The sequence below is a fragment of the Meles meles genome, unplaced genomic scaffold, assembly GCF_922984935.1.
Source record: "Meles meles unplaced genomic scaffold, mMelMel3.1 paternal haplotype, whole genome shotgun sequence".
Taxonomy (NCBI): Eukaryota; Metazoa; Chordata; class Mammalia; order Carnivora; family Mustelidae; genus Meles; species Meles meles.
Window position 1 is genome coordinate 102,409 of NW_025721603.1, and position 288,358 is coordinate 390,766.

Here is a 288,358-nt window from a genome sequence, read left to right on the forward strand (position 1 = left end):
CCCTGCCCCTGCCCCAGACCCAGGTCCTACCCCTGTTCCTGCCCCTTCGGTTTCCCCTTCCCATGCCCCTGCCAGGACGGCCTCCCCTTCCCCTGCCTGTGACCCTGTTCCTGCCCCAGACCCAGCTCCTGCCCTTGACCCTGCACCGGCCATCACCCCTGCACATGCCCCAATTCCTGTTCCTGCTCCTGTCCCTTCCCCTGCCCCTGCCCCTGTCCCTTCTCCTTTCCCTGCCAGGACCACTGCCCCTTCCCCTGCTCCTGCCTATGCCCCTGTTCCCGCTCCAGACCCAGCCCCTAGCCCTTGCTCCTGCTCCTTTCCCTGCCCTTGCCTGTGCTCCCGTTCTCGCCCCTGACCCAGCTCCTCCCTCGGTCCCACCGCTTCCCCGGGCCCTCACGGGGCCCCTGTTCCTGCCCTTGCCCCAGCTCCTGCCCCTGCCCCTGTCCGTTCTCCTTTCCGTGCCAGGGCCACTGCCCCTGCCCCTGCCCCAGACCCAGGTCCTACATCTGTTCTTGCCCCTGCCCCTGCCCCTGCCCCTGCCCCTGCCCCTGCCCCTGCCCCTGCCAGGACGGCCTCCCCTTCGCCTGCCTGCGCCCCTGTTCCCGTCCCATACCCAAACCCTGTCCCTGCTTCTTCCCCTTCAACTGCGCCCGGCCCTTCCCCTGGCCTTGCCAGGACCACTGCGCCTTCCCTTGGCCCTGCCTATGCCCCTGATCCCGCCCCAGCCCCAGCCCCTAGCCCTTGCTCCTGCTCCTTTCCCTGCCCTTGCCTGGGCTCCTGTTCTTGCCTCGGACCCAGCTCCTGCTCTGGATCCTGCGCTGGCCACGACCGCTGACCCTGCCCCCACCCCGGTCCCAACGCCTGCCCTGGCACTTGCTCCTGTGGGGCTCCCAGACCCGCATCCAGAGCCCACAACTCTGCGGGGAGATCTCCCCGTAAAATTACCCTCCGTCCCGTCCCCTGACCCCGACATCCCCGCAGAATGTTTCCTCCCCTCCCCCTGTGTTCTTCCTCTCCTCTATGGAGTCACCGTCCTAGTCGCCTTCCATCTCCTCTATGCTGTGTATTATTTACTTTAAATAAAAGTTCTTGTTTTCCCTTGAACACGTCATGAGCTTGAAGGACATTCCCAACGCTGCGCCACCACACCCCAGAACGTCGCTGCAGGAGAGCTCCGTCCCCAGAGGAGACCCTGAGCCCAAGCCCTCCCTGCCCATGGCTCCCCCGGCCTGGCCCCTCGCAGCCCCTAAGTTGCTTTCTCTTTCTGTTCCTGCACGTGTTCTGGAGGTTTCTGGAAGTGGAATCCCTCAACGGGTGCCTCTGTGTCTGCCCACCCACTTTCAAAGGGCATTCGTTTGGTTTTTTTCCCTGTTGGACATAGAATTGCCCTTATTTGATGTCGACGCGCAGAATGGATTACAGAGGCGATGTCATCCTGGGCACCCCTTCAGGAATTCTGGGCACAATCTTGGCGCCAAGGCCCCTGTTCCTGCTGGGACACCCCAGTCGGTCCCCAGACAGGACACGGCTGTTCCCTCCCGTGGCTCACACAGAAACCAGGGAAATGCAGAAAGCCGGAAGGCACGCCGCAGAGGGCAGACGCATCGCTCCCAACCCTAGGCCAGAGAAAGGTTTCCCATGGGTCTGCTCCAGTCCATGCTGCGAGTCACCGGGTCCCACAGGGACAGAGACAGGGACAGAGACCAAACACGTGCAAGTTCGAGGGGGAGGCTGGGCACACGGGGAGTATGTGTCAGGAGATGCAGGAGCTCCCGGGCAAGGACTTGGGCAAAGGAAACCCTGGGGAGCCAGCGCTGGTCACCCTCAGACCGGCAGGGGTCAGGTCTGGGGACCAGCAGCCCTGGGGAGAACGTGAGGAAGCAGAGGTCCAAGGCAGGTCCCCTGGAGAGAAGGGGGACAGGCACCCCTGTCTGGGACCACCGTGAGCCGCACCCGTCCCAGGCCACAGGTGCACCGTTCACCTAGCAGGGCTCAGCCCGGACTCACCCCCAGAAACTCTGGCTCGGTCGTTCACAGACGTGTTTTCAGGAGCAGCTGGCACAGCGGTGGTGGAAAGAGCAGGGACTGGAACCGTGTTCATGCCCAAGGAGATGGATGGGATCGTCCTCCCAGTCCTCATGACAGAATGTCCCGTGGCTCCTTTCTCCGTGTCGTCTGGGGCACAGGATCGCGGCAGCCCCTCCTGAGACCCCACGCCTGCCACGCTGCTCCTGGAGACATTCAGAATTGTTTAAGGAGGAGGTGGAGAGGATCCGGGATGACAGAGGGCCGAGGAGAAGGAAGGTCAGGACTGGGAGGACAGATGGGCGTGCCCTGAGCCACCATTCAGGGCCTAATAAAAAGCCGAACCTGAACCCCAACCCTAAACCTAACCCGAACCCGAACCCGAACCAATAACCCATAACCCTAAACCCCGAACCTGAACACGAACCCGAACCCTAACACCGAACATTAACTCGAATCCTAATCCTAACCCTGACCCTAACCCCGAACCCTGACCCTGACAATAACCCGAACCCTAACGTTGAGCTGGACCATGACCCTAACCCTAACACTATCTCTCTAACACTAACCCTAACCCTCTAACCCTAACCCTCACCCTAACCCTATCTCTCTAACCCTAACCCTAACCCTAACCCTAACTGACCCTGACCCTGACCCTGACCCTGACCCTGACCCTGACCCTGACCCTAACCCAAACCCGAACCCGACCCCGAACCCTAACGCTAACCCGAACCCCTAACCTATAACCCTAACCCCGAACCTGAAGGCAAATCCGAAGCTTAACCCTAACCCTAATGCTAACCCTAAACCTAACCCCTAACCCTGACCCTGACCATTACCCGGAGCCTGACCCCAACCCGGACCCTAACACTGACCCTGAGCCTAACACTCAAACTGACACTGACCCTACCCCTGACCCTAAACCGAACCCTGACCATGACCCTAGCCCTGACCTTGACCGTGACCCTAATGATAGCCCTGACCCTGACCCTGACCCTAATCCTAACCCTATCCCTCTAGCCCTAACCCTTACATTCTAACCCTAACCCTAACCCTCACCCTAACCCTCTAACCCTCACCCTAGCCCTCTCACCCTAACCCTAACTCTAACTGTGACCCTCACACTAACCCTAACCCTAACCCTAACCCTAACCCTAACCCTAACCCACACCCTAACCCTAAATCTAACCCTAACCCTAATCCTAAGCCTATCCCTCTAGCCCTAACCCTTACCTTCTAACCCTAACCCTAACCCTCACCCTAACCCTCTAAACCTCACCCTAGCCCTCTAACGCTAACCCTAACTCTAACTGTGACCCTCACCCTAACCCAAAACCCTAACCCAAACCCTAACCTTCCCTGTCCTCCTTCTACCCACTGACTCAAGCCAGGGCTAAATCCAAGGACAGGCTGGACCTCTGTCCCCGGGTACAACCAGGAAGACTAAGCAGAGGGAGAGAGGAGAAGTGGAAGGGGCCCACTGACCTCCCTGCCACTGATGTCTCCAAGGCCTTTGGCTCAACCCCGCATTTCACGGGACCCTGGGCGGGATTCTGAATTCCAGGCCAGCTGCGTGGGGAGTACTCGGTGACCTTTGCATCCCCACATGTCCAACCCTCCTGGCCTTGCATCCTGAGCCTTGCTCCCCGGGATAGGCATGGCTCTGGTGCTCAGCAGACTTCGGGGACCCAGAGCACGTGGCAGAGGTGAGGGAACAGGGGGGACCAGACAGGGACTGCGCCATGGGTCGCGTTCACATCCACCGCAAGGCTGGGTCACGGTCCAGGTGTTGCGTGCAGGTCTCCGGGGCACACCTGGCCGTCTCGGAATGGAGGTCTGTGTGCCTGGGGCACCTTTCCTCCACCTCCACCTCCCCCTGGAGGAACGGCCCGATTCAAGCATTTCCATGTCCAAGCCTCAGGGACAGTTGGGAACCTGGGGTCAAGAGAGGCAGGGACCGGCCCAGGACAAAAGACGAGTACAGAGTCCAAGGAGCAGAGCTTCCCTCCAGTCCTAGGCAAGCCCCGACCCTCCCATGAGGTCTGCTGTGAGGGTGAGAGCCTCTCAGATGCTTGGGGAGAGCTACCCACCCCAGCCATGTGGGGACATGACCTCGGGCCTCCCCAGACAGGGAGAGGCGTCTGCTTGAGCGTGCACACATACACACACACAGGCACGCACACACAGACACACACACCCACACACACACAGACACACACACCCACACCCACACACACACACTCACACACCACTCTGCCCAGCTAGGGCTCAGAGGGGGAGACACCCTGGGAAAATGGTGGGTAACAAGGCAGATAAGAAGAAAGAGGTTGGAGACAGCTGGGCCATGGCGTCAGGGGCGTCAGGTCTCCTGGCAAGGACCGAGATCCTTAGCATGGGGAGGGGAGACAGGAAGGGCTGATGGTCAAGGGGTCCCCAAGGGGCCCAGGGGCTTTGCCAGGGCACTGGGTGAGGACAGGGTCTGGGGCCTGGTGTCCTTCACCACCCCGGACACCTACCCTGGAAGTAGGAAGAGGTAAACCCCCCCTCCCCATTGTGGACAGGGCTACAGCGCCAAAGGCCTCCCCTTACTCTTCTACCAATGGGGCCATAGAGACGGGCTGTCCCTAGGCTCCCACAGGCTTGCCGAAGAGCCTGTGGGCCTTGAATCTCTCTCCCTGACCCACTGTGCTCCCAGTCTTGGGAACATGCTTTGGACTCCCTCGAGGTCCTTCTGAGCAGAGGACAGCCTGCAGGCTTGGGGGGCTGACATCGTGGGCTTGCAGAATGTGGCAGAGCCCTAGAGCCCTGGTCTGGGGACCAAGGTCGGGACCCTCCTTGTTGCAGCCTCAAGGGCCCCATGTGCAAGAGGTTCCAGAGTCAGTGCTCTGCTCAGGGGGACAAGGCCTTAGCAAGGAACCAAGCACCGGCCCAGGGGAGGGAAACAGGGACAAGGGAGACTTCTGAGGGTTCTCCCATCACCCCTGGAGCCCACAGATCCTGCTCCTGTGAGACACACAAAACCAGAGACAGAGACAGACCCGGAGACAAAGTCAAAGACAGAGACAGACCCCGAACACAGGAGAGAGGGAACCAGGAGAAGTCACAGACTTTCCTCCATCGGCTGGGAAATGACCGCCAAACACTTTGTCCCCTTCTCAGTCCCACGGGCCATCCACCCCGGCGGGACGGATTCGGGAATGCCCGGGAACCACGGTGGGGGCTGTCCGGCACATGGGCACAGACGAGGCCCTTGGACCTCAACCTAATGGGAGCCCCTGGAAGTCTGTGTCACCACGGTCAGACTCCATGAACTGCCACCTTGCCACGGCTGATGGGACCCAGGCAGCAGGAGGGTGGCTTTGCCTGGATCCCAGAGCAGATCCAGGCCCCTCTGGGCTGTGCTCCATGCCCCCGCCCAGCCCCTGGCTCGCCCGTGCATCGCCAAGGGTGTGCACGAGCCTCCCGGGAGAGCGGGTACGGAACGTATGGAGAGGTCCCACCCCTGATGGCATCCCCAGAAGTAGAAGCCAGAACACCACCAGTGTGCACACGGGGAGACTGGGGAGGCCCTGGGAGCCACAGGGTGCGTCCGGGTCCCGGTCCTGGGCAGGAGCCGGAGCAGGAACCCGGTCTGAACCCAGCTCTGGGCCCTCACAGCGGGGACCACAGCTGCACCCAGGCCTCCCAGGGGCTGTGGGTAGGCCGCGTGGGGGTCACTGTAGAGACAGGGCATGGGGTGGGGGGTGAGCCTGGAGCAGCGGTGGGAGGGGCGCCCTCAGGGAGCTCCAGGGTGAGGAGGAAGTCCCATAAGGAGCCCCCAGGCAGCGGTGACCTCACTTCCCTGACGACACAGCCCAACGGAATTGGAACCCACGTGTCCAGGCACCCACGTTCCGGAGACAACCCCCTGCCCAGCTCAGTTCTGCGGAGATCCCCACAGAAGCGACATGTTCCTCTGTTGCATACCCAAGTCCAGAGGAGGCGAGCAGAGGAGAGCTCGCCCGCCAAGCACATCCCCTCACTGCGGAGGGCCTGGCAGGGCTCCCCGACGCCTCTGGCCCTTTGGCAAGAAGAATCGAAAGGTGACCCCGGGAGGCTCCGAGTCAGACAGCCCCACACCTTCCGATCCACCCGTGTCGCCCCAGGCCTCCTCCCCGTGTGTGTGCGTGTGTGTGTGTGTGTGTGTGTGTGTGTGTGTGTGTGTGTGTGTGCGTGTGTGTGTGAAGAGAGCTCATCGGGGGTGGACACGCCCCGAGCAGGAGCAGGCTGATGAGGGGTCAGATGCCTGGTGGGCAGGTCATGTTCACACCCCAGGTTCAGGCTGGCTACGTGGGATGGGGTGTGGGGGCTGCGTCCTTCTGCCCGGGGTTTATCCTGAGACCCTGCAGGGACGGGTCCCTGACCCAGGTGCGGGGCAGTGCACGTGCAGGTCTGCGTGTGATCCGGGAGAAGCCGGGGGACTGGGCAGGAGGACGGTGGGTATGGCCGGGCAGGGCTCTGCGGCCTCTTGCACGCTCCCCATCTCTGCCTTGGCAGGCCACGGATGAAAGAGGAAGGAGGCGGGAAGACACGCACTCCTCCCTGACCCTGGAGTCCCCAGTCCTGGGAAGGCCTCCGGTCCCTCCCAGACCACGGTCCCCGCTACTCCATTGGACTGCGGTCCTGGACACGGAGCCCACGGAGGCCAAGGCTGAGGGTGAGAAGGCTGGGATGGGGTGCCTGTGGCTGTGTGGGGAGGGGTCGCTGATGGGCCCCACAGGGAGAAGCCCCCACAGGCTGGCGTGGGGCCGGGAGCCACGACCTGGCTCAGAGCACCCAGGGGGCGGCCTGCCGTCGGGGAGACGTCCCGGGGAGGGTTCCTTCGTGGCTGCGGCTTCTCCGGGAGACCCTGGGCTGTGCTCGGTCTCTGCCAAGCCCCAGGGAGAGGCAGGCCCGCGGGTGACCGTCTCTCCTCTCACAGCTACTCAGGCGGAGAAGCTAGACCCACTCCCAACCTCAGCAGCTCCGGAGGGGGACATGGTGATGGGAGAGACTTCGGCGGGAGACCGGGAGCCGACAGGGCACAGGCCGCCTGCCCACGGAGGTGCTGATGCTATGCAGGGAGAGCCGGCTCCTGCTCCTGCCCCCAGCCCTGCTCCTGCCGCTCCCCCTGCCCCTGCCCCTACCAGAGCTACCCCCACGTCCCCTGCCCCTGCCTGTGCTCCTGTTCTCGCCCCTGACCCAGATCCTCCCTTGGTCCCACCGCTTCCCCGGGCCTTCACAGGGCCCCTGTTCCTGCCCCAGACCCAGCTCCTGCCCTTGACCCTGCACAGGCCCTCGCCCGTGCACTTGTCCCAGCTCCTGCTCCAGCCCCTGCCCCTGCCCCTGCCCCTGTCCCTGCCCCTGCCCCAGACCCAGGTCCTACCCCTGTTCCTGCCCCTTCGGTTTCCCCTTCCCATGCCCCTGCCAGGACGGCCTCCCCTTCCCCTGCCTGTGACCCTGTTCCTGCCCCAGACCCAGCTCCTGCCCTTGACCCTGCACCGGCCATCACCCCTGCACATGCCCCAATTCCTGTTCCTGCTCCTGTCCCTTCCCCTGCCCCTGCCCCTGTCCCTTCTCCTTTCCCTGCCAGGGCCACTGCCCCTGCACCTGCCAAAGACCCAGGTCCTACCCCTGTTCTTGCCCCTGCCACTGACCCTGCCAGGACGGCCTCCCCTTCCACTGCCTGCGCCCCTGTTCCCGCCCCAGACCCAGAAACTGCCTCTGCTTCTTCCCCTTCAACTGCCCCCTTCCCGTCCCCTGGCCCTGCCAGGACCACTGCCCCTTCCCCTGCTCCTGCCTATGCCCCTGTTCCCGCTCCAGACCCAGCCCCTAGCCCTTGCTCCTGCTCCTTTCCCTGCCCTTGCCTGTGCTCCCGTTCTCGCCCCTGACCCAGCTCCTCCCTCGGTCCCACCGCTTCCCCGGGCCCTCACGGGGCCCCTGTTCCTGCCCTTGACCCGGCTCCTGCCCCTGCCCCTGTCCCTTCTCCTTTCCCTGCCAGGGCCACTGCCCCTGCCCCTGCCCCAGACCCAGGTCCTACATCTGTTCTTGCCCCTGCCCCTGCCCCTGCCCCTGCCCCTGCCCCTGCCCCTGCCCCTGCCAGGACGGCCTCCCCTTCGCCTGCCTGCGCCCCTGTTCCCGCCCCATACCCAAACCCTGTCCCTGCTTCTTCCCCTTCAACTGCGCCCGGCCCTTCCCCTGGCCTTGCCAGGACCACTGCGCCTTCCCTTGGCCCTGCCTATGCCCCTGATCCCGCCCCAGCCCCAGCCCCTAGCCCTTGCTCCTGCTCCTTTCCCTGCCCTTGCCTGTGCTCCCGTTCTCGCCCCTGACCCAGCTCCTCCCTTGGTCCCACCGCTTCCCCGGGCCCTCACGGGGCCCTTGTTCCTGCCCTTGACCCGGCTCCTGCCCCTGCCCCTGTCCCTTCTCCTTTCCCTGCCAGGGCCACTGCCCCTGCACCTGAACCAGACCCAGGTCCTACATCTGTTCTTGCCCCTGCCCCTGCCCCTGCCCCTGCCCCTGCCAGGACGGCCTCCCCTTCCCCTGCCTGTGACAATGTCCCTGCCCCAGACCCACCTCCTGCCCTTGACCCTGCACCGGCCATCACCGCTGCACATGCCCCAGTTCCTCTTCCTGCTCCTGTCCCTTCCCCTGCCCCTGCCCCTGTCCCTTCTCCTTTCCCTGCCAGGGCCACTGCCCCTGCACCTGCCAAAGACCCAGGTCCTACCCCTGTTCTTGCCCCTGCCCCTGCCCCTGCCAGGACGGCCTCCCCTTCGCCTGCCTGCGCCCCTGTTCCCGCCCCATACCCAGACCCTGTCCCTGCTTCTTCCCCTTCAACTGCCCCCGGCCCTTCCCCTGGCCTTGCCAGGACCACTGCGCCTTCCCTTGCCCCTGCCTATGCCCCTGATCCCGCCCCAGCCCCAGACCCTAGCCCTTGCTCCTGCTCCTTTCCCTGCCCTTGCCTGGGCTCCTGTTCTTGCCTCGGACCCAGCTCCTGCTCTGGATCCTGCGCTGGCCACGACCGCTGACCCTGCCCCCACCCCGGTCCCAACGCCTGCCCTGGCACTTGCTCCTGTGGGGCTCCCAGACCCGCATCCAGAGCCCACAACTCTGCGGGGAGATCTCCCCGTAAAATTACCCTCCGTCCCGTCCCCTGACCCCGACATCCCCGCAGAATGTTTCCTCCCCTCCCCCTGTGTTCTTCTTCTCCTCTATGGAGTCCCCGTCCTAGTCGCCTTCCATCTCCTCTATGCTGTGTATTATTTACTTTAAATAAAAGTTCTTGTTTTCCCTTGAACACGTCATGAGCTTGAAGGACATTCCCAATGCTGCGCCACCACACCCCAGAACGTCGCTGCAGGAGAGCTCCGTCCCCAGAGGAGACCCTGAGCCCAAGCCCTCCCTGCCCATGGCTCCCCCGGCCTGGCCCCTCGCAGCCCCTAAGTTGCTTTCTCTTTCTGTTCCTGCACGTGTTCTGGAGGTTTCTGGAAGTGGAATCCCTCAACGGGTGCCTCTGTGTCTGCCCACCCACTTTCAAAGGGCATTCGTTTGTTTTTTTTCCCTGTTGGACATAGAATTGCCCTTATTTGATGTCGACGCGCAGAATGGATTACAGAGGCGATGTCATCCTGGGCACCCCTTCAGGAATTCTGGGCACAATCTTGGCGCCAAGGCCCCTGTTCCTGCTGGGACACCCCAGTCGGTCCCCAGACAGGACACGGCTGTTCCCTCCCGTGGCTCACACAGAAACCAGGGAAATGCAGAAAGCCGGAAGGCACGCCGCAGAGGGCAGACGCATTGCTCCCAACCCTAGGCCAGAGAAAGGTTTCCCATGGGTCTGCTCCAGTCCATGCTGCGAGTCACCGGGTCCCACAGGGACAGAGACAGGGACAGAGACCAAACACGTGCAAGTTCGAGGGGGAGGCTGGGCACACGGGGAGTATGTGTCAGGAGATGCAGGAGCTCCCGGGCAAGGACTCGGGCAAAGGAAACCCTGGGGAGCCAGCGCTGGTCACCCTCAGACCGGCAGGGGTCAGGTCTGGGGACCAGCAGCCCTGGGGAGAATGTGAGGAAGCAGAGGTCCAAGGCAGGTCCCCTGGAGAGAAGGGGGACAGGCACCCCTGTCTGGGACCACCGTGAGCCGCACCCGTCCCAGGCCACAGGTGCACCATTCACCTAGCAGGGCTCAGCCCGGACTCACCCCCAGAAACTCTGGCTCGGTCGTTCACAGACGTGTTTTCAGGAGCAGCTGGCACAGCGGTGGTGGAAAGAGCAGGGACTGGAACCGTGTTCATGCCCAAGGAGATGGATGGGATCGTCCTCCCAGTCCTCATGACAGAATGTCCCGTGGCTCCTTTCTCCGTGTCGTCTGGGGCACAGGATCGCGCCAGCCCCTCCTGAGACCCAACGCCTGCCACGCTGCTCCTGGAGACATTCAGAATTGTTTAAGGAGGAGGTGGAGAGGATCCGGGATGACAGAGGGCCGAGGAGAAGGAAGGTCAGGACTGGGAGGACAGATGGGCGTGCCCTGAGCCACCATTCAGGGCCTAATAAAAAGCCGAACCTGAACCCCAACCCTAAACCTAACCCGAACCCGAACCCGAACCAATAACCCATAACCCTAAACCCCGAACCTGAACACGAACCCGAACCCTAACACCGAACATTAACTCGAATCCTAATCCTAACCCTGACCCTAACCCCGAACCCTGACCCTGACAATAACCCGAACCCTAACGTTGAGCTGGACCATGACCCTAACCCTAACACTATCTCTCTAACACTAACCCTAACCCTCTAACCCTAACCCTCACCCTAACCCTATCTCTCTAACCCTAACCCTAACCCTAACCCTAACTGACCCTGACCCTGACCCTGACCCTGACCCTGACCCTGACCCTGACCCTAACCCAAACCCGAACCCGACCCCGAACCCTAACGCTAACCCGAACCCCTAACCTATAACCCTAACCCCGAACCTGAAGGCAAATCCGAAGCTTAACCCTAACCCTAATGCTAACCCTAAACCTAACCCCTAACCCTGACCCTGACCATTACCCGGAGCCTGACCCCAACCCGGACCCTAACACTGACCCTGACCCTAACACTCAAACTGACCCTGACCCTACACCTGACCCTAAACCGAACCCTGACCATGACCCTAGCCCTGACCTTGACCGTGACCCTAATGATAGCCCTGACCCTGACCCTGTCCCTGACCCTGACCCTAATCCTAACCCTATCCCTCTAGCCCTAACCCTTACATTCTAACCCTAACCCTAACCCTCACCCTAACCCTCTAACCCTCACCCTAGCCCTCTCACCCTAACCCTAACTCTAACTGTGACCCTCACACTAACCCTAACCCTAACCCTAACCCTAACCCTAACCCTAACCCACACCCTAACCCTAAATCTAACCCTAACCCTAATCCTAAGCCTATCCCTCTAGCCCTAACCCTTACCTTCTAACCCTAACCCTAACCCTCACCCTAACCCTCTAAACCTCACCCTAGCCCTCTAGCGCTAACCCTAACTCTAACTGTGACCCTCACCCTAACCCAAACCCCTAACCCAAACCCTAACCTTCCCTGTCCTCCTTCCACCCACTGACTCAAGCCAGGGCTAAATCCAAGGACAGGCTGGACCTCTGTCCCCGGGTACAACCAGGAAGACTAAGCAGAGGGAGAGAGGAGAAGTGGAAGGGGCCCACTGACCTCCCTGCCACTGATGTCTCCAAGGCCTTTGGCTCAACCCCGCATTTCACGGGACCCTGGGCGGGATTCTGAATTCCAGGCCAGCTGCGTGGGGAGTACTCGGTGACCTTTGCATCCCCACATGTCCAACCCTCCTGGCCTTGCATCCTGAGCCTTGCTCCCCGGGACAGGCATGGCTCTGGTGCTCAGCAGACTTCGGGGACCCAGAGCACGTGGCAGAGGTGAGGGAACAGGGGGGACCAGACAGGGACTGCGCCATGGGTCGCGTTCACATCCACCGCAAGGCTGGGTCACGGTCCAGGTGTTGCGTGCAGGTCTCCGGGGCACACCTGGCCGTCTCGGAATGGAGGTCTGTGTGCCTGGGGCACCTTTCCTCCACCTCCACCTCCCCCTGGAGGAACGGCCCGATTCAAGCATTTCCATGTCCAAGCCTCAGGGACAGTTGGGAACCTGGGGTCAAGAGAGGCAGGGACCGGCCCAGGACAAAAGACGAGTACAGAGTCCAAGGAGCAGAGCTTCCCTCCAGTCCTAGGCAAGCCCCGACCCTCCCATGAGGTCTGCTGTGAGGGTGAGAGCCTCTCAGATGCTTGGGGAGAGCTACCCACCCCGTCCCATGTGGGGACATGACCTCGGGCCTCCCCAGACAGGGAGAGGCGTCTGCTTGAGCGTGCACACATACACACACACAGGCACGCACACACAGACACACACACCCACACACACACAGACACACACACCCACACCCACACACACACACACACACACCACTCTGCCCAGCTGGGGCTCAGAGGGGGAGACACCCTGGGAAAATGGTGGGTAACAAGGCAGATAAGAAGAAAGAGGTTGGAGACAGCTGGGCCATGGCGTCAGGGGCGTCAGGTCTCCTGGCAAGGACCGAGATCCTTAGCATGGGGAGGGGAGACAGGAAGGGCTGATGGTCAAGGGGTCCCCAAGGGGCCCAGGGGCTTTGCCAGGGCACTGGGTGAGGACAGGGTCTGGGGCCTGGTGTCCTTCACCACCCCGGACACCTACCCTGGAAGTAGGAAGAGGTAAACCCCCCCTCCCCATTGTGGACAGGGCTACAGCGCCAAAGGCCTCCCCTTACTCTTCTATCAATGGGGCCATAGAGACGGGCTGTCCCTAGGCTCCCACAGGCTTGCCGAAGAGCCTGTGGGCCTTGAATCTCTCTCCCTGACCCACTGTGCTCCCAGTCTTGGGAACATGCTTTGGACTCCCTCGAGGTCCTTCTGAGCAGAGGACAGCCTGCAGGCTTGGGGGGCTGACATCGTGGGCTTGCAGAATATGGCAGAGCCCTGGAGCCCTGGTCTGGGGACCAAGGTCGGGACCCTCCTTGTTGCAGCCTCAAGGGCCCCATGTGCAAGAGGTTCCAGAGTCAGTGCTCTGCTCAGGGGGACAAGGCCTTAGCAAGGAACCAAGCACCGGCCCAGGGGAGGGAAACAGGGACAAGGGAGACTTCTGAGGGTTCTCCCATCACCCCTGGAGCCCACAGATCCTGCTCCTGTGAGACACACAAAACCAGAGACAGAGACAGACCCGGAGACAAAGTCAAAGACAGAGACAGACCCCGAACACAGGAGAGAGGGAACCAGGAGAAGTCACAGACTTTCCTCCATCGGCTGGGAAGTGACCGCCAAACACTTTGTCCCCTTCTCAGTCCCACGGGCCATCCACCCCGGCGGGACGGATTCGGGAATGCCCGGGAACCACGGTGGGGGCTGTCCGGCACATGGGCACAGACGAGGCCCTTGGACCTCAACCTAATGGGAGCCCCTGGAAGTCTGTGTAACCACGGTCAGACTCCATGAACTGCCACCTTGCCACGGCTGATGGGACCCAGGCAGCAGGAGGGTGGCTTTGCCTGGATCCCAGAGCAGATCCAGGCCCCTCTGGGCTGTGCTCCATGCCCCCGCCCAGCCCCTGGCTCGCCCGTGCATCGCCAAGGGTGTGCACGAGCCTCCCGGGAGAGCGGGTACGGAACGTATGGAGAGGTCCCACCCCTGATGGCATCCCCAGAAGTAGAAGCCAGAACACCGCCAGTGTGCACACGGGGAGACTGGGGAGGCCCTGGGAGCCACAGGGTGCGTCCGCGGTCCCAGTCCTGGGCAGGAGCCGGAGCAGGAACCCGGTCTGAACCCAGCTCTGGGCCCTCACAGCGGGGACCACAGCTGCACCCAGGCCTCCCAGGGGCTGTGGGTAGGCCGCGTGGGGGTCACTGTAGAGACAGGGCATGGGGTGGGGGGTGAGCCTGGAGCAGCGGTGGGAGGGGCGCCCTCAGGGAGCTCCAGGGTGAGGAGGAAGTCCCATAAGGAGCCCCCAGGCAGCGGTGACCTCACTTCCCTGACGACACAGCCCAACGGAATTGGAACCCACGTGTCCAGGCACCCACGTTCCGGAGACAACCCCCTGCCCAGCTCATTTCTGCGGAGATCCCCACAGAAGCGACATGTTCCTCTGTTGCATACCCAAGTCCAGAGGAGGCGAGCAGAGGAGAGCTCGCCCGCCAAGCACATCCCCTCACTGCGGAGGGCCTGGCAGGGCTCCCCGACGCCTCTGGCCCTTTGGCAAGAAGAATCGAAAGGTGACCCCGGGAGGCTCCGACTCAGACAGCCCCACACCTTCCGATCCACCCGTGTCGCCCCAGGCCTCCTCCCCGTGTGTGTGTGTGTGTGTGTGTGTGTGTGTGTGCGTGTGTGTGTGTGTGTGAAGAGAGCTCATCGGGGGTGGACACGCCCCGAGCAGGAGCAGGCTGATGAGGGGTCAGATGCCTGGTGGGCAGGTCATGTTCACACCCCAGGTTCAGGCTGGCTACGTGGGATGGGGTGTGGGGGCTGCGTCCTTCTGCCCGGGGTTTATCCTGAGACCCTGCAGGGACGGGTCCCTGACCCAGGTGCGGGGCAGTGCACGTGCAGGTCTGCGTGTGATCCGGGAGAAGCCGGGGGACTGGGCAGGAGGACGGTGGGTATGGCCGGGCAGGGCTCTGCGGCCTCTTGCACGGTCCCCATCTCTGCCTTGGCAGGCCACGGATGAAAGAGGAAGGAGGCGGGAAGACACGCACTCCTCCCTGACCCTGGAGTCCCCGGTCCTGGGAAGGCCTCCGGTCCCTCCCAGACCACGGTCCCCGCTACTCCATTGGACTGCGGTCCTGGACACGGAGCCCACGGAGGCCAAGGCTGAGGGTGAGAAGGCTGGGATGGGGTGCCTGTGGCTGTGTGGGGAGGGGTCGCTGATGGGCCCCACAGGGAGAAGCCCCCACAGGCTGGCGTGGGGCCGGGAGCCACGACCTGGCTCAGAGCACCCAGGGGGCGGCCTGCCGTCGGGGAGACGTCCCGGGGAGGGTTCCTTCGTGGCTGCGGCTTCTCCGGGAGACCCTGGGCTGTGCTCGGTCTCTGCCAAGCCCCAGGGAGAGGCAGGCCCGCGGGTGACCGTCTCTCCTCTCACAGCTACTCAGGCGGAGAAGCTAGACCCACTCCCAACCTCAGCAGCTCCGGAGGGGGACATGGTGACGGGAGAGACTTCAGCGGGAGACCGGGAGCCGACAGGGCACCGGCCGCCTGCCCACGGAGGTGCTGATGCTGTGCAGGGAGACCCGGCTCCTGCTCCTGCCCCCAGCCCTGCTCCTGCCGCTCCCCCTGCCCCTGCCCCTACCAGAGCTACCCCCACGTCCCCTGCCCCTGCCTGTGCTCCTGTTCTCGCCCCTGACCCAGATCCTCCCTTGGTCCCACTGCTTCCCCAGGCCTTCACAGGGCCCCTGTTCCTGCCCCAGACCCAGCTCCTGCCCTTGACCCTGCACAGGCCCTCGCCCGTGCACTTGTCCCAGCTCCTGCTCCAGCCCCTGCCCCTGCCCCTGCCCCTGTCCCTGCCCCAGACCCAGGTCCTACCCCTGTTCCTGCCCCTTCGGTTTCCCCTTCCCATGCCCCTGCCAGGACGGCCTCCCCTTCCCCTGCCTGTGACCCTGTTCCTGCCCCAGACCCAGCTCCTGCCCTTGACCCTGCACCGGCCATCACCCCTGCACATGCCCCAATTCCTGTTCCTGCTCCTGTCCCTTCCCCTGCCCCTGCCCCTGTCCCTTCTCCTTTCCCTGCCAGGGCCACTGCCCCTGCACCTGCCAAAGACCCAGGTCCTACCCCTGTTCTTGCCCCTGCCTCTGACCCTGCCAGGACGGCCTCCACTTCCACTGCCTGCACCCCTGTTCCCGCCCCAGACCCAGAAACTGCCTCTGCTTCTTCCCCTTCAACTGCCCCCTTCCCGTCCCCTGGCCCTGCCAGGACCACTGCCCCTTCCCCTGCTCCTGCCTATGCCCCTGTTCCCGCTCCAGACCCAGCCCCTAGCCCTTGCTCCTGCTCCTTTCCCTGCCCTTGCCTGTGCTCCCGTTCTCGCCCCTGACCCAGCTCCTCCCTCGGTCCCACCGCTTCCCCGGGCCCTCACGGGGCCCCTGTTCCTGCCCTTGCCCCAGCTCCTGCCCCTGCCCCTGTCCGTTCTCCTTTCCCTGCCAGGGCCACTGCCCCTGCCCCTGTCCCAGACCCAGGTCCTACATCTGTTCTTGCCCCTGCCCCTGCCCCTGCCCCTGCCCCTGCCCCTGCCCCTGCCCCTGCCAGGACGGCCTCCCCTTCGCCTGCCTGCGCCCCTGTTCCCGCCCCATACCCAAACCCTGTCCCTGCTTCTTCCCCTTCAACTGCGCCCGGCCCTTCCCCTGGCCGTGCCAGGACCACTGCGCCTTCCCTTGGCCCTGCCTATGCCCCTGATCCCGCCCCAGCCCCAGCCCCTAGCCCTTGCTCCTGCTCCTTTCCCTGCCCTTGCCTGTGCTCCAGTTCTCGCCCCTGACCCAGCTCCTCCCTTGGTCCCACCGCTTCCCCGGGCCCTCACGGGGCCCCTGTTCCTGCCCTTGCCCCGGCTCCTGCCCCTGCCCCTGTCCCTTCTCCTTTCCCTGCCAGGGCCACTGCCCCTGCACCTGAACCAGACCCAGGTCCTACATCTGTTCTTGCCCCTGCCCCTGCCCCTGCCCCTGCCCCTGCCAGGACGGCCTCCCCTTCCCCTGCCTGTGACAATGTCCCTGCCCCAGACCCAGCTCCTGCCCTTGACCCTGCACCGGCCATCACCGCTGCACATGCCCCAGTTCCTCTTCCTGCTCCTGTCCCTTCCCCTGCCCCTGCCCCTGTCCCTTCTCCTTTCCCTGCCAGGGCCACTGCCCCTGCACCTGCCAAAGACCCAGGTCCTACCCCTGTTCTTGCCCCTGCCCCTGCCCCTGCCAGGACGGCCTCCCCTTCGCCTGCCTGCGCCCCTGTTCCCGCCCCATACCCAGACCCTGTCCCTGCTTCTTCCCCTTCAACTGCCCCCGGCCCTTCCCCTGGCCTTGCCAGGACCACTGCGCCTTCCCTTGCCCCTGCCTATGCCCCTGATCCCGCCCCAGCCCCAGCCCCTAGCCCTTGCTCCTGCTCCTTTCCCTGCCCTTGCCTGGGCTCCTGTTCTTGCCTCGGACCCAGCTCCTGCTCTGGATCCTGCGCTGGCCACGACCGCTGACCCTGCCCCCACCCCGGTCCCAACGCCTGCCCTGGCACTTGCTCCTGTGGGGCTCCCAGACCCGCATCCAGAGCCCACAACTCTGCGGGGAGATCTCCCCGTAAAATTACCCTCCGTCCCGTCCCCTGACCCCGACATCCCCGCAGAATGTTTCCTCCCCTCCCCCTGTGTTCTTCCTCTCCTCTATGGAGTCACCGTCCTAGTCGCCTTCCATCTCCTCTATGCTGTGTATTATTTACTTTAAATAAAAGTTCTTGTTTTCCCTTGAACACGTCATGAGCTTGAAGGACATTCCCAACGCTGCGCCACCACACCCCAGAACGTCGCTGCAGGAGAGCTCCGTCCCCAGAGGAGACCCTGAGCCCAAGCCCTCCCTGCCCATGGCTCCCCCGGCCTGGCCCCTCGCAGCCCCTAAGTTGCTTTCTCTTTCTGTTCCTGCACGTGTTCTGGAGGTTTCTGGAAGTGGAATCCCTCAACGGGTGCCTCTGTGTCTGCCCACCCACTTTCAAAGGGCATTCGTTTGGTTTTTTTCCCTGTTGGACATAGAATTGCCCTTATTTGATGTCGACGTGCAGAATGGATTACAGAGGCGATGTCATCCTGGGCACCCCTTCAGGAATTCTGGGCACAATCTTGGCGCCAAGGCCCCTGTTCCTGCTGGGACACCCCAGTCGGTCCCCAGACAGGACACGGCGGTTCCCTCCCGTGGCTCACACAGAAACCAGGGAAATGCAGAAAGCCGGAAGGCACGCCGCAGAGGGCAGACGCATTGCTCCCAACCCTAGGCCAGAGAAAGGTTTCCCATGGGTCTGCTCCAGTCCATGCTGCGAGTCACCGGGTCCCACAGGGACAGAGACAGGGACAGAGACCAAACACGTGCAAGTTCGAGGGGGAGGCTGGGCACACGGGGAGTATGTGTCAGGAGATGCAGGAGCTCCCGGGCAAGGACTCGGGCAAAGGAAACCCTGGGGAGCCAGCGCTGGTCACCCTCAGACCGGCAGGGGTCAGGTCTGGGGACCAGCAGCCCTGGGGAGAACGTGAGGAAGCAGAGGTCCAAGGCAGGTCCCCTGGAGAGAAGGGGGACAGGCACCCCTGTCTGGGACCACCGTGAGCCGCACCCGTCCCAGGCCACAGGTGCACCGTTCACCTAGCAGGGCTCAGCCTGGACTCACCCCCAGAAACTCTGGCTCGGTCGTTCACAGACGTGTTTTCAGGAGCAGCTGGCACAGCGGTGGTGGAAAGAGCAGGGACTGGAACCGTGTTCATGCCCAAGGAGATGGATGGGATCGTCCTCCCAGTCCTCATGACAGAATGTCCCGTGGCTCCTTTCTCCGTGTCGTCTGGGGCACAGGATCGCGGCAGCCCCTCCTGAGACCCCACGCCTGCCACGCTGCTCCTGGAGACATTCAGAATTGTTTAAGGAGGAGGTGGAGAGGATCCGGGATGACAGAGGGCCGAGGAGAAGGAAGGTCAGGACTGGGAGGACAGATGGGCGTGCCCTGAGCCACCATTCAGGGCCTAATAAAAAGCCGAACCTGAACCCCAACCCTAAACCTAACCCGAACCCGAACCCGAACCAATAACCCATAACCCTAAACCCCGAACCTGAACACGAACCCGAACCCTAACACCGAACATTAACTCGAATCCTAATCCTAACCCTGACCCTAACCCCGAACCCTGACCCTGACAATAACCCGAACCCTAACGTTGAGCTGGACCATGACCCTAACCCTAACACTATCTCTCTAACACTAACCCTAACCCTCTAACCCTAACCCTCACCCTAACCCTATCTCTCTAACCCTAACCCTAACCCTAACCCTAACTGACCCTGACCCTGACCCTGACCCTGACCCTGACCCTGACCCTGACCCTAACCCAAACCCGAACCCGACCCCGAACCCTAACGCTAACCCGAACCCCTAACCTATAACCCTAACCCCGAACCTGAAGGCAAATCCGAAGCTTAACCCTAACCCTAATGCTAACCCTAAACCTAACCCCTAACCCTGACCCTGACCATTACCCGGAGCCTGACCCCAACCCGGACCCTAACACTGACCCTGACCCTAACACTCAAACTGACCCTGACCCTACACCTGACCCTAAACCGAACCCTGACCATGACCCTAGCCCTGACCTTGACCGTGACCCTAATGATAGCCCTGACCCTGACCCTGTCCCTGACCCTGACCCTAATCCTAACCCTATCCCTCTAGCCCTAACCCTTACATTCTAACCCTAACCCTAACCCTCACCCTAACCCTCTAACCCTCACCCTAGCCCTCTCACCCTAACCCTAACTCTAACTGTGACCCTCACACTAACCCTAACCCTAACCCTAACCCTAACCCTAACCCTAACCCACACCCTAACCCTAAATCTAACCCTAACCCTAATCCTAAGCCTATCCCTCTAGCCCTAACCCTTACCTTCTAACCCTAACCCTAACCCTCACCCTAACCCTCTAAACCTCACCCTAGCCCTCTAGCGCTAACCCTAACTCTAACTGTGACCCTCACCCTAACCCAAACCCCTAACCCAAACCCTAACCTTCCCTGTCCTCCTTCCACCCACTGACTCAAGCCAGGGCTAAATCCAAGGACAGGCTGGACCTCTGTCCCCGGGTACAACCAGGAAGACTAAGCAGAGGGAGAGAGGAGAAGTGGAAGGGGCCCACTGACCTCCCTGCCACTGATGTCTCCAAGGCCTTTGGCTCAACCCCGCATTTCACGGGACCCTGGGCGGGATTCTGAATTCCAGGCCAGCTGCGTGGGGAGTACTCGGTGACCTTTGCATCCCCACATGTCCAACCCTCCTGGCCTTGCATCCTGAGCCTTGCTCCCCGGGACAGGCATGGCTCTGGTGCTCAGCAGACTTCGGGGACCCAGAGCACGTGGCAGAGGTGAGGGAACAGGGGGGACCAGACAGGGACTGCGCCATGGGTCGCGTTCACATCCACCGCAAGGCTGGGTCACGGTCCAGGTGTTGCGTGCAGGTCTCCGGGGCACACCTGGCCGTCTCGGAATGGAGGTCTGTGTGCCTGGGGCACCTTTCCTCCACCTCCACCTCCCCCTGGAGGAACGGCCCGATTCAAGCATTTCCATGTCCAAGCCTCAGGGACAGTTGGGAACCTGGGGTCAAGAGAGGCAGGGACCGGCCCAGGACAAAAGACGAGTACAGAGTCCAAGGAGCAGAGCTTCCCTCCAGTCCTAGGCAAGCCCCGACCCTCCCATGAGGTCTGCTGTGAGGGTGAGAGCCTCTCAGATGCTTGGGGAGAGCTACCCACCCCGTCCCATGTGGGGACATGACCTCGGGCCTCCCCAGACAGGGAGAGGCGTCTGCTTGAGCGTGCACACATACACACACACAGGCACGCACACACAGACACACACACCCACACACACACAGACACACACACCCACACCCACACACACACACACACACACCACTCTGCCCAGCTGGGGCTCAGAGGGGGAGACACCCTGGGAAAATGGTGGGTAACAAGGCAGATAAGAAGAAAGAGGTTGGAGACAGCTGGGCCATGGCGTCAGGGGCGTCAGGTCTCCTGGCAAGGACCGAGATCCTTAGCATGGGGAGGGGAGACAGGAAGGGCTGATGGTCAAGGGGTCCCCAAGGGGCCCAGGGGCTTTGCCAGGGCACTGGGTGAGGACAGGGTCTGGGGCCTGGTGTCCTTCACCACCCCGGACACCTACCCTGGAAGTAGGAAGAGGTAAACCCCCCCTCCCCATTGTGGACAGGGCTACAGCGCCAAAGGCCTCCCCTTACTCTTCTATCAATGGGGCCATAGAGACGGGCTGTCCCTAGGCTCCCACAGGCTTGCCGAAGAGCCTGTGGGCCTTGAATCTCTCTCCCTGACCCACTGTGCTCCCAGTCTTGGGAACATGCTTTGGACTCCCTCGAGGTCCTTCTGAGCAGAGGACAGCCTGCAGGCTTGGGGGGCTGACATCGTGGGCTTGCAGAATATGGCAGAGCCCTGGAGCCCTGGTCTGGGGACCAAGGTCGGGACCCTCCTTGTTGCAGCCTCAAGGGCCCCATGTGCAAGAGGTTCCAGAGTCAGTGCTCTGCTCAGGGGGACAAGGCCTTAGCAAGGAACCAAGCACCGGCCCAGGGGAGGGAAACAGGGACAAGGGAGACTTCTGAGGGTTCTCCCATCACCCCTGGAGCCCACAGATCCTGCTCCTGTGAGACACACAAAACCAGAGACAGAGACAGACCCGGAGACAAAGTCAAAGACAGAGACAGACCCCGAACACAGGAGAGAGGGAACCAGGAGAAGTCACAGACTTTCCTCCATCGGCTGGGAAATGACCGCCAAACACTTTGTCCCCTTCTCAGTCCCACGGGCCATCCACCCCGGCGGGACGGATTCGGGAATGCCCGGGAACCACGGTGGGGGCTGTCCGGCACATGGGCACAGACGAGGCCCTTGGACCTCAACCTAATGGGAGCCCCTGGAAGTCTGTGTCACCACGGTCAGACTCCATGAACTGCCACCTTGCCACGGCTGATGGGACCCAGGCAGCAGGAGGGTGGCTTTGCCTGGATCCCAGAGCAGATCCAGGCCCCTCTGGGCTGTGCTCCATGCCCCCGCCCAGCCCCTGGCTCGCCCGTGCATCGCCAAGGGTGTGCACGAGCCTCCCGGGAGAGCGGGTACGGAACGTATGGAGAGGTCCCACCCCTGATGGCATCCCCAGAAGTAGAAGCCAGAACACCGCCAGTGTGCACACGGGGAGACTGGGGAGGCCCTGGGAGCCACAGGGTGCGTCCGCGGTCCCAGTCCTGGGCAGGAGCCGGAGCAGGAACCCGGTCTGAACCCAGCTCTGGGCCCTCACAGCGGGGACCACAGCTGCACCCAGGCCTCCCAGGGGCTGTGGGTAGGCCGCGTGGGGGTCACTGTAGAGACAGGGCATGGGGTGGGGTGTGAGCCTGGAGCAGCTGGGGGAGGGGCGCCCTCAGGGAGCTCCAGGGTGAGGAGGAAGTCCCATAAGGAGCCCCCAGGCAGCGGTGACCTCACTTCCCTGACGACACAGCCCAACGGAATTGGAACCCACGTGTCCAGGCACCCACGTTCCGGAGACAACCCCCTGCCCAGCTCATTTCTGCGGAGATCCCCACAGAAGCGACATGTTCCTCTGTTGCATACCCAAGTCCAGAGGAGGCGAGCAGAGGAGAGCTCGCCCGCCAAGCACATCCCCTCACTGCGGAGGGCCTGGCAGGGCTCCCCGACGCCTCTGGCCCTTTGGCAAGAAGAATCGAAAGGTGACCCCGGGAGGCTCCGACTCAGACAGCCCCACACCTTCCGATCCACCCGTGTCGCCCCAGGCCTCCTCCCCGTGTGTGCGTGTGTGTGTGTGTGTGTGTGTGTGCATGTGTGTGTGAAGAGAGCTCATCGGGGGTGGACACGCCCCGAGCAGGAGCAGGCTGATGAGGGGTCAGATGCCTGGTGGGCAGGTCATGTTCACACCCCAGGTTCAGGCTGGCTACGTGGGATGGGGTGTGGGGGCTGCGTCCTTCTGCCCGGGGTTTATCCTGAGACCCTGCAGGGACGGGTCCCTGACCCAGGTGCGGGGCAGTGCACGTGCAGGTCTGCGTGTGATCCGGGAGAAGCCGGGGGACTGGGCAGGAGGACGGTGGGTATGGCCGGGCAGGGCTCTGCGGCCTCTTGCACGCTCCCCATCTCTGCCTTGGCAGGCCACGGATGAAAGAGGAAGGAGGCGGGAAGACACGTACTCCTCCCTGACCCTGGAGTCCCCGGTCCTGGGAAGGCCTCCGGTCCCTCCCAGACCACGGTCCCCGCTACTCCATTGGACTGCGGTCCTGGACACGGAGCCCACGGAGGCCAAGGCTGAGGGTGAGAAGGCTGGGATGGGGTGCCTGTGGCTGTGTGGGGAGGGGTCGCTGATGGGCCCCACAGGGAGAAGCCCCCACAGGCTGGCGTGGGGCCGGGAGCCACGACCTGGCTCAGAGCACCCAGGGGGCGGCCTGCCGTCGGGGAGACGTCCCGGGGAGGGTTCCTTCGTGGCTGCGGCTTCTCCGGGAGACCCTGGGCTGTGCTCGGTCTCTGCCAAGCCCCAGGGAGAGGCAGGCCCGCGGGTGACCGTCTCCTCTCACAGCTACTCAGGCGGAGAAGCTAGACCCACTCCCAAACTCAGCAGCTCCGGAGGGGGACATGGTGATGGGAGAGACTTCGGCGGGAGACCGGGAGCCGACAGGGCACCGGCCGCCTGCCCACGGAGGTGCTGATGCTATGCAGGGAGAGCCGGCTCCTGCTCCTGCCCCCAGCCCTGCTCCTGCCGCTCCCCCTGCCCCTGCCCCTACCAGAGCTACCCCCACGTCCCCTGCCCCTGCCTGTGCTCCTGTTCTCGCCCCTGACCCAGATCCTCCCTTGGTCCCACCGCTTACCCGGGCCTTCACAGGGCCCCTGTTCCTGCCCCAGACCCAGCTCCTGCCCTTGACCCTGCACAGGCCCTCGCCCGTGCACTTGTCCCAGCTCCTGCTCCAGCCCCTGCCCCTGCCCCTGCCCCTGCCCCTGTCCCTGCCCCTGCCCCAGACCCAGGTCCTACCCCTGTTCCTGCCCCTTCGGTTTCCCCTTCCCATGCCCCTGCCAGGACGGCCTCCCCTTCCCCTGCCTGTGACCCTGTTCCTGCCCCAGACCCAGCTCCTGCCCTTGACCCTGCACCGGCCATCACCCCTGCACATGCCCCAATTCCTGTTCCTGCTCCTGTCCCTTCCCCTGCCCCTGCCCCTGTCCCTTCTCCTTTCCCTGCCAGGACCACTGCCCCTTCCCCTGCTCCTGCCTATGCCCCTGTTCCCGCTCCAGACCCAGCCCCTAGCCCTTGCTCCTGCTCCTTTCCCTGCCCTTGCCTGTGCTCCCGTTCTCGCCCCTGACCCAGCTCCTCCCTCGGTCCCACCGCTTCCCCGGGCCCTCACGGGGCCCCTGTTCCTGCCCTTGCCCCAGCTCCTGCCCCTGCCCCTGTCCGTTCTCCTTTCCGTGCCAGGGCCACTGCCCCTGCCCCTGCCCCAGACCCAGGTCCTACATCTGTTCTTGCCCCTGCCCCTGCCCCTGCCCCTGCCCCTGCCCCTGCCCCTGCCCCTGCCAGGACGGCCTCCCCTTCGCCTGCCTGCGCCCCTGTTCCCGTCCCATACCCAAACCCTGTCCCTGCTTCTTCCCCTTCAACTGCGCCCGGCCCTTCCCCTGGCCTTGCCAGGACCACTGCGCCTTCCCTTGGCCCTGCCTATGCCCCTGATCCCGCCCCAGCCCCAGCCCCTAGCCCTTGCTCCTGCTCCTTTCCCTGCCCTTGCCTGGGCTCCTGTTCTTGCCTCGGACCCAGCTCCTGCTCTGGATCCTGCGCTGGCCACGACCGCTGACCCTGCCCCCACCCCGGTCCCAACGCCTGCCCTGGCACTTGCTCCTGTGGGGCTCCCAGACCCGCATCCAGAGCCCACAACTCTGCGGGGAGATCTCCCCGTAAAATTACCCTCCGTCCCGTCCCCTGACCCCGACATCCCCGCAGAATGTTTCCTCCCCTCCCCCTGTGTTCTTCCTCTCCTCTATGGAGTCACCGTCCTAGTCGCCTTCCATCTCCTCTATGCTGTGTATTATTTACTTTAAATAAAAGTTCTTGTTTTCCCTTGAACACGTCATGAGCTTGAAGGACATTCCCAACGCTGCGCCACCACACCCCAGAACGTCGCTGCAGGAGAGCTCCGTCCCCAGAGGAGACCCTGAGCCCAAGCCCTCCCTGCCCATGGCTCCCCCGGCCTGGCCCCTCGCAGCCCCTAAGTTGCTTTCTCTTTCTGTTCCTGCACGTGTTCTGGAGGTTTCTGGAAGTGGAATCCCTCAACGGGTGCCTCTGTGTCTGCCCACCCACTTTCAAAGGGCATTCGTTTGGTTTTTTTCCCTGTTGGACATAGAATTGCCCTTATTTGATGTCGACGCGCAGAATGGATTACAGAGGCGATGTCATCCTGGGCACCCCTTCAGGAATTCTGGGCACAATCTTGGCGCCAAGGCCCCTGTTCCTGCTGGGACACCCCAGTCGGTCCCCAGACAGGACACGGCTGTTCCCTCCCGTGGCTCACACAGAAACCAGGGAAATGCAGAAAGCCGGAAGGCACGCCGCAGAGGGCAGACGCATTGCTCCCAACCCTAGGCCAGAGAAAGGTTTCCCATGGGTCTGCTCCAGTCCATGCTGCGAGTCACCGGGTCCCACAGGGACAGAGACAGGGACAGAGACCAAACACGTGCAAGTTCGAGGGGGAGGCTGGGCACACGGGGAGTATGTGTCAGGAGATGCAGGAGCTCCCGGGCAAGGACTCGGGCAAAGGAAACCCTGGGGAGCCAGCGCTGGTCACCCTCAGACCGGCAGGGGTCAGGTCTGGGGACCAGCAGCCCTGGGGAGAACGTGAGGAAGCAGAGGTCCAAGGCAGGTCCCCTGGAGAGAAGGGGGACAGGCACCCCTGTCTGGGACCACCGTGAGCCGCACCCGTCCCAGGCCACAGGTGCACCGTTCACCTAGCAGGGCTCAGCCCGGACTCACCCCCAGAAACTCTGGCTCGGTCGTTCACAGACGTGTTTTCAGGAGCAGCTGGCACAGCGGTGGTGGAAAGAGCAGGGACTGGAACCGTGTTCATGCCCAAGGAGATGGATGGGATCGTCCTCCCAGTCCTCATGACAGAATGTCCCGTGGCTCCTTTCTCCGTGTCGTCTGGGGCACAGGATCGCGGCAGCCCCTCCTGAGACCCCACGCCTGCCACGCTGCTCCTGGAGACATTCAGAATTGTTTAAGGAGGAGGTGGAGAGGATCCGGGATGACAGAGGGCCGAGGAGAAGGAAGGTCAGGACTGGGAGGACAGATGGGCGTGCCCTGAGCCACCATTCAGGGCCTAATAAAAAGCCGAACCTGAACCCCAACCCTAAACCTAACCCGAACCCGAACCCGAACCAATAACCCATAACCCTAAACCCCGAACCTGAACACGAACCCGAACCCTAACACCGAACATTAACTCGAATCCTAATCCTAACCCTGACCCTAACCCCGAACCCTGACCCTGACAATAACCCGAACCCTAACGTTGAGCTGGACCATGACCCTAACCCTAACACTATCTCTCTAACACTAACCCTAACCCTCTAACCCTAACCCTCACCCTAACCCTATCTCTCTAACCCTAACCCTAACCCTAACCCTAACTGACCCTGACCCTGACCCTGACCCTGACCCTGACCCTGACCCTGACCCTAACCCAAACCCGAACCCGACCCCGAACCCTAACGCTAACCCGAACCCCTAACCTATAACCCTAACCCCGAACCTGAAGGCAAATCCGAAGCTTAACCCTAACCCTAATGCTAACCCTAAACCTAACCCCTAACCCTGACCCTGACCATTACCCGGAGCCTGACCCCAACCCGGACCCTAACACTGACCCTGAGCCTAACACTCAAACTGACACTGACCCTACCCCTGACCCTAAACCGAACCCTGACCATGACCCTAGCCCTGACCTTGACCGTGACCCTAATGATAGCCCTGACCCTGACCCTGACCCTAATCCTAACCCTATCCCTCTAGCCCTAACCCTTACATTCTAACCCTAACCCTAACCCTCACCCTAACCCTCTAACCCTCACCCTAGCCCTCTCACCCTAACCCTAACTCTAACTGTGACCCTCACACTAACCCTAACCCTAACCCTAACCCTAACCCTAACCCTAACCCACACCCTAACCCTAAATCTAACCCTAACCCTAATCCTAAGCCTATCCCTCTAGCCCTAACCCTTACCTTCTAACCCTAACCCTAACCCTCACCCTAACCCTCTAAACCTCACCCTAGCCCTCTAACGCTAACCCTAACTCTAACTGTGACCCTCACCCTAACCCAAAACCCTAACCCAAACCCTAACCTTCCCTGTCCTCCTTCTACCCACTGACTCAAGCCAGGGCTAAATCCAAGGACAGGCTGGACCTCTGTCCCCGGGTACAACCAGGAAGACTAAGCAGAGGGAGAGAGGAGAAGTGGAAGGGGCCCACTGACCTCCCTGCCACTGATGTCTCCAAGGCCTTTGGCTCAACCCCGCATTTCACGGGACCCTGGGCGGGATTCTGAATTCCAGGCCAGCTGCGTGGGGAGTACTCGGTGACCTTTGCATCCCCACATGTCCAACCCTCCTGGCCTTGCATCCTGAGCCTTGCTCCCCGGGATAGGCATGGCTCTGGTGCTCAGCAGACTTCGGGGACCCAGAGCACGTGGCAGAGGTGAGGGAACAGGGGGGACCAGACAGGGACTGCGCCATGGGTCGCGTTCACATCCACCGCAAGGCTGGGTCACGGTCCAGGTGTTGCGTGCAGGTCTCCGGGGCACACCTGGCCGTCTCGGAATGGAGGTCTGTGTGCCTGGGGCACCTTTCCTCCACCTCCACCTCCCCCTGGAGGAACGGCCCGATTCAAGCATTTCCATGTCCAAGCCTCAGGGACAGTTGGGAACCTGGGGTCAAGAGAGGCAGGGACCGGCCCAGGACAAAAGACGAGTACAGAGTCCAAGGAGCAGAGCTTCCCTCCAGTCCTAGGCAAGCCCCGACCCTCCCATGAGGTCTGCTGTGAGGGTGAGAGCCTCTCAGATGCTTGGGGAGAGCTACCCACCCCAGCCATGTGGGGACATGACCTCGGGCCTCCCCAGACAGGGAGAGGCGTCTGCTTGAGCGTGCACACATACACACACACAGGCACGCACACACAGACACACACACCCACACACACACAGACACACACACCCACACCCACACACACACACTCACACACCACTCTGCCCAGCTAGGGCTCAGAGGGGGAGACACCCTGGGAAAATGGTGGGTAACAAGGCAGATAAGAAGAAAGAGGTTGGAGACAGCTGGGCCATGGCGTCAGGGGCGTCAGGTCTCCTGGCAAGGACCGAGATCCTTAGCATGGGGAGGGGAGACAGGAAGGGCTGATGGTCAAGGGGTCCCCAAGGGGCCCAGGGGCTTTGCCAGGGCACTGGGTGAGGACAGGGTCTGGGGCCTGGTGTCCTTCACCACCCCGGACACCTACCCTGGAAGTAGGAAGAGGTAAACCCCCCCTCCCCATTGTGGACAGGGCTACAGCGCCAAAGGCCTCCCCTTACTCTTCTACCAATGGGGCCATAGAGACGGGCTGTCCCTAGGCTCCCACAGGCTTGCCGAAGAGCCTGTGGGCCTTGAATCTCTCTCCCTGACCCACTGTGCTCCCAGTCTTGGGAACATGCTTTGGACTCCCTCGAGGTCCTTCTGAGCAGAGGACAGCCTGCAGGCTTGGGGGGCTGACATCGTGGGCTTGCAAAATGTGGCAGAGCCCTAGAGCCCTGGTCTGGGGACCAAGGTCGGGACCCTCCTTGTTGCAGCCTCAAGGGCCCCATGTGCAAGAGGTTCCAGAGTCAGTGCTCTGCTCAGGGGGACAAGGCCTTAGCAAGGAACCAAGCACCGGCCCAGGGGAGGGAAACAGGGACAAGGGAGACTTCTGAGGGTTCTCCCATCACCCCTGGAGCCCACAGATCCTGCTCCTGTGAGACACACAAAACCAGAGACAGAGACAGACCCGGAGACAAAGTCAAAGACAGAGACAGACCCCGAACACAGGAGAGAGGGAACCAGGAGAAGTCACAGACTTTCCTCCATCGGCTGGGAAATGACCGCCAAACACTTTGTCCCCTTCTCAGTCCCACGGGCCATCCACCCCGGCGGGACGGATTCGGGAATGCCCGGGAACCACGGTGGGGGCTGTCCGGCACATGGGCACAGACGAGGCCCTTGGACCTCAACCTAATGGGAGCCCCTGGAAGTCTGTGTCACCACGGTCAGACTCCATGAACTGCCACCTTGCCACGGCTGATGGGACCCAGGCAGCAGGAGGGTGGCTTTGCCTGGATCCCAGAGCAGATCCAGGCCCCTCTGGGCTGTGCTCCATGCCCCCGCCCAGCCCCTGGCTCGCCCGTGCATCGCCAAGGGTGTGCACGAGCCTCCCGGGAGAGCGGGTACGGAACGTATGGAGAGGTCCCACCCCTGATGGCATCCCCAGAAGTAGAAGCCAGAACACCACCAGTGTGCACACGGGGAGACTGGGGAGGCCCTGGGAGCCACAGGGTGCGTCCGGGTCCCGGTCCTGGGCAGGAGCCGGAGCAGGAACCCGGTCTGAACCCAGCTCTGGGCCCTCACAGCGGGGACCACAGCTGCACCCAGGCCTCCCAGGGGCTGTGGGTAGGCCGCGTGGGGGTCACTGTAGAGACAGGGCATGGGGTGGGGGGTGAGCCTGGAGCAGCGGTGGGAGGGGCGCCCTCAGGGAGCTCCAGGGTGAGGAGGAAGTCCCATAAGGAGCCCCCAGGCAGCGGTGACCTCACTTCCCTGACGACACAGCCCAACGGAATTGGAACCCACGTGTCCAGGCACCCACGTTCCGGAGACAACCCCCTGCCCAGCTCAGTTCTGCGGAGATCCCCACAGAAGCGACATGTTCCTCTGTTGCATACCCAAGTCCAGAGGAGGCGAGCAGAGGAGAGCTCGCCCGCCAAGCACATCCCCTCACTGCGGAGGGCCTGGCAGGGCTCCCCGACGCCTCTGGCCCTTTGGCAAGAAGAATCGAAAGGTGACCCCGGGAGGCTCCGAGTCAGACAGCCCCACACCTTCCGATCCACCCGTGTCGCCCCAGGCCTCCTCCCCGTGTGTGTGCGTGTGTGTGTGTGTGTGTGTGTGTGTGTGTGTGTGTGTGTGTGTGTGCGTGTGTGTGTGAAGAGAGCTCATCGGGGGTGGACACGCCCCGAGCAGGAGCAGGCTGATGAGGGGTCAGATGCCTGGTGGGCAGGTCATGTTCACACCCCAGGTTCAGGCTGGCTACGTGGGATGGGGTGTGGGGGCTGCGTCCTTCTGCCCGGGGTTTATCCTGAGACCCTGCAGGGACGGGTCCCTGACCCAGGTGCGGGGCAGTGCACGTGCAGGTCTGCGTGTGATCCGGGAGAAGCCGGGGGACTGGGCAGGAGGACGGTGGGTATGGCCGGGCAGGGCTCTGCGGCCTCTTGCACGCTCCCCATCTCTGCCTTGGCAGGCCACGGATGAAAGAGGAAGGAGGCGGGAAGACACGCACTCCTCCCTGACCCTGGAGTCCCCAGTCCTGGGAAGGCCTCCGGTCCCTCCCAGACCACGGTCCCCGCTACTCCATTGGACTGCGGTCCTGGACACGGAGCCCACGGAGGCCAAGGCTGAGGGTGAGAAGGCTGGGATGGGGTGCCTGTGGCTGTGTGGGGAGGGGTCGCTGATGGGCCCCACAGGGAGAAGCCCCCACAGGCTGGCGTGGGGCCGGGAGCCACGACCTGGCTCAGAGCACCCAGGGGGCGGCCTGCCGTCGGGGAGACGTCCCGGGGAGGGTTCCTTCGTGGCTGCGGCTTCTCCGGGAGACCCTGGGCTGTGCTCGGTCTCTGCCAAGCCCCAGGGAGAGGCAGGCCCGCGGGTGACCGTCTCTCCTCTCACAGCTACTCAGGCGGAGAAGCTAGACCCACTCCCAACCTCAGCAGCTCCGGAGGGGGACATGGTGATGGGAGAGACTTCGGCGGGAGACCGGGAGCCGACAGGGCACAGGCCGCCTGCCCACGGAGGTGCTGATGCTATGCAGGGAGAGCCGGCTCCTGCTCCTGCCCCCAGCCCTGCTCCTGCCGCTCCCCCTGCCCCTGCCCCTACCAGAGCTACCCCCACGTCCCCTGCCCCTGCCTGTGCTCCTGTTCTCGCCCCTGACCCAGATCCTCCCTTGGTCCCACCGCTTCCCCGGGCCTTCACAGGGCCCCTGTTCCTGCCCCAGACCCAGCTCCTGCCCTTGACCCTGCACAGGCCCTCGCCCGTGCACTTGTCCCAGCTCCTGCTCCAGCCCCTGCCCCTGCCCCTGCCCCTGTCCCTGCCCCTGCCCCAGACCCAGGTCCTACCCCTGTTCCTGCCCCTTCGGTTTCCCCTTCCCATGCCCCTGCCAGGACGGCCTCCCCTTCCCCTGCCTGTGACCCTGTTCCTGCCCCAGACCCAGCTCCTGCCCTTGACCCTGCACCGGCCATCACCCCTGCACATGCCCCAATTCCTGTTCCTGCTCCTGTCCCTTCCCCTGCCCCTGCCCCTGTCCCTTCTCCTTTCCCTGCCAGGGCCACTGCCCCTGCACCTGCCAAAGACCCAGGTCCTACCCCTGTTCTTGCCCCTGCCACTGACCCTGCCAGGACGGCCTCCCCTTCCACTGCCTGCGCCCCTGTTCCCGCCCCAGACCCAGAAACTGCCTCTGCTTCTTCCCCTTCAACTGCCCCCTTCCCGTCCCCTGGCCCTGCCAGGACCACTGCCCCTTCCCCTGCTCCTGCCTATGCCCCTGTTCCCGCTCCAGACCCAGCCCCTAGCCCTTGCTCCTGCTCCTTTCCCTGCCCTTGCCTGTGCTCCCGTTCTCGCCCCTGACCCAGCTCCTCCCTCGGTCCCACCGCTTCCCCGGGCCCTCACGGGGCCCCTGTTCCTGCCCTTGACCCGGCTCCTGCCCCTGCCCCTGTCCCTTCTCCTTTCCCTGCCAGGGCCACTGCCCCTGCCCCTGCCCCAGACCCAGGTCCTACATCTGTTCTTGCCCCTGCCCCTGCCCCTGCCCCTGCCCCTGCCCCTGCCCCTGCCCCTGCCCCTGCCCCTGCCAGGACGGCCTCCCCTTCGCCTGCCTGCGCCCCTGTTCCCGCCCCATACCCAAACCCTGTCCCTGCTTCTTCCCCTTCAACTGCGCCCGGCCCTTCCCCTGGCCTTGCCAGGACCACTGCGCCTTCCCTTGGCCCTGCCTATGCCCCTGATCCCGCCCCAGCCCCAGCCCCTAGCCCTTGCTCCTGCTCCTTTCCCTGCCCTTGCCTGTGCTCCCGTACTCGCCCCTGACCCAGCTCCTCCCTTGGTCCCACCGCTTCCCCGGGCCCTCACGGGGCCCCTGTTCCTGCCCTTGACCCGGCTCCTGCCCCTGCCCCTGTCCCTTCTCCTTTCCCTGCCAGGGCCACTGCCCCTGCACCTGAACCAGACCCAGGTCCTACATCTGTTCTTGCCCCTGCCCCTGCCCCTGCCCCTGCCCCTGCCAGGACGGCCTCCCCTTCCCCTGCCTGTGACAATGTCCCTGCCCCAGACCCACCTCCTGCCCTTGACCCTGCACCGGCCATCACCGCTGCACATGCCCCAGTTCCTCTTCCTGCTCCTGTCCCTTCCCCTGCCCCTGCCCCTGTCCCTTCTCCTTTCCCTGCCAGGGCCACTGCCCCTGCACCTGCCAAAGACCCAGGTCCTACCCCTGTTCTTGCCCCTGCCCCTGCCCCTGCCAGGACGGCCTCCCCTTCGCCTGCCTGCGCCCCTGTTCCCGCCCCATACCCAGACCCTGTCCCTGCTTCTTCCCCTTCAACTGCCCCCGGCCCTTCCCCTGGCCTTGCCAGGACCACTGCGCCTTCCCTTGCCCCTGCCTATGCCCCTGATCCCGCCCCAGCCCCAGACCCTAGCCCTTGCTCCTGCTCCTTTCCCTGCCCTTGCCTGGGCTCCTGTTCTTGCCTCGGACCCAGCTCCTGCTCTGGATCCTGCGCTGGCCACGACCGCTGACCCTGCCCCCACCCCGGTCCCAACGCCTGCCCTGGCACTTGCTCCTGTGGGGCTCCCAGACCCGCATCCAGAGCCCACAACTCTGCGGGGAGATCTCCCCGTAAAATTACCCTCCGTCCCGTCCCCTGACCCCGACATCCCCGCAGAATGTTTCCTCCCCTCCCCCTGTGTTCTTCTTCTCCTCTATGGAGTCCCCGTCCTAGTCGCCTTCCATCTCCTCTATGCTGTGTATTATTTACTTTAAATAAAAGTTCTTGTTTTCCCTTGAACACGTCATGAGCTTGAAGGACATTCCCAATGCTGCGCCACCACACCCCAGAACGTCGCTGCAGGAGAGCTCCGTCCCCAGAGGAGACCCTGAGCCCAAGCCCTCCCTGCCCATGGCTCCCCCGGCCTGGCCCCTCGCAGCCCCTAAGTTGCTTTCTCTTTCTGTTCCTGCACGTGTTCTGGAGGTTTCTGGAAGTGGAATCCCTCAACGGGTGCCTCTGTGTCTGCCCACCCACTTTCAAAGGGCATTCGTTTGTTTTTTTTCCCTGTTGGACATAGAATTGCCCTTATTTGATGTCGACGCGCAGAATGGATTACAGAGGCGATGTCATCCTGGGCACCCCTTCAGGAATTCTGGGCACAATCTTGGCGCCAAGGCCCCTGTTCCTGCTGGGACACCCCAGTCGGTCCCCAGACAGGACACGGCTGTTCCCTCCCGTGGCTCACACAGAAACCAGGGAAATGCAGAAAGCCGGAAGGCACGCCGCAGAGGGCAGACGCATTGCTCCCAACCCTAGGCCAGAGAAAGGTTTCCCATGGGTCTGCTCCAGTCCATGCTGCGAGTCACCGGGTCCCACAGGGACAGAGACAGGGACAGAGACCAAACACGTGCAAGTTCGAGGGGGAGGCTGGGCACACGGGGAGTATGTGTCAGGAGATGCAGGAGCTCCCGGGCAAGGACTCGGGCAAAGGAAACCCTGGGGAGCCAGCGCTGGTCACCCTCAGACCGGCAGGGGTCAGGTCTGGGGACCAGCAGCCCTGGGGAGAATGTGAGGAAGCAGAGGTCCAAGGCAGGTCCCCTGGAGAGAAGGGGGACAGGCACCCCTGTCTGGGACCACCGTGAGCCGCACCCGTCCCAGGCCACAGGTGCACCATTCACCTAGCAGGGCTCAGCCCGGACTCACCCCCAGAAACTCTGGCTCGGTCGTTCACAGACGTGTTTTCAGGAGCAGCTGGCACAGCGGTGGTGGAAAGAGCAGGGACTGGAACCGTGTTCATGCCCAAGGAGATGGATGGGATCGTCCTCCCAGTCCTCATGACAGAATGTCCCGTGGCTCCTTTCTCCGTGTCGTCTGGGGCACAGGATCGCGCCAGCCCCTCCTGAGACCCAACGCCTGCCACGCTGCTCCTGGAGACATTCAGAATTGTTTAAGGAGGAGGTGGAGAGGATCCGGGATGACAGAGGGCCGAGGAGAAGGAAGGTCAGGACTGGGAGGACAGATGGGCGTGCCCTGAGCCACCATTCAGGGCCTAATAAAAAGCCGAACCTGAACCCCAACCCTAAACCTAACCCGAACCCGAACCCGAACCAATAACCCATAACCCTAAACCCCGAACCTGAACACGAACCCGAACCCTAACACCGAACATTAACTCGAATCCTAATCCTAACCCTGACCCTAACCCCGAACCCTGACCCTGACAATAACCCGAACCCTAACGTTGAGCTGGACCATGACCCTAACCCTAACACTATCTCTCTAACACTAACCCTAACCCTCTAACCCTAACCCTCACCCTAACCCTATCTCTCTAACCCTAACCCTAACCCTAACCCTAACTGACCCTGACCCTGACCCTGACCCTGACCCTGACCCTGACCCTGACCCTAACCCAAACCCGAACCCGACCCCGAACCCTAACGCTAACCCAAACCCCTAACCTATAACCCTAACCCCGAACCTGAAGGCAAATCCGAAGCTTAACCCTAACCCTAATGCTAACCCTAAACCTAACCCCTAACCCTGACCCTGACCATTACCCGGAGCCTGACCCCAACCCGGACCCTAACACTGACCCTGACCCTAACACTCAAACTGACCCTGACCCTACACCTGACCCTAAACCGAACCCTGACCATGACCCTAGCCCTGACCTTGACCGTGACCCTAATGATAGCCCTGACCCTGACCCTGTCCCTGACCCTGACCCTAATCCTAACCCTATCCCTCTAGCCCTAACCCTTACATTCTAACCCTAACCCTAACCCTCACCCTAACCCTCTAACCCTCACCCTAGCCCTCTCACCCTAACCCTAACTCTAACTGTGACCCTCACACTAACCCTAACCCTAACCCTAACCCTAACCCTAACCCACACCCTAACCCTAAATCTAACCCTAACCCTAATCCTAAGCCTATCCCTCTAGCCCTAACCCTTACCTTCTAACCCTAACCCTAACCCTCACCCTAACCCTCTAAACCTCACCCTAGCCCTCTAGCGCTAACCCTAACTCTAACTGTGACCCTCACCCTAACCCAAACCCCTAACCCAAACCCTAACCTTCCCTGTCCTCCTTCCACCCACTGACTCAAGCCAGGGCTAAATCCAAGGACAGGCTGGACCTCTGTCCCCGGGTACAACCAGGAAGACTAAGCAGAGGGAGAGAGGAGAAGTGGAAGGGGCCCACTGACCTCCCTGCCACTGATGTCTCCAAGGCCTTTGGCTCAACCCCGCATTTCACGGGACCCTGGGCGGGATTCTGAATTCCAGGCCAGCTGCGTGGGGAGTACTCGGTGACCTTTGCATCCCCACATGTCCAACCCTCCTGGCCTTGCACCCTGAGCCTTGCTCCCCGGGATACGCATGGCTCTGGTGCTCAGCAGACTTCGGGGACCCAGAGCACGTGGCAGAGGTGAGGGAACAGGGGGGACCAGACAGGGACTGCGCCATGGGTCGCGTACACATCCACCGCAAGGCTGGGTCTCGGTCCAGGTGTTGCGTGCAGGTCTCCGGGGCACACCTGGCCGTCTCGGAATGGAGGTCTGTGTGCCTGGGGCACCTTTCCTCCACCTCCACCTCCCCCTGGAGGAACGGCCCGATTCAAGCATTTCCATGTCCAAGCCTCAGGGACAGTTGGGAACCTGGGGTCAAGAGAGGCAGGGACCGGCCCAGGACAAAAGACGAGTACAGAGTCCAAGGAGCAGAGCTTCCCTCCAGTCCTAGGCAAGCCCCGACCCTCCCATGAGGTCTGCTGTGAGGGTGAGAGCCTCTCAGATGCTTGGGGAGAGCTACCCACCCCGTCCCATGTGGGGACATGACCTCGGGCCTCCCCAGACAGGGAGAGGCGTCTGCTTGAGCGTGCACACATACATACACACAGGCACGCACACACAGACACACACACCCACACCCACACACACACACACACACACACCACTCTGCCCAGCTAGGGCTCAGAGGGGGAGACACCCTGGGAAAATGGTGGGTAACAAGGCAGATAAGAAGAAAGAGGTTGGAGACAGCTGGGCCATGGCGTCAGGGGCGTCAGGTCTCCTGGCAAGGACCGAGATCCTTAGCATGGGGAGGGGAGACAGGAAGGGCTGATGGTCAAGGGGTCCCCAAGGGGCCCAGGGGCTTTGCCAGGGCACTGGGTGAGGACAGGGTCTGGGGCCTGGTGTCCTTCACCACCCCGGACACCTACCCTGGAAGTAGGAAGAGGTAAACCCCCCCTCCCCATTGTGGACAGGGCTACAGCGCCAAAGGCCTCCCCTTACTCTTCTACCAATGGGGCCATAGAGACGGGCTGTCCCTAGGCTCCCACAGGCTTGCCGAAGAGCCTGTGGGCCTTGAATCTCTCTCCCTGACCCACTGTGCTCCCAGTCTTGGGAACATGCTTTGGACTCCCTCGAGGTCCTTCTGAGCAGAGGACAGCCTGCAGGCTTGGGGGGCTGACATCGTGGGCTTGCAGAATGTGGCAGAGCCCTAGAGCCCTGGTCTGGGGACCAAGGTCGGGACCCTCCTTGTTGCAGCCTCAAGGGCCCCATGTGCAAGAGGTTCCAGAGTCAGTGCTCTGCTCAGGGGGACAAGGCCTTAGCAAGGAACCAAGCACCGGCCCAGGGGAGGGGAACAGGGACAAGGGAGACTTCTGAGGGTTCTCCCATCACCCCTGGAGCCCACAGATCCTGCTCCTGTGAGACACACAAAACCAGAGACAGAGACAGACCCGGAGACAAAGTCAAAGACAGAGACAGACCCCGAACACAGGAGAGAGGGAACCAGGAGAAGTCACAGACTTTCCTCCATCGGCTGGGAAATGACCGCCAAACACTTTGTCCCCTTCTCAGTCCCACGGGCCATCCACCCCGGCGGGACGGATTCGGGAATGCCCGGGAACCACGGTGGGGGCTGTCCGGCACATGGGCACAGACGAGGCCCTTGGACCTCAACCTAATGGGAGCCCCTGGAAGTCTGTGTCACCACGGTCAGACTCCATGAACTGCCACCTTGCCACGGCTGATGGGACCCAGGCAGCAGGAGGGTGGCTTTGCCTGGATCCCAGAGCAGATCCAGGCCCCTCTGGGCTGTGCTCCATGCCCCCGCCCAGCCCCTGGCTCGCCCGTGCATCGCCAAGGGTGTGCACGAGCCTCCCGGGAGAGCGGGTACGGAACGTATGGAGAGGTCCCACCCCTGATGGCATCCCCAGAAGTAGAAGCCAGAACACCGCCAGTGTGCACACGGGGAGACTGGGGAGGCCCTGGGAGCCACAGGGTGCGTCCGCGGTCCCAGTCCTGGGCAGGAGCCGGAGCAGGAACCCGGTCTGAACCCAGCTCTGGGCCCTCACAGCGGGGACCACAGCTGCACCCAGGCCTCCCAGGGGCTGTGGGTAGGCCGCGTGGGGGTCACTGTAGAGACAGGGCATGGGGTGGGGGGTGAGCCTGGAGCAGCGGTGGGAGGGGCGCCCTCAGGGAGCTCCAGGGTGAGGAGGAAGTCCCATAAGGAGCCCCCAGGCAGCGGTGACCTCACTTCCCTGACGACACAGCCCAACGGAATTGGAACCCACGTGTCCAGGCACCCATGTTCCGGAGACAACCCCCTGCCCAGCTCATTTCTGCGGAGATCCCCACAGAAGCGACATGTTCCTCTGTTGCATACCCAAGTCCAGAGGAGGCGAGCAGAGGAGAGCTCGCCCGCCAAGCACATCCCCTCACTGCGGAGGGCCTGGCAGGGCTCCCCGACGCCTCTGGCCCTTTGGCAAGAAGAATCGAAAGGTGACCCCGGGAGGCTCCGACTCAGACAGCCCCACACCTTCCGATCCACCCGTGTCGCCCCAGGCCTCCTCCCCGTGTGTGTGTGTGTGTGTGTGTGTTTGTGTGCGTGTGTGTGTGTGAAGAGAGCTCATCGGGGGTGGACACGCCCCGAGCAGGAGCAGGCTGATGAGGGGTCAGATGCCTGGTGGGCAGGTCATGTTCACACCCCAGGTTCAGGCTGGCTACGTGGGATGGGGTGTGGGGGCTGCGAGCTTCTGCCCGGGGTTTATCCTGAGACCCTGCAGGGACGGGTCCCTGACCCAGGTGCGGGGCAGTGCACGTGCAGGTCTGCGTGTGATCCGGGAGAAGCCGGGGGACTGGGCAGGAGGACGGTGGGTATGGCCGGGCAGGGCTCTGCGGCCTCTTGCACGCTCCCCATCTCTGCCTTGGCAGGCCACGGATGAAAGAGGAAGGAGGCGGGAAGACACGCACTCCTCCCTGACCCTGGAGTCCCCGGTCCTGGGAAGGCCTCCGGTCCCTCCCAGACCACGGTCCCCGCTACTCCATTGGACTGCGGTCCTGGACACGGAGCCCACGGAGGCCAAGGCTGAGGGTGAGAAGGCTGGGATGGGGTGCCTGTGGCTGTGTGGGGAGGGGTCGCTGATGGGCCCCACAGGGAGAAGCCCCCACAGGCTGGCGTGGGGCCGGGAGCCACGACCTGGCTCAGAGCACCCAGGGGGCGGCCTGCCGTCGGGGAGACGTCCCGGGGAGGGTTCCTTCGTGGCTGCGGCTTCTCCGGGAGACCCTGGGCTGTGCTCGGTCTCTGCCAAGCCCCAGGGAGAGGCAGGCCCGCGGGTGACCGTCTCTCCTCTCACAGCTACTCAGGCGGAGAAGCTAGACCCACTCCCAACCTCAGCAGCTCCGGAGGGGGACATGGTGATGGGAGAGACTTCGGCGGGAGACCGGGAGCCGACAGGGCACCGGCCGCCTGCCCACGGAGGTGCTGATGCTATGCAGGGAGAGCCGGCTCCTGCTCCTGCCCCCAGCCCTGCTCCTGCCGCTCCCCCTGCCCCTGCCCCTACCAGAGCTACCCCCACGTCCCCTGCCCCTGCCTGTGCTCCTGTTCTCGCCCCTGACCCAGATCCTCCCTTGGTCCCACCGCTTCCCCGGGCCTTCACAGGGCCCCTGTTCCTGCCCCAGACCCAGCTCCTGCCCTTGACCCTGCACAGGCCCTCGCCCGTGCACTTGTCCCAGCTCCTGCTCCAGCCCCTGCCCCTGCCCCTGCCCCTGCCCCTGTCCCTGCCCCTGCCCCAGACCCAGGTCCTACCCCTGTTCCTGCCCCTTCGGTTTCCCCTTCCCATGCCCCTGCCAGGACGGCCTCCCCTTCCCCTGCCTGTGACCCTGTTCCTGCCCCAGACCCAGCTCCTGCCCTTGACCCTGCACCGGCCATCACCCCTGCACATGCCCCAATTCCTGTTCCTGCTCCTGTCCCTTCCCCTGCCCCTGCCCCTGTCCCTTCTCCTTTCCCTGCCAGGACCACTGCCCCTTCCCCTGCTCCTGCCTATGCCCCTGTTCCCGCTCCAGACCCAGCCCCTAGCCCTTGCTCCTGCTCCTTTCCCTGCCCTTGCCTGTGCTCCCGTTCTCGCCCCTGACCCAGCTCCTCCCTCGGTCCCACCGCTTCCCCGGGCCCTCACGGGGCCCCTGTTCCTGCCCTTGCCCCAGCTCCTGCCCCTGCCCCTGTCCGTTCTCCTTTCCGTGCCAGGGCCACTGCCCCTGCCCCTGCCCCAGACCCAGGTCCTACATCTGTTCTTGCCCCTGCCCCTGCCCCTGCCCCTGCCCCTGCCCCTGCCAGGACGGCCTCCCCTTCGCCTGCCTGCGCCCCTGTTCCCGCCCCATACCCAGACCCTGTCCCTGCTTCTTCCCCTTCAACTGCCCCCGGCCCTTCCCCTGGCCTTGCCAGGACCACTGCGCCTTCCCTTGCCCCTGCCTATGCCCCTGATCCCGCCCCAGCCCCAGCCCCTAGCCCTTGCTCCTGCTCCTTTCCCTGCCCTTGCCTGGGCTCCTGTTCTTGCCTCGGACCCAGCTCCTGCTCTGGATCCTGCGCTGGCCAAGACCGCTGACCCTGCCCCCGCCCCGGTCCCAACGCCTGCCCTGGCACTTGCTCCTGTGGGGCTCCCAGACCCGCATCCAGAGCCCACAACTCTGCGGGGAGATCTCCCCGTAAAATTACCCTCCGTCCCGTCCCCTGACCCCGACATCCCCGCAGAATGTTTCCTCCCCTCCCCCTGTGTTCTTCCTCTCCTCTATGGAGTCACCGTCCTAGTCGCCTTCCATCTCCTCTATGCTGTGTATTATTTATTTTAAATAAAAGTTCTTGTTTTCCCTTGAACACGTCATGAGCTTGAAGGACATTCCCAACGCTGCGCCACCACACCCCAGAACGTCGCTGCAGGAGAGCTCCGTCCCCAGAGGAGACCCTGAGCCCAAGCCCTCCCTGCCCATGGCTCCCCCGGCCTGGCCCCTCGCAGCCCCTAAGTTGCTTTCTCTTTCTGTTCCTGCACGTGTTCTGGAGGTTTCTGGAAGTGGAATCCCTCAACGGGTGCCTCTGTGTCTGCCCACCCACTTTCAAAGGGCATTCGTTTGGTTTTTTTCCCTGTTGGACAGAGAATTGCCCTTATTTGATGTCGACGCGCAGAATGGATTACAGAGGCGATGTCATCCTGGGCACCCCTTCAGGAATTCTGGGCACAATCTTGGGGCCAAGGCCCCTGTTCCTGCTGGGACACCCCAGTCGGTCCCCAGACAGGACACGGCGGTTCCCGCCCGTGGCCCACACAGAAACCAGGGAAATGCAGAAAGCCGGAAGGCACGCCGCAGAGGGCAGACGCATCGCTCCCAACCCTAGGCCAGAGAAAGGTTTCCCATGGGTCTGCTCCAGTCCATGCTGCGAGTCACCGGGTCCCACAGGGACAGAGACAGGGACAGAGACCAAACACGTGCAAGTTCGAGGGGGAGGCTGGGCACACGGGGAGTATGTGTCAGGAGATGCAGGAGCTCCCGGGCAAGGACTCGGGCAAAGGAAACCCTGGGGAGCCAGCGCTGGTCACCCTCAGACCGGCAGGGGTCAGGTCTGGGGACCAGCAGCCCTGGGGAGAACGTGAGGAAGCAGAGGTCCAAGGCAGGTCCCCTGGAGAGAAGGGGGACAGGCACCCCTGTCTGGGACCACCGTGAGCCGCACCCGTCCCAGGCCACAGGTGCACCGTTCACCTAGCAGGGCTCAGCCCGGACTCACCCCCAGAAACTCTGGCTCGGTCGTTCACAGACGTGTTTTCAGGAGCAGCTGGCACAGCGGTGGTGGAAAGAGCAGGGACTGGAACCGTGTTCATGCCCAAGGAGATGGATGGGATCGTCCTCCCAGTCCTCATGACAGAATGTCCCGTGGCTATTTTCTCCGTGTCGTCTGGGGCACAGGATCGCGGCAGCACCTCCTGAGACCCCACGCCTGCCACGCTGCTCCTGGAGACATTCAGAATTGTTTAAGGAGGAGGTGGAGAGGATCCGGGATGACAGAGGGCCGAGGAGAAGGAAGGTCAGGACTGGGAGGACAGATGGGCGTGCCCTGAGCCACCATTCAGGGCCTAATAAAAAGCCGAACCTGAACCCCAACCCTAAACCTAACCCGAACCCGAACCCGAACCAATAACCCATAACCCTAAACCCCGAACCTGAACACGAACCCGAACCCTAACACCGAACATTAACTCGAATCCTAATCCTAACCCTGACCCTAACCCCGAACCCTGACCCTGACAATAACCCGAACCCTAACGTTGAGCTGGACCATGACCCTAACCCTAACCCTATCTCTCTAACACTAACCCTAACCCTCTAACCCTAACCCTCACCCTAACCCTATCTCTCTAACCCTAACCCTAACCCTAACCCTAACTGACCCTGACCCTGACCCTGACCCTGACCCTGACCCTGACCCTGACCCTAACCCAAACCCGAACCCGACCCCGAACCCTAACGCTAACCCGAACCCCTAACCTATAACCCTAACCCCGAACCTGAAGGCAAATCCGAAGCTTAACCCTAACCCTAATGCTAACCCTAAACCTAACCCCTAACCCTGACCCTGACCATTACCCGGAGCCTGACCCCAACCCGGACCCTAACACTGACCCTGACCCTAACACTCAAACTGACCCTGACCCTACACCTGACCCTAAACCGAACCCTGACCATGACCCTAGCCCTGACCTTGACCGTGACCCTAATGATGGCCCTGACCCTGACCCGAACCCCTAAGCCCTAACCCTAACCCGAGCCGGGACAGGGGGACCCGTAGCCCCGCGCGACCCCCGCGCCGCGCACAAACCCGCGGAGGCCGCACCGTCTACACTGCGCGCCCGTCCTGCTCCGGCGGCTTCTGCTCACCTGCTCCGGCGGGCCTGAGGGTCCGGACTCCTGTCAGCGTAGACGCCGCCCGCGACCTCCACGGGGGGTCCCGTCAGCGCGGATGCCGCCCGCCTCCCCCGGGAGTCCCACAGCGGGTCCTGAGGAGGCCGGATTCCTGCCGGCGTGGACGCGGCCCTCCATCCTCCGCGGCCGGTCCTGAGGATCCGGGCTCCTGACTGTGGAGGAGGCTCGCGTCCTCCCGAAGCCTGCGCGAACGCACAGACGGTCCTGAGGCCTCGGGACTCCTGCCCGCGCCGGAGACAGCGGCCTGAGCGCGCATGCCCAGCAACGGTCGCGAGCGGGCCTCGGGCGCCCCCTGCGGGCGGTGCAGGCGGAGCAGGAGGGTGTGGGGCGGTGACTCTGGCGCCCCCTGCGGGCGGTGCAGGCGGAGCAGGAGGGTGTGGGGCGGTGACTCCGGCGCCCCCTGCGGGCGGTGCAGGCGGAGCAGGAGGGTGTGGGGCGGTGACTCTGGCGCCCCCTGCGGGCGGTGCAGGCGGAGCAGGAGGGTGTGGGGCGGTGACTCTGGCGCCCCCTGCGGGCGGTGCAGGCGGAGCAGGAGGGTGTGGGGCGGTGACTCCGGCGCCCCCTGCGGGCGGTGCAGGCGGAGCACGAGGGTGTGGGGCGGTGACTCTGGCGCCCCCTGCAGGCGGTGGGGGCGGCGCAGGAAGCGGTGCGCTCAGTTCAGGGCAGACATCTGTCCCTGCTGGGGTCCGGCTGAATCCATTAATTTTGGAAATTCAAACTGAAACGGAGTCCGACCATCCCCTGAGTTCCCCGGAAATAGAAACAATTCGTTAGAAACCGTGTGGAATTAAGTGAAATACAGACACAAGCTTTACAACTTACACCGAAATTCGTTCAAAATTGTAGATATATTTAAAATGTAAAACAATCAAAATAGCAAAAAGAAAACGGAAGAAAACCCACATGGCCTTGAGCTCGGTGATGAGTTTTAACGCACAACACCAAAAGCCAATCCACAGAAGAAAAAGCTGATAACATGAACTTCCTAAAATCTTCTGCTCTGGGAAAGACCTCACTCAGAAAACGAAAAGACAAGCCAGAAATGAGAGGAAATGTTTGCAAAATACACATCTGGTAAAATATTTGCATTCAAAATATACAAAAAGCTATCAGAACGCAACATCCTAATCGATCGTGGGTGAGGATCTGAACGTGCCTGGACAAAGAAGACGTACAGTACGAAATAAGCATACAGAAATATGCTCAACCTCATCATTAGGAAGGTACAGATTTAAACAACAGTGAGACAGCACTGCACAACTACTACAAATGATAACCTCCAAAAACAAGGATGCCGATTGCTGGAAGGGGAGGAATGACAGCAACGGTCCCTTCAGAAGACAGTTTGGACAGTTTCCAAACCGAAATAAGTCTCGTGTTAAGATCCAACAATCGCACTTCTAGTATTTAAACAACTGCTTTGAAAAAATATTTCCAAGCAAAAACTCTCCTGCAGTTATGCACAGTAGCTCTATTCATAATGGTTACAAATTTAGAGAAGCCAGAATGTCCTTCCATAAATGAATCCATAAGGGAACTAAGCGCATCCATGAGAAGGAAGCAGAATATGCCGCCCAAAATAGGCCTCTTTGTCACAAGGGTTATTTGGGCTGATTAATCTTAAGAAACGGCAGATACGGGAGAACCTCTGACAACTGGGTACAAGGTGCCATTGGTGAGTGAAATGCACACTTCTAAAGGGACACTCCATCTGTAAGCCTGTCTCCCTCTGTGTCGGAACAGAATGACTAAACCTCAAGAAACTCATGCCAAAAGAGAAGGCACAGACTTAAATCTGTGGAACAACTGTACCCCCGTTTACTGTGCTCACTGATAACATCCCTGAACTGGCCTTCCCACCACCCAAAATCTTTCGGTCTTTAGTTGAAGGTAGCATTTAGGGTGTGGGCTGAACCACTCACAGAGTTACTCCGTTTCCCTGGGCATCTCCCATGAATACAAGACATGCATGATATTGAAGTTTGACTTGTTTTTCTCCTGTTAATCTATTCAGCAATAGAAAGAAACAAACCATCACCCCATACAAGGACAAAGATGAACTTTACATATATTTTTCTAAGTGAAGGAATCCAGTGTGAAAATGCTACACACTTTGTGGGAGATTCTGGAAAAGGCAAGCTGGAGATGATAAAAGCATCGGGGGGTGAATTCCATGATATTTTAATGATTTCTACCTGTCATTATGCATCTGTCAAAACCCAAACGTTTTGGGACACCTGGCTAGCTCAGTCAGGAGAGCATGCAACTCTTGATCTTGGGGTTGTGAGTTTGAGCCCCATGTTGGGTGTGGAGGTTACTTAAAAACAAAATCTTTAAAAAACACAAACATGGGGCGCCTGGGTGGCTCAGTGGGTTAAAGCCTCTGCCTTCGGCTCAGGTCATGATCCCAGGGTCCTGGGATCGAGCCCCACATCGGGCTCTCTGCTCCGCAGGGAGCCTGCTTCCTCCTCTCTCTCTGCCTACCTCTCTGCCTAGTTGGATTTCTCTCTGTCGAATAAATAAAATATTAAAAAAAAAAAAAAAAAAAAAAAACACAAACATTTTTGCATCCCAAAGAGTAAATCATAATCTACTGAAACTATGTTATTTAGGATGTGGGAGTGTTACAGGATGGAATAGGGGCTCAAGGGCAGGCTGCCCCAAATCTGCCACTTTGACATATAGATCATTTTAATAACAGTTACTTAAGAGACAGCCTATGCAATGAGGACACCTAGACCCTCCTCTGTCCCCCTGGAGGCAGGAAATCGATCTCTCATATGAAGATGTCCCTGTACCAGTAGGTAAAGAGTTTTCAACATCACCAGAGATGGGACATTTCAAGCCCATAAGGTTGTATAAAAAAAAAAAAATCCCCGTTACTTTTTACTAATTTACTGTCCCAGCCAAAATTCTGTCTACAATGCCTTACTAACTGAAGCTCCCAAGATTAAGTTTTCTTTGTCCTTGATTTCATCACAGGTGTATTTTCTCTTTGTCTAGAAAGTATGAAACCTGGCTTCCTTGATCATTTCTTTAGACCTCCGTTTCATTATTGGGTCTCTAGGCACACATCATTACACTTTGGGTTTTTTTTCTCCTGTTAATCTGTCTCATGTCAATTTTATTCTTAATCCCATGGTAAGAACTTCAGGCCAAGGAAAAATTCTTCCTCCCCTTCAACGGAATACAGAACAGGACACATAATCTAACTGTATTAGAAACGTATGGGGGAAAAAGACCCTCACTGTAGATCGCAGGACAAAATGTGCTGACCTGGGTAACTTTGGAAATGAATGGAATCTTTAGAGTAAAGGAAAATGTACTGTATGTACACGGTGGACTCTATTTGATAAAGTTCTTTCCCTGAAGTGTGGTGGCTACCAGTTCTGAAGACACCACATCCGTTCCACATCTGGAATGGCAGCTGGGGAGAGCCGGGTTTGTCCCTGTTAGAGTAGGAAGTTACAGATCAGCAAAGAGAGAAGATCACAATCTCCACGTGGTGATGGGCCGGGTTGGAGACGTCAATGTAAACTCGTCTTTGGCTTGATGTGGACACAGACAGTCGCACCTAGAAATCTTTTTGACTAGGTGTGTCGGCACAGGTGGGAATGCATGCATTTGTTGCCTCGCACTGTCCGCTGAGCGCATTTAGCTCCCATGTGTAAGACTTTAATACCACCCTCTACTAACCAGCGCTCCTTGAAATTGCTGACACTAGAACCGAGACAGGAAGTACAGGAGCCAGGATAGTCTGGAAGTATCAGAAAGTAAGGAAGTCTCAGGGAAAGAGCCACAGAGATGGAAGGATGTCAATGGAAAGTGCTCCCAATCACCAAAGCAGGAATGAGCCAGCGACCAAACACTGTAGTGCTGGAGCACGAGCTACCCTGGTTTCCATACTGGTAAAAATAAATGATTCCTTAAAGATTTAATGTATTGATTTGAAAGAGAGGAAGTGCATGAGCAGAGGGGAGAGGCAGAGGGAGAGGGAGGAGCAGACTCCCCACTGAGCAGGGAGCCTGACCTGGGGCTCGATCCCAGGTCCCTGAGATCATGACCCGAGCCAAAGCAGCCACTCAACTGAGCCACCTAGGTGCCCCAGAATAAATGATGTTTTAAAAGAGAAACCACAGGCCCCAAATGGAGTCACTTATGTCAAGAGACCCAAGCCAGCAAACCAAGACTTACTATCTGACTTCAGTGCAGTTCCACACAACCTCACCTCCGCGTAACCTTCAACCAGTCAACCTGGTACATGAGCTGAATGGCCCCTTCTGTTCCCCTTAGGAAGGGGACGTTGTCTAATGATCCTAGAATGCATCTAGTGCATCCTTTTCTAGTAATTTCTTTTTCTCAATCCCCTCTGTGCCTTTAAATACCTTCCCTCCCCTGCAGGTCAAACAGGCCCCTTTCTTTTCGCTAAATGAGATGCTGCCTATTTCATGAATTGTTCAATGAAGCCAATGGGAGTGGGATCTTTTAAATTACCTGGTTGCATTTTTATTAACAAATTACAAATAGTTCCAAAGAATGGATGGAGACATTCAACCATTCATCAAGGAAATGGAGTTAATTTCCCTCTCCTAAAGTGTGGGCTCAGAGCAGTGTCTTCCTGCTCATGGCAAAGGGTCACTTCACAATGGGGAAACCTGACCAGCATTGCCTCAGCAGGTGACCATGAACACGGACAGTGATAAGTGTTCCCTTGTTACAAAGTGATGACAAAGCCCTTTACCTCCCTGATCTGCTTCCTCAGAACCCATAACCCCAGTCTAATCACGAGGAAAACAAGTAAATCTGAGAAACGGTCACAGCCAAGAAGAGCCTGAAGAGACATGATGGGCACATGGCACGTGGCGCCCAGCATGGGATCCTGGAGCAAGAAAGGTAGAACAGAGGGGACTTAAATAAAATACAGACTTTAGCTAAAAATAACACATCAATATTTGTTCATTAATTGTGAAAATTTTGTAGAAAACTAGAAAAAGAGGAGAAATTAGGAGCGGCTGTGTGGCTCAGTCAGTTAAGCATCTGCTTCTCCCTGTTAAGCCTGCTTCTCCCTGTCCCTCCTGCTTCCCCTGCTTGTACTCTCTCTCTCTCTCTCTCTATCAAATACATAAATAAAATCTTTTTTTTTTTAAAAAAAGGAGTAGAAATTAAAGGTCAAATAAGAGAAACCTATTGCATCAGACAGAAAGCCTAGAGGAAATGGGTAATTTCCTAATAAGAATGCACATTTACAAACTGGACCCTAAAATAAGGGAAAAACAAGCAGATCACTTAACCATCCAGGGGCCTCTTGCTCCTGCTGGTTCTCCCCTCACTGTTCTGGGGTTTTCCTCTCCGGGGACAGAGAAGGAGCAGGGACAGAACCGTTCCGGAGCTCCTCTGGGACCTGACCCCACCTTCTTGTCTCCCCCTGCTCTGGCCCACCCTGTGAGGACACCATGCATGGGAAGTCTCAGGGATTGTCACCCTGATGTGTCACCCAGCACTGTGGATGGCGAGGGACTGGACATATTTACTGAAGTAAAATAAATTTTTAAATGGTAGAAATACATCAACACTTGTAAGAAACAAGAGTGGGTCTAGACCTGGCAGGCCCAAGGGCTCACAGTCTCACAGGGTGAGCTGGACCCTCTCCAACACTCCATCCTGCTAAGTGCTCTGGGGAGACCCCATTCTCAGGCACAGTCTCTCTCACTGCACCTGGGGCTTCCCGCAACTCCAGCCTAACACTCACTCACCATCCATTCTACTGGGAAGCGTTTCTCTTTCCCTTGGGTTCCACGAAGTCATGGCTTTAAGTGTCTTTGGCCTGGCTCGGGTCACACTCTCATCCTTGAAGCCATCAGAGCACCCAGAGGGCAGAGCATGGGGTTGGGTAGACTTGGATCATATGTCCATCTTTGAGGTGGGCGGAATGGGGGGGTCTGCCCTCTGGAACTGTTTGGGTGGGAGGCAGGTGAGATGTGGTTCCCAAAGGGAAGCTGAGAGGCTGGACTTGGACGTGAGAGCAGATGCTGGGCGGGGAAAGCAGCAGATTCTGCATCACTGGTGGGTGACTACACGGCTGTGGAATCTGAAGCCCAGGGAAGGAAGGGGTGCACTTAGGGTCAGGGGCTCTAGCCGCCCATCCAGGGCTCTTCCTGTCCTCCCACAATGGCAAGACGGTCTTATAACTGCTGAAAAAACAACTTTGCTGTTGGTGGGACACTCAAGGCTCCTGCCCTGGGCATTGGGTCCTCCGATCTCAGAGACTGGAAGGCACACAGACCTCGCTTGTGCCCTTGGGAGGAGGGAAGCCTGGGAGTCACCCCTGCCCCCACACACACATTAATCACCCAACTCCAGAGAACACACTGGCTCATTCCAGTCTCTTCTCTCTTCTTTACAAAGCGCAGACACCAAATATGAGGATGATCAGGAAATTATTGCTCAGTGAAGTCGTGGGAGGCTCAAGGATCATTCCACACCAAGAATCCACACGTGGTACACCTTCTGGAGGCCACAGTCCTGAATCCTGCATGCGGCTCTTTGAATCCACACGGTCTCAGTGAGAACACTGCTCGCTGGGAGACACAGTTACTCCCACAACCTCGATTCTAACAAATAATCATGCCCAAGGTTTACATACGTATCGGGAGACCAAAGGACAGAAGAGCCAGTCTGCAGGACAGCTGTTGTGGCCAGGGCCGCATCCAACACTTGGCAGGTTAGGAGACTGAGGGAGGACGAGCTTGTCTCAACCACGCAGGTGTTGGGAATGGAAACATCCTGTGGGGGGGGCTGTCTACACAGCCCGTGGACTTATTACATTCCAGGAGCACAGTCAGCTCAGTAACTGGCCATAGGGGTTGTCAAGACCATGCCTGGCCTGAACTGGAGAACCACAGATGCCTCCTGAGATGGTGATAGGCCAAGGGCTGTCTGTCCACTGTTCACTGTTGATCACTTGGATGGGACGGAGGATCTAGCCAGGGCCAGGAGAGCCCCACCGGCCTGCAAGGAGACTGCACATGGGGGCAGGTAGGCCACGCAGTCAGTCCTGTATCAATCCATACGTGTTTCCTCAGTGGCCTCGTGGGTCAGAGTGGTGCTGGAACTTGGGGCTGCCCAGGCAGAGTGTGGCCAGTGACACCCTTCTCAGGTGGGAGGGAGGAAGAGCTGTGTGTGACCTCTGAGGCCCTCTACAGCTCCTGAGTGGGCTTGAGCTGGATCTGAAACAGTCAGTGACGAGCTATTTCACTTTTCTGTTAAAGCCCAGGAGTGAGAGGCCAAAAACCAATGTTCCAACTCACCTCTGACTCACGTGTGACCCTGGGTGAGTCCTGTCCATCCTGGAGGCATAGGGAGGTGGAGGAGGGGGAAGAAAGCTGATTATGCTTAAACCTAACCCAGACCATGGCCCCAATCCAGACACTGGTCCTGACCCCAACCCATGACCGTCAGCCCAACCCCACACTTGCATCATGAACAGACCCAAAAAAGTTTCAGAGGGTTCTTTTCTCCAGAGAGCTCCTCGGGTCTGCACTCCCACCCGCGTGCCCATGGAGGCAGCCCGGCCTCCTGAGGACACACAGATTGCTGACTCCCATACCCCCTGCATACATCACCCAGCAGCATGGTGGGGTTTGATTTGATTTTTTGCTAAGTTTTATTTTAATCCAAGGACTTTGATTCATACAAAATGTCATTGTAGAAACAATAGCAGAATCCAAAGTCTGGGTGATCAATATTACTCAGGCAGCAAACTCATCAATCACAGGATTGTTTTAAAGCAGGTCCCAGTTGTGTTGCATGGTTGGGACTTCTTTTTGTTTTTTTGTGTTTTTTTTAACACTGTTCTTAAATATAAAGTTTTGCAACAAACCTTTGATTTATATCAAATATAATTAAAAATTAACAAATGAGTACATTGTATCAAAAAGTACGAAGATATACATTTCATGCACATACTCGTATATATGTATATATGTATATATTTTACATGCACACATAACTTACTCAAACTACAGCCACTGCTTGACTGCTCCAGATGCAGACAACTGGTTCATGCATTTCAAATTTGGCAACTCACTATGAGATCTCAGTGGAAACATATGATAGCTGAGAAGAGACGATACAGAAACAAAACCCAAAGTCAGGAAAACAAGACAGGGTATCTCCTCCCCCACTCCCTGTAGTTTTCACCAATTCCAGTGTCTAGAAGAATCCAGACAAACTGGTGAGGCTGTGCTGGGCTACAACAGTGATTCTCCACCCACCGTGGCCTTGGAAGCAGCTGCGGTTCTGCACAGAATGGATACATTCAAAGTAACATGGGCCAGAGATGAAACATCAGTATCAAAATACACATCCTTCCACTTTGCAACAGGAGCACAGCGTCTCATGCAGGCTGAGATACCCTCCAGTTATCGTTTCCTATCGCAGTAAAATACTCTGTAATCTTAAAGGTTCAGAGTGTTGTGCCTTCCGGTAAGGAAATTCTATAAAATGGTTTGGTCACAATCGTGCTGAAACCCTGGAACAGGTGGTTGTCTGATGTGATTTAGTTCTACTGAACATGTGTCTTTTGTTGCATAGCCCTATGGGTTAGCGACACCCGCTCACTGGGACACACCTCCACACAGAGAAACGCACACACACATCACAGGCCAAGTTTCTTTAAGGTGAGTCATGGGGTGGCAGCCGATGGGATCACTCAAAAGATCCGGCAAAGCGATCATCTGACATTTCCAGACACGGAGGGCGCACCAAAATCTGATCATCTAGGTTCTCCTTTCGTCCACGCAACAAAGGGTCTCCCGGCATTTTACCCACAGCCTCCTAACTCCGGTGTTTCCCTTTTGAGAGCGGCCATGAGGTTGGATTCCTCTTTCGCTTTCTGCTTTCCCACGTCCTGTGCCAAGAACAGTGCCGGGCTTCCGTGCCTCCCACACGAGCCACAGTCTCGAAGCTTCTCCTTGCCGCGTCCCTTCCTCGGAGTCGTGGCCTCATTCACTTGGGGCGTCCTGAGTGCCGCGTCTGCCCAGACACAGACCCTCCCTCCTGCCCCCACCTCTCCCTCTTGCGAGTGCCTCTCCCTCTCTCTGGCCTTCTCTGAGAAGAAGCTCACAACGACAGACATCGTGTCCCCTTTGGCAGGCATCCCGTCCCTGAGATTCAGAAGTGCGACAGACTGAAAACACCCCACACGAGGACACGCTCCACGCTGCTGTGTGGCTTCCCAGGAAGCCCTTTCACTCGTGGGAGGAACACGGGGAAGTGGTCGCTTCGTTTCCAACGACAGCCGTCCCACTGGATGTTACACGAGTGTCCTCCACTGGCACCAGCCTTGGACCTGGCCGATATCTGGAACTGGGCACAGTTCCAAGGATTCACCCACGCTTCACACAGGCTTCACGGCACCGCCCCCAGGAGCCTGGCCCGAGAGGGCTCGGAAGTCAGGCACTTGGTCGAGAGCAGCAGGGGCCAGGGGAGCTGGGGGACCACCCAGGCTGGACGCAAGAGCGTCTCCTCACACAAGACACACACACACACACACGCGCGCGCGCGCACGCACACACACCAAAGAGCTGAGAGCTTCCTACAGGTTGGATTTTTTTAAGTAGTATTGCTATTTCCTTCCCCAGTCTTGTTTTTCTCTTTTTTCTAGATCAAGTATATGGAATTGACAAAGAGGGAAGGGTGTTGTGATTAAAAACCAAAACCAACAGCCAGAATGTTTTCAGATTTGGTCCCCGCCAGGGTTGACAGCATCTGGGAGAGGACGGAGTGTGAGAGTGTATTTCTGGGGTCCACTTGTGGTTTCAGGTACAAAGAGCCACGCCGGACATGTCTGTGTTTGTGGGCGCTGCCAAGAACGCATGGAGCCACGGCCCAGGCTCCCCAGGCTGCTGCCCGTGGACCGTCAACTCTGTCTTGTCTGGCCAGGCGTTCAAACGTGCCAGGTTCCCCAGGGCCACAGACTTGGATAAAGGATGGCCTCCGCGAGCTCCAGACCTCCTCGGAACGGCTCCAGACACACACCCCGGATGCTGGGACCCAGCACGCAGGATCCAGACCGGCAGCGTCCTACTCAGCACACGCAGCCAGTTCCCGTGTAGGGTCTGTGGTACGAGCCCCAGGCAGGCAGACCGGCGGACAGAGAGAGCCACAGCCCTGTCTGAAAGGGCTTAAGACTCGGTCCAGTGTGAAGGAGGAGGTGGCGGGGGGAGCAGCGGGGCCTCCCCCCAGCTGGCCCCAAAGGCAGGGCCCCTCCCCGCAGGGGCTGCTGCCCCTGCCTCGGAGCCCCTGAGCGTCCCCCGGAGCCAGCGTGGAGGATAAAACTCATCGGCGGGAGGCGGCCACGGCGCAGGTGCGTGGCGTGGGCGGTGCAGCTAGCACCAGTGGTCCTGGTCGGGGTGGTGGTAGCTGTGCCGGCCCGGCCGCCCCAGCCGAGTCCCAGAGTGCAGTGGTAGCCGCTGGGCACGCGGCGGAGGGGGTGGGACTGGGAGGTCAGAGAGGACACGGAGTCCGGGAGGAGCGGCCTGAGTCGGTGGCCACGGCCTCCTCGAAGGTAAGCGTGTCCTCAGGCTGGGTGCGGGCTGCGTCCTCACTGTCCGGACGCTGCCCCAGGTAAGGGTCAGAGCCGATCCTGGAGCCGGCAGCCAGGGGCTGGCTGAAGGGGTCTCTCTGGAGCAGAGCGTTGTGTTCGGAAAGGCCACGACTCAGCCGGCCTGGGAAGAAGGTGGGGAGGCTGGTCTGTGCCCCAGCGAAGTGGACAGGCGAAGCGTTGGCCGTCTTGTAGGTGACACTGGGACGGGGGGTCGGCGGAGTCTGGGGGAGCTGCCTCCGCCCGCCACGGCCAGGGGTGCTAGCACCGGATGCCGACAACAAGGGGCTCCCGTTCACGGAGCCGCCACCCTACAAGAAAGCAGAACAGAGCAAAAAGAGGAAAAAATGAAAGTACGGGGCCAGAGGCCAGTGCAGGTGAGCACCACTGGGAGGAGGGGCAGGGAGGCAGGGAGAGAGGCAGGCGCCCGAGGAGGGGGACCGGTAGGACGTGTGGTGGGGGAAATGTAGCTGGAAACAATGGGTGACAAAGGGACAGGCACAGCTCAGGGAGAGGCCAGACCAGAGGCCAGTCCAGGGCAGCTGGGAGGGGAGGCCTGGGCTGGTGGAGGAGCAGTGGGGCAAGGAAGAGGGGAGGAGACTCGGGCCAGGGAACCAGCACGTGAAGGACGATTCGGAACGTGGTGGCGGGGGGAGTCTTACAAGGAGGGGCAGCGAGGGGGTCCCGTCTTACTGGTCTCGGGGGTCCTGGCTCCTGCCCAGCTGTTGGCGATGTGGGGTGGCTGCCGAGAGAGGGTTTGGGACGCGAGGGCTCACGGCCCCCAAAGCGGTCGCAGGAGTAGAAACGCTGCTTCTCCGAGGAAGAGGAAGAAGGCTGCCTCCGCTCCTGGGACCGGCCCCGCTCCTGTCTGCGCTCCCTCCGGCAGCCTGTGGGTCCCTCTCCCGGGGGTGGGCCTGGCCCTGCGGCCCTGCTGGGTGCTGGCCAGGAAGAGGGGAAGTCAGCACAGACAGCCAGGCGGGGAGACAGACCCCCAGCCCAGACCTGGTCCCCAGGGAGGACCCAGGGAAGAGCCGAGGTGGGGGGGTGGTCCTGCCTGGTCCCCAGACCTGCGACTCACCACCCCCTACTCAGGACTGCTTGTACGGTCGAGGCACAGAGAGGAAGAGGGTTCAGACCCCTGCCCCAGGCCCTGGACATCCGAGGGACCCTGACGCACCACCATCTGTGTCTGCAGACAGGCTGGGCCCCTTCTCCAGGGACTTCTGCTTCCTGTCCCTGCGGCGGTGGCAGCGGTGGTGGGGGGGGCACAGGCTGGCTGGCCGGGGCGCGGTCCAGGGCCGCGTTGCAGAGCTGAGCCACGTGAGGGCGCTGGGGCGCCAGTGTGGAGATGGACCGCTTCATGGGGCTGGCGCTGGGGGCCGGCTGCGGGGCGGGGGGTGGGGGGGCATCCTTTATCTCACAGTCTGAGAGACGGGTCTGGGGCTCCAGAACCACCAGGCCCCTCCCTCTCCCTGGAAAGCTCTTCCCCACCCAGGGTCACCCTTTCTCCTGGAGCGCGGCACAGGCTGCTGTCCGTCTCTGCCAGCAGGGCGCAGAGAGCTGTTGCCTCCCTGTCCCGGGAGGACAGGGAGGAGGCCAGGAAGAGGGAGGCTGGGGCCGGGCTAGGAGAGCACCGAGGGGAGCTGCGTGTGACGGCTCTGCGGGGCCAGGGCCACGGGCTGCCGCCCTGAGCTGGAATCAGGACCCGTGGAAATGGGCCCACGTGGAGCAGACCCACGGCTTCCACTCAGTGTCCTGCAGCCGCTCCACTGGCCAGGGTCAGGAAGGGGAAGAGGGCGGGAGCCACCAGCAGTGGGACACAGAGACAAGTTTAGAGGATGAAGTCATTTTGAATGTGCAGAGCCAGGAACCACAAAAGGAGGTAGGGACACGGCCAGCCCCAGGCCAGCGCTGAAGGCCCCAGACCACAGGTCATGCTCTCCTAAAGCCCCTCACCTTCCCAGCAAGTTAAAACAGGGCCCCCGACCCAGTCTCAGGTCTGCAGGCCCCTCTCTGAGTCCTTGTGAAAGGGCATGCAGCCCCCCTGCCCTAGAGCGTCCCTGCATCCCTGAAGGAGCAGGGGACGGAGCTGGGAGCTCCTGCACACCAGAGAAGGAACAGGGCAGATCGTCCCCAGAGCTTCGACCGGAAAAGGGAGGACCAAGGTGTGAGGCACCTTGTGCACTGGCGGGAAGGGGGTGCACTAGGGTGGGACAGGTATGTCCTAGAGAGGGAAAGGCTGGGTCACGCACACTGGCCCACAGTAACCCAAAAAGAGGCTGACCACCGGTGGGTGCTGGAGACTCTTGGCAGGCCTCGGAGGGCCCTGGCTGTTCCTCTTGAGTCCATTGTGGAGTCCCAGGAGTCCCCGACAGGGCCGACAGCATCCAGGCTGCCATAAGGTGGGGAGCCTTCACGAGGGACACAAGCCCTCCCCAAGCCAGGTTTCCTCATCCCCCGCTCCCCCACCCTCCCATGACCCTGACCCTCCCAGACCACCCACCTGAGTCTCTGCAGCCAGGCGGGGCATGGAGGCCACTCGTCCCTGGCTCTCCAGGCCGGGCTGGGGTTCCCCGTCAGGACCTCTCAGGGCCACGCTCTGCATCTGGACATCCACGGCCTGGGCACGGAGCAGCGCACAGTCACGGCAGCCTCCACTCCACTCTCACCTTCTCCCCCTCCCCCGGGGCTCCCTGCCGCGTTCCTGGCATCTCGCACCATCCCTGCCTCACGCCCCCCATCTCGTCCGCCAGCCCCAGCCTGAGTCCCCAGGAGCCCGCACCGGCTTTCCCGGCTGCTCCACTGGGATCTCTGTGGAGTGGCCACGCTCCAGGGGTGCCCTTGCCTCACTGGGTACCTCCTGGGTCCGCTGAGTGCCCCAGGAAACAGACTCCTTGATGCCGCTCTCTTGGGTTTGTCTGTAGAGCAGAGACGATTGTCCTGTTGGCTCAGAGGTCTGTGGGCCCCGGCAAGTCCACCGAGGACCCGGCCCCAGCCTGACAGGAAGCTACACTGGCCCTTCTGCCCGGGCTCAGGAGCAGCCCAGCGGCGCAAGGCCCTCCCGTGCAGGCCCTCAAATGGCCACGGGGCAAGGGGTGTGGACCCAGAGCCAGGCTCGGAGCAGACGGCCCTAGAGGGCCCCGGAGAGGAGTCCGAGGGAGGGCTGGGCCCGGCCAGCAGCTTCCTCAGCCCTAAACACGGCCTCCTGTGTGCAGCTGGAGCAGGGACGGTTCTCAGCAAAGACCACACGTGTACGATGTGCACAATGCCCAGTACGGACATCCTGTTGATGCTTGTGCCCGGCAAGCCCTGGCTGCTGAGTTACGGGCAGTTTAGGACTCAGCAAAATCCACCTCATTAAGTGCAAGACCCACAACCCGGCTTCAAAGAAGAGCATCCAAATGTGTGCCACGAGAGGACGTCGGGAGCCCTAAGCATGCCGGCCACGCCAGTCTGCTCTCAGGCCCCGTGCCTCAGCCCCCGCGCCTCAGCCCCCGCTGCATGAGGTGGAGCAGAAGCCCCTCCCTCGGCGCTCAGCCAGGGGTCCGTTTGAGCCGATGGGGTGTGAGCAGACACGGGACCCTGCTGGCCCCAGGGGCTGGCTAGAGGAGCCCACTGCACCACCCCTCGGCGACACACGGCACAGGACGGGTCACTGCTCTTTCACAGCACTCGGTTTGGGTGGTTCATGCCCAAGAATTATTGCGGCAAGAGTCAGAGGACAGGCGAGAAGGATGTCACCAGTTTGTGTACCGGATGCAGCTGCTTCAGAAAGCGCGGCCGGAGCGGGCATCTGAGGGAAAGGCGTCTTAGAGGGGTTCGGAAGACCAGACACACACAAGGCGTCAACAGAATGCGGTGGGGACCGAGGTGGAAACAAGTAATTTCTCGACGGGCAGGGAGTGAGCAGAGGCAGAGGCCCCTGCACGGGAAGGCAAATGGGCACACGCACTGGGAGGGGACGGTCTGGAGCCGCTGACCTCGGGACCATCAGAGGCACCTGTGTCGCGTTGGGGAATCAGCTCTGGGGACCACCACAGACGGCTCCAGCAGCCGGCCTGGGCCAGCTTCCAGGCACCACCCACGAGAACCATCTGGGCGGAGGTGGGCACGGGGTGAACGGTGGAGCCTCCTCCCAAAGTGGCGCTGGGACCTGAAGGCTCCATGTCCTGCGGCCAGGCCTGCAGAGAGCCCCTCTGGGAGGTGCCGACACCAGGAGTCCTCCCTCCTCCCAGCACCACGACCCCTGGCCGGGTATTCACAAGGCCCCGCCGCTGCTGAGGGAGGCAGCGCTCTTCTGCCGAAGGAAAACCCGGGCTCCTCGGAGCACCGCGGGCTGTGTCTGCTCCAGCGTAGCCTTCAGAGGGTGGAACAGGGACACAGGGCCCATCTGCAGAAGGGACGCAGAGAAGGGGAAGAGCTCTAAGGGCAGAGACAGGTGCACCAGGAAGCTGCCGTGTCCCCACAGCGTGGGCTGGTGCTCCTTCTGCCCTGCCCCAGCCCTACACAGGAGGGAGGCAGGGTCTTCCTCCCAGCCTGGCCTGTAAGTGACATCAGCAAAGTCATTTCACTTCTTGGAGCTTCAGCTTCCTCACCTACAAAATCCGGGGACTGCATCCACTTAGAAATGGTAAAAATATTTCATCTCGTCGACTTGGATTGATGGGCAGAGGCCGCGTGAGCCCCAGATTGAGCAGAATTCTGAGATTTCCGGGCTTGGTGGGGGGCAGGGCACGGAAGGGTGTCTGCGACGGCCTGGGGAACGGGGAGCTGCGGTGTGGGCGGGCATCAGATAGTTCCCATCCCAAGAGGGGTGACTGTGCCCGCAAGCCCTGACCACCAGGCAACTTTCTAGACAAGAGTCTACATACGGTCACTGACGCGTTGGCTATGTGGGAAGTTGTTCTCTTTGAAGGGCGACATCAGGAAGACGGGGCCCCACACCAGCCCAGTCAGAGTCATGAGTGGAACAAATCATGACCTTGGACCCATCGGTTTGAATCTCTCTGCTCCCTGCCCGTGTGCAGGATAAGCAAGTTCTCCTCGCACCTCCCCAGACAACCTCCTCGAGTGTTGTTCGAACTTCTTTCTTCTACCACTTAAGAAAGCGGCATCTCCAGGGAACATGTTCTCAGTCCCTTGTCTACTGCTCCCGAACACTAGCTCTCCAAGTCAGGGGACCCCTGGACCAGCAAGAGACCAGCCACTGGAAAGCAGACAGGCTGCATGGAGTCTCTGACTTTGGGGGCGGAGAGGTGAAGCCACAGTTGGGACCTCTCGTCCTCCTTTTCCTGCCGTGCTGTCCCCAGGAGGATGTGCGCTCCCTCTGCTGTCGAAACAGCTGACGGGTGTCAGAGCCTGAGGCGTACTTCTTGGGAACCCTGAAACCCGGTACCTGGGACAGGCCTCCCGTGGCCTGGTGAATCTGATCCCTGGTGGTCTTGTTCTGTTTGTAGAAGTCGAATATCATCAGAGCCGTGTACACCTTCCCCACTGTCGTCTCATCGGCTGGAGGGAGAGAAAACAGAGGACGGAGTATGGCGGAGGAAGGCGGGGTGGGGTGGGACAAGGGAAGAGCCCCCACCAAGAGGAACCCCGGACACGCTCAGGAAAGGCCACAGGGCTTGGCCAAAGTTGCACGGTCCCCACATGGTGTCTTTGGACACTGGGCACGTGTCCCTGGAGCTGTACTGACTCTCCACAGGGCCCTGCATCTCCTCCCAGTGAAGTGGATATGGGGTCTAATCTTTAAGCCCGTCATCTCTAACAGGAGTCTCCCTGCTGTTCTCTGGATCTTTTTAAGTACACCCCCCACCGGGAATGGGGGGGACTGTGGCCAACAGAATAAAGCCCAGGTCATCCCCTCCCACAGTCCCTATGTGCCCACTCGTAAGACCGTTTCCCCGCAGGTGGAATCGAAGTCTAGACTATCAATGAGGTCACCCTGGCCCAGGGGTCCCGGCACTGCCTCTGGGTGGGACACAGAAGGGGGTGAACAAGGGGAGTTTCTTGCCCTCACTTACGTTTGTGGGGTGGCACCCGTACATCCAGGGTCTTCTGGGGCAGATTGGCCCACACAGAGGAGATCTCCTTCCTCAACTCGGCATCACCCTGGTGCTGCTTGGTGCCGGCTGGGGCGGGGCAGGGTGTGGAGGGGAAGAGAGATGTCAGCAGCCGTCGCATACCCCCTTGGGGAGCAGGCGGGGAGAGGTGTGGTGTAGAGGGAAACCGGGCAAGGACAGTGCTAGGAGAGAGGGCGGAGCAGGAAGAAGCGTGGCCACGGCGGCCATCTGAGCGCCCCGATGGGCTCCTGTCTGGAGACAGAGGCCTGCGTGCACGGGCCCTGGGAGCGGAGAAGGTCACGGTGGCGGTCCAGCCCTTCAGCACGATCGAGTGGACACCCGCCCGTGCCAGGTACTGTTCTAGGTGATGGAACGAAAGCAAAGCTGCTGCCTTTGTGGCACGACGTGGCTTAATAAAGTGGCAGTAAGTTCAAAATCTAGGGTGTTGGGTGCAGAAGCAGCCAAGGAGGAGGGATGACATACCAGGAGGGCTGCCGTGCTGGACAGGGTGGTCGGGAAAGGTGTCGTGTGTGCACGACCCCGAAGGCAGAAAGGGACCAGGGTGTGTCACACGCAATGAGCCAGGACAGCAAGGCTCACTGAGCAGGGCATGGGGGTTGGGCGTTGCAAGGAGCAGATGCTGAGATGGGAAGAAGCGGAGGCATAAAATACTGATTTATCTTTTTTTGGCATCAGGGTTAGTGTGGTGTGCATACAGTGACACTCATCCTTTTCAGTCGTCCCCTTCTGTGAACTGCGATAAACCTCCGAAGCCACGTATCCACCCCCACCATCGAGACGTGGGACCACGGCCAAAGCCCCTCCGTGCTCCCTTTGTAACTGACCCTTGGCCTTCTCCTCCCCTCCCCTCCCCTCCCTGTGTGTTTTCTGTCCCGGTTTATGCAGCCTTCTCCAGAATGCCACAGGAATAACATCGCAGGGTGTCTTGGTTTGGGGGGATTCCCCACTCAGCCCAGTGCATTTGAGACTCATCTGTGTTGGCGAACGTGTCGTTAGTGTGTTTCTTTTTTTTTTTTTTATTTGACAGAGAGAAATCACAAGAGAGGCAGGCAGAGAGAGAGGAAGGGAAGCAGGCTCTCCACTGAGCAGAGAGCCCGATGTGGGACTCGATCCCAGGACCCTGAGATCATGACCTGAGCTGAAGGCAGCGGCTTAACCCACTGAGCCACCCAGGCGCCCCTAGTGTGCTTCTTTTGATAGCTGAGGACTATCTTACTGTATGGACAGACCACAATTTGCTTATCCATTCACCCCCTGTAAACACTTGAGTTGCTTACATTTGGAGGGGATTATGAAATAAAGCTGTGAACCTCTGCATCGATGTTTCTGTAAAGACGTTTCTTTTCTTCCCACTTAGGGGTGGGATGGCTGGGCCAAACTGTAAGGAACTGCCAAACTAGGGTGACAAAAATTCCATATTATGCATTCTCGCCAGGACTTAATATTGTCCTTTTAAAAAAGTATTTTAACCATATTAATAACCATGTAGTGTTACCTTGTTGTGGCTTTATTTTGGATTTCTCTAACGACTAATGATATTGAGCGTCTCTGTAGCTGTTTACTTGCCTGCCATATATACGTCTCGGTGACATGTCTGTTCAAACCCTTTGCCCATTTTTATCAGTTTGTCTATTTTCTTATTACTGAGTTGTGGGAGACCTTTACCTATTCTGGAAACTGATCCTGTATCAGATATATGTTTCAAAAATATTTTCACCATTGCTTTAGCTTGTCTTTTCATTTTCTTAAATATAAAGCAAAAGTTTTTTACATTGGTGAAGTTCAATTTATCGATTTTTCTTTGATGGCTCGTGCTTTTTCTCTTAAAAAATCTTTCTCAGGGGCGCCTGGGTGGCTCAGTGGGTTAAGCCTCTGCCTTCGGCTCAGGTCATGATCTCGGGGTCCTGGGATCGACCCACATCGGGCTCTCTGCTCAGCGGGGAGCCTGCTTCCCCCTCTCTCTCTGCCTGCCTCTCTGCCTGCTTGTGATCTCTGTCTCTCTGTCAAATAAATAAATAAAATATTTTTTTAAAAAAATCTTTCCCAAACTCAAAATTGCCAAAATTTCTCTCCTGTGTTTCCTTCTATAGGTTTTATAATTTCACATTCTACATTATGTCTATGATCATTTTCAAGTTAATTTTGGTAGGAGATGACAGGTATGTGCCATGGGCTGCATTGTGCACTACCCCCACTCACCTGTTGAAACCCGAACTCTCGCTGGGACTGTATAAGGCTGAGAAGGAGGTAATTAGGTGAAATGAGGTCGGGGGGGCAGGGCCTGACCTACAGAGTTAGTGTCCTTCTGGGAAGGGACACCAGAAAATTCGTTCACTCTCTGTACCCACTCAAGGAAAGACCATGTGAGCACATGGTGAGAAGGTGACCACCCTACAAACCCAGAGAACACGCCTGGGGATGAACCCTACCTTCCCGACACCTTGAATCAGACTTTCAGCCTCTAGACTGTGAGGAATAAATTTCTGGGTTAAAGCACTCACTTATGGTATTTTGTTATTGGCAGCCCAAGCACACTAAGATAGTAAAGGTCAAGAATTTTCCCCTTTGGGGGGATATAGCTGTCTAAATTTTTCCAGTACCATTTGTTGAAAAAATTATCCTTTCTCCATTAATTGCCTTTACAATTTCATCAAAAACCCACTGGCTGTGTAAGTGTGAGTGTCCTTTGTGTTCCACCGACCCACGTCTCTGCCATTAACTTGCTTTATAGGTAGCTTCTGATTCATGTGGAGTAAGTATTCCAGCTTTGTACTTTTTCAAAATTGCTTCTCAAGTTCTTTTGCTTTCCTACAGACATTTTAGAATTCATTTGTACATTTCTACCTAAAAACTGGGATTTTGGTTGGGTTAACATTTATTCTATTGATCGGTGTGGGAAGAGCTGACATCATGGCAACACGGAGTCTTCCCGTGCAGGAAGACGATGCAGGGCTTGACTCAGTTAGGTCTTCGATTCTTTCAGCCAGTGCTTTGCAATTGACAGCGTACAAAGCGCACATATATACTTTGTAGAGTTATCCAGCAACACAGAAGTATTTCATGGTTTTGGTGCGATTTTAATGGAATTTTTTCCCATTTCAATTGTTAATATGTAGAAATACATTTGCTTCTTGCACATTGACCTTGTATCCTGTGGCCTTGCTAAACTTGTGTATTGTTTCAGTAACTTCTTTTAATGGCTTAAAACAATAGAAATCTGTTATCTCAGTTCTGGAGGCCAGAAGCTCAAAATCAAGGTGTCAGCATGAGGATGCCTCCTCCATATGCTCTAGTGAAGAATTCTTCCTTGCCTGTTCCCAGATGTTGGTGGCTCCCAGCCATCCTTGGCATTCCTTGTTTTATAGATACCTCCATTTTACTCACCTTTTCTTAGAGCCTTTCAAATTTTCTCCATAGATAATCATTCCAGTTGTAAATACAGACGGCTTTATTTCTTCCTTTCCAACTGGCATGCTTCCTATTTCTTTTTCTTAACTTATTACAATGGCTAGGCCCTAAAGTAAGATGTGAAACAGGAAGGATGACAGTAGACCTCCTTCCTTTGTTTTTGATCTTAGGGGGAAAGTCATTCTTTGTTAAGTGTGTCATTCGCTGAAGGTCTTTCACAGATATCCTTGGTCAGATTGAAGGGGCTTCCTTAGTTACTACGCTATGCAGAATTTTTAATTTTGTGAAATGCTTGTTCTGCATCTATTGAGATGATCATGTAGTTTCACTTCATTGATACAATAAATTATACTGATTGATTTTTAAACTTGAACTCAACTTGCATTCTTGGGATAAACCCTACTTTTGTCATCAAATAAATAGAAATATATATAATCAGATTCAGTCTGAGAAAACTGTGTTGAATATTTTTGTGCCTGCAGTCATGTGGGATAGTGATCTATAATTTTCTTTTCTTATAATGTCTTTGTCTCATCTTGATATCAGAGTAATGTTAGCATCATATGGTAAGTTGAAAAATATGCTCTTTTTTTCTATTTTCTGGAAGAGTTTATATAGGCCAGGTATTATTTCCTCCTTAAATGTTGGGCCGACTTCACCTATGGAGTTAACGGGGCCATGGATTTTCTTGTTGGAAGTCTTTTAACTATAATTTAATTTCTTTATGAAGTATAGTGCTACTCAGATTATCTCTTCCTTTTTTTAACCCACTCAGGTTATCCATGCTTGAATGAGCTTGGTAGTTGGTGTCAAAGAATTTTCCCATTTCATTTAAGTTACTGACAGAGAGTTGTTCATAAAATTTCCTTGTTATCCATTTAATGGCGGCAGGACCTGTAGTGGTGTTCTCTCATTCTTTATATTGGTTATTGTTGTCTCCTTTTTTCTTGATTAGTCTAGCCAGAGGTTTATTAATTTTATTGGTTTGGTTTCTGACATGATCGTCCTTGCTGGTATGTTGAAGGCAGACAAGAACAGAGGCAGACCAGTTGGAAGCTACGGTAACAATCTAGCCAAGACCCAAGAGACAGTGGCTTGGACAGGAGCTGGCAGTGGGAGAGGGCAGAGAAGTGATCATACTCTGTGTATTTTGAAGGTAGAGTCAGGAGATATGACAAGGGATCAGATATGGGTCAAAACTGGGGCACGGAAGTAAGAATGACTCCAAAGCTTGAGTGACCAACTGGAAGAAGAGAGTTTCCACTGATGGAGATGGGAAAGGCTGCAGGGAACACGTGGTGATCAAGTCTGGGCAAGTGAGCTTTGGAACACTTCCTGCGCCTCCAAGTGGAGACAGTAAATAACTTTTCTCACGTAGCTCCTCACATGAGAATGCAAGTCTGGGATTCAGGAAGAGGCCTGGACTGAAAACACGAAGTAGGGATTCCCAGTGCTTAGAGCCATGAGAACAGGTGGAAGGACCGAGGGGACAGAGAGAGTCTGAGGGGCACAGTGACATCCGGAGAGTGGGAGACATGAGAAAACACAACAAGAAACCTCAAAGGGATTCAAAAAGAAGGAGGCGGCAGCCGAGGAGAGGCTGAGCTGTGGACAGGGAAGATAAGGTCACTGAGCAGCTCAGCGAGCGCGGCTCCCACAGCACGGCCGCATGGACCCTCCTGCGGAGTGAACGGGAGAGACCAGACAGACCCTGCAGACCAGTCTCTCAAGAAGCCGGTTGCGAGGAAGGGAAGGATAAACACAGGGAAGCGGACGGAGGGAGAAGAAAACCTTTTAAAGATGGGAGAGATCGTCGCACGTCTGTATGCGGATACAAGGACTCTGACAGGGAGGAAGCAAGTGACAGGACAAGAAGCGGGGTGCAGAATTTCTGGCGTGACATCTTTGGGTAGATGATGAGAACGGGACCTAGGGTGCAAGGGGTGGTGGGGTACGGGACTGGCCTTGACTCATCCGCTATAAACACAATGGCTGAGCTCAAGGTCATGAATGCAGCTTGGAGGGTGGTGTGGGGGCAGGGACAGGGCCGATCCCCTCTGGTGGCTCTAATCTCCTCTGAAGGTACAGCAGGCATCACAGGAGGCTGCAGGTGGGGAGGACACACTGGAGGTCTGTTCTCTCCTAGATTGGCCACCGGCAATGCGGTCCTGTCCGCTCGGGAGAGGACCTGCCCGGGGCTGGGCTCACTTCGGGGAGTGGACTGCAGGCACAGACCCTCCGCCCTGGAAGACCGCTGTCTCCGCGTGCTCTAGCGCTGGGTGACCGGGACGGGTCGATGAACCTCACTGCACATCAGCTCCCTCCCACGAAACTGGGATCATTCACAAGCCCCCGAGTGGCTGTCAGATGACAAGGTTGGTGCCCGACAGAGGCGCCATGGGCAACTGTCCTTGGTCCCCTCCAAACAGGCCTCCTCACCCCTCCTCCCTGCACAGCCCCCTGGGGGCGGCTCTGGAGTGAGATGGCCTGGTCCTGGCTCGGTGCCGTCCCCAGATGCTGCCTTGCTCACCTGGAGCCAGCTTGATCTCCAGCGCAGTCCGAATGAGGGCCATCAGCATGGACGTGAAGTGGACAGTCATGTCCTTGTTGGAGATGGGCATGTTCATGCGAACCAGGCGCTAGGGACAAGCGGAGCAGGTCAGGGCCAGGCTTGCCAGGGTCCCTCCACCATGGGACGACAAGGTGCTAGAGGCCCCTAGAGGCTGGGCTTCTCCTGGGGCGGGGGGCTTCTGCAGGTGCCCAGGCCCAAGCAAAGTTGGGTGGCTGGGAGTTTTGCCAGCATTCACACTCACCCTTGGACCCCCACCCTCACCGGAGCTGAGTCTTCACCTAACCGCAGACAAAGGGACATCCAGGTAAAGGCTGTCACATCGCACCAAGCCAGAAGGCTGGGTCCCTCTGAAAGAACAGGCACATGCTCAGCCGGAAGGACCCCTGCCCGAGGCTGGAGTAAGGGGCATGTGGCCTGGGTTCAAGACGGAGGGGGGTTTGGGCTGCAGAACTGAGGCTGGGGTGCCCTGGGATAGCCCACAGATGGGCGGGAAGACCCCGTCCTTACTGCTCTGCCCAGTGTCATCCGTTCCCCTGGCAGCCCGGAGCCCTGGACAAGGGGCAGGTTAGCCATGAGCACAGCCCCGAGCTCCAGCTCCCAGTGAGGCCTCCCTCCACCCAGGAAGGCTTCGTCTCTCACCACCCAGCCAGGGGACCTGGGAGAAGCAGCCAGCACCTTCCAGTCAGAAGGACCCAGAGCCGATGGGACTGCACAGAGCCAAGTGAGGGCTCGTCGGGAGAGGCTCAAGACCACTGCACGGGAGTAAACGTACTCCGGACCAGACCGGGGGCAGTGTCCTGCTGCTGTTCTCCCTGTTTCCCCATCAGCTGAACCGCCCCTCTCCTCTCCTCATTTTTCCAGGACAGAACCGTGGGAGACAGACGTGTGTCCGTCCCACAGACCTCCAGGAATAGCCAACAGCTACCCGGAGCCTGAGGCTATGAGAACTTATGTGATGTCCAGGAAGAACAGTGTCCCTAGTATGTCTGGAATGGCCTCAGCATGGCAGGTCACCGAGCTGGCCAGCTGGAGCCCTAGGGAAACCGTGACCCACCTATCTCCTCCCAGCAGTCTCTTGTCCTCTGCCACGAGACAGGAGCTAGAGACGGAGGCGCAGGGTCCCTCCCTGGGCTCTGCCTGTCCTCTGCCAAGCCCGTACCCTGTAACACAGCAGCCCCTTTGGGGAGGGCCCTCAGCCCTGCCCCCAGTGTCTCGGCCCTAAATCCAATCCTCAATCTAATAGAGGTTGGTTGGTTGGAGACTTGAGCCCAGACTCTGCCCCCCTGAATGCTGGCAAAGCCCCACCTGGCTCACCCGCTCGTGGTCCCAGGACCGTACACTTAACCCGTGTGATGCACACCAGGAAAACGGGCTTCCAGGAAAACGGGCTTCCCAGAGCACGGTGTCCCTGTAGACCGGCACCAATGACAGAAAGAGGCAGAGGGATTCCTCTCCAGGGGGTCAGGGAGTTGGGCACCAGCGTGGAGGGGCGAGCAGGTGATCACCAAGAGAAGAGAGCTCTGTCCAAGGCACCTTCACCAGAGGCTCTCCTCTGCCTGACCAGGCCCTAGAAGGGCCAGGATCTCAGGAAGCAGCAGCAGGACAAGGCCAGGGCAAACAGACAGGCATCTCTGCCCTGGGCTGAGACCCTCCTGGTCACAGCACTCTGCCCTTCTCCTGCACCCTCCCCAGCTCTCCACGCCCCTCCATTCCCACCCAGCCTGCGGCCGCCCCTGGCCTCATCATGACCAGCACCTTGGAACGGGCCAGCACAGCTGGGGAGGGGCCCTGCCTGCCCAGCCCCACCCCAGGTACCAGTTTGGACAGAACTCTCCTTCTTGGGAACAAAGCTACGGCCGCGCATGCAGGCCTCCAGGCAGGCACAACGTGCAGGCCAGGCAGGGGAGGGCTGAGGACGAGAGCACAGGCGTCCGCCGACGGCTGGAAGGACAACCGCTTAGCTTCCAAAGGCTGTGCTGAGCCAGGTGACAGAGACAGGCCCAGGTTTGGAGCATGGACAGCGTGGATAGAACCAGAGAGGTGAGCGCTCTGCTGGGAGGCTTGCTCAGAGAGAGGGCAGGGGCAGGGAGCCTCCCGACACACGCCGGCTAAGCTGCAGGACTCAGGCTGGCTCTGTTTCCTGGGGCAGCGGGAGCTGCAGGGGGGCTCTCAGTGCTGGGCGGCAGGTGGGGGGGTTGCTGGACGGATGGAAGGTGCCCATGCACCAAAGGGGGGTGGCTGAGGACACATGGGCAGGTGGGAACAGGCTTGGGCTGGGCCATGTGACCTGCTCACCTCCTAAAGAGGGATGCCGGGAGGTGTCCCTCAGTTTACCCCTCACTGCAGCTCAGCCTCCTGGGCATTGGAGGGAGGGGGCATGGGGCCACCTGAGCCCCTGCGGCTCTCCTTACCCTGTAGCAGCCCTCTGAAGCCCCAGGAACGACAGCAGGACGCCTCTCCCTGGCACCCTTTTCCTTCTTAATGCCACAGTGCCTCCTTCCCACTGTGGGGATGCTTCCTCCCCAGGCTGACGGCAGCCCAGGCCTCAGGAAGTTCCGCACCTGTGGAGCTGGGCGTGGGCTCCTCCCAAGTGCCAGAGGCCCTGCAGAACCCTATCACCCCAGGGTCAGCCCCAAAGGGCTGGATTCCTCCCCCTTCATCAGGCGCTTATGGGACAGAGAAGCTGAGAGCCATCCTGGGCCCAGAACTAAAGCAGCTTCTGTCACGAAGGTGGTCTGTCCCGTCATTTCCAGGAAAGGGAAGGAAAGGGAAGAAAGGCAGGGGGAGGGCTCCGCCTCTGTCTTCCTGAGCCTCTCAGGGCCTCTCAGGGTGGGCAGACCCGCGGGAACAAGGGGTGGCTGCGAGACACCGTCGTGGTACCCGTGTCCCTCTGTCTGAGAAGGCAGAGGACATGGTTGGAACAGAGAAACGGAAGAAACAGTGAGACAGCAGAGCGGCAGACAGACAGACGGAGAAGCCCCCAGAGGAGACCGGAGGGCATCCCCAGCACAGCCAGCCTCGGGGTGCAGGGTCGGGGTCTACCTTGTATGCAACTCGAGCAGGGCATTTCTTCCCCAGCCCCAGGGGTGGGGACATGGGTTTCAGCATCTCAAACATGTCATTGTAACTGATGCGCCCACCGGAGACCCGGCCCAGAGAGGCAGAGGCAGCGTGGGGTCCACAGGAAGGGGTGCGGCAGGAGGGGAGGGGGAGGAAGCAGACAAGAAAACAGATCCAGTTAACCAGCGTCAGAGTACATGCCAAAAGTCAAAACGCGCAAAATGAGGGACTTTTCTGCTCCACTCGATCCCCTCCTTGCCCCTCCCAGCCTCACCTCCACACTCCAGCCCCACGCAGGGCAGCGGGCAGGGGTGACGTCTGAGCTAACGAACATGGAGGGATGAGGAAGGGCTGCATCGGGGCGGCTTTGGGTTGTCAACTTCGGATTTTACACTTTTAGGAACCACAGACAATGCCAAATCGGAAGAGAGCTGTTTCACCGTGCCAGGAGAGCTGGGGCCTGACCCAAGGGGCCAGCCTGAGAGCCACGGCAGAAACGTCAGCGCTCCTTAATGCCCAATTTGCTTCCAAGTTAGCCTGGAGGCTAAAAGTGGAGAAAAATCTAAAACAGGCCAGAGAACTAGAGCGGGAGCCACGTTGTTCTGCAAGGAGCCCAGAGGCTCTCGAGATAAACTGGACCGGTGAGTCCTGCTCCAAGCCCAGAGACGCCCGAGGCCGCCCAGGGCAGGGCTGCTGCTGGGAGTCAGGGCTGGGCAGGAAATGGGAGACTGCGGGGGCAGGTGGGGGGGCGCGGTGGGCAGCGGGGGTCGGAGGTGGCTTGGAGCCACTCTTGTGCCCTCCTGACAGCACGCCAGGAACAGGGCTGGGGCCACCAGACGGGACCGGCTCCAGACCCAGGGAGGCGTCGGGGGCTGCTGACTGTGTCTTCCAGAGGTAGACAGGCCACGAGGCCTGCAGCCTGAACTCCACCCCCGGGGACACCTGCCTATGGGACCTGCTCGGGGTCCCAGAGACATGGTCAGCTGCAGGCCTCCCAGGACAGAAAAGGGACAGCTCTTTCCTGGCAGGCACGTCTGCCCCAGGGCCTGGCCCTCCTCCCCGGGTGCCCAGCCTTGGCCGAGTGGATCGATCCGGAGGTGAAGCAGGAGAGCCCATCCTTGGGCCTCGGCTGCCTCTGCCCTCGCCTCCCTCGGGGACCAGAAACCCTGGGTTGTTGGGCTCTTCGGACTGGGAGGGGCAGCTGCTCCCGGTCTCCTTGTGCCCATGCTCTCCTCCTCTGGGGCCCTTGGCCTCCAGCCTGTCTGACCATTAGCCCACCCTTGAGAGCCGGGAGGCAAAGCCAGGTGAGACAGCTGCTTCTTTGGGCACAGGCAGGGCCTGGCCCCCAGCTCCCACCCAGCAGCCGACCTCTGCCCTCGAGGCCCAGCCAGAAAGCTCCGTGTGCACTGCCTCAGAAGGCTGCCTCTCCCCGGCCGGCTGGAGGGGTCAGGAGATCACATGGGGGACCGAAGCGTCCAGGAGGTCGGAGTGCGGGCAGGGCAGGGCAGGAGGAAAGAGAGGTGAGGGTCGTCAATCCCAAACCAGGCAGGGAGTGTGTGCTGTGTCTGCATTTCGGGCAGGGGAGAGTGTGTGGGATGGAGGCTCTGAAGTCGCAAACCTTGTAGGCCAACCTACGAGGGCAGCTCTTCCCTAAGCCAACGGGTGGCGTGATACAACGCAACAAACTGTACAAATCCTTATGATGAATCCGGCAACTGGAAAGGAAACGTCACAGGTTACGGCAACCAAGGCAGCGGGGCCCGTCCCGCCCACCCACCCAGCCTGTGGCCGGAAGAGGAGCCCCGCGGCTGGACAGGCAGCTCCCTGCAGGAACCCCGGGGCTCCGACGGCCCCAGGAAGCGTGGCAGCCCCAAGACAATGTCCGAGCCCAAGGCAGGCAGGAGACACACCAGAGAACACAGCCGGCCCGGGCCCCCAGCCCCCAGCATGCACACACCGGAGCCACTGGCCCGTCGCTCGCTGGGCCCTGCTCCCCCACCCTCTCCGGCAGCCCCTACTCTTGCTCCCCGCGTGCCTGCGACCCCGTGCCTGGCTCTGCTGACGGTCCCCACCTCCGAAGCTCCTGGAATCTGCTGGTCCAGCTAAGAACCCCCTTGTCCCAGGGCCGGCACCCCAGCCAACACGCGTTTCTCTTTCCTGTCCCGTCAGATCCAAACTTCTGGGAAGAGGGAAGAAAGAGGAAGCCCCACTCTGCCCCACCCAAGGTGCCTGCTAACCTCACTGGACCCACGGCATCATCACGAAGGGTCTGGAAGCTTGGTGAAGCCCCCAGCCCCGGTAATCACCCAACCCAATGCCCAGCCTGTTCTTGGGCTCGTCGTCTCTCTGCCACCATCAAACCCCCAAGGGCACCAGATGGAAAGTGGGGGAGCAGGACCGTCGTGCCGACTCAAACACCGTCCTCGCTGTCTGTTAGGCCAAAGCTGTGGTCGGTCCTGAGGTTCAAGACCTCCTCCGCCTGTCCCAGCCACCCTTCCAGCCCCTCTGCAATGAGTTCTCTTCTCCATCACACACGATCAGACCCCTTCCCTCAGTCCTGCCCCACCCGCTTCTCCGGAGCTCCATCCGTCCTGCCCCTCTCAGTCTGGCTCAGATGGTACCTCCTCTGACCCACCAGGAGATGGGGTCCCTCCTCAAACAGCTGGGCTCCCACTACAGCTCCCCTGATCTCACCCAGCGTCCTGAGAGCATGAGCCTGCTTCGCCTACACACCCCCGGCCCCCAGCACGCGGCGGATGCTCCGGAAGGGTGACTGCGCGGATGGATGAGCACAAAGACGAGCAGACAGATCGCACACAGGTGGGGCCGGGATTCTCCTTTCGGGGTCCACACTTCACCACAAAGTGAGGCACCACGAAGATGGGGGAGGCGGGCACCAGAAAACAACAGCCCGTGCCTTCCTCACCTCTCACAGCATGCATGCCCACGCACACCTGCGTCCACACACGTGCACACACGCAAGCACGCGTGCCTTGCACCCTCATACACACAGGCGTTCACACGTGCACAGGAGCACACACACGTCGGCACAGTCACATGTGTGTACCCGCACGTGTACACGCAGCCATGTGCGCACGTGCACACGCGTGTGTCTGCTGACGCATGCACATACGCATGCCCCGAGTGTGCAGACGGTACACGTACCCGCACAAAAACACCCTGCACATAGGCACTGTGCACACGCTCCCAGAGCCACACAGGTGCAAACACACACACACGCATACGAAAGTGTGGAAATTTCACAAAGTTCTGTTGTTTTTTTAAGTCTCTCCGAGACCCAGGAGACAGCAGAGTGGCCACCTGGGACACAATGAGGACCACATCCGTGCATCTACCACGCAGGCTAGGAAGGGCTCAAAGCACTCTCCTTGGTCCTGGGCCCAGGACTCGGTCTGCTTAGTGGCCTCTGCTGGGCCTTCCCCTGTCCCCTGCCGTCTGGAGGCACGCTCTGTCTTCAGCCCCGGGCACACGTGGGAGCAGCAAGCCTGAGCGTCAGCTGTCGGTCACGTCTGTGTGACTCTGGACCACGGGCTCGTGCGCTGTTTCACAGAGGCCACCTCTGGCCCGAGGCTTCTGTCTGCTGTCCGCTCTTCCACAGACTTTCTCAACCACACTCCCACCGGCCTCTGCCTTCCAGAGGCCCGTTTTCAGAAAGCCTGCGCCATCACGAAACCACAGTCTGGCCCTGGTCCACTTCCTGTCTGTCCTAATTCTGCTCCACCTGCGACTGGACGAGGGGAAGTCCTGGGTGTGCAGTTCATAGAGATGTGGGAGAAGCCCTGCCCTCTCACAGGCCTGCTCCGGCCTATGCTTGTCCTGCCCACGTGGACATACGTCCCAGTCTCAACCCACAGTATCTCCGTTTCCCTGCAACACAACCTCCAGAATCACGGTGCCCGCAAACAGCAGCATCGCTCAACCCCACGGTCCAGGTGCCCCTCCTGGGAAGAGCCTCACTTGGAGTCTCCCCTGCCCTCTGACCTGACCAGAGAACCCCCACCTGCCCCAGAACGAGACTGGGCATGGCAGGCCCAGCCTGGTGGCGCATCAGCACAGTGGCAGGACCCCCCAAGGCCACGGAAACAGTCACCTACACTGTGAAATGTTAAGGAACAGCTACGCTCACTCGGCAATGTGTGAAAATGGCAAAAGATTCACAACGGAGAACACCCAGAAACACTATGGGCACAGCGATGCCCGAGAGTTGCGGGTGCTGCCCGTGGTCTCAGGACATGCCGGCCCGGGAAGGTCTCCCGCAGCATCCTCTGACCTTCCTGGGATGCGGCAGGGGCTCCAGAAAGGCTGCAGGAAAGGAGGCTGAGGGAGCCCCGCCAAGCTCCCAGGCCTTCCGGGCCCTGGGGTCAGAGCACCTGATCCCCTCGCTGAGTTTCCGTTGAGGGAAACACAGGTAGAAACTCAGGCCATCTGTGGGCCGGAGGGTCCTCACCACGACGACACTGACCATCTCCCCCAGGCCTCTACCACACGGGGTGACCACACCCAGAGCTGCGTGAGGGGGGCACAGGCAGGCTGGGGAGCTGCGGAGAGAGGACGTGGGAGTGCCCACACCCCATCTCCCCAGGCTTCCCCGTGCCTCCAAGCGTGGGAGGGATGGACGCCCGCTCGCTCACATTCGTGTCTGCTGGGCGCTCACCATGACCGAGGCGGGGAGCAGGCCCGTGTCCTCCCCAGCAGCCAGGGCTCTTGGCCCCTCCACGTCCTGGCAGCCTTGCAGAGCGCGCCCTGAATCACTACTCAAGAACCTGCTTGAGAGCGTGAATGAGTGAAGAAGCCAGTGAGGCAGCGGGGGATGAAGGAACAGACAGATGGGCAGACGGTGAGTCCGCGCTGCTTCGTGGGCCCGAGGGTAAGAGCGTCCCCCTGTGCGAGACTCTCCACGGACGACGGAACAACGTTTTAGCCCCAGCCGGTCCCCTGACGACACCTTGCTGTCTGGAAACGAGCCGCCCCTCACCTGACTTAACACACCAGGACCAGAGGGTCCCCAACACACTAGACCCTTCCTGGTAGCTCCTTTGATGTCAGTGAAAGTTCACCGAGTGCCCGCTGTTCGCAGCCGGGGCTGGGACACAGGTGCGTGTTGGCTCCTGTTCCCAAGGGCGATGGCAGAGAGGGAGAGGCCTGAGCCCGTGGGCAGGAAGAATGTCATTTGTTCCATGAAGGCCTCCAAGCTTCATGAGGATGGTGAGGCCCCGGGGGAAGGCCCTCCTGCTGTGTCCACACCCTCTTCCTTGAGCCCTCCAGGCCCCTCATGTGACAGACTGCGAGGGGACCATATGCTCCTCTTCCACAAGAGCCCGGAGCCTCACAGACCCCTCAGAAGCTGCTAAGGGCCAGGCTGCGGGTCTCCTGGAGCATTTCTCCACCCAGGGAGCTGTGTGAAAGCACTGTGGGCATGAGAAGGAACGTGCCACCTAGAGGGGGACCTAGCGCCACCCTACGCGGGCCCTGCCGAGAACTGAGGGGCAGACCTCCCGTGACACAAGTCTGAAGCCCCCCAGCCTTGTCCCGAGATCCGTGGCATGGACCACCCTGAGGACCACGGAGCACGGGGGCGACTCACCACGCCGCCAGGTCGTAGTCAGCCCAGACCTGGATGAACTCGTCCAGGTGGTGAGGCCCTAGGATGGAAGAGTCCCGTGTCAGGTACTCAAAATTGTCCATGATCACGGCCGCAGAGAGGTTCAACATCTGCAGGACAGGAAGGAGAAGGGGTGACATAAAGAGACCTCCGCCGGCCTCTACTCTAGCCCTTCCCCTCCCGCCGAGGCCTGTGTGAGACCATCCGAGCAGCAGAGGCCACTCCAGCTCACCCGGAGCCCGTCCAGCCCTGCTTCCCCGGCAACCTCCGCCCTCCACTCTACCACCACGGCTGGCCGCGGGCCCCTGCCCCGGGGCTAGATCCGCCAACTCTCCTGAGCCCTCCCGCCCCCTTCCGCTGCCCACCTCCCGTCACCTTCCTCATCCCCTCCCAGCTGGCTGCCAAGGGAAGCAGCGACTTTGGAGTTAGGGGTTTCGATGCTGGTGGCCACAAGCTTGGCTTCTTTTTCCCTTTAATGGAGTTGAAATTCACAGAACATGCATTCAGTGTTTCACAACCCAGTGGCTTTACTAATTCACAACATCAGTCAATCGCCTCTCAGGTTTCCAAAATTCTTTATCGCCCCAGAAAACGCTTGTGCCAGAAGGAGTCACTCACTTGCCCCCCTTCCCTACAGTGTCTGTCCGGCACCCACAGGCTTGTCTCCTTGGGGCGTTTCATGCGAGAGGAGTCCCTCAGCACGGGGCCATGGAGGGCCTCCCGGGCCCGGCTTCTCCGCTTTCCATGAGGCTCACCCAGTCGTCAGGCGCAGAACCGCACGGCGTTTTAAGGCCGAATAACATACCGTGGGGGACACAGCAGTTTGTTTCTCTGTCCACCCACCGATGGACGTGTGGGGCGTGGCCACCTGACGGCTGAACTGTTTTCCACAGGAGTTGCTGCATTTTGCATTCCTACCGCAATGCGCAAGAGTCACTATTTCTCCACGTCTCTGACAACGCTGGTTATTTTCCGTTAAAAAATGGTTATTGTGGCCATCCCAGGGAGTGTGAAGCAAGTGCGTGGTTTTGAGTTTCCTTGATTTAGTCCAAAGATGATGAATATCTTCATGTGCTTGTTGGCCACGTTGCCCACCTTCTGGCCGACATGTCTGTTCTGATGCTTTGCCCACTTTTTTGTGCTTGTCTTTTGCAGCTCAATTCTGAGAGTTCTTTATGTGTTTTGTATGTTACCCCCTTAAAAATATGCGACTAGTCAATATTTTCTCCCATTCCTTAGATTGCGTTTTCACACTTCTTATCATCCCCTTTGACACACAAAAGTGTTTAATTTTGAGTAATTTATTTTTTCTTTTGTTGCTTGTGATTTTGGCGTCAAATCTAAGAATCCTTCGACAAATCCGAGATCAGGATCTGCCCCCATGCTTTCTTCTAAGAGTTTTGTGGTGTTCACTCTACATCTAGGTCTTTTTCCAGTTCTGGGTTCATTTCTGTATACGGGGTGACATGGGGGTCCATCTTTTTTTCCCCGCATGTGGACATCTGGTTGTCTCTTCGCGATGTGTCAGAGAAACTGTTCTTGCCACACTGAGCAGCTTTGCACCCTCGTCAAAAATCAACTGTCCATGGAGATTTGGATTTATTTCTGGAGTCTCCATCCCACTCCAACGGTCTGTCCTTACGCCGATGCCTACTGCCCCGCATCAGGCTTACTGAGGTAGACGTGACTGACACAGTCACGAGACACTCCAGTCTCTACACACACAATTGTCGAAGCGCCCCTGCCATCCAGCTGACACGCCCATCACATATTTTTGGAAGAATACTTACGTTCTGCCCTCTAGAAAATTCCAGTTATACAATGCAGAGTTATCAGCTATAGTCACCATGTTTTACTTCACACGCTCGGACTTTATTCGTACTAGAGCTGAACGTGTGCACCCTTTCACCAACTCGTCCCTACTTCCCCCACTCTCCAGTCCCTGGCAACAGCTCTTCGACTCTGTTCTGTGGTTTGGCTTCCAAAAAAAATTCCACATGTAAGGGATATATGTAGTATTTGCCTTTTTCTGTCTGGCCTTTTTCCCTAGCACAATGCCCTCAAGATCCATCCATGCTGGCAGAAATGACAGGAGGGTTTCCTTCTTTCCCGTGGCTGAATACTCTGTGTGTGTGTGTGCGTGTGTGCACACCAAGTCTTCCTATCTACTCCTCTGCTGATGAACACTTAGGTTGTTTCCGTGTCTTGTCTATTGTGAGTAATGCTGCAGTGAACGTGGGCATGCAGATCTGTCTCCAATATCGTGTTCTCCTTCCATGTGGACATATACCGAACGTGGGATTGCTGGATCGTATTTTAGTTCCATTTTTTATTTTTTGAGGGACATCTACACTGTTTTCCATAGGGACTGTACCAACTCACATTCCTACTGACCGCATACAGTGGGTCACTTTTCTCCACATCTTCGCCAACACCTGCCCTCTCTCGTCTTCTTCCTGATCGTCCGTTTTAAATGTGGCGAGGGGTTGCTGTTGTCTTGATGTGCACTTCCCTGGCGACGGTGACACGGAGCACCTTTTCATGTACCTGTCGGTCATCTGTATGTCTTCTTCGGAGAAGGGCCTCTTCAGCCACATTGTTCTGACTCACGGTACCGTTACAGTAAGTTTTGTAATAGGGAAACGTGGGTTATCTCACTCGGTCTTTAATTTTCAAGGTTTTGTTGTTATTTGGGGCTCCTTGCCATTCCACACGAATGTGAGGATCAGCTGTTCCATTCCTGTAGAAAGGGCCCTGGAGCTCTGACAGGGAGCACACTGAATCCGGAGCTCACTCTGTGGGGACGTTGCCGCCTCACCAACGTTGCCTTCGGATCCGTGCGCCTGCATGTCTTTCCACTTAATTAGGTCTTCCTTAACTTATTTAGCAGTTTTTACTGTGCAAGTTTTCATCTTCACAGGTACTTATTCCTAGGTATGTTATCCCTTTGGATGCTACTGGAAGTGGAATTACTTTCTTAATTTCCTTTTCAGGCTGTTTATTGCCGGTACACGGAAACATAACTGACTTTTATGTGTTGATTTTGTACTCTGAGACTTTGATGAACTCGTTTATTGGTTCTAGCACTGTGCGTGCGTGTGTGTGTGCGTGCGTGTGTGTGCGTGCGTGGGCGTGTGTGCGTGCGTGGGCATGGGCGTTCTTCAGGATGTTCTACATATACCATGTCATCGGCAAAGAGGGATAGCTTTACCTTTTCCTCTCCAATTTGGGTGCTTTTTATTTCTTTTCCTTGCCTCCTGCTCTAACTAGGACTTCCAGCACAATGCTGGGTAGAAGTGATGAAGAAGTGGGGACCTTGTCTAGTCCCTGATATTTGGAGGAAAATTTGTAATCCTTCGTCACTGAGTTTAATGTCAAGTGTAGGTTTTCATAAGTGCCCTTCATCCCGTTACAGAAGTTCCCTTCTGTTCCAAGTCTGCTACGTGCTCTTGTCATGAAAGGGTGTTGAATTGGGTCAAGTGCTTTTCTGCATCTATTGAGATCATCATGTCAGGTGTTTCCCTCATCACATTGGTTAGTCTCTGTATGTCAAAGATGCATCCCTGCACTCCTGGGATAAATCCCGCCCGATCACCGTGTCTAACCCTTAACATGCCGTTGGAGCCGGTGTGCTGGTATCTCGTTCAGGACACCTACTGTGTACTCAGCACGGGCGTTGGTCTGTAGTTATCTTTCTGGGGGCATCACTCCTGTCCTTGGTATTAGGATAATGGCAGCATCACAGGATTTGTTAGGAGATGTTTCTCTTCTTCTACTTTTTGCAAGAGTTTGAGTAAGGGGCACTTGCGGGGCTCGCCAGTTCAGCGTTCCAGTCTTCGTTTCAGCTCAGGTCATGATCTCAGGGTCATGAGATCAAGCCCCACATCAGGCTCCGCAATCAGCGTGGCATCTGCTTGGGATTCTCTCTCTCTCCCTCTGCCCGCCCCCCTCTAAAAAAAAAAAAAGTTTGAACAGGATTTATGCTAATTCTTCTTTAAGACCATTTTCTGAATTTGATAAAATATACATAGCAACGAGCTTACAGATTTAATGACTCTGAAGTTCACAGCTGAGGGGCACCGTCCCCACTACCTGTCCCCAGAACTCTTCCATCTTCCCCGACGAAACCCTGCCCCTACGAAACACTAATCCCCATCCCCTCCCCCAGTCCCCGGTGCCTGCCATCGTACTCTCCGTCTCTACGAGCTTCCCTGCTCTAGGGACTTCAGACAGCTGAAACCGTGCCGTTACTTCTCCTTTGGCCACTGGTTTCTTTCTCTTGGCGTCATGACTTCACGGGCCATCCATACTGCAGCATGGGTCACAACGGCCTCTCTTCCTAAGGTCGGATGGTACTCCCTTGTGTGTCCATGTCACAACCGGTCACTCGCTGGTGGCACGTTGGCTGTTTCTGCCTCCAGGCCATTGTGGATGACGCCGCTGCAAACGTGCGCGCACAAATACCGGCGTGAGGCCCCTCCCTCAGCTCTGGCATGTGCCCGGAGTGCAGCTGCTGGATCAGACCGCCACTCCGTCGTTCCCTCATCGAGGAGCTGCCCTGCTGACTTCCACAGCCGCCGCACCACCTGCCGCCGCCGCTGGCCGTGGACGAGGGCGTCTCTGCAGCGCGCCAGCAGACTGCAGGGGCCGCTTTCTCCCTCGTTTGCTCTCATGCCCGTGTTTCATCTCCTGTCACGCTGGTCCCCACCCTTCTCTAGGCACTGTCACCTCCAGCCACCTCCCTGGTCACTCTTCAGCCTTTCCTGGTCAGAAGCCAGAGCAAGGTTTGGAAACGTCACCCAGACTGGGTCATGGCCCTGCTCCAAGTCTCCCAGGGGTGTGTACTGGCCTGGACCAAAATCCACGCCCCAGGACCCAATCCACTGAGCTCCGCGCCGCCCCAGGCGCGCCGGCTGCAGCGCTGCTTCTCTGTAACTCACCACCGTGGCAGAGGCTACAGGCTAAAGGACAGGGGTCCTGTGGAAACTTAAAACTCTTTCTGAGAAGGAAAGGCCCACAGGAGCTCATCACAGAGTGGGTCCTTTTACAGGTCATCGTCTCCAGAGACACAGGACCATCAACAGAGAATCAGCTTGCAATGAGACATGAATCAGCCTCAGGGATCTGTGAGAGACGTCGGGGTTCCTGGGATGGACTGAGACAGGTGGACACATGGGCACAGTGACCAGGACTTACCAGGAAGGAACAAAGGAAGATGAAGGAGACGAAGTAAAAGTAGGCAAAGTCGCTCCCACACTCACTGGCGTTGGCGTGCTCATCGCAGGCCTGATTGCTGAGACAAGACAGCATGATCTCATGCCAGGCCTCCCCCGTGGCACTCCTAAGAAGAAGGGCAGAGCCGTGAGGCCCACGAAGGAAGGGCCAGGCCAGCCGGAGAAGGGCTCCCAGAAGAGCGGGCGCCGGGGCACACCCTCACTGGGCTCAGAACCCTCTGGCATTAGGTTTGCAAACTGACCATGAACTCAGAAAGAACTACTCACTGAACGTAAGGCAGTGCACCAGAAGCCGGCACCGTGGTGAGAGCCCCTCCATGGGCCGCTGGGCCCCTCGAAGCCAACACAGACTTTCTTGGCCTGCCTGACAGCAGGTGCCATCCCAGCCTTCCTTGATTCAACAAGTGGGGGACTCCACCCCTCCAGTTTCTCCGGCCAAACAGGTCGTAGTCATCCCTGCCTCCACTCTTTCTCACCACCCCTGTTCATCAGCTCATCTGCTCCAAAGAACATCCAGACTCTAACCCTCTCACCACCCTGGGTTAGGCCGCCATCACCTTCCCTGGGCTCTGCAACAGCTTCCAAGGGGCTTTTCCTGCTCCCACCCCCCAACACCCAAGTGGGTCCAACAAACACAGGTAACATCAAGTCACTTCTCTCAACACCCCCCAACTCACTGCAAATCCAAAATGCACACAACTGCCCGCAACTCTGTGCGGCCTGCAGCCCATTCTCTCTCAGTGGTCTCTGCTCAGCCCACTCCAGCCGCACCAGTGTCTGCTGCTTCCGGAACACACCAAGAACAGCCCCACCACCCTGAGCGGCCACCATGGAGGACCCTTCCTCATGGACTTTTGTCCCCGATCTGCAGTCAGAACGAGGGCCGGAGGTCCAGCAGACATGCAGATAGACCAGAGGCCTGGGTGCCCCCCACCTGGTGTGCCCGTGTGGCCAGCTCCGGGCACAGGCGAGCCCACTGGCCATCACCAGTGGCTAGGAGTAGGGGGCTTTTCCTGCAGGGCAGCTGTCCTGTGCCAGGCCTGACCGACATGGGCATCCCCTGTGACTCAGAGATCAGGGAGGAAAAGAGATCTTTGAGAACAAACTCTTCCAGCTGTGGCTGGTTTCATAGGCCTGCCTCAACTCCTGGAGCCTGAGGCAGGACATTGACAGATGAAGAGACGAAACGAACATAACAGGCAAAGTCCGGAGAGACGATGTCATCTGGAGAAAGTGTCGGCCTCTGACTGAAAGAACGAGTCGGCCAACTCTCTCCGGGCAGCCTAGCAAGGCAGACCGGCCTGCTCTCCCTCCATGGAAAGAACCTCACGGGCCCTGCCTGGGACTAACTGTGTGGGACACCCCGAGCTCAGGCCTTCCAAGCATTTGCATAAAGAAACGCACACGTGGGAACCTCAAGAATGAGCCCCGGGTGGCACCTTGTGTCAGCCCCTTCCTCCCCACGTCCCTCCAAAGGGCTCCTTTCTTCCCTCCAAGGATCACGGTGGTGGGCTTGCCTTACTGAAGGAGACTCTGGAGGCAGGGAGACACACTCACCCCTCCCTCCAGCCCCCACACTGGGAGGGTCGACAGCCCCCAGTCTGCAGAGAGCGTGCCCCGTCTCAGGACAATAGGCGCCCCCAGGCCTCCCGAGCACGTCTTCACCTGGAGGCACCTGAGCCAGGACCAAGCCGCTCTGCCGCTGGACTTGGGGCGGAAAGCCTAGGGAACTGCAGTCCTGTGAGCCCCGGGGGCAGCCGGAGGCACACTCGCACCAGCAGGTCTGGCCAGCTGAGTCCCTTGGGTCCCTCAGTAGCGCACACGGCATCGGCAGCAGCCCCGCCGCCCGGCGTCCCTCGTCCCACAGACCCTGCAGTCAACAAGGTGAGCAGAGGAAGGCGTACAGCCAGCACACGGAAGAAGATCCTGCGGGACACCTTCTGTCCTCCCAGACCCTTGGCCGCAGCCTCACTAAGCCCTTCTGGCCACCACCGGGGACCTGAGCCGAGGTGGTCAAGGCCAGCCTCACAGCTGGGGCTCTCAGGTGGACCTCCCTCGGGGGCTTGCGTTCCGTCTGCCCTGAGGCCCAGGAACCCTTAGGGAAGGATGCCAAGGAGAGCAGAGAAGAAGCTGGGAAGGCCCACTGAGGGGAGGCCAGCCCGAGTGGGTCGGCACACACCCCGTCCATCCAGAACGGAGGAGCCCCCAAGCCTGTGCCGACCCCAACACACCTGAACAGCAGCATCAGGGCCTGCAGAAACGTCCGGAAGTTGATGTGCCGGTGGATGCTGCTGTCATCATCCAGCGTGATATTTCCAAAGACCTGAAAGGAGAAAGAAGGCTGCAGGCTGGTGCTGTTGGGACCCCCGGAGCTGTGGCCAGGCAGAGGAGGGCATGTGCCCATGAGAACCCACAAGGCCCAGGACACAGCCCTTAGCCACCTCCACTGCGGCCGGGGCTGGAGGGGCCCGTGCTTCCAGCCAAATGCGTCTCTGCTCCCCCAGCTCCACGTGTCTGCAGACACGAGTCCGCACACCCAGTAAAAACGCGGCCGGAGCTCAGCGTGCGTGGGCCGCTCCGCTCGGAAGACGGATGATGCCCTGGAAAGTTCACTCTTTCATCAGTGACACTGAGGCGGGAATTACTGTGATAATAGCTAGGAGATCAACTTGAAAGTTTCTTTTCAAGTGTCTGTGCAAATACCAGAATGGGCTTTTTATCCACTTTAATTGATTTCTTTTTGGGGTTAGGAATGAAAAGAAGTCAGTAACTGTACTTGGCTTAAAATCTGTAGCCTGGCTGAAAGACTTAGGAACATCTTCACCAAAAACAAAGCTCAGTGACCCTTATGGTCTTATACATCCACCAAAAAAAAGCACAGAAATACATTTTAAAGAGCATCAGATATCAGCAAATTTTAAAGCAAGAGAAGCTTTTCACTCCCTGAAACAGAGTTTAAAAATCAGTTTGCGCCTAACCTTTGAGACAGTGGCTTCTCCCACTATAGTTTAACACTGGGATCCAACTCCCACCCTACTGTTGAAAAGTGGCCCGATGCCAAAGATTTAAATCTGGAACCCGGCTTCGTGTCTCTTAAATGTTTTTCCAAATAGCTGACAAAGGGTTTTGGGGAAGTGAAGGCGATCTAAATCCTCCCAGCTGGACCTGCCAGTACAGTGATCCGATTCGACCCTGCCGACTTTTTCTGCTGGAACACACAATCTCCTGTAAAGCGTCGGGCCAGTTCTCTGGACTGAGAGAAGGACCGGCTGGCGCTCAGCACCAGGCGCACGTGCCTCAAAGCTCCACCGGCACGGGGGCCCAGCACCCAGTCCAATGAGCCCACCGACACCGTGACAGCCCCGTGAGGTTTTACTCAGGAGCACGGCAGAGCACGGTATGACAGACGGGGGGACTACACCTCACTAGAGGACTCTGGAGACAGGCCCAGACTCGGGGTGCCCAACCTCAGTGTCCTCATCAATAGAAGAGCCTTTCTGAGAGTTAAGTTCACAAGGTCCTGAGAACGATGTCTGCCTCATAGCAAAGCTCCCGGAGCGTCACTCTGTCACGGTCGCCACGCGGGGACCGGACCAGCACCCGCCGCTCCCAGTGCCGTCAGCGCGCCCACCTGCATGCCGATGATGGCGTAGATGAAGAACAGCATGGCGACGAGCAGACACACGTGGGGCAGGGCCTGTGGAGACACACGGAGGACAGGGCCTGTGGAGACACACGGAGGACAGGCCAGCTCCAGGGGGCTGCCCCGCTGCCTGGCTCGGACCTCGTCTGTGGAGGGGATGGTGGCCGCATCTCTGGGCCCGCTTGGACCTCAGCGGCCGCAGAGCCACCCCACTGACCGCAAAGCCCCTCTACCAAGAGGCGGCCTCTCTTCCTTCATCCCTGAGCAGTCGTGCGTCCCGCCGCAGGGTCAGTGAGCATGACTGAGGCGCTGTCTGGGCAACTTCGGAGGTCTGTAAACCACAACAGGGCAACAGGGGCCAAGGGGCCTCCAGGCGGAGGGCCGCTCCGGGGGTCAGGGCGCCGGGCCGGGCCTCACCTTGAAGGACTGCACGAAGGTCCACAGCAGAACGCGGATGGTGTAGCCTTGGCGCAGCAGCTTGATGAGCCGGGCGGCCCGAAACAGGCGCAGGAAGCTGAGGTTGATGAAATTGTTCTGCGGGGGAGACAGGCTGTTCTCAAGCCGGCGGCGATCAGCCTCCCGCCACGGCAGACCTCCCACCCGCCTCTCCCAGACCTGCCCCGAAGGAAAGTGGATCCAAAGAGACACCAAACAGAAAGTCACTGCTCTACAGTAGAGAAGCAGCAATCGGCCACCAGAAAACCTTCCGAAAGTGAAGCTTGTCATTGCCAATCACCTCTCATGCAGCAAATCAACGGAACCCTCTGCTCTAGGCTCCCCTGCACCCGACAGGGACGGAGAGAGACGAACTCCCAGAAGCAGCTCCTTGCTGCCCAGAGGAGCCAGGAGACCACCTGTGGATGGGCCTCCAACGTGGACCGCCCCTTGCGAGACACAGCCAAGTCGTCCAAGCGCCGGGCAGGGCTGCTTCTCCACGGAGAGCCTCTGAGGGGCCCTTCCCTTCTCCGCATGGCTACCAAAGCCCCTGCCTGCCTGGGACCCGGCAGAGGGGCCGACCTTTCCCCCAGAGCTGCTCATGGTGCCTGCCGACAAGTCACCGTGGGAAGGGTAAGTGTGGGCGATCCCACTGCCCACACCACGGAAGCCACTCAGGAAATCCACGAATGCTCCCAGCGGCAGAGATCCCGGGATGTCAAGCATGGCTCCCTCATCCGAGGGGCAGTGAGCCTTCCACCCGGGCCCGGGGGCACCTTGAATTATCAGCCCATCCCTTTCAGGAAGCACGGCTCTGGGCGGATGACGTAGGGGGGCTTGTGGCCCTGGGCAGCTTCCCGGCCTCTGTCTGCTTAGAGACCAGGTGCCTGCACGACAGCCGCTCCCTGACCCCTGGGTGTCTAACACACACAAGCAGCTCAGGCTTAGACACAGCGTATCGCCGGATTCAGTGGTCCGACGGAGACAGAAGAGAACATGATATGTTCAATGAGAGCGGCAGCGGGAGAGCACGTGCAGGGGCCGGGGGAGGCGGGGAGAGCTGGCTGCCCCCTCCAGGGCTGCCCAGCTGGTCCTGGCTGGGACGAAGCGTTCAGTGGACAGGCAGGTCTCACTCCTACTTCTGAGGACGGAGGCCCCCACCCAGCTTTGTCTGCCCCTTTGCTTCCCACCGGGTGGGGGGTGCTGGGGACTGGAGTCTGTGTCTGCTGGCGGCAGAGGTGGGAGCCAGGAGGGAGGAGGCTGGTGCTCACAAGGAGGTGCGGACTAGGGTCTGGATCAGCAAAAGGCAGAAGTGGGCCGTGGGGTGGGACCCTGGAGGGCGAACAGGCTTGCTACCGCTCCCTCAGCTGCTGGGAAAGGGACACCCAGTGCGGGACACACCCAACCCGCCCTGCGGGCCCCAGGCTTGCAGGGGAGCCAGTCGGCTCCGGAGCACCGGCACAGCCGTGGAAGGGTGACCTCATTACAGCGCTGGGAGATCCTCCGCATGAGGCAGTAAAGCCGAGGAAGGCGAACTAGCCGCCAAGTGCCTCCTCCGAGGTCCCCACGTGGACCGCACCCGCCCACTTGCGTCTGGAGGGCCCAAGACTGTCACAACACAGTCAGCGTCTGCCCAGCCCAAAGGACTTTGCTCAGGCCACGGGCACCGAGAGATTCTGGGGGAAACAGAGGCTCTGGGTGAGAAAGAAGGGACGGAGGACAAGGCAGGGGAGGGCACTGGTCGTGTGCACCGTCAGTGCACCGACGCGGAGCTCACACGTCCCCACCTACTTTTTCTGAGACTCAAGCTCTCACCCCTCCCCCCAGACGTCTTTTCTCAGGGCTCCAGGGGGCACTGGGGAGGGGGTGGGGGGGCGCAGACACACAGCTTGAGAGAGCCATGAGGACGGATGGTGACAGCAGCCACAGATACTCCAAGCACGGGTACCCCGGGGCCGCAGCAGGGCGGGAGCTGCCCGGCACCAGCATGCGAGCAAGCATGCGGGAGAACGGGGGGCGGGCAGCAAGCACACGGCAGCCTCCCCACGGCCACCCGTCGTCACCTCTGGCCTCAGCCAGCCCCTCGGTGGTGGAAAGGAAGGGCCTGCCCCATCCTCCCAGAGTCCATGGTTCCTGTCACACCAGAGAGCCCCAAGCACCTTATTTCAAAGCCAGGCCCTTCCTGACTGCCACCTGCCTCGGCACTGGGAAGGTCTAGGCACCCCAAAGAGGCATTATCGCGATCCGCAATGTGGCGCATGGTTCACCCTGAGGGTACCCTTGTCCCCAGCTCCTCTGAGCCCCTGGCTTCCTCACCCACAAGATGTGGACATTAGGACGCTGTGCCCAGATGCTGAGGAATCAGAGATTTGAGGGATTTAAAGGCACGCCAGGCATCGTGACACACCCCCCCACAAAGAGGGGCCCCAGGCCCCAACAGGCATTCCCTGCACCCCGTGCACATCTATTGGGTGCCACACTCCACACTGGCAGCAAGTGAGCGACAGACTGCTCTCCTGCTTGGCTTCTTCCTGGCGGGACGATGAGGAGAAACAGACCCCAATGTGCTCAGCGTGTCATGTGACTGTGCGCTCTGAAGAGGGAGGGCACAGGGGCGGGGGCTCTTCCCAAGGGCATAGGGAACGGCCATGGAGGGGCCCGAGCGACTCGAATATTTCTGCATCAAATGGCATCTTCTCAAAACCTCAAGATCTCCTCCACTTGTGAAATACCTGATCGTTAATGTTCACTTTCTGTAACAGGATCTCAAGACCTGCTACTTTATATAAACTTCCTGTCACAGCCTCAGTTTCGTCGGCTCCTGGTGTCTTTGCTCTCCCGTCAGATACTCCTGAAGGCCTGGGGGAAGGCCCAGTTCACGCCACCGCAGCCCGCACGAGCCCACGGAGCAGGCGTGCACGAGCCGGCCAGGGAAGGCTGGACGCAGGAGCCAGGTGCTCTGTCTCTGGGGACAGACCCTCTTCCCGCTCCATCAGGCCTTACACGACCCCTTCTGAATCACGGAGACACAATCTCCGATCCCCTCCAGCCCCGAGGCCCAGAGCGGATTCCCCCTGGAAGGGCAATTCCAGGAAGAACACTATAGGAGGCATCGCCAGAGGCCACTGGGAGAACCACCTTGCATGTGGGTTCGATGGGGACAGAGCAGAAGGGAGATGGTACCGGAGAAACCATGGACTCCACAGGAGCAGGTCAAACCTCATGCCCTACAACATCCCTCCAATTCTGAACCCAGTCCCAACAGGAAGAACTGGCTGGGCACTGACCCACTCGGCTCAGAAGACCAAGGCCAGTTCCTGAATCAAACGGTCCCCGGAAGGGCCCTCGGAAGCCCCCACTGGACCCCAGATGCTGAGGAGAAGAGACCAGAGGGGATGGGGACTGCCAGACTCTGGCCACACGCCTCAGGAAGCAGTGGTGAGGCCTCACAGGGGAGGGAACAGGAGCAGAGCAAGCAAAGCAAGGAGTTGTAAGAACTGTTTAAAGTCATGAAGCCAACCGTTTCCTATATGTGACGTTTTCATGGATGGGTGTTTGCGTGTTATTTACAAATTGGGATGTTTGAGCAGCAGGTGCACAACATACAGACGGAGACATGGTTTTCGCATCGTATGTCGGTTGGGTGGCGTGAGTCAGCGGGCAGTTTACGGTGAATCAAGAACAAAAACCGAAAACAAAAGAGAAAATGAGTCATCAACACAAGCAAAAACTCGAACTTCGAATACCTCACTGGAAGATTTTAGGGTTTTAGTGAACTTCGCACATTTTGCTGAAAATGCACCAGCTCAAATATTTCGGAAATCTGGAGGCTATGCAGACAGTGTGGCGCTCGTTTGCATTCCTGTTTGTAACGCAAATCCAAAGACGACTCACAGACACTTGTTTTTTTATTTCCAGGTGAAGAAATCAATGTCAGTTTTATGCTTCCCTGGGGATGCTGTCTGGACACGACCCTGGTGAAGGCTATTGCTCTATTTGGATTAAGTGGGAGGTGGGAACTGACACTCATATTTTTGCCTCAGGAAAAAAAGTACGTTCACGAAGTAACACACGGAGTGACTACACATGAACAAAAATAAAGACGCCACTAATCCACACGCCGGCTCCCTTTCATCTTTTCCGCTCTGGGCAGAACACGGTGAAGGACGGGAGCGCCAGTGGCCAGAGCCAGCGGAGCTTCCGAGCCGAGTGGCACCTCCGTCCTCCCGCCGGCCCTGCTGGGCATCGGGGGCTGACGGCCGCCACCACGGAGGGCTTATTTGAAGGGAGATCCCATCAAACCACAAGCCACCCAGGCCTCGCGTGTCCAAGAGCTGAGGGACAGACACTGGGCCTCCTGCTTAGAGAAGGTCTCTGCCTTGTGTGCGGGCCTCTCTGGAGCCAGAGGTCTCCCCAGAAGACATTTCGGCATTGTGCGCTCTGCATGCCTGGCAACGCTCACCCTTGATACCCGCTCGTCATTCTGCCCGCTCTGAGAGGACACACGCCCACGAAGGAACCCAGAGCTGTGTCCTTGCAGATCGGAGCTTGGTGTCTGGGTCCCTCTACCCGGGGAACAAAGACTCTGCTGTGTCCCAGGACGAGGCCCGGAGGGATCAGCCGCCAGCTTGCTCCTCCCAGCCACCACACTGGTACAAACTTCCTGGATGAGAAGCGCCTGGGCAATGCCACAATGCCAATGGCTGGGTGACAAACATCCGTGGTTTCTGCATGAAAGTGGCAGCTCAGAACTTTTCCCCACAGTATTTGGATTAAGTTTTTAAAACCATGACACATACCACATACACAAAAGAACATGTATAAATACACGTATAGATGCACGTTTTAAAGAAAAGGAATGAAATGTCCATCTATCCGTCACCCCGCTTAAAGAAATCAGAATGTCACCAAGACTTCCGAAGCCCTTCTTGTCTCCCTTTGTCCTTGCTAGACATAGTAGTTACCTGTAACTCTTGTTAACAATTCCTTTTCTTTACTGCCTTACCTCAAACTCTGAAAACACGCTATACTTGGCTTCTCTTAACCTCTGTGACGGGACGCTACTGCACGCAGCCTTCTCAGACTTGGGCAGACTTGCTGACGGTGAGCAAACTGCTTCTCAGCGGCTTCCCTCCTGATGCAGACACCACCCTCCCGTGCGTGGGGCGCAGCACTCTGTTCACAGGGGGTCACGACCGGGGCATTCGGGGCTGCCATGAACTGTGTAGCCACGAACTCTCTATGAGAGGTTCTCCGGGTCACCTGCCCAGACACCCCCTGGCACGAGACCTAAGAGGGAATCCCCGAGCAGCAGGCGTGCCTACACCTGGCTTTCTGGGGGTTGCCACACTTTCCCCAGCAGGAGCGTGGAGGGTCTGGCTGACACACTTGCTAAGGCCAGCATGGCTGGAATTCCTGTCTGACAAACCGGAGGGTGTGAAAGGGCGTCTCAATGTCATTTCACTTTACGTTTCCTTAACTACAAATAAGGTTCATTGGTCATTTCTGTTTCTTAGTCTTTTAGCAAAATGCCCAGTTACACCTTCAGCTCCTTTTTCCATTTGGTTGCTTCTGTTTTTCTTTTTCTTTTTTTTTTTCATTTTATTTTTTCAGTGTAACATTATTCATTCTTTTTGCACAACACCCAGTGCTCCATGCAAAACGTGCCCTCCCCATTACCCACCACCTGTTCCCCCAACCTCCCACCCCTGACCCTTCAAAACCCTCAGGTTGCCCCAACCTCCCACCCCTGACCCTTCAAAACCCTCAGGTTGTTTTTCAGAGTCCATATTCTCTTATGGTTCGCCCCCCCTCCCCAATGTCCATAGCCCGCTCCCCCTCTCCCAATCCCACCTCCCCCCAGCAACCCCCAGTTTATTTGTGAGATTAAGAGTCATTTATGGTTTGTCTCCCTCCCAATCCCATCTTGTTTCATTTATTCTTCTCCTATCCCCCTACCCCCCCATGTTGCTTCTCCATGTCCTCATATCAGGGAGATCATATGACAGTTGTCTTTCTCTGATTGACTTATTTCACTAAGCATGATACGCTCTAGTTCCATCCACGTCGTCGCAAATGGCAAGATTTCATTTCTTTTGATGGCTGCATAGTATTCCCTTGTGTATATATACCACATCTTCTTGATCCATTCATCTGTTGATGGACATCTAGGTTCTTTCCATAGTCTGGCTATTGTAGACATCGCTGCTATAAACATTCGGGTACACGTGCCCCTTCAGATCACTATGTTTGTATCTTTAGGGTAAATACCCAGTAGTGCAATTGCTGGGTCATAGGGTAGTTCTATTTTCAACATTTTGAGGAACCTCCATGCTGTTTTCCAGAGTGGTTGCACCAGCTTGCATTCCCACCAACAGTGGAGGAGGGTTCCCCTTTCTCCACATCCTCGCCAGCATCTGTCATTTCCTGACTTGTTAATTTTTGCCATTCTGACTGGTGTGAGGTGATATCTCATTGTGGTTTTGATTAGTATTTCCCTGATGCCGAGTGACGTGGAGCACTTTTTCATGTGTCTGTTGGCCATCTGGATGTCTTCTTTGCAGAAATGTCTGTTCATGTCCTCTGCCCATTTCTTGATTGGATTGTTTGTTCTTTGGGTGTTGAGTTTGCTAAGTTCCTTATAGATTTTGGATACTAGCCCTTTATCTGATATGTCGTTTGCAAATATCTTCTCCCATTCTGTCAGTTGTCTTTTGGTTTTGTTAACTGTTTCCTTTGCTGTGCAAAAGCTTTTGATCTTGATGAAATCCCAATAGTTCATTTTTGCCCTTGCTTCCCTTGCCTTTGCCGTTGTTCCTAGGAAGATGTCGCTATGGCTGAGGTCTAAGAGGTTGCTGCCTGCATTCTCCTCAAGGATTTTGATGGATTCCTTTCTCACATTGAGGTCCTTCATCCATTTGGAGTCTATTTTCGTGTGTGGTGTAAGGAAGTGGTCCAATTTCATTTTTCTGCATGTGGCTGTCCAATTTTCCCAGCAACATTTATTGAAGAGGCTGTCTTTTTTCCATTGGACATTCTTTCCTGCTTTGTCGAAGATTAGTTGACCATAGAGTTGAGGGTCGATTTCTGGGCTCTCTATTCTGTTCCACTGATCTATGTGTCTGTTTTTGTGCCAGTACCATGCTGTCTTGATGATGACAGCTTTGTAATAGAGCTTGAAGTCCGGAATTGTGATGCCACCAACTTTGGCTTTGTTCTTCAATATTCCTTTGGCTATTCGAGGTCTTTTCTGGTTCCATATATATTTTAGGATTATTTGTTCCATTTCTTTGAAAAAAATGGATGGTATTTTGATAGGGATTGCATTAAATGTGTAGATTGCTTTAGGTAGCATAGACATTTTCACAATATTTATTCTTCCAATCCAGGAGCATGGAACATTTTTCCATTTTTTTGTGTCTTCCTCAATTTCTTTCATGAGTACTTTATAATTTTCTGTGTATAGATTCTTAGTCTCTTTGGTTAGGTTTATTCCTAGGTATCTTATAGTTTTGGGTACAATTGTGAATGGGATTGACTCCTTAATTTCTCTTTCTTCAGTCTTGTTGTTGGTGTACAGAAATGCAACTGATTTCTGTGCATTGATTTTATATCCTGACACTTTACTGAATTCCTGGACAAGTTCTAGCAGTTTTGGAGTGGAGTCTTTTGGGTTTTCCACATATAGTATCATATCATCTGTGAAGAGTGATAGTTTGACTTCTTCTTTACCAATTTGGATGCCTTTAATTTCTTTTTGTTGTCTGATTGCTGAGGCTAGGACTTCTAGTACTATGTTGAATAGCAGTGGTGATAATGGACATCCCTGCCGTGTTCCTGACCTTAGCGGAAAAGCTTTCAGTTTTTCTCCATTGAGAATGATATTTGCGGTGGGTTTTTCATAGATGGCTTTGATAATATTGAGGTATGTGCCCTCTATCCCCACACTTTGAAGAGTTTTGATCAGGAAGGGATGCTGTACTTTGTCAAATGCTTTTTCACCATCTATTGAGAGTATCATATGGTTCTTGTTCTTTCTTTTATTAATGTGTTCTATCACATTGATTGATTTGCGGATGTTGAACCAACCCTACAGCCCTGGAATAAATCCCACTTGGTCGTGGTGAATAATCCTTTTAATGTACTGTTGAATCCTATTGGCTAGTATTTTGGTGAGAATTTTTGCGTCTGTGTTCATCAAGGATATTGGTCTGTAGTTCTCTTTTTTGGTGGGATCCTTGTCTGGTTTTGGGATCAAGGTGATGCTGGCCTCATAAAATGAGTTTGGAAGTTTTCCTTCCATTTCTATTTTTTGGAACAGTTTCAGGAGAATAGGAATTAGTTCTTCTTTAAAAGTCTGGTAGAATTCCCCTGGGAAGCCGTCTGGCCCTGGGCTTTTGTTTGTTTGGAGATTTTGGATGACTGTTTCAATCTCCTTACTGGTTATGGGCCTGTTCAGGTTTTCTATTTCTTCCTGGTTCAGTTGTGGTAGTTTATATGTCTCTAGGAATGCATCCATTTCTTCCAGATTGTCCAATTTGTTGGCGTAGAGTTGCTCATAGTATGTTCTTATAATTGTCTGTATTTCTTTGGTGTTAGTTGTGATCTCTCCTCTTTCATTCATGATTTTATTGATTTGGGTCCTTTCTCTTTTCTTTTTGATGAGTCTGGCCAGGGGTTTATCAATCTTATTGATTCTTTCAAAGAACCAGCTCCTAGTTTCATTGATTTTTTATTTTGTTTTTTTGGTTTCTATTTCATTGATTTCTGCTCTGATCTTTATGATTTCTCTTCTTCTGCTGGGTTTAGGGTTTCTTTCTTGTTCTTTCTCCAGCTCCTTTACGTGTAGGGTTAGGTTGTGTACTTGAGACCTTTCTTGTTTCTTGAGAAAGGCTTGTACCACTATATATTTTCCTCTCAGGACTGCCTTTGCTGTGTCCCACAGATTTTGAACTCTTGTGTTTTCATTATCATTTGTTTCCATGAATTTTTTCAATTCTTCTTTAATTTCCTGGTTAACCCATTCATTCTTTAGAAGGATGCTGTTTAGTCTCCATGTATTTGGGTTCTTTCCAGCTTTCCTCTTGTGATTGAGTTCTAGCTTCAGAGCATTGTGGTCTGAAAATATGCAGGGAATAATCCTAATCTTTTGATACCGGTTGAGACCTGATTTGTGACCCAGGATGTGATCTATTCTGGAGAAGGTTCCATGTGCACTAGAGAAGAATGTGTATTCTGTTGCTTTGGGATGAAATGTTCTGAATATATCTGTGATGTCCATCTGGTCCAGTGTGTCATTTAAGGCCTTTACTTCCTTGTTGACCTTTTGCTTGGATGATCTGTCCATTTCAGTGAGGGGAGTGTTAAAGTCCCCTACTATTATTGTATTATTATTGATGTGTTTCTTTGATTTTGTTATTAATTGGTTGATATAGTTGGCTGCTCCCACATTAGGGGCATAGATATTTAAAATTGTTAGATCTTCTTGTTGGACAGACCCTTTGAGTAGGATATAGTGTCCTTCCTCATCTCTTATTATAGTCTTTGGCTTAAAATCTAATTGATCTGATAGAAGGATTGCCACCCCAGCTTTCTTCTGATGCCCATTAACATGGTACATTGTTTTCCACCCCCTCACTTTCAATCTGGAGGTGTCTTCGCGTCTAAAATGAGTTTCTTGTAGGCAACATACTGATGGGTTTTGTTTTTTTATCCATTCTGATACCCTGTGTCTTTTGATTGGGGCATTTAGCCCATTAACATTCAGAGTAACTATTGAGAGATATGAATTTAGTGCCATTATTAGCCTGTAAGGTGACTGTTACTGTATATTGTCTCTGTACCTTTCTGATCTACTACTTTTAGGCTCTCTCTTTGCTTAGAGGACCCCTTTCAATATTTCCTGTAGAGCTGGTTTGGTGTTTGCAAATTCTTTCAGTTTTTGTTTGTCCTGGAAGCTTTTGATCTCTCCTTCTATTTTCAATGATAGTCTAGCTGGATAGAGTATTCTTGGCTGCATGTTTTTCTCGTTGAGTGCTCTGAATATATCATGCCAGCTCTTCCTGGCCTGCCAGGTCTCTGTGGATAAGTCTGCTGCCAATCTAATATTTTTACCATTGTATGTTACAGACTTCTTTTCCCAGGCTGCTTTCAGGATTTTCTCTTTGTCACTAAGACTTGTAAATTTTACTATTAGGTGACGGGGTGTGGACCTATTCTTGTTGACTTTGAGGGGGGTTCTCTGCATCTCCTGGATTTTGATGCTTGTTCCCTTTGCCATATTAGGGAAATTCTCTCCAATGATTCTCTCCAATAGACCTTCTGCTCCCCTCTCTGTTTCTTCTTCTTCTGGAATCCCAATTATTCTAATGTTGTTTCGTCTTATGGTGTCACTTATCTCTCGAATTCTCCCCTCATGGTCCAGTAGCTGTTTGTCCCTCTTTTGCTCGGCTTCCTTATACTCTGTCATTTGGTCTTCTAGATCACTAATTCTTTCTTCTGCCTCATTGATCCTAGCAGTGAGAGCCTCCATTTTTGATTGCACCTCATTAATAGCTTTTTTGATTTCAACTTGGTTAGATTTTAGTTCTTTAATTTCTCCAGAAAGGGCTTTAATATCTCCAGAGAGGGTTTCTCTAATATCTTCCATGCCTTTTTCGAGCCCGGCTAGGATGTTCAGAATCGTCATTCTGAACTCTTGATCTGACATATTACCCATGTCTGTGTTGATTAGGTCCCTAGCCTTCGGTACTGTCTCTTGTTCTTTTGTTTGTGGTGATTTTTTCCGCCTTGTCATTTTGTCCAGATAAGAGGATATGAAGGAGCAAATAACCTACTAAAAGGGTGGCAAAGACCCCGGAACAATGTGCTGTAACCAAATCAGAAGAGACCCCAAATTGTGGGGGGGAGAAAGGGGATAAAAACAGCTTCTGAAAAAAAAAGAAAAAAAAAAAAAGAAAGAAAAAAATTTAAAAAATAGAACAAATAAAAAAATATAAAAAAGAAAGAAAAAATATATATATTTAGATGAACTAGTCAAAAAATGTTAAAAAAGGGTAAAAGTTTTAAAAAATTTAGCAGAAGAAGAAAAAAGAAATAAGAAAAAAAATTGAAAAAAAGAAAAAAAAATTGAAAAAAGAAAAAAAATTGAAGTAGCCGCAAGACTAAAGAATCATGGGGAGAAAGCCATGAGTTCCGTGCTTTGCTTTCTCCTCCTCTGGAATTCCTCTGCTGTCTTAGGAATTGAATCTGCTTTCTCCTTGATAGATGAACTTCGTCCTGGCTGGATATTTTGTTGATCTTCTGGGGGAGGGGCCTGTTGTAGTGACTCTTAAGTGTCTTTGCCCGAGGCGGGATTGCACCGCCCTTACCGGCGGCCGGACTAAGTAATCGGCTCGGGTTCTCTTTTGGGAGCTTCTGTTCCCTGAACGCTTTCCGTAGAGTTCCGGAGGACGGGAATGAATATGGTGGCCTCCCAGTCTCCGGCCCGGAGGAGACGAGAGCCTGGGGCCCCACTCCTCAGTGCGCCCCCAGAGGACAGCACTCAATCACTCCCGTATCCCCAGCCTCTAGCCGTGCTCCAAGCTCACCCAGCCCGCGACCAGTTCAAGGTAACCCCAAGCTGAGAGTTCAGTCCTCGGCTCTGTCTCTGCAGCCAGCTTCTCCGTTCTAATACCTGCGAGCTCTCCGACACTCTGACACCCCCGATCCTTCTGTGACCCTGCGGGGCCTGGGGCCACGCTGGCCCCATGTGGGCTTCACCCCGGTTTGGCCCCTGGAGCAATGTCCCTCAGTGGAACAGACTTTTAAAAGTCCTGATTTTGTGCTCCATTCCTCCACCACTTGCCAGGAGCCGGCCCCTCCCCCCGCGGTCTATCTTCCCGTCGTTTTAGATTCACTTCTCCGCCAGTCCTACCTTTCAGAAAGTGGTTGATTTTCTGTTTCTAGAGTTGCTGTTCTTCTTCTCTTCGCTCTCCCGTTGGATTTGTAGGTGTTTGCAATGTTTAGATAAGCTATCGAGCTGATCTCCTGCTACCTGATGTAGTCTCAGGCTGCTACTTCTTCGCCATCTTGACCGATCCCTACTTCTGTTTTTCTTAATGATTCACTGAAGGGCCTTGCACATTCTGGACACTAACTTCACTAATGGTTCAGAAAACCTCTCGGCCCTCCGACCACGCCTTTGTCAATCGATGTCAGTACAACCGAGGCCCGAGGAGCTCATTCTTGCTCTCTGTCATTGACCTCATCCAGTCTCACGGCTCTGATCTGCCCCTACAGTCTCATGGTTCCCCAGCGTAGGACTGGCATGAATGTCTCCTCCAAACTCCCGGCACATCTGTCCAACGGCCTGTTGGAAAAGTCCTTTGGAAGGCCAGCAGGCGACCCACCCTAACGCGCGCACGCTGCACCCAGACCACATGTACAAACGGTGCACGACCAACCTGGTCCCCCAGTCTTTCCCACTCCAATGACAGCCAACCCACGTCCCCACGCTCAGATCGGACGCCGTTCTTGCCTCAGCTGTCACCGAGCGCTGCTACGCCGCAGCTCTACTGGAAAACACATCCAGAGCGACGGCCTCTCACCTGAGCCCAAGCCCCCAGCCCCTCCACCGGGCCCCCTGCATGGCGCTCGTATTCTCCCAGACCAGGACACAGGTGTCTGAGAATTAACATTCCGTGGCCTCCCCGCACCAGCAGCCGTCGGCTAGTGGCTGACAGCACTTGCTGAAACAGACCGGTCGCCTTGCCGCTTGCAGGGATAACGGAGGTTCAGGGCTCCCCGTGAGGACCCACGGTGGTAACTGCCCTCGGAGTACAAGGCGCTCCGGCCGCCTCCCTCCCCTGGCCCACTTCCTTACTCCCTGGTATTCCTGAGGTCACCTCCCAAATGAATGACTTGCACTGAACTGTCTTGGGGTCTGCTTCTGGGATGACCAGCTAAGCCCTAACCCACCTAGCTGCTTCTGCCTTTGCCCTGTACTACACTCTCCGCTAGACGTCTGGTCTGAAAACGCAGATCATGTCCCTCCTCTTCCTACCTCACTCTAAATAAAATCCCAAACTGACTGCGACTGCAAATCCTTCCCTTCTCCCCATTCCCCCGCCCCTCGTCACGCAGCAGGTGCAGGTGGGTGAGGCTCGGGGCCGCTGCCCCAGGCGCCCGGCTCCACGTCCTCACAGACCCAGACATCTTCACTGGCAGGTCACCAAGTCAGTGGCATCTCCTCTGGGCACACAGCCACCAAAGCCCCGCCCCCGGTCCTGTGCCTCATAACCCTTCACGGCTTAGCCTTCTCCCAGTGCCTCTCATTGTGTGACACTGCGTCTCTCTTACTGGAATGAAACTCAGAGATTTTCATCGTTTGTCCCTGCACTTAGAATACTGCTTACCACGTGACAGGCAGTGCATAAATATTGGTAATGGATAATGGGTTCATCCATTTATAATTTATAAGGGATTCGTAACAGATAAGTGCAGGAATGTGATGCAAATACCCCCTTCCTCTTCATGGGTTGCCCTTTCTTCTTTTGATGAACAGAAACTCTTCATCTTGTAGAATTTTCTTTTCAATTATGGATGGTGCTTCCTATAGTTTGCTTAAGCAATCGGTCCCTATCCTGAGGTCTTAAAGAGAATCTCCTGTATTCTCTTCTAAGAGTTTTAAAGTTTTTCCTCTTATATTTAAGTATTTTCATCCATTTGAAATAGCTTTTTTGTGAATGGATGAAGATCCGATTTCCATCTTTCATTATGTTGATCATCATTATACGCGCATCGATTGTTGAATTATCTCACCACTAAGCAGCACAGTCATATATCAAGTTTCCATACACGAGTGATTCCGACTCTAAGCTCTTGATTCCTTCCATTGGCTCATTTACTCTCCCCCAAGCCAGCACCACAGTCTTAACACTCTAGCTTTGTACGAAGTCTTATCACCAACAAGAACAGCACCTTTCCACGCCCACTGCCCCAGCAGCACCCTCTGCTTCTTAAGGATCTTGAGTATTTAGGGGGCCTTTGCCCTTTCTGATGAATTTTAGAAGCAACTTGCCAATTTCCAAAACAAAAACAAATTCACTTATTGAAATTACATTGAATCTACAGATCAATTTGGGCAGAACCATCTCTGAAGTTGACACTATTTAGTACTGACGTGCTAACACCGTCTACTTAAGTCTCCTTTCCTATCTGTCACCGAGGGTTAGGACTTTTCCACATAAGGATCTTGTGTTCGGATGTCGTCAGGCTATGGGTGGGACGGCTGGTGCGGCCATGATCTGCAGACAACCACTCGCTCGGGCGCTCCACGCAGCAGCCGTGCTGAACGCTCTTCTTGGCTCGAGAGGATTCCAGATCTCATCTACAGATAATAATGTTATCTAGGAGTAATAGCAACTTTGCCTATTTCTGTTCTAATACTTGGGTGTTTTACTTATTTTTCTTGTCTCGTTCACTCAGCAAGTGCCTACCAAACACCCAAGCCCTGGAACGTGGCAGTGAACCGGACAAACACCTCTATCCTCATGGGGCTGACATTCACTTTCCTGAACCAACCAGGCCCTGAAGTTCAATGTTGAAAAGAAGGAGAGCTTATGGTATGGTCTTTTCCTAATTTTGAAGGGAATTCTTTCCAAATTCCACCATCGTATGATGTTAGTGCAGGATTTTTGGTAAATTCTCTTCCTCAAGTCAATAATTCCTACATTGCTAATAATTTCCATCATGAATACAATTTGAGTTTTATTGAACATCTTCTCTGCACCAATGACAGGACCACATTAACAGTATCCTTTGATCTGTGAATCTACATTAGACTCTCTAATGCATTCTACTCAGTGTTAATGAATGAGCATGGAGTATGATCTTCCTTTATTATATTCTGCTTTTTAAATAATTCTGGTGTCCAGGTTGTACTAGTCTCATATCAGTAGTTAGGGGTGTTCACTCTTTTTCTACTCACTTCAAGAATTTGTTTAGGCTCATGAAAGAAATTGAAGAAGACACAAAAAGATGGAAAAGCATTCCATGCTCAGGGATCAGAAGAAAAACATTGTTAAAATGTCTATACTGCTGGGGCACCTGGGTGGCTCAGTGGGTTAAGTCTCTGCCTTTGGCTCAGGTCATGATCTCAGGGTCCTAGGATCGAGCCCCACATCGGGCTCTCTGCTCAGCAGGGAGCCTGCTTCCCTTCCTCTCTCTCTGCCTGCCTCTCTGCCTACTTTTGATCTGTCAAATAAATAAATAAAGTCTTAAAAAAATGTCTATACTGCCTAGAGCCATCTATACTTTCAATGCCATTCCGATCAAAATTCCACTGGCATTTTGCAAAGTGCTGGAACAAACAATTCTAAAATTTGTATGGAACCAGAAAAGATCCCAAGTTGCTAAGGAAATGTTGTAAAAGACAAACAAAACTGGGGGCGTCACATTGCCTGATTTCAAGCTTTACTCCAAAGCTGTAATCACCAAGACAGCGTGGTACTGGCACAAAAACAGACACATAAACCAGTGGAACAGAGTAGAGAGTCCAGATACGGACCTGCAACTCCATGGTCAAATAATCTTCGACAAAGCAAGAAAAAGCGTCCAGTGGAAAAAAGACAATCTCTTCAATAAATGGTACTGGGAAAATTGGACAGCTGTGTACAGAAGAATGAAACTCAACCATTCTCTTACACTGTACACAAAGATAAACTCGGAATGGATAAAAGACCTCAACATGAGACAGGAATCTATCAGAATCCTAGAGGAGAACACAGGCAGTAACCTCTTCGACATTGGCCACAGCAACTTCTTTCAAGATATGTCTCCAAAGGCCAAGGAAACAAAAGCGAAAATGAACTTCTGGGACTTCATCAAGATCAAAAGCTTCTGCAGAGCAAAGGAAACAGTCAACAAAACAAAGAGGCAACCCACGAAATGGGACAAGATATTCGCAAATGACAATATAGACAAAGGGCTGATATCCAAGAGCTATACAGAACTCCTCAAATGCTCAAAAAACAGATAATCACGTTAAAAAAAATGGGCAGAAGACATGAACAGACACTTCTCCAAAGAAGACATACAAATGGCTAACAGACACATGAAATAAAATGTTCATCATCATTAGCTATCAGGGAAATTCAAATCAAAACCATGTTGAGATACCACCTTACACCAGTGAGAATGGCAAAAATTGACAAAGAGGTTGTGGAGAAAGGGGAAACCTCTTACACTGTTGGTGGGAATGCAAGTTGGTGCAGCCACTCTGGAGAACAGTGTGGAGATTCCTTAAGAAATTAAAAATAGAGCTTCCCTATGACCCTGTAATTGTACTACTGGGTATTTACCCCCAAAGATACAGACGTAGTGAAAAGAGGGGCCATTTGTACCCCAATGTTTATAGCAGCAATGGCCACAGTCGCCATACTGTGGAAAGAACCAAGATGCCCTTCAGCGGATGAATGGATAAGGAAGATGTGGTCCATATACACAATGGAGTTTTATGCCTCCATCAGAAAGGATGAATACCCAACTTTTATAGCAACATGGACGGGACTGGAAGAGATTATGCTGAGCAAAATAAGTCAAGCATAGAGAGTCAATTATCACATGGTTTCACTTACTTGTGGAGATGAGTAACACAGAGGACAATGGGAGCTGGGGAGGAGAAGTGAGTGGGGAGAGATCAGAGGGGGAGACAGACCATGAGAGATGTGGACTCTGAGAAACAAACTGAGGGTTTGGGAGGGGACGGGGGTGGGAGGTTGGATGAGCCTGGTGGTGGGTATTAAGGAGGGCACGTATTGCAAAGAGCACTGGGTGTGGTGCATAAACAATGAAACTTGGAACACTGGAAAAATAAAATAAAGTTGAAATATCAAAAAAAAGGACCTTGTTTAGGGTTAGGATGATCTTTCATGATATTTTAGGCAGAAAGCTAATGCATACAACTACTACAATCACTGATATGAGGCAAGACAAATTGGTTTTCACACCTCACACTCCCCACTCCTGGCAGGCTTCCTTGAGTTTGATGATGCCATGCATCACTGAGGAAATACTGTTTGAGCCATTTATCACGTGACATGAAGCTGCCAGGTGTGAGAGGACTCAGAGCAGGGAGATGCAGACCCATGCTGCAGTACCAGAAGCCCGATCACTTGGGCCGGGAGATGCAAGATTCCACGGTGCGGGCGTCCACGGCAGGCAGACACGCCGTGTGGAGTTCCTGGAAAGCCCGCGGAGAAAGGTCAATGCAAACACCTACAGTTCTGGAGCAAGGCCATGCCATTGGCTGAAGACATCACCCATGGAAGGGGCCGCTCTTGGCTATTGGGCCCTGGTGGAGACCGTGTCTGACCGTGAGACAGCCGTGTCCACGGCTCCGCTGCTTGTCCTTAGGAGTGTGTGCGGCAGGCCTGCCAACGATCGGTGTCATGGTGGAACTGCTGCATCCAGGGCCAAACCCAAGCACATTCAGAGGACACAGTCACGTGACAGGTGGCCCAGTGCCCCAGGCCTCTCACCTTTGCTGCACCTGTTTCCTTAGCTCACCCCCACCCCAACATATCCTGAGATGATCCTAAAGCCGGGAGAAGAAGCTCAAACCTGATCTCTGAAGCGGCTGGCTCAATACACGGGGGCAGCCTCCCTAGAACCCCACCCAGAGGCGACCCGAAGGACCCGGTGGGGAACCTGATCAGCCACGGCCCGGAAGGACAAAGAAGCTGCCTGTGGTACTGACGACAAGACCGCGGGCAAGAGCTAAAGCTTAGCCACGGCTCCGGAGGGAACGGAAATTGAGGAAAAGCATCCAGATGGGCCCAGCCGACCGTGCGTTACACGTCAGTGCCCACCCAGAGCACCCACAGCCACAGGGCACCAAAAAACAGGCCTTGAGCTGGTTGACCCGAGAGATGACGGCCAGCCTCTACCCTCACCAGCCCCATGTTCACACAGCAGATCTGCGAGTGCAGTGACCTGCTGAGGGGAAAGCTGTGCCTGAGCTCAGGAAGCTCCCTCTCAGCAAAGCCGATCCAGCCACGGCCCTACCTAACACGCAGCCTGCTGTGCGCGCAAGTCAAGGAGGCCTCTACGGCACACCGTGCTTTAGGCTGCCAACCAGCCACTTGGTGACAACTGGTTATGGGGGAACCATTTCAGCTGGAAGTGGCGGTGGATTGTCTCAACTGCGATCCCTCCCACTCTGGGTGTGGGTCTGTCTTTGCTGAGGGAACACCTTGGCCTGCACCAGCATCGAATTTACCCAACTGGGTTCCACGTAACATCCGCTCAGAGCACGCACAGGCAGGTACACAGGAGACGGCGACACAGGGTCCACGGGCGTACCCCAGTCTGCATCCCTCAGGAGGTGGGAACCTCCTGGAAGAGGCTCCTAAAGGCCCAGATTAAGTGCCGGCTTGGTGACCTGCCTCCCGGGCTGGGATACGTCCTTCAAGGTGAGCGGACAGACAAGAGATGGTGCTGGCGTCCCAGTGTTGTACAGGCCCGGAAAGCAAGAGCGGGGAGCAGGGGTGGCCCCTCACTGCCCTGCGGCCACCCACGTCAGACTGAGTTCCCATCATCTCCGTAAGTTTCGTTGGCCAATCTAGAGGTCCTGGCTCAAGGGGTAGCGAAGTGTTCCACTGTGGAATGCTGTCATGGTGGCCCCCCGTCACTTGCTGCCTCTCGTGCCATAAGACCAGCAGGCCGAGCGGAGCTTCCGGGCTGGCCAGGGTGTTTGATGTCGGTCACTGAGAAGGGCCGAGATACCAACACACAGGGCAGGAAGACGTCTATCCGGAAACCAGGGGATTCGCCAGGGCCTTTCCAGATGCTCTGTGACAGTCGTAATCACGACTGGGGTACTATGTCAGCCAGAACCACACAACTGTGACGAGCTGGGGCTTGGGCCACACAGGGTCTCACTGGAGGCTCCCTGATCCGGCCCAGGAACCAGCGCCACAGCAGGCTGGCCACCAGTCAGGCCACCCCAAGGGGGGACAGGAAGAACAAGTGCGTGAGCCTCACCTGGACGCGACTAGCTCCAGGTGGTTCCCGACACCTGCCCCAGACACGGAGGCCAGCACCACCCTGAAGAACAAGGGACGTGAGCCCGGTGTGAGAAGTGGCAGAGCTGAGCGGGGCCGGGGTCACAGCAGTCGGCCGGGCATTGCTGTCCAGCCCTGTCGCCGTGGAGCCTGGCACTCCTTCTTCCCCAGGGCTGCAGAGCCGTCGCATGGGGTGCCCTCAGGAGGGCTGGAGGCATCTGACAACCGGACCCCAGGTGCAGCCCGTAGCTGTGGACCGACCAGCGCAGAAGCAAGAGCTCTGAGCCATGGCCCCCTTGTCTCTGGGCCCCCTGGGGGACGAACCAAACTCACCCGACACTGGGCTCCAGACCCAACACTCCTGATGCTCCTTCACTTACCACCCATTTCCCCAAACCCCACTCGCGCGGTTTTGCCTGGGAACGCTTCCTGGAACGACTTGTCGGAGACCCCACTCCCGCGCCGGCTGCCGGAGAGCCCAGTCTAAGACAGAGAGGAGACGTTTTGCCATTTAATTCTAACTTCATGCACTGTACTCAAAGCCTATCGCCTGAATTCAGATTCTGTGACATGGGTTGAGACAAGTTTATGCTGTAGCATGTGGTCAGTTTTTGCCCATAATCCGTGTATGATGTGGACGAGGACCTCATTTTATTTACACACACACACACACACGTAAAACAAACCTGATATTCTAAAATAGTCTAAATTCACTTCCTGTAATTTGGTGCCAAGTTGTTCGATTTCTTAGACACATGCAGATTTAAGATTCTTGTCTTCCTGGTCAGTCACTACTGATGGAGCCCCTACGTGACTCTCAGGCCACCAGACCAGAAGACCTTTTGGAAACCACTTTCTAATCCAAGAAAATGCATTTCCCAAGATAATACCAAATCCTCAACTGCCCTCTGGAGAGAAGCCTTCTTCTTTCCGGGGGCTCCTTGGGCAGGAGAGAGGGGGCCTAGCACTCAGGACCCGGAGGTACACCGAGGGAGCCCCGCCCAGAAGGAAACCAGCCTGGGGCCCTGGAGCAAGGACAGGAGACGCTACTCACCGCAATCTCTGTTACTAAAATATCAGTTATACTTCCCAACACGGTGACAAAGTCAAAGACGTTCCAGGCGTCTCTGAAATCGTTCTAGAGAGGAAAAGAGCAGTTAGTGCCGGAGGCCAGCAAGGCAGAAGCCAGGAGCGGCGTCGCAGGAAGTGTCCTCATCGAGAAAGGGGCAGAGGGACAGGTGGGCCGCCCCGGCTGGTAAGCAAACACCTGTGGGTCTGCGCAGGTGCAGAACCCAGCGCTGTCCGTCCAGAGAGGAGGAACATGGCCCCGCCTGTCTCCGGGAGCTGGGCTGGGGCGGAGCTCAGGCAGCTGAGAGCACAGAAGCAGCCCCTTCCTCCGGGCCCTGGCAATGTCGCATTTGCTCTGGGGGCTCGGGGAATTCCCAGCTCCACGCTCTGAGTCCCGGAAGGGTCCCTTACAGAGAGGGAGCCAGAGTGCAGACCACCAAAACGCGAAGAGGGAGCCAAGGCACCCACCAGCACCCCAAAAGCGATGATCTTCAGCACGCATTCCATGGAGAACATGGACGTGAACACAATGTTCAGGCACTTCAGCATCAGCTCGTACTCGTACGGCGCGTCGTAGAACTGCGTGGGAATGAGCGCCATCAGCCGCAGGCTCGGCAGCCCCACGACACCCCACCTTGACCTCCTGCCAGAGCACCGAGAGCTGCGCACCCGCCCAAGGTGGGGACAGCCGTCCCTGCTCTCCCCGTGTTCTCCAGGACACACTGTCTCAGCCCACAGAGAACCCTGGCCCGGGGCTACAGGAGGCATCCGATGCTGCCCAGGATGTGACCAGCCGCGACGGCGGCGCTCTCGCAGCCCAGCCGTCCCACACTGCCCCCGGGCCAGGCCACACACCTTCATCATGAGCACCACCGTGTTGAGAGCGATCATGGCCATGATGAAGTACTCAAAGGGAGGCGAGACCACGGATGTCCATGTCTTGTACTGGAATGACTGCTTGTCCCTGGGCATGTACCGCGTCAGAGGCTTGGCGCTGATGGTGAAGTCGATGCAAGCCCTCTGCACGGGGAAGGGGCAGTGAGCACCCGGAGGGGGCAGGGGAACCCCCACACCAGAGCATCCCACCCATGTCCTCCACCCTCGCAGGCAGCCTGGGCCAGCCTCCTCCTCTGCCCGCCCCCCGTGCTGGCCGCCAGCTCTGTAGCAATGAGTGAGCCCCACGCGGAAGGGAAGCCCAGTGCTTCTGCCTCCGTGGCCCATCAGGGGGGGCCCAGCAGAGCATCTGTGGCCCACGTGCACGTGAGGCAGAAGAGGGCGCCACCCACCTCGTTCTTCTCCAGGCTGCATTCAGACATCACCTTGTCCCCCTGCTCCTGGAAGGTGATGATGATCAAGGCCACGAAGATGTTGACGAAGAAGAAGGGGAAGACCACGAAGTAGACCACATAGAAGATGGACAGCTCCATGCGGTACCCAGGGCTGGGGCCCTGCTCCTCATAGGTGGCGTCCACGGAGTGTTTCAGGACCCTGCACCAAGAGCAAACACCAAGTGTCAGGGGGACCCGAGGACAGAGCCACGGAAAGTCAAGACCTGTATGACAGGTGAGGCCTCCATACCTGAACCCAGGGACGGCAAAAGGAAGGGGGTACTCAAGACTGTGGGCCCCAGCCCTCTCCCCAAGACTGTAGTCTCCTGAGGCAGATGACCTTCCCGACGGGCTTGTACTCAGGGCTGGTGGACAGCCATCAAGGGGCGGTCTCCGGGGCCCAGAGGTCCTAACCCCAGGACACGAGGAGGCCTGGGAATTCTGCCCTGCCCTGCTGACTCCTGGCTCACACCTGCTCATGCCCAGCTTCACCTGCCTTTAGAAAGCCCTGGGCTCCAGACACGGCACTGATCCCACCTTCTGAGTGGCGGTCCTCCCAGCCCCAAAGGGAGTCCCCTGTCATCCCGTGTGGCACGGAACACATACATCCCTCTGCCCACCCTTAACTGGGGCCAGAAGGGCAGGACAGGGAGATATCGAGCCCCATCCTCCCTCTGGCCTCCAGCCACTCAGAAAAACGATTTTCAGGCGATCGCTGTGCTGTGCACCTTGTCTGGATCTCCTGCTCCTCCCACTCCTGGAGAGCAGAGCCGTGTCTGCCCCGAGAGGGCCAACAGGGCATTTGCCGGGTGACTAAAACATGCCCGGACGCAGGGTGGGGACTCCCTGCCCGAGCTGCCCCCCTGCTCCCTGCTCTGCCACGTGGAGCAGTGAGCACTCACGTGGGCCACCCTTCTCCCGTGGACACCGTGAACAGCGTCAGCAGAGCCCAGAGCACGTTGTCATAGTGAAAGTCGTATTTCTTCCACTGCCGCGGCTGAGCCTCCACCTCCTCCTTCTCGTAGTCCAGATACTGGCCCCTGGGGACGAGCACACACGTGAGGTTAGCGTGAAGACAGAGGATCCAGACACACACATTTGTCGACAGCCAGCTGACTTCTGGAAGGGCTGCCCGTCCCACGGAGGAAGAGCAGTCTCCTCCACGGAGAGCGCTGGGCAGCGGGGGCTGCTCGCAGAAGAAGGAAGCTGGACCCCGCCCCCCTCCAGGTACAAGACCCAACGCAAGACGGACCGAGACACGAAGGTGAGAGTTGACACCAGAAAGCTGTGAGACGACGACCCTGGGGCCTGGAACGAGGGGAACGACTGTTCGACGGGACGCCAACCCCAGAAGGAGATAAAGCAGACGTCATCAAAATGGAAAGCTTTGTGTTTCACAGCCTCGTCAACACGGAACGGGACCAAATACTGGAAAATCGCCTCTCTGGTAAGAGTTGGATCCAGAGTATACAAAGAACAATTATAATCAATTATTTTAAAAAATGGGTGAAATATCTGAATCGGCATTTCTCCAAAGAAGGTTTACCAACGTCCGATCCGCACACACAAGACGTCCAACATCAGGAGTCATCCGAGAAATGCAAAAGAAAACCACAGTGAGATGCTGCTGTATGCCCAGGAGGAGGGCGATAATTAATCTTTAAAAAGGAAAATAACAAGAACTGGCAAGGATGTGGAGAAATGAGGACTCTCCCCAACGGCTGCTGGGAACACAGGCCGGGTCGGCCGTGCCGGAAGAGCCCCGCGGTCCCTGAGACGGGGCAGCAGAATCTGCACGGACCCATCAACTCCAGGGCAACGCGTCCACTCCAGAGAGATGAAAACATCCGTCCACACAAACACTTCATGGCAGCATCAGTTACACCAGCCAAAGGACGGAAACCACCCAGATGCCCGTCGACAGAGGACAAGGTAGATATGCTGGACCACACCCGCAGCGCGGAATAAAATCCAACCATAAACAGCAACGATGTTCGGACACATGGTACAGCGCAGGTGACCTCAACAAGGAAAGAAGTTAGACCAAGAAGACCACATAGTTATGATTTCCTTTAGACGGACACGGAAATCTGTAAAGGCACAAAAATAGATTCACGGTTGCTGAGGGGAGAGATGGGGAGCTGATGGTAACAAAGAACATGGGAGTTTTTGTGTTATTTTTAACTTATGAAATTGTCTACAGTTGACTGTGGTGACGGTTGCCCTATCTGTGAATGCATTAAAAAATGACGGAACTGTGAACTTCCAGGGGATGAGTCATAGGAATCATAGCTTAGTAAAAACAAAGCAGACCACGGAATGGGGGGGAGGATGGGTCTTTGCAAACAGATGGTGCTTGGCCAGCTGAGTGCCCATCTACAGAAACCCGCCTGTGTCCACACTCACCTAACACACGGAAATCGACCCCAGAGAGACCCCAGATCCAAACGGGAGAGGCAGAAATAAAACTTCCAGAGGAAAACGTAAGGGGACTTCTCCCTGACCTTCAGATAGATTTTCTGAACAGGACACAGAGAGCATTAAATGTAACAGAGATTAAGTGGCCCAAACTACAATCACGACTTTGGTTTTTGAAAAGACACGTTTTAAAAAGTTGAAAACACCCCACAAAGGAGAAAAAGACAACCGTAACCCATAGATCTGACAAAGGATGGCGATCTAGGACCTTACAAAACTCCTACGAATCAGTCAGAGAGAGAAAGACAACCCATACAGGACAACAGGGGAAGCCGTGCCCAGACCCTTCCTGGGACACTGAGCGGCCCATCACCTGGGGAGGACCCAGCATCACTGGCTACCACACCAATCACACCACAGAGAAGGGCCACCAGCCCCACATCAGAAAGGCTGAAGAGCGCAAGACAGAAAGCCCAAGTCTGCCCATGCAGTGCAGGCCTGGAGCGCTCGTCCGCATGGCAGAAGATGATTTCACACACGTCTACCAGCACCTGCAGAAACACAGTGCACAACCCTGCAACCGACCGCCAGGTTTACGCCGTCCTGGAACCGCAGACGTGTGCTCCGAGCACACGTGCCCCGGACGAGTCAGGAAGGCCTCCAACTGGAAACATCCCCCATGCCCCGCAGGCACAGAGGGGGAGGCACGTGGTGACTCGCTCACACCAGAGAACACTGCCTGAACAGAGGCGACGGGGACCATCGCCTGCGGGGGGAGAAGGAGCTGCCCCTGCCGCCTTGCTCAGCACCCACCCCAGTCCCTACCTCCCTTTCCCCTAGCCCCCCCAACCGAGCGCCCCCTCCTGTTTCCTGTGGGGTGGGGCCAGATCCAGAGAGGGCAGCCCCTGATCTCAGAGCCTGGCCTGGAGCCCTCCGGCCACCGCAGTGGCCCCCGTGTGCTCCCCGATGTCATGGGCAGGAAGAGCATGTCCCGCAGAGTGGCCGGACCCTGGCTCTGCTGAGGGAGACGTGCGGGAAGTCCCCGGTGTGGCCTTGGGGCAGAGGTGCAGCTCTCAGTCGGCCCACGCGGCCCCTCCCCCGCCCCGCCCGGCCTCGGCTCACCTGCAGTCCCTCTCCAGCCCCTTGGACTCGTCCGTGCAGTAGAAGAACTTGCCCTTGAAGAGCCGCACGGCGATGACGGCGAAGATGAACATGAACAGCATGTAGACGACCAGGATGTTGAGGACGTTCTTCAGCGAGTTCACCACGCAGTCAAACACGGCCTGCAGGGGCGGGGGCCCGGCTCAGAGGCCCAGGGCCTCGGCCGGACCCACGGAGGGACCCGCCACCCATCCCCCAACACAGCTGCTGCATCTCCCGGGACTTGGGAGGGCGGGAGGTGTGAGAAAGGGCCTTACGGCCAGAAGGCCTGGATGCTGGCAGGACACTCACAGGACAGGCCACCTGCGTGAGGCCGGCCTGGAGCCCAGGTCAACTAGCATCGGGAGGGGCCCACACAGCGGGAACAGGGTCGGGGTGGGGAGATGGCCAGTCCTCTGCTCCCGCGTCCGGGCCTGCTTGGGGGGGCACGCTGTGCCCCTGCCCATCAGTGCGAGCCAGCATGGGGCAGAAAACCGCAGTGCTGTGGCCAGCTCCGACACGGGGACTTGAAGCGTGTTTTGGTGTAGCCCAGAGGTGACTCTGCCGTCTGTTAGCACCAGCACCAAGGCTTCTTCTCAGGCTCTTCCCCGCCTGGAAGCTCAGCTGGCCCTGGACTGCCTGCCAGACCCTGGCCTGGTCCCTGTCCCTCAGAGCCGAGGGGACCCGCGGCAGCCCGGGCTGTGCAAAGAAGCAGGTGCACGACCATCTCCTGAGATGCTGCTGGCCGACTCCGACACCAGCGGCTGCCTCAGCAAGTGCGGCCGCGGCCCCCTTGCCCAGGGGCCATGACACCTCTGAGCTGCCCGCCCAGGTCTGAGTCCCCACCTGAGGCTGCCCTCAAGCCCCCCCAGCCCCCGCCCCCAGCACACCACGACCCCACAAGCTTCAGGTCGCGAGGCCTGCCTCTGCGTGCTGCGCGGGCGACGTCACGGCACCATTTGGTGGGTTTAACCGAGTGGAAGATTCGCGAGCACTCCTCACAGTGAGGGCCACACTCGGTACGTACCGTATTTTAGCACAACTCCAAGCTGGGGCTCACACTTTCTTTCTCCAGGACCTCAGCCCCTCCAACACTTGGCGCCCGGCCCAGGAACCACTTCTCAGGAGCCCCTGCCCTCCCTGCGTCTCCCTCAGGACCCTCCGCCTCTCTCGGCAGCCCCTTCTTCCTTTTTTAAATGTAACTGATTTGATTAGTCAGCGAGAGAGAGGAAGGGCAGAGGGAGAGAAAGGATCCCGAGCAGACTCCCCCTGAGCACGAAGCCTGACTCAGGACTTGATCCCACGACCGCGAGATCATGACCTGCGCTGAAACCAGGAGCTGGACCCTGGACCACCCAGGCGCCCCGCAGCAGCCCCTCCCCTTCCCGGTACAACAGCTGCTGGTGCTGCCCGGTCACGGGAGAGGAGCCTTCCAGAACACTCCAAGGGGAAGCTGGGGGAGCTGGACCCACTGACACGATGTGTGATCTCCCGGAGCTCCGCTCGCCCCATCCCACGAGGGGAGCTGCAGCCAGACCGGGTGAGTTCTACGGACACACGCACACCACACGCCACACGTGTGTGCACGCACACGCACATGGATCCACACGGCACGCCAGGTGCATGCACACGCATCCACACGCCACACGTGTGTGCACTCACACGCACACACAAACGCACACCACACGCCATACGTGCATGCACGCACACGCATCCACAGGGCACGCCAGGTGCACACACACACATCCACACGCCACACGTGTGTGCACGCACATGCATCCGCAGGGCACGCCAGGTGCACGCACACGCACACACATGCACACGGCACGCCAGGTGCACACACATGTACACACATCCACATGCCACACGTGTGTGCATGCACACGCATCCACACGGCATGCCAGGTGCACGCACACGCACACACATCCACACACCACACAAGGCGGCCACACTTGCACCCACATGCACAGACATGCGCACACGCATCCACACGGCACACATACATGCACGCACAGCCCTACACTCACGTGACAGCCCTGCACACTGCCCAAGCCCAGGTCCAGGCCCTCCCCTTGAGCTTGGGCAGCCGCTTGATGGTCTTGAGGGGCCGCAGGACGCGCAGGACTCTCAGGGACTTGATGGTGTTGATGTCTTTGCCTTTGGATCCTCTAGAATGGAGAAGCCACCCATGCAGAAGCAGGACGGCACCCGTGCCGCTCCCACAAAGCCGCCGGGTAGCAATCCCCTGTGCGTTCGGTCACAGGGCCCAGGGCGGACGGCCTAGGAACAGGCAGGCCTCCACCCGGCCAGCCCCACCGGCTGCCGCACCCCTCCTGCGGGAGCACGAGCCAGGCCTCGTCTGAGCAGACCAAGACCAGGCCCAGGGTTGCCCCTGGCATATGGGGAAAGCCAGGCTTCCAGGTGGAAAGAACCCATTCTCGCAGACCACGTCCGCCATCTCCATGCGAGGGGTCCCCTAACGCCCACCCAAAACGGCTTCATCCGGCCGCCATGTGGACACCAACCATGGGGCTAAAGAGGAGAGAAGGGAGCTGGCCCCAGGACTGCAGACCTGGCTCAGAAGCCTACAAGCCATTAGGGTCAGAGCCTTCTGGATGGGCTGGTCTCTCCTGCTTTTCAGTCCTGGGAGAGGGAGGTGAGGGGAACACGACTGGGTCTCCCTGCCTGTCCTCACGCAGCTGCTCCCACACTCCTCCAGACGATGTCAAACTGACCGGGAGGGAGGGGAGGAGAAGGCTGACAGGCAGGAAGATGCGGAGGCGTGAAGGAGGACGAGCAAACGTCAGCTGAGTACTGGGCAGCGGAAGGGATGGAGCCACGCAAGGGCAGACAAAAGAAGAAAGAAAGAAAGACCAAAGGAAAGAGAAAAACAGAGAGGGAGGGAAGGAGGAGGAAAGAGCCCACAGAGAGACCAAGAGAGCAGCGGACAAGGACACCCAGTGTGGGGGGTAAGACAGAGTCGGGAAAAGAACATTCCAGATACCCAACGCTGGCTCGGAGACCCAGGACCAGCAGGCCCAGGTTGGGGCCACGCACAAGGACACTGGGGCAGTCCCGGCCGGCTCCCTAGGGCTGCCAGGGGCCCAGCTGTCATCAAACTCTGGGGCAGCCTTCTCGCCAGCCCAAAGCCAGCGCAGATCGTGGGGGTGGGGGGTGATCCCGCGGGAACGACTCACTGCCTAAGGAGGCGATTCTCAGAACCAAGGCCACAACCCCACCCAGCAGTGGCTGAGGACTCAGGACTGGGGTCCTAGTCCGTCCTGCTCAGAGGTCACCTCCCTCCGAGTTCCCAAGGAGCCTGCGCATGGGGAGAGGGGGCAGGGCCTCCAGTGGTCTTCTCTGGGCTCCACTAAGCTCTAGGGAAAGGCAGCTGTGAGGCTCAGGTAGGACCCGTGGGTTAAGGAGAGCTGGGGAGCCCTCGTCCCTTGGACCCGCCCCAAGACCAGCCGGGGCCTACATCCGAGCCAGGTCAAACTCCCTCCGAAACGCCAACCTCCAGACACTGTGTCAGGTGTTCCTGTCACCCTAGCATTCCGGACACCCGCCCGCAGGCCAGGTTCCTCCAGAAGCCCTGCAGACCAGTCCCAAGAGGACAGGGGCCGGCAGACCCCCCGTAGATACAGAAGGGAGGGTCACTGCTTTCCTTTCCTGGCGGAGGGCTCTCTGCAGGGACAGGCCTCAAGTGGTCCGTGCTCTGTGTCTGGAGACCTCACGCCCCGCTCGCTCGCTCGGAGCTCTCTCACTGAGTCCGCCCGGCTGCACTACACCCCTTTCCTGTCTTTCTCCTAAGCCCCTCACTGACACTTTATGCACAAAGAAAACCAGTTATGACCCCCACAGTAGATGCTGCGCATTGCCGGGGGGCAGTCGTGGGGAACAGAGAGAAGAAACAGGCCCCAGTGCCGGAGCAGACACGTGGGAAGTATCGTCAGGATGGCCAACGTCCTGGCAGTCACGGGGACAGCAGCTCCCACCCAGGCCCTCACTGCCCTCAGGGCCCACATTCCCGGCCTCCAACACTTACTTGGGGTGCCCTGCTCCAGCCCCAGCCCCCAGCCCAGTCCCCAGAGGTGAGGCAGCGACCCGTGGCCTGGGGACACGGCTCCCGGCAGCATGCGCTCTGGACAGTGGAGGGGGAGCAGAGGTGACACGTGGCAGTGAGCCGGCCCGGAGGGGCCACGCTGGGCTATGATGTGGGGCCGTGTGAGGGGCAGAGGGAAGGCATTACCCCATGAAGCTCCTACCGAGAGTCCAGCGACAAAGAGACAAAGAGAAGAGAGTCAGTGAGGAGGCGCCGCCGTCCCCGAATGCTCAGAGAAGAGGCAGGTACCATCCCTCGGGTCCTCCTGGTCTCTGGGTCTCCCCTGTAGCTCCACCCCGGCCCCCACACCTGCCCCACGCCCACCCCCATGCAGGGTCTGAGGGAGTCGACCCAGGCCCAGCCACAAGGGAGCTGAGTGTGGACTCGGGAGTCAGAGAAACCGGGGCCCAACACTGCGGTGGGGGAACACCCGCCAGCAGCCGCCAGCTCCGGCTCTCCAGGTGGCACGGCCAAGGTCGGGGCGGAGAGCGGTTCTCGAAGACCCGAGAGGCAAGCAGCAGAGGAACCGGAGGCCTGCCCACCCGGGGTCAGAACCACAGGCCGTGGCAGGGACGGGTGGCCATGAGAAGCTTTCCGTCCCACACAGCCCAGTCCCAGGTAGACAGGAGGGGAGCTGCACACAGCCATGGAGGCCAGTGGGGGCCCCTCCTGCCCGAACCGCACACCCACCACAGCCCTGGGCTGGCAGCCCGGCCAGACCCAGGGCAGACCTGGTACTTACGAGAAGGCAAATGCCACCAGGGCCCCACTGACCACGATGAGGTCCAGAATATTCCACAGGTCCCGGAAGTAAGCCCCAGGGTGCAGCAGAAGTCCCAAATCAATCATCTGCAGGGGAGAAACAATATTAGCTGCTGAATATTTCAGAAAGCAGAGCAGGGCCAGGCCCCAGACTCATGGGGTTGGGGGAAGGAGGCCACACCGATCCTGTCTTCTGAGGGCCTCAGTGGGGCCTCTGAACCTCAACACCATGGATCCAAATATCCCTACATGGTCACGGCTGGCTGAGATCTTGCCTGGGCTCCCCACCCTCTGGTGACACCCTCCCCTCGCCGGGCTGCAGTCATCCCCCACCCCAGGAAGCCCGCACCCTGCCCAGCCCGCAGAGGGTCAGCTCTCTGCAGCAGGAGGAAGGGCCGGTTCACGAGGACCGGCTCGGCCAGTCCCACAGCTGCAACTTCCGGCCGGCACCAGCTTCCACGTTCTAAAATGGGACGACAAAGAACACGCCTCCCCCGTGCGTCTGCAGGAGGAAAAGAAGCAGCGGAGCTCACGCACAGACACACACACACACACCGGTCACCAAGCCGCGGGTACAACCCAAGCAGCCCTGTGGGCAAAGACTGCGCCCGTGCAGACACACGCAGCCACTTGTCAGACGCTGAGGAAGGAGCGAAGCCGTCAGGACTCAAGACGCAGAACCGAGCGGTGAAGGGGTGTGTCCGTCACCTCACAGGACGCCCGAGAGCTCTTCTGAGCACCCACTCAGCCTCCCTCCTCCCAGCCTGACGTCACGGGACTGTCCCGAGGGGGACACGTTCCCAGGAGCCTGGAGGCCTGGCTGGCGGGTGGCAGTGGCAGGAGCGGCTCCTGGGCTCCCCCAAAGCCGGTGTGCGTCTGGTGAACTGGCCTGCGCCCCCCACCACACCCATGAGCACGCCCGTGTGCACGGTTCTCTTGGGAGCACACGGCCAGGGCACAGCCAGCACACGCCTCGTGAGCAGCCCCGGCCCGGCCGGCCCATGTGAGGGAAGACCAGCGAAGCCCCGGGCCACCAGGGAACCACACATCTCACCTTGATCACCATCTCGAAGGTGAAGACGCCTGTGAAGATGTAGTCCAGGTGCTTGAGAGCCTAGAACCGCAGGAGAGCCTGTCAGGGGCCAGCCCCGGCCGCCACCCCCATGCCCCCGGAGCCAGCAGACGGGACCCGGCCCGGCCCCCTCCAGCCCGAGGGCCGCACTCACATTGTTCCTGGGGGAGTCTGTCTGCACTGGGTCCTCGGCGGCCAGGGCGATGCTGCTGAGGGCAATGACCACAAGGATGACCATTTCAAAGTAGCGCATGGTCACGATGGAATGGCAAAAGCGGGGAAGCCTGCGGGCAGAGCAGAGGCCCCCGATGAGCGGGACCAGTCCCTCCCCGGGCCACACACCCAGCCCCTCCCTGCACGCCGTGCCACCCCACACCCGGGTTCTGCTGTGTCCCCTCAGGTGGCGGACAGTGCCCAGGCGCCTGCTGGTGCCTCCGAGTCCTGAAGGGTGGCCCGGGAAGAGAGCCGGGAGGGCTGCAGGAACCCACAGCAGAGCCGGCACACGAGGAATGAGGGCTGAAAGCCACCCCGCACAGTCCCCCGCTGTGTGTGGACGGCCGCGCCCTCTACAGATTTACAGAGGCGGGGGGGGGGGGGGCTGCTCAGAGAGGACAAGGCTGGACCCCAGCCTCCTGTGCACGGCGGGTGCACGACCCTCCTCTAGGTCCGTGCTGGCCCGTGCTCGTCCCCCCAGGGCTGCGGGGTCCCCGCCAGGGCTGTGGGGTCACCTGCCTCCCTGCAGCACCACGGGCATTACTGACCACGACTCTGCTGTTAGGCACATGCTGGACCCTGGGGCCTGGTGCTGCACGGGAGTGTGGCCAGACACCAACGGGAGACTGAAATGCTGGCAAAGCCTACACCATGGCGGCAGGCAGTGACCAGGAGCTCTGGGAAGACCCCTAGGTGGGGAGGAAGGGGGCAGGGAAGCCAGTGCCCTGGGAGGAGCAGCCACAGAAGCAGAACCCGGGGGAGGCGGGACAGACCGTGTCTCACTCTGCAGCCCGGCCCCCTCTCTGACCACTTCCTACTCTTAGGGCCCAAGGTCTGAAGGGAATTCCACCTCCCAGCCGCACCCACCCACGCTCTCTCCGCCTTGAAGGGGCTACCGTGCTCCCCTCTCCACGGGGACCACCGCCATACTCTGCCCCCGCCCCCGGCCAGAGCCTCTGGTGACCTCCCGCCACGCCACCCTCTGTGCACACGCCTCTCCCTTCTCCGGGACACTCTGTCTCTGCCTCTTTCATCCTGTGTCCTGGGACTGAGTATCCCCTCAGCTCTCCCCCTCATGCACGCCCCGAGTCCACCCGGCTCCCAAGCCCCAGCAGAGACCCGACGCGGACTGTCCCTGCTCCACAGGACCCGCACCCGCCTGCCCCCAGCTCAGGTGGGGTGGGGGGGCAGCCGGCCTGCAGAAACGCCCGGGGTCATCCCTGACATCTCCTTCCCTCTCCCCATCTAATCTATCAAGTTCCGCAGATTCTCTCCCAACTGTCTTCCCAAGCACTCCACTCCCAAACTCCCCACACGGCCTCCGTCATCTCCTCCTGAAGACCGGGCCTGCCCGCGGAGCTCTGTGCAGGGCTCTGCGGACGCCCAGGCTGGCCGTGTCCCCACCGACCCCCATCGCCGGCTCCTCCGGCACACGTCCGCGCTCACGGGCAGCACCGTGCCCCCTAGCAGGGCCCAGTGAGCTCCCAGGAAGTGGGTGCCGAGCGAAGGCGAGAAGACAGGCAGAGAGAGGGCACGTGTGCAGGGGTGGGGCCGGAGGGCGCAGCCAGACTCCGTCAGACCCTCTGCCCGCAGGACCCTGCTGCCCCGCACCTTCGCTCTGTCTGTTGCCTCTGCGGGTTGGTCTCCCTGCCCTGCCCCACCCCCCTCCCCGTCCCACTGAGACCCGACCTGACCTTCCCACCCCCACAGCAGTTCCCTCCGAAGCTCTGGGCTGCCTCCTAGTGCCTCCCACCCTGTGAGGGCTTAGGTGCCCTCCTGACTGTCTGCTCTGCTCTCTGTCTCTCCTACCTGCACAGAAGCTTATCAAGGACGGGGTCCTTGTCCGTTCTGCTCATTCCCCTGTTCTCCCAGCACCTAACCTGCCGTTAGGGAAGTCCTGGGTGACCTACGGCACCAGCTGGACTGATGAGGGGGCGAGAAACGCCGGCGACTTCATGATACACCGAGCGGAGAAACACAGGTGGACACACGCAGGCATGCGTGCATGGCGGGCACGACGGAAGGGGACACACGAGGGACATAAATGGGACATGTGCGCGGCAATGAGCAGTCCCAGCTGCGGGGGTGGCAGCTCTGTGGCTGACCGGGTTCGAGCCCTCGCCCTGCCGTGGGGCTCACTCCTATGCATGTGCGGACGGGCTGGGGCCTCGCCGTGGCTCTCCGTCCTCGTCTGCGGGGTGACCGCCGTTGCTGGGGGATCAGGACTCTAGTACATGTGAAGGGCATGGAACCATGCCCACCAGGCCACGTCTAGCACACGCTGCTACCGTGCACATGGACCACGGCCACGGATATGGGACAGGCACGCGGCGTGGGCCCACAAAGGAGACTCACAGGTTGGTGGGGCTTAAACAGAACATGGAGCTGTACGGCACGATGGGTCGGGGGGCCGCTCCGCATCACACCATCGGCCTCCGCCTCCTTCTTCCCCTCGGCTTGGCTTTCCAGGTCCACGTTACCACCTACAAGGACACAGGGCCACCCAGTTAGAGACGTGGTGCCTGCGAAGCCGGCGCCACACGGCCTCACCCGTACAGCAGACAGGTTCCAGCCCCAGCCCCACTGGCCTGCGGGGACCCAGCCAGGGAACGGCGTGGGCCTAAGACCCCGCTTCACAGGAGACCCCCTCCGACAGCGGCTGAGGACGGAACCAGCACCGGGCGCCCTTCTTCCCCTCTCCCTGCACGAGGGTCAGCGTGGGAGCAGCACCGAGCCCGGGGTCCCGGCTGTGGGCACCTCCGCCCCACCAGGGACCACTGGTCTAGATGTTCTGTGAACACCAAAGTCCCCCTTGGACCCAAGACCAGGGCCATCAGGCTCCGCTCGCTGGGTTCAGGGCTCGGTGCCTCTTGGAGAAAAGGCGGCACGTGTCTGTGTGGTGAGAAAACCCCGCAGGGATCTCGGCCAGCAGGACAGGAAGGAGCGGGGACCTGCCCTGGACCAGACACTCCTCTGAGCCCAGGAGTCCTGGCGAACCCAGCCTGGGACCCTGGCAAAGGCCTACAGAGCCAGGACGGTGACCTGGGGAGGACTTCAGCAGAGCCCACGTCTCACAGGGGCCCCCGCTCGGCCTCACTGCTCGCTGCCCTGCCCCTCAGTCTGCTCCTGTGCTTACCCACACCTCAAACCACCAGGATTCACCAGGATTCTGGTGTCTGTGCGCCGTGCTTTTTCTCCCACTGACTTTTCATTTCTCTCTATCCCAAGGTGCGTTTCTGTTCCTGTGGGTAACGGAGTTTCTGAGACCACAGGGGTGCCCGGGAAGACGGGGCAGTGACTTGGAGCCAAGGCCCAGGACTGGACCTCACACGGCATCCCACGAGAAACGGGCTGTTAGAAGGCAGCGGAGAGGAGGGTGCGGCCGCCAGTCCCAGGGAGGACGGCTGAGCCCGAGAAAAGGCCCCGGGCGCGCGTGGAAGAGCTCAGGCCAGCAGCTCCCGCTGACGTCATTCAGAATCTTCCAGAAAGCCATTTGGCAAAGAAGTCTAAAGAATTCTGCTCCCTGGTTTCATCTGTAACCTGCTTTCACAAAGGTGTTTGTTGGAAGTTCTTCTACGGTGACAAAAAACTATAAAATGCACAATCGTAGGAAAAAGACTGAGTGCGCAGTATCCCCGTGACTCACCACACCATAGATATGTAAAACGCCTACAAATACTTCCAAGGACAAAAGAAGCTTACGGTATTGTAAGTTAAAAAAAAAGGTTGTGTCGTTGTACATCCCCGATGAGCTCAACTCCAGAACAGTCACACATGTGGGGAGAGAAGCAACACCAAAACAGTACTAATTGTGGCGATCGCTCAACAGCGGACAGGAGTTTTAATTCTCGTCACAATATTTTTAACATTTAAAATTTTTTCATGATGAGCACGCATTACTTTTAAATTAAGAAAAATTTATTACTTTAAAACCACAGCTTTTCTTTTCCGACTCCCCAGTAACAATAAGGCAGGACCAATATGGACTCAGTGAAGAGTTTGGCTGCACAAGATAAGGAGAACAAAGATGCCAGAAACTGGATGGAAACACTCTCCTGGAACAGATCTACAGCAACCACAAATGTGATCAATGAGGTCAAAGCAGACCAAAACAGAGGAGAGGATCAACACAGAACTGCAGCAGACCAAGTTCGTTGTTAGAACCAAGTCACTAAGAAACGAACAAGCAAACCGACAAACAAGACTTGACAGTTACGAAAATTCAACCCCGAAATGGGGCAGTCCACCCAGCAAAATGGCCAGCTGCGGAGCGGGGACGGTAGAACATTCACGAGCAACAGCCACATGCTGGACATGGTCCAAGGGCTCCGCGCGTCCTCACAGCGCTCCCTGGCTCCCGCTGTCACCTCTGCGTTCTAGATCAGAGCTGAGACATTACTGCACGGGGACATGATCTGCCAAGGCTGGGATGAGGGCCCTGAGCCCTGGGCTTGCGACGAGGCGGGAGATCCAGGCGGGGTCACACTAAACTACTTTCCTCCCAGGGGCTAAAGTGAGCCAGGCCGGTGGTGCCTTGGGCCTCTGGGAGAGCAAACGTCATGACGAAATCATCCCTCATCCGGCCCCACAGACGGGGCGACCCATCCCAGCTTGAAGAGAACTTCAGCCCTCCAGACCTCCACGCTCTGGAAAGAATTTCTCTCCTGTACATTCAGAAGGGCACGAGCTGTACACCTCCCTTGGGAGAACTGAAAAAGGAGTCCATCAATTCATTTTCTACAGGGCTTCGTTATCTCACAAAAGCCCAGCCAAGAAATGGCAGAGTAAGGTCAGTCACACCCAAACTCGAAATAAAAACCGTCGCCAAACACACCAAGGATCAAGGTCCCCATGAATGAAAAGACAGCAGAAATAAGTAACAGGTTACCTCCCTCTCCCCCGGCTTCGGATACAAGAGTTAAAAAAAGTGAGATGAGAATATAAAGTATGTAAATATAAATACGTAAGTAAATAAAAAACGAATCTTAAAGAAATGCGTGAACAATCACTGTCTATAAAATTACCCAGCATTTCCATGACCTGTGGCAGAGAAACTGAAAATGCACTCATCCTCCCACCGAAAACAACCAACACGCTGAACGAAACACATAACGTAAGTGTTTTAAAGGCGCTGGGAACAAACCAACCTGGACAGGAGCCAAGAAGCTACAATCCCGGGAGAAGAGAAGCACAGAGGTGACCCCGAGTTACCCCAGCTTTCCCCCTAAGCCCATGTACCTATTTGCAGGGTGAGGGAACAGCCCAGTCAAAAGCGACACGCTCACAGGGAGAAGAAACAAAGACTGGTGTTTGGGAATGGCAAAGTATCTGGGAATGAGGGGCAAAATCCCAGAGTGGGGTGTCGGGGAGACGAGACGCGCGTCCCAATTACTGCCCCAGCACACTGCGGCAGGTGCGAGAGGAGGCCTGTCTCCCCTAGCAGCAAAGGCCCTCCAGGAAGCTCGTGTCGGGGATGACAGCAAGGCTGAAGGCTGGACGAGGCCGTCAGCGCCGACAGGTAACTGGGCGGGCAGCGGCTCTACTGGGCTGCTCCCGTGTGTCGGTGGCCCGTTCCGGAGCTGCGCGGCGGGGGACCCCTGCCCTTCATCCTCACTCTGCGACAAGGCCTGCTCCCTCCAGGGCAGGGCATTCTCAGGAATGCGCATGTTGTAGCAGGAAGGTCTGTAGTTAAGAAGGACAGAAAATGGTATTTATCAAGAACACAAGAAATAATAAGCATTGGGGGGTGTGGAGAGGAAGGAGCCCTCGCGCACTGCCGGTGGGAATGCAAACGGGTGCAGCCGTGGCGGAAGACAGTCGGAGGCGCCTCAGAAGAAACCCGAAAAACAGAATCACCACATGATCAGTGACTCCACTACTGAGGACTTACCACGGACTAGGAAAACACTCCTCAGAAAGCTCCAGTCCTGGCAGCGGCATTTACCACAGCCCAGTGTGGACCAGACCGAGGGCGCAGGGACAGATGAGTGGATAAAGATGGGCACTCGGCGTTGACAATGAAATCTCGCCCCGGCAACACCACGGACAGATCTGGGGAGCACTGGGCTAAGCGAGATAAGTAAATGCAAGAAAGACAGATGCCCTAGGACCTCACTCACAGGTGGATTCAAGAAACATAACATTTGAACAAATTAAAAAGAGACAAACAGGGGCGCCTGGGTGGCTCAGTGGGTTAAGCCTCTGCCTTCAGCTCAGGTCATGATCTCGGGGTCCTGGGATCAAGCCCCGCATCAGGCTCTCTGCTCAGCGGGGAGCCTGCTTCCTCCTCTCTCTCTGTCTGTCTCTCTGCCTGCTTGTGATCTCTGTCTGTCAAATAAATAAATAAATAAATCCTAAAAAAAATAAAAAATAAAAGGAGACGAATTAAAAAGAGACAAGCAAAGAAATGGTCACTTACATACAGAGAAAAACCAGGCTGCCAGAGAGGAGGTAGGAGGGGAGACACGTGAAATAGGGGAAGGGGCTCCAGAGGCCACTGACCATGACAAACGCTGGGTGATACAGAGAACTGCTGACTCGGGGTGCCCGGGCACTGGGCGGTGAAGCCTCTGCCCTTGGCTCAGGCCGTGGTCCCAGCGTCCTGGGATCGAGCCCCGGGTCAGGCTCCCTCCCTGCTCGGCGGGAGTCTGCTTCCCTCTGCCTCTGCTCTGCCCCCTCCATGCTCTCTCTCTTTCCTCTCAGATAAATAAAAACAAAAAAGGAATTGCTGAGTCACTGTATTGTACACCTGAAGCTAATATAACACTGTCTATTAATTATACTTCAATGAAAAAAGAACAAAAATGATATAACGGAAGATCCAAGATGCAATATAAAAAGGAAAGCCAAGAAACGGATGAATCTAAAGAAACGTGATCTCTGTAAAGTCAAAACAATAGTAACATCCACTTTTTAAGATCAGGAAAGGATCAAGCGTTGTCCCACAAAGGCCGACCGTGACAAAGAAGTTGGGGGAAGCGTGATCGCAGCTGCCACCCCGGGGTCCCAGCATCGCCCGCGGGAGCTTAGAGCGAACCCAAGGACAGACTTGGTAACACGCGCCGCCGCCATGACAGGGAGCACCGCGAGAAAAGACACCCAGACAGAGTGCGTAGCTTTTAAACTAGCAGAGGGAAATGTGACACATAAGCAAGTAAGTGACCAATTTCTCCTATTTCTAACAGAGTGGAAAGAAGAGAAAAGCTCAGGGAAATGGAACGAATGCCACACTCTGAAGCGGATGAAGCAATAAAAAGGTAGAACGAGACCGATGAAGCGAGTCCGAGGGACCCGACTCGGTCCACAGGCGCGGCCCGGCGGCCAGCTCTGGCCACCAGCTGTGCCCTTCAAACCCCAGTTCCAGGCAGTGTCCCAGAGACACGCCCAAAACGTAAGGCCACATACAGGTCACAAGCCAAAAGTTGGAAAACAATACACCTGCCAGATGTTCGAAAGAAAAACGGTCCGTTCTATTTCCGCACAGAAACACACACTTTAAGAAAAAACCACTGGACTGACCATGGTCAGCAGGGGTCGCGCAGACCTTGTGAGACGTCAGGGTTCACACATAGAGAAAATCCCCCAAATACAGAAAGCGACATATATCTTAATAGAAGTTTTGTGGTTTTTAATGAAGAAATAAAAGCCCCACAAAAGAGATTCAGATTCACAGAGCTATTGTTGTAGAAACATGCATAACAATGGCCGGTCACCTGTCAGACGGTCCCCACAATGAGATGCGTGTTCCAAACTATTCCAAGAACAGACAAGTCTAAAAAAAGAAAGATTTTGGGGTGCCTGGGGGGCTCAGTGCGTTAAAGCCTCTGCCTTCGGCTCAGGTCATGATCCCAGGGTCCTGGGATCCCCGCATCCGGCTCTCTGCTCCATGGGGAGCCTGCTTCCCCCTCTCTCTCTGCCTGCCTCTCTGCCTACTTGTGATCTCTGTCTGTCAAATAAATAAATAGAGTCTTAAAAAAAAGAAAGAAAAAAAGATTTCAATGCACCCCAATTATCAATGGGTCAGTCATTGATATGGCAAAACACGAGTGAATATACAGAATATTTAGCAATAAAGACTTGATTTAGCAAATACGAAAAGGCCAGTGACTAACTGAACATAATAAAAAAGTACATTAAAAAAATTTTTAAGGCCAGTGTTCCCCAAATTAGAGAAAACATATTCCTCTTTTCCCTTTGTTTTAAAGATTTATATATTTATTTATTTGAGAGGGAGAGAGAGAGGGAGAAAGCATGAGTGAGAAGAGCAAAGGGAGGGGAGAAAGACGCACAAGCAGACTCCACACCACGTGATCCCACGGCCCCGAGATCACGACCTGAGCTGAGATGATGAGTCGGGTGCTTAACCGACTCGCACCACTCAGGTGCCCCAGCACATTCCTCTGAAGCACGGGGGGACTTACAAAAGCTGGCCGGGTGCCAAGCCGTAAAGCAATTATAAGTGTATCTCGAAGGAAACCATGATACGGGTCTTCCTCTTTAACCCCCAGTGCAATTAAGTTAGGAATTAAGGCAGTAATCAGGAACAAAAAGATCAATTAAGATTTAAATTTTCTAATTGGAAATTAAAAAACAGACTCTACCGAGTTCATTGGTCAAAAATTATGTATTTATGGGCAGTATAACTATGTCTACATAGAAAACAAAGTAATCTGCAGAGAAACTATTTAGACTAAGAGGAAATTTTGCTTGGCAATATGTGGCTAGAAAGAAAGCCAACATACTTAAAAATACAATGTTTTAAACAATATAATTAAAAAACAGAATAAACAAAAATCAAAGACAAATGAAGGAATTTTAGGGCAGTGAAACTACTCGGCATGATACTATAAAGGTAGGTGTATGTCCTCATATCTTTGTCCAAACCCTCAGAACATAAAACACCAAGACTGAACCCCAATATCAACTCTGAACTCTGGGCATAGGCTCACTGACTGTAACAAATGCACCACTTTTACGGGGGTGCTGATAGGAAGGGAGGTTGGGTGGTGAATGTACAGCAAATCTACACTTTCTGCTGAATTTCACTGTGAACCCACAACAAAAAGATAAACTGCTTGGTATAAAGGGAAAGAGATATAAATACAAAATCAAAGAAGTAAGATAAAAACTCTATAATCTTACATTTGAATGACAAATGGCAAAAGAATACATGACATATTCTCTTTAAAAAAGAAAAAAGTACAACATCTATTCATGGAAAAAAGAAACCTCAACAAAGTAGGTTTTAGAAGGAACAGACCTCAACATAATCAAGGCCTTATATGAAGAAACCAAATCTAGCATCATATGCGATGGTGAAAAGCTGAGAGCTGTTCCCCTAAGACGAGGAACAAGACAGGACGTCCACTCTCGCCATTGTTATTCAACATCGTACTGCAGGTTCTAACCACAGCAATCAGACAAGAAAAGGAAATGAAAGGCATCCAAATTGGTAAGGAAGAAATCAAATTTTCACTATCTGCAGATGACACGATACCCTAAAGAGAAAACCCAAAGGCTCTACCAAAAAACTATAAGTGACGAAAACATGAAATGAACTGATAAATGAAGTCAGTAACGTTGCAGGATACAAAATCCATATACAGAAATCTGTTCCACTTCCATACACTAATAATGAAATGTCAGAGAGAAAAATTCAGAAACTACTCTCACTTACAATTGCACCAAAAATAATAAAATAACTTAACCAACGAGGGGGAAGACCTATACTCCAAAAACTACAAAACGCTGATGAAAGGAATCAAAGATGACACAAATACATGGAGAGACATTCCAGGCTCATGGACTGGAAGAACAAATATTGTTAAAATGTCCATATTACCCAAAGCAATCTACAGATTTAATGCCAACTTCATCAAAATATGAACAGCATTTCTCACAGAATTAGAACAAGTAATCCTAAAATTTGTATAGAACTGAAACATTCCTGAATAGACAAAACAAGCTTGAAAAGGAAGGACAAAACTGGAAGTGTTGCAATCCCAGATTTCAAGATACACTACAAAGCTGTAGTACTCACAACAGTACGGAACCGGCACAAAATAGAGAGATTAAAAGAACAAAACAGAAAACCCAAAAATAAACCCGTGTTTATAGGGTTAATTAATCCATGACAAAGGAGGCAAGACTACCCAACGGAAAAAAGTCTTTTCAATAAATGGTGTTTGGTGTGGGGGGTGTCGCCTGGGTGGCTCAGTCGGTGAAGCACCTGCCTTCAGCTCAGGCCACGATCTCAGGGTCCTGGGACCGAGTCCTGCGTCAGGCTCCCTGCTTCTCCTTCTCCCTCTACTCCTCCCCAGCTCGCTCACTCTCCTGCTCTCTCTCAAAAAATCTAAATAAAATCTTTTTAAAAAATGGTATTGGGAAAATCGGACAGCTACATGCAAAAGAACGAAACTGGACCATTGTCTTACACCATACACAAAACTGAACTCAAAATGGATGCAAGACCTGTGTGTGAGGTCTGAAACCACAAGAACCCTGGAAGAGAGAACAGAGAGTAATTTCTCTGACGTCAGCTGTAGCAGCATTTCTCTGGATATGTCTCCTGAGGCAGGGGATCAGCGGCAATACTAAACTATGGGGCCTACATCACAATGAAAAGCTTCTGAACGGCGAAGGAAACATTCAACAACCACAACGAAGGACAACCTACTGAATGGGAGAAGGTATTTGCAAAGGACATATCAGATGAAGGGTCAGTATCCAAAATCTTTAAGGAATTTACACAAGTCAACACCGAGAAACCCCACATAATCCAATTAAAAATGGGCAGAAGACACGAACGTTTCCCAAAGACGACATCGAGATGAGAAGATGCTCAACATCCCTCATCGCCGGGGAAGTGGAACTCAAAGCCACGAGGAGACACACCTGTCACACCTGTCAGAATGGCTGGAACCAGCAGTGTGCAGCAAGCGCTGGGCAGGGTTCAGAGAGAAAGGAACGCTCGCCCATCAGCACTAGCGCCTGAGCAAACTGGCGCAGCCGTGCGGGAAGGAGAAGGAGGTTAATCAAGAAGATGGGGCGCCTGGGTTCTCAGTGGGTTAAGCCTCTGCCTTCAGCCCAGGTCCTGATTCCAGGGTCCTGGGATCGAGCCCCGCATCGGGCTCTCTGCTCCGCGGGGAGCCTGCTCCCCCACCCCCGCCTGCCTCTCTGCCTGCTTGTGATCTCTGTCTGTCAAATAAATAAAATCTTTAAAAAAAAAGTTAAAATTAAAATTACCACATGGTCCAGCCACTGCACTACTGGGGATTTACCGAAGGACACAAAAACACTAATCCGAGAAGGTACACGCATGGGCGTTGGGGGCTCAGTCCGTTAAGAGCCCGACTCTGCATCTCGGCTCAGGTCCTGAACTCAGGGTGGGGAGATCGAGCCCCGTGTGGGGCTCCACACTCAGCAGGGCGTCTGCTTGGGCTGCTCTCTCCCTCTGCCTCACCACCACGCATGCGCGTGCGCTCTCTCCCTCTGCCCTCACCACCACGCACGCGCGTGCGCTCTCTCTCCCTCTGCCTCACCACCACGCACGCGCGTGCGCTCTCTCCCTCTGCCCTCACCACCACGCACGCGCGTGCGCTCTCTCTCCCTCTGCCCTCATCACCACAAATGCGCGTGCGCTCTCTCCCCCTCTGCCCTCATCACCACACATGTGTGCGCTCTCTCTCCCTCTGCCTCACCACCACGCACGCGTGTGCGCTCTCTCCCTCTGCCTCACCACCACGCACGCGCGTGCGCTCTCTCTCCCTCTGCCCTCACCACCACGCACGCGCGTGCGCTCTCTCTCCCTCTGCCCTCACCACCACGCACGCGCGTGCGCTCTCTCTCCCTCTGCCCTCACCACCACGCACGCGCGGGCGCTCTCTCTCCCTCTGCCCTCACCACCACGCACGCGCGGGCGCTCTCTCTCCCTCTGCCCTCACCACCACGCACGCACGTGCGCTCTCTCCCTCTGCCTCACCACCACGCATGCGCGTGCGCTCTCTCCCTCTGCCCTCACCACCACGCACGCGCGTGCGCTCTCTCTCCCTCTGCCTCACCACCACGCACGCACGTGCGCTCTCTCCCTCTGCCTCACCACCACGCATGCGCGTGCGCTCTCTCCCTCTGCCCTCACCACCACGCATGCGCGTGCGCTCTCTCTCCCTCTGCCTCACCACCACGCACGCGCGTGCGCTCTCTCTCCCTCTGCCTCACCACCACGCACGGGCGTGCGCTCTCTCCCTCTGCCTCACCACCACGCACGGGCGTGCGCTCTCTCCCTCTGCCTCACCACCACGCACGCACGTGCGCTCTCTCTCCCTCTGCCCTCACCACCACGCACGCGCGTGCGCTCTCTCTCCCTCTGCCTCACCACCACGCACGCGCGTGCGCTCTCTCCCTCTGCCTCACCACCACGCACGGGCGTGCGTTCTCTCTCCCTCTGCCTCACCACCACGCACGCACGTGCGCTCTCTCTCCCTCTGCCTCACCACCACGCACGCGCGTGCGCTCTCTCCCTCTGCCCTCACCACCACGCACGCGCGTGCGCTCTCTCTCCCTCTGCCCTCATCACCACAAATGCGCGTGCGCTCTCTCCCCCTCTGCCCTCATCACCACATGTGTGCGCTCTCTCTCCCTCTGCCTCACCACCACGCACGCGCGTGCGCTCTCTCCCTCTGCCCTCACCACCACGCACGCGCGTGCGCTCTCTCCCTCTGCCCTCACCACCACGCACGCGCGTGCGCTCTCTCTCCCTCTGCCCTCACCACCACGCACGCGCGTGCGCTCTCTCTCCCTCTGCCCTCATCACCACGCACGTGCGTGCGCTCTCTCTCCCTCTGCCCTCATCACCACACATGTGTGCGCTCTCTCTCCCTCTGCCCTCACCACCACGCACGCGCGTGCGCTCTCTCTCCCTCTGCCCTCACCACCACGCACGCGCGTGCGCTCTCTCTCCCTCTGCCCTCACCACCACGCACGCGCGTGCGCTCTCTCTCCCTCTGCCCTCACCACCACGCACGCGCGTGCGCTCTCTCTCCCTCTGCCCTCACCACCACAAATGCGCGTGCGCTCTCTCCCTCTGCCCTCACCACCACGCACGCGCGTGCGCTCTCTCTCCCTCTGCCTCACCACCACGCACGGGCGTGCGTTCTCTCTCCCTCTGCCTCACCACCACGCACGCACGTGCGCTCTCTCTCCCTCTGCCTCACCACCACGCACGCGCGTGCGCTCTCTCCCTCTGCCTCACCACCACGCACGCACGTGCGCTCTCTCTCCCTCTGCCCTCACCACCACGCACGCGCGTGCGCTCTCTCTCCCTCTGCCTCACCACCACGCACGCGCGTGCGCTCTCTCCCTCTGCCTCACCACCACGCACGGGCGTGCGTTCTCTCTCCCTCTGCCTCACCACCACGCACGCACGTGCGCTCTCTCTCCCTCTGCCTCACCACCACGCACGCGCGTGCGCTCTCTCCCTCTGCCCTCACCACCACGCACGCGCGTGCGCTCTCTCTCCCTCTGCCCTCATCACCACAAATGCGCGTGCGCTCTCTCCCCCTCTGCCCTCATCACCACATGTGTGCGCTCTCTCTCCCTCTGCCTCACCACCACGCACGCGCGTGCGCTCTCTCCCTCTGCCCTCACCACCACGCACGCGCGTGCGCTCTCTCCCTCTGCCTCACCACCACGCACGCACGTGCGCTCTCTCTCCCTCTGCCCTCACCACCACGCACGCGCGTGCGCTCTCTCTCCCTCTGCCTCACCACCACGCACGCGCGTGCGCTCTCTCCCTCTGCCTCACCACCACGCACGGGCGTGCGTTCTCTCTCCCTCTGCCTCACCACCACGCACGCACGTGCGCTCTCTCTCCCTCTGCCTCACCACCACGCACGCGCGTGCGCTCTCTCCCTCTGCCCTCACCACCACGCACGCGCGTGCGCTCTCTCTCCCTCTGCCCTCATCACCACAAATGCGCGTGCGCTCTCTCCCCCTCTGCCCTCATCACCACATGTGTGCGCTCTCTCTCCCTCTGCCCTCACCACCACGCACGCGCGTGCGCTCTCTCTCCCTCTGCCCTCACCACCACGCACGCGCGTGCGCTCTCTCTCCCTCTGCCCTCACCACCACGCACGCGCGTGCGCTCTCTCTCCCTCTGCCCTCACCACCACGCACGCACGTGCGCTCTCTCTCCCTCTGCCCTCACCACCACGCACGCGCGTGCGCTCTCTCCCTCTGCCCTCACCACCACGCACGCGCGTGCGCTCTCTCTCCCTCTGCCTCACCACCACGCACGGGCGTGCGTTCTCTCTCCCTCTGCCTCACCACCACGCACGCACGTGCGCTCTCTCTCCCTCTGCCTCACCACCACGCACGCGCGTGCGCTCTCTCCCTCTGCCCTCACCACCACGCACGCGCGTGCGCTCTCTCTCCCTCTGCCCTCATCACCACAAATGCGCGTGCGCTCTCTCCCCCTCTGCCCTCATCACCACATGTGTGCGCTCTCTCTCCCTCTGCCTCACCACCACGCACGCGCGTGCGCTCTCTCCCTCTGCCCTCACCACCACGCACGCGCGTGCGCTCTCTCCCTCTGCCCTCACCACCACGCACGCGCGTGCGCTCTCTCTCCCTCTGCCCTCACCACCACGCACGCGCGTGCGCTCTCTCTCCCTCTGCCCTCATCACCACGCACGTGCGTGCGCTCTCTCTCCCTCTGCCCTCATCACCACACATGTGTGCGCTCTCTCTCCCTCTGCCCTCACCACCACGCACGCGCGTGCGCTCTCTCTCCCTCTGCCCTCACCACCACGCACGCGCGTGCGCTCTCTCTCCCTCTGCCCTCACCACCACGCACGCGCGTGCGCTCTCTCTCCCTCTGCCCTCACCACCACGCACGCGCGTGCGCTCTCTCCCCCTCTGCCCTCATCACCACACATGTGTGCGCTCTCTCTCCCTCTGCCCTCACCACCACAAATGCGCGTGCGCTCTCTCTCCCTCTGCCCTCACCACCACGCACGCGCGTGCGCTCTCTCTCCCTCTGCCTCACCACCACGCACGCGCGTGCGCTCTCTCACATAAAAAATAACAGACCTTTAGAGAAAGAAACCAGCACCCGTGCTTACTGCAGCACTGTCCACGACCGCCGACCGAGGGAAGCAGCCCCAGCGCCCACCAGTGCGCGAGCGAACGAAGACGTGACAGGCACAGGCGCGAGGGAACGGTGCTCAACCGCAGCGCGACGAGATCCTGCCACGGGAACCCCAGACGATCTAGAGAGCACGGCAGTACGTGAGGTCACAGGAGAACAAACAGCACGTGCTTTCTCGCGTATGTGGAACCGAATAAACGAACCCAACAAAAGGAAAAAGACGCAGGCTCTCCGCTGTACAGAAAGACTGGCGGTTCCACAGCGGAGATGGGGCTGGAGGTGGGTGAGACAGCGGAGGGGATTACGAGGACACGTGTCTCCATGAGCCCCGAGTGACGCTCAGAACGGGGCGCCGCATCGCGCACCTGAAGCTAGCGTGACACCGCACGCCCACGACACCGGCATTTCAATGAATCGTTACTCCGGTTTAAAACGGAAAACAGTTCTGAAAACGTTGGAAGCAATGAAACGCAGTAGCAGCAACCACACCGCTAAACAAGCATCATTTCCCAGCAAAGGGGCCGCCGCGTCTCAGATCAGGCCCCACAGAAGCCGCAAGACTAGCAGCCGCGGGAGGGTGACCGACTACTTCCAGAATAAACGGGAAGGAAGTGAGGAAAACAGCACAGGAGAGAGCGAACAGCCAAGCAAGAGTGTGGTGGCAGGTAAAACCCTGTAATAGTAGGGTCGGGCTGTTCCCACACGGGCTCTGGGGTCTGAGCTAAGCCCCAACGTCGTCCCAACCTGAAGCCACAGGCCGGGCTCCTCTGGCTTCACACCACCCTTCACTGGCTCTGGCCGCCTGGGTGATGTATGTCCACTTCCTGCCCTCTCCCTGCGGTGGTCCGCGGCAGTCCTCCAGGAGGAGCCGAAGGCGAGGCCGCGGAAGTAAGAGGACAGAAAGCGTCCCGTGCACAGGTCTTCTTGGAGAGATGGCTGACTCCACGTCTGGGGCAGAAGAGGGACACGATAATCCTGGAACACACTGCTCTCGATGAAAACCATGTGAGGTCAAAAAAAGGCCAACTGTAAGGTGCACCCAGTGACCAAAGATGGGACAACCTGAGCACCAAAAGTAATAGTGAGTTCCAAGAACGAAAGCACATCAAACACATCAAAATAAAAAAACTCGTACTAATAATTCTATAAATGTCGAATTGGCCATATTTAGAATTTCTGGGCACAGGTTCACTATTATAAAGACCCATACACGGGGGCGCCTGGGGGCTCAGCTGGTTAAGCAATGACTCTCCAACTCAACGCGGGTCTCGACCTCAGGGTCGTGAGTTCAAGCCCCACACTGGGCTCCACACTCAGCACGGAACCCGCTTGTCCCTCTTCCTCTGCTCTTGCCCACGCCACCCGCCACCTCAAATAAGTAAGATCTTCTCTCAAATAGAAACGAGCAAACAAATGATGCTCATACGGAAAGGCACAGAAGTAAGCATGTATCTTTCTCACTACAAATACCAACTACATTTCCAGCAGTTGACGAGGTAAGTTCTTCCTTCCAGGGAAGGTAAAAATAAGAAGTGCACAAAGAAAACAGAATCATGAATTCACCATCGTGTGACGCAAAACTCAGTGTCTACGAAAGCCTTCAGGGAAAAGCGTGGTAGAGAACTTCAGGGTGGACGGACCAGGACCAACCACTGTCGGTAGCAAAGAGGAAAACCCGTGACCCCGACACGACGTGGCCACGTAAGGGCAGCAGGAAGCCCACCTGCGGAGCTTCCCGGAAGAGTTTCGTTGGCGTCCAATCGAGTCTCTCGATCCGTAGTTTACAAACAAGGGCAATTCTGCCTTCCACGGACACCTGGTAACCTCTGGAGACATGTTTTAGTTGTCCCAGGTTCGGGTGCCGCCAGCATCTTGAGGGGAAAGGCCAGAGATGCTGCTGAAGAGCCTCAAAACCACAGGCCTGCCACCGTCAACACAACAAGTCAGAAGCTCTGCCTTAGACTGAACTTCCAGTCAACAGGAGACGCTGAGGACAGAGGGCGGTATCAAATGACACCGTGAGGAAATCAGTCCATGCAGAACGGGGGAAGTCATACAGGACAAACGACAGAGCTTCCTCGACAAAAAAGGGCATAAAACAAGAGAGGCGAAGTTGCCACAGAGGGAAAGAGACACAGAGCAAGCAACGGCAGAGGAGTAGCCCTTGTTTTGACCCTGATCCTAACAAGGCAATGGTGAAAAGTTATGTTTTAGAAAATTGGTAAAATTTAAACTTGGGATCGACATTAAGTAATATTGTGAAATTATTGTCAGTATTGCTAGGTGTAAGAATGCTCTGTGGTTGTACATCCTTAATTGTTCAAGATGCTTATAGGCACAGTTAGAACTAAACTCATATACAAAATCATAAACATATACAAATCATATACAAAAAGCACAGGGAGGGGCGCCCGGGAGGCTCAGTGGGTTAAGCCTCTGCCTTCAGCTCAGGTCATGATCTCAGGGTCCTGGGATCGAGTCCCGCATTGGGCTCCCTGCTCAGCGGAGCCTGTTCCTCCTCTCCGTCTCTGCTGCTCTGCCTACTTGTGATCTCCCTCTGTCAAATAAATAAATAAAATCTTAAAAAAAAAAGCACAGGGGAAAAAATGAGAAGGTTCAAAGCAAAGATTAACAGAATGTGGATAATTGCTTAAGGGTGGGGGTCAGTATGTGCCGATCCATCATACTTGAGTCTCTACTTCCAAGACTCTGATTTTCCACAACAAAAAGTCTTCCTCTCAGCAACGTGGAGAGAAGCAGGCCCCACAGAAGAGCAATTCAGACTGACGGCTACGTTCTCCGCAAGAACCACAGGGGAGAAAAGACAGTGGAATGGTGGCACTGTGGACAGAAAATCACTAACAAACTAGAATTCCACACAAAATAAAACTACTTTGGGGGCACCTGCGTGGCTCAGTGGGCTAAGCCTCTGCCTTCGGCTCAGGTCATGATCTCAGGGTCCTGGGATCGAGCCCCCCATTGGGCTCTCTGCTCAGCAGGGAGCCTGCTTCCTCCTCTCTCTCTCTGCCTGCCTCTCTGCCTACGTGTGATCTCTCTCTCTCTCTGTGTGTCAAATAAATAATCTAAAAAAAACTACTTTTTACTAACAAAGGTTAAAATAAAGATTTTTCAAGCAGACTGAATTTACCACCATCAAACCTCACTAAAAGAAATAAATCCAAAAATGTTCTTCAAACACAAGGGGAGGAAAAGCCAAATGGATGCTTTCCTTTCAATGCCAGAGTTGATGAAATGTTAGAAGATATAATGATATCGATGGCAAAAAAAAAATTAGGAAACTTCTGCCATGTGGAAATTCAAAACAACACTATAAATAAGTCATGGGTCATGAGAAATGATAATTAAACCTGGAAAAAGATTTAGAAGTATGAAACCTATGGTGTTTCAAAACTCAGAAGACACAACTAAAACCCTTCTTAGAGCAAAGGTTAGAAACTGAACCACCAGCAAGTGGAGGAGCTTACATGCCAGGAGCTGCGTGTCCCGCTAGTAACTGGGAGAAAGAATCTTAGAGGAAGTGGAAGAAAAAATAATAAAAACAGAAAACAAAGATACAATGGAGAAGATCAAGAAAACCAAAAATCGAGTCTATTTAACTAGACAAAGATTTAGGGGGTTACCAAGGGAAGGAAATTAGAAATGTCACGGTGATCACAACTGCAAATTCAGGGGAAACTAAAAAGATAAGAGGGTGTCCCACAGATGATGGCAGTCACTGATACTCACACAGCCAGCAAGGAAAGCTAGTAAAATCACCCACAGTCCAACCCTACAGCACCCGGAAAATGAGTATAGCCTGAACTTACACGTCAGTGAGAAAATGAACGCTGAAGCCTGCACAAGCAGGCATCGAGCAGGGGCTGCGTGGAGGAGGGAGAGGATGGCAGGAACCAGGTGACGGTGGGACACGGTGTTTGTCCTCAGAAGAGGGGGTGGCAGGTCCTCGAAGCCCTGCCACCACCAAGTACACGGCCCTGACACCAGCAACCTCGGGAAGACATTGCTTCTGGAGGCAAAAGACACGCTTGGAAGGGAGCAGCCCACGTCAGCAGCTCTGTGATGAAGGGAAGGAGAAACAAGCTAGAGCAGCCCCCAGCAAGGCGCCACTGGACAGAGGCTGCAGTTCACGGGACTGACGGAAGAGGGTGCATTGAACCGGAGCGCAGCGAAGCCACCGGAGCCCCTGCCCTTCCCCACACAATCACATGTGATCACTGGTCTCCGAAAATTCAGCATGCTTCCTCGTCATCAGGAAATGGAACCTGACCACCCCACAAAGCTTCTAGCAAAAGAAAACAGAAAGTAAGGATAAAATGTTTCGCTAATAACAAATGCTCCACAAAATAAAACACCACAAAGCAGAGGAAAAGCAAACTACAACACAACTTTCCAACACGGATCAGATCCAATTAAACCAGCAACTGCTAATGAGAAAAACCACCACAAAAAAAGTTAAAAGCTTGAAATAAGAATATACGGAAAACCAGGAGAAGAGAGATGAGAGCTGACCAAACTCAGGAGAGAAACTGAAAAGAAAGCATCTGAGAAATGAAGTAAAAGAGAAAGACAAGACTGCCTCAGAAACCACAAGGAGTCCAAGGGAAAACAGACATGACTGAAATCATCGCAAGATGAAAAGAAGATGGGGGAAATGAGCCAGGATTTTTGATAAAAGTGCCAAAGACATTCCATGAAAAAAAAGGAGCTAACCTTTACAGCAAGCGGCAACAGAACAAATGCATATCCGTGTGGGGAGGAGGAAGGGAATAAAACAAATCCTCTGTCCTCACCTCATGCCATATATAAAAATTAACTCAAGACTTGAGCTCTTGGAAAGATGCATCCCACTAAGCAGAACAAAAACCCCTAGGCACCATATAAGGCCAACGTAAGATTCTGAAAGGTGGAGAGAAGCCAGATCAGTTAGGGACCTCGGGGCCCGAGGAACAACACGGCAGAAAGTCTTTCTTCTCTGGGTTTTCTTCTATGCCTTATCTAAGTTTGGTGCAGGAGAAGCCTGCAACCCAGAAATCTCAACAGGCACAGATTTTTAAAAGCTCCCCAAAAAGCCAGCGCTCCCTAACAATAGGGCCAGGAACAATGCAGCCTATAAAGACAGGAAACTTACAGACAATAAACACTCTACTGTAGTCAAACACCCCAGAGGAAACTGTAGCTCCATCGTGGCTCATATGAGCAGAGGCCAGGTTGGAAGTGCAGACTTCTACCCTCACCAGCCTGTAATGAGGTACCCCGAGCCCCTCCCGGGGTAGAATCAGAGAGCCAAGTAGGGAGCAGAGACTTTCATCCTGACCTTGCAGGAACAAGACCCCCCCCCCCCCATCCATGTGAGATCAGCGAAGATCACATGGGTAGCCTGAACTGCAATTTCTACCCCAAAATCATGAGGCATCCCTCCCTTTTACCTGCCAGAGTGAATCACAGTAGACAGACATGGACTTACTACCACCCAGAGTAATGAAATCTACCCACACTGTCAGCAGAGGTCATGTGGGGAGCACTGCCAAGGCACTCCCACCTCTCTCAGGGTGGTATCCGTGGAGGCCCAGCAAGAGCAAGGAGCCTGCTTCCACTGGGTGTGGGTGTCAGTGAGAGTCGCACGAGAAACCTGTGCTTTCACTTCTGCGGGTCCGGAACGAAGCAGCTCACCCACCCTGCCCCTGCTGGAGGGGAATCACATTAGGCCAGCTAAAACAGAAGACTTAAGTAAAACTCAGAGTTTTGTAATACATTTTTTAAAGATTTATTAATTTATTTATTTGACAGAGAGAGAGAATTCACAAATAGGCAGACAGACAGGCAGAGAGAAAGGGGGGAAGCAGGCTCCCTGTCGAGCAGAGAGCCCGATGCTGGGGCTCGATCCCAGGACCCTGAGACCATAACCTGAGCCAAAGGCAGAGGCTTAACTCACTGAGCCACCCAGATGCCCCAGTTTATAATATAATATTAAAATATCTAGGGTCCAATTAAAAAAATCATTGTCACCAAGAATCAAGAAAATGCTAATTTGAATGAGAAAAGACAATCTGTAGACACCAAGATGATACAGATGTTAGAACTATTTGAAAATAATTTTAAAGCACCATCATAGAAATACTTCAGCAGACAATTAAAAACACACTGGAAACAAATGAAACAAAAAATCTCAGCAAAGAAATAGAAAATCGTTAGCAAAGAAATAGGAGAGATAAAGAGTTAAATATAAATTTTAGAACTGAAAAAATATAATAAAAAATGAAAAAACTCAATAAATGGGCTCAGCAGCAGAATGGAAGGCACAGAGAAAAGAATCATTGAGCTGGAAGACAGAACCATAGAAATCACCCAATCAGAACAACAGAGAGATAATAGACTGAAAAAAGTGAACAGAGCTTCAGGGACCTCTGGGACTAGGACAAAAGATCAACCTGCTGACAGAGTCCTGGAAAGAAAAAAGAAAGAGGGAGGAGTTGAAGATGTATTCAAAGATAGAATGGATGAAAAAGTTTCCAAATTTGGCAAAAAGACATAAACCTACAAATTCCAGAAGCTGAGTAAATCCCAAACACAATAAACCTAAAGAAACCCATGCCAAAATACATCATAATCAATCTTCTGAAATACAAAGACAAAGAAAAAATCTTGAAAGCAGCGAGAGAGAAACAACAGCTTACCTATAGGAAGAAAACAATTCGAATGACAGTGGATTTCTCATCAGAAACCATGGAGGTCAGAAGGAAGAGGCACACGTTTTTCAAGTGCTGAAAAAAAAAGAACTGTCAACCCGGAATTTATATCCAGTGTAGACACCCTTCAGGAACGAAGGGGAAAATCCAGACACTCTCAGATGAAGGGAAATGTGGAGAACTTGTCAGCTGCAGAACTGCCCTAAAGGAAAGAATAAGAAAGACCCTCTAAACAGAAAGTAAATTATGAAAGAAGAAATACCAGAATATCAGGAAAGAAGGAGAACAACAGAAGTAAAAGCATGGGTAAATGAACACACTCTCCTTCTCTTGAGTTTTCTACACGATGCTTGTCACCTGAGGCACAAACTAAAACACACACCGAGTGTTCTAAAGGAATGTGGAGGAAATGATCATGACATCCATACACAGGAAGGAAAAAGAGGTAAACCTACTATATTTCACTTAAACTGGTGAAATAACAATACCAGTAGACTGAGATGCGTTACTATGTAGTGTGATACCTTGAGCAACCATTTGAAAAACAATACAAAGAGACAGACTCAAAAGTACTGCAGATAAATCAAAATGAAACTCTAAAATACATAAGTAACCCATAGGAGGGCAAAAAAGAAAAAAAAAAAGAAAGAAACGAGAGAAATAAAAAACAAAGAATAAACAAAAATTAAACAGCAGACTTGTCGTAACGCATACAATTACATCAAATGTAAATCGTCTGAATACGCCAATAGAAAACAGACCTAAAAAAGCCGATTAAAAACACGACCCATTCGTGCGCCGTCTATAAGAAGCTAACTTAAAACATTACCGTATAGCTGGTTTGAACACAGAAAGGTGAAAAAGATACACCACGCAAATATAATCCAAACAAAGTACGAGTAGGTACATCCATGTCCGATAAAGTAGACATCGGAGCGAAGAAAATCATCGGGCGCAGAAAGACACATCGCGCGACGCTGGAAGCGCCAACCTTTCAAGGAGACGGTGGTTCCACGCGCACGTGCTCAGCAGCCGCGACGCAGAGTATGCGACGCAAAGCCTACAGAACTGAGAGAGACGCGACAAATCCACGTTTCTGCTTGAAGACCTGAGCGCCCCTTCCCAGCCACTGACAGGTCCAGACAGAAAACCGGCAGGTGCTGGTATGAAATAGGTAACAGCCTTGTCACGACTGAGGACTGTTTTTCAATTCCAAAAATACAGGTTTCATTGGCAAAGTCTACCAAACGTTGATAGGACAATTAGCACCGGTTCCCCACAGTCACCTCTAAAACACAGAAGAAACACTATCCAACTCAAATTATGAATTCAGTGCCATTGTGATACCGAACCCAAAGACAGCACAAAAAAATGAAAAGGAAAGAAAGAAAAGTACCAATATCCCTCATGAAGACAGAGGCAAAACTCCTTCACAAAACATCCACAAGCACGATTCAGCAGTATACACAAACGCACACTGACACGGTCTACACGAATGTGCACACAGCATACCCAGAGGAGTGCGGCACGCACGGACGGCTGTGCACAGCAGCCAGCAGAGCGTACCCCAGAGACGCAAGGCCGACCTAGCATCTGAAGACCAACAACGCAAACGACCGTGTCACCGAAGAACAACCACAGGGTCCCATCGATGGAGGCAGAAACCGCTTGACAAAATATAGCTCTGACTTAATGCCAACACTCTCAAGAAAAAGGAACAGAGGGGAACTTCCCAACTCGATAAAGAACATCTATAAACACCCCCCCAAAAAAAACCCAAAACTAAAAACGAGAGCTAACATCATACTTCGCACCTTGAAAGACTACACGTTCCCTCCTCCCACAAGACGAGACTAAGAGAAGGACATCAGTTCTCACCACTGCTGTTCAACACAGTTCTGGAAGCCGACCGTGCAACGAGGGGGGAAGGAAAGAAGACACACACACATCAGAAAGTGAAAAATACACTGTCCACTAGCAGATGACTTGATTCTTTATGCAGAAAATCCCAAGGAATCTACAAGCACCTGGAGGAAAGACAAACCAAAGTTACCTAATTTCTTTAAAATCGGATGAGAATGAAGACATCAAATGTCAGAATTAAAGCATACAATTACATTACTAATCAGAGGAAATTTCATAACCTTCAGTAATCACGTCACAAAAATTAAAGAATAAAATAAGTAAACTAAGTGTCTAACTCAGGAAGCTAACAAATGAGCAACAAAGTAAAACAAAAAGGCAAGAGGGAAATAATAAAGATAAAATTGGGAAGTAACAGGTTAAAAACCAAAATCACAGTAGAACTATCAATAAAATAAAATGTTGGTTCTCTTTATGAAAACCTACAGCATATATAAATCACTAATCAACAAAAAAGGGAGGAAACATAAAATACACAGGATAAAAAATGATTAAGGGGGTAAAACAGAAAATTTTTAAAAAACTTAAGCCACTTCTATGTCTAACTATACATACATACATTGGAAAACCTCGATCGAATGATCATTTCTAAGGAAATTGTATCTACCAAACAGATCTCAGGAGATAAGAGGTAAGACGTTTAAACAGACAATATCCAGACAGAAAAGAAAAATTATCAAAGAATTATCCTTCCCAAAGAAACCAGACCCAGATGATTTCACGAGGGAATTCTACCAAATCTTTAGAGACCAAGCAATCCTAATGCTACTTAAACTATCCCAGAAAAGAAAAAGAAGAAAACGTTCTGATTCTTTCTGTGGCTCGGTAAGAGGCATAGCATAGAGAGACCACCCTGGGTAAACTGGCCCCGTGGAGGGCCCCTCAGTTTGATGACACGCACACTTCAGAACATGCGTCTTGCGCTGCAGTGTTGCTGGGGTTCTTCTGGCTGACATTTACGTAGGAGAAATGTGTACTTCCCCCAAACCCAACATAACATTTTTAACAGGTGGATTTATCCATGTGAGAGAGAAAGAGAGCGAGCGGAGGAGGAGGGGTAGAGAGAAAGGAAGCAGACGCCCTGCTGAGTGTGGAGCCAGACCCAGGGCTCCACCCCAGGACTCCGAGATGTGACCTGAGCAGAAATCAGGACTCCGCTGCTCGGTCCACGGAGCTACTCCAGCACCCCTCAATATAACATTTGTAACCCAAAAAACGTGGGAAAAAACTCTCAGCCAAGATTCCAAGTTCAGCTGGTTGACGATCAGAACGATGCGCGGATGTTTCTGAAAAGGGCAGAAGCCGCTATGAAGGTGTGCACAGCGACTGCCTGTGAACAACTAGTTTAGCTGTGGTGATCGGGGAAAATGCGGTGGGATTCTGCGTCCGAACGGGGTGGTTTTTACTTTCCACTATTTACCTGTCCTTGAGCTGTATTCGTTAAGGTTTATTTATTTATTTTTAGAGGGAGAGAGAACGCACAAGCAGGGGGATGGGCAGAGGGAGAGAATCTCCAGCAGACTTCAGCTGACCATACAGCCCAACATGGGGCTTGATCTCACGACCCCGAGATCATGACCTGAGTCGAAATCAAGAATCAGACACTTAACTGAATGAGCCACCCAGGCACCACAGTCCTGTTTTTAAAAATTAATTGGGGATTTTGAGTACAACCAACTTTAATACATTAAAATTTTTATAGCACATTATAATTTTCCCATTTAAGATAATAGGAAAGGGCAACAGAACAACATTTCATTTTCAGTCATGGATTGACAAAATTAAACATCAGGGGACTACACCGCATTCATACCTAAACCATATGATGCTTGAACATAGGATAGGAAGCTACAGAACACACTTCCCTTTAAAATACGCAATCAGGAGGGTGCGCTGTGGTCAGCGCTGGGAAGTGTGTCAACCTGATTCACAGCCCTGTGCCCCTGGGGCTAATAATACATTCTAGGTTAATAAAAACTTTTTAATTTTTTAAAAAATAAAAATATAAATAAATAAATACGTAACTATAGGATTGATGAATCACTGCCCTCTATACCTGTAAACCAATAATACATTATATGTTCATTAATTGAATTTAGATTTTAAAAATAATAAATAAAACAAAATATGCAATATAATGATTTATAAGAAATACATGTGTGGTCACTCAGATGACCACAATATATTTCTCAGACATCTGGCCTTCATCCATAGTTCTTGAGAACGCTTCAGAGACCTAACGGTGACACAGTTGTCTTGAAGGGTGACTTCTGGACTCCACCCAAAGGTGGGAGCTGGTCCGCCGGAGAACGAGCCCTGTGACTAGAGGGTTGAGGCACTCAACCCCAACCCTGACTTCCAGGGAGGGGATAGAGGCTGGAGGAGGAACCAGCCGACGGCCAATGACTTAGTACATCAGGACCGCAACGACGCCTCCATAAAAACCCGAAGACTGGGTTCAGGGAGCCTCGGGGCTGGTGAGCAGGCAGAGACCGGGAAGAGTGGCCAGCAGAGGGCAGGGAAGCTCCACACCCTCTTCCCAGCCCGCACCCCACGTATCTCTTCACCTCGCTCTTGATTCTGACATGCATCACAGCCTTTAACGAACTGGCAAACGTTCCGTGTTTCCCAGAGCTCTGTGAGCAAGCCAAAGAACTTAGAGGGGAGCAGTCGGAAGCCCAGTCCGTAGTTGATAGGTCAGAAGCAGAGGTGACAGCCCGGGGCTCCTGACCGGTGCCCGAGGTGGAGCGTGGCGGGAAGTCTTCTAGGACTGAACCCTTGAGCTGTGGAGCCCGATGCTATCTACTGGTCAGCAGTATCAGAAGTGAGTTGGATTCTGGGACACCCTGCTGGTGTCTGAGAATTGCTTGGTACTGGGCGGAGGGGTGGGGGACAGGGAAGGCGTCCCTGTTGGAACTGGGTCTGGAATTTGGGTCAACCCAAAAACCCTACCTCAAAGACTGTAGCACTTATTGAAATAGGAATTAATGGGTGCTGTACCTTGACTTTACTTACACACACACACACATAACCTCTCAAGCCTAAAACCAGAATCTAAACTCATACAGGCAGAAACAAGGGAAGGGAACCCCAACTCCATTGTTACCTGATAGCATATTAGCCAGTGCAATCATGCAATAAAACCTTTAAATTTTTTTTTTTTAAAAGGGCCCCTGGGTGGCTCAGTGGGTTAAGCCTCTGCCTTCAGCTCAGGTCATGATCTCAGGGTCCTGGGATGGAGCCCAGCATTGGGCTTTCTGCTCAGCAGGGAGCCTGCTTCCTCCTCTCTCTCTCTGCCTGTCTCTCTGCCTACTTGTGATCTCTGTCTGTCAAATAAATAAATAAAATCTTAAAAAAAAAAAGCAAAGGATCTTGAGAAGTCCAAGACTGGGAAGGAGTACTTAGTACTTATTTGTAGAAGTCTCCAAAATACACTTGGGGGAAAAAATCAAAGAGTCGATGCTAAAACTAATAGACAATTTGAGGGTTCAGGAAAGTAGTAGGATACAAAATTGCCATAAAAAAGTCAATAGCCTAGATTTCTAACCCTAGCAGAAGCCATGACAGAAACCCAATTCTAACCCTTGCACCAGTAATAATCAGAAACATGAGACATTAAAAGAATGAAAAGACAAGCCACAAACAGGCGGAAGTTATTTGCAAACCACATATCTGATAAAACACTGGTATCCAAAACATAAAAAGGAATCTTAAAACTCAACAGTTAGAAAACAGTTAGTTAAACAGTGGGCACAAATGTCTGTTCTCATACTACAATGGAATTAAACTAGAAATCGTAACAGAAAGATAACTGGAAAATCCTGAAATATGTAGAAATTAAACAGCACACTGCTAAGTAATACATGGGTCAAAGAGGAATCTCAAGAGCAGTGTAAAAATATTTTTAACTAAGTGCAAATGAAACTCATCAGTTCGCGGGATGCAGCAAAAGCAATGCTTACAAGGAACAGATAGCACCGAAAGCACATACCTGAAAAGAAAGACTTAAAATCAGTGATCTAAGTTCCCGCTGTAGGAAACAAACACACAAACAGAACATTAAAAGTAAGCAACAGAGAAGACTTTAGCAAGAATGAGAGCAGAGGGCACTTGAGTGGCTCAGCCGGCTCAGCGACTGACTCTTGCTTCCGGCCCAGGTCACGGTCTCAGGGTCAGGAGATGGAGGTACAGGTCGTGCAAGCTGGGTGTAAAGCTTAAGATTCTCTCCCTCCCGAGGCACCTGGGCGGCTCCGTGGGTCAAAGCCTCTGCCTTCGGCTCAGGTCATGATCCTGGGATCCTGGGATCGAGCCCCGCATCAGGCTCTCTGCTCAGCGGGGAGCCTGCTTCCCCCCCCACCCGCCTGCCTCTCTGCCTACTTGTGATCTCTGTCTGTCAAATAAATAAATGTTAAAAAAAAAAAGATTCTCTTCCTCCACGCCTCCCCCACCCTTCTCCCTCGCCAAAAAATAAATAAATAAGTACAATTTTTAAAAAAAGAATTAGAGCAGAAATCACTGAATTTGAAAACACAAAATAAAGAAAGAATATCAACAAAACCAATGTTTCTTTGAAAAGATCATTAAATTTAGATTAAAATCATTCAGGCTAACTAAGAAAAAAGAGGGAAAACGCAAATTACTAATAGAAGAAATGAAAGAGGGGACATCAATATTGATCTCATGAACATGAAAAGGATAACAAAAGAACACTATGAACACCTCTATGCCCATAAATTCGATAACCTACATGAAATGGGCCAAGTCCTTGGAAGGACAAATCTGCCAAAACTCACACGAGAAGAACTAGACAATGTAAATAGGGTTCTATCTATTACAGAGATTAATTCATAACTTAACTACCTTCCAAAACAGAAAGCATCAGCCCGGGTGGGTTCACTAATGAATTCCACCCAACATTTAAGGAAGAGATTATCCCAGTTGTCAACAATCTCTTTCAAGGGACAGAAGCAAAAGGAGTATTTCCTAACTCATTTTATGAGGTCAGCATTACCTAGTAACAAAACCAGACAAGCCATTACAAGAAAAGAAAACTATACACCAATATCTCTCATGAACATATGCAAAAATTCTTAACAGAATATTAGCAAATCAAATCCCAGAAAGTATAAAAAAAATTATATATACCATAACCAAGTGAGATCTGTCCGAGGCATTCAAGGCTCTTCCAACACTTGAAAATCATTGAATGATCACATCAACAGACTAAAAGAGAAAAGTCACTTGATCATATCAAGAGATGCAAAAAGCATTTGACAAAATCTAACACCCACCAATCACAAAAACTCTCAGAATACTAGGAATAGAGGGGAACTTTCTCAACTTGATAAAGACTATCTTTAAAAAGCGACAGCTCACCTCCTGCTCAATGATGAGAAACTTGAAGTTTCCCACCAAGGTCAGGTCCACAAGGCAAGGATGCCACCTCTCACCACTCCTTTCAACACCATGTTGGAAGTCCTTGCTAAAGTAATAAGGCAAGAAAAGAGATAAAACATATACAGATTGGGAAGGAAGACATAAAACTCTCTTTGTTCACAGATAATGTGATATCTACATAGAAAATCCAAAAGACTCAACAAAAAACTCCTGGCACTAAATGGGATTTTAGCGGGGCACCTGGGGGGCTCAGTGGGTGAAGCCGCTGCCTTCGGCTCAGGTCTTGATCTCAGGGTCCTGGAATCAAGCCCTGCATCGGGCTCTCTGCTCAGCAGGGAATCTGCTTCCCCCCAACCCGCTTTCTCTGCCTGCTTCTCTGTCTTCTTCTGATCTCTGTCTGTCAAATGTATAAATAAAATCTTTTTTTAAAGTGATTTTAGCAAGATTGCAGGATTCAAGGTTAATACACAAAAGTCAATGACCTTCCTACTTATCAACAATGAATAAATGCAATTTGGAATTAAAAGCATGGTATCATTTATATTAGCTCCCCCCCAAATGAAATTCTTAGGTATAAATCTAACAAAATATGGACAAGACCTACATACGGAAAACAGAAACTCTGATGAATGAAATCAAAGAACTAACTAAAGACAGAAATGCTCCTTGTTCATGATCAGGAAGAGTCAATACTGCCAAGGTGCCAGTTCTTCCCAATGTGCCCTGTAGATTCAATGCAGTCCCACTCAAAATCTCATCAAGTATTTTACGGATAACAGCAAAACGAGTCTCAAGTTTATATGGGGAAGCAACAGACGCAGAACAGCCAACATTTCAACACAGAAGGAGAAGAACAAAGAGGACCAATGGCACCCAACCTTAAGACTCCCTCCAAAGTTACAGTGGTCGAGACAGTGCCATCTCGGTGACAGAACTGACAAACAGAACAACGGAACAGAGTAGAGAGCTCAGAAATAGACCCTGGAAACAGAGCCACCTGACCATCAGGGCAAAGAAGCACAGGTAATCGGTGGGACAAAGACCATCTCTTCAACAGCGGGAGCTACAACCCCGGATGTCCACATGCGGGAATGAATGCAGACACAGACATCACACCCTTCACAAAACTTACATCAAAATGGCTCGTAGGCCTAAAGGGGAAATGCAGAACCATGAAACCCCTAGGGGATGACATCAGAGAAAACCTGGATGACCTTGTTTATGATGACCTTTTAGATACACCACCAAGCACGTGAGCCATGAAAGACATAATGGGTCAGCTGGGCCTCACTGAAGTTGATCAATTCTGCTCTGTGAGAGACAACGTCAAGAGAACAATTAGATGAGCCACAAACGGGAGGGGAAAAGCTGCGAAAAACACAGCTGATTAAAAAAGGAGTGTTATCTAAAATTTACAAAGAACTCTTGAAAATCGAAAATAAGAAAACAACCTAATTTTAAAAACGGGCCAAAGATCTTAACCAAAAAGGTAATGCAGATTGCAAATAAGTATATAAAGGCAACGTACCACATCACACGTCATTAGGGAAGTGCAAATCAAAACAATTGGGTGCCGCTACCCACTTACAGAATGGCCAGATCTGGAACACTGACCATACCAGATGCTGGCAAGGGTGTGGAGTAATGGGAGCACTTGTACGTTACTGGTGGTAAAATGCAGAATGGTATGGACAGTTCAGTGGTTTCTTACAAAACTGAACACACTCTTGCCATATAATCAAGCCATTGACTCTCCTTGGTATTTACCCAAAGATGCTGAAGTCAGGTTCACACAAAATCTTGCACACAGATGTTTTTAACAGCTTTATACACAATTGCCAAAATTTAGACGCGACCAAGATGTTCTTCAGTAGATGACTGGATAAAGTGTGAAACAGCCAGACAATGGAAATATTACTCAATGCCAAAAAGAAAGGAGCTTTCAAGACATGAGAAGACATGGAAGAACCTTAAACACGTATTCGTAAGTGCAAGAATCCAGTCTAAAAAGGCCACGTACTACAGGATGCTAAACATATTGCATTCTGAACAAGGCAAAACCATGGTCAGTAAAGACATCAGTGGTTGCTAAAGTTGGGGAGGGGGAGGGACGGAGAGGAAGAGCACAGAGAATTATTAGGGCAGGGCAAATACTCTGTGTCATATTACAGTGACAGCGATATGTCATTGTACCTTTGTCCAAACCCATGGTACGGACACACCAAGAGTGAGCCTGAAGGTAAACCACAGACGTTGGTGGTTACGCTGTGTCCACGGGGGCTCATCCCTGGTAAGAGATGCAGCATCTGACGGGGAATGTGGGTAATGGGGGAGGCTATGTTTGTGTGGGGGCACAGAGTCATGGGAACTCTGTGTACCTTCCTCTTTGTTTTGTTTTGAACCTTAAACTGCTCTTCAAAAAATTAAGGCTCAAATTTTCTTTCAAATAAGAAAATTAAAACGTCAGCCAAAGGTATGAACAGTTTTCTCACCAAATAAGACATACAGATGGCAAATACACAAATGAAAAGATGCTCAACGTCCCATGTCATTAGGGGACTGCAAACAGAACAAGGAAATACCCTTACATACTTACCAGAATGGCAAAAACACAAAATACTGACAGAACGGGATGCTGGAGAGGAGCTGGACGAACGGTGCTCACTCACTGCGGGCGGGAATGCCAAACGGTACAGCCACTTGCTTAGACTACCAGCTCTTTACAAAACTAAACACAACCTCACCTTGCAATCCAACAGTCAAGCTCTTAGCTGTTTGCCCAAATGAGCTGAAAGTGTATGTCCATACAAAATCCTGAACATAAATGCTTACAACAGCTTTATGCATAATTGCCAAAATTTGGAAGCAACCACGATGTCCTTCAGCAGGTGCATGGATCAACTGTGGAATGGCCAGACAATGGATTACTCTTCCCCGCTAGAGAGAAGTGGGCTAGCAAGCCATGAGAGCACGTGGCGGAACCCTACGTGCACACTGTAAGTGCAAGAACCCAGTCTGAAAAGGCTGTGCGCGGTATGATTCCAACTAGATGACATTCTGGAAAAGGCAGAACTACAGAAACAGTAAAAAGATCAGGGTTGCCAGGAGTTGGGGAGGAGGGACTGCACCTGACTCACAGACAAAGCCAGGTGGGAACCTTGGGCCCATCCTGGAGCTTAAGCCAGAGAAAAGCAGACCAAGAGTCTGGGAACACAGGCCCATCAGCACCCATGAGAGCTGAGACCAGAGAATGGGCCAGGGAGAGTTCGCTCCCAAGGAAGCGAAGGGCGGCGGGAGGCCAAAGCAGCCAGAGCTCATGCTCCAGCTACCCCTGGCACGGTACACTGGTTCCCAGGCCCCAGATGAGAGCACCTGCCCAAGAGGTGAGGGGTGCGTGCACATGCCTGTGTGTGTGTGGACACATCTGCAAACACGGGCCGGCATTGCATGGCCCTTGGTCTTCTCAAGACTAAACTTCGTCACACCTTGCATGTGAGCTCAGCTCCCACGGCCAGGCCCTCTCCAGCCGGCCCCAGGATGCTCTAGCTTTGTGCTCACAAGCCATCGGTGCACCTGCTGCACACAGTGTCTGGGACTGTGTCTGACCCCTCCAGGTCTCTCTGTCCCTACTAGACGGAGTGACCTGCAGACACAAAGAGCCTCTTGCTTGCCTCGTACCCTCAGTGCCTGCACATGGCTGGGCAGGGAGCAGCTGCTCAGTCAGGAGTGTGGGAGGGAGGGAAGGGAAGAAGAGCTCAGGCCCAGGCCTGTGGGGACCTCAGAGCAGGGGTCACAAAGCACGTAAGTCGTGGGAAGACCACTGGCTAGCTGTCAGCCCCATCAGGTCTGGGGCCGAAGTCCGTAGCAGCTTTCACATAACTAGGAAGAGTCATGACCATCCTAGGGTCTGTCTTCCTGATGAGACTTATAAGTCCCACAAGGGCGGCCCTGGTCCCGCTCCCTCCTGCTGTCCCCCAGCACTACACCCCGGCTGGCGCTTAGCTGGTAACTTGCAAGTATCTTTGGAAGGGAGGACAACAGCGCTTAAGTGACATGGGATAGTAATAGGGCTCCTCGGGGCCACTGGAAAACAGAGAGATAGCAAGGCACGGACGCCGAGCACAAAGCACTTCCTCTCCAGCTGGTCAGACAGTTCACAACAGGCAGGCTCCATCCCCAAGCAGCTGTCATGGAGGGGACTGGGGGAGAGCCAACCGGGCCTGCACAAGGTGGGCCCGGCCCCACGCAGATGGGAGATACTCACTGGGAACAGCTGTGGTCTCCCCAGGAGGGCCAGTCAGCGTCACCGGGATGTGCACAGTGGCACTCAAGTCCGAGGGTTGACTGCCCATCCGTGTGACGTTCCGCTGAGTGTCTGCATCCTCTGGCTGTTCCTCCACCTTCTGCAGACAAGTGCTGGGCAAGGCGTGCACAGGGCCCGCACCCACGGGTCCACCCGCCTCCAGGTCACGGTGTGGCTCCCTGAGACCAAGAATGCACGTCAGAGTCCGATGCAGCCCCCAACTGCTATTCAGTCTGCAAAACCCAGCTCCTTGTGCGCCTGTGCCGACCAAATCCAGCCCCGGCCGTTTCCTCTGCTACTCTTGCATTTCCTCTGGTTTTTATCACTTTGCACATTTCTGTGCTTTTAGGGCTGATTCTCCTGCCCGTGCCTGGCACGAGACCAGGCACGGCTGCCATCACAGTGTCTAGAAAGGGGACCGTCTGCAGCATGAAGACGCCGGTAGGAGGGTTTCCCTCAGCTACTCCTCCGAGAGCCAGGACCGAGAGGCCCAGCACAGGGCTCTGCACAGAGACGGTGCCAGGACTGGGCTGACCCTGGCTGGTCTCCTCCAGCTGCAGCAGTTCTTGCAGACGGCTGGCCTTAGCCCGGGTGCTGCTGCTCCCAGAGTCAGAGTGGGATCCTGGCCCAGCCCGAGGCAGGCTGGACAAGGCTGCTGTGGAAGGGCAGGAGGCCCTCTGGGTCATGGCCCCCCAGCCTGGCCCTATTCCCTTCGACCATTTGGCCCAGTGGCCTCCTTAGGCCTCAGTCGGGCTCTCCCACGTTTTTCTTTTCCCTGGGCCAGCATGCTCTTCCCCGCCAACGTGTCCCACACCAGTCCCAACAACTTTCCCCATGCCCTCTTTCCCGCCGGCTGCCTTGGACTAAAGGCCCACATCCAGAGCATACCCCGCCCCCCAGTTTTAAGCAGTCTACGCGACACCCCAACAAGGCAGGATCGTCACCGCCACAAGAGAGATGGAGACAGAGGGCAGGGGGACCAGCCGCGACAGGGGCCGCTGGGCAGCTCCGCACCCCCAACCCCTGCACCCCGCCCCGGCCCTCCCCGGCCAGCCGCTCGGTCCACCCCGGCGCGCGCTTCCTCACTTGGGCTGGTGGTTCCGGAGCTCCTGCTCCTGGTCGCGCTCCTCGCCGTCGCGCTCCTTCTCCGCCGCGTCCTTCTCCGCGTCCTCGCGCGAGGGCAGCGCCTTGTGCCGGGCCCGGTGCCGCCGCGCCGGCTCCTCCCCGCTCCGCGCCTCTCGGGGTCCGGCCCGGGGCCGCCGCGGTGCCGCGCCCGCCGCTCGCCCTTGGCGCCGCCGTCCCTGGCCGGGTCGGGCGCGTGCCGGTGCGCGCGGTGGCGTCGGGGCCGGCGCTCGGCCGCGTCCTCCGGGGAGCCCCGCCGGGGGTGACGCCGGCCGCGCTCGCTCCGGGCCTCCTTGCTGCGGCTGCGGTGCGCCCGCTCCTCCCGGGCCCCGGGCTCCCCGCCGTCGGCCCTCGGGGCGTCCGCCCGCTCCTGCTCCGCCGCCTTGTCGCGGCGCGGGTGGTGCCTGCGCGGCGGCCGGTCGGCGCCCTCCGCAGCCCCCGCGCCCTCGGGCCGGCCTTGCCCCCGGCGGGGACGCGCGGCTCGTCTCGGCCCAGCTCCAGGAGCGGCCGGTGCAGGTGCGTCTCCACGTCGGGGCGCGGGGGACGCGCGGTGGCGTGGCGCAGCCGCTCCTCGGGTCCGTCTCCCGCGCAGCGCCTCGCAGCTGGGCCTCAGGTTCCGCAGCCGCAGCCGGCGGGCCCGCTGCCCCCACACCGAGCGCGCCTTGGCCGAGGGCTGCGGCCTGCTGCGGGGAGACGGGCGGTGAGGCCGCGCCGCCCACCTCTGCCTCGGACGCGGCGATGGAGCGATGGCGGGCGGGGGGCCTGGAGAGCCCTGGCAACCGGCGCAGAACAGGTCAGGGACGCCCAGGGGCCCAGAATTCGGCCCTGCCCCCCCATCATGGCCCCACCGACTGAGAGCACCAGCCTGCGGGTGGGCAGGGGGGCTCCAGGCCACCCTGGAGCAGCTGTCCAGGGGCCCTTGGCCAAGGGACGCAGGGCAGTGGGAAAGACAGGCACCAGCATGAGGTGGCAGACAGGCTTCCAGGGCAGGTGGGCTGCTGGCCAGGAAGGCCAACAGGGAGAGGAGGGGGCGGCGTGGGAATGGGGCAGGACTGAGGAAGAGGCAGGAGGCAGGAGCCCCCTGCAGCCGCCCTGGGGCGCTGGCCTTGCTTCAGCATGGAGCAGAGCTGACCAGGAAGGGCTTCTCCACCTCCGCTTCTGGAAAAACAGACACTGGCCAGGAGACGGGGGTGTTTGTGAGAGGCACTGAGAAGAGGCGGGTCCCCCGGACCAGGGTGGACATAGCCCAGGGAGCAAAGGGCCGGGGCAGTGGCCCCCTCTCAGGGCCAAAAGATAAGCTGGGACTGCTCCCTACAGTGGTCAGCCTCATCCAGGCACCTGCCACTCGGCTCAGTGACCACTTGCTCCCAGGGGCCCAGCAGTTAGGTCTGAGGCTAGAGATGCTCCCTCCTGTGTCCTCAATGCCCCCCACTCTCCTGGCTCCACAGAGAGCCCCTGCCTTCCACCGGCACAGAGAGAAGCCCCCCAGCACCAGGAGTGGCCTGTGCTCCAGGCTCAGCTGTCCCTGCACAGGCCATCAAAGGTTTGACCACCCCCAGCCTCATCCACATAGTCACATGTCGGGCTCCCAGCCAAGGGTACATGAGAAACCCTTTGCATTCTGGAATCTGTGCTGAATAAGGCCTCCAAAGTAGGCGACCCCAGCCCCACCCTGGCCAAGCAGGAACCTCGTCTGAGGCCAGAGTCTTGCCCTTCAGGCTCTGGGGGTTTCCGGACCCACTGTCGTGATAGTTGGTCAGAGCCACGCTGTGCTGTGGGCTGAAGTGGCCCATCTCCTCCAACCTCACGGCAACCTCCCTACTTCACAGATGGAGACACTGAGCCTACACTCACAGAGGGCCCTCCAGCCAAGTCACTGACGCAGCCAGGGTCAGACGCGTGCAAAGACAAGACAGGAAAAAGGTCTCTAAAGAGGTGAGGCCATGGCCAGACCCCTGACTGCACTGACTGCTCAGAGTCACAGCCTGAGGGGCCCCGGACCAGGGCCTGGGCTGCACGGGCCACCGGTATCAGGGCCCTGGGCCACTGAGCACCATGCTGACCTGCAAAGCCAGAGGTGGCCAGGCGAGGGGGCGGCCCAGTGCCTGCAGCTCGCCTGCACGAAGTGTGTGATGCCAGATCCAGCCCCTTTGGAGGGGAAGTCCAGGCTCCAGTGCGGGGAGCCACGTCCAGGGCACTGCCTCACAAGAATGGAAGCCAAAGAGCACAATGTCTGTCCCTCACCTGGGAGCCCGTGTTGGGCAGTCAGGGCAATGCATGGGGGACAAGTGTGGCCTCTCTGGCCATCTGCTAACCAACACCATCAACTGCCTCGCCAGGTCCTGGCCTCCCTCCTCTGAGCCATCAAAGCTGCCCTTTCCTGCTCCCAGGGACACCTTGCAACAGACCCCCCCACCTCCTGTTTCCGTTCCTTGGACTTCAACCTAGAGCCCAGGGGACCTACCCATCCCAGCCTGACACCAAAATGTAGGACCCAACTGTGAACAATGCTGAACCACATGAGATGGGTGATAGGAGCCCATGAGGGCCGACAGCCAGCCTGGCCACGTGATGCAGGCTGGGACGCAGCGCCCCGTGGCCCTCAGGGTGAGGGCTGGGTGCAGCCTAAGACCTGGGCCCGGCTCTCCGCCAGAACAGACAGGCGGTGAAGACAGTGGGGACAGTGTGCAGGCTGGGAGCTCAGGACAGTCTCCTGGGGACACGGCCCTGCTGTCCCCAACCCTAGCTGCAGCTCCTTCTCTCCCAGAGACCAGCCAAACCCCACGAAGGGACGACTTGTCCGGTCACATACAGGGTGCCACGGAGCTAGCAGACTCCCCCAGAACTTCCCGGGGGAACAAGACACGGAGCAGCCGGGCTCACACAGCCCCCCAGGTTCCTGTGGCTCTGATCCTGCTGGGTCACCTCTTCGGGCCCTAAGGACACCTGGAGCTGCCTGCACCCGCCCACTGCTTGGAGAGGTCTGGCTTCCTCGGGGACCGTGCAGCAGGCCTCCCCTCCTTGCTGGTGTCTGAGTTGACCTGCACCAGGCTGCTGCTCGGTCCCTGCTCTGTCTGGTTCATGAAGCAGTGTGCCACCCGGGTCTCCGCACCTCTCCACGGAGCTCGCAACACCAAGAACGTGAGAGCAAGGGCCAGGCCACCGTCTGAAACACAGAGACAGTGTTCCAGACCAAGTCCTCATTGTAAAAGGCTCTTTAAGGAGTCACACGGGGAGTGGCTCCACAGTGCCTCGACCCCAGCTTGCTGGCAGAGCCCTATTTGGCCACGCCCAACCCAGGCCCTCTGGACACCTGCAAGGCCCAGACAGGGGCGTCCGTGGCACGACCCCACTTCGGGTGTCTGGGCTGAGAGCGCCAGGTGTGTGCGGCAGCCGGCGTGGGGAGGCAGCCCTCCTGTTAGCCCATAACTCTGCCGTCCACACCTTCCTCCAGCCTGGGACTCGGTCATCCAGGACCCGGCGTTCCTTCCATGTGACACACCAGGGTCCCCACAGCCTGTGAACAAGCCCCGTCAGGTCTAGGCCGGCCGAGCAGGGAGCAGGTGGCTCAGAGAGGCCCTCACTCCCACACCCCTGGGCCCCAGGGAGGGCACTGTGCTGCCCCGCCCACTGGGCAGACCACAGCCAACAGTTCCAGACACGTCCCATGTGCCGAGAGGAAGCCCCTGGAGCCAACCATCCCAGGACCTCCTCCCCAGGCAGACGGGTGTCTCCTCCCAGAGTGACACACCGGGGTTTCTGTGGCCGACCTCAGGCTCTGGCTGGTCTAACGTGAGAGCAGCTCCGCCGACACTAGGACAGCTTCCTAAGGGTCGCGGATATACCCCTGCGAAGTCAAAAATGGATGGGGCAGGAGGACCCCGTGAATGTCCTCGGTGAGTCCGACTGGACGCTCTCCCTTGTGGGAAACATGAGGGCCACAGCGCCCATGGCAGCCCAGCAGCGGCCACCTCAAGAGAAGCAGAAAAATGCCCGAGACACCAGAGAGACGCCAGGGACAGACAGCAGACAAGAGGACCAGCGGGGAGGGGAAGGGCCGCGCGCAGAGTCTGAGGCCCGGAGCAGGACTCGGGACCGTCAGGAAGCGTGCCCGCCATCCCCCGCCAGCTGCAGAAGGCTTTCCTGGAGCTGCCCCGGAGCAAGGGGCTGGAGGAGCAAAAGCGGTTAGGGCGGCGGTGTGGCGTGTAGCCTCCGTGAAGGCACAGAGGGTGTCATAGCAGAGGAACTCACGGTGAGTTTACGCTGGAGACAGACGAGCTGTGAGACACGGCACCCCGAGTGTGCTTTACGAAACTGCACATGCAAGAAACAAGACAAAACAGAAGTGAGAAACCAGAGAGGGCTCTAAGGGGCACAGAACACATTTAAGCCACATCAGGTCAGGGCGCAGGCTGCGGTGGGCGTCTGGGCAGGAGGCCGGGGACGCGTCCATCAGAACGGGCACCAGCTGAGACCTCAGGGTAAAAGAGAAGTTGAGAAAGAAAGAGCACCGGGCGGAACAGTGACACAAGAAAGAGCACAGCACCCCGCCTCGGCCAGAGGACAAGAAGCTGCGGTCGGGGGGCCAGCCCACAGCTCGGCACCCTCGGCCCCACGCACGGCACGGGGCTTGGAAGGAGCCAGCACCAAGCGTCCCTGAATTCCAAATGGCTCTTGCCTGCCACTGGGTGTCCCACTGCCACGGGGCTGCCGTGGGACAACCTGTGCATTTGCCTTGCCTCGGAGGCAGAGCAAAGCCAGCTAACGCAGGACACCTTAGCTTTCGGCTCCCCCCGAGCCCTGACACCTGCCTGCCCCGCTCTACCCTTGCACCCCTGAGTCCTGGGCCCCTCAGGCTCCAAACCGGGTGCTGCAGCTGACCGTGACCCTCCCAGGGGCCCACGGGCTACATCACCAACCCACTTCCTCACTGGGACTCCAGCCACTTTCCAGAGACTCTCTGGACACCGTCCCAAAACCAGCAGAGAAACCAGAAATCTCTACAACCCTTCCCCTTTGAGGTCACTCCCCTAGGGGAAGGCCCCACAGCTTCCCAGCTCCTCCTTCTCAAGGCCGAGTCTACACACTGAGGGGCTCAGAGCAACTCGTCCCCCTGCGGGTCCCAGGAGCAAAGAGGTGTGTGTGTGTGAGCGTGCGGACGCGTGTGAGGTGAGTGAGCACGTGTGGTCCTGGGTGTGACCATACGTGGCAGTGAGTGTTGGGCATCCTGAGTGAACGGTGAGTGTTCGGTCATTCCCTGCCAGGAGCCTGAAGGGGCCATCACCTGAGGCCACAGCCCAACTCCAGAGGACGGGGACATCCCCTGAGGAGGCAGGAGCCCCGCCCCTCCACGCGGCTTGGCTACGGGGACAGAGCCAAGGCGCGTGTCACTCAGGCCTGTCTCACAGCCCACCCAGCAGCAGGAGACAAGCCCACCCACAAACACGATCCACTGGGAGAGGAGAAACAGCTGGGAGGGTGCGGGGCAACGGACAGACAGAACCAGGTCTGAGCCTCGCTTCCACGCTCAGAGAGGAAAGCCAACACCACACGCCCAGAGCTCAGACCTCATCCCCGGGGCAGGATCTCCAGTGACCACATCGGACCAGCCCCATCCGACAGAGGCACACGGAGGACATGCCACAGGAGACAAGGCCCAAAGCTGCATCCCAGGGGAACCTGCCCAAGAAGGGGGAGCACAGAGGCCAAGGCCGGCACACACCCAGGCTGGCCCGGCAGGAATGAGTGGACACCAAGCTCAGGCCCCACCGTGAGGGAGAACACCTGTGCCTCCCCAGGAAGCACCAAGGTGGTGGTCACGCCCACAGCTGGAACTGTGACAGCCTGGGCCTGGGTGTGCCCATCTGCAGCCTCGTGGCTACACAGCAGTGTTCCCGGAGGAGGACGGGGACCGAGGAAGAGCACCCAGACCTCTCTTGGTGGCCTGACAAGTTCTCCCTGGTGGTGCCAAGGGCCCCAGCACCTGCTGCCCGGAGCTCTCAGCCCGATGGGAACAGACGCCCTGCCCTATACCCCTAAGGGAGGGGCAGCTCTGGCAGGGACGGGGCCCATGGGACAGCACCCCCTCTAAAAGCAGAGAAGGCAGATGCTGAAGAGAAACCCACAGGCCCAGGAACGGGTCAGAGGCTCACCAGCTCCCTCTGCTAACGCAGACCACCAGCAGCTACGAGCCCAGGAGAAGGGCCATCTGCCGGGTCTCCACCAAGCAAGCCCAGCACCATGCCGTCCAAGTCACCGAATCAGCCCAACAACCCAGAGACAGCTGAGCCCTGAGCCCCCAGTGGCTGTCTGAGCGGCGACTGCTGAGTCCTCCCCGGCTCTCTGCAGCCCCCGGCATCCCTGCCCCGGGGTCAGGGGCCTCCTCTAGCTTCTCCCCCCCAGAGGCCAGTGCTTCCTGCTCGGCTGAGGGCAGGTGCTCTGCAAAGGGCTTCCTAGCAAACAGGCCATCCCCCGGGGACCGCTGGACAAGAACAGGGCCACGATGACGCACACGTGACACACAGGTACTCACACGCAAGCGGACACGGGCCCTCGCGCACACCGGCACACCCGCTCTCCCCGCACACTCGTCCACCTGCCGGCACACACGCTCAGCAGCCCGGACGCGTGTGCACTGCAGCTGTTCCTGGGGGCAGGGAGAGGGAGAGGCCCGCTGCGTCGGAAATTGGAGGTCTGTGTGGGTGGGCCGTGGCACCGAGGACACGTGCCCAGCTCCGAGTGCACTCAGCCTGGAGAGCGAGCTCCCCGCGAGCAGGGCTCCTTCCTCTGTGCTCTCTCATGGCCCCCTGATACTAGCCCAGACGTCCTCCCTCAGTCCCAGTCCTCCCTGCCCACCCCGGGGGACCTCCCCCACCACACAGCAGCCTTTGGCCCTGGGTTGGGCCCTCTGTCCCAGCTCTGAGGGCCCAGTACTTCCCACTGTGGTTTGCAATGTGCCTGGAGGCTCAGGGGAACCTCAGGGTGACCAGTCTCCCCGGGGAAGCCTTGGCCCTGCCTTCACCTTTTGTCATCCTCGAGGCTTCTCTTGGCCTCTGTCCCCATACTGAGTCCTTGGAGATGTTTTGGGGAAGTGCAATAAGTCTCTTGGGCTGCTGACGTGCGGCGCAAATCGTCTGGCTCAAAAACACATCCCTAAACAGTGGAGTCCGGACAGACACACTGACCTGACCCCCGACTCACACCCCGTGTCCAGCCAGAGGCCTGGAGCCACCCAAGCCCGCTGAGGACCAAGTCAGAGCCAGTCCGACCCCCGGAGGGAGGGCCACGTGCCGTCACGCCTCGCTCCGCCTGCAACGGGGAGAAGCCACAGAGCTCTTCCCGGCGAACGCTGCTCGCGGGCTGCTGCAGGAGGGGAGCCAGGAGGGGAGCCATTCCCTTGCATCACGGCTCCTGGGGGCTGCGTCCCAAGAAGCTCCAGCCAGTATAAGGGATTCTGAGGAAGCCCCAGGAGGAGCGTCCTGCAGAGGCTCAGCCCAAGGCTGCAGCGACCCCCGCCACCTGCCCCCCCCACCAAGAGCCTTACGCGGCGGCAATGGAGATATTGGCAGCAGACATGGGACTGACTTCGGCCACGTCTTTGGCCTTTTGGAGAGCAAGCTTCTGGTTGGCTGCTTCTTCCATCTCCTCTTCGTCCTGTTTGAACAGACCGAAGTGTGATGCGTCTACTCTCACCACGTCAGCTCTCCGCTGCCCCCCCACCGCGTGGCCTCTAAGTCCTTCCTGCCCTCGCACCTGGGGGCTGGCAGCGGCTCCCGCCCTGAGCACCAGTTCCACACAGGCTCTCTGGCAGCCGGCAGGGACCACCTTCCATGCCTGCTACTCCAGGCAACCGTCCCCAAGAGTCTCGCCTCAAGCCCTCCTGCTGTGGGCCATCTGCCAGGGTGTCACAGCTGGTAACGTCCACCCCACTCGTGAGCTCCAGCCACCGGGACCCGGCTGCTGCCTGCGTGTCTGTCCCACAGCGTCCCCACTCGGCTCCATCAGAATGCACATCCTCCTTCGCCTGAGGGGAACCCGTCCTACCCGAACAAAGCCTCTGCCCCGAAGCTGTGAGCAAAGGCAAGAGGCAGAGCTGTGGCCCTGAGCCTGGATCCCGGCCCCACGCGCTCACAGGAATCAGCAGCAGCGGTGGGTCTCACCGGACCACCTCCCGGCCTTTGCGCCCCTCCTCCTGGGACCCATCAAGCCACATGTGTCTACCCGTCTCCAGCTGTGGCTGTGGCAAGTCCCTCCCTGGGTCTGCCTGGACAGCCACCCCAGTGCCTGCGTTCCCTCCCCCACCAAGCTCCTGGGGAAGACCCGCGACTCTCCAGCACACTGGCAAATACCTTGCCTCTGCCTCCCATGAGAAGGGCAGTGGGCGTCTGGGCAGACCCTCTGGTCTGACCCCAGGTCTCCAGGAAGAACCAACTGCTCTGCTCCTGGGACCTGGATGCAAGCTCGGGGCTGTGCCCGTGGGCCCACGGAGGGAAACTAAGGCCCCCATGTAACTCAGCTAGACTGCAGAGACCACCCGTATTTCCCCAGATACCCCAATCCCGAGCCCACCTGGCTTCCATGGACAGTGACATTCCCACTGTGGCCCAAAATGCCCATGAATTTTCTCCTAGAGGCCCCCAAATGGCCAGAACTAAGACCGCTAGCTGCCTGCAGACTTCCCAGCAAGACGTCCTCAAGCTTCAGCTCCACGGAGCAGGCGAACTCTATCCACCACGGAACCCTGTCAAGGCCCTTCTTCAAGCTGGAGGCGCCGTCCCGGTCCCAGCCCTCCAGGCCAAAGGGCGAGCTTCTAGACTGCGCACAGTTGATTCCCACTTAGAAAGGAATGTGATGCTGTAACACACTGTGGGAACTACAGGAAGGACCCGGAAACCCTCCAGGCAGACACAGCGGGGTCTCTGCCTGCCCCAGCTGCCAAGTTAGGGGAATTCCTGAATTGGGGCAGGTGGCCTCCAGGGGCCATCGCACGGGCTGTCTGTGCATGGAGACAGGGCCCCAAGGACATGGCTTCCTGGTGTGTCCTCACTGCTGCACAGCTGGTAAAGACCGTGAGAACTTCAGACGCAGGCTCACCCCTGCCCCAAGACAGCCAGTGCTCAGACCACCAGGGCTCCTGGGCACCACCAGTTCTTGGGGACCCGGAAATCCGGACCCCAAGATGTGCCCTGTGGATGCAGGCCCCCTGGCCCCGCCCCAGCAGCCCAGCCAGGAGTCTCAGACTGTCACTCTCAAGCAACTTCTGGATGGCCGAGCCCCTCTCTCTCGCCCAGGCTGACATGGAAATGAGCAGGCGGGCGGGACTTCCGCGTCCACGGAGGGCTGCAGCCAGAGCAAGGGAGGCATCTCTACCCACAGGCCCCAGCACAGCCTCAGCCTGGGCTGGGAGAAGAGGCAGTCTGAGCAGAAGCAAAGGAAGACACGGGACTAGGCCTGCCCCCAGCAGGAGCCCATCTTCCAGAGAGCAGGGAGGGGCGGCGGGGGCCCTGCGGGCCTGTACGGTCGGGAGCCCCTCTGCGGACAGCAGACTCGTCCCGCACCCGCCCTCCACGCGGAAGGCCTGCGTCTGGCTGGGCCCCAGGACAGCAATGGTGTTGCCAGCTGTGTGGACGGCAGCAGACACACGCAGGGCTGTGCACGCGGTGAGCTCCAGCACACGGGCACGCGCCCAGAAAGGGGCACACACCGGGCACGCACTCTGCCGAGAAAGCTGGCACGTGGGGCCTCTGCCGCAGGGGGCCTGAAGGCGGCCGGACCCTCCGCACCAGGAGCTGGGGCTCGTTCAAAGCACAGGCCTGAGGCCGGACCGCGGGAGAGCAGGCCGCCCCCTCCACGGCTGTGTCCTCGGGAAGGAAACCACAGGGGAGGACATGTACAATCACGCCACCCGCCAGGCTCCAGGACGAGAGATGAGTTCAGAGGCCGCCCGCTGGGACGAGAGGCCGTCCTGCCGAGTCCCAGCCCCGCCGACAAGGACGCGGCAGAGATCCTGCCGGCGCCAGCCAGGCCCGGCCTCGCAGGACAGCACCGCCGGCGACCACCCCGGCTCACCCGGCACACTCAGCACTGACCACCGGGGCCCCTCACCGCCCAGGGACGAGCACAGGGACCCCACGCCTCCCTTCAGGGTCTCCATCGCACGCGTGCCTCTGGCTGAGGGGACACCTGCCACTGCATTCAGCCACGTCTCCTGCCACACGTCAGGGTGCTTCCCCCCAGGCCAGGAGTCTGCCCCCCACTCCTCAAGGCTCTCTCTGGGCGGCACCTCTTGTTCCGGCCACTCTCTCCAGGCCGTGGCTTCTCCACGAGCTGCCCCTCCTGCCCCGGCGTCTCTCGCGCCCCCTCCACACCGTCACCACACCCCAGCGGCAGCCTAACTCCCACCTGCCTGCGACCTTGAGGAGACGCTCCAGACAGCGGTCACCTGAGCCCTTAACCCTGAACTGGCCCTCCGCGGGGCCCTCTGGGTCCACGCAGTGGGACATGGGTGGCTGCCCCACCCCCTGCCCCTCCTGGGCTGTGGGCCGTGTCCCTGCACACGTACCTTGGTCAGTTCCTGAGCGTTGGCGAGGTTGTCCACGGCAATAGCCAGGAAGACATTCAGCAGAGTGTCTGGTTGGCTCCAGCTAAGGAAGGGAACCTTCTGCCCCAGCCCGAGCCTCCCACAGCCACAGCCCAGCTTCCCCCGGGCAGAACTGGGCCCCCCTCCCCTGACGAGACCTCAGCCTCCTTCCCTTAGGGGCCACATGCCCTCCGGGGGCCCTCGCTCTGCCGGCCCGTCACCCAGACACACAGCCAAGCGAGCGGACCGGGCTGCCGCCTCTTCCCACAAGCTCCTGTCCTGTGCGCCCCGGGGCAGCATGTCCCCAGGACCAGCCCGCCCCTGCACTCTGTTCCAGCAGACCCAGGCATTCCCCTGTCACCTCGTCCCTCAGCACTGCCGACGTTTGGAGCGGGGCGACCCTTTGCGTGGGACGTTGGGCACCCTCTGTGACGCCCTGCCCAGCACCAGGGTGCAGCAGCCCCTCCCCAGGGCAACCACGCCATCTCAGACCCGGCCGGTGTCCTCTGGGGAAATGGTCACCCCAGTCAGAGCCCCGGCACAGAGCTCTTTCCCCACAGGCCTGGGGACGCACCACCCCCAACCCAACCCAAGGGCAGCTCTTTCTGCCAGGGCCAGCCTTGAGGAGCAGCCGGTTTGTGGAAGGCCAGCAGCGGTGACTGGCTGCTCAGGACCCAGTCTGGCAGGGAGATGCCCCGACACTCAAGGGGGCCCATGTACCCAGTACCACCTCATAGGCAAGGCTGCTCAGGGCTCCAGCAGATCAGAGGAGGACGGGACACGAGGCTGGGGTCCACTTCCCCACACTAACCCAGCGACGAGCACCTCAGAGGCCTTCCCACACCTGGAGAGCGGGTCTAAGGCCAGGACCCAGAGCTCAGGGCCCAGCCGGAGAGATGCACAGAGGCAGAGGGAATGACGCCCGTTGGCCAGCACGAGGCCTGACCACAGGCACCCCCAGCGTGACTGTGCAGGGTCAGGATGAGCTCCAGGCCACAGCTCGGTCCCGGGGGTGGGGGGCGGCACCTCCTTCCGACAGCACTCATTCCCCACCCCACCCCCACCATCTGAGTCAACACTGCAGGCCCTGCCCTCTCCAACAACCCTGTCAGCCACCCCCAGGTCCCACCCGCCTGCTAAACAGTGAAACAAACACTCCCCCCCAGTCCCCCGACTTCTCCTTGCTGGGTTTCCTGCCCCCACGAAGGCAGGGCTCCCTGCCGTGGGGTCCGGAGGTGACGGATGGTGTGAATGGAGGCCTGCAGGGTCACGGGTCCCAGGCCAGCGGAGAGCCAGCCAGGCAGGGGCAAGGAGAGACAAACAGGGTCAAGTGTCCAGGAGTGCTGTGGGGAAACAGGGCAGAGCCGTAGGGCTGTAGGGCAGTCTGGAAGAAGATGAGTCACACCTGTGGGCCAGCCCCAACCTTACTCCAGCCCCATGGGGTATTAGGGCAGGTCGGCCTCGGCACCAGCGCTCTCCTGGGAGCCCGAGGCATCGTCCTTGTGGGCTGGAAACTGCACGTCAACCACTCTGTCCCAGACCCTGAACTAATCCTAACCCTATTCCTCTAGCCTTAACCCTTACCTTCTAAACCTAAACCTAACCCTCACCCTAACCCTCTAACCCTCACCCTAATCCTCTAAACCTAACCCTAACCCTAACCCTAACTCTAACTGTGACCCTCACCCTAACCCAAACCCCTAACCCAAACCCTAACCTTCCCTGTCCTCCTTCCACCCACTGACTCAAGCCAGGGCTAAATCCAAGGACAGGCTGGACCTCTGTCCCCGGGTACAACCAGGAACACTAAGCAGAGGGAGAGAGGAGAAGTGGAAGGGGCCCACTGACCTCCCTGCCACCGATGTCTCCAAGGCCTCTGGCTCAACCCCGCATTTCGCGGGACCCTGGGAGGGATTCTGAATTCCAGGCCAGCTGGGTGGGGAGTACTCGGTGACCTTTGCATCCCCACATGTCCAACCCTCCTGGCCTTGCATCCTGAGCCTTGCTCCCCAGGACTTCGGGGACACAGAGCACGTGGCAGAGGTGAGGGAACAGGGGGGACCAGACAGGGACTGCGCCATGGGTCGCGTACACATCCACCGCAAGGCTGGGTCACGGTCCAGGTGCTGCGTGCAGGTCTCCTGGGCACACCTGGCCGTCTCGGAATGGAGGTCTGTGTGCCTGGGGCACCTTTCCCCCACCTCCACCTCCCCCTGGAGGAACGGCCAGATTCAAGCATTTCCATGTCCAAGCCTCAGGGACAGTTGGGAACCTGGGGTCAAGAGGGGCAGGGACTGGGAGGAGTCAAGATGGCAGAGAAGTAGCAGCCTGAGACTACATCAGGTAGCAGGAGATCAGCTCGATAGCTTATCTAAACATTGCAAACACCTACAAATCCAACGGGAGAGCGAAGAGAAGAAGAACAGCAACTCTAGAAACAGAAAATCAACCACTTTCTGAAAGGTAGGACTGGCGGAGAAGTGAATCTAAAACGACGGGAAGATAGACCGCTGGGGAGGGGCCGGCTCCCGGCAAGCGGCGGAGGAACGGAGCACAAAATCAGGACTTTTAAAAGTCTGTTCCACTGAGGGACATTGCTCCAGGGGCTAAACCGGGGTGAAGCCCACGCGGGGCCAGCGTGGCCCCAGGCCCCGCAGGGGCACAGAAGGATCGGGGGTGTTGGAGTGTCGGAGAGCTCGCAGCTATTAGAACGGAGAAACCGGCTGCAAAGACAGAGCCGAGGACTGAACTCTCAGCTCGGGGTTACCTTGAACTGGTCGCGGGCTGGGTGAGCTCAGAGCGCGGCTAGAGGCTGGGGATACGGGAGTGATTGGGTGCTGTCCTCTGGGGGCGCACTGAGGAGTGGGGCCCCAGGCTCTCGGCTCCTCGGGGCCGGAGACTGGGAGGCTGCCATTTTCATTCCCGTCCTCCGGAACTCTACGGAAAGCGTTCAGGGAACAGAAGCTCCCAAAAGCGAACGCGAGCCGATTACTTAGTCCGGCCACCGGTAAGGGCGGTGCAATCCCGCCTCGGGCAAAGACACTTGAGAGTCACTACAACAGGCCCCTCCCCCAGAAGATCAACAAAATATCCAGCCAGGACGAAGTTCATCTATCAAGGAGAAAGCAGATTCAATTCCTAAGACAGCAGAGGAATTCCAGAGGAGGAGAAAGCAAAGCACGGAACTCATGGCTTTCTCCCCATGATTCTTTAGTCTTGCGGCTACTTCAATTTTTTTTTTTTCTTTTTTCAATTTTTTTTTCTTTTTTCAATTTTTTTTCTTTTTTCTTTTTTCTTCTTCTGCTAAATTTTTTAAAACTTTTACCCTTTTTTTAACGTTTTTTGACTAGTACATCTAAATATATATATATTTTTTCTTTTTTATATTTTTTTATTTGTTTTATTTTTAAAATTTTTTTTCTTTTTTTTTCAGAACCTGTTTTTATCCCCTTTCTCCCCCCCACAATTTGGGGTCTCTTCTCATTTGGTTACAGCGCATTTTTCCGGGGTCTTTGCCACCCTTTGAGTAGTTTATTTGCTCCTTCATATCCTCTTATCTGGACAAAATGACAAGGCGGAAAAAATCACCACAAACAAAAGAACAAGAGACAGTACCGAAGGCTAGGGACCTAATCAACACAGACATGGGTAATATTTCAGATCAAGAGTTCAGAATGACGATTCTGAACATTCTAGCCGGGCTTGAAAAAGGCATGGAAGATATTAGAGAAACCCTCTATGGAGATATTAAAGCCCTTTCTGGAGAAATTAAAGAACTAAAATCTAACCAAGTTGAAATCAAAAAAGCTATTAATGAGGTGCAATAAAAAATGGAGGCTCTCACTGCTAGGATAAATGAGGCAGAAGAAAGAATTAGTGATATAGAAGACCAAATGACAGAGAATAAGGACGCCGAGCAAAAGAGGGACAAACAGCTACTGGACCATGAGGGGAGAATTCGAGAGATAAGTGACACCATAAGACGAAACAACATTAGAATAATTGGGATTCCAGAAGAAGAAGAAACAGAGAGGGGAGCAGAAGGTCTATTGGAGAGAATCATTGGAGAGAATTTCCCTAATATGGCAAAGGGAACAAGCATTAAAATCCAGGAGATGCAGAGAACCCCCCTCAAAGTCAACAAGAATAGCTCCACACCCCGTCACCTAATAGTAAAATTTACAAGTCTTAGTGACAAAGAGAAAATCCTGAAAGCAGCCCGAGAAAAGAAGTCTGTAACATACAATGGTAAAAATATTAGATTGGCAGCAGACTTATCCACAGAGACCTGGCAGGCCAGAAAGAGCTGGCATGATATATTCAGAGCACTCAACGAGAAAAACATGCAGCCAAGAATACTCTATCCAGCTAGGCTATCATTGAAAATAGAAGGAGAGATCAAAAGCTTCCAGGACAAACAAAAACTGAAAGAATTTACAAACACCAAACCAGCTATACAGGAAATATTGAAAGGGGTCCTCTAAGCAAAGAGAGAGCCTAAAAGTAGTAGATCAGAAAGGTACAGAGACAATATACAGTAACAGTCACTTTACAGGCTAATAATGGCACTAAATTCATATCTCTCAATAGTTACCCTGAATGTTAATGGGCTAAATGCCCCAATCAAAAGACACAGGGTATCAGAATGGATAAAAAAACAAAACCCATCAGTATGTTGCCTACAAGAAACTCATTTTAGACGCGAAGACACCTCCAGATTTAAAGTGAGGGGGTGGAAAACAATTTACCATGCTAATGGGCATCAGAAGAAAGCTGGGGTGGCAATCCTGATATCAGATCAATTAGATTTCAAGCCAAAGACTATAATAAGAGATGAGGAAGGACACTATATCCTACTCAAAGGGGCTGTCCAGCAAGAAGATCTAACAATTTTAAATATCTATGCCCCTAACGTGGGAGCAGCCAACTATATCAACCAATTATTAACAAAATTAAAGAAACACATCAATAATAATACAATAATAGTAGGGGACTTGAACACTCCCCTCACTGAAATGGACAGACCATCCAAGCAAAAGATCAACAAGGAAATAAAGGCCTTAAATGACACACTGGACCAGATGGACATCACAGATATATTCAGAACATTTCATCCCAAAGCAACAGAATACACATTCTTCTCTAGTGCACATGGAACCTTCTCCAGAATAGATCACATCCTGGGTCACAAATCAGGTCTCAACCGGTATCAAAAGATTAGGATTATTCCCTGCATATTTTCAGACCACAATGCTCTGAAGCTAGAACTCAATCACAAGAGGAAAGCTGGAAAGAACCCAAATACGTGGAGACTAAACAGCATCCTTCTAAAGAATGAATGGGTTAACCAGGAAATTAAAGAAGAATTGAAAAAATTCATGGAAACAAATGATAATGAAAACACAACAGTTCAAAATCTGTGGGACACAGCAAAGGCAGTCCTGAGAGGAAAATATATAGCGGTACAAGCCTTTCTCAAGAAACAAGAAAGGTCTCAAGTACACAACCTAACCCTACGCGTAAAGGAGCTGGAGAAAGAACAAGAAAGAAACCCTAAACCCAGCAGGAGAAGAGAAATCATAAAGATCAGAGCAGAAATCAACGAAATAGAAACAAAAAAAACAATAGAAAAAATCAATGAAACTAGGAGCTGGTTCCTTGAAAGAATCAATAAGATTGATAAACCCCTGGCCAGACTCATCAAAAAGAAAAGAGAAAGGACCCAAATCAATAAAATCATGAATGAAAGAGGAGAGATCACAACTAACACCAAAGAAATACAGACAATTATAAGAACATACTATGAGCAACTCTACGCCAACAAATTGGACAATCTGGAAGAAATGGATGCATTCCTAGAGACATATAAACTACCACAACTGAACCAGGAAGAAATAGAAAACCTGAACAGGCCCATAACCAGTAAGGAGATTGAAACAGTCATCAAAAATCTCCAAACAAACAAAAGCCCAGGGCCAGACGGCTTCCCAGGGGAATTCTACCAAACATTTAAAGAAGAACTCATTCCTATTCTCCTGAAACTGTTCCAAAAAATAGAAATGGAAGGAAAACTTCCAAACTCATTTTATGAGACCAGCATCACCTTGATCCCAAAACCAGACAAGGATCCCACCAAAAAAGAGAACTACAGACCAATATCCTTGATGAACACAGACGCAACAATTCTCGCCAAAATACTAGCCAATAGGATTCAACAGTACATTAAAAGGATTATTCACCACGATCAAGTGGGATTTATTCCAGGGCTGCAGGGTTGGTTCAACATCCGCAAATCAATCAATGTGAGAGAACACATTAATAAAAGAAAGAACAAGAACCATATGATACTCTCAATAGATGCTGAAAAAGCATTTGACAAAGTACAGCATCCCTTCCTGATCGAAACTCTTCAAAGTGTAGGGATAGAGGGCACATACCTCAATATTATCAAAGCCGTCTATGAAAAACCCACCGCAAATATCATTCTCAATGGAGAAAAACTGAAAGCTTTTCCGTTAAGGTCAGGAACACGACAGGGATGTCCATTATCACCACTGCTATTCAACATAGTACTAGAAGTCCTAGCCTCAGCAATCAGACAACAAAAGGAAATTAAAGGCATCCAAATTGGTAAAGAAGAAGTCAAACTATCACTCTTTGCAGATGATATGATACTATATGTGGAAAACCCAAAAGACTCCACTCCAAAACTGCTAGAACTTGTACAGGAATTCAGTAAAGTGTCAGGATATAAAATCAATGCACAGAAATCAGTTGCATTTCTGTACACCAACAACAAGACTGAAGAAAGAGAAATTAAGGAGTCAATCCCATTTACAATTGTACCCAAAACTATAAGATACCTAGGAATAAACCTAACCAAAGAGACTAAGAATCTATACACAGAAAATTATAAAGTACTCATGAAAGAAATTGAGGAAGACACAAAGAAATGGAAAAATGTTCCATGCTCCTGGATTGGAAGAATAAATATTGTGAAAATGTCCATGCTACCTAAAGCAATCTACACATTTAATGCAATCCCTATCAAAATACCATCCATTTTTTTCAAAGAAATGGAACAAATAATCCTAAAATTTATATGGAACCAGAAAAGACCTCGAATAGCCAAAGGAATATTGAAGAACAAAGCCAAAGTTGGTGGCATCACAATTCCGGACTTCAAGCTCTATTACAAAGCTGTCATCATCAAGACAGCATGGTACTGGCACAAAAACAGACACATATATCAGTGGAACAGAATAGAGAGCCCAGAAATCGACCCTCAACTCTATGGTCAACTCATCTTCGACAAAGCAGGAAAGAATGTCCAATGGAAAAAAGACAGCCTCTTCAATAAATGGTGCTGGGAAAATTGGACAGTCACATGCAGAAAAATGAAATTGGACCACTTCCTTACACCACACACGAAAATAGACTCCAAATGGATAAAGGACCTCAATGTGAGAAAGGAATCCATCAAAATCCTTGAGGAGAATGCAGGCAGCAACCTCTTCGACCTCAGCCGTAGCAACATCTTCCTAGGAACATCGCCAAAGGCAAGGGAAGCAAGGGCAAAAATGAACTATTGGGATTTCATCAAGATCAAAAGCTTTTGCACAGCAAAGGAAACAGTTAACAAAACCAAAAGACAACTGACAGAATGGGAGAAGATATTTGCAAATGACATATCAGATAAAGGGCTAGTATCCAAAATCTATAAGGAACTTAGCAAACTCAACACCCAAAGAACAAACAATCCAATCAAGAAATGGGCAGAGGACATGAACAGACATTTCTGCAAAGAAGACATCCAGATGGCCAACAGACACATGAAAAAGTGCTCCACGTCACTCGGCATCAGGGAAATACAAATCAAAACCACAATGAGATATCACCTCACACCAGTCAGAATGGCTAAAATTAACAAGTCAGGAAATGACAGATGCTAGAGAGGATGTGGAGAAAGGGGAACCCTCCTCCACTGTTGGTGGGAATGCAAGCTGGTGCAACCACTCTGGAAAACAGCATGGAGGTTCCTCAAAATGTTGAAAATAGAACTACCCTATGACCCAGCAATTGCACTACTGGGTATTTACCCTAAAGATACAAACATAGTGATCCGAAGGGGCACGTGTACCCGAATGTTTATAGCAGCAATGTCTACAATAGCCAGACTATGGAAAGAACCTAGATGTCCATCAACAGATGAACGGTTAAAGAAGAGGTGGTATATATACACAATGGAATACTATGCAGCCATCAAAAGAAATGAAATCTTGCGATTTGCGACGACGTGGATGGAACTAGAGCGTATCATGCTTAGTGAAATAAGTCAATCGGAGAAAGACAACTATCATATGATCCCCCTGATATGAGGACATGGAGAAGCAACATGGGGGGGTAGGGGGATAGGAGAAGAATAAATGAAACAAGATGGGATTGGGAGGGAGACAAACCATAAATGACTCTTAATCTCACAAAACAAACTGGGGGTTGCTGGGGGGAGGTGGGATTGGGAGAGGGGGAGCGGGCTATGGACATTGGGGAGGGGAGGCGAGCCATAAGAGACTATGGACTCTGAAAAACAAACTGAGGGTTTTGAAGGGTCAGGGGTGGGAGGTTGGGGCATCCTGAGGGTTTTGAAGGGTCAGGGGTGGGAGGTTGGGGGAACAGGTGGTGGGTAATGGGGAGGGCACGTTTTGCATGGAGCACTGGGTGTTGTGCAAAAACAATGAATACTGTTACGCTGAAAAAATAAATAAAATGGGGGAAAAAAAGAAAAAAAAAGAAAAAAAAAAAAAAAGAGAGGCAGGGACTGGCCCAGGACAAAAGACGGGTACAGAGTCCAAGGAGCAGAGCTTCCCTCCAGTCCTAGGCAAGCCCCGACCCTCCCATGAGGTCTGCTTTGAGGGTGAGAGCCTCTCAGATCCTTGGGGAGAGCTACCCACCCCGTCCTATGTGGGGACGTGACCTCGGGCCTCCCCAGACAGGGAGAGGCGTATGCTTGAGCGTGCGCACATACACACACACACGCACACACACACAGACACACACGCACACACACACAGACACACACACACACACACACACACACACACCACTCTGCCCAGCTAGGGCTCAGAGGGGGAGACAACCTGGGAAAATGGTGGGTAACAAGGCAGATAAGAAGAAAGAGGTTGTAGACAGCTGGGCCATGGCGTCAGGGGCGTCAGGTCTCCTGGCAAGGACCGAGATCCTTAGCATGGGGAGAGCAGACAGGAAGGGCTGATGGTCAAGGGGTCCCCAAGGGGCCCAGGGGCTTTGCCAGGGCACTGGGTGAGGACAGGGTCTGGGGCCTGGTGTCCGTCACCACCCCGGACACCTCCCCTGGAAGTAGGAAGAGGTAAACCCCCCCTCCCCAGTGTGGACAGGGCTACACCGCCAAAGGCCTCCCCTTACTCTTCTACCAATGGGGCCATAGAGACGGGCTGTCCCTAGGCTCCCACAGGCTTGCCGAAGAGCCGGTGGGCCTTGAATCTCTCTCCCTGACCCACTGTGCTCCCAGTCTTGGGAACAGGATTTGGACACCCTCGAGGTCCTTCTGAGCAGAGGACAGCCTGCAGGCTTGGGGGGCTGATCGTGGGCTTGCAGAATGTGGCAGAGCCCTAGAGCCCTGGTCTAGGGACCAAGGTCGGGACCCTCCTTGTTGCAGCCTCAGGGGCCCCATGTGCAAGAGGTTCCAGAGTCAGTGCTCTGCTCAGGGGGACAGGCCTTAGCAAGGAACCAAGCACCAGCCCAGGGAAGGGAAACAGGGACAAGGGAGACTTCTGAGGTTTCTCCCATCACCCCTGGAGCCCACAGATCCTGCTCCTGTGAGACACACAAAACCAGAGACAGAGACAGACCCGGAGACAAAATCAAAGACAGAGACAGACACCGAACACAGGAGAGAGGGAACCAGGAGAAGTCACAGACTTTCCTCCATCGGCTGGGAAATCACCGCCAAACACTTTGTCCCCTTCTCAGGCCCACAGGCCATCCACCCTGGCAGGACAGATTCGGGAATGCCCAGGAACCACGGTGGGGGCTGTCCGGCACATGGGCGCAGACGAGGCCCTTGGACCTCAACCTAATGGGAGCCCCTGGAGGTCTGTGTCACCACGGTCAGACTCCATGAACTGCCACCTTGCCATGGCTGATGGGACCCAGGCAGGAGGAGGGTGGCTTTGCCTGGATGCCAGAGCAGATACAGGCCACTCTGGGCTGTGCTCCATGCCCCCGCCCAGCCCCTGGCTCGCCCGTGCATCGCCAAGTGTGTGCACCAGCCTCCCGGGAGAGCGGGTATGGAACGTATGGAGAGGTCCCACCCCTGATGGCATCCCCAGAAGTGGAAGCCAGAACACCCCCAGTGTGCACACAGGGAGACTGGGGAGGCCCTGGGAGCCACAGGGTGCGTCCGCGGTCCCAGTACTGGGCAGGAGCAGGAGCAGAAGCCCAGTCTGAACCCAGCTCTGGGTGCTCACAGCGGGGACCACAGCTGCACCCAGGCCTCCCAGGGGCTGTGGGTAGGCTGTGTGGGGGTCACTGTAGAGACAGGGTATGGGGTGGGGGGTGAGCCTGGAGCAGCTGGGGGAGGGGCGCCCTCAGGGATCTCCGGGGTGAGGAGGAAGTCCCATAAGGAGCCCCCAGGCAGCGGTGACCTCACTTCCCTGACGACACAGCCCAACGGAATTGGAACCCACGTATCCAGGCACCCACGTTCCGGAGACAACCCCCTGCCCAGCTCATTTCTGCGGAGATCCCGACAGAAGCGACATGTTCCTCTGTTGCATACCCAAGTCCAGAGGAGGCGAGCAGACGAGAGCTCGCCCGCCAAGCACATCCCCTCACTGCGGAGGGCCTGGCAGGGCTCCCCGACGCCTCTGGCCCTTTGGCAAGAAGAATCGAAAGGTGACCCCGGGAAGCTCCGAGTCAGACAGCCCCACACCTTCCGATCGACCCGTGTCGCCCCAGGCCTCCTCCCCGTGTGTGTGTGTGTGTGTGTGTGTGTGTGTGTGTGTGTGTGCGTGTGTGCGCGCGTGTGTGTGTGAAGAGAGCTCATCGGGGGTGGACACGCCCCGAGCAGGAGCAGGCTGATGAGGGGTCAGATGCCTGGTGGGCAGCTCATGTTAACACCCCAGGTTCAGGCTGGCTACGTGGGATGGGGTGTGGGGGCTGCGCCCTTCTGCCCGGGGTTTATCCTGAGACCCTGCAGGGACGGGTCCCTGACCCAGGTGCGGGGCTGTGCACGTGCAGGTCTGCGTGTGATCCGGGAGAAGCCGGGGGACTGGGCAGGAGGATGGTGGGTATGGCCGGGCAGGGCTCTGAGGCCTCTTGCACGCTCCCCGTCTCTGCCTTGGCAGGCAAGGGATGAAATAGGAAGGAGGCGGGAAGACACGCACTCCTCCCTGACCCTGGAGTCCCCGGTCCTGGGAAGGCCTCCGGTCCCTCCCAGACCACGGTCCCCGCTACTCCATTGGACTGCGGTCCTGGACACGGAGCCCACGGAGGCCAAGGCCGAGGGTGAGAAGGCTGGGATGGGGTGCCTGTGGCTGTGTGGGGAGGGGTCGGTGATGGGCCCCACAGGGAGAAGCCCCCACAGGCTGGCGTGGGGCCGGGAGCCACGACCTGGCTCAGAGCACCCAGGGGGCGGCCTGCCATCGGGGAGACGTCCCGGGGAGGGTTCCTTCGTGGCTGCGGCTTCTCCGGGAGACCCTGGGCTGCGCTCGGTCTCTGCCAAGCCCCAGGGAGAGGCAGGCCCGCGGGTGACCTTCTCTCCTCTCACAGCTACTCAGGCGGAGAAGCTAGACCCACTCCCAACCTCAGCAGCTCCGGAGGGGGACATGGTGATGAGAGAGACTTCGGCGGGAGACCGGGAGCCGACAGGGCACCGGCCGCCTGCCCACGGAGGTGCTGATGCTGTGCAGGGAGGGCCGGCTCCTGCGCCTGCCCCCAGCCCTGCTCCTGCCGCTCCCCCTGCCCCTGCCCCTACCAGAGCTACCCCCACGTCCCCTGCCCCTGCCTGTGCTCCTGTTCTCGCCCCTGACCCAGATCCTCCCTTAGTCCCACCGCTTCCCCGGGCCTTCACAGGGCCCCTGTTCCTGCCCCAGACCCAGCTCCTGCCCTTGACCCTGCACAGGCCATCGCCCGTGCACTTGCCCCAGTTCCTCTTCCTGCTCCTGTCCCTTCCCCTGCCCCTGCCCCTGTCCCTTCTCCTTTCCCTGCCAGGGCCACTGCCCCTGCTCCTGCCCAAGACCCAGGTCCTACCCCTGTTCTTGCCCCTGCCTCTGACCCTGCCAGGACAGCCTTCCCTTCCCCTGCCTGTGCCCCTGTTCCCACCCCAGACCCAGAAACTGACCCTGCTTCTTCCCATTCAACTGCCCCCTTCCTGTCCCCTGGCCCTGCCAGAACTACTGCCCCTTCCCCTTCCCCTACCTATGCCCCTGTTCCCGCCCCAGACCCAGCCCCTAGCCCTTGCTCCTACTCCTTTCCCTGCCCTTGCCTGTGCTCCTGTTCTTGCCCCTAACCCAGCTCCTCCCTCGGTCCCACCGCTTCCCCGGGCCCTCATGGGGCCCCTGTTCCTGCCCCAGACCCAGCTCCTGCCCTTGCCCCTGTCCCTTCTCCTTTCCCTGCCAGGGCCACTGCCCCTGCCCCTGCCCCAGACCCAGGTCCTCCATCTGTTCTGGCCTCTGCCCCTTCCCCGGCTCCTGCCAGGATGGCCTCCCCTTCGCCTGCCTGCGCCTCTGTTCCCACCCCATACCCAGACCCTGCCCCTGCTTCTTCCCCTTCAACTGCCCCCGGCCCTTCCCCTGGCCCTGCCAGGACCACTGCGCCTTCCCCTGCCCCTACCTATGCCCCTGATCCCGCCCCAGCCCCTGCCCCTAGCCCTTGCTCCTGCTCCTTTCCCTGCCCTTGCCTGGGCTCCTGTTCTTGCCTCGGACCCAGCCCCTGCTCTGGATCCTGCGCTGGCCACGACCGCTGACCCTGCCCCCGCCCCGGTCCCAACGCCTGCCCTGGCACCTGCTCCTGCGGGGCTCCCAGACCCGCATCCAGAGCCCACAACTCTGCGGGGAGATCTCCCCGTAAAATTACCCTCCGTTCCGTCCCCTGACCCCGACATCCCCGCAGAATGTTTCCTCCCCTCCCCCTGTGTTCTTCCTCTCCTCTATGGAGTCACCGCCCTAGTCGCCTTCCATCTCCTCTATGCTCTGTATTATTTATTTTAAATAAAAGTTCTTGTTTTCCCTTGAACACGTCATGAGCATGAAGGACATTCCCAACGCTGCGCCACCACACCCCAGAACGTCGCTGCAGGATAGCTCCTTCCCCAAAGGAGACCCTGAGCCCAAGCCCTCCCTGCCCATGGCTCCCCCAGCCTGGCCCTCGCAGCCCCTGAGTTGCTTTCTCTTTCTGTTCCTGCACGTGTTCTGGAGGTTTCTGGAAGTGGAATCCCTCAACGGGTGCCTTTCAAAGGGCATTCGTTTGGTTTTGTTCCCTGTTGGACATAGAATTGCCCTTATTTGATGTTGAAGCGCAGAATGGATTACAGAGGCGATGTCATGCTAGGCACCCCTTCAGGAATTCTGGGCACAATCTTGGGGCCAAGGACCCTGTTCCTGCTGGGACACCCCAGTCGGTCCCCAGACAGGACACGGCTGTTCCCTCCCGTGGCCCACACAGAAACCAGGGAAATGCAGAAAGCCGGAAGGCACACCGCAGAGGGCAGACGCATTGCTCCCCACCCTAGGCCAGAGAAAGGTTTCCCATGGGTCTGCTCCAGTCCATGCTCCAAGTCACTGGGTCCCACAGGGACAGAGACAGGGACAGAGACCAAACACGTGCAAGTTTGAGGGGGAGGCTGGGCACACGGGGAGTATGTGTCAGGAGATGCAGGAGCTCCTGAGCAAGGACTCGGGCAAAGGAAACCCTGGGGAGCCAGCGCTGGTCACCCTCACACCGGCAGGGGTCCGGTCTGGGGACCAGCAGCCCTGGGGAGAACGTGAGGAAGCAGAGGTCCAAGGCAGGTCCCCTGGAGAGAAGGGGGACAGGCACCCCTGTCTGGGACCACCGTGAGCCGCACCCGTCCCAGGCCACAGGTGCACCGTTCACCTAGCAGGGCTCAGCCCGGACTCACCCCCAGAAACTCTGGCTCGGTCGTTCACAGACATGTTTTCAGGAGCAGCTGGCACAGCGGTGGTGGAAAGAGCAGGGACTGGAACCGTGTTCATGCCCAAGGAGATGGATGGAATCCTCCTCCCAGTCCTCATGACAGAATGTCCCGTGGCTACTTTCTCAGTGTCGTCTGGGGCGCAGGATCGTGGCAGCCCCTCCTGAGACCCCACGCCTGCCACGCTGCTCCTGGAGACATTCAGAATTGTTTAAGGAGGAGGTGGAGAGGATCCGGGATGACAGAGGGCCGAGGAGAAGGAAGGTCAGCACTGGGCGGACAGATGGACCAGCCCCGAGCCATGATCCAGGGCCTGGGTTGTGATTTCCTCGGACTTCACCCAAAATAATGGCCCCTGATGTGTGGACTGGCTTCTGCAGTTTCACTCCTTCCCTCCCTCCCTCATTTATTCACTCCATCACTCATTCCCCCCTCTCCTTCCCCTCCACCCCTCCCTTCCATCCCGGACTCCATTCTCCTTCCTCCCTGCCTCCCTCTCTGCCTCTCTCCCTCCCCACTCATCCTCCTCCTTCCCTCTCTCTCATACTCCCCCCTCCCTGCAATCCTCCCTCCCTCTCTTTCCCTCATTGTCATCCTCTCTCATGCCCTCCCTCATTCAGCAGAGAATCTGGGGTCCCTGCTCTGTACTGAGCACTGGGGCTTCATCATTGAGCTCCCCTCAACCCATGTGGTCACATCCACTGTGGGAGGTGACAGGGGGTAGTCCTCAGGGCTCGTAGTGGTGATGAGCACCAGGAATCTGCTCCTGAAAACAGAGGCCCATTTCACAAAGAAAAGAAAGGAAACACACATGCTTAGCATTTCCTCAAGAAAAATCTTGTCCTGAAAAATGATGAAAAGTAAATATATCCTAGACTTCATGCAATGTGACTTCTAATGGCCCATACACACTGATTCCTAGAAGCAACAAACAGTAAATCATTCAATTTTGACTGAGGGTTTGTGACACAACTTTTCTGACCAAATGAGAGCATTTCAGCCAACATCTCCAGGGCCTCTGAGGTTACCCAAAGGTCTCTGTGATCCTCTGACTCTTCCATCAACCTCCTGGGGAAGCTCAGCCATGTTGCCTTCCTTGTGTCCTGCCTGTTCTGGGACACTTCTATGGACCCCCACCCCCTGCCAGGGCCTCCCCCACCAGGGCTTCCCATGTCCTGTGGACTGGTGTCCAGATCCTGTGCTGAGCACTTGAGCCCGGTGCTTTGCACAAGGCCTATATGCTCCCTCTGGGGTCACTTGGCATCTCCCATGTAGTGGCCTACATCTTCCTGCACTGGGTCTCCTCTGACGAGTCTGTGAGGCCAGCCTGTGCCCATGGGCATGGAAGCATGAGTCCAGAAGGTCCAGATGATCTGCTCCCAATCCCAGCCTGTGGAGCCTGGGTCAAGAGTGGTCCCCAAGCAGAATGCAAGCTGGTGTAGCCACTTTGGAGAACAGTGTGGAGATTCCTCAAGAAATTAAAAATAGAGCTTCCCTATGATCCTGCAATTGCACTGCTGGGTATTTACCCCAAAGATACAGATGTAGTGAAAAGAAGGGCCATCTATACCCCAATGTTTATAGCAGCAATGGCCGCAGTCGCCAAACTGTGGAAAGAACCAAGATGCCCTTCAATGGACGAATGGATAAGGAAGATGTGGTCCATATACACAATGGAGTATTATGCCTCCATCAGAAAGAATGAATACCCGACTTTTTAGCAACATGGACGGGATTGGAAGAGATTATGCTGAGCGAAATAAGTCAAGCAGAGAGAATCAAGTATCATATGGTTGCACTTATTTGTGGAGCATAACAAATAACATGGAGGACATGGGGAGATGGAGAGGTGAGGCAGTTGAGGGAAACTGGAAGGGGAGATGAACCATGAGAGACTATGGACTCTGAAAAACAACCTGAAGGTTTTGGAGGGCCGGGGGGTGGGAGGTTGGGGAACCAGGTGGTGGATAATAGGGAGGGCACGTATTGCATGGAGCACTGGGTGTGGTACAAAAACAATGAATACTGTTACGCTGAAAAGAAAGAAAGAAAGGTCCCCAAGCAGAGGACGACTTGGGTCTAAGGAGCCTGAGGGAGGACGTAGCACAGTGAGCCCACAGGAGAGTGAGCACGGTGGGGGCCTGGCGCTCAAGCCAGCTGGAAGACCACACCCCACTCACACTGGCTCTGCCCCCAGGGCTGGAGGTCATCTGGTATCTGCCCTCCAAGGCTGCAGGCCGGCAGTGACTGGCCAGGGAGGAGGCACCGCTGGTACAGGAAAGAGCCCTCTGCAGAGAGGAGGGGCAGGGGCTCGCCCAGAAGCAGGTGCACTGGGGTGGGCTGAGGGGGCATCAGGAGACAGCAGTGTCTGCAGCTGGGGTCTCCACACAGACCCCCTCCTCAGGCTCGGCACAAGCTTCTCTGGACGGCCTTTGTCCCCCAAACACAAAGGCTGACTCGGGCCCTGCCCTCAAGCTCCCACTCCCAAGCCTTTGCATTCAGCTCAAGTGACAAGAAAGGGCCAATTGTTCAGGTGGTGTTGGGTGCACCGAGACGTGTGATTTTCTGGCCCACACTAACACTGCTGGCATTTTAGAGATCTCAGGGCTTTGATTCAAGAACTGAAAACGGAAAGCTTTCTGAAACGTGCCCTCAGCGGTACCCTCACTTTCTGAGCTCTTCAAAGCTGCAGATTGGTTGGGATCATCTTCAGGCTGAGAAGGAAGATGAGGGGCAGAGGGGACTGAGGAGGCTCGGCGTAGACAGGAAAGGTCTGAACCACTCCTTTTGGGGGGAAGTGGTTCAGCTCCAGGCTCATGGGGACAGACCTTGAGGCCATTATGCTACATGAAATAAGCCTGTCCCCCAAAGACTGATACTGAAGGACCCCACTTGTGAGGGACGGAGAACTGAGTCATAGAGGTGGAAGGAGCTAGTGGGTGCCAGGGCTGGGCAGGGGAAGTGGAGGGTTAGGGTTAGGGTGAGCAGTGTTCAGTTTGCGGTGAGGACAGAGTTGTGGCAGTGGATGGAGGTGGCAGGTCCAGAAGAGCAAATGTACTCATTCCCACCGAACTGACCCTGAAACGTGCTTCACGGTGTCAGTTACGTGTCTGTTACACCACACTAGGAAAGAAGTGAGGCAGGAGGTCAGGGCCATCGTGAGTCCCAGGAGGGCCCTGGAGCGGGGATCCTGTATCTTAGTTCTCACTCTCACGCTCTGCCCCTTGTTGGTGACAGCTCACAGCAGGCACTCAGTGAATGCTTGCTAAGACACAGTGCAGGCAGATGAGGGCACAAGGGCAAAACCACCGGTGGGCACGGAGGAATTCCAACAGGACCTGCATCCAGACGGAGCCGGTGCCCCCATTTTACAAACACCAGCACAGAAATAGCCATTTAAAACCAAGGCAGGAACCACATATAGCCCAGAGGGTTCCATTCTCCTGGAGGCTGAGCTATCGGCCACAGCCAAGTCCTCTGGCAGTCAGGGGACTGGGGGTCTGACAGGTGGCTTGACACACGCTTGACCCTGAAGCCCCATGGGACTGGGAGGGAAGACCCAGCCAGGGCCATTCTGGCTCCACAGCAGCTGCAGGGCCACTCCCAGCCCCACCAAGGTGTGTCTGTTCAGAACCAGGGAGGAAACCTTTTCTCTCGACTGTTCTTTTTAAAGATGATGCTCAGATTGACACAGAAAAACATGTGACATAAAACTGGAGCCATTCACAGGGCCAATGACCCAGAAGTTATCATAATGTAGTGACCACAAAGAGAGGAACTTGTGTCCCCGGGCAGGCCTCCCGTATGCAGGTGTGGCTGGGGCCCTGGACATCTGGGCCTCACAGTCTCCCTCAAGGGGACCGAAGAAGGAACCTGCTCTGACGGCTCCACTGGCCTCATCCCCTGATGGACATGGGGGCAGCCCCTCGTGTGTTCCTGGTGTCCTGGTGATTCTTGGGCACAGCCATGTATCTCAGCTTCTCCATGATGGGGGAAGGGGTGGTGGGTAGCCCAGCATGTGCGGATCCCACAGATCCTCCAGCATCCACATGTCCCCCGGGTCCTCCAGGATAGCCCAGCAGCCGCGGGTACCACAGGTTCTCCAGGGGACAGTGTAGCAGCCACGGGTCCCACAGGTCTTCCAAGGGACAGCCCAGCAGTTGTGGGTACCACAGGTTCTCCAGGGGACAGTCCAGCCACTGCAGGTCCCACAGGTCTTCTGGGGATAACATTTTGGTGAGCTTATGGTTGAGCAGATACCTGCTCAGTTGGCTCTTGTCATGCCACATGGCCTCCATCCCATTGGCCAGGTCGCCCCCCATCACATGGTGACAGGCCAAGGTCAGTCAGTGAACCTCCACCACCCATACCCCAAAAAAGCCCCCATGTAGTAAATGTTGCCCTGATCCCTGGGGATGTGGGCCTGGGACTACGGCTGGCACTCGTAGCTGAAGTCCTTGCAGGCTACCCAGTAAACTGGGGTACAAGGTGCCAAAGAGGGGGGGCAGGAGGTCCACACCCATGTTGTCGCAGACCTTCAGGTCTACACCTACACACCGAGTCGTCCACCTTGCGGAGGAAGTGCTGCTCGCAGAAGCAGCCGAGCATCACCATGTGCTGCACGGACACAACCTGCCAGTGCAGAGAACCACAGACCTCGAAGACCACCACCCTCCGGCCCTGCTGGGGTGGGGGGCGGGGAGCACAGGTCCTGGCAGCCAGCTGGTCAGTGAAGATGTAGCAGGTGACCCTGTGTCTCACCATGAGGACCACTATGTTTCAGCCCTCCTAGAGGGGCACATGGGCCTGGCAGCCGGCTGGTCCGTGCAGACATAGTAGATGACCCTGTGGCCACCATGATGGGCTTCTCCGCTGTCTGCAAGAACAGGTCCAGGAAGCCCATGTAGCTATAGGGACAGGGGACAGGGTGTGAGGAGGCTCACTGCCAGAGCTGGCAGCAGGACCCCAGAGCTGGGGGCGGTGAACATGTGCACCTTCTTGAAGGGGGCAGGCTCTGGGCTGTTTTAAGCAACAGCCACTCTCCCAGGCCTCCCTACCTCCTGCTCCCAGAGGCCTGAGGCACCTGTGGGAAACCACACTCCTGGGTGCCCACAGAACAGAGGGTCCCCATGGGAGAGGTGAGGCTGGAGAGGGGAGGCAGGAGGGGAGAAGACCACAGATAGACCCAAAGGTTATGTTCCAAAAAGATCACTCTGGCTCCTGGAGAATGGGCTCTGTGCCGGCGAGGACAGGGAGACCCTAAGCCTAAGGCAACCCTAACCCTAACCCTAATGCCCATCCTAATCACTAATATCAACCCCAATGAAATCATCACAAAATCAGCAAAATACATTCCTCTACCTTTCTTTAAATAAACGTGAGGAGCCTGATAGGAAAATTGCAAAACCAAGAGCTCACGGATACACTGTGCGCCATAAGCAAGTGTCTCTTCACAAACATCTCAAGGGTTGTTCGATAGAGTGAAACAATGTTGCCCACAATGAATGTTTAAGTAAAACCGTGGTCGTATTAAGTGCTGCAGAAAATGTTAACCAAAATCCATGTCTGTTGCGGATACAAACACTCACGAAAGCAGGAATGGGGGCAATTTTTCCGTAAATCTACGGCAAACACCACGTGCGCGTCTGAAGGCTGCCGGCTCCACTCTGCACTCCGGACCGAGGACCGGACGCCGGTGCTCAGGGAGGGACGGACACCGGGACCCCCTCGGAGGAGGCGTCTGGAGGGACGGACACCGGGACCCCCTCGGAGGAGGCGTCTGCAGGGACGGACACGGGGACCCCCTCGGAGGAGGCGTCTGCAGGGACGGACACGGGACCCCCTCGGAGGAGGCGTCTGCAGGGACGGACACGGGGACCCCCTCGGAGGAGGCGTCTGGAGGGACGGACACGGGGACCCCTCGGAGGAGGCGTCTGGAGGGACGGACACGGGGACCCCTCGGAGGAGGCGTCTGGAGGGACGGACACGGGGACCCCTCGGAGGAGGCGTCTGGAGGGACGGACACCGGGACCCCTCGGAGGAGGCGTCTGGAGCGACGGACACCGGGAACCCCTCGGAAGAGGCGTCTGCAGGGACGGACACGGGTACCCCTCGGAGGAGGCGTCTGGAGCGACGGACACGGGACCCCCTCGGAGGAGGCGTCTGGAGGGACGGACACGGGTACCCCCTCGGAGGAGGCGTCTGGAGGGACGGACACGGGGACCCCTCGGAGGAGGCGTCTGGAGGGACGGACACGGGGACCCCTCGGAGGAGGCGTCTGGAGGGACGGACACCGGGACCCCCTCGGAGGAGGCGTCTGCAGGGACGGACACGGGACCCCCTCGGAGGAGGCGTCTGGAGGGACAGACACGGGACCCCTCGGAGGAGGCGTCTGGAGGGACAGACACGGGACCCCTCGGAGGAGGCGTCTGGAGGGACGGACACGGGGACCCCTCGGAGGAGGCGTCTGGAGCGACGGACACGGGGACCCCCTCGGAGGAGGCGTCTGCAGGGACGGACATGGGACCCCCTCGGAGGAGGCGTCTGGAGGGACAGACACGGGACCCCTCGGAGGAGGCGTCTGGAGGGACGGACACGGGGACCCTTCGGAGGAGGCGTCTGGAGGGACGGACACGGGGACCCCTCGGAGGAGGCGTCTGGAGGGACGGACACGGGGACCCCTCGGAGGAGGCGTCTGCAGGGACGGACACGGGGACCCCTCGGAGGAGGCGTCTGGAGGGACGGACACGGGGACCCCTCGGAGGAGGCGTCTGGAGGGACGGACACGGGGACCCCTCGGAGGAGGCGTCTGGAGCGACGGACACGGGACCCCTTCGGAGGAGGCGTCTGGAGGGACGGACACGGGGACCCCTCGGAGGAGGCGTCTGGAGGGACGGACACGGGGACCCCTCGGAGGAGGCGTCTGGAGGGACGGACACGGGGACCCCTCGGAGGAGGCGTCTGCAGGGACGGACACGGGACCCCCTCGGAGGAGGCGTCTGGAGGGACGGACACGGGGACCCCCTCGGAGGAGGCGTCTGGAGGGACGGACACGGGGACCCCTCGGAGGAGGCGTCTGGAGGGACGGACACGGGGACCCTTCGGAGGAGGCGTCTGGAGGGACGGACACGGGGACCCCTCGGAGGAGGCGTCTGGAGCGACGGACACGGGGACCCCCTCGGAGGAGGCGTCTGGAGGGACGGACACGGGGACCCCTCGGAGGAGGCGTCTGGAGGGACGGACACGGGGACCCCTCGGAGGAGGCGTCTGGAGGGACGGACACGGGGACCCCTCGGAGGAGGCGTCTGCAGGGACGGACACGGGACCCCCTCGGAGGAGGCGTCTGCAGGGACGGACACGGGGACCCCTCGGAGGAGGCGTCTGGAGGGACGGACACGGGGACCCCCTCGGAGGAGGCGTCTGGAGGGACGGACACGGGGACCCCCTCGGAGGAGGCGTCTGGAGGGACGGACACGGGGACCCCTCGGAGGAGGCGTCTGCAGGGACGGACACGGGGACCCCTCGGAGGAGGCGTCTGGAGGGACGGACACGGGGACCCCTCGGAGGAGGCGTCTGCAGGGACGGACACGGGACCCCCTCGGAGGAGGCGTCTGGGACACAAAGTCGGATGCGGCTGCGGCCGAGGGAGGGGACAGGGAGTCGGTGTCTCGTGCACACGGTCCCCTCGGGCAGGAGGAGAACGTTCTGGACAATGACGTGCGGCGCGTGACCTCGGCGGAGGCTGCGGACCTGCCACCTGCCCTGTCCGAAGCGGTCCGTGTGGTCACGTTTGGTCGCCGTGAAAACGCGACGGAGGACGCATGTCGCCCCGCGCACGGACCGAAACGGCCCCAGGGACGTGACCCTGCGGTCAGACCGGAGCCCGCTGCGCCCTCAAACCCGTCGGGTCGGGCGCACAGGGGAGTCCGGCCGCGGCTCCGGGAGGAGAAAACCCGCCGGACCGAGAAGACGCGGTCGGGGCGGCTCACGTGGCCCGCGGTCTCGGGGCCCCTGCGGGCGCCGCCAGCGTTTCCTCACCCGGGGTTCCGTGGGGTTCCGCGGGGCAGCGCCGCTGTTCGGGGTCAAACGCCCGAGGCAGCCCCTGCGACGGCCGACGTGGTTCGGGAGCGACCGCGGGGTCTGCGCGCGGGGACGACGCGTCTCTGGGACACGGTCCGCGGATCCGAGGTCACCGCAGAGGACGCGGCGCTTCCCGACCCCCGCGGCACCAGGTCGCAGGCGCAGAGACGCCGTCGCACCCGGAGGGAGGCCGAGCCCGCCGGGTCCGGTCCCCGTGGACGGGCCACTCGCCCTCGCGGGAGCCGCGGCCGCCGGACACTCGCGGGAGGCCGGGGTCGGGCCGGGTCCGGGGCGCGGCGGACGCGGCGGGACTCGGGGTCCAGGTCCCCGCGGCGCCCGCAGCCGGTCGGAGCCGGAGGAAGCGGTCGGGCCTCGGGACAGCGGCCGGGGCGGCGGACGGGGCGGCTCAGCGCGACACACCCCGCGGCGGCCACACGCCCGCTCCGCCCGGGAAGCCGCCCCGCAGCCCCGCGGAGGGAACCCGCGTCCCCGGCCCCGCCTTTGTCCGCGGACGCGCCCTCCCGGCAGCCCTCCGGGATTCGCCGCCTTGTGCGGGACCCGCCGCACGGACACAGCCGCGACCCGGGCGCACCCGAGCGGGACAGGGGGACCCGCAGCCCCGCGCGACCCCCGCGCGACCCCCGCGCCGCGCACAAACCCGCGGAGGCCGCACCGTCTACACTGCGCGCCCGTCCTGCTCCGGCGGCTTCTGCTCACCTGCTCCGGCGGGCCTGAGGGGCGGGACTCCTGTCGGCGCCGACGCCGCCCGGGTTCTCCACAGCGGATCCCGTCAGCGCCGACGCCGCCCGCGACCTCCACGGCGGGTCCCGTCAGCGCGGCCGCGGCCCCACACCCTCCACGCGGGTCCTGTCAGCGCGGACGCGGCCCCACACCCTCCACGCGGGTCCTGTCGGCGCGGACGCGGCCCCACACCCTCCACGGCGGGTCCTGTCAGCGTAGACGCCGCCCGCGACCTCCACAGCGCGTCCTGTCAGCGTAGACGCCGCCCGCGTTCTCCACAGCGGATCCTGTCAGCGTGGACGCGGCCCCACACCCTCCACGCGGGTCCTGTCAGCGCATGCGCCCGCAGCCTCCACGCGGGTCCTGTCAGCGCATGCGCCCGCAGCCTCCACGCGGGTCCTGTCGGCGCACGCGCCCGCAGCCTCCGGAAGTCTCCCCCGCGGGTCCGACGAGGCCGACCGGTCCCAGCTGCGGCTGCGCGGCCAGGCTCCGGCAGAGCTGGGGTCCGGCGCCCTCTGCAGGCGGTGGCGGGCAGTGCAGGGCCGCGGAGCTCCCGCTTCCAAGGAAGCACCTGCTCCCTCCGGGTCCCGCTGGAGCCATTTCGTTCTGGAACCTGCAGCCGCATGGAGCCCGGGATGCCCGACTGCTCCGAATCAGCTGAGGAGCCACGAACTGGAAACAGTGTGGATGACCACAGTCCCCGACCCAAACGGCACCGATCACGACCCTGGCCCCGACCAGACCCACACTCTGACCTCACCTTGCTCTCAGTCCTGGCCCTGACCCCAGTCCAAGACCCTAACCCTAGCCGCCAACCCAAACGGTGTTCACAAGGACCGAAAGGTGTAGACTGCAAATATCCATCAGCGGCGAATGCACCCACCGTGTGGTGAAGGGCTTGGGTCTGGGTTCAGGGTCAGGCTCCAGTCAGAGCTCTAGATCAGGGTTCGCGTTAGCATCGGGATACGGATGAGGGTTTTGAGTGAGGCTGAGGGTAATGGTTAGGCTCAGAGTTCAGTGCTTTAGGCGTATGATTTAGGGTTTAAGACTTGTGGCTTCGGGGATAAAGTTCAAGGTCAAATTTCTATCTGACATTTCTAAATCGGGATTCTATTTCATCTGGGTGTCAAGAGCTGGTTTAGAATGTAGGATCCCAATAGCTCCCTACTGACAACGTTCTGGTCCTAGAGTCTCCCAGTCACCCGGAAGCAGCTTTTTCTCGGATCGAACATACCCTTGGCACAGAAGGGTGAGCTAGTGCCAAAGTCAGGATGATTTCACAATAGCAGAAGTATGAAACCAAATATTGTGGAAATGTTCATGGAAAATGAAACCGGAGACAAACAATTTGTTGACTCCCGATTCTTCCACAAGAGCAAAGACCAAGTTCCCAATAGAATCTGATAAGATTCCCTAGGAAGGACTATGGTACTCATTACCAGTACCAAAAGAACACACCCTCCTCTGATTTAAACTGAGAATCACAGCAGACTACGTCATACTTTGTGTCAAAAATAAAATTTTATGATTTGGCTCTTCCGTGTACAATTTGTGGAAGCCCTGACAACATTTTCCTGTCTCGAATCAGCATCAACACACATGTAAAAGGCAAGCAACGTTGTAATGCACTGCTCATTGGAATGCCAAGTACAAGGAGGGCTAATAGAAGTAATAAAAAGACCTCAAATATGAAACTCAGAAAAAACACCCTTTATGGGCACTTAATGAGGATCCCTAACCAAAATGTAACATCTCATCCTATGGAATTTGCCCATAAAAATCATCAATAACAATAGCCTGCTGACCACTGTAACCACCTCACCATTGACCTCTAGGCTTGTGATACACACTCCAACCCTGAGACACACTTCTCAGCAGCAGAAGGGGACTTACCCACTCCCAGTGGACCAACTCTTACAGTAACACCAAAAAATCCCACTCCTTGGAAATCCCACCCGTTAGGACAAAGTCGCAGAAGCCACACCCAGAACTCGGTAAAGGACAGACATCTCATGAAGCGGACACTGCAGATCACCACCACTCCCACAAGGTAGCTCTACAGTGGACTCCAGGTCTGTCGCTGTCCCGGGATCACACAGGGCACCGCAATCTTCCAAGACTCCATCCTCAGAGCAAAACCATGAACTGTCCTCGTCAGTCCTGGTGTGCAGGCTCACAGTGAGCCCTGTGAAAGCCGGACACCGTGAGAGCACTCAGCCTCTCATGCCGATCCTAGCAGATGGAGGGCGCTGCTCTCCCCAACTTCCACACCAGCTAGAGAATACTTGGAACGAGTCTTGCCATACTCCATGCAAAGTCATATTCGTCATCTGCACAATGATGGAGCGTGAAACACCACGGATTCCCTGCACCTTCTTGAACCTAGGTAAACTGGAGGTACAGCTTGGCCAGAGCTATTATCCCCAATCACTTACACACACACACACCCTTCCCTTGTGCACTCCAGACCCGTTTCCATCCATTTTGCTCCTTCTCAGCCATCGTCTCTGCAGAGAAATACAGTAGCGCTGAGATGCTGGGACTGAGGTGCTAGGTGCTCAGCCAGCACCTTGGACTCACTGACGATCAGAAATTAATATTCCTTTTATTAGCAGTTGTGTCCCAGAAGATCTTGCCCCATGGCCATTAGAAAAGTCATTACAACAGAGGTCCATTGGGAGTAGGAGAGGAGAAATGAACTGGGGGAAATCGGAGGGGGAGACAAACCATGAGAGACTGTGGACTCTGAGATACACACTGAGAGTTTTAGAGGGGAGGGGTGTGGGGGTTGGGTGAGCCTGGTGGTGGGTACTAAGGAGGGCACGTATTGCATGGAGCAGTAGGTGTGGTGCATAAACAATGAATCTTGGAACACTGAAAAAATAAAATTAAATTAAAAAAAAAAAAAAAAACAAAACCAGAGGTCCTAACAACCCGTGCCAACCTCCATGGCTCCATTCCGTGGCTCCAGGAATTGGCTCATCCATGGTCATGAGACCTGGTTCCAGCCTATGAGGTGGGAAGAACCTTGGGTCTCAGCCTGCAGAACCAAGTATGGGGTGGACCACCCAGGCCAGGGGCTTTTCCCTCATGGCTGCAGAAGTAGCCTAGGCCAGGCCCCTGCCAGTGCCACAGGGGGCACAGGAAGCCAAGTGCTCCATAACATTGCTGAGAGCTGGATCAGATTCCTCCTGAAGCCCACACATGCTAGATCCTCCTCTAACTCAGGAGAACCCTAACTGTACTCATGGTCTTGGCCTGAACAAGATGACCATCTGTGTGGTGTATAACTCACAAGATATACCTGCCAGGCAATGGGGACATACTCAGCCAAACAATACCCACATGGATTTCAACCACAGACAAACATCTTGTGGGAAGCTTGAGGCCTCCCGAGAAAGGCAGGGAATTCCTGACACCTTAATTGTTGGCCAGTCTCACTATCATCTTTTTTTTTCCTTTCAAGTGCAGGGGCCAGTGTCAGGCAGGATAGATCCCAGTGTACTCCCACTCTGCCAGTGGAAAGGAAGAGCCCTCTCCCCCATCATCCATCCTGTTGCAGATCTGGGGTATGGGAAACTACCACTCATGGGCCAAATGGGGACTCCCCCCATATTCTCTCAATCCAGTGTGACTGGAACATTAGTTATGGACGGTCTGTGGTTGCTTTCAAGCCACAGTGCAAGAGTGGAATCATTGCCAGAAACACCATGTGGACTGCAACACCTAACAGAGAATCCTTACAGAAGACTCTCCAGAAAATTCTGTGCCAATCCCTGGTCTCAAAGATCCTAGGGTCATGTCCCTTCTGTGAGTAGAACATAGCACCTTCTGGGTCAAATCTAATTGCTTCACCTCCAGAGGCAAGGACTTCCATCCCTTTAGCCAGAACTCCATCTCCATCCTCCTCTACTGACACCTGGAATGGCATGACTACAGGTCTTCAGCCCAACAGGACTTCACTGTCATTTCCATGGTAGGTATGCTCAGAAACAGAGGTGTAAGTGTGAACTTGTGAGGGTGAGCATGTGTTTCCTCTTTGGTACCCACAGTGTACAAGAAGACTACAATACAGGAGCATGCTTTCTGTCCCCCAGGAATGGCCATGCAATGTGGTTCCCGAACGATCTCAGAAGGAATTCACCTTCATAGAACAAACTTCATCTGGGAGGACTCCCAAATCCCTTTTCCTGGCCACTAGGTTCCATCCAAGGCTGGGGGCCAACAGAGGGACAGAGACTCCCCCTGCCCTTCACGGTTTTGAAGGATGCTTGCTATTCTGGGACAAAAGATCCTGAAACCATTCATGGGCCTGTCATCCAGCCAGGCATCTGAGAGAGAGCTGTACTCCAAGCAGGAAGGACAGACCGAGAGACAACAACTGACAGCCTTGTGTGACACGTGCCATGACAGGAAACACTCAGGAGGACTGGGGCTGTGCAGGGTTGGCCAGAGCAGTGGACAGGGGGACCAGGAATGCTCCAGGAGGACAGTCACAGCTGTGTCTTTGTGTGGTTACACATGTCGGTGTGACTTGACATTGAACTGACCAGAACTGACAGGGTTGGGGTGTGAGGTGCCATTGAAGAGTTGAACAGGCACTGGGAGACAGCCACTGTTGTCCAGTCCCAAGACATTCAGTCAGCACCTCGCCATCGCCCAGGTCTGCTTGCCCTGTTCCCCCTGTACCACCATCCACCATAACAGCTCTGGGCAAAACTGTCACCAACCCCCCCCATGCCCCACTCTCTGCCTCACCCACCTCAGGACTGGCCAGAGCACAACCACCAGGGAAGCCCACCATCTTGCAGTGATAGACTGAAGGCCGTTAGCTCCACCTAGCTGGCCAGACCTCTGGGGCTCCCCACACACACTTGATTGTAGTGATGGAAAATCAGCTGGAATCTGAGGAATACTTTCTGCTCATCTCACCTTCGCTGAGAAGAACAGGATTCTACCCACAAAACGTGCTTCACACTTCCACCCTTTAAAAACCACATTTTCTTAGGGATTTTTATGCCAAAGTGTCTTCTGCAAAGCAAAAGTTCCGTAACGAGAGTTCTTTCAGTATGATTTCATGTCATATGCGTCCATGAGTCCCTAAAGCTGATTGGGTACAACACGAGGTACATAGTTGGCCATTGCTTTTGAAGCTGAGGTGGGGGGCAGAGCACACTAGCTATTTCATACTCTGCTTTGAGAGTGCGCTGACGTTTCCCGCCTTCATCTCTGGCCCAAGCACAGGGAACAAAGGCGACACAGACCTACACTTCGAAATGTCCGCAGAAATCTGCAAACCCACGTTCTCAGGAGCTACAGGCTCAGGACTATGGTGACAGAAAGGGGAAGCCGATAGCAAGGAACCAGAAGAACACGTCATGTGCATGCGAGCAGGCCAACTTCTCTACATGTCGGAAGCAAGCCGTGCCTGACAGGAGGAAGTCCCACGTGCACCCGGTCCGTCTGCTTGCTGCCCTTGAGCAGAGCAGAGGATGGGCTGAGCTGGGTGTGGGTGTCGGGGGGAGGTGGCCAGCTGGCCCAGATGCTGCCTACCAAGTACCTGTAGGACCAGCTCCTAGTCCTCACCTACAATTAAACAATAATTACCTATTTCCTGGGACAGAGAACGTGCTCAGTGCTTTGATGACTATATCCTATCCCATTTTTGAAAAGATTTTATTTATTTTTATTTGAGAGATAGAGAGAGAGCCTGAGAGGGGAGAAGGTCAGAGGGAGAAGCAGACTCTCTGTGGAGCTGGGAGCCTGATGCAGGACTTGATCCTGGGACTCCGGGATGATGACCAGAGCCGAAGGCAGTTGCTTAACCAACTGAGCCACCCAGGTGTCTCCCATTTTATTTTTTTGAAATACATTTTGTATGTAGAAGTGTGATTGACATACAAAAATCTGTCCATAGTTAATGTATGTAACTTGACCCTGACCCTAATCCTAATATCTAGTTAAAATACACTTGATTTAGAATATCGCTCCCAAATTAGAGGATGGCTTTTAGGAGCAAGGGAATTCAGGGACCAACCATCTTCTGTCTTACTCTCCCTTGAAGCTGGTAAATCGGCATTGGGCCACGCGCTGTCTGAAGATGGCCACACGGGGGCAACAGTGAGTAAACATTAGTGCCAACCCCACTACAAAGCCAATTCTCCCTTCATCCTGTAAAACCTTGTTCATTCAATGTTTACAGATCATTTTATAGATTAATAAAAGTATGACTTTGTCTAATTTTTAAAAAGCCAAACCAATTCTTTCAACCTGTTCAGAATAGAAGATGTTTTCTAAAACCTCAGAGTTGGCGAGCAGAGGAAGGCCCAGGGACCTGGGAAAAGGCTATTAGTGTTGCATCTCTTTGAGTCTACTTAGGACACAAGGACGACTTCTACTCCACTTCCTTGCAGGAAGAATCTGGGTCCACTCACAGGACTGAATCCACACAAAAGGCTGCAGCTCAGAGGAAAACAAAGGAGAATCCACAGCCTCCAGAAGCAGAGAAAGAGCCACACCCAGGAACCAAGAAGACAGACCAGGAAGGCTCTGCTCAGGCCAGTTTGCATTTCTGTAGATCCTCTGGAGCTAGACTGCCCCCAGTGCCCCCGGGGTCATGGGTCAGGGCCAGTGCACACCCTGACGCTGCACTGTTGGAACCCATGACGAGCCCCCGGTCCCTTCCACCACAGACACCCCCTTCCCCCTGAGAACTCCAGCCTGCTTCCTGGAGCTCCCATTCCCCTTTCTGACCCCATCGCTCACTTTTCCAATCACTGCCATCATGGGGAGTACGTTGAACTACTTACTATTCTGCCACTTAAATGTTTTGTCATGTTTTCTGTGAAATGAGCCCTTGCGTCGTCTACCCTGATGGAGAATCCCTTGTCGCGTCGCCTGACTTTGCTGTGCCGTCAGTGTCCCGGGGCTAGTGTCCCGGGCTCGGTCCTCACTCAGCTGGCCCAGCAGTTGCAGTGTGGGCCTGACCCAGGCACTGCTGTTTTTGAGCAAGTCAGGCAGTTAAGACCTGGGTCTGGGCTCAGCCACATCAGAATGGCCTGTGGGTGCACCCTGAAGACACTGGCCAGTCCAGTGTTTCCCTGGGGAGTTTCCATGGAATAGCTGTTGTGTGCAATGGGCGAACTCCATAGGAGCAGGGACGATGGGAGTCAGAACTCCTGAGATAGAAGCCACCTTGGAGACCGCCCAGAACTTCCTCGGAGTTCATTCCATCGTCTTGCATGAATCAATTCATCTAAAAACCTTTCCTCATTTTAGAAAGCATGAACCTCAAACTCCAATGAAGTGACTCCCCAAGGTGGTATTGGCAACCAGCGAAAGAGCCAGACTGAGAAGGGAGATGGACTCCAGCAGGATCCCACAGAGTGGCTTTAGCTAGAGCCACAATCACCCATTGATCTTTCTTGGACTCCCAGGCTCTCATGGGACTCTTTCTGGGGCCTATTCTGGGAACAAAGGTCATGTCAGAGCCCCCAGAAACCTCTGACACTGGTTATAACGAGACTCTGGGATGTCAATGGAGTCCCAAGCCATGGGTCATCTCAGAGTTTGTCTGCAAAGATATGGTTGATGGGAAGCCCACATGCCGACAGAAGGTAGAGGAAGATGGGAAAAGCTAGGAAAATAGGGGGTGCTCACATCACATCTGGCCCCAGATGACATGGTGGTGTCCAGCAGGACAAGCCCCTCAAATGCCCACCAGTGCCTTCACAGAACTCACCCCTAAGGTTTGAAGCTGAGCTTCCTACATGGGTCATGAGCTCTCTGGCTAGCTCAGGGAAGGATGACACAGGACATAAGAAAGTCACAGCCTTGCCAGATGTATATTCATGAAGCAATAGCTTTCTCCAAATCTATTCTGAAATGGTAAAAAAAATTTCACTGATAAAACATCAATATTTTTAATTAAAAAGAAAACCATACATATCACAGAGTAAAACTCATGCACTTAATACTTATTGAGTACCCCTTTGTGCAAATGTATTGCTCTAGTCCTCCCTGGGAGCTTGCAAATAGCGTGGGGTATAATCAATGTACCAACAGTAAGAAGAATGCTGGCTAAAAAGAGAACAGTGTGGACTAAGGGGCCATCATATTCAGAGAGGCCCACTAGGAACCCCCTCTGCAAAGGTGGCATTTGAGCCAAGACCAGAATGAAAGGGGAAGCAAATCCACCTGTGAGAAGAGCAACACAGCAAGTACATTTCTTATTAACTTTAAAGATAAAGCACAAATGTTGAGATTTTTCACTTAGATGTTGCTTTGGGACCTTTGGTTCTTCTCCCTAAATTTTTGGGATACATGCTTGCCTTTCTCATTGTACAATGCTCTAAGAAACATGTGTTATTTAAGCCCTGACATCTCTTATTAAAGAGATTAACCCTAGCTGACGAAAGTCTTCAGAGAAGGTACATAGGACTGTTGAACTTCAATGGTTAAGGAGAGCAGGCCCTGAATGGTGGGATACACGGAAGCCTTCGGTGCCAGGAGTCTCCTCACTGCCCCCCCACCCTGGAGTGGGAGCAGGGACCCTAAACAAGAGTCAGCTCTTGAGAGGAGCGTGCCAGGTATTTGCCTGGGATGCTCCCTTCCTGCCTCTAGCCACCCATCTCCAGGACCCCTTGCCCAAATATTCCAGCCTGTCTTGACAGCCTCCTTGTCTGAACTTTTGGATCTGGGAGTTTTAGCATGTGGTGATTCTCTACTTACTTCATCTGCATTTCCTTGGCTTTCCCAAATGTGGGAAGGCAATTACACCTACTACTTACACCCGTACTTTCTGACTGTGGGGGAAGAAGGAGGGGAGTGTAGGCTCTGATGACCACACAGGAAGAATTCCATGACAGACTAAATGCAGGGCAGGGGAAGGGAAGGTAAAGGAATAGGTGGAGATTGGAATGCTGTTGGACACTAGTTTGGGGGAAGTGGGTTGGTACGTCTTGGACTCTTGGGGGTCAGATCTGAAATGTGGGACATCTTGATGCCATAAGCACGACCACTTCTACCTTTTAATTAGAATCAGAGGCAGGAAATGCAAATAATAGAGCAAAAGTTAGTGAGCAACAACTTAGAGGAAAGTCTGTCTCTTTGGCTAATAGCTTCAAAAAATAAATGTGGGGCTGCCAAAGGGAGGAAACTGAAAGGTCACATTACAAGCAAAGAGGCAGTGTTGTGCAATCTTTGGCTGGCATGGATACAACAGAGATGGAGGGGTTTAGTAAGCAGGAGCATTGCTGATCGGCCTTGCTGTCTTGCCCCAGATGAATAAACTCAAGGGGCAAGGAGTGACGCAAACTTCACAGTATGTTCCACAACCGTAGGAAGGTGGTGAGTGGCTTCCCCCACACACTGTGGGTGTTGGTCTTTTATTGTATATAGGATAGTACAGTTCGGATATAAAGACCCTTCCAATTCTAACATCTTCTGATCCTGGTCTCATACTAAGTTCAACATTTGAGATATACTTTTTCTTATTATATGGTAAATTCCTTAGGATCGGGCACTTCTTTTGTATTGGGTGTGTAGCAAAAGACCGTGGATGACCGTTCCACATTTTTTAAAATGTCATCATCAGACTGATGGGTCTTTGATCTTGGGAGATGAAAAGGAGGCCAAGGGGCTTAACTTTATTTCTTAACATCACATTGAGTTTAATAGTAACAGAACACAACAAAACAAGTCAGATGAGTCATGAGCCAAATTTCAATAAGATTGTCTTTTTTTTTTCCTGGAGTGCAAACCATTTTGGGGCCACTATTTTCTTCTGTCTCTATTTATTAAGAAGTTCCAGGCTTCCCCATTGCAATCTCACACTTCCTTGGTGTGTGAAATATTGCCTCCCCATTAGCTGCCATAAGCATTAATGAGCAACAGAAAGGTTACTTCCTGAGAAGCTGAACCCATGGTAAGGCAGCTGTCATGGGTGATTCTGTTGCTGTAGTTTGAGAAGTGATGCATTCCTTCTGTGTTCCTCAGAGGAGCGGCCACACATCCTGACCGAAGAACTCTGGAGAAGATGCTTGGCATCCTCTCAGCCATCTCCATGCTTAGATGACATGTTAGTCAGCTGCATTCTAGACTTTGTATGACTGAGATCCCATGGGACAATTTATACCAGCAGATTTTCATCTTGACCCATCTCCCAGCACCTAGCAAAATAGAAAGTAAAGTGTAGACTAGTAGTCCAGAAATGGGCATATTCATCAGAACCACATGGGAAGCTAAATCACAGTCTCTGTGGCTGCAACTTAGAAACCTGAAAGCTCATGAGGTCAAAGAGACAGGTTCATGCATCAGGATTTGGACAATTGGTGTGTACTATGCAATATCCAAGACAGATCTTGTTGTCACAACTACATGTGAGAGGAAACAATCCAGGGAAAGGTTGAGGTATCATCCCATACATAATCACATAGACTGGATATAAAGGTATACTTATAAACGGGGGAGGGGGGTAGATCGTTTCAGCCAATAATTTCCAGCAGTCTGCTTCAAGGCATCTGCTTTTCGAACGGTGCTATCTATATGAGCCATGTGATGCGTTGAAATGCTGGCAGGTCTCATAAACTTCTCATAAACTTCCTGCCCATAACAATCTCTTACTAAGTCTTACAAATGAAGATTCACAACCAGAATAATTCTTTTAAGCCATAATGTTAACCTATTACTGTCATATCCAGAGATTAAGGATGAAAATAGCTGTACTCAGAATCATTTTGAAGAGGGAAGATCAACCAAAAAATTCTTTTCCTTGGGAAGTTCTTCAAAACTGATTTAAATTCTTTAAATTCTTGCCTATGGTTACTTTAAATTTCCCCCCAACACCAGGACCCACTTAAGAACCTTTTTTTGGTTTTTATTGTTTTTTTTTTATATTTTATTTATTTGACAGAGATCACAAGTAGGCAGAGAGGCAGAGAAAGAGGAGGAAGCAGGTTCCCCGTGGAGCAGAGAGCCCAATGTGGGGCTTGATTCCAGGACCCTGAGATCATGACCTGAGCCGAAGGCAGAGGCTTTAACCCACTGAGCCACCCAGGCGCTCCCCCGCTTTTTGTTTTTAATTGTCACAGCACCTAGCCCAGTGACTCAAAAAAAGAATTGCATTTTAATGATAATCATTGTTACTAAATTAAGATTATGGTAATATTTGTATGAAAGAAAAACATAAAGCAATTAAGAAGACATAGGGAAATAGGTTATTTTGATACATAACCTCGTCATAGATTGCATAAAACATTTTTGTATGAGATAGAAACATTGTAAACTGATTTTGTTGTGTCCTTTTTTATTCAGACAACTTGTACACTTAATCCTGAAAGCTTTTTCAAATTTATCTCCTATTGATCCCATGACCCAGAGGTTTTCTTTTTTTTATTGTGTTGTGTTAGTCACCACACAACACATCATTCAGTTTTGATGCAATGCTCCAGGATTCATTGTTTGTGTACAACACCCAGGGCTCCATGCAATCCGTGCCCTCCTTAATACCCACCACCAGCTTCACCCAATCCCTCACTTCCCTCCCCTCTAAAACTCTCAGTTTGTTTCTCAGGGTCCACAGTCTCCAAGAGATTTTCAAAATATGGTGCTGTTGAAATACCAGTAATGAGGGTCTTTTTTGAACATTGTAAAATTCCAGAGCAATATAAATTCTAAAAAAACACTACTTCATCTGGAATGTTAATTAGTTCATTCATTTATTCAAAAGTATTATTTATAATATTCAGACCCTTTAATAGGTAGGAGACATACCCATCCTGTGATAGGTACTGGGTGAGTTTTGCCGTGTTGTTGCTGAAGTTCAGTTAAGTTATTCAGGTATTCCAAATACTTTTCCTCAGGAAAGCCAACAGAAGTTGACCGGGTGCCAGGTATTGGATATGAATACCTCCTACCGACCTCACCTCACTATCGAGCATGAGTGCTGTGGTCCAACAGGTGACCAAATCTTGGAGAGGGCAGGCAGCCCTGACATGGCTGCCATAAGGTAGTTTATTGAAAAAATATCCTTGGAACTGCTTTTGCTGATTACTGATGACCTACACTTCCAATCCACACTCATGGTCGAGAAAGTTAGCTTCTTGAGACAACTCGCCCTGGATATTCTGAAATGGTAGAATTCTTGGGCTTTGTGCCCATGAAAATAACAAAAACAACACAACTTGCTACCATAATTCCTAGCTTTTGTTCTGGTGGATTTCAAGTGGTAGAGTCCCTCAACCTGTCTTTTCCCCTCATGGAGCCCTCGTTTGCTGCATGTGAATCTTCGTGTGGAGTGCAGGTGGGACGCATCCACCCTCGCCCCGAGAAGAAGTTAGTAGATCTGAAATCAACTGAAAACCCATTGGAGTGTTCTTTTCCCATTTCTAACATTTGTTGAAAATATAGTATATGCCAGGACTATGCTAGGTGCTTTTTCATGGAATATATGATAACTCTGAGAGAAATGGGGATGAGAGAGTTTAAGCAATATATTTGAAATCTCACACTCTTTTTTTAAAATATTTTATTTATTTGACAGAGAGAGATATCACAACTAGGCAGAGAGGCAGGCAGAGAGAGAGGAGGAAGCAGGCTCCCCGCGGAGCAGAGAGCCCGATGCGGGGCTTGATCCCAGGACCCTGGGATCATGTCCTGAGCCAAAGGCAGAAGCTTTAACCCACCGAGCCACCCAGGCACCCTGAAATCTCACACTCTTTAAGGGCTCCACTCTTTCCACTGCTCCAGGGGCTGTCTAGTAGAGTGCTGTACAGACAGCTTTGGTGTTCCTCGCACGGTGTTTGGAGTGTGGTGCTGTAGCTTCACTTTTCACAAAGCGAAATCACTTCATTTGAGAAGGCGTCAACAGGAGCTCCACTTGAAAGGTGATCCAGAATTCTTCCAGCTGCAGGGTATGAAAGATGCGGCTTCTGGGACAGTCACTTTCTGAGCCTGGTCACACATGCACTCAGACAAGACGCCATGCTCATCAGACATTCAGCACGACCTGAGACATCAGCAACACGGCGGTCTGGAACTCTTCATGTCTTCTGCAGCAGTTAACACACGGACCCTCCGGTCTGCTGCCGTGTTGGTGGCGTGGGGCAAAGGTAAGACGGGTGGTTATTCTATCACCTCGCCGAGCATGAGGTAACAGTCAAATCATCAGGTGTGGGACTCAAACAGAACTGGTTCAGATCCGTACCTTTTAGCTGCACCAGCTTAGGCAAGCTGTTAAAGTTTCTTGAACTCCAGTTCCCTCACCCATACAACAGGGACATCGCCTACCCCACTCAGCTGCCATGGAAAAAGAATGTGAAACACCTAATGCCCTAACGGATGGGAAAGCGTGCGATGAGAGGTATTTTCCCGTTACAAGTCTGTGAATTTCCCTAAAGTAAATAGCAGTGTGAAGGCAGAATCGAGGGAAAGATTCATGACAGCTACAGAGGTTGATTCAGCAGAGGAAAAAACAGACGGCATGGGTGGGGTGATTTCCACATGCTTGAGTAATGATTCCTAGATGATCATTCCTAAGACCCTGCTTGTCCTTGATCTTGGAGGACAGTAAAATGACCTTGACAATTCAGCTGTAAAGTGGAATCCTAGAAAAAATCCTCCAGCTTGAATTCCATTGACTCTAGCATTTACCATTTCCCATTAGGGGTGCCTGGGTGGCTCAGTCAGTGAAGCATCTGCCTTCAGCTCAGGCCATGATCCCAGGGTTCTGGGATCGAACCCCATGTATGGTTTCCTGTTCAGCAGGGAGCCTGCTTCTCACTCTCCCTCTACCTCTCCCCCCTGCACACACACTGTCTCTCTTTCTCTCAAATAAATAAATAAAATCATTTAAAAAATAAAGTTTCCCATTACATATTTATTCTGATTACCCTGTTATTAATCTCAACCACTAGAACATACAGTGAAAACTGGAAATAATAGTGTATTTGCCTGTTTTCTGCAAACCACTATCTCCTCCCTCCCCAAATCCAATACATATTGAAAAACTGTAGTTTCTTACAATATTTAACAATAAATGACATTTAACAATAAAAGATCATTTCAAAGACTGGAGAGAAAAAATGTAAAGGAAAATGGTAAGGAAAAGGGGAAATTTGGGGGAAAGATAGCAAAGGAGAAAATAACCCAAGGCACCTAAGGAACACATAGAAAAATAGCTTTCTTATGAAACCGTATTTGGCCCCTCCTGCCTCCCTCTCTGCTGTGTGCCCTCATGGGTGACAGCAGGGTTTCCCAAGTGTGCAGTCACTGCTTGTCTGTAGGAAGCCCAAGTCATACAAGTTTGTGAGTCTCAAGGACTTACTCTCTCTGACACCTGGGAATCCCTTCTGGGGAGTAAGCAGTGTGGGATAAACATGATTCTGGGCCCCAGACTCAAAATCAACCTGAGCTTTTAGTGATGTCCAGTGCCCCATCTTCCAGACTTGGGATGGTTTGAGATGCACCAAAGGGCAGAGAACTAACAAGAACACAAGAGATTCAGACAGCAAACTACCTTCATCAAAAGGTCTCCCAGTGAAGTGTTGATCTTGGCCAATCTAAGGAGTGAGGTGAGGGTGACAAGAAAGTCACGGGGCACCAGACCAAGCCTCGTCCTTCTGTTGACCAGACTCCCAGAAGGATGACACACTGAGCCCAGGAGCAAGGACCTTCTGATCATTGCTCATGTCACAGGTAGCCCACTGACAGGTGCACGGAGCTCACTGGGAACTCGGAGCTTGCTCACCTTCCAAGGGCAGGTCTGTGCATGAACCACCCTCCCTTCCCAGGGCCGCTCAGGTGGGCTACGGGCAAGTAAGCTTCCCGAGTTAGGTTGGGTGGTTGTTAGCAGCTGCCTGTGAGCAAATGGCTGGGGCCTGGAAATTGAATGTCCTCTCTACCCCTGGCTGGTCCCTGGAAACAGCGGTACCGGTCATGTCAAACCCAGCCACTTTCCTTTGGTAAAAATAGATGTCACATCTGGTGTTGCTGCAGCCCTCGTTTTTAACTTCCCACAGAAGCCAAGGCTCCATCTGCCCCACCCGCACATGGTTTCAGGAGCAGGAAGGCTGCCCTGAAGGTTGCCCCTCTCTGACCAGCAGGAGAGCTTTGTTACCTCGCGTCTGTTCATTGTACCTGTGCTCTCAATACTTTATAGATACAATTCAAATTTCTGAAAATCATTTTTCTGGTGACCCCATTTCGCCCATGCAGTTCCACTTAGTTTAATCAACTGAGAATAACCTTCATCTCTTGCTTAGAGGGTACCCCAGGGAACCCATTTGTGTGAAGATTCAGGGAAGAAAAATGGGTCCTTAACCTGCTTCAAAACTGCTGTATCCACACAAATAGACCTTGAAAAATTTTTTTTCAGCTGGGAGGGGTTTATTGGAGAATTTCAACCATGGATTGCTGGCTGGAATATGTTGCCTTCCCCCAAAATTAGTATTTTTTTTAACACTTTGCAAACCTACATTCCAAGTTTGGCATGCTCTTGCTTTTCTTTACATTCAGGGCTTTAAAATGGAAAAATAAGAGAATGTCCCTTTGTATCAAATTTAGATTTTGCCAACATTCCATAAGTTGTCATTATTTTCATATAACTTTCTTTTTTTTAAAGATTTTATTTATTTATTTATTTGACAGAGAGAGTGAGAGAGCACAAGCAGGGGGGACAGTGGGGAGAGAGAGGGGGAGAAGCAGGCTTCCCGCCGAGCAGGGAGCCGGATGCGGGGCTCGATCCCAGGACCCCAGGATCATGACCTGAGTGAAAGGCAGACACTCAACCATCTGAGCCACCCAGGCGCCCCTATATCACTTTCTACTAGCTTCTTTTTTTCTACTTATTAAATTCAATTAACTAACATACAGTGTATCATTAGTTTCAGACATAGAGTTGGGTAATTCGTCTGCTGCGTGTAACACCCAGCGCTCATCACAACCCACGCCTCCTTCGTGCCCGACCCCAGTGATACCACCCCCCACCTCCCCTCCAGCAACCCTCGGGTTTTTCCCTATAATTGAAAGTCTCTTATGGTTTGGAGCAGCTTCTTACAGATTCCTTAGTGTGCCAGGTTCTAGATAAAGTCTTCTTTCTTCTATTTGCACTTATGGGAGAAAAATTTCTAAGCTTTTTCTCATGTACTGGTAACTTGCCCAAAGCAAAGATGCCCCAAGTCTTCCTCCTGACATCCCAGTTCTAAGCCCTGACCTTTCTAGGCTTCTGTTGGCCAGAAATGGTAATAGCAGGTATGCGTGGTGAAGGTGAAAAAGAACAAGATATAACGTGGGGTTTCTGATATATTTTTATAATACAGTTTAAAACTAAGGAAAATTATGCTAAAGTATTTTTTCCTGCCCTAAGTTCCTGGTTGATTATTCGGCCGCTAACCTTTGCTGACCTCTGACCCACGACTGAGTTCCTACAAGAGGTCGTGGACTCTTCTCTGTAGTCCTGAGGTTTTGCTTCCTAGCCCCAGCTTGCCTTCCCATTACTTTGAGTCCTTGGATGGCAAAGCTTTCCTCTGCTCTCTGATCGGGAATGGCCTGACTTTAGAGCCCAAGGAAACACTTGGAGGAGGGGAATACAGGAACAGAAAGTGGCAAGCACCTCTCACGTCATTACAGTTTGTCTCAGCTGCTCCACTATGGCCGACTGGAGTGCAGAAGAGAGACAAGGAAGAGCGTGGGCTGTTGGGTGCCTAGGACGCCCCCGATGGCCCACCCAGCACCTCTGGTGCACACGCCCCACCTGTGTCTGACCCCAGAGCATGTGGGTCCGGTGGCAGCTGTGGTGAGGGACAGTGTGAGACCGAGACCGAGACAGGGACAGGGACAGAGGACAGAGAGGGAGGGCTCATGGCCAGTGGATGGTCCTCTTTCCTTTTCCTCGCTGGAAATCTAAGAAGAGTGGTGCTCGGGGAATTTGGTGTATCTGAACATAGAGAGCTTCATTTTTTGGCCCCTTCTCTTCTGCCCTTAGATTTCTCACTGACGCTACATATCTTCTAAGAGTGGGGATACCTGGTCGATGCCAGTGGCTTCCTGTGAGAACCCAGTGGTAAAACTGCCAGCAGAAAAAGATAGTACCTGATATAGAGTAAGCATGCAATCTATTTCATTATTTTTAATTATTATCATAATTAGCCAGCTAGATAGTCAGTGAAAATACATTCTTTCCACTCACTATTGAAAGCCCAGGAATTTTTGATATTAAAATGTCTTCTTAAAAAACCTTTAGTAATAGGTTCTAATATAATAAAGAAACCTAACAGGTAATTCCTGTGTGACTAATTGGGGTGACTGGGCTCCTCCCTTCCATAACTTCACACGGAGGCTTACACGTGACGTTAACTTGTGTCGAGTGCGTCAGACTCAAGCTGGAAACACTGGTCAGAAGCTGTGACCATTGTATTACCTACTTCCTCGGCAGACCACGATGGATCTGCATTTCGTTCTCAGCCCCAACCATACTTACCCCCTGAGTAGCTCATGTTCTGTGTGTCAGCCGTGAAGCCGGACGCTGACCACAGAACACACGTTGTTCGTCCTTCCTCGTGGAGCTTCTAAGTCAAGACATGCAGCAAAGAAAAGGCAGAAAGATGGACAGGAAAATAAAATGTGTGTGTAGCTTCTTAATGACTCTTGGAAATAATCAGTAGGGCTGCTTGTACTCACCTTCATTGTTTGCTTTCCTGTCTTTTTCTGAAAAGCAACAAAAAAGACTGCCTTCTCTAACAGTGAAGAACTGAAGGGCATTGTCTCAGCACCAGCGACAGATGGGTACTCCTTGGGCCAGAGAAGACTGAACCAAGTTCAGTGTCTGTACCCAGGACACCTGCCACCCTGGTCCATCATTAAATCATTGTCCAGGGCAAGTTTATCTACTACAAACAAGAAAAAGAATTCCAAAAACTATTCAATGTTTTATTTCCTTGAAAAGTGTTTGGAACTGCATGTTTTATTGCAACAATAGAGTTAGGGTTTCCTTAAGAACTTTATACAAGAAAAAAGGGCAGTGAGCCTATGGATGCCAAGAGAAGCCAACCTTTGATGGCTCCTTCAGACTTCCTCATGCCTGCTTCTCCACAGCATTGGGCGCTAGTGCGCACCACCCTTGGATGCCTTCTCCTGCCGGGTCTGGGACACCTGTTCCTCTCGTTCTTCCTTCTGCCTCTCTAGCAGCCCTTCTTCTGCCCCCACAGTGGGCTGCTCTTCTTCCCTCCAGTCACTCCTGCTGCCCCTCTGCCTTCCTCTCTCCTCCACACAGCCATGGGGTACAGTCACGTGGGAAGAGTAACCCAAGGCCACATGGGCAGGAGAACCCTGTTCAGGATCAGCATCTTTTTAAAAGGTCAGTGTGTATTATTACCCTGAACCGTTTCTGTAGTCCGCCCTGACACTGAAAACTGTGTGTTACCCAACAACATCGTCTGTGACTAGAAGCAGCTATTTCTGTGTAGTCCAGACACAAATCTTCTTCTCTCTACATTTTTCCTGCTCTTGTATTTATATTTTTAAGTTTGTAAGTGCTCTATTGCCTCAGGGTGCATCTGGCCAAATTAACAGAACATGCAAGGCTGACCCAAAAAACTGAAGCAATCAACCAACGCCAAGTGAACCACAAGAAGGCTCTTCTCCTTAGGGACATGTTGGCCCAAAAGACAGGCATACCATGCTCTGTAAACAGGACAGGGGAAAAAAGTGTGTGGGGGGGTGATGCTCCCAAACGCTCAGACTAGAACCTACTTTGGGGCTGAGGAAGAGATTTAGCCATCAGGGGAGAATCAGCAAAGTCTAAATTCAGAATTTTTATGCTAAATAAGATTAGGGCAGTACATTTCATAAAGTGATTTTACTGCAGATGGAATTACTACGTTAATAGTCTCCTGCTACATAAGATGATTTCTCAAAAAACTTTCTGCACCTTCAGAAAACAGAACCTCAGAGGTTCAAATGTTAGCTTATTTGGAAAGGACAATGAGAAGCAGAGGGTTTGGGTTAGACTTAGCCTGATTGATAATGGACACTTCTTTGTATTTCAGTTATGACTTCTCCCCTTCCCTCCCTCCCGCCTGCCCCCCTCCCTCCTTGCCTTACCCGTCCTGGTGGGGAACAGGGATCCTTAGTCTTTACTGTCTTCTGATGGAGAAGGCTGGGGGTCCCTGTTGCCACCAGAGACATGCTGGGCTTGTCAGGACTGAGGCCTGAGTTCATGGCTGGTTCTGAAAACCAAGTATCAGAGCCCCCATGCCCTCTTTTTATTTTACTACTACTACTATTATTATTAACATACTTTATAGATGTTTATCTCCTTATTATTATACTTGGCTATTTAACCTTGGGTTGGGTTCATATAATGGCAACTTGCTTAGTATCCCCTTAAAATTAGACACCAAATTTTTATTTTTTTTGTCATAAATTATATTTGACTCTATTCTGGTTCTTCTTTGGAATTGTTTTGGGATGTGTAATACAGTCCTAATGACATGAACAATTTCATTTCACATAGTGCCAGATTGCCTTTCAGAAACAGTGTTGGTGTTGCTAGGAATGTACGAACTTTCCTCTATCCTCACCAACATTTTCTGTTATTCTTATTTATAGTTGCTAGTTTGGGGAATCATTAAAGGTAACCTACAGTTGCTCTAATTTCTTTTTTTTTTTTTAAAGATATTTATTTATTTGCCAGACAGAGATCACAAGCAGGCAGAGAGGCAGGCAGAGAGACGGGGAAGCAGGCTCCCTGCTGAGCAGAGAACCCGATGGGGGGCTCGATCCCAGGACCCTGAGATCATGACCTGAGCCTAAGGCAGAGGCTTAACCCACTGAGCCACTCAGGTGCCCCCACTGTAACCATTCTTTTTTTTTCCCTTTTTATTAATTTTTTCAGCGTAACAGTATTCATTCTTTTTGCACAACACCCAGTGCTCCATGAAAAACGTGCCCTCCCCATCACCCACCACCTGTTCCCCCAACCTCCCACCCCTGACCCTTCAAAACCCTCAGGTTGTTTTTCAGAGTCCATAGTCTCTTATGGTTCGCCTCCCCTCCCCAATGTCCATAGCCCCCTCCCCCTCTCCCAATCCCACCTCCCCCCAGCAACCCCCAGTTTGTTTTGTGAGATGAAGAGTCATTTATGGTTTGTCTCCCTCCCAATCCCATCTTGTTTCATTTATTCTTCTCCTATCCCCCTACCCCCCCATGTTGCTTCTCCATGTCCTCATATCAGGGAGATCATATGATAGTTGTCTTTCTCCGATTGACTTATTTCACTAAGCATGATACGCTCTAGTTCCATCCACGTCGTCGCAAATGGCAAGATTTCATTTCTTTTGATGGCTGCATAGTATTCCATTGTGTATATATACCACATCTTCTTTATCCATTCATCTGTTGATGGACATCTAGGTTCTTTCCATAGTCTGGCTATTGTAGACATTGCTGCTATAAACATTCGGGTACACGTGCCCCTTCGGATCACTATGTTTGTATCTTTAGGGTAAATACCCAGTAGTGCAATTGCTGGGTCATAGGGTAGTTCTATTTTCAACATTTTGAGGAACCTCCATGCTATTTTCCAGAGTGGTTGGACCAGCTTGCATTCCCACCAACAGTGGAGGAGGGTTCCCCTTTCTCCACATCCTCTCCAGCATCTGTCATTTCCTGACTTGTTAATTTTAGCCATTCTGACTGGTGTGAGGTGATATCTCATTGTGGTTTTGATTTGTATTTCCCTGATGCCGAGTGACGTGGAGCACTTTTTCATGTGTCTGTTGGCCATCTGGATGTCTTCTTTGCAGAAATGTCTGTTCATGTCCTCTGCCCATTTCTTGATTGGATTGTTTGTTCTTTGGGTGTTGAGTTTGCTAAGTTCCTTATAGATTTTGGATACTAGCCCTTTATCTGATATGTCATTTGCAAATATCTTCTCCCATTCTGTCAGTTGTCTTTTGGTTTTGTTAACTGTTTCCTTTGCTGTGCAAAAGCATTTGATCTTGATGAAATCCCAATAGTTCATTTTCACCCTTGCTTCCCTTGCCTTTGCCGTTGTTCCTAGGAAGATGTTGCTGCGGCTGAGGTCGAAGAGGTTGCTGCCTGCGTTCTCCTCAAGGATTTTGATGGATTCCTTTCTCACATTGAGGTCCTTCATCCATTTGGAGTCTATTTTCGTGTGTGGTGTAAGGAAGTGGTCCAATTTCATTTTTCTGCATGTGGCTCTCCAATTTTCCCAGCACCATTTATTGAAGAGGCTGTCTTTTTTCCATTGGACATTCTTTCCTGCTTTGTCGAAGATTAGTTGACCATAGAGTTGAGGGTCGATTTCTGGGCTCTCTATTCTGTTCCACTGGTCTATGTGTCTGTTTTTGTGCCAGTACCATGCTGTCTTGATGATGACAGCTTTGTAATAGAGCTTGAAGTCCGGAATTGTGATGCCACCAACTTTGGCTTTGTTCTTCAATATTCCTTTGGCTATTCGAGGTCTTTTCTGGTTCCATATAAATTTGAGGATTATTTGTTCCATTTCTTTGAAAAAAATGGATGGTATTTTGATAGGGATTGCATTAAATGTGTAGATTGCTTTAGGTAGCATAGACATTTTCACAATATTTATTCTTCCAATCCAGGAGCATGGAACATTTTTCCATTTTTTTGTGTCTTCCTCAATTTCTTTCATGAGTACTTTATAATTTTCTGTGTATAGATTCTTAGTCTCTTTGGTTAGGTTTATTCCTAGGTATCTTATAGTTTTGGGTACAATTGTGAATGGGATTGACTCCTTAATTTCTCTTTCTTCAGTCTTGTTGTTGGTGTACAGAAATGCAACTGATTTCTGTGCATTGATTTTATATCCTGACACTTTACTGAATTCCTGGACAAGTTCTAGCAGTTTTGGAGTGGAGTCTTTTGGGTTTTCCACATATAGTATCATATCATCTACGAAGAGTGATAGTTTGACTTCTTCTTTACCAATTTGGATGCCTTTAATTTCTTTTTGTTTTCTGATTGCTGAGGCTAGGACTTCTAGTACTATGTTGAATAGCAGTGGTGATAATGGACATCCCTGCCGTGTTCCTGACCTTAATGGAAAAGCTTTCAGTTTTTCTCCATTGAGAATGATATTTGCGGTGGGTTTTTCATAGATGGCTTTGATAATATTGAGGTATGTGCCCTCTATCCCTACACTTTGAAGAGTTTTGATCAGGAAGGGATGCTGTACTTTGTCAAATGCTTTTTCAGCATCTATTGAGAGTATCATATGGTTCTTGTTCTTTCTTTTATTAATGTGTTCTATCACATTGATTGATTTGCGGATGTTGAACCAACCCTGCAGCCCTGGAATAAATCCCACTTGATCGTGGTGAATAATCCTTTTAATGTACTGTTGAATCCTATTGGCTAGTATTTTGGTGAGAATTTTTGCGTCTGTGTTCATCAAGGATATTGGTCTGTAGTTCTCTTTTTTGGTGGGATCCTTGTCTGGTTTTGGGATCAAGGTGATGCTGGCCTCATAGAATGAGTTTGGAAGTTTTCCTTCCATTTCTATTTTTTGGAACAGTTTCAGGAGAATAGGAATGAGTTCTTCTTTAAATGTTTGGTAGAATTCCCCTGGGAAGCCGTCTGGCCCTGGGCTTTTGTTTGTTTGGAGATTTTGGATGACTGTTTCAATCTCCTTACTGGTTATGGGCCTGTTCAGGTTTTCTATTTCTTCCTGGTTCAGTTGTGGTAGTTTATATGTCTCTAGGAATGCATCCATTTCTTCCAGATTGTCCAATTTGTTGGCGTAGAGTTGCTCATAGTATGTTCTTATAATTGTCTGTATTTCTTTGGTGTTAGTTGTGATCTCTCCTCTTTCATTCATGATTTTATTGATTTGGGTCCTTTCTCTTTTCTTTTTGATGAGTCTGGCCAGGGGTTTATCAATCCTATTGATTCTTTCAAAGAACCAGCTCCTAGTTTCATTGATTTTTTCTATTGTTTTTTTGGTTTCTATTTCATTGATTTCTGCTCTGATCTTTATGATTTCTCTTCTCCTGCTGGGTTTAGGGTTTCTTTCTTGTTCTTTCTCCAGCTCCTTTACGCATAGGGTTAGGTTGTGTACTTGAGACCTTTCTTGTTTCTTGAGAAAGGCTTGTACCGCTATATATTTTCCTCTCAGGACTGCCTTTGCTGTGTCCCACAGATTTTGAACTGTTGTGTTTTCATTATCATTTGTTTCCATGAATTTTTTCAATTCTTCTTTAATTTCCTGGTTAGCCCATTCATTCTTTAGAAGGATGCTGTTTAGTCTCCATGTATTTGGGTTCTTTCCAGCTTTCGTCTTGTGATTGAGTTCTAGCATCAGAGCATTGTGGTCTGAAAATATGCAGGGAATAATCCTAATCTTTTGATACCGGTTGAGACCTGATTTGTGACCCAGGATGTGATCTATTCTGGAGAAGGTTCCATGTGCACTAGAGAAGAATGTGTATTCTGTTGCTTTGGGATGAAATGTTCTGAATAGATCTGTGATGTCCATCTGGTCCAGTGTGTCATTTAAGGCCTTTATTTCCTTGCTGATCTTTTGCTTGGATGATCTGTCCATTTCAGTGAGGGGAGTGTTAAAGTCCCCTACTATTATTGTATTATTATTGATGTGTTTCTTTGATTTTGTTATTAATTGGTTGATATAGTTGGCTGCTCCCACGTTAGGGGCATAGATATTTAAAATTGTTAGATCTTCTTGTTGGACAGACCCTTTGAGTAGGATATAGTGTCCTTCCTCATCTCTTATTATAGTCTTTGGCTTAAAATCTAATTGATCTGATATAAGGATTGCCACCCCAGCTTTCTTCTGATGCCCATTAGCATGGTAAATTGTTTTCCACCCCCTCACTTTAAATCTGGAGGTGTCTTCACGTCTAAAATGAGTTTCTTGCAGGCAACATACTGATGGGTTTTGTTTTTTTATCCATTCTGATACCCTGTGTCTTTTGATTGGGGCATTTAGCCCATTAACATTCAGGGTAACTATTGAGAGATATGAATTTAGTGCCATTAGTAGCCTGTAAGGTGACTGTTACTGTATATTGTCTCTGTACCTTTCTGATCTACTACTTTTAGGCTCTCTCTTTGCTTAGAGGACCCCTTTCAATATTTCCTGGAGAGCTGGTTTGGTGTTTGCAAATTCTTTCAGTTTTTGTTTGTCCTGGAAGCTTTTGATCTCTCCTTCTATTTTCAATGATAGCCTAGCTGGATAGAGTATTCTTGGCTGCATGTTTTTCTCGTTGAGTGCTCTGAATATATCATGCCAGCTCTTTCTGGCCTGCCAGGTCTCTGTGGATAAGTCTGCCGCCAATCTAATATTTTTACCATTGTATGTTACTGATTTCTTTTCTCGGGCTGCTTTCAGGATTTTCTCTTTGTCACTAAGACTTGTCAATTTTACTATTAGGTGACGGGGTGTGGACCTATTCTTGTTGACTTTGAGGGGGGTTCTCTGCATCTCCTGGATTTTAATGCTTGTTCCCTTTGCCATATTAGGGAAATTCTCTCCAATGATTCTCTCCAATAGACCCTCTGCTCCCCTCTCTGTTTCTTCTTCTTCTGGAATCCCAATTATTCTAATGTTGTTTCGTCTTATGGTGTCACTTATCTCTCGAATTCTCCCCTCATGGTCCAGTAGCTGTTTGTCCCTCTTTTGCTCGGCTTCCTTATTCTCTGTCATTTGGTCTTCTATATCACTAATTCTTTCTTCTGCCTCATTGATCCTAGCAGTGAGAGCCTCCATTTTTGATTGCACCTCATTAATAGCTTTTTTGATTTCAACTTGGTTAGACTTTAGTTCTTTAATTTCTCCAGAAAGGGCTTTAATATCTCCAGAGAGGGTTTCTCTAATATCTTCCATGCCTTTTTCGAGCCCGGCTAGAATGTTCAGAATCGTCATTCTGAACTCTTGATCTGACATAGTACCCATGTCTGTGTTGATTAGGTCCCTAGCCTTCGGTACTGTCTCTTGTTCTTTTGTTTGTGGTGATTTTTTCCGCCTTGTCATTTTGTCCAGATAAGAGGATATGAAGGAGCAAATAAACTACTAATAGGGTGGCAAAGACCCCGGAAAAATGCGCTGTAACCAAATCAGAAGAGACCCCAAATTGTGGGGGGGGGGGGGAAGGGGATAAAAAACAGGTTCTGAAAAAAAAAAGAAAAAAAAAAAAAGAAAAGAAAAAAATTTAAAAAAATAAAACAAATAAAAAAATATAAAAAAGAAAGAAAAAATATATATATTTAGATGAACTAGTCAAAAAACGTTAAAAACAAAAGGGTAAAAGTTTTTAAAAAAATTTAGCAGAAGAAGAAAAAAGAAAAAAGAAAAAAAATTGAAAAAAGAAAAAAAAAATAAAAAATTGAAAAAAGAAAAAAAAATTGAAGTAGCCGCAAGACTAAAGAATCATGGGGAGAAAGCCATGAGTTCCGTGCTTTGCTTTCTCCTCCTCTGGAATTGCTCTGCTGTCTTAGGAATTGAATCTGCTTTCTCCTTGATAGATGAACTTCGTCCTGGCTGGATATTTTGTTGATCTTCTGGGGGAGGGGCCTGTTGTAGTGACTCTCAAGTGTCTTTGCCCGAGGCGGGATTGCACCGCCCTTACCGGGGGCCGGACTAAGTAATCGGCTCGGGTTCGCTTTTGGGAGCTTCTGTTCCCTGAACGCTTTCCGTAGAGTTCCGGAGGACGGGAATGAAAATGGCGGCCTCCCAGTCTCCGGCCCGGAGGAGCCGAGAGCCTGGGGCCCCACTCCTCAGTGCGCCCCCAGAGGACAGCACCCAATCACTCCCGTATCCCCAGCCTCTAGCCGCGCTCCGAGCTCACCCAGCCCGCGACCAGTTCAAGGTAACCCCGAGCTGAGAGTTCAGTCCTCGGCTCTGTCTTTGCAGCCGGTTTCTCCGTTCTAATACCTGCGAGCTCTCCGACACTCTGACACCCCCGATCCTTCTGTGACCTTGCGGGGCCTGGGGCCACGCTGGCCCCGCATGGGCTTCACCCCGGTTTAGCCCCTGGAGCAATGTCCCTCAGTGGAACAGACTTTTAAAAGTCCTGATTTTTTGCTCCGTTCCTCCGCCGCTTGCCGGGAGCCGGCCCCTCCCCCCGTGGTCTATCTTCCCGTCGTTTTAGATTCACTTCTCCGCCAGTCCTACCTTTCAGAAAGTGGTTGATTTTCTGTTTCTAGAGTTGCTGTTCTTCTTCTCTTCGCTCTCCCGTTGGATTTGTAGGTGTTTGCTATGTTTAGATAAGCTATCGAGCTGATCTCCTGTTACCTGATGTAGTCTCAGGCTGCTACTTCTCCGCCATCTTGACTCCTCCCCCCAGTTGCTCTAATTTCTATTTCTTCATCCTCGCTAGGAAGATTGTGAATTTGAGCTCTGGCTGGGAGCATGCTGATTCTCTCCCATTGGCAGGGGGACCGTCGTGTAACAGGGTTACCTTTCAAGGAAAACGTGGCCTCATGAATGCGTCTGGGCCACGTGGACACCCATGCATCATGTTTTGATTGAGATAATCCAGATTTAAACCTGTCATCTCCCCTATGACTCTCACAAATGTCCGGGCTTGGGGATAATTTTGTGGTCACTTTAGTGATGATGGAGGAGGGGGCAAACCAGCCAGACGCGTGTGACCTCACCCACCTTCACACGTGCCCAAATTCAGGACTGGGAGGTCTTCCTGTGATAGCGCTGGGCTCCGTCTGTTCATGAATAAGTAGTACTTTCATACTTCTGACTAGTCCGGGTTTTATATATTTGGGGTTTTAGACTTTTATCAGTTAAACGTATCATCTATGATTTTTCTAACTATGTAGCCTTCTTTTCAAACCTTAGTTTGCTAAACTTAACTTAATTCCTATGTCCCTGAGTACATTCTTCTTCCCTGTGATGATAAATTCCATTTCTTCCATTTCTTACTTCTTCAGATGGACCAATTCTGTTATTTCAGTATATTTATGTGTAAGTCATATAAATCAATAATTTAGTGCCTTGTATGGTATCTGCTATGGATCTAAGCTAACCTACATTCAGAGTGATGGTGAATATTTCTTATATTACATTTCCCTTTAAAATGAACACAAAGGGAATGTTTTGGGAACATTACCGTTTGATGATTATGTATTAAATACTTATGCCAGATGGAAAACCATGTATTGATATACTTTATAGTGTCTAGGAAGTGATAACTATGTTTATTAAAGTCAGGCTGCAAAGGGTGATATCATTTGAAGATGACTTTAGGCAAAAGCAAAAGGCTTTTCTTTAGCCTAATAACTACTATTCTTTGTGACATGCATTAACAAAATCTTCCAAATACAGCAATGTTTCCATCTCTCTTGGTAGATGAAAACCACAAATATATAGGACAAGAAAATTCCAAAAGATGACCATGGAGGGAGACTTATTCTGGGTTGCTGGTCATTTAGCCAACTTGACTGCACCCAAACTTGTGTGTGTGTGTGTGTGTGTGTGTGTGTGTGTGTGTGTGTGTGTGTGTGGACACATGCATTTTTTCTAAGGATAGTGTCCATAATTTTCTCCAGATCTGAAAAGCATCCATGATACCTCTATAACTGGGAACTAAAAACCTAGTCTCTTCATATCGTAGGCTCAGTTACTGATCCACAAAAGAAAACACCAATGCACAAAGCTAAAACTCCAATTAGTGAGCAAGCCAAGACTAGAACTTGGAATTGGATGTCTTGATTATTTCCATCCCAGTCTGCTGTAGAAAACTGCCTGTGACTATTTTCATGGTTAAACCTGTCCCACTCCTTGCTCTGTATTCCTACACTGGTCCCTGACTGTCCAAGAAGTCACAATCAGTCACATCCCCTAAGGCAGCTTCTGATATTGAAACCAAATTCCTCCCCCTCCTCCAATAAAAATGTATTGGTGTCATATTTAATTTTTCCAGAGCTCAGTTTTTGACTAAATAATTGGAAATCAAATTTCTGGCTATTAAAAATACCAATGCATTAACAATTGAAGCTGATATATTGTCACTCGTAACCTTATTTACGCTTCTAAAGGGAATTCTTGGAACAAGTGTGTCGGGGCCAGACCAGATCTCCACGCTCCGTATGTCAGGCACAGCTAATGGAGAGGCCATCCGATCAACCAAGCCTCCAGTCTGTGCTTTGTGCCAGGCTCTGGTCTAAATTCTTTTTAAACGACCTATCCCCTGAGTTCTTATTTCCTAAGAACCTTAAGACAGGCAGATGTTATTCCTGCTTCACAGATGGGCAAATAGAGGCCCAGAAACATTGAGGAGCTTGCCTGTGTCGCATGGCTGACGGCATGGGACCCAATACTTAACATCCACACCCTACGATCTTAGTAAGAGGTTCCCGATGGTGAAGTCAAATTAGACCACACGTATTCACCCGTAATGCCTAAATAACCTGTTGTCAGGGCTTATCTTTGGCTTTTCGTCCTGAAAACACTTTACTGACCATTCTGCTCTGTCGGTAATGCTCAGAAGCTTTCAGGATTGGGGAGGGAAGGAGAAGGTCGGCCTCCCGAGGTACCTCTTTGTTTGCTCTTGAATCCCTGACCCAAGCCTACTTCTCCCTGGCTATATATAGCACATCCAACGGGGAACTTTAAATATTTGTTTTATTTTATGCTTGAGAAAGAAGGCTTGGTACAAATGTTTGCTCTCTTTTGTTTACTTTATAATAACGGAGTTAAATTTGAACTCTCGGGATCAAATACCCTGGCTTCTGTCGAACTTGCCCTTCTCCACACACTGCAGTGCTGAGTCCTGATGGCTCTTCTCTCTCCGCGGCTCCAGCGACTACTGCCGCCGACTGGGGTCATGGGCCTTCCCTTTCCTGAAGCATGAGGCATGACGGTACAGTCTGTTATGTCTAAAATATCAAACCCAGAGTTCGTACTCGCACATCAGCGCCAAATACGTGCCATAGGCGCGCCCTCGCCTTCCCCCGTGCACAGCCCAGCGGGGTCCGGAGCTCTGCAGCAGCATCTCTGACAGCCACAGGGAACTGATTCACCAGAAGACGGGCAGGACTGAGGGTAGCTTAAGCTTCTGAGGATATTTACACTTAAAAAGGTGAATGTATCATCACAGTAAATGAACTTTGTAGGTGAAGCTTGAGACCCAACAGCAGTAAGTTGGGAGGATTTTCTGCAGGATGTTCATAACTTTTCATTTCAGTTTCTGTGCTTCTTAACTCTAGCATTTCTATTTGAGGATTTGGTTTTTATCTTATTTATTTGTCATTTGTTTGTTTGTTTGACACAGAGAGAGAGAGCACTGTAAGGGCCTATTTAGCCAGAGCAGCCCCACCCCAGTCGAACTGCCATTTCGTTGCGAAACTTAAATTGACTCTGCCCCCTCCCCCCAGGGAACTTTATTAAAAACAAGTCCCAGAAACCAGTCCCAGGTTAAAAAAAAAAAAAAAGCCCGGCAAAAAAGCCCAAATACAAGGGTGGGTCAGACCAGGTGTAGACATCCGATCAGTGGCTACCAAGGAGTATGGGCCCTGACTTTTGGGCGCCAATTCTGACCAAGGTGATAGGCTGGTTCAACTGTCTACTAGGGTAAGTTGTAATTCAATTGGTCACCTAGCATGACTGTGCAGCTTTCTCTGTGTGTTACAATCTCATTGTCCACCTGTGCTTGGCCAGCCCAACCACAAGGCTGTTGCTCTATAAAAGTTAATCTGTGAAACAGAGAGGGGTGCTCCTCTCTGTAAGGGGCCACCCCAACCGGCCTGTTTGACAGTCGGTTTGATTCTTGATGCTTGGCGCGAAATAAAGTTTTGTTGACCTTTGCTTTGTATCAGTCTCGCTCCTTTAATCATGGACCCATTATTGGGGGACCCAATATTGGGGACCCAACAAGCACAAATGGGGGGACCAACAGGCAGACAGGGAGAAGCAGGCTTCCTGCTGAGCAAGGGGTCTTATGTGAGTCTTGATCTGGGGTCTCCAGGATCATGACCTGAGCTGAAGGTAGAGGCTTAACCAACTGAGTCACACAGGTGTCCCCCTATTTCAGGATTTTAATAATATATTCATAGTCTGGCCTCTTTATTGATACTTTCTACTTGATGAGACATCATTCTCACTTTTCTTCAGCTCTTTAGGCATGGCTTTCTATATTTCTTTGAATATATTTAAATGTGTGATTTAGATCTCTGGCTAGTAGGTCTGTGGTTTTCCACAAGGAGTTCCCACTGGTTGCTTGTTTCCACCTGTGTCTGGACAGTGCTTTCTTATTTCTTCACTTGAATTACAACTTCTTTTTGAAAACTGACATTTTAAATAAAACAAAAGGGAAACCCTGGGAATGAGACTCATCCCCTCTCCAAGGCTTGTTGTCCCTTTCTTCTTTGCAGTAGTAGTAGTTGCTGTTACTTGCTTTTTTACTCCCTTCTCTGAACTAGTTCTGTGAGGCCTGTTTTCTCTGTCCTGTGTGGCCACGGAAGGCTCTCTTCATCAGCTTATGTTCAGATAATGATTGGTCCGATTTCCTTAAACACCTGGAACCGTAAGTCTCTCATGCTTTGCTAAAGGATTCTGGATGAGTGCTAGGGCACATCCTCAACTTTCAGCCAGGCAGCTGACAACTGGGCTTTGGCCTTCACTTCTTGCTTGCTCAAGGTCAGCAGGAGGTGAGAGCTAAAGATCTCCTCCAAGCATGTAGCCTTGCAGTGTCAGAGCTTTGCAAAGTTCCTGCAGGCATCTCATTACCCAGTCTTCCTCTCCTGCTCCCTGGTCAGCCAGTCGCTTGCCAGTTGTTATCTACTGCCTCAGGCAGCTGTGATGTTAAAAAAAAATTGTCTGTGATTGTTTTCAATAAGTGCCCCTGGGGAAAAGGCTTTCAGGCCAGTCAAGTTCCTAGCCAGCTCAGATATAGATGGTGTTGCAAGTAGGGTCTTGCAGAGAACCTCCAAACAGGTCAGATAATGACAGTTCTCAGAGCAGGAGGAACGGATTGAGCTCCTTCTCTGTTTCTTGGCTCTGAGGCTTGGAGGCTGCTGGGTCTCACTGTGAATGCAGGTTGTTAGTTCTTGAGGCTACCATGTGGCTGGACTAGGATAAGTAAAAAACCACAGAGCTTGTACTATTGGATCCCCCAATAATGGGTCCATGGTCAAAGGAGCGAGACTGATACAAAGCAAACGTCAAGCAAAGCTTTATTTAGCGCCAAGCATCAAGAATCAAACCGACGGTCAAACAGCCCAGTGGGGGCCGCCCCTTACAGAGAGGGCCACCCCTCCCTGCCTCACAGACTAACTTTTATAGAGCAAAGGCCATGTGGTTGGGCTGGCCATGCGCAGGTGGCCAATGAGATTGTAACACACAGAGAAACCTGCACAGTCATCCTAGGTCACACATAAGTGACCAATTGAATTACAATTTACCCTAGTAGATATTTGAACCAGCCTATCACCTTGGTGAGAATTGGCACCCAAAAGGCGGGGCCCACACTCCTTGGTAGCTGGGGAGACAGTATGCCCGCTTTACTGATTGGATGTCTCTACCTGACCTGACCCACCCTTGTATTTGGGCTTTGTTACCTGTGACTGGTTTCCCAGACTTGCTTTTAAATAAGTTCCCCTGGGGGGGGCAGGGTCAGTTTAAGTTTTACTGCATAAACAACAAAATGGCTGTTCAACCAAGGTGGGGCCACTCTGGCTAAACAGGCCCTCACAGTGCTTAATGAGATTCGGCCACTTGTCTTCAGCGAAAGCTCTCTGGACTGCTGCAAGCCTTTGGTTAATTTTCAGTCTTCTGATCATGTTGATTCTGACAATTTGTGCCACTGTTTGCTTGCTTTTATGGAAAGGGGATTTTTGAAGAGACTTACTCTACCATTTTTTGTTGATGTCACTCCAGGATATTTATTGTAACAACACACTTTTTATTTTATTTTTTCAGTGTTCCAAGATTCATTGTTTTTACACCACACTCAGTGCTTCATGCAATACGTGCTCTCCTTAATGCCCACAACACACTTTAATTCACACATAAGACTAGTAAGTTTCAAGCATTTTGTTTGTTTATACCAGAAGAAAAATACCCAATATAATGCACTCTTTTGCATGCTTTTAAGTTGATAGCAAAAATTATTGGTAAGTATGCATAAAGGATATAATTTCCAGCACATTATAAATGTTGACGTTTCAGAATGAAACCATTACACACTCTTTTAAATGTTGCCAGCAAAATCCAAACACACTGCAGCGCCTGGGTGGCACCATCCGTCAAATGAATCACTCCTGGTTTCGGCTCACGGGTGACCTCAGGGTCATGATCAAGCCCTGCCTCAGGCTCAGCATTCAGCATGAAGAAAAAAGAAATCTAAATGCACTAGCAGTTGGATACCTACCCTCATCCATCTCATTCATTTAAAAATACATGAAGAAGTTCCACTTTAACAGATGGAAAGTCTGAATGGAGCCTCATTCCTTTTGGATTCTTATTTACATTTCCACAAGGGTTTTACCCTAAGGTAATATTTTTATGCTGTGCAACCTTTTATTGATCAATTATTATATACATTTGAAATTCATATTTTCCCAAAATTTCATGGTACCATAAGTTCTGAGTATCAAAGAATGTCCTCTAGATTGAGTTATAATTATATTTATTAATAATATACACTGGATCAAAGCATAAATACATATATTTTTGTAATTATCAAACAGAAAAATTTTAAGTGAAATGTCCTCTTTTAATGAGATATATGGGCCTTTCCCCCATAATTACTTCATCTGTCTTTTAATAGAATTACTTATTGCTAGATTGTGGTAGGATCTGGTACCAATTCTGTTCCTTCTTTTCACTTTTATAAATATAAGTGCCAATAAATCTTGTCCACAAAGGTAAGTAGATGCAAAGAAGGAATTTTGCTATAATGAATTGCTAAATTCTCTTAATTCCTTAAGTCATTTTGGCAAAGACACTTATGAGTTCTCAACAATGAATTATCAACTCAGATTCAGTTTAATGGTGAGCTAAAGGCATGAGTGATCCTCACTCAATTTTATTGAAAGCAAAGACTTGGAAACCATCTGAACAACATAGCATTGGTCACTTAGTCATCCATGTCACTTTCCTGGGCCACGACTCATGTTCGAAAGTGGTCCTTAGTGTGGACAACCTGCACTTAAACCAAAGTTGTATCCAAGGGCGGTTGTCTTTTGGGTCTCTTGAAATTGCCCATGTCCATGGAAAGTGCTTACACACCTCAACAACATGCATGGTCAACCAGGATCACCAGGTCTCCTTCACAGCCTTGGTCAGCCAGCACCACTTGATGAGTGATGGTGATGCACTAGGAATAGCACTTGTCCTCTCCTGAGATATCCAGATGTCGCTGATACTCCCTCACTGGGATTTAGGTTGCCTGCTCAATTAAGTGTCCTCTTTGATATACTATACCGGCCCCCAAGGATTTAATCACATTTATTAAACCTAGATGGAAGTCAACACAAAACCATAGAAAATCATGCTTTCCAATAAAGAAAATAAGAAAACTCTAGGTTGATTCTTCCATAACTAATTTGAAATGTTCCCTAAAAAAAGTTATCTGTAAGTCCTATTAAATTAAATATGAATGATGCATAATCATCAACAGCAATTTCACTTTGAGTATTATTAAGTTATTTCAGTGAAGGACATTTGTTCCTTAGCTTGTTTCTTAGTGTGCTTTTGAAAAGCAATGCGTAAATGGAAATTTCATGAATTGAGTTACATTGTCCATAACTAGGCAATTTATTACTTAAGGGTGATTTTTAAAAATAACGATATATCCTCTCCTGAGTCAAAATGCATTCTCTAATGTGCCTTTCTTGTTACATTTTCATTGTCACATAAATATTTTCCTGGAGTGGGCAGTGCTATCCCATTTTATTGCTTCTTTGCCTTACAAGGTTTTGCCTTTTCTTTTTTCTTTATGAATCTGTACACTCTTCTCAGCTCTGGTAGAGAGTCTAGCAACTCATCTATGAAAAAGGTATTACAATTTTTTATTTTATTTTGTTTTATTTTTATTTCTTTTCCGTGCTTCAGAATTCATTGTTTATACACCACACCTAGTGCTCCATGTAATACATGCTCTCCATTATACCCACCACCAGGCTCACCCAACCTCCCACTGCCCTCCCCTCCAAAACCCTAAGATTGTTTCTCAGAGTCCACAGTCTCTCATGGTTCGTCTCCCCTCCAATTTCCCCCAACTCCCTTCTCCTCTCCATCTCCTCATGTCCTCCATGTTATTTGTTATGCTCCACAAATAAGTGAAACCATATGATACTTGATTCTCTCTGCTTGACTTATGTCACTCAGCATAATCTCCTCCAGTCCCATCCATGTTGCTACAAAAGGTGGGTATTCATCCTTTCTGATGGAGGCATAATACTCCATCATGTATAAGGACCACTTCTTCCTTATCCATTCGTCCGTTGAAGGGCATCTTGACACTTTCCACAATTTGGCGACTGTGGCCATTGCTGCTATAAACATTGGGGTACAGATGGTACTTCTTTTCACTACATCTGTATCTTGGAGGTAAATGCCCAGCAGTGCAATTGCAGGGTCATAGGAAAGCTCTATTCTTAATTTCTTGAGGAATCTCCACACTGTTCTCCAAAGTGGCTGCACTAACTTGCATTCCCACCAACAGTGTAAGAGGGTTCCCCTTTCTCCACATCCTCTCCAACACAGGTTGTTTCCTGTCTTGCTAATTCTGACCATTCTAACTGGTGTGAGGTGGTATCTCAATGTGGTTTTAATTTGAATCTCCCTGATGGCTAGTGATGATGAACATTTTTTTCACGTGTCTGATAGCCATTTGTATGTCTTCATTGGAGAAGTGTCTGCTCATGTCTTCTGCCCATTTTTTGACATGATTATCTGTTTTGTGTGTGTTGAGTTTGAGGAGTTCTTTATAGATCCTGGATATCAGCTCTTTGTCTGTGTTATAAATTTTTAAATCATAAAATGCATGTAACACTGGTCATAATAAATGTTTTAAAAGATATACTTTAGGATATCTCTGAATCTTGAGTCTTATTTCATTGGAACATAAGTAAGTAGAAGTAATGACAAAGGGGATCATTTTGTGTGACAAGATGTCAGTTGTGTTTTTCCTGCTATGTGGATCCATGCAAATTGAGGGACTTTTTTCGTATTTTTTAAAATTATTACTTTTGATTAGATTAAGAGAGAGGATTTAGATATCTTCTTAACTTTGGCTAGAAAGAAACCAAGAGAAAATTGTATATTTTGAGAAAGATTTTGTATTACATAAAAATTGTCACTTGTCTTCATTTCCCCCTGTAGGAAGATGTTTGGTGTTAAGTTTATTTAAATAATTTCTGCTTGATGTTTTACTTTAGCTCTAAGCTATACTCTCCTTGATGGATAGCCCTGACAAAGAAAGGAAACACACTGAGTCCCTTGAAAAATAACAAATATGAACAGTTCTTCCTCAGCCTTGAACACAACACTTCAAGCTCGGCAAGAAACAATATTGTTTCGTTATAGTTTTGAGCCTGTGATGAGGAAACAGAGCACAAAACCCAACAATCACCGGAATATTGAATTAGGTATTGCTCATATCTGCCACCTAGAGAAAAGAAAAGGAAATGAAAGAAGATGGGGAAGAACGGTCTATATGGGCACAAAGGTGTGTTTTATGAGTTTTAAAGGAGAACCTACAGTTTGGGTTTAATACAAAGTTTATCTGAACCAGCTTCAGATGGCTTTGTCCCACACAGCTACTCAGGACCAAGTTCCTGGTTCAACCATAGGTTGTACAGTGGCAGCCTTCCTCATGTTGGGTACAGATAGGGCCACATAAGGAGAATGTTTCCTTTCTCTCAACAAAGACTACTTTTGGTAAATTATTTCAGGGACCCTGAATCCAAGCAGTGATGATGCTTTTCCCTCAAAAATGGACCATGACCTTTTTATCAATTATCTATTGCTGTGACAACTTCCCATAAACCCACCACTTTAAAACTGTTTATATTCGTTGTCTCACAGGAATCTCTGTGTGACTTGATCAGGTCCTCAGCTTCAAGGTCTCTCATGAGGTTGTAATCAGGTGTTGACCAGGGCTGTGGTCTCATCTGAAAGCTTGACTCTGAGGGCTTGTTGCTGGACACTTAGGATTGCCCCTGGATGTGCAGTTGCCTTACCCAAAAGAAAAAATTCTTTCTGGGAGTCTAGACCTCACCTCTGCCCTAAGCCAAACACTACCTGCTGACAGGAAACAAAAGCCCAGTTCCTTTGTCCAGAGCCAGGACCAACTCTAAGCCCAGTTGACCCTCTTATACTCTGGGCAGGGGTCAAAATCTTCTCTGACCTTTCACCCTGCCTTGTTCCTTCCCTTTCTGTTCCCCTCACTCTTGTAAGGGTTTTTTCCATAATTTTCCATGCATAAGCATTCCACTGTGCCCTTGGTTCAGGATCTGTATCCAAAGACCCCTATCTTTATCTCTGCCCTCCCACGGGGAACTCCTCCCCTTTACTTGGACTAATAGTCATGCTTGGTACCTCCGTTGAGGTCACAGGAGGTGGTATAGGAAAGCAAGGGTCCTGGAACCTGGTTCTGGCTCAAATGTGTTCATCTGGAGCCTGGGCCCACAGCCGAGTGCCTACTGATCACTGAGCGCTAAGCCCTGGGGTGCACTGGGAGCTGGAGTACTTCAGCCTCTGGGAAGAGCAAGCCAAAGAGATGGATCAGAGACATAATCAGTTTGGTGAGTTGAGCTGGCTATTCAACAGATCCATCCTAACAATGAGAAAAGGGGTCTTTTCTCCTGCTTTGGACACTGGGACACTTGGATTCTGAACAAAACCCTACAATATTCTGGAAAATAACAGCTCCCTACAGTCAATCCCATTTTCTGTAAGTGAAAAAGAAAATATTGCAAAAATACAAGATAATGTAGAGAGAATAAAATCACACTTGGTGGTTGAGGTCATGGCCTTTATTGAGGAATGTACAGTGGAGGGAAATGCCAGGCTGAAACCAGAGAGGACAGGTGTGGAGGGTTTTGGGTGGCCAATACCATGTATGAAAAATAAATTCTCAATTGTACAATTCTTGTTGCTTCCGAATTCTCAGACACACATCTTTCACTGGAAAGCAGACATGAATTAAATATATATATATATATGACTCAAACTTCCAGCCTAATGCCTCTAAAACAAAGTGCACAGTAGCAAAAGGCCCATCACCTGCCCCTGAAGTCTAGCGGGTTTGGAAAGCAATTCAGAGCTCTGAAATAACCCTGCATAAAGGAACAGCCTCTGCTAGTAGAAGCTACAGTGACAGTTTGGCAGTTCTAATACAAGAGCCAAGAGCACGATTTTAGTCTGTAACTCCCTTAAAAGCATGTATGAACTCAGGTCCCTGCGGTGTCTGGTTTCCACAGTGCACCTTCAGTACATGGCCTTCCTGCCAACTGTCTTCACTGTCGGGGTGCCATTGCCCACTTTGCTCTCTCCCTCCTTCCTGCCTGCAATCTGAACTATGTTTCCAGATGGGACTCCCACGGAGCCCTCCTGGATGACCACTTTCTAAGACGGTCTCTTCATCAAGAAGGACCCTGCTGGCAGGTGCTGTAAGTACGGGCCATGTCCCACGGTAGTCGTCCCCTCCATGTGTGCAGTGGCTTCCAGTTACAAAGACCTGTAGCCTGTTCCTCTGGAGCCTTTGTTTGGCTTCTGGAATCCATTGCCAACCCTGGGAGCAGCCCTGTGCCAGTGATGACATGAGCTGGAAGTAAAGGCTCCAGCTGGAGCACCTGGTCTGGGGTACCTGGGAGCACACACCATACCACCTCCCAGAGCACCCCCTGAAAACTGAGCCCCAGTTGCGCACAGAAGAGTTTACTTTATTTCCTCCCTTTTTCCCCACTCAGTTTCCCTTCCACTTCTCACTTTGCCATTCCCCCGTGGAGGTTTCCTAGGACCTATCCAAAATACGTAGCTTGCAAGCCACTCTCTGTCTCAGGCTCTGCTTCTGGGGGAGCTCAGCCTAGGACAATCCCCACAGACCTGACCATAGTGCTCATTTGTTAATTATTGCTTCCTTGATTTCTTCTGTATGTAGATATCAATAACATCATAAGCTGTAGGAGGGAAGGGGCTACACACACTGCATCATTACTTATCCCTACACCTTCTAGAATAAGATTGTATGGAGGAGCAATAGTGTGATTGAGCTTTCCAGTTCCAACTGTTTCTGATCATGTCGCAAGTTTTCATTTATACCACCTAGAGTTTAGGAAATTGGATGCACATGTGTTTATGACAATGCAGTTAAAATTATGTAAATGCTCTTCAAATTTAAGATGTCATTATTGGTGGCTGGACTCCTGGTCTGGGTTTTACCTAATTTTTCTGTACATAACCATCAAAGGCAAAGTCAGTTGGGAGAAAATAGCCTATTCTATCATGAGTCAACGATTTGAATATATCATGAAGACTTCTTTTTTTTCTTTGAAGGGAGAGATGGAAGGATAGCTGTAATTTAGGGCAGTTCATAACAATTACAGAGTCAGAGGGACCTTGGGACCACCTGGAATCTGACCTTCATCTATCCAGTTGGTAATTTGTAAGGAGGTCAAGATAGTCCTAATATTTCAATCATAAGACTTCTGGTGAGCCAGAAGAAAACAATGGAGTGAAAAAGGAGTTCTCATTACACAGTATTTCAATTTTCTCTGATCCTCCATATGTAAGATCATCAAGTTTTAGGAAGGACAGACTCAATCCTAGCTCGGTCACTACGAATTAATTTTAGACAAATCACTCCTTTCAACTTCAGCTTCTTTATCTAGAAAATAAGGAAATAATTACGGATCGACTTTATAAGGTGGTCGAGGGGACTAGAGTAGATGAGATAATTAATGTGCATACAGTGCCCAGCACAGTGTTGACACCTCACAGATTCTCAGTAGGTGGCTTCGACAGGCACCACCACGTTTGTCTCAGTGTCACCACGGCCTTGTGTGCCCTTGTAGCAATGAAGAGGGGCTCCTGTCCCCACAGACTGTCCCTCTGCTGCAGGTCACAGGGAAAATGTGCTCCTCCTGGGAAGGACCGCTCTTCCAGTGCTTTGAGAGTTAAACAAGTGTGGCTGCTGGACCTCCAACCTCTTCTGTCTGGGGACGTTTTTAAACTCCTCTCACTGGGTCCATCTTACGCAAAACTCTAAAGTTGGCAGTGTTTTCCTATGGACTTTACTGTCCCCTTTAGTCTCTGTTTCCCCAGGATCTAAGCTCCGCCTGCCACTGCCCAGGTTTTCCCTCTTGGCGAAGCTGATAGTTAAGCTCTTCCCCTCCATTAGGACTTGCTCATGGCTGTACTGATGGGAAGCATCTCATCAGGCAATTACACTAAAAAGTTAGTTAAACTTTACATTGTATCAACACTCAATGCCTTACCCCAAAGAATAAATATCGTATTGTATAATCTCATGTTTTTAAGAAAGTGGGTGAATAGGGGAGCAGACATTTATGGTAGGTTTGACTTCACCCGAATTCTTCAGATCCACAGCTGGATACGTGAGAGCTGAAATAATATCATCCATCATTTCTCATGCTTGTGTATCACTGTACTGGATCGAACCGTGTCCTCCCAAAATTCAGATCGACCTGGAATCTGTGGATGTGACCTGATTCAAAAACAGGCTCTTCCCAGATGCAATTAGGATGCAAGTTAAGATGAGGCCATACTGGGTTGATCCAATTGACGCAGTCACCGGTGTCCTGACAAGGAGAGGCCAGCTCCAGGACACACATGGAGGGCAGAGACCACGTGAAGACACCGCGGGATGCAGTCACGCTGCCACAGGCCAGGGAGGGCCCCAGAACCTCTAGGGGTTCTGACAATGCCTCGAGCTTGGGCTTTGCCCGTGGACTGTGACCGAGGCGAATTCCTTTCAGGCACCCAGCTGGTCGTGATTCGTTTCATAATTCGTTATGGGTTAGGATTAGGCCGGGTCGGGGCCGCACAGCAAATCACAGCAAGCTCTCAGTGAGCTCCGATAAGCATCTACAAAGTTCTCGGAACGTACCGGGAGCCTGGATGCAAATGCAAGTAACAGCCGCTGTACCGAGAGCCCCACGGGTGCTGTGCCTGGAGACGTCAACAGACCTGAATGGTGAGCCTCCTCTCCTAGGCACTTCAGGGGGATGAGGGGAGACTTTTCTCCTCGTTGCACTGCAGCCGTTGCAGATCGAGCTGGATCGAGCTGACCCTCAACACACCACATTGATCTTAAGGGGAAAAGAGCCAGTAGTCTTACCAGCAAAATTCGTTTATTTGGGAATAGCAAAGGAATTGCAATTTTTGACAAGCAAACTATGGCAAAACATAGGCAAGACCAGAGAATGGAGGAGAGGGGCCTGCTTTTATAGGAGAACAGAGGTGGCTGGGAAGGAATGTTCTGCTGAGTTCTCATGGGCTGAGCTGTCTCTGGGTGAGGAGAAATTCTTCTTTCCTCCTTCTGGGGTAGAAAAGCAATGTAAGGCATGGCCATGCATGAGAGCTCACCCTCCAGGGCTTCCTGGCTCCATTTTTAATGAGGTTTCCTTTATTTATTTTCATAGCCATAACCTGTAACTCACGAGGTACCTAGAGTCTGGTGTCAGGAGTGGGGGTGGGGGGCGCTGGCAGAAGGGAGTGATGGAGGCAAGGACACCACTGCCCATGGTGACCTACGTGATGAAGTGGCTCTGGGTCATCATGACTTCCAATATAGAGGACTGAGACTTTGGTGGGGGAAAGGGGCTGGAGTTTGTGTTCCCTCAAATCCACATGTAGAACCTTAATCCCAAGGTGATAGTATTTGAAGGTGGAGCCTTTGGAAGATGAGGTCATGAGTGTGGAGTCCTCATGAATAGTACTAGTACCTTTTAAATGAGGCCCCAGAGAGTGCCCTTTCCCCTGCAGTGAGTGAGGATGCAGAAGGAGGCTGTCTAGGAACTAGGAACTGGGAACTGGGTCTTACCAAGCATCCAACCTGCTGACATCTTTATCTTGGACCCCTCATCCTCCAGAACTATGAGAAATAAATGTTCATGGTGTAAACCATTCAGTCTGTGGTATTCTGTTATAGCAGCCTGAAAAAATCCAAGACAGTTAATTTTCTCATGTACACAACCTTCTCCTTCCCCCAAGAATGTGGCTGTCAGGTCAAGGTAGTCATTGCTCCGGTAACACATGAGAAGAGGTTAGGAGTGCCGGTGTGCCGTGTGTGAACACAACAGCTGTTACAGCTGATAAAGGAAAGCTGAAAACCTTGTATACTCATCATACAAATAAGAAAATCGAGGCCCAGAGAGATATGACATAACTTGAAGGTGAAAATAGTGTCATGCTTGGAATTCAAGTCTAAATCTTTTGATTTCTAATCTAAACCCCAACAGCAGCCAGGAAGAAGAAAAACAGGCAGACAACAAATTGCATTTCTTTTTTTTTTTACATTCAGTTAGCCACTGTGTAGTACATAATTAGCTTTTGATGTAGTGTTCAGTGATTCATTAAGTATAACACTCAGTGCTCATCACAACACGTGCTCTCCTCAATACCCATCACACTGTTATCCCCTCCCCCCAATCACCTCCCCTCTGAAACACTCAGTTTGTTTCCTGGGGTCCATAGTCTCTGATGGTTCATCTCCCTCCATGATTTCTCCCCCTTCAGATATCCCTCCCTTCCCCTGTGGTCCTCCGTGCTCTTGCTTATGTTCCACCTATGAGTGAAACCATATGATAATTGTCTTTCTCTGCTTGACTTATTTCAATTAGTATAATCTCCTCTAGTCTCATCTATGTTGATGCAAAAGTTGGGTATTCATCCTTTCTGATGGCTGAGAAATACTCCATTGTATATATGGACCACATCTTCTTGATCCATTCTTCTATTGAAGGGCATCTCAGCTCTTTCCATAGTTTGGCTATTGTGGACATTTCTGTTATGAACATTGGGGTGCAGGTGTCCTTTCTTTTCACTATGTCTGTATCTTTGGGATAAAAACCCAGTAGTGCAATTGGTCGGTCATAGGGTAGCTCTATTCTTAATGTCTTGAGAAACCTCCATACTGTTTTCCAGAGTGGCTGCACCAACTTGCATTCCCACCAACAGTGTAAGAGGGTTCCCCGTTCTCCACATCATCCTCCCCAACATTTGTTGTTTTCTGTTTTGTTAGTTTTTGCCATTCTAACTGGTGTAAGGTGGTATCTCACTGTGGTTTTGATTTTATTTCCCTGATAGCTAATGATATTGAGCACTTTTTCATGCGTGTGTTAGCCATTTGTAACAAATCACATATCAAATGGGTGGGAATCACAAGCCATTTTAACTCCTCATATGGTCCTTGTAAGAACAACACCCCTCTTCTGGCTTATTTCATCAAGCCTCTCAGACCCACGAAGATTGGTATTATTTTCACTAGTTCAGTACAACATTGAATATTCATTACAACATGAGTCATAAGGAAAAGTCCAAAGTGTGGTCAGTATTCTATGATTCAGAAGACCTATATGTATGTAATAAGTAAAATTATGCTTTAGCTTTTTGGAAAATTCACTTATGAAGAGACACACTATGTCAATGTTAAACAAATTCTTTTTGCATAATGATTACAAGTCTTTTATTTTCATTCAAAGAACTCAGAGCAATATTTTAATGTCCTTAAATAATGAAGAGTAAATACTTAAGATTTATTTCAACCAGGCCCAGAAATGATGCTGGGCTTTGTACAGAAACTCCCAGGAGCCTGTTACCTTGGAGAATCCCTCCCTTGGTACAATGTTTTAGGGTTAGACACCGTGTTCTAACACTGGGAGGATTTTAAATAACCTGGTAGATGTGTGAATTCTCATTTGTTGCCTTCTTTTGGGTTTCTAATTCAAAATGTGTTGGAAAATATAAGCTATAAATATTTTTACTTAAAAAATGGAAGTACCAATGCCAGGATAATAACTTATTTTCAAAACCCTTCTTCAGCTGCAAAATCAGCTGTATGAGTGTCAAAGAGAAAGAAAATTATTCTAAGCTGAGCAACTTCTAGAATTAGCAGCCTGTAAATACCTTTTTTTTTAAATTTGGCCTTGTCTCTTGATGGAAAAAATAGCTAACAGTGAGCAGAGAAGCCTAGCATGTCAATACTGCCCAGTGTCCATGGGCTTCTCTTTGGAAATGTCCATTCTCTTCTAGGGTTACCCACATCAAAAGTGGAGTGCAGTGCTGAAGAACATGGCTTTGGACTCATATTAATTAATCAGACAAACATCTATTGAGTGCCTACTGTGTGCACACTAAAGACACGATGGTGGACAAGATATCCTTGGTCCCAGCCCATGGAGGTCTTATTCTAGTAGAGACGCAAATAAACAATGGAGTCTCAGATAGGAGTAAGTGCTGTGAAGTAAGGGGGCAGGCCAGAGAAAGAAGTTGGGTGGTCAGGGAGGGTTACACTGAGACTTCTGAGGGGAATGAATGATGACAGTGACCTGCGTGAAGGTCTTAGAGGAAAGTTTTCAGGTAGAGAACACAGCATGTGTCATGGCCCTGGGGTAGGAGCAAGCACATCTGTGAGCAAAGCAGAGAGAGGAAGGAGAAGAGGCTGGGGAGTGAGCTTTGGTGAAGAGTTTAGCTTTTATTCGAAATGTAATGGGAACCTACTAGAGGCCTAGGTAGGGGAGAATAGGATCTGACCCTGTCTGAGAAAGGTAGCCCTGGGAGCTGGGTAGGGCTGGGACTGCCGGGAAGGTGGGCAGGAAGGGCCGTTGGGAGGCTTCTCCACAGTTGAGGCTGAGGCTCAGCAGGTGTGATTGCAGAGGGAGCGGGAGCTGCTGAGAAGTCATCAGGAGCAGATCAGTTCTAAAGTCTCAGCCTCCGGGATCTGATGGGGACCGAACAGGAAGTACGTGTTCTTATCTGGGGAAGTATTTTTGGCTTGAGCACCCAGGTAGTGCCATTAACTAAAAAAGAAAAAGGAAAGAAAAAAGTCAGTGGTTAGAAGACTTGGGAGGGAGTAGGGCCCATTCCTTGGAGCGGTGGTAGGTGGTGGACTTGTGGCCCCCGATGGGACCCTGAGTTTATCCACTGAGACAGGACAATGGTCAACCACGTGGGTATAGGTAGAGGCAGGTTGATAGATTTGGGGTTGGAGAATATGGTTCTAGTCTGATTGCTCGTGTTTTATTGGCGAAGTTACAAATGGCATTGCCTGTGTGTGACAGTAGGAGAGGCTGTGGCTGAGGAGAGTAACAGAGATGTGACTTTGAGCTCTTGGAAGAGACACGCATGCCACGCAGAAGGATCCATGCCAGCCGGAGAACACGTGAAGTGTTGGGGTCAGAAGCAAAGCCAGATCACTCAGCATGTTGGGGGCTTGGAAGCCTATCAGATTAGGGTTACATCGAGCCAAAGGGGTAAATCCTGGGTGACCTGTGGATGGAGAGGAAATGGGCCAGCAAGGCCTGGTGGAGCAGTGCTCCATCTCTCCCAGGAAGGAACTAGGCAGGTAGTTCTACTTGGAGCTCCTGCAGAATGTGTCAGAAGCACTTGGAAGAAGGGCTGTCTGTTTCTTGGTGGGAAAAGACAACTTTACAAGGAACATGTGGGTCTCGATGAGGTGTCCTTTACATCCTGCCGGAGCAGGGTCATGATGGGATGGGTTTGTTCCAGACCTGGGGTGAATCCAGCTCCAGTATTCAGTAACTCACTGACCTTGGCATTTCTCATCTGGAGAAGAGACGTCATAACACTACTTACTTCAAATTTTGTTATGAACCTGAAAAAATTATTAGGGATTGCACTTGGTACATTTTTAGATATAGACAAGCCATTGAACAACTCAAATACTATTATTTTTAAGAATCCAGTTCTCACAATGACAGCAGGTCACTTCCATGTTTCACCATTTTCCAAAAAGGAGAGCGGATATTTTGAGAAAACTGTGAAGCATCAGAAAGACCCTCTTGAGGAAGGCATCTTCTAGTGTTGAGGCTGCTAACGGAACCTCTGGCCAGCTTTCTGATAACAGTTTAGTTTCAGAGACAATTTCTCAAATGAAGAGTGTGAGTGCACACAAACACACACCCCACTAAACACACACACCACACAGGCCCATGTGAGTTAGGTGCCTCCGGAGAGAGCTTACAGCATGTGCCTTCCTGAGTGGAGGGGCTGTTGGACAGACACCCTGGTGGTCTGAGAGTCTGCTGGAGCAGCTGGTGTCTTCCTCTCCTGAGCATGGCCTCACCCTCTCTCCTTCTCTGTTTGAAAGCCAGACTCCATTTTTTAAAATAGAAGAGAAAGCGTCGCCAGCTAGAAACTCCGGACTGGCATATATGGTTAAAGGCTGCGGACACAGCTGCTCACACCTCCGGTTCGCACTTCCTTACCAACTCCCAGCAACGTTCCGGTGCTGCAGACCTCCAGGGTGTTCTCTCCCTGCTGCACTGGGGGCCTCTGGCATCCACCACACACACGTGGGGACTGCAGATGAGATGACACAAGGAGTACAGTGGATTACATTGTGTGTCATGGATTACCGTGGATTGCAAGTGTTCTGTCACTGGAACGGAGTTGGTGTGGCCCACGCTGTGACCTGCAGAGCAAGCCAGGGTGAACTGTGGCGAGGGACAAACTTACCTCAGCCTTCTCACCGTATTAGTGCAGTGCTGGGACCATAACCTTATGGGTCTCGTTCTAGTGCTACGGATGCGTATTTATTTTACCAACACTTAATACCTATTTGTGGAAGAAAAGTTATAAATCCAAACGAGTGATTAGAAAATCCAAATGAGTGGGAAAAAACATATACGCCTGAGATTTCCACCAGGAGAAAGTCACCACCGACACTTCAGTGTCCACCTTCCCATAACTCCCTCCAGACCCCGTTTGCACAGGTGGGCCTTCTTGGCAGGATGTAGGTCACACATGGAACCCTTGCTTTAAGGGTATTTGGACAATATACTGGAACTTCCCACTTCCATCGCTAATGATGTAAACGGACGGAGAAGGGTGACTTATGATAGACCAGCCCACCGGATTAGACACCACAGTCTGTCCGTGTTAACGTGCCTACTTGTATAATGTCATTTGCAGTTGTATAATATTATTATCTAAACTAAGTTTCCTTAATTGTTTCCTTAAGATATATACTCATAAATAATGAGTCCAGGTTAAAGAGTCTATGCCTTTTTTCGCCAGGCATTTGCTATGCTTTAACAAATTGTTCTGCAAAAAAGTTATACCATATGCTAGAGGTTCACTCAACTGTTAAACTGTGCTGGATATTATTTTCTCAAATATTTTCTCCTTTTGTCACCAAAAGAAGAAGAAGAAGAAGAAGAAGAAGAAGAAGAAGAAGAAGAAGAAGGAGAAGGAGAAGGAGAAGGAGAAGGAGAAGGAGAAGGAGAAGGAGAAGGAGAAGGAGAAGGAGAAGAAGAAGAAGAAGAAGCAAACATTACCACTCACGTTTTTAATAGCCATGTTTTTTAAATTTTATTTTATTTTTCCAGTGTTGTAAGATTCATTGTTTACGCACCACACCCAGTGCTCCATGCAATCCGAGCCCTCCTGCATACCCACCACCAGGCCCTCCCAACCCCCCACACCCCTCCGCTCCAAAACTCTCAGTTTGTTTCTCAGAGTCCACAGTCTCTCGTGGTTCATCTCCCCCTCCAATTCCCCCCAACCCCCTTCTATTCTCCATCTCCCCATGTCCTCCATGTTATTCCTTATGCTCTGCAAGTAAGTGAAACCTTATGATGATTGACTCTCTCTGCTTGACTTATTTCACCCAGCATTCTTCTGCATGTGGCTGCCCAGTTCTCCCAACACCATTTGTTGAAGAGATTATCTCTTTTCCATTGATGTTCCTTCCTGCTTTGTCAAAGATCAGTTGACCATAGAGTTGAGGGTCCATTTCTGGGCTCTCTAGTCTGTTCCCTTGGTCTATGTGTCCGTTTTTGTGCTGGTACCATGCAGTCTTGGTGATCACAGCTCTGTAGTGGAGCTTGAAGTCTGGAATAGTGATGCCACAAGTTTTGGTTTCTTTTTCAACATTCCTCTGGCTATTTGGAGTCTTTCCTGGTTCCAAACAAATTTTAGGATTATTTGTTTCAGCTCTGAAACAAGTTGATGATATTTTGATAGGGATTGCACTGAATGTGTAGCTTGCTCTGGGAAGCATAGACATTTTAACAATATTTGTTCTTCCAATCCATGAGCATGGAAGCAAAGTCCACAATAACCAAACTATGGAAAAAGCCCAGATGTCCATCAACAGATGAATGGATAAATATGTGATGTACAGATATTACTCAGCCATCGATAATGTGGATGGAACTGGAGGGCATTATGATAATTGAAATAAGTAAGAGAAAGACAATTAACATATGTGGAATTTAAGAAACAAAACACACTAAAGCACAGGATTACTCCTTAAGAATTCTAATTCCTGAGGTTTCGAGAAACTTGAAATACTGCTTATCAATTTTAGAGTACAATTTCCCACCATACAACATTTTTATCAGCTTGAACTCACAGGGGCTCGATGGTAACCCTGGTCATCCTTTCTTCACAGGCACTTAACAGTGTTTTTAAAACAGACATCATGAGCCCAGCTCAGTGTCAGCCGGAGGGAGATGACGAAGAAATATGAAACATGGTTCATTCTTCAGTTAATGCATGGATGACATGAACATAACAAAAAGCATGGCCAGGTTAAAAAGTGTGGTCTTAGTAATGATCACCTAGATCAGGGGTTGGCCAACTGTGCTCACAGCCCAAATCTGGCCAACCCCTGATATGGAAATAAACATGTCCTGGGACTGTTACACTCTCCCATTTACAGGTTCTCTTTGTCTGCTGTCCTGGCATGGCAGTGTGACAGTGTGGCAATGTGAGACTGTGGTTACATGGCGTGACTGTGCGACAGTGACGGTGTGCGAGTGACCGTGTGACTGTGGAGGTGTGACTGCGGAGGGATGACAGTGTGACTATGGATGTGTGACAGTGTGAGTATGTGGGATTATGACAGGGTGCCTGTGTGAAGGTGTGGCAGTGTGGCTGTGTGGAGCTGCTCTCAGTTATTCATCCTTTCCTACTGGTTGGTAGTACCACAATTTGCTTTTCCATTCCTCTGATTATGGACCTTTCAATTGCTTCCAGTTTGGGCTATTACAGAAAAGCAAAAAACAAAAACCCTGCTACCCACATGTGTAAGTCCTCACGTGGATGTGTATTGGCATTTCTTTAGGTTGACGATCAAGGAGTGGAATGACTAGGCTGTTTGGTAGGAGTATGTTAACTTTTAAAGAAACTACCAAACTGTTTTCCAAAATGCTTGTGCCAACTCCATGGGGAGTCTGCTTCTCCCTCTGACCTTCTCCCCTCTCATGTTCTTTCTCACTCTCTCTCTCTCTCTCAAATAAATAAATTAAATCTTTAAAAAAAGAGTAAACATTAAAAAAAAGAAAATTAATAATATCAGGTTTATTCCATGACTATAATACAAACTGAAAGTTGGTAATGAAAGGTATCTTGGGTTTTCCTTAGATTGCTTTTCCAGTTGTTAGGTAACCCTATCATTCTAACCACATTTTACCAGTCAGTTAACACACCTCATAACTTTATTTGTCATAGTATTATTATGGCACTACTTGCTTAGAAATAATTAAGAAAAAAATGTCAGGCAATTTTGTATTTGAAACGGTTTGTGAAGCATCTCCAAATCCTCATGTGTGTTTTACGTTTTTATCACATATATGTGTGCCTGCGTGTGGCAGCCTGATGCAGGCCTTGATCCTGGGACTCCAGGGTTGTGACCTGAGCTGAAGGCAGAGGCTTAACCCGCTGAGCCCCCCAGGTGCCCATGAATCTTACATATTCTAACAGACACCATGCACCACGCAAGAAAACTAAAAAGGAAGTCTCTATAGACATAAATTTGACTTCTGGGAAAGGACAGAATTTTTTACAGGTGAAGTGATCAATGTGTTAAAAAGGGGGCAGATGTGGAAAAAGCAACGAATGGGAAGATTTGGAATGGAGGCAGGAGGAGGAGGCCATGTGAGTCCTAGACACAGGAAGTTGCTCCCCCTGGTCCCCTGAGCTCTGCTGAAAGACTTAGCTGGCTCAGGGATTTGAATCAAATGAAAAGTCAGCCTGGTGAGGTTTGTTTTGAAAAACTAGATATATAGCTTCAATTCTGACATGCAGTAATTGGTTACATTATATATTTTTATTTTGTCCTCAGTTAAAAGTAACAGGGCTCCAAGCTCAGGAGTCCACTTGAAATTTTCCCTCTCCCTCTGTCCCTCTCCCGATTCACGCTCACTCTCTCTTTCTCTCTCTCAAATGAATAAACAAATCTTTCAAAAAATATTTCTAGGAGCCATTCATTGAGCAATAGTGCTATGCATAAAATTTTTAAATTTATTCTCCCAACAACCATATTATCATTTCTTTGTATCATATTATCATTTCTTTGTATAACGAAACCAAGACTAAAAGAGGCTAACTTGCCCATCATACAGCAATATTAGCTAAAAAAAAAAACTGAGATTTAACCCAATTCTTTCTAGCTCCAAAAAGTGAATTAAATGTGACATTATGCAAAACCAATGATTTCAGTTCTAAGTTTATAGAAATAGTGCTGTTTATACCTATTTTGGTTTTATTTTTTAATTTTTTAAAAATGTATTCATTTATTTTAGAGAGCATGTAAGTTGGGGGAGGGGCAGAAGGAGAGGGAGAGGCAAAGAAGCAGAGTCCCTGCTGAGCGTGGAGCCGAGCTTGGTGCTAGATCCCAGGATCATGACCTGAGCCAAAACCAGGGGTTGGAGGCATAACCAACTGAGCCACCCAGGAACCCCCCCATTTGGGTTTTAAATTCAATCTGATTTAAATCTCTGATAATTTATTTATAATTGCTTTATTCAGATCTATATGTTGTACTCACACACTAGCAGCAGGAACATAATTGTGCACATTCCAATACCTGCCTTCAACCTTGCAATGGAAAAAAAAAATATCTACAATCCAATTTTTAAAAATTAAAGAAACCCCACAGAATGAGAAAAGTGATCATTTTCCACAGAAAATTAATAATATTGGGCCCCTGGGTGGCTGTCAGTGGTTTCAGTGGTTTCAGAGTGGTTTCAGTGAAGAAAACTGGGTGCATCGTTTGCATCCAACTTATTTATTTGAGATATCTTACGTGATTTTATTCCTCTTATTAATGACTCTTTTCATGTTAAGTTTGTGTGCTAGATTCGGTGCTAGACTTGCCGTGCAGACATAAGATAAATATGAGAGTCTTCAGTAATTTATTTTAGAGGACTCGTTTTTAAATTCACAAATGTATCCATCTTTTTTTACAGAAAGAGCTCAAGCTCATTCTTATTTGTTCATTTTCATATTTGGAACCTTTTCTTTGTTTGAATCAAGTGAAAACACTGTCTCTCCACAATTCCTGTCTATCCCTTTAACATGGAGCAGCACCAGCCCATGGAGCAGAAGTCTGTGGTTCTGGTTATGCCTTCAGACAAGAAAACTTAGCAAATTCTATGGACTCTGATCACATGTCGGACTATATTCCGAGTGGTCACGTAATGATTTAAACATTAATCTTCCTCGGAAGCTTTTCTCAACAACAATTTTTTAGAGTCACCGAAAACTTGAGAGTTTGTGTAGTAATCTCTCTTCTGCCTGCAGGCAAAACTACCCTTACATTATCCCCCGATAGGTAGCTATAGCAATATGGAAAAAAAAAAAAAGTTTAAATGCTCTCATGTGTCCAATAAAAGCATTTACATAAGAAATGCCAGCAAAAACAGAAAAGGGGGGAAAAGATCATCATTATTTTTGAGAGGCTACTGACAAGTCTCATTTATCCCCTTCCTTTGACTGGAAGCATTTTGCTCGTTTTGGCTTATCTTTTCTTTCATATCGTTTTCTTTTCTTTCCTCCTTTTTATAAGTCTGATTATTTTTTCCAGGAAAACTAATGATTCAGGAAGAGGAGTGACAGTTTAAGGGCAGTTAGACTCCAGTGATGAAGTGAGGGGACCTGCGTGTGTTTGCACACAGAGAGCGTTTATTCCGACTGTTCCAAAGCAAGGGCCTGGCTTCCCAGAACCGCCCTGGCCGTCTGCTGCTGTCCGCTAGTGTCAAGACTGCTGACGGTCAACTGATTCACAGAAACTTTCCTGGCCCCTCAGGCTCACCAAGTTGATTTGGGTGCTTTGAAATAGAAGCTAAGTGTGCATTTCCAGTACAAAAGTCCGTACTAATCTGTTCCCAGCCTCTCTGCAGGAGAGGAGGTGTAGGGTGGTGTGGGATGGTGTGGGGTGGGTAATGAAGACAGACTTTGGGACACTCCTTTCACCATGTTCAGTCCAGATTCCAGACTCTACTGGTCTGATGGTCTCTGGGAGCATCCTGAGAGACTGGGAATGTAGACATGGGAGTCTGGGTCACCAAGAATTTCAGTCAAGTCAAGCAAATGAATGGGTTGGACTGATGCTTCTGCCGCTGAAAACCACTAAGTCATAGTAAGTATCAGAGAATATTCTTGACTTTCAAATTCTTAAGCTACATTTATTTTATTTTATTTTATTTTTTCAGTGTTCCAAGATTCATGGTTTATGCACCACACCCAGTGCTCCATGCAATCCGTGCCCTCCTGCATACCCACCACCAGACTCACCCAATCCCCCACCCTTCTCCCCTCCAAAACCCTCAGTTTGTTTCTCCAAGTCCACAGTCTCTCATGGTTTGGCTCCCGCTCAGATTTCCCATTTTAATGGGACCATAAGATAGAATGAGGAAGGGAGTTCCCTTCCTCCTGAAGTTTGTATTCTGATGCATAGTCATGCATCCTCTTCTGGTCATACCTGTGGGATCTACAACAATAGGGTTGTTCCCATCCCTCATGAAGACCTCATCCAAAGCATGTGATATAATTTGGAGAAGCTGCCACCCGTTCAACTTGCAAGCTATGAATTCCTCCTATACGCCCCCAGCTTTGTGGAAACCCATCTTCCAGAGCAACCTAACCTTCTTCTCACTTCCCTACATCATGGCATTTTGTTCCCTCATCTCCACAGATCATTGCCATGTCCTTGCTGGCCTCCAACTCAGGGTAACAGTGTTTGGGGGACCTGAGACCCTTTCATTCTTTCTGCCTTTCTTCCATGTACATCTTCCTCAATTTCTGCCCTCTTCCATTCTCTCCTTGGTTGTCGAGCATAGCTGGAGAAATGAGCACAATATACCAAAAAGTCTTGCATTGTTTACTTGGCCCAAAGTGGTTGCCTCCTTCCCAGGACAGCTACAGGCCGCGTCCCTCTGCTGCGACAGCCTGCTCATACTGCCCTCCTTTGTCACTTGTTCGTGTCCCTCACACACTCCTTCAGGAAAATGTTCATCTTTTGTCCCCATAGTACCAGATCCATATGTAGCCGATAACACATACGTAATTAACAGAAGGTATTTGATACTTATGAAGTCAAGTAGAAAAGTCTGAAGAGGAGATGGTTTGATTATTGCTGGAAAAGCCCTTGCAGACGAGAGTGTGTGTGAGCCAAATCACACACTTACCACTCCTTGTATGTAAACCCTAAAAGAGCACATTGCGAGGTCTGTAAGTAAAGAACGGTGTGCTTTGGTTCTCTTGAAGTTACCACATCACTAAATAGTCCACCTAACCATAGAATGAAAACGGATGCTAGATGTGGGTCCACAGACTGCCTACCTCAGAATCACCCAAGGAGGGTCATACAGTCCCTGGACTGTAGCCGGGACCCACTGAACCAGAACTGCTGGAGCACAGATATATGGGACTTTCAGAATTCCCAGTGTAAGGGGCACCTGGGTGGCCCAGTCAGTTAAGTGTCCAACTCATTTTCTCGCCTCAGGTCTTGATCTTAGGGTAATGAGTTCAAGTCCCACTCTGAGCTCCATGCTGGATGCAGAGCCTAATTTTAAAAAATTAGAAGAAGAAGAAGAATTCCCCATGTAATAGGTTTGGGAACCAGGAATCTAGCCCAATTTTCACAATTTACAGATGGATAGACAAAGGGAAGGCCAGGAAATTTAAGTGATTACCTAAGATGGAACATCAAGAAGAGTCTGACATTCTTTCCATCCTTGAATTGACTTTGCCCACGCCTGGATGCTTCTCTTACAGACCTTGCCCCCTTCAGCCTCCCAGGCAGGTCTCCTTGGTGATGGCTGTGCCTTCTGTCAGGCTTCAGCTGCACTTTCTGCCTGGGGCTTGTCTGAGTCTCGCTACGTTCCTGAGTGCACAGGCCACAGCTTCCAGGAGGGTGTGCTCCCCAAGGCATCGCTCAGCCAGCAGGCGTGGTGGTGGGGGACGTTTGGGAGCTGGTATCTCTCACCTTCACCCTTTCAGCAGGTAATTCTGAAAAGCATTTTATGTGCTCCTGAGGAAGTCCTGGTGACCAGCACATAATGCCTCCTTGTATCCTCTTCCTGTTTTCCTGCTTCCCTTTCCCTGGTCTTCGTGTCTTCTCTCTGGAATCACTTCTGGACGTAAACACTCTGCACACAAGCCCTTGTCTTCTGTTCCATCTTTGAGAGAACATGGGCCAAAACAGGCCCTTAGGGTGGGATTCTGGAGCCAGATTTGATGGCTGGTGGGCACCATGCACCGGCATCAAATTGCTGACTTTATCTGGTCAGGCCATGGGGTAGCTCTGGCAGTTGAGTGACTTAGGGACAATATGAGTATAACTAAAACAGTTACCATGACCATGGACATACTTGGATTTATTTAACTGCTTAGAAGCCTTGAAAAATAAAAGTGGTAGGCTTAAGATTTAGCAACATGGCTAGAACACTGACCCTCACACCTTACTGGGGTGGCTCCCAGGCCAGAGTGGTGTCCTCCAGGAAATGAGACAGAGATGGTACAGTGTTGAGGAAGGGCGAGAAGTTTCAGAAAAGTGGAAATATTAATGTGGATTTATTACTGATGCCAATATACCCTGTTGGGAAACCCTGAAGAACATTCCCTTCACTAAGGCTAGTAACAAATCTCTTGGGGAAAGGATGCTGGTATCATTGAGTAGCATGGGGAGGCTGACCCCTGAACTCTGGGGTTGGCAGTAGATATAGCTATGAAAATGGATTTGCTTAGATCAATTGGGATTACAGTTTCCAGAATGACAGAGGCCATAGGGCAGGACAAAACTGTAAAGAGCAATGTGACCAAAACCGCCATAAAGAGGAAGAAGGAAAGTATGGAAGTTTGTGTTCCTTGAACCACAGGAATGTGGTCAGGCAAAGGTGGGTCTCTCATGGTGTTGCAAGTCCAAGGGACAGATGAACAGCTGATTTAGGCTGTTGCTTGAGTTGTAGAACAAACTAAAACTGAAGCTGAAGATGTCTATGTTATATTTTCAGAAGGTCACTTTGTGTTGTAGAAAATGGGACAGAAGTAGCAAAGGTAGTTATGGGAAGAGCAGTTCGGGGACTGGCACTTCCCATCGATGAGAATTCCCAGAGAGACGACGCAGAAGAGAAGATAGGACTAGAGGACCAATCAGAGACCTCCAGGGCTCACCCAAGCCAACTTCTGGTACAGGAAAAAACTCAGTAAGGAATCAGAATGTGTAGCCAGTGAGATTAGAAGACGACCAAAGGACTGCAGTGTTGAGACAAAAGTACTCTAAACAAGAGAAATTTTAAAAGGGCCAAGTGACTGGCTGTACTGAATCCTGCTGAGAGGGTTAGTAATAGCCAAGGACAGAGAAGTGACTCGTGGATTTGGCAAAATGGAGGTCAGTGACGACGCTGACAAGAGCATTGTCGACAGTTAGAGAAGCCTGGGGGAGTTAGGTAGGGAAGCCTGGGGAGTTAGGTAGAGAAGCCTGGGGGAGTTAGGTAGAGAAGCCTGGGGGAGTTAGGTAGGGAAGCCTGGGGAGTTAGGTAGAGAAGCCTGGGGGAGTTAGGTAGGGAAGCCTGGGGGAGTTAGTTAGAGAAGCCTGGGGGAGTTAGGTAGAGAAGCCTGGGGGAGTTAGGTAGGGAAGCCTGGGGAGTTAGGTAGAGAAGCCTGGGGAGTTAGGTAGAGAAGCCTGGGGGAGTTAGGTAGGGAAGCCTGGGGGAGTTAGGTAGGGAAGCCTGGGGAGTTAGGTAGAGAAGCCTGGGGGAGTTAGGTAGGGAAGCCTGAAGTGTTGCTGCCTTCAGCAACAGAGTGGGACAAGGAAAACTTGGGTTCTAACCTGCAAATAAGGTCACATTTGTTACAAAGAAGCTACTAATCCTATTCAAAAACTTTTGTGCTATGTTTGGTACTTTAATATATTTAGGGGGAAGAATGATTTGATTTCCTAAAAAGATGAGGTGATAAAATGGAGGATCCATATCCTAAGAAAAAGCAATTTCACATAAGTCATGAAAGATTTGCAGACTGAGAACACTATGCATCTCTCTTTTTAGAGCGGAAGTTCAGAAATTTCAGTGGTAATGATTAACAAAACAAACCAGGTGTTGATCTGGAGAAAGCAATGGATGGGAAACCACATGAGGATGGGGGATAGTAGGAAGAAATGCAACTGAAGTCAAGAAAATGTCCTGAGAAGGTGAGAGATCAGTTAACTGGATTTAGCATATTTAGTAGGAAGAAGAATATACTATTGGAACTTTGGAATATTTCAATTTACCTTTGTTTTTACTATTTAATTTTTTTTTTAAAGTGGAAGTTACAAAAATAGGCTGGTAATAAGAATTTGTATTTGTGAAGACAAAACACATGTAAATATAGTGCCTAACCCACATGCTATTTATTATTCTCCATGTAGCACGTGAATAAATTTGTCATCTTGGCAAGCGGGGCCTGGAAAGTAGAAGGCAAACATTCCATGAAGATTCTATTTTCAAACCATAAATACATGGACAGAAAATGATGAAATTCAAGTTGATTTAGTTGGAAAAAATTTTGTAGCCCTGCCATTATTACACTTTATAGTATTCTTCAGGTCAGGCCATATAGTCATCATCCAGTCTTACTTGTCGCCAGTCATGAACACTCAAAGGCCAAAAGATGCCTTGGGGTACACTAGGAATGTTGTTCATGCTATCTAAGCAGAAACAGAGCTGATTTTTAAAAGGCTAAAATATTTTATAGATTTTAAGTAATGATGCTCTAGTTTTCTCCACAGAATGAAAGCACAAAGTTGTGTCTCAAATGAGGTGGGAATATTTCATTTAACTTACATAGACTGCCCGGAAGGGGGGCCTTCTCTCTGACCTGCCCCACTCTGCAGGATTAATGATGATCCCAGGAGAACCACTATTTTTCCAGAGCAGATTCTGTTTCATTTTTGGTCTAGCCACATTTAGTGTCTCTGAATCGTGAACTTCAAACCCATGGAGAGAAACATCGTGTTGGCTTATTGTGTTTAGAGGTGTTAACTGAAATTGAGTTCACTAAAGAGTCTACGTTTAACTGTTTTACAGCTTTGTTGAAATACTTTCCCTTCACTCTTTGTCAATCATAACTTGCTGTAAAAATTAATGTCTACAGCAGTAAGCCAAAACTGGAACATACATCATTTTTAACTTTACATTTTATTGCCAAACCCGATCAACTGTTCAAGTAAAATTCAGTCTTTGACAAGTTACAGTATAATTTGAATTGCTCAAATCCTGGTCTTTATACCAGAAGCGAGGCTCAGTTAATGTTTAAGTGCTAATTCCTCTCATCAAAGAAAAAGGCTACAATAAAGACATTTGTCAACTGAACAGTTAAAAAAGCTTTTTCCTGGTTCTTGTGTGTATTAAACATTAGCTGGCTTTGCCATTTTTTAAAAAGATTTATTTATTTATTTTAGAGAGCGAGCATGAGCCGGAGAGGCAGAGGGAAAGGAGAGAGCGTCTACAAGCTTGAGCCTCATGCAGGGCTCGACCCCAGGACCCTTATAGGAGCCAAAACCAAGAGTTGGTCCCTTAACTCACTGTGCCAGCCATGCGCCCCGGGGCCTTGCCTTTTCTTTAAACAAGTAAGTAAATGTCGAGTGTGTGTCAGGCCACCCACTCTAGGTGTCCTTCAGATGGCTGTCGTGCACGTGCAAAATGTGACAGCCTGTAGCGCGAGCTGAGGTGACTGAGTAGACACCTGGCATTAATAGACACTGAATGTCTTGGCAAGTAAACGGAGTCTGGCCTCAACGTTTCACAGGCAAAGAGGCTCGGCGAGAACCACTTTTGTGTGGGCCAGCGACTCTCTCTCATGTGATAGGAACAAGGAACAGCCAAGGGTCTGGAACCCAGCAGTCAGCGTCTCAGAATCTTCGGGTTGCTTGCCCAAACGTTTTTTCACTTCTGTTCTCAGAAAAGTTGAATGAACTACAGAATCATGTGCAAGTCTCCAATTTTTCTCGGTCTGGCAGCCAGAAAGTCCACGATTCCTGGAATTTGTGGAACAGAATGATTTAAGGCCACCTAAATGCTTGTTTGTCTGCTTTAAGGCAAGTTTGAAATTGATCATTCCCTTGGGAAGACAGAACTACATCCCACGGATTGCACAGTTGTTTTGAAGCATGTAGTAAACACAACTACAGAGGGTGAGGGTGATATGAAACCAAAATGAACCCTTTGCTCGCCGGACCATAAGTACTGAAATCGTCTGAGGCGCAGCCGTAAAAGACAGTATGTGCACTGAATGAAATTAGACTGAAATCACTAGGATGCCCCAGGTTTCTCTAGGATTTTCTAGAGAAATTCTATTTTGAAGGCATGGAAATTTTTTCTGAAATGAATAGTTTCCCCATCTGATATGTGTTGGTAAGATGTTACCCACTTCTTGGGCTTATCATGAGGTTGGATGAGACGACACACGGTGCTCCATGCCAAATCCTGAACAGCTGATTGAATTTAAACCAGAGTAAAAGGTAGATACGTAGATCTCAAATTATCTTTTGAATCCTTTGGCCATCCTGGAACAGAGGACTGATCAATTGGTGTTTTCACGTCAATAGAATTGCTTTAAGATTTAACAAATTTCAGTGACACTAAGAACTGGGAGCAAAGTTTTCCCTCTCCTGAACAGGGTGCAGAATGCTGTGTATTTTTTTAAGAATTGTTTCCTATTTACTCTGCTTTTCTAAATTTCCTTGACTTATTTTTTTAAGGGATTGTACTTTTTTTTTTGCAATAATTATAGATTCTTAACAAGTTGCAAGTCCAGTGCAGAGAATCCCTGTGTACTATAGGGATTTATATATATCAAAACCAGAAAAACAAACATTAGTACAAGGTGGATTTTACCCCATGTGCAGATTCATACAAACGCCACCTCAGAGTGAAACGCGGTAAATTCTCTCCACACAAGGAGTGGTCACCCATGGCCCCCATCTGAAGCTATAATACACGGAAACACCATGAGGACCATGAAATCTGACAACAGAAACCTGTAGTTCTTGCCCTAGCTCAGTCACTCACAAGCTAGTTAGCCATGAGCAAGGGCCTCAGTCACTTTCTGCCTCAGTTCCCTCATTTTACATGGGCTGTCTGTGAGTACCAGATGATTTAATAGACGTGAAAATTCTCAGTGAAGTCGAACACCATGAAAATGTCAGGGGCTGTTACTAGCCAGGGGGAGTAACACTCGGAGCCCTCTCATTCCACCACTGAACCCCACTCCTCCAGCATACCGTGCTGCTCTAGCTGCGACAGGTGGAACTGAGGAGGGGACTTTTAACTGTCTTCATCTTAAGTACGATCTGGGAAAATCAGGGCCAGCTGGGAGTCAGGACTCTCTCTGGTCAGTTCGCCTTCACGAGCACGGGTTGAATAGGTCACTTCTACCTGGTTGAGTATAGAAGTACTTAAAATCTTAGTCGCCCAAAAGCGTATCTTCTATTGCCCGTGATAGTTCTGTGTAATCTCATTTGGGTCACTTGAAACAGCTAAGTCAGCCCATGACCAAAGTGGACTTTTGCCACTCCTCTGAAAACCTTTTTGTAGCTCTTATGAAGCTCATGAAGCTGTAAAACAATTCTGGCCAAAAATTTTGCACTAAAATTAAAATATTTGGAACTGTAACATGGTTTGCATCATTAGAAAATCAAAAAACACTTGAATATTTGACTGTAGGTGATTCAAGTGATTTTTCATGGTCAAACTAACCCTAAAATGTGTATAAAGTATCTATTGACATAGGAAGATGCTCCCTGTGTGTGGTCACCCGAAAACCAACAATTCATAAACTGCTTTATAACTGAAATGTTCGCAAAGCAATATATTCAGCATCTATTCACAGAAAAAATCTGGAAGACCATACACCAAATTGTTACAAATGTCTTATTTTGACTTATTTTCATTTGTTTCTCCCTAATGCCTGCAATGAGTATATATTCTTTTTTATTATTATTATGTTCAGTTCACCAACATACAGCACGTCCTAGTTCTTGATGTTCCGTTCAAGTATTTCATCAGTTGTGTGTAGCACCCCACGTTCATCACAACACATGCCCTCCTTTCTCTTATAATTTGTTACATTGTTGTAAAATTGGGGCATGACAAAATTTACTCGTTTTAAGTACGAAATTCAATGAGTTTTGAAAAATGTGCATAGTAATGTAAGCACTAGCACAATATAGAGAACATTTCCATCATGTCTCCCGAAGTTTTTTGGTAACCGCCAACACCATCCCCAGACAATGGTTGATCTGTCTCTGTCACTATAGTTTTGCCTTTTCTAGAATGTCATAGAACTGGCATCATACACTATGTGGTCTTTATGTCTGTTCCTTTTTCTTCTTCATGTAACATAATTCTTTTGAGATTCATTCATGCTCTTTTGTTTATGAGTAGTTCAGTCCTTTTTATTGCTTTGTCATAAAATAATGTATGTATATACAATGATCTGTTTATCCACTTATCAACTGAAAGACACTTTAGTTGTTACCGGATCGGTTATCATGAAAAAAGCTGTTATTGAACATTTGTGTACAAGGATTTGTAGACATCTGAAGTACAACTGCTTTGTTAAATAGTAAGTGTACATTTATTTTTAAAAATGCCTAAACTGTTTTTCAAAGTCACTGTCTCATTTACATTCCCATCAACAATATAGGGTTAGCAATACAGGAAAGTTCCCATTTCTTCACATTCTCTTCAATACTTGCTCTTGCCAAGTCTTTTTAATTTCAGGTATTCTAGTAGTTAGGTGATGGCATCTTTTGGTTTTTCTAACTGTCATTGTATTTTCCTACTGCAAGTATCCTTTTGTGATAATGTGTCTGTTCAAATCTTTTATCAATATTTTTTTAAAGATTTTATTTATTTATTTGACAGAGAGAGATCATAAGTAGGCAGAGAGGCAGGCAGAGAGAGAGAGAGGGAAGCAGGCTCCCCGCCGAGCAGCGAGCCCGATGCGGGACTCGATCCCAGGACCCTGAGATCATGACCTGAGCCGAAGGCAGCAGCCTAACCCACTGAGCCACATCTTCATAGTATTGACTATTGAGATTTCTTTAGAAAGTCTACACACAAGTACTTTATCAGACATATTTTTCTCCCAGCCTGAACCTCACCTTTTCAGGCTTTTAAAAAAATTCTTATTTACTTATTATAAAATTACTATACAATTAACACACAGTATTACGTTAATTTCAAGTGTACAACATACTACTTCAACAATTCCGTATATTACTCAGTGCTCGTCATGAGTGCACTTTCAACCCCCTTCCCCTATTTCACCCATCCCCCACCCATCTCCTTCTTGCAACTACCAGTGTGTCCTCTACACTTAAGATTCTGTTTTTTTGTTCGCCTTTTCAGTTTTTTTAAATTGTTTTTGGAAAAGTGTCTGTTCATGTCTTCTGCCCATTTTTTGACATGATTATCTGTTTTTTGAGGGTTGAGTTTGAGGAGTTCTTTATAAATCTTGGATATCAGCCCTTTGTCTATAGTGTCATTTGCAAATATCTTCTCCCATTCCGTGGGTTGCCTCTTTGTTTTGTTGACTGTTTCCTTTGCTGTGCAGAAGTTTTTGATCTTGATGAAGGCCCAAAAGTTCATTTTTGCTTTTGTTTCCTTTGCCTTTGGAGACGGGTCTTGAAAGAAGTTTCTGTGACTGATATAAAAGAGGTTAATGCCCATGTTCTCCTCTAGGATTCGGATGGGTTCCTGCCTCACATTGAGGTCTTTTATTTTTTTTCTTTTATAAATTTATTTATTTTTTTTCAGCGTAACAGTATTCATTGTTTTTGCACAGCACCCAGTGCTCCATGCAAAACATGCCCTCCCTATTACCCACCACCTGGTTCCCCCAACCTCCCACCCCCACCCCTCCAAAACCCTCAGGTTGTTTTTCAGAGTCCATAGTCTCTTATGGTTCGCCTCCCCTTCCAATTTTTTTTTTTATAAACATATAATGTATTTTTATCCCCAGGGGTACAGGTCTGCGAATCGCCAAGTTTACATACTTCACAGCACTCACAATAGCAAATACCCTCCCCAATGTCCCTAACCCCCTCCCCCTCTCCCAACCCCACCTCCCCCCAGCAACCCCCAGTTTGTTTTGTGAGATTAAGAGTCATTTATGGTTTGTCTCCCTCCCAATCCCATCTTGTTTCATTTATTCTTCTCCTATCCCCCTAACCCCCCATGTTGCATCTCCATGTCCTCATATCAGGAAGATCATATGATAGTTGTCTTTCTCCGATTGACTTATTTCACTAAGCATGATACCCTCTAGTTCTATCCATGTCGTCGCAAATGGCAAGATTTCATTTCTTTTGATGGCTGCATAGTATTCCATTGAGTATATATACCACATCTTCTTTATCCATTCATCTGTTGATGGACATCTAGGTTCTTTCCATAGTTTGGCTATTGTAGACATTGCTGCTATAAACATTCGGGTACACGTGCCCCTTTGGATCACTGCGTTTGTATCTTTAGGGTAAATACCCAGTAGTGCAATTGCTGGGTCAAAGGATAGTTCTATTTTCAACAATTTGAAGAACCTCCATGCTATTTTCCAGAGTGGTTTCACCAGCTTGCATTCCCACCAACGGTGGAGGAGGGTTTCCCTTTCTCCGCATCCTCGCCAGCATCTGTCATTTCCTGACTTGTTAATTTTAGCCATTCTGACTGGTGTGAGGTGATATCTCATTGTGGTTTTGATTTGTATTTCCCTGATGCCGAGTGATGTGGAGCACTTTTTCATGTGTCTGTTGGCCATCTGGATGTCTTCTTTGCAGAAATGTCTGTTCACGTCCTCTGCCCATTTCTTGATTGGATTGTTTGTTCTTTGGGTGTTGAGTTTGCTAAGTTCCTTATAGATTTTGGATTCTAGCCCTTTATCTGATATGTTGTTTGCAAATATCTTCTCCCATTCTGTCAGTTGTCTTTTGGTTTTGTTAACTGTTACCTTTGCTGTACAAAAGCTTTTGATCTTGATGAAAAAGAAATTGAGGAAGACACAAAGAAATGGAAAAATGTTCCATGCTCCTGGATTGGAAGAATAAATATTGTGAAAATGTCTATGCTACCTAAAGCAATCTACACATTTAATGCAATCCCTATCAAAATACCATCCATTATTTTCAAAGAAATGGAACAAATAATCCTAAAATTTATATGGAACCAGAAAAGACCTCGAATAGCCAAAGGAATATTGAAAACGAAACCCAAAGTTGGTGGCATCACAATTCCGGACTTCAAGCTCTATTACAAAGCTGTCATCATCAAGACAGCATGGTACTGGCACAAAAACAGACACATAGATCAATGCAACAGAATAGAGAGCCCAGAAATAGACTCTCAACTCTATGGTCAACTAATCTTCGACAAAGCAGGAACGAATGTCCAATGGAAAAAAGACCATCTCTTCAACAAATGGTGTTGGGAAAATTGGACAGCCACATGCAGAAAAACTTAATTGGACCACTTCCTTACACCACACATGAAAATAGACTCAAAATGGATGAAGGACCTCAATGTGAGAAATGAATCCTCAAAATCCTTGAGGAGAATGCAGGCAGCAACCTCTTCAACCTCAGCAGCAGCAACATCTTCCTAGGAACATAGGCAAAGGCAATGGAAGCAAGGGCAAAAACGTTGAGGTCTTTTACCCGTTTCGAGTTGATCTTTGTGTGCGGTGTAAGAGAATGGCCGAGTTTCATTCTTCTACACATAGCTGTCCAATTTTCCCAGCACCAGTTATCGAAGAAACTTTTTTCCACTGTATATTTTTTTCCTCCTTTGTCAAAGATTATTTGAGCATAGAGTTGAGGGTCCATATCTGGGCTCTCTACTCTGTTCCACTGGTCTATGTGTCTGTTTTTAATGCCAGTACCATGCTGTCTTGGTGATCATAGCTTTGTAATAAAGCTTGAAATCAGGCAATGTGATGCCTCCAGTTTTGTTTTGCTTTTTCAACATTTCCTTATCAATTCAGGGTCTCTTCTGATTCCATACAAATTTTAGGATTGTTTGCTCCAGCTCTTTGAAAAATACCAGTGGAATTTTGATCAGAATGGCATTGGAAGTATAGATTGCTCTAGGCAGTATAGACATTTTAACAATGTTTATTCTTCCGATCTGATTAGTAATGAGTCCTAATTTTGAAGAAAGCACAGTTATCAAGTATTTCTGTTATAATTCATGCTTTTCCTGTTATATGTAGTGTATCTTTGCCTAACTCAAGATTAGAAAGATTAATTTCTTCATTTTCTTACAGTGTCAAAATTTTAACTTTAACATTTATGTCTATGATGCATTTTCAGTTATTTTTATTTTTTTGGTATATGGTGTGAGGTCAGGGTAAATTGTTCTTATCTATATAGATACTCAATTATATACTATATACATATAGTAATATATGTGAGAAAAATATTCTTTCTCTTTTAAATTACTGTAGCACATTTGTCAAAAAATTAATTATGTGAATTTGTTTCTGGAATCCATTTATTTCCATTGGTCTATATATCTATCCTTACACAAGTATCTCATTGTGTTGATTAGTGTAGCTTTGTTACACATATCGTGTGTTTTAAATCCTCCAAATTTGAGCTTTATCAAAATTGTTTTGCCTATCCTACATTCTTGGATTTGAATATAATTTTAAAATCTGCTTGTAAATTTGTACAAAATACTCTCTTGAAATTCTGACTAAAGTTATATTAAATCTTTAGACCAATTTGAAGACAATTGACATTTTAACAATAAGATTTCCAATTAATGCCTTGACATTTCTCTCTATTTATTTATATCCTTGCTATAGTGTTCTTTAAACTCTCTCAGTAATGTCTGCTGTTTTCAGTGTATGGATATTGCTATAGTTTATAAAATCTATCCTTGAATATTTCAAGTTTCATGATTCTATTGTAAATGATACTATATTTATTTTTACTTTAATCTCCAATTGTTTATTGCTAGTATGTAGAAATACAATTGATTTTTTAATATTGACCTTGCATCCTAAGACATTTCTATGCTTACTTTTTAATTCTAGTAAACTTTAAAAATAGATTCTTTAAGATATACACTGTATAGACAGTTATGCTGTCTGTGAAAAAAAAAGGAGGTTCTTTAACTTTTAAAAAGTCTATATATGTTGATTTTCCCCTTTATTTCTCTAGATAAGCCCTGCAACACAATGTTAAATGGAAGTGGTGAGAGCAGGGCTGCCTGGATGGCTCAGTGTGGACTCTGGATTTCGGCTGGGGTCATCATCTCAGGGTCAGGAGATCCAGCCCCATATGGAAGCATGGAGTCACCTGGGATTCTCTCTGTCCCTCTGCTCCTGCCACGATAAATAAATAAATCTTTTAGGAAGCTTTATTATTAAATAAATACATACATAGGATGGATATGTATTCTTGATTAATTGATCCACTTGTCATTACAAAGTATCTCACTTTATACCTGATAGTATTCCCTTTTCCGAAGTAAACTTTGATATTAACATATAGGAATATCGTGGAGATATTGCCGGTTCCATTCCAGATGTTTGCAATAAAGTGAGTCAGAGGAATGTTTCGGTTTCCCAGTGCATATAAAGACACGCAACGTTTATGGTATGGACACATATAAGTTAGGATTACACAATACTAGTCTATTAGGTATTATGCCTTCAGCCCGGGTCATGATCCCAGGGTCATGGGATCAAGCCCCATATCGGGCTCTCTGCTCAGCAGGGAGCCTGCTTCCCCCACTCTCTCTCTGCCTGCCTCCCTGCCTACTTGTGATCTCTGTCTGTCAAATAAATAAATAAAATCTTTAAAAAAAATAATGTACATGCATTCATTAAAAAATGCCCTGTTCTACAAAACGTTAACCATCCTCTGCGCAAGCAGCAGGTCATACCCACTGACCACAGATCACCGCCGCAGGTGCAGCAGCAATGAAAACGCGTGACTGGGCCTGGGGCCAGGAGCCTTCGCGGGAGCCAGAGCCTCTCCCCGCAGGAGCTGCGCAGCAGGGGACGCCCACCTGGGCAGCGGCGGTGCCTTGGCCGGAGGTGAGCGGCTGCCAAGGCTGAGCTCCCAACGAAGAGGAACCACAGACCAGGTGTCCCCGGCGGGCTGCGGGCGCCTCCATCTCCCCGCCGCGCCTGGACCTGGGTTCCAGCTGCGCGTGGGTCGTACGCGGTGCCCTGGCCCGGGTGCTGGAGCTGCTGCTGGGGCCCTGACTGCCCAGGGGACGGCCTGTACCCAGCCTGTGGCGGGGTCATGTCTGTTGCTGTCTTCCCCCGGCTGGTCCCCGACCCGTTCCAGCTGCGCGCATGGCGTCCGTGGTGCCTGGCTGCTCTTGCTGATGCCATCCCGGGCCCCGCCGCTCCTGACTGCACCGCCCCCGCCCCGCTCTGGGCCCCGAGCTGGCGCTCCTGGCGGGCTCCTGCCAGACGACCCGAGGGCAGCGGCCTCCGTGTTTGCCCGTGTGGCGGTGATCGCCTCCGGGGCAGGGCTTCCCGCGGCGTCCCGGCGGCAGGCGCAGGGCTGGGGGCCGTGCTCAGACCCCTGTGCCGCCGCCCCCCGGGACGCTGACGGCCACCCTAACCCTAGCCAGGTCCAAGCCGTGGCCGGAGACCTCCGTGGAGTCGGCCTGGAAGGGGCTGCGCTCGTTCTGCTCGGCTCAGCCGACTCGGGCTCACCCAGCGCCCCTAAGGAATCGGGGTCCTTCCTCCGGTTGGGCGCCGGCCTGCGCGCACTCGGCTGGGAAGACACCAGCGGCGGAGACCGCCCGCCAGTCCCGCACATTTGGGGGAAGGCGGGGGGGGGGGCACACGGGGCTCCCTGCTTTGCCTTGGGAAGACCACGGCGTCCATGGCTGGGGCCAGACTTCCCGCCGGCACTGAGTGCACCAGCAAGGGCTCCAGACCTGCGCCCCTGGTCGGCCTCAGAAGAGCCAGGCCGCCTGTGTGCATCTTCGTCTCTGGGTCCCAGCTGCAGAGCACGCTCTGCGGTCCTGGCTGACCCCTAAAACGCGAGTCTGCGTTGACCCGCCCCAAGCCAAGAGGCTGCTTCTAGGGAGACATCCGTGGAAAGAGGGTCATGATTTCTGACCGCAGATGACCTTCTCCTGCCTTTGAAACGCAGCCGTTACTTAAAGCAATGGGTTTTAAGCAAATTCTCAGTGATGAAAAATCTGGCCAGATTTCCCTCCCTCAGCCAAGCCCTTGTTTATAACACTCCCTTCAGAGAAGCTGAGGATGCGTCCCTGGCGCGAGGGAGGGAGAAGATCAAGCAAGATTTTGTTGGTAAGTTGTCCTGTGCTGGGTGGGGACTTTGCTCTCTTTGGGTTTTTTTGGGTTTTGTTTTTAAAGAAAAATAAAGAGGGAAGAAGTTACTGGGGAAAATGAAACATTACCAGGAGTACCGAAGTGTGACACCAAGGCAAGAAGTGAGCGAATGGGTAGAAAAATAATACGATAGACTCACGCAATGCAAGATGGCCACAACATCCAGTTTCAAAAAAATTCACAGTATTCGTGAGGGAACCATAATAAGTAAGGACGTGCCTGTAGCGGGTTAGGGTTTCTTTTGATTAGTGTTTGCATGGTGCATTTTTACCTTTTTTCTTAAAAAAAAAAAAAAAAAAGCACACAATTTGTTGGCTAACTGAACAATAATGGAAATTTAAAAAAAAAATAACTACTTTAAAAAATTGAGTGATCAGAGGTAAAATGCAGTCATTTAAGTGAACATTTCTGTGAGTTCCGACAAATGCCTACGGCCACGTAACAACTGTTGATGTGGGTACAAAACACTTCCATCAACCTCCGAAATTCCTTCCTGCTCCTGTGTCTGTCCCCAGCCTCTGGCAAACCCTGTTCAGGTTTCTGAACGCAGTGATCTGCCCATCACAGAGGTCATGTAAGTGGAACTATAGAGAATATAGCCTTTTGAGTTTGCCTTCTTTCACCTGTAATGAGGCATCCGAGATTCTCCCACATTTCGTTTGGATACTGTTACAATAAACCACAAAATATCAGTAAATTACCACACTGAAGATGTATTTTTTTGTTTATTTGTTTATTTACAGCATAACAGTGTTCATTGTTTTGGCATCACACCCAGTGCTCCATGCAGTACGTGCCCTCCCTATTACCCACCACCTGGTTCCTCAACCTCCCCACCCCGCCCCTTCAAAACCCTCTGGTTGTTTTTCAGAGTCCATAGTCTCTCATGGTTCATCTCCCCTTCCAGTTTCCCTCAACTCCCTCTCCTCTCCATCTCCCCATGTCCTCCATGTTATTTGTTATGCTCCACAAATAAGTGAGACCATATGATACTTGACTCTCTCTGCTTGACTTATTTCACTCAGCAAATTTCTTCTAGTTCCATCCATGTTGCTACAAAAGTTGGGTATTCATCCTTTCTGATGGAGGCATAATACTCCATTGTGTATATGGACCACATCTTCCTTATCCATTCATCCGTTGAAGGGCATCTTGGTTCTTTCCACAGTTTGGCGACCGTGGCTATTGCTGCAATAAACATTGGGGTACAGATGGCCCTTCTTTTCACTCCATCTGTATCTTTGGGGTAAATACCCAGCAGTGCAATTGCAGGGTCATAGGGAAGCTCTATTCTTAATTTCTTCAGGAGTCTCCACACTGTTCTCTAAAGTGGCTGCACTAACTTGCATTCCCACCAACAGTGTAAGAGGGTTCCCCTTTCTCCACATCCTCTCCAACACACGTTGTTTCCTGTCTTGCTAATTTTGGCCATTCTAACTGGTGTCAGGTGGTATCTCAATGTGGTTTTAATTTGAATCTCCCTGATGGTTAGTGATGATGAACATTTTTTCATGTGTCTGATAGCCATTTGTATGTCTTCGTTGGAGAAGTGTCTGTTCATATCTTCTGCCCATTTTTCGATATGATTCTCTGTTTTGTGTGTGTTGAGTTTGAGAAGTTCTTTATAGATCCTGGATATCAACCTTTTGTCTGTACTGTCATTTGCAACTATCTTCTCCCATTCCGTGGGTTGCCTCTTTGTTTTGTTGACTGTTTCCTTTGCTGTGCAGAAGCTTTTGATCTTGATGAAGTCCCAAAAGTTCATTTTCGCTTTTGTTTCCTTGGCCTTTGGAGACATATCTTGAAAGAAGTTGCTGTGGCTGATATCGAAGAGGTTACTGCCTATGTTCTCCTCTAGGATTCTGATGGATTCCTGTCTCACGTTGAGGTCTTTTATCCATTTCTAGTTTATCTTTGTGTACGGTGTAAGAGAATGGTCGAGTTTCATTCTTCTACATATCGCTGTCCAGTTTTCCCAGCACCATTTATTGAAGAGACTGTCTTTTTTCCACTGAATATTTTTTCCTGTTTTGTCGAAGATTATTTGACCATAGAGTTGAGGGTCCATATCTGGGCTCTCCACTTTGTTCCACTGGTCTATGTGTCTGTTTTTATGTCAGTCTTGGTGATCACAGCTTTGTAGTAAAGCTTGAAATCGGGTAACGTGATGTCGCCAGCTTTGTTCTTGCTTTTCAACATTTCCTTAGCAATTCGGGGGTCTCTTCTGATTCCATACAAATTGTAGGATTCTTTGCTCCAGCTCTTTGAAAAATACCGGTGGAATTTTGATCGGAATGGCATTAAAAGTATAGATTGCTCTAGGCAGTATAGACATTTTAACAATGTTTATTCTTCCAATCCAAGAGCATGGTACAGTCTTCCATCTTTTTGTGTCTTCTTCAGTTTCTTTCATGAGTGTTCTGTAGTTCTTCGAGTACAGGTCCTTTACCTCTTTGGTTAGGTTTATTCCCAGGTATCTTATGGTTCTTGGTGCTATAGTAAATGGAATCGATTCTCTAATTTCCCTTTCTGTATTTTCATTGTTAGTGTATAAGAAAGCCACTGATTTCTGTACATTGACTTTGTATCCTGCCACGTTACTGAATTGCTGTATGAGTTCTAGTAGTTTGGGGGTGGAGTCTTTGGGGTTTTCCATATAAAGAATCATGTCATCTGCGAAGAGAGAGAGTTTGACTTCTTCCTTGCCAATTTGGATACCTTTTATTTCTCTTTGTTGTCTGATTGCCGTTGCTAGGACTTCTAATACTATTTTGAACAAGAGTGGTGAGAGTGGGCATCCTTGTCGTGTTCCTGATCTCAACGGGAAGGCTGCAAGCTTTTTCCCATTGAGGATGATATTTGCTGTGGGTCTTTCTTAGATAGATTTTATGAAGTTCAGGAATGTTCCCTCTATCCCGATACTTTGAAGCGTTTTCGTCAGGAACAGATGCTGGATTTTGTCAAATGCTTTTTCTGCATCAATTGAGAGGACCATGTGGTTCTTCTCTCTTCTCTTATTGATGTGTTCTATCACATTGATTGATTTGCGAATGTTGAACCAACCTTGCAACCCAGGGATGAATCCCACCTGGTCATGGTGGATAATCTTTTGAATGTGCTGCTGGATCCTGCTTGCTAGGATCTTGTTGAGAATCTTAGCATCCATATTCATCAGTGATATTGGTCTGAAATTATCCTTTTTGGTAGGGTCTTTGCCTGGTTTGGGGATCAGGGTAATGCTGGCTTCATAAAAAGAGTCTGGAAATTTTCCTTCTGCTTCAATTTTTTGGAACAGCTTCAGGAGAATTGGTGTTATTTCTTCTTTGAAAATTTGGTAGAATTCCCCATGGAATCCGTCAGGTCCTGGGCTCTTGTTTTTTGGGAGGTTTTTGATCACTGCTTCAATCTCATTACTAGATATCGGTCTATTCAGGTTGTCAATTTCTTCCTGGTTCAGTTTTGGAAGTTTATAGTTTTCCAGGAATGCATCCATTTCATCTAGGTTGCTTAGCTTATTGGCATATAACTGTTGGTAATAATTTCTGATGATTGTTTCTATTTCCTTGGTGTTAGTTGTGATCTCTCCCTTTTATTCATAATTTTATTAATTTTGGCTTTCTCTCTTTTCTTTTGGATTAGTGTGGCCAATGGTTTATCAATCTTATTGGTTCTTTCAAAAAACCAGCTTCTAGTTTCATTGATACGTTCTACTGTATCTCTCGTTTCTACCTCATTGAGCTCTGCTCTAATCTTGATTATTTCCCTTCCTGCGTGTGGAGTTGGTTTGATTTTTTGTTGATTCTCCAGTTCTTTAAGGTGTAGAGACAGCTGGTGTATTCTGGATTTTTCAATTGTTTTGAGGGAGGCTTGGATGGCTATGTATTTCCCCCTTAGAACTGCCTTTGCTGTATCCCATAGGTTTTGGACCGAAGTGTCTTCATTCTCATTGGTTTCCATGAATTGTTTAAGTTCTTCTTTGATCTCCTGGTTGATCCAAGCATTGTTAAGCAAGGTGGTCTTTATCTTCCAGGTGTTTGAGTTCCTTCTGAACTTTTCCTTGTGATTGAGTTCCAGTTTCAAAGCATTGTGATCTGAGAATATGCAGGGAATAATGTCAGTCTTTTGGTATCAGTTGAGTCCTGCTTTGTGACCCAGTATGTGGTCTATTCTGGAGAAGGTTCCATGTGCACTTGAGAAGAATGAGTATTCTGTTGTTTTAGGGTGGAGTGTTCTGTATATGTCAATGAGGTCCATCTGGTCCACCTGAAGATGTATTTTTTAACCCAGTTAACAGGTACCTGAGTGGGTTCCTGGCCGTCAAGTCACCAGTCTGATGGGCACTGTGCCATCTTCAGCTGTCGACTCTCAGTTTTGCCTAAAGTGTCAAGGTCCAGCCATTAGGTGGAAAAGAACATGGAGCATTGTGCATGGAGGTTTTCACGAGGAAGAGCTTGGAAGAGCAGTGGCTCTTTCCCAGAACCGGTTTACACGACCAGGCCTAGGGCAACTGAGAAATGCACAGTATTCTCAGAGGATCCGTGCTGGGCCGCCACTTCCTTGGACAACCCTGGAAGGCAGTGTGTGAATTAAGGTCTACAACTTTGTTTCTCTGCAACACTGGTGTGTGGTTGGTACCCACTACATTTCTTACATGAACAAAATCCTTTCAATTTCAATTTTGCGATTCTGGAAGTTTCTTAAGTATTTGCACATGTGGAAACACGTTGAGGTTTATGTTTTTTATGGGTCAGTATAGCATATATGTGTAATTTTTATTTAAATTATGTTGTGGACATACATACAATAGGTTTTCATCTGAAAGTCGAATCATGAACACTAGTAACCACAAAAGAGAGCTGTCAAGTCAGATATAATCAACTGGTTCTGAGTAATTTCAGTCGGTATTTATTTACTTCTTCTTGATTTATTTTGCCATCTGCTAATACTTGCTAGTACACTCATGTTAGCAGGTACCAAAGGCTTAAGAAAAGAATGACAAAAGAAAAATAAAACTGAGAACCGTCAAGCTACCTGCTCATTATTTTTTCAGAGGAAAAGACCAGTGTTGCTCATTTTGGTGATGGAACACTGAGAACCAGCTGGCTGAACATCAGTGCTCCCCAAGATCACAGTCTGAAAAGCCCCTGGTTTTGTGGAAAGTCGGGTCCTAGGAAGTGAGGTCCCGGGCTGGTCACAGGAGAGACAACAGAAAAGATCCAGCACAGCGGATGACTGACTACCGCGGACTTGCAGGAGACCCAGGGTAAGGCCCAGGGCGCATGGACGCCCTTGCGGGCCTGAGGTCTTGAGACCGTAAATACCAGGTCCCCCTGGCTTGGCCTTCTGTCCTGAGCCTGAGCCTTCCATCGTCCATTGCGTGGGGACTGTCCCGGCCAGACACCTGCTCCGTGTCTGAGTTCTGGGACTGGGCCCCTTCGCTTCTGTGGCAGGGTGATCTCTGGTGGGCCCATTTTTAACCAATGCTGCGGTCTTGGGTCTCCTGCAGGTTCCTCAAGCTTGAACTTGGCTCTTCCTTTCTTCCTCCACCCTGCAGGTGCTCAGACCCGGACCCCTGGCGATTCTGCTCAGTTAATTACCTTCCAGTCAGTGTCTTACGATTCTCAGTGGGCAGCCTGGTCCTTGCCCTGAGACGCTCCCACTCAAACGTGCATGACCTCCCCAGATCTGCTTCCTTCCCCTCTGACGAAGCCTCTGTTTCCCGTGTATTCTTCCTTTTAGAAATGCTTTTTGTTTATTTTTTATCATGTTCGGTTAACAAGCATACAGTACAACATTAGTTTTGATGCATTGTATTCTTTTTTTTAAGATTTTATTTATTCGACACAGACAGAGATCACAAGTAGGCAGAGAGGCAGGCAGAAAGAAAGGAGGAAGCAGGCTCCCTGCCGAGCAGAGAGCCCGATGCAGGACTCGATCCCAGGACCCAGAGATCATGATCTGGGTTGAAGGCAGAGGCTTACCCCACTGAGCCCCCCAGGCTCCCCGATGCATTATATTCTTCTTAATGCATATTAGTGTATTGAAAAGACTGGGATAACTTGCTTAGCTGTGTTTAATTCATTGTTTCTCCAACTTTCAAACTATGGATCCTCCCTTGTTTTTTTGATGGTGCACCTATTAATAATCCAATGAGCAAGTGGTCTGCACAATAGTCTGGGATGTGACCCTTAGGACGAAGTCTAAATTCCTTGATTTGATATTAAAATCTCACAATAAACTTGCCCTTATCTCCGAGACTAGTTACATCTCTCATCATTCTGGTCTCTCTCACCTTTAAGGCTTAGCCCAATTTTGCCTCTCCCTTCAGGGACCGCTGCCTGCTCTGTCCCACGGTGCTGTCCTTCTGGGACTCACAAGTTCCTTTGTCTCAACCACCCACATGGGACTTCACTTGTAGGGTTGTTTCGTCTCCATCAGGACTGACAGCTCTCCCTCACTCACTCAACCACCTCGGCTCTGGCCACAGCAACCTCTAAGATTCAGTCAGAGCCTCCATCAGTAGAGACCCTTCTCCTTTTTTAGGGCAGCCCCTGAACAAGTGCACGTATTCTAGCTCAGCTACTACCAGCTGTGACCCAAAGACATGGGGCTGTTCCGGTTCTTTCCATAGCACATACCACCCAGGCACGGTGCAAACCCCACGGTCCCAACCCTTCCTGCTGGCATTCACTCACACTGGCCGGAACCTCCCACAGGCTATTCTCAGAGTCCTGAGTGAGGGTCAGGGCACACATCCCTGTGCGTCTGGCTGTGACCTCAGCCTGCCCAACACCCTCCCAGGATTCCAGCACTTCAGCCTGGGTGTGTGTGGAAGCCGAAGCCACGACTTGAGCTCTGACTCCTTGCTTCTCCTCTTTCCCACTTTCCACGCCAAAAGGCTCTACCTTCATGCAAGGAGGCTTTTCTCTTCACTGTCTTCTTCTCCCCAAGGTGGCATTTGCCCGCCTCCTTGCCTTGATTTCATGAAGACAGAATGACAGCTACAGGACATGGTCTTTGTGGAGTAGAATATTTTTTAAAATGCTACCAGTTTAATATTTTCACAATATTGATGTATAATGTATATGGCAGCATTTTATAAATTATAAAGTTTGCAAAATATAACGGAGCATAATATTAATATTAATTGTTTGGAGAAGTTGCAAATGGAGGGAAAATACTGCAAACATCTTTGCCTCTTGCTCGCGATGGCCACCACTGTACTCTGGGCCATCAGAACAGTGGGGTGAGTCTGCAGGAGAATGCCAGGTCTGTTCGATGCGCTGTGACGTTCCTAAAAGTGACCACGCTGTCACATGGGGTCAGATGCCAGTGAGCCTGTGTGGGTGACAACATCTTGAGACCTGTGAAAAGATGTTTGTCTCTATTCCAGTCTTGTTTATGAACGTGCCATCCCAGGTCTGGTGTCTGCCAAAGAAAATGCTGAAAGTTAAATATTGGAGATTCTAACTCAAAAGTCAGAATAAGCTTCTTTATCCCTTGTGTATCCCTAAAGGAAGCAGTCCTCCCCGTGCAGGGACATTCTGCTGTTCCTGGTAGAAGATTTGTCCCCGGTACCTCACGTCTTCTTATGGGCGCACTGAAGCCAAATGTCTACTGCTTGAGCCACACGGAGATTCGGGCCAAAATACCTTCCAGAGTCCAAGCTCAAGTTTCTGAAGAAGGAGATTTATTTCACTAAAATTAGCATCTTTCCAATTTAGATCACAATCTGTAAAACATTTACTGTCACAGCCTGGAAAAAAACAGGACCAGGCGGAATTGGGGTTGCTTAGGGAGAAGTGGTCAGCTCTTTTCAAAATCCCACCAAAGTGTTCTAGGGTCATGTGATGTGGATAGAACTTCCTCACATAATATTCTCCTAAAAAAGAAGAATCTGGAAGATCTCAGGCACATCCTTAATGACCTCTGCAGTGTGGTCCCCCCCAATGACTTAATTTTGATTTTAAATCATCCTTTAATTAATGAACTCAAACGCTGGCTGAGTTTGAGGATGTGTCAAGCTGGGAACGCAAACGTGACTAAGGGCTTCTCTTCTGGGATGTTCACAGTCCGACGGTCGGCAGAGGAATGCAAGTCCGGGAGCAGACCGTGCTTACAGGGGAGGTGCCGGGCAATTTCCTGAGTGTGGTTCCCATGGCGTTTAGCATAGCACAGAAGACTTAAATCCGTGTTGGGTTCAAATGGCACACGAATGAAGCATCTCATTCCTGTAATCTCAGACCCACAGAAATTCCCAGAGTAAACCAAGTTCACCTGACATCAGCACTCTGTTCCAAGTACGCACAGCAGGAGGACAGTCACTGAGATGAGGCAAGGCTAGACCTCCTGGTGGGGAAGCCAAGGAGGTCCAAGGAGATCTGACACAGGTCAGACCCAGTCACTTCCACAGAGGTGAAGATTTGATTCCAGGAGCAAGACTGCTAGCATCAAGCAAGGTCCAAGCAGACTCATTGTAAAGATTCCTTGGCCTGATTCTGAGAAAAGTAAGACCCTTGAGTTCTTTAAATTCTCCAAGGCCAGAGGCAACCTTCATCCCAAACCCCACGGAGGGCAGAGGTCAAGTACTCCCTGCTGCGTAGAAAGCGTAGCTTTGGCTCAGGAAATGGGGCTGGTCCTGATAGTTTCGGGACACGGCTTCCTTTCTAGGAGAGTTCATAGTGGTTTTTTTGTTGATTGGTTTTTATCAGTGCCAGACATCAAAATAGAATTCTGACTACATCCATTCTCGAATGTTGCTCTCAATGAAGTCTTCTGTGATGACATCATCGCTGACGATTCTGGATAAATTAGATTTGAAAAGAACATTTTAAAGGAGTTTAAAACGTAATTAAATGGTCAAACAGGGATGAGGGATGTTGTCCCCTGGCCATAATTTCTAGAGGAGTTCTCCGGGACTCAGGAACTAGCACATTTGAGTCAAGAGACAGAAGAAACAGAGCAGCGCCCTCCATGCAGAAACCCACCAGGCAAAACAAGGGGCCAGGATGAAAGCCGTGGCACAGGACACGTCATATAATGATATTTGTGAGACATGGAAAACAGGATAAAGATGAAAGTAAGAGCACACAGGCGGCCACACAGGGGTTGCGTTAATCAGTTATTACCAAACACTTCCAGAGTCGCTGTGCGCCCAGACATCTCTCCTGCCTGTCACCTTGACCAGCTCCTGTGGGGATCACCACTACTCATCGCAGTGCCCAGACCTAATCCTGACACCGGGATGAAGACTCCCCTCTGGCCATTAGGGCCTCCTTCTCCGAGACCTTCATCCTTGAAGATATTTTTGCAGAAACGGTTACCACTCTGCAGTCCTCAAACTCGAGTGTGCTCAGAATTACCTGGAGGGCGTGGGAAAATGAAGTTGCCAGGAAAGCACTCTTTGAGCTTCTGATTCAGTAGGTCTGGGGTGGGGCCTGACAAGGTTAGTATCTGGAAAGTTCCCAAGTGAAGCCGGTGCTGCTGCTGGCCAGAACCCACCATCTGAGAAAGCTCGTGCGGCGTGGAGAGAGGACGGCGACGAGCTGCTGCCTAGTGGCCGGGCCCAGCTCCGTCCGGGCTCCCATGTGAGCAGTCCGGCTGTGCAAGTGCCTCTCTGGAAAACGAGCCTCAGCTCAGCAGCCTCCGTGGAGGGCTGGGGAGGGAAGTGGGGCTTCGTTCTCATTCCTCCACTCGTGCCTTCAAGTGGAAAGGGATCCATTAGGGGAAATTAGGACATAAGGACCGTTAACCTGTCAAAGACGTTACTTTAAAAGAAATCACGAGCCGAATGCACACAGACTCTGAAAACCTGAATGCGTTTCCGAGGGTTAGATACCACTAGAACGGTAGAGGGGAGTGGGGTGTTTAACCAACAACCTGGCCTTTATGACCAGTATCGGACTGTTTTTCTGTCTACAGTTTGTCTTACCAGTGAAAATGAAACGCTGAGGCGGATGAACCATGGGCCAGGCACAGTGCCATCATCATGCTCTCAGGTCTTGGCAGAATGCGTGGAGAGCACTGGGGCACACGGCATACGGGCCGCTTTGATGACAAGGGCTGTTTTACCTTTGTGTGTCTCCCATTAGAGCAGGAAATCTGCTCATCTTGTTCCCTACTTTATCCCAATACCCGGCACATGGAAAGCATTGAACGGATACTTTTGAAAGAACATGGAACAATAACAATAGAAAATACATTCCCAACACCCTAGAGCCCATAATGATGCCAGTGAAGTATCTGTAATATGTATTATGTTTACCTACGTACTACGGGTTGCAAAGTTATGAAAACTAACCCAAAGCCCTTTATATGATGTTGACAGGACATAGAAATTGGTGAAAAATGACCAAAAAATTAGAAGGCTTGTTATAATCAAGGGAGAATGGCAAGGCACATAGTAACAGTTGGTAAATGACTTCCAAAACTCATTGCGAAACATTAAAACATGCAAAAGATGAAGTGTGGGGTGCCTGGGGGGCTCAGTCAGGTGAGCAGCTGCCTCTGGCTCGGGTCATGATCCCGGGGTCCTGGGATCGAGCCCCACGTCGGGCTCCCTGCTCACCCTGCTTCTCTCTCTCCCTCTGCCTGCCGCTCTGCCTACTTGTGCTCTTTCTGTCAAATAAATAAATACATCGATAAATCTTCCAAAGATGAGGTGTGATACAATAAATGTGTACCCACAGCTTCACGTAAAGAATTAAATATTACCCAAAGAGCAGAGGCCCTTAACGTCAACATCTTTTATCGTTTTCTCTTCTCTCCCCACTAAAGGTAACACTTCACCTTGAATTTTTTATTAATAATTTTCCCATCTATTTCTTTATACTTTACCAAGCATGTATACACTTTCACATGTGATAAGCTTATAACTAAATGGTAAATATATTCTCCTGGAAGATGGTGGAAATTCATCCACATTTCTTTTGTCTGTAATTTTAATTCTGTCCTTTTTAACCCCCAGGTGGCTATCATTACTGTTCTTCCAGGCGGGCATTTAGACTTGCTCGGGTGCGGGTCAGCTTCTCCGCTCACCAGTTATTACCGCCACATTCCTGAACACTGGGGAAGGGCTAGTTATTGTCCTCAGAGGCTCGCTGTGCACTGACTCTAGTCTTCACAACAGCTCGGTCAGGGTGGCTGGATCGTTACCCTCAATTTGCCGGGAAGGAAATCGCAGCGTGCAGGGGTACAGGACTGACCTCGGTCTGTCGCCTGACCTGGGCCACAGCCGGAATCTGAGCCCTGGCAGCTGGGTGCTGGAGTCTGTGCCCACACGGAGCCTTGCCTCTCGGATGTTTTCCTTCTAGGAGCTTTCTTCTTCCCCTTGAACCATGTTTTGTTCTTCTTAGTGGAAAACTCCTAAAAATATTTTCCGGTCACCCTTATTTTGAATGAGGGTCGTGGATGATCTCGAGGGGACCCTGCTGGCGGGCATGTCCCCTGAGTTCATGGAGCTCCGCTATGTCCGGTCACCCTCCTCAGTCCCCGTGTTGCTGCTGAAGGCTGCCGCTGGCCAAGTTTTCATGCCTCTGTGGTGCCCTTCTTCCCTTTAGCCGGTTTTAATGAGGCCCCTTCGTCTCCAGCATCCTTCTCTGACAGGTTTTCCTGCAGCGTGTTCGCTCATTCTGCTGGGGAGCTCCTGCGATTCCCCAAGATGAATCTGAGCCAACAGTGTGGTTCGGATACGTCATCAAGTCTGGTGAGTTTTTAGCAACATCTCCTCCTGCTTATTCCTGTTAGCTGCATTTTCTTCTGTAGGATTCCTGCTAACTGCATGTGGGATCTTCTCATTCTACTCGCCATGGCCCTCGACCTCTTGCTTACACTGTCTCTCATTTCTGTTGCTATGCAGTTCCGAGTAATCTCTTCGGAGGTCTCGTCGTTTACGGATTCCCTTTAGAGTCCTTCAAAAAACATTCTGCACTGGGTGTGGTGCACAAACCATGAATTCTGGAACACTGAAAAGAAATTTGAAAAATAAATAAAAATTTAAAAACAAACAAACAAAAAGAATGATTTCTTTGAAACGGCAAAAAAAAAAAAAAAAGAAAAATGTTTTGTGATCTTCTCATCACACAAATGGAATGAGGACTTTTCCGTAAAACCCTAAGTGATTCCTTTCTACACAGAGACTGAATGCAGCAGTCCCATGGCTGCTCAACACGACAGACAGGGTCCTGCTTCTCTCAGGTGTCAGGCACACTAGCAGGCGGATCTGGCTTGCGTGTCACAGACTGACCTCTTCGGGGCTGACCTGGCGTTAGCCCATCTGAGCTCATCCCACTTCCTCATTTCCAGTCAGTTGCACTGCAAGCGACTGAGACGGTCAGGAAGTCGTCCGCACATTGGAAAACCTCGTCTCCAGTTGTACAGTTGGTCAAAATCTTGCGGTTGCGAACTGTCCTCACAGTCTTGTTCAGTTCACAGCCAGCAAACGCCAGAAGATGAGTTGAGTTCAGAAGTTCAGTGACGTCGTCATTTTTCAGGGACTCGTGCAAATTCGTCCTACTTGGGGAACTGCCGCTGGTCCAGCTTGTAGTTGTCCTGCCAACCCCAGCCATGCCGGGAGCAGCAGCTGCCCCACCAAGGAAGGACCGGAGGGCAGCAGCTCCCCCTGAACCCTGGTGCCCTTCCCAGGCTCCCCCACGGCTGTCTTCCCTCATGTCCATTTCTCCTTTCTCTGTCTTGCAGCCGGAGGGAAAATTTTAAATGAAAGTTCACGCCCCCTCTGTGCTTAAGACCCTGCTGCACCCACGGTGTGTATTAGATGAAACTCAAACTTCCTGACGTGAACAACAGAGTCCCGCAGCGTCCATCCACCTCTGCTGAGCTCTACCCTCTGTGCCCTTCTGCCGTCGTTCTCGGCACGTCTGCCCATGTCACCGACTGAAACAGCTCTCTCCCCGCTGCAGCCCTCGTCCTGCTCGGGCAACACTCACACGCGTGCGATCTTACGCTTGTTTTATGATATTGGCTTCGTATCTCTGACTTTCTTCGTTGTCTAGACAACAACCAAAGAAGAAAATTGAGTCACGAAATGTTTTTAAATTTATCAGGACTGGTTCTATGACCCAATATATGTTCCATCTTTGTGAACTTTCCATGTACTTGAGAAGAATGTTTCCCACAGCTGCTAGGTGCCCTGGACTTTAGGTAAAATTGATTAAGAGTGTTTTTCAAATCTATTACACCCTTTTATATCAATTACTAATAGAGTATGATTATTAATAGAGTCCAGATTTACATATTTCTCCTTCGAATTCTGTAACATTTTTCTTTAAACAATTTTAAATCTCGATTATTAGGTGCATGATTTTTATGTCTTATTGGTGAATTGACTCTTTTATCACTATGCAAAATGTCTTTATATTTTATAATATTCCTTATATTGAAGTCTACTCTGTCAGGTCAAGTTTCTTTCTGTTAGTTTTGCATGGTGTGTCTTTTTCTATTCTTCCATTTAAACCGATATTTATCCTTGTATTTTAAAGTGTGCAACCTTTAAACAGTTTAGAACCAGAATTCTAAGAATTTGTAGGTATACACAATAGAATGCAGAGATCCCAGGGTAGTCAGGGAGTTCTGATAGCTGTATATGTCTACCTAAACACAACAACAATGAAAATGTGTGAAACTCACCCATGGGTCTCCCCTCTCAGTAGCTCATTCCCACTTCCTGCTCAGGAACACTGCTGTGCTGTGACTATACCCTGGCTTTGGTTATCCATTTTTCTGTTGATTGACATTTGAGCTGATTACAGCTTGGGGTTCTTATGAATAAATGGTGTAAAAGTCTATACAAAAAAAAATTTTTTTAAAGTCTATGTAAGTCTTTTTTAGACGCAGGTTTTCATATCTCTGCTCAGTAGCCGGGAGGACCGCCCAAGTCACAGGATAAGTTGGTAAGAAACTGCCACCCTTCCTCCTAAAGTGACGCGAAGTTCCAGACATTCATTGCTCTTCAACATTAGGTAGTGTTTGACTTTTAAATCATTACTTGTTCTAGTGGGAGTGAAATCATATCTCTTGGCGGGTTCCGTGTGAGTTTCCCCTGATGACTGATGCTGACATGTAAGTTGTCAGGGGCTTAGTGTACATTTATACATCTTTGGAAAATGTCTGCTCAAGTTTTTGCCCATTTTTAATTGGATTTTCTGTCTTCTTTCTTAATGATTCCTGGATGTTTCTTGTATATTGTCAGTTACATATACTGAAAATATTTTCTTCAGTCTGCAATTTATTTTTTCATTTTCCTAAAGGTGCATTTTTATAAGCAAAAAATCATTGATTTTGATGAAGTTCAGTTTATCAACTTTCACTTTTGTGATTGGTGGGGGTTTTTTAATCCTTATTTTGTTTTGTTTTTGTTTCATGTCTAGACAACTTGTGTTATTTAGAACTATGTGCCTTGGGAATGTGATGTCTTGATAATACAAATTTCAGTCATTTCTAATTTTATGTAATGATTTCTCTCTCTTATTAAAATATCTGCAGGACAGGAAAGCGTGTTTTTAGTGGTGCCTGGGAATGAAGGTACATCTTGGAATTGTCTTCTCTGAAGATTGCTCCTCACTCCTCTTTCTTAAATCTTTGGGCCCTAATGTGACCTATTTCCAGGGGCACAGATCAAGGAAGGAAGCCAAAAACCAAAATCTGGTTTACGCAAGAGTAAGTTTCCGTCGGAGGCAGCACATTCCCGCCTCACTTGTGTGGAGTGGTGTGACTCTGCGCCGTGGGCTCTCTGCACTGTCTCAGCCTCGCCGGACTTTACCAAAAGTCTTATGAGCATCTTCTCTAACGAGCGCACAGTCTGTCTTCCGAGGAGAAGCTTCCAGCTTCAGACTCTCCCCCCGACTTCACTCGTAAGCCATCACGTGGGCTCTAAGCCTTTCGCGCGTGCAGAGGGGAGGAGTGAAATGACCAACCCAGAATTTAGTGTGCAGTTGTGTTGTATTACGCACACCCACACTGTCGCACAACCATCTCCACTGCCGTGCCCCCATGATCTTCACTTTTGCCCGCTGGAACTCTGCCTAAAAAACTCCCATGGCCCTGCCCCTGCAAGCCGCCGTTGCTGCCTCTGTGAGCTGGAGGCCTCTAGGGACAAGTACGAGGAACCCTGCAGCAGGCACCCTTTGGTGACAGCGTAGTTCATGTAGCCGAATGTCTTCATTTTCCTTTCTCCTGAGCCTCTTTCTTGTGTTCATTGGACATTTGTTTCTTTTCTCTGGAGAAATTTTTACTCAAATCTTTTGCCTGTTTCTTAATCTTTTTGTTTGTTTTTTTGCTGGGTTGTGAGGGTTCTTTACATACTCTGGACATCAATCTCTTTTTATAAAATTGTTTTGGACACATTTTCTCCTATTTTGTGGGTTGTCTTTTCACTCTGTTGATCGTGTCCTTTGATGCACAAAAGTTTTAATTTTGATGAAGTCTAAATTGTCTGTTTTTTTCTTTTGTTTCTTATGCTTTTTGATACTCGAGAAATCATTAACCAACATCATGAATCTTTCCCCGATGTCTTCATCCAACAGTTTTACAGTTTTAACTTTTGTGTTAAATCTTTGATCCATCCTGAGTTAACTTTTTATGTCATGCAAGGTAGACACCCAACCTCTTTCTCTGCAGGTGACTATTAAGTCTCCCAGGGTCACTCATTGAGGAGACTGCCCTTTCCCAACCGAATGGTCTTAGCGTCCTTGTCGAATAGCTTTAAAATAGTCATTTCCCCACCTTCTTGTGTTGAAATGTCACACAGGTTTTAGATTTACTTTTGTTGTTCATTACCTTCCCCACCAGTTACAGCTGGGGTACCGAGGGCGACCAGATTCACTGTGGAGAGTCTACAGGAGAATGTTCTGTCTGTCTGTCTGTCCACATCTGTATTTATTTCTTCATGCCCTGTGTTGTTGGGTCTGAATTTAGCTCTGTTTGTTGTGTATTTTCATCAGCTTCAAGCAGACATTCAAATTTCCTGCCTTCAAACATTGATCCGCTTTGCCGAGTTCAACTGTAACTGGTCAACAGAGACGGATGGTGAAGATCCCACTCCCACATCTTTAGTGTTTTGTTATCAGGAAACTCTTTTGTTTATAAACAAAGTATTTGGTGGAATACAGCTGTGGCAGAAAGTCGAACTGCCGCATTTTGTGTGATGTCAACCGCTTAGTTCCCTGAACATGTGTCTATCGGGTGTGTGTTACACGCTGGGAAACGTTCCGAGGATAGAGGAGTTAAACAGAGCAGATGAAATCCTTGTTTGCAGGGAAATTATGCTCTAGTGAGGAGCAAATGTTTAATAAAAGGGGGAAACCACACTCATCTGCAAGAAGACAAACTAAATACCTCAAAAAACCAGGCACTTGATTCCGGCCAGACTTGCCAAAGATTTCCATTCACGCTCATTTATTTCAACAGACTAACCCTGCAACTAGCCCTCCTCACCCCAGAAGCATGCTCCTAGCACAGTGACCACTGAATTGACTAAAAAATTTCATAATCACTACACACAAAATTTTCAGTTCTCTAGGTCGTACTAGATAAGGTGTGATTGAGCAAGTATAAAGGCAAGACTTTCTGTGAATCTGCATGCAATTTGTTTGACAAAACCTTTTAAAAGCTCAAAAATTCAAAACTTTTCCACCAAATCCTTGAGAAGGATGCACCTTCCTCATCATGGCCTGGGCCCCAGGAGTCTGTTCATTGCTCCTGGCCGTCTACGCAGCAATCAGAGACACATACACATGAAGAGACAATGATGAACCTCAGTGTCAGGTGAGCCGGCCAGCCAGGATCTGAACTCCAGAGGCGCCACTTACTCTCTGTCTGTGGAGTACGGATAACGAGGCCTACCTCTCGGAACCATTGCAGGAATTAGATGTGATAAGGGATGCAGAAAACGGTCAGAGCAGCTGGGGATATCTAGGGGTGATAGCAAGTGTCAAGTAAACATTACCCATCACTTTTGTGTTATTACTCACAGTAAACAATGGCATGAGTCATGGGAATGTTAATGTCTGTACAAAGTGGGGTTTTCTACGATCTCTTTGGGAGATGATGCCGTTAGACACAGTGGCAGAGAAGCTGAGAGAGAAAAACCTCCTCTTCTCTGACACTCATTCCAGTTGGAGTTGGAAAATTTTCTTTCATTCTTTTTTTACACCTTTATTATTTTTATTTTGTTACGTTAGTCACCCAACAGTCCATCATTAGTTTTGGCTTTTTTAATTTTTTAATTTTTTTATAAACATATAATGTATTATGAGCCCCAGGGGTACAGGTCTGTGAGTTGCCGGGTTTACACACTTCTCGGCACTCACCAGAGCGCACACCCTCCCCAGGTCCCATCATTAGTTTTTCATGTCATGTTCCATGACACTGTTTGCGTGTAACACCCATTGCTCCATGCAATCCGTGTCCTCCTGAATACCCACCACCGGGCTCACCCATTCCCCCACCCTCTCTCCTCTGAAACCCTCAGATTGTTTCCCGGAGGCCACAGTCTCTCATGGTTCATGTCACCCTCTGATACCCCCCAACCTTCATTCTTCCCAGCCTTCTTAATTCCATTACAGTTTTCAATTATCAGCATCTTTCCAACCCCATTTTTTGCCCACCTTTTCCTTTTCTCTGCCCTCAGCCAGCACAGTCACGTGTTGTCTCCGGTGACACAGGACATCGTGTGGTGGGACTAACTCAGCCGTGAGAGCTGCGGTCGGCAGCAGCCCGGGGGTTCAGTTCCCACCCAGCGGAAACAGGACAGAGTCCCCACCAGAGGCTGGATGACTTGCTACCTAGCAGGAAGCCGGAGAGTCTTTTGAGATACCTTCTACTTTGGGGGCTCGCCATCTTCTCTGCCTCTCAGAAACAGGAACAACGGGTCCACTCCTAGACAAGACCTCATCAGGGACCTTGGACGGCCTTCTGTGTATGCCATCATCCTCCTGAGTCTCAGCGGCTTGATCTACTTCAACAATTTGGTTTATAATTTTTTTTCTGTATTCTTAAACATTATTTTGGGAAAAGAAAATCCGCTTTCTTAAGGTAATTTATTCTCGTGTTCCCAGACTTAAATTAATTTTTGGCTATGAACTCAAAGGATAAATCTTCTCTTTTGAACAGAATGTTTTTTAATTATGCACTGTAGAAAATGTAAATTCTCGTGTTCCTTCATTAATCTGAATATTTTGTGAGAAACAAAGAACATAAGAAAAAAGTCAGTGTAGGAATCTTTTATTTTAACAGTAAAAAGATATTTCTAGGGGGTGTTTCAGTATTGATCTCACAGTTTCAGTGGGAGACGTTCATCCAACCCCATAACATTCAACTTCAATTAGAACCCATGGGAGGCTGGATCCGGAATTTATAAACTTGGTTCCACTCCCAGGTAGGGCCCTGATGGTGGGTCTTGGGTCCGTTCAAGTCCTTTGTCCTGCCCTTCATCTGAAACATGGAATGATAATGTACCTTCAGCTTACTTTGCAGGTTTGCTATGGGAGTTGTATAAAGCAGAAACTTCCCAAATGTTTTGGGGGGAAATAGGGTGCTTTGTTCTCTTCTTTGATTTGTTTTTTGTTACCCTGCTCATTTGGAAAGTTAAAACACTAAGAGAGCTCATAAATTGTGTTTGACAAAGTGGGACACAGTTGCAAATGTTGAGAAACACTAAGTGGAAGTATGTGCTTTGTACAAATGTTCTTACACTAAAAGCATTGTAAGCATTCTTTTCAGTGAATAAAACTACTTTTTGCTCAATAAGCAAATAGAAATTTAGATATATTATACTTTATTAACTAAGACAGAGACGCAGTCACATAAACTTTTCAAGATTTGGGTTGGACTGAAAATTGTTCTGAGTTCCCTAAATGACACCATTTAAGAGCTCTTTCCAGCCCCTGCTGACTTGGGTGGTGGGTAATGCACCATGTGGGCCAGTACTCTGGCTGGCTTGGGGGGTCTCAGAGGTGAAGGAGTGAGTTGGGGTCAGCAGATGTGGTAGAGACTCCTGGCTGTGATCTGAGGAGTCCATGGCCTGGGGGGAGAGAGCACAACACTCACTTCCTAAGGCTGTGGCCTCTGTACATTTGCCCACATCAGCTCCTGCCTGCCTGTACCTCCTAGCCCATCTCCTCAGACCAAAGTTATCCCCTTGATTATTTTAATTTCTTAATTTTTACTTAAATTACCATTAGTTAACATACACGGCAGTATTGGTATCAGTGTACAATGTAGCGATTCAACACTGTACGATGCCCCGCGCTGATCACGACGCGTGGTCTCCTTCATCCCCGTCGCCTGTTTGACCGTCGCCCACCCACCTCCCCTCCATCACCACCACTTTGTTCTCTATAGTTAGAGTCTGTTTCCTGGTTTGCCTCCCTCTCTCTCTCTTTGCTTGTTTGTGTTGTTTCTTCAATTCCACATAGGAGTGAAATCATATGACATCTGTCTCTGACTGACTTCACTCAGCATCCTACCCTCTAGCTCCATCCATGTTGTTGCAAATGGCAAGATTTCATCCTTTTTGTGGCTGGGTAATACTCCATTGTACATATGGACCACATCTCTTTATCCATTCATCAGTCGATGGACATGTGGGTTGCTTCCCTCATTTGACTATTGTAAATAATGCTGTTACAAACACAGAAGGGCGTGTAGCCCTTTGAATGGGTGCTTTTGTATTTGGGAGGTAAACACCCAGAAGTGTGATTGACGACCATAGCATGTACTGTCTGGGACTTTTGAGGACCCTCCATACTGTCCTCCAGGCGACCACACTAGTTTGCATCCCCACCAACAGTGCACTAAAGTTCCCCGTTCTTGTTTTAATTGCATTTCCATAATGTTATTTGCTCCAGTCCTGCCCCTTTAGGAAAGACCCAATTGAAAGAGGACATGAGAAACAGTGTAAGACAATTTCCTGATTCTTTTTGCCTGTCATAGCAAACTCTTCTTGTGCTATCAGCATCCCTCGTGTATGTCCAACCACTCGTTGAAAACATGTTTGTTGAGAGTTATTATATCCCAGAAACTGGGCCAGGCTCTGAGAATACACACTAACTACAACAAATGGAGTTCACGATTTAGTGGGACGTGCAGTCAGTGAAGAAGGTCATTTTAGGGTATGTTGTATTTACGTGGGGACTAATGAAGGGAATTTACCTTGCTGTCCTATTTACCTTGCTGTCGGAAGTGTTGTGACCTGTGTTTGTTCCTTCCGTCCACCCCTTTCCCCTCCACTTACCACCCCCTAGCTCCATCCACTTCTCACATACACACTTACTGGCATCTAAGAAAGGGCAACATTTTCTAGGGAATAAACAGCTGGTTAACTGGTAAGTGTTGTCCAAGATTACTTTAAAAGTCACATTTATAAGTGAGAATGTGAAACCAGATTCTCTGCCAAATTACCAGTTTTTCAGCTACAGCCTGGACTCTGTCAAATCTGCTTTATTTATTAATAACTCACTTAACATCAGGCAAGATTTGCTTGTTCCAGTGAACTTGAGCGAAAGCACCACAGAATCATCTGCCTTCTATGCTCTTCCTCTGGCCGTAGTTCTGAGATGGTGCCACCTTGTCATGTGGGGTGATTCCTCATAAGCGCCCCTGACCCTTCAAATCACCAGCTCCTTTTATGACCATCAGAGAACGATGACTCCACACGGATTAGCATTTGGGCCAGACCTGAATCCTGCAGCCTCTCAGCAGTGGGAAACCTCAAGACAAATTTCCACCCAGATTACTTAGCCACTCTTTGCACTCATCCTCAGTTAAAAATCTGCAATTAGGGGCGCCTGGGTGGCTCAGTGGATTAAGCCGCTGCCTTCGGCTCAGGTCATGATCTCAGGGTTCTGGGATCGAGTCCCACATCGGGCTCTCTGCTCTGCAGGGAGCCTGCTTCCTCCTCTCTCTCTGCCTGCCTCTCTGCCTACTTGTGATCTCTCTGTCAAATAAATAAATAAAATCTTTAAAAAAAATCTGCAATTATTCCTTAAGCCCCAAATTCCTGTTATTGGCCTACTGATCTCTACATAGAAAAGACAGCAGGTCTCCAAAGAAGCGTGTGCTTGTGTAAGAAAGATGAAACAGGACAAGGGTCCCAGCACCAGCCAGCAGAGAAGGAGCCCCGTCTCCCGAGGTCAACGTCCCCGCAGGGCTGTGCTCAGTGCCTCATATGCTCGTTTTTGTAGCTAAGGTGTTGGTGGCTCAGGGCTTAAAGATTTACCCAGAATAGGCCACTTTTTAAAAGATGAATATCTAAAAACGTCCCAGATGGTTACTCTCCCTCTAACAACAGCAACTCACAAACATTTGTGGAGCATTACAGAGCTTAGGAAGCCATGGGTCTGGCAAAATTGGCCCTTTTTATGCAAATGACATTTTTTAAACATACCCATGTCCTGCTCATGTCCATCAGTAAAACACTCAAATGATGACACCGCAAGTGTTCGAATTACGAGCAGGCACGATGTATTCTGTTACTGGAATAAAAGAGCGATGAGAAATTGAACTATTGGCCCCCAAAACTGTCACCTCTTCCCGCACACAGGCTCTGTGCCATGTCACCTTGCCGTGCCTTCCGTTGCGGGTGGGTTTGTTTCCTCCCACACTGAGGCTGGGCTGGGCCGACATCGCACACTGGCCAACAGGGTGAAAGCTGCTGCCAAAACGGGGCCTTGCCCTCCATGCTTCTGCCATTGCCCAGAGGAGCGTTGACCCGCCTGGAGCACTGGCAGGAGGAGGGACAAGGAAAGAAGGCATGGGCCCACATGTAACTTGGAACCAACTGAACAGCCCAGCTTTGCTCTCAGCCAAACTACAAACAGGGGAGCAGGAATGAAGGTAAGAACACTTGGGGGTCATTGGTGGGTCTCCATGGAGACCGCTGTTTCCTTCTTTGTATGTTCTGTGTTTTCTGACGTTGCTGCCGTTATCATGCTCGTAAATAAGATGACGCTGTGTATCTCCACTAGCCTGAAGTGAACTGTAACTGAGAAGGTCCCTGAAAAATGTTAGACATTTCTCCTGTGCTGTTTGCCACAGGCCCTGCTGTATTCCCAGAATACAACCTTGGAAAACAAAGCATCACAATTCTACTTTCATACTCTTTCCTCAGGTTTGAATAACCACAGTCATAAATTAGAGTCTCTGTTTAAGTCTGAATCATGCACCTACCACTAACAGTTGGACTTTGATTCAGAGGGATGTTTTTAGTACTTACTTTATGGGGTTGAGAGATGGATTCAGATGGTCCTGTAGAGAAAGGCTAGTAACCTACTCATGATTTTCAAATGCACCCTAGGCTTAAGCTTTACACTTTATATAACTCACTACCTTTCTAAACATCAGTTTAAATGTAATGATAAGCAGGTGCATTTATAACGGCAATAGACGTATGAGGTATCTAGGAAGAAAACTAACAAATTAGGAGCCAAATTCTTAGGGAAAAAATGACATAATCTTATTAAACTTTTTTAAAATATATAAACAGAAAAGAAATCACATTCCTGGGTTGGAAAATAATATCGTTAAAATTTCCTTCAAAGTAAATACAAATTTAGTGCAATACCAATCAAAATTCCAAGAGGATTTCTTTGATGGACCTTAGCAAGTTGATTCTGAAATGGACCAAGTGCGGCCAAGACCAAGGCCTTTCTAGGTTGAAAATCTCTCCGCATGCAATCAAACTATCAAATACTGATTGCATTTATGTTCCTGGCACAGTCCCAGACGCTGAGGTTACTGTGACTAGTGAGATCAGCCCACAACAGTCCGGTAGTCCTGGAGAATGCTATCAGGGAGAACCACGTGACAGCGAGGGGGCTGCCCTAGCGTTCTAGCAGGAAGTGAGGTGCTCTGTGGAGCCAATTGTGAGCTGTCATGGAAGGTGCCATGCTTCTGATTATGGTCCTACAAACTATTTCTCCTGAAATCTTACAATCAGGGGTTATTCTTAATTAATATCAAAGCCTGTGGAATTTCTCTAGGCTGCTTCCACAACGGTTTTTCCTTCTAGGAGTTCATGGATTTGAAAGATGAATTTTTTAACACAAAATAGCTTAAAGTTAAAAAATAATGTGTTTATAATAATCTGTAATGGTATAATTTCAGAATGTACATCACCAGAGACCTATTTGGAGAAGGGCCTGGAGATACTATTCTAAATATAATGCAGCCGGTGGCCTCACCAGGAACACGGTTGGAGCAAATGTGCCAGCAACACACGTCCTGCTTGTCAGCAGAGCAGGTGGGTGCCACAGGGAGTCCATAACGAAGAAATGAGGACTTCTCCCAAAGTCACCCTCAGCCGCTGGTTCACGTCCAAGTTCACACTCCAACATACCTCAGTACCTGGGCCCTGAAGGAGGGAGAAAGCATAACCAATGCAAGGAATGTCCAGAGTGAAAAACTGTGAGCATAAAAAATAACTTTCTTTGTTTCAGGAGATTTTGTCTTTATTTACATTGTCTGACATATATATGAAGTATACCATTCACCTGTTATGTGGTGCTTATCATTAAATAATTAATGAAAGAAAGACAAGACTGTTGAGGGGCCAATCTTCTATCTACACTTCTGCACATGCAAACATATAAAAACTGAGTAACAGTTCATATTTAAAAATTACATATAGGTAATGTGTATGTCTATTTCAATTCAGCATTTCCTAGATTAATAGTGCATTCTCTGGTGACTATGAAAATGCTAGCTTGTTCTACTTGAATCTTTCTTACGAGTTATTTATAAATCATAATCCATTATGTATTTCAAAATTTAGTTTCTGATTCTGCATTTACCTTAATGCTGACTTCGATACCTACAAGGTATTTCCAAAGTAGAAAAATCAACAAAATTAAAGGCCTTTTAGCACTTTTCTTTATACGACTTTGAATTTAGAGTTCAAGGCTGAAAAACATTTGTTACTTGACTGCATTCTCATTTATAGTCCCAGTGAAATGTAAGTCAAACTGGGTCTTGCTTTGGATTGGAGACTTTGGCCTGGGTACGGAGGATCTTAGAGCTGAAAGATGTGCCCTTCAACCCAGTTACACAGAATCACACAGTTCAACATTATAAGACCACTGTTTAAAAACAAAACTTTGGTAAACTTCCCAGTTAAAATCAGAATATTAACTACATGTAATTTTTTTGAAAAACTTCAAGGGTTTTGAAAGGAAGCAGAATATGCTGGATATAATTTAACAGGGTAGGCTCACAGCTAAAGACCATATGTTACTAGCAGAAATAAAAAGTGCCAAGAAACACATTCAGAATTTTCAAAATTTTACCTTGACAGTGTTTGGTCCTGTTCAGATTTGAAGGCCTAGTGAAATCAAAATGAGAGTTCCAAAAATTTTTGATTTTAGTAATTTTTGCCAATTTAGTCATGATTTTGTAGAGGGGTAAATTTTGGATTTCCTTACTTTACCATTTTTGCTTCTCCTTTTTTGAAGGACAGTTTGCTGCATGTAGAAATCAGCTGTTAGTGCTATTAAGGATACACTGGCCAGGAGAGTTCCCTCCTCTCTTATTGCTTTCAAGATTGTTTCTGGGTCTTTTGATACTTTGATTCTTCTAGGTGTGTCTCTCCTTGAGTTTTCTGAAATTTGTTTGAGTTTCTTAGATGTGTAGATTCTAATTTTTTCATCAAATTTGGGAAAGAATATCCTTTCTCCCCCTTTCTCTCCTTCCTCTCCGTTGGGACTCCCATAATGCGTATGTTGGTGTGCATAATGGTGCCTCACAGATCTCCGAGACCCTGCTGTTTGTCTTTATTTCTTTTTCTTTGTTTCTCAGACTGGATAATATCAGTTGATTTATCTTCAAATTTTCTGTTTCTTCCTTCTGACAACTCAATCTGCTCTTAGCTGCTACACTGAATTCTTTTCATTTTAGTCATTCTATTTTTCAGTTTCTGAAGTTCTCTTTGGTACTACTTTATAATTTCTATCTGCTTATTCATATTCTCTTTTTGGTAAAACATCACACTTGTACTTTCCTCTAGTTCTTTGGACCTCAAACCAAGTCTAACATTGTTCCTAAGACATGTGTACAATAGCTGACTTAATGTCTATGCCTACAAAGTCCAATGTCTCTGATTCCTCATGAAGAGTTTCTCTTGACTTTTTTTTTTTTTCTGTGATGAGCCAAGCTTTCCTGTTTCAGGATATTTCATAATTTTTGTTGAAACCTGGGCATTTTAAAGAATAAGATGTGGCAGCTCTAGGAGTCAGACCATGTCCTTGCCCCAGAAGTGCTATGCTTCTTTCTCTTCGTTATTATTATGCTGCTGCTGTTTGTTTTGTGACTTTCCTGAATTAATTCTGTGAAGTCTGTGTTCTCTGTTCTATGTGGTCACTGAAGTCTCTGCTCAGGGAGGGGTGTGGCCCGATAATGACTGAACGGAGACTCCCCTCAAAGTCTGGAGGTGCAAGTTCCCTAAGCTTGGCTGTGAGGCTTTGTGTGTGTGTTGGAGTCTCTTGGACCCTCTGACAGTCACTTTACCACACTGGGTCACGCATTCCATCCTGCTTGTGAAGACCCTCACGGCAGACACGAAATGAGAGACTGGAGCCCTCACAGATCTTTCCTGGGCAGCATGGGCATGGCTTTTTATATTCTCGGGGATTTTATATTCTCGGGAATATGCTGGAATTTCCCAAGCCCTGTGAGCATGTCATCCGCAGGTTTTCCTTCTGTTACTTTGGTCAGCATCTTGTTTGCCGACAGAGTCACTGCTGCCTCAGGCAGCTGCTGTGTTAAGTGATTGCCACTGGTGTTTTTCAACAAATGCCCCAGGGCAAAGACTGTTTATATGGAGGAAGCTCTGCACCAGGCCAAATAAAGACAGGTCCTTGAATGGAGGTTTCCCAAGAACTGCCAGACCCGTCCAGTAGCAGCAGTGATCTGGGCACGGACTCAGGTCAGCTTCAAGCCCGTCCTACGCCATCCAGGGGTGTCTGGTCTCTGCTCTGCTGCTTCCCACCCCCAGGACTGTGGGGCTGTCTGTTTCCAATGCCACTGCAGAGCGGGTGCAGAAGGGCTGGAATAGGAAAAGTTAAAATGCCGCAGAAGAGCTTACCAAGATTCACTCATTTTTCTTGAATAAAAACTCCTTGCAATGTTGCCAGCCTTTGGTTAAATTCTAGCACATTGAAGAAGTTTATTTTTTTTAAAGATTTTATTTATTTATTTGACAGACAGAGATCACAAGTAAGCAGAGAGGCAGGGTGTGGGGGAGAGAAGCCCCCCCCAAGTGAGAACCCTGGGATCACGACCTGAGCCGAGAGCAGAGACTTTAACCCACTGAGCCACCCAGGCACCCCTGAAGTTTATTTTTTCAATTTTGCCAATGTTCTCATTACTTTTACCGAAGAACAGATTTTTCAGGTCCCTACTCCACATTCTGGGAGTGCTGTTTAACCTGCACATGGGAATTTTAAAATAGTGTGTGTTCACCGAGTAAAAGGTGGCTAACGTCTAAAATGCAGAGTACTTAGAGATGACTAAATAGGTCGCAAACACAGAAGGCCTGAAGAATTCGAAACAAAGAAACACCAGCGGAGAGGAGCACCCCCGCCCCTGGGGGACACTCGGGTCTATGGGCAGGGCACCAGGCTGAGCAGAGCCTCGCTGGGCGGGGGCTCCCAGAAGGGACACTGCCACACCTGCCCACGCTCATCCACTGGCGACGGCGGAAGCCACACACCTGCCACTTGCTACACAAACCCCAGCATTGCCCGCTGGCAAAGGAGACCCCTAGAGTCCAGGTTTCCTATCCCAGAGCTGGGTCATTGGAGGCAAAGTGGGGTCAGAGAGGCAGGAGGGAGTCCTCTGAGAGCGGAAAAGCCCCGCATCGTGCTGAGCCCAGCTGGAGTCCCTCTGTCGTCCCCGCAGAGGCCAAGAACGCCAGCCCCGGGTGGCAGCTTTTTATTCAAATGACGCCCCAGATGCATCAGAACACAAAGTCGCTTATCTAGGAAGCCTTTCTCTTATCAGTCGATGTCCCCATTTTCCCCTGTGCTCCTCGGGTGGGTCCTTCTATTTCCTGCAATGCTGCTCATCTCAGGTCTCGGCGGTCCAGCCAGGTAGCCAAGAGCCTGACGTCTGTGAGCCTCTGCCCAGTAGCACAGCTGGCGGGTGAAGGACATTGGGAGGCCGAGTCACGAGCAGCCCGGCTGATCCCACTCACCATACTGCGGTGGCATGATTAAGCTCCAAAATGTAAACCGAAGGGAGCAGACCAAAGGGTAGAGTCAGGAGCCACTCAGCCGCAGTGAGCAAGACAAGCCACCGTCCTGGTGGGGGCTTGCCTGCAGCTGGCTCTTACGATTTCCCGGGGCAAAAACCTCCCGAGGGAGATTTTTAAATAACTCTGAGATGTCACAACACCTTCCTAGCTGTGTGTCTATTTACAAAACGAAGACTTGGTTTTGGGAAAGCATAAAAACTGAGCACAGTTAGCTACAGGACACAATAAAGAGCCACACCGGAGGAACGGGTACCTAGCGGGAGTTGAGCTATTTCAGAGAGCATAAAATGCACCAGAACTGATATTTTATGAATCTCCTTGTCATCCTGAGTGTTTTATGGTGGTTTCCTTTTATTCTCCACCTAAAAATATGATGTGACTCACCCTAGTTCGTCAACATTGGAATTTAAGGGGGGAAATAATGTAAAATGCAATTTTCTGGAATACAAAATGCAGGCAACAGGGTGAAGAAGAAACGGAAATAAACCCCTTTTGTTCACAAGTCATTTCAGGGCACCAGCATCCACTCTAGACTGGGAGAAACAAGCTGAGAGTTGTGGAAGGGGAGGGAGGGGAGGGGATGGGATAAGTGGGGGATGGGCAATAAGGAGGGCACAGGATGTGACCGACGCTGGGTGTCACACACAACCAGTGAGTCATTGAACACTACGCCAAAAACTAACGATGTGCTGTGAGGGCCTGTTTAGCCAGAGTGATGCCATCCCGGTTAAACAGCCGTTTTGTTGTTTATGCAGTAAAACTTAAACTGACCCTGCCCCCCTCCCCCAGGGAACTTACTTAAAAGCAAGTCCCGGAAACCAGTCCCAGGTAACAAAACCCAAATACAAGGGTGGGTCAGGCCAGGTGGAGACATCTGATCAGTGGGGCGCACACTGTCTTCCTAGATACCAAGGAGTGTGGGCCCGCCTTTTGGGCGCCAATTCTGACCAAGGTGATAGGCTTGTTCAAGTGGCTACCATGGGGTAAACTGTAATTCAATTGGTCACTTATGTGTGACCTAGCATGACTGTGCAGGTTTCTCTGTGTGTTACAATGTCATCGGCCACCTGTGTGTGGCCAGGCCCAACCACATGGCCTTTGCCCTTAAAAGCTAGTCTGTAACACAGAGAGAGGTCACCTCTTTATAAGAGAAAGCCCCGACCCGTCGGCTTGACGGTTGTTTTGATTCTCGATGCTTTGTGTGAGATAAAGCTTTGCTTGACGTTTGCTTTGTATCAATCTCACTCCTTTGATCACGGACCCATTATTGAGGGACATAACAGTACTATATGTTGGCTAATTGAATTTAAATTAAAAAAAAAAGAAAAGTAATGGTCAGTTCTGTTAAGATTATAGAGGTAGGACAAGAAGAGAAAGAAAAGATTCAAAATGACAGATCACAAAATTTCTGCTATTGCCAGATGATTAGGTAACCAGACTGTGAGTTATTATGGGGAAAGTACCTCTTTGAAGAATTCTGGGAGATTATCTTCACTCCTGAGGTCGGATCAGAACTAGGTTTGATTTCCCAGTGTCAGTCACAGAAAACCGTAGCCCCAAACCATGAGGAGCCGTGTGCCGACTGCAGAGGGAGTCCTGCCTCCTGCTGCCCTCCCAGCTTCCAGGCAGCTGGTGTCACACTCCTGAGAGCAGTAAACAGCTACATCAGGGCTCAGGGACAGCGCACTCAAGTTCCCCCTGGAGCACCTGGCAGGTTTCCCAGTGGAATCAGCCGGCAGGAGCATCAGAAGCCTGGCAGCATGACTGCAAAAAGAACATGGGCCGCGAGTTGTTGCACGGCTTAACACCACTGCTTTGTGTTGCAGCTTTCAGGGTTAGACTGTAGGATATACAGATCTGTGGGCTTTCGTGTCCTTGTCTGCTCGAAAGAGGACCATGTCAGGGGTGGGCAAAGGGCCCAGGCACAGTTCTGCAGGACTAACGCAGCTGGCTCTTCTCCCCAGGAGCTGGTGACCCAGTGCAGCTGTTCCAACAGCAAGAGCCCAGCCCAGTTTGGAGCTCAAGGAGCAAGACAGGCCTGATATCGCCACGAGCTGCCGGCCTCGTTTCACTGATGGCTGCATTTAAACAGTCCTCTCTTTGGTACTTTCACAGCAGATGGACCCGATGCCCACCCTTTGGAGCTCCCTCCTAACTGTGGCTGCATCGGTACTGCTGTGCCCTTGGACGGGGAAGACCCGCCGATAGTTCGGGCTCGCAAGTCTCGAGACGGCAGTCTGCATTTCACCCATGCTTCTGTTGCCCTCCTCACCTTCAAAAAGCAAATGACCAGGGCCACATCTGGAGAGCCTCCTCTGGAGTCTTTGTCGACATGGGTGTCAAACTCTCTATGCAAAGTATATTCTGCAAAAAACATACCTCCTCACTTTTTTTAAGGGTCCCACTTTAAAAAAATAAGGAAATATAATTAAGATACAATGTTATAGTAGTTTCAGGTGTACAATATCCCGACTCAACAACGCTGTACAGTGCTCCGTGCTCAGCATGGTAAGGACAGTCACCATCTGTTCCCATCACAAGAGTATTGATGATAGTCTCTATGCTGTACTTTTCATCTCTGTGACTTCTTTGTTTTATGATTGAAGGTTTGTGCCTCTTCATCCCTTTATCTGTTTTGCTCATCCCTTCCCAGCCTCCCCTCTAGCAACCACCAGTCTATTCTCTGTGCTCGAGCCAGTTTGTTTGTTCATTTGTCTTGTGGGTTTTTTTATTCCATATGAAAGTAAAATCAAATACCGTTTGTCTTTCTCTGTCTGATTTATTTCACTCAGCATAACACACTCTAGGCCCATCTGTGTTGTTGCAAAGAGCAAGCTCTCATTCTTTTTGGTGGCTGAGTAACATTCCTTTCTGTATGTGTATATCTTCTTCATCCATTCATCTATAATTTGACCTTTGGCTAATTCAGGGGTTGAAATTACCTCCTAAGAGGCTAGCTAATTGCTTTTTTGAATCTACACTAGCTTCAAATTGAGCCTATTCTCAGAGGGACATAGGCTTAGTGACAGAAAATGTTCCAAGCCTTTCTATAGTCATAGCTCCTGAGCAAACTCAGTCTGTACTTGGGTTTAACTGGCATAGGACTATTGAGTTCACAAGGAAGCATATCTTTTTTAAAAAAAATTAAAATTAATTCCTTAATTATCAGTAATTACCCTTAGCTTCCTTTAAAGCAAAGATGCTTAACACAGAAAGAAAAAATATACTGTAAGTTCAAACCATCTTTATACTTGTTTTCCTTTATCTGGCTCAAGAAAGTGTTTCAAGGTCTACCTAATTTTTAGATTAGAAAGAGACATTTTGGGACAAAGTATCACTTCATAAGGTACATATTAGCTCCTGCTGGAGTCCTAAGTTATAATACGTTAAGGTTATAATTACATCAGTGAGTGATACCCACTGGGATGCTTGCCTCCCACAAATGGATAAAAATTCCATGTTGGGCAATTTCTAATCTGCAGCCTCTAAATCTACTTTCAATGTGTTCCCCACATGAGCGCTACCATGGCAGTTAGCTCACTAGTTCCCACAACCCTTCCCACGGACCAGGTTTCCAGGTCTGGCATCCAGGTCTACCCTTGGGAACCACTGATTGTCCTGTCTAGGCCTCCTCTTCTAGTCCTTAAAATTAGCAGGTCTTTTGGGGCACCTGGGTGGCTCAGTGGGTTGGGCCACTGCCTTTGGCTCAGGTCGTGAATTCGGGGTCCTGGGATCGAGCCCCACATCGGACTCTCTGCTCAGCAGGGAGCCTGCTTCCCCATCTCTCTCTGCCTGCCTCTCTGCCTGCTTGTGATCTCTGTCTGCCAAATAAATAAATAGAATCTTAAAAAAAAAAATAGCAGGTCTTTCTCGGCAGAGGATTTTAGGGTTCTTTCTTTGAGGCTCGTGTAAGTTCCAGCTTCCTTGGGAGGGATGGGGAAGGAACCCACACGGTCACCGGCTCCCCCGGGTCAGGGGAGAGAAGGTGGGGTCCATGGGGTCAGTGGGGTCAGGGCAGAGAAGGGTCCGCTGTCCCGCACCTGCTCTGTCTGGCACCTGCAGGGCCGTCCTACAGGTAAAGGCCGTTTCCGTTCGTTATTTCTCAGGACTGACACCTGAGAAAAATGTCTTATGTCCCTTCAGTCCATTTTCCGTGTCCTCAAAGATGGGGTGTTTGCAAGCATCCGGCACGAATGTGACCTTCTCCCTGAGCTTACCTAGAAAGTGAGCCAAAAGGAAGGTAAGAACGAGTGTTCGGTAACAATCGGCTTTACAGTCCGGACTGCTGGGCCAGGGTGCAGAGGCTCGGGGCAAGTTCCCCGCAGGACCGCTGGCCGGAAAGTGACGGGAGATTCGTGAGTAACGAAGCGGGAAGACGGCGGGTGCGTCAGGAGGGGCCGCCCGGGACGACCCAGGGGCCCCCGCCCCACGCCCTCCCTGGGGCCCGGCCGGACCCTCCGCACCGGGAGCCCGACCGGCCATGTGTCCCCGCAGCGGGCCGGCGCGGACGGCAGAGCGAGCCCAACGGCCGCTGGAAACAGAACGGGGCGAGCGCGGGCCCATCCGTGCGGCCCCACAGCCAGAGCCGGTGCGGGACCCAGAAGCTGAGACGGGACCCCAGAGTCGGGGCTGCGGCCTCTCCCCGGCCTTGGTTCCCCGGCGACGCGGCGGAAACGCGAGCCTGGACTGTGCCGGCGGGGCCCAGGGATGCAGCCTGAGGGGTGAGTCCAAGCTTGGCCTGGGGGCGTAGCCCAGGTTCAGGTCAGAAGAGCGGGCGGCCAGGGCAGGGCCGCTGGGACTGGTAGGTGCGTGAGACAAAAGGTCAGGCGTGGAGGCAAGAGCCCAAACCAGGATGTAGACTCCAGATCCTTTCTGCGATGGACCATACATTGTGAACTAAAGCCAGTTTGCAAAAATGGGTTTTTTTTCCTCATGTAACTGTGAAGTCCAGCAGCGGTAGAGGTTTCACTCCGTACTTCCCTGCCAGTTCACCCACATCAAAATCCCCGTAACCCTCAAAGAAAAAGAATGAGAAAGGACTTGGATCTGGACCCAAAGTGCTGGGCAACTTGGAGCCCTCTGAAATGGCTGCTTGACCAGAGGGCAGAGACTCGACGCTACCTAGAGTTTATGGGGAATAAAGGATGTGTTGACGTTGGAGACCCTGCCACAGGCTTCGGAAGGGCTGACCGGCCGGGCCATGCTGAGGAAGGGTCTGCAGGCGTGCCTGGTGCCAATGTGGTCCATCCGGCCTTGCTTCTGTTCCTGCAAACCCTCACGGCTGTGGCTTGCGGCCCTGAAAACCGGGAGCCCCATCTGCCTCCAGCACCAGCACGTGTAAACACAATGCCCACGAGGTCTGGAGATTCTCCCCTGGACGAATGAGGGGGAACAATACCTAAGTAGCCCCCAGGCTCCTCGATTTCTAAGGGTGTCCAAAGGAGAAATTTGTTGCTCATGAAAACAGCCACTTGGAGAAACAGCATTGACAAACTCATTGAAATGGATGTGGGGGATGTCTTGAAATAATCACACTTTCAAAGTGTTATTTGTCTAAACCAATGTAGTTGAATAGAGAAAACACAGCCTGGATGCTGGTCTCTGCTCTGACAAGCTGTGGGATGTTCTAGACGCTTCTCAGCCTCTCTGTGCCTCAAACTCTCTGTAAGGGCTGGCTGGGTCACGCTGGAGCCCTTTCCAACTCTAACAGACGTGAAAGTCTTTCCCATTTCCAGTAAGCTGGATTTCTCCAAACATTCTTTTAAAATCGTCTATTAAATGTGCTTCTTTTAATTATTTATTTATTTATTTATTTATTTATTTATTTATTTTACTTTTTGTTGTGCTGTGGTAGTCACCATAAAATACATCATTAGTGTTTGTTTGATGCAGTGATCCAAGATTCCTTGTTTATGCATCCCACCCAGTGCTCCGTGCAGTCCATGCCCTCCTTAGTACCCAGCACCAGGCCCTCCCAACCTCCCCCAACATCCCTCCCCTCTAAAACCCTCAGATTGTTTCTCAGAATCCACACTCTCATGGTTCATCTCCCCCTCTGATTCCCCCGACTCACATTTCCTTTCCTTCTCCTCAACGTGCTTCTTAACATAGTTACCTCAAAGTGCACAAAAAACAAATCCCATTCCTGACATTACTGAAGTTCTAATTGCATATTCTCTTTTCCAGTTTTGTAGTTCACTGCCAAACAAGCATTTAAGAGGGATAAAATAAACCTTCAAATAAGCTCAACTCCCTCCATCTCCCCAGCACCGCTCCCAGCGTCCAGTGGCAGGAGGGGCTGGCAGCGTCCCGAGACGACCTCACAGGAATTCCTACTCTGTACGGCAGGTGGCTGCCGTCTTTTGCAGCAAAGCTGTTCCTTCATGCCTCTCCTGGTGTACGTGCTTGTGCGTCAGATGAAATGTATGCCAATCCTCTCAGAGGTCAAATGTGTGAATAAAATTATGTAACGCTTGTAAAATGGACACAGTGGTGTAAACTGGAAAATTCTGTGGGATCACAATCAGGGCTAAGGGATTTCTTTTCCTTTAAAGTGTCTGTCGGTGTCCCTCATGCTGCCCCACCTCATCCAGCTTCTCTGGTCCCATAGGCTGTCCCTCGGACACACTGTGGCTCCTTCTAGAACTCCTCCATCTTGTCCTGTGCCTCGAGGCTGCCCTGCTCCCTCTGATCGCTGGTGACCTCGGGTCCACACTCCTGACACCTCTCCCCAGGCAGGCAGGTGAGTACAGGGGCTCCTCCTCCCGTGCAGATGGGGGAGGCTGTGGCCTAGACAGGGGTGCGGTCCTGGGTGAGCTACCCAGCCTCTGGCCTCCATCGTCTGCTGCTTGAATGAGCCTCACGTGGGCAGCCTGAGTCGGTGTGTCCCCCTCTGCTACCACACAGCTGCCCGCCAACAGCCTCAGTGCTCTGTGGGCCAGTGGAGTCCCCACAGCTTGCGCCCAGGGAGCCTCCAACGTGGGAGTTTGAGTTCCTTCCTCCCTGAGGAGCCTGTCCCTGGCTCTGCAGTCCCATTGCCCGGACTCAGCCCGCAGTCATCTCTGGTGGGCAGGGAACCCTCACTGGCCTGTCCCCGACACACCCACCGCCGTGCTGCTCTTTCAGCTGTTTCTACCAGCGAATCTGACCCCGACACTGTCTGACTGGACACCTCTGCGTCGCCCCCACCCCGCCCCTGGGCAGGGTGTTCTCTGATTTGGGGTCACGGGACGTGGGTGCCAGGCTGTCCGCTCAGGTGACGCTCTGCCCAGGGCACTCACCGCCAGTCGGGAAAACACGTCCTCCTCCCGGTAGGCACAGCTCAGAGTACCCCCTGCACCCCGTCCACAAACAGACTTGCCCACGTCCTCATTTTTGCCTCCACTAGAACCTTTCTTACAACACATTTCCTAAAAACAGAAGCTGTTGAGACCAAAACCCATAGAACCAAGTCACTGTATTAGCCACAAACTGACGAAGCCTGGCATGAGCAGCCGGCCAGAGGACCTCTGACCCTGGCCCCACCTCACCCCAGCGACCTGTGCTTCAGGTCTTCCCAGCACTTGTGCAAGCCCCATACTCTGTAGTGACCCCACCAGCTGATAGCACGGAAGCCTGAGGAATACAAACTGACAAGTGAGAATGGGTTATTGCTGTTTCATACTGACACTTTTGAATGCTTTTTAAAGAATTAATAAGAGAGGGACACCTGAGTGGTTCAGTCAGTGAAGAGTCTGTCTTCGGCTCAGGTCATGATCTCAGGGTCCTGGTCGCTGCTCAGCAGGGAGCCTGCTTCTCCTTCTGCCTCCCCTTCTGTTTCTCATGAATAAATAAATAAAATCTTAAAAATTAATAAAAGCAAATTGCTAAAAAATAGCTTAAGTCAGTATGGCAAAATTCTGTAAAAGATTTTTTAAATCATAAAAATAACAAACTATGTTGTTCTCAGATGGTTTTACCTCAGTGTCCTTAAGTTCCTGCTCCATGCAACCCGTGCCCTCCTTGATACCACCAGGCCCTCCCAACACCCACCCCTCCCCTCTAAAACCCTTAGTTTGTTTCTCAGAGTCCACAGTCTCTCATGGTTCGTCTCCAACCTCTGATTCCCCAAACTCACTTCTCTCCATCTCCTCATGTCCTCCATGTTATTCCTTATGCTCAACAAATAAATGAAACCATATGATACTTGACTCTCTCTGCTTGACTTATTTCACTCAGCATATTCTTTTCCAGTCCCATCCATGTTGATACAAAAGTTGGGTATTCATCCTTTCTGATGGAGGCATAATACTCCATAGTGTATATGGACAACATCTTCCTTATCCATTCGTCCGTGGAAGGGCATCTTGGTTCTTTCCACAATTAGGTGACTATGGCCATTGCTGCTATGAAAATTGCGGTATAGATGGCCCTTCTTTTCACTACATCTGTATCTTTGGGGTAAATACCGAGTAGTGCAATTTCAGGGTCATAGGGAAGCTCTATTTTTAATTTCTTTTTTTTAAAAAGATTTTATTTATTTATTTGACAGACAGAGATCACAAGTAGTCAGAGAGGCAGGCAGAGAGAGAGGAGGAAGCAGGCTCCCTGCTGAGCAGAGAGCATGATGCGGGGCTCAATCCCAGGACCCTGGGATCATGACCTGAGCCAATGGCAGAGGCTTTAACCCACTGAGCCACACAGGCACCCCTATTTTTAATTTCTTGAGGAATCTCCAAAAATGAAGAGGCACCCCATGGAATGGGAGAAGATATTCCCAAATGACACTACAGACAAAGGGCTGATATCCAACATCGATAAATAACTCCTCAAACTCAACACCCAAAAAACAGATAATCATGTCAGAAAATGGGCAGAAGCCATGAACAGACACTTCTCCAACGAAGACATACAAATGGCTAACAGACACCTGAAAAAGTGTTCATCATCACTAGCCATCAGGGAGATTCAAATCAAAACCACACTGAGATGCCACCTTACGCTAGTTCTAATGGCAAAGATTAACAAGACAGGAAACAAAATGTGTTGGAGAGGCTGTGGAGTAAGGGGATCTCTCTTACCCTGTTGGTGGGAATGCAAGTTGGTGCAGCCACTTTGGCTCTTGATTTTGGCTCAGGTCATGATCTCAGAATCGTGAGATCAAGCACACTCCCCCTCCCACACCCAGTATGAAGCCTGCTTTAGATTCTCCCTCTCCCTCTGCACTTCCCTGCCACCTCTCTCCCACTTAAAAAAAAAAAAGAAAAAGAAAAGAAAAGCCAAATCAATATTTGCTCAGTGTGTTCCTCTTAGAACCCCTTTTCAGAGGAGCATGCCCTGAATGCCTCTAGCCACAGTATGTCAACAAAGGAGAAACATTGGAAGATACAGGGATAAACAGTGCTGGAGAGAAGGCCAGAGTCTGAATCATAGCCCAGATCCATCTCCTTCTGAATCTGGTTAGGTGAAAAGCCCTTATGTTTCATTCTACTCTCCTGACATAGATCTGCCAGGAGGTCTGTTCTCATTTCACTTCAGACCATGTGGTTTAAATATAGATAGAGTTCTGGTTCTCTTTGTTTCCATCTAAATATAATTCTATTGTTATCCAAGTGAAAATTTACTGTGATCAAAGTATGTCCGTTTTAAAGATGGAGTTCATTGCTAGAGATTTCTCACGTGGTCTTACCTTCAACCAAAGTCTTTAGTTCCTATGAAAGTGTTCTCTGTGCTTTCCAGAGCTATGTTTGAGATTTTGTGGGTTAGTTCTTTGAACAATTGGAGAGCAAAAGGGCCTGGGTTAACAAAACAGAATATCCCATTAGGACCCATTGCATCATTAAGCTTATATTAACTCTGTCTCCATTTTCTGTTTTAACCATAGTTTTCCTTTCAGCGAAAACACTTGTTTATTTGTTTGTTTGTTTGTTTTGCTATACAATATTGTACCTATAGTTGACAATATAGTGTGCACTTAAAAATGTGTTGAGGGTAGATCTCAGGTTAAGTGTTCTCCCCACATTTAAAAAAATAAAAATAGGGGCGCCTGGGTGGCTCAGTGGATTAAGTCACTGCCTTCGGCTCAGGTAATGATCTCCGGGTCCTGGGATCAAGCCCCACATCGGGCTTTCTGCTCCGCAGGGAGCCTGCTTCCTCCTCTCTCTTTGCCTGTCTCTCTGCCTACTTGTGATCTCTCTCTCTGTCAAATAAATAAATAAAATCTTTAAAAAAATAAAATAAAATAAAAATAAATGGTATTTTTTTTAAAGATTTTATTTATTTGACAGCGAGAGAGAGAGATCACAAGTAGGCAGAGAGGCAGGCAGAGAGAGAGAGAGAGAGAGGGAAGCAGGCTCCCTGCCGAGCAGAGAGCCCGATGTGGGACTCGATCTCAGGATCCTGAGATCATGACCTGAGCTGAAGGCAGCAGCTTAACCCACTGAGCCACCCAGGTGCCCCGGTATTTTTTTAACTTGACAGAAATTTCCCCCTTCTCTGTTTTTAATTCTTTTCAGAGTAAACACAAGAATAAGACATAAAGTGGTTTTAGCTTTGTTTTCCCTTTATTCTCAAGTCTAAATTTGAACTCTATCCTATGACAGTGAGATGTTGTAGAATAGCTTAAGATGGCAATTTCTTTAGTTAGGAAATGGGCTGTATTATTATCATTACTGTAAGGTTTCATAGGATTGCTAGGTTTCCTTATCCTTAAGCAAATTCCCATTTGCTTGAGGAGTCAATGATAAGCACCTTAGGAAGTTCTAGGATTAACAAAGCTTAAAGAAAAGCAACTGAAATTTTATGCCAAATGGGCAGGAAAGAAGAGTTATTTAAAATATTAAATGTGCCTTTTTGGCCCATTTATCCTGCACTATTTTCTACTTTACAAACTCATAAAATGCCTAGATGTGAAAGTGGCTGAAATTGGTTACAACACGCTGAGCACAAGGACAGTTTTCTCCACATAGTCTCATTCTCACTGTCCTTCAAACCCTGCTGCTCCATCCCCAAGGACACATAAACAGTGCCTCACAGTCACCTGTACACAGAGCAGGTAGTCCTTCCCCCAGTGGACCACATGACCTGTTTAACTTCTGGGGAAAAATGTATTTGTCATCCCCCCAGATCCCAGAATTACTTGATTAAAATAAAATTTTTTTGGCTAATGACACAGCCTAACCACAACAACTTGCATTTATTCAGTTTACTGTATGCTCCACAGATTAAAATCCCTTTGTAGCTACCACCTTGTATTATTCTAATGAGTGGTAAGTCCCAGGTACCAGAGTACTCAAGGGTGTTGACTGCGGAGGGATAGATGTAGACATGGAGAAAAGGAGGCAAGAGCTAAATTGTTCTGTATCAAAAATGAGAGCAATTTAGGAGGGGGGATTCAAGATGGCGGGGAAGTAGGAGGAGGCACAATTTCAACCTGTACCCTAAAGTGAGCTGATTACCTTCCAAAGAACTCCGAACACCCATGAAATCAGCCTGAGATCAGAATTATACACGTCTGGATCTCTACAGGAGCAGAAGACGCCAGTGGCAGGTAAAGCTGGCTGGGAGTGTCAGACTGATATCCGAAGATAAACAAAAGGGGGAGCGAGCCACCAGAGGTGACCGATTGGAAAGTAATACCCCAACACGAGAGTG

General features: G+C 52.3%; 1 protein-coding gene across 1 annotated transcript; it reads right to left on the reverse strand.

Moving 5' to 3' along the window:
• Nucleotides 1-52,474: 52,474 nt before the first annotated feature.
• On the reverse strand, nucleotides 52,475-178,150 carry LOC123936556 (voltage-dependent N-type calcium channel subunit alpha-1B-like). Its single transcript, XM_045997011.1, is given in 39 exon segments — nucleotides 52,475-53,089; nucleotides 53,092-53,178; nucleotides 53,181-53,571; nucleotides 53,954-54,198; nucleotides 54,438-54,526; nucleotides 54,528-54,643; nucleotides 55,764-55,880; nucleotides 56,043-56,178; nucleotides 57,523-57,650; nucleotides 58,656-58,768; nucleotides 59,284-59,391; nucleotides 65,282-65,390; nucleotides 68,366-68,463; nucleotides 73,990-74,116; nucleotides 79,203-79,347; nucleotides 81,472-81,563; nucleotides 82,872-82,937; nucleotides 83,301-83,417; nucleotides 103,416-103,499; nucleotides 103,898-104,008; nucleotides 104,285-104,449; nucleotides 104,716-104,917; nucleotides 105,660-105,797; nucleotides 108,298-108,458; nucleotides 110,381-110,483; nucleotides 112,565-112,576; nucleotides 113,160-113,266; nucleotides 114,234-114,293; nucleotides 114,406-114,535; nucleotides 116,820-116,872; nucleotides 116,874-116,947; nucleotides 147,901-148,118; nucleotides 149,026-149,195; nucleotides 149,198-149,517; nucleotides 149,520-149,641; nucleotides 149,643-149,741; nucleotides 156,605-156,714; nucleotides 159,623-159,721; nucleotides 177,860-178,150. Coding segments are annotated over 39 exon segments (5,157 nt in total). The 3' UTR covers nucleotides 52,475-53,045.
• Nucleotides 178,151-288,358: the final 110,208 nt, after the last annotated feature.